Source organism: Salarias fasciatus, chromosome 11 (assembly GCF_902148845.1).
Source record: "Salarias fasciatus chromosome 11, fSalaFa1.1, whole genome shotgun sequence".
NCBI lineage: Eukaryota > Metazoa > Chordata > Actinopteri > Blenniiformes > Blenniidae > Salarias > Salarias fasciatus.
In genome coordinates, this window is record NC_043755.1 from 12,750,840 (window position 1) to 13,039,197 (window position 288,358).

A 288,358-nucleotide genomic window follows, 5' to 3' on the forward strand; every position below is an offset into this window, starting at 1 on the left:
TGGCAATCCCAGCCTGGAACTGAATTGGAGAAATTATTGAGGTGGGAGTGGCCGGAATGCTGCTCTGGAAAGAAAAAAAAAAAAAATTCAAAAAACTCAAGTTGTACCAAAAAAAATAAGCGCATTCGCTGGAGACCCAGGTAGGAAACAACAAGCACAAACATGCTGGGACATGTGTTTAGTTCGGTTTTAACCACATGATGAGGAAAACCCAAGAAAGCAGGTCTAAAGAAATAAAGATCGGAGGAACGTGTTTCAGTTGTCCCGGACGTCTGAATGGAATATGATGCCGTTTCAATTATGAAGTCCAATTACTCGCTCACAAGCCAGAGTGATCAAAAGAAGGCTGCTCTGTTCGGCTGTGGGTTCCCTTTCTCTGAATTTTCCTGGAGGGAATTTTGGGAAGCGTAGGCGCTTTTTCTTTTTCTTTTTTTATGACTGCTGTGATTGAGGATTTGAGAGCTGAAGAAATTACAATAATACGCCGAGTGTTTTTAAAGCCACACTCTCCTCCTCTGTGAGGCTCATCCTCCAGTACATTACCAGCTTCATTTTGACGTCTTAAGGATTTGCCTTGTGGGAGAAGTGATTTTCTGCTGTGAAGAATGCCTTACATGACAGATGTGATTGGCTCATCTGAAGCATCTTTTTCAAAGAAAGAGAAAAAGACGGATCTGTTGTATGCAGATGATCCCCCCCCCCCATCTTTTCTTTTTTATGGGCTGAATCCGCTCCCTTCAGGAGCATGTCATAAGACATCAGAAGCTAATTTAGAAAATTTCTGCAATTAATTGATGGCGACAGGGGGCCTATTAAGTTGGACACCCTGTGAGTAATTAGATGGAAGTTGTCATGTGCTGAGAAGAGTTTCAGCTTTCACACTGAGCTGATACAGTATATCAAGGTCATATGGATCTGGCTCATGACTTTATAATCCCCTGCTCAGGTATTCTCTGATCTGCATGTCCCAGAGAGTGTAGTTAAAGAGCTGTCTGCCCGTAGTGCTCATATAAATTTGATTTTCATAGTATTCCACTTCCAGATTACCACATATGCTATTTTTTTAAAAAAATATATTTTTCACATCAAATCGAGCATTTAGCTTTCAAGTGTCAAACTCTCAAAGGTTTGACAATTTAATGTGTATCATCTATACTTGTTCAGAAACCCTGTGCATGGTCAATACGTGTCTGCAGCACTATGAGGAATCAAACAAAGTTTACTCTTTGAAATGCTTGAAAATGGCGGAAAAATGCAATGCTTGTGAAAGCAACCTATTAAAATGTCATTTGTATTGACAGTACGATGTTAAGGCAAGCACAATGTGTATTTTTATTTTGGCGCCATGGGTTATAATTTATAGGATCTGAACACATGAATTAATCTTTACAGGTTATTTTTGACAAAGAAAAATGTTGAAATAAAATCAGCTGGAACTAAAACGGAGCACTACAACTTAAACAATGTTTATCTGATTGTCAATCAAAAGCGGCAGCAGCATGCTGGAGAGATGCCATAAACTTTGATCTGGAGTGACCGTCCAGCAAACCATTCATCTTCACAGGGAAAGACGATCACGTCCACACCTAAAAGCAAATTCAATCTCAGTCAATCTCCCTGTTTCTGGCCTTTGAGAGGAAACTGGAGAACCCAAACACACACACACACACACACAAACACACACGTGTAAACACAGAAAAACTCCAACCTGCTGTGATGCGACAGCTCTAAAAACTACACCCTCATGTGCTCCACATCTATTTTTCATACCGGCTTTGTTAGACTGTGAGGAGCTGGTCAGAGCCACATCACAGCAGAAACACAAAGAGAGAGAATCACACGTACAGATCGACAATAAAGACCATCACCAGTCTCTAAACAAGTTGACTGATCTGGACCAGTGGATTATCATGTTCAGGGTGAAGAAGCTGCTCAACAATGTCTGAAAAATGTCCAGAGGTAATTCTTTTGAAACTTCCTTCATAATTTTTTTCTTTGGGCTCCACTTTTGGCATCGTGACTTCTGCACACTGACGACACTCCCATATGTCTGCTTGCTGAGTCTGAGACAGCCGGCTAGTTTGGCTAACGAACGCCAGCCTTGAATCAGAGGACTCGCCCTCCTGCTTCTGTCTGTAGATTACACAAGCTGCCATTGAAATGCCACTAATTAACAAGCAAAGCCTGCTTGTTGAATATGAGATTAAAAAAAAAATGCTGAATTATAAAAGAATCAACTATTTCGCTGAGTGATTTTAGTGCCAGGTTCTGTCTGGCTTGTATCGGCGTCTCTCCTTGAGTCTCTGCCTTTCAACTTTCCACAACAAGTAAGAACGTCATCTTCCTGTCTGACTTTCATCCTCGAAATGAGCCTGCACATATCCTCCCCGCATTCAGGTGAAGCTACAAATGCGTCTTCTAACACATACTGATCACTCCCAATTCAGGACGCCGCGACTGAGGAGACGCATTAGGTTACATTAAATATTCTGCTCATGAGAAGAAGTGTCAGAAATCTAAATCTAAAATATATGAGCAGTAACCCCGTCTCTCAAACCTCTGGCACACATTTATGCTTCTTTGGTTGATCCTGTGAAAACACTGATCGAGCCTGCTGACCCGAGTTTAACATCCCTGAAATTATATCAACTGCGACTTGCGTCTGTGTAATGAGAGCGATTTCACACAGCTCATGTGATCAACCGCGGGTTAAAAATTCATCTGGTTAAAAAAGCGTTATGGAGACATTTACATTATTCATCCCTTTAAGATTAAAAACTTTATATTAAACTACATAATTCTTTGGGGGTCCTGCTCCAGGAAACTGTTCACAGAATATTAAATCCCAGCCTACTTTCTGAGACATAACCTTTACATGAATTTTATTGTTATGAGAGAAGAAAATGCTGTAACTTTCTCTATGATTCTTCGGGGATTTGTGCTTATAAAAACATCTTTAAGGATTAAAAAAAATAGCTTCAAGGTTTGACTCGGATCAAAAATGCATGCTGAGTTTTTAAGAATTATTTTTCATTGAGGTATTGAGGCTCAGTTCTGAGTGGATTATCGACATGGAGGAGCATACATGACTAATATTTCCCCGAGGTTTTCTTTTCACTGCAACTTTCCATTTGTAACATGGACCGGCCAACCACCCCGGAGGACATCTGGCCAATGAGAGCGCTTGAAAATGGCTCATTAGTGGGAGACTGAAAAATACAGCAAGAGAGGGGCGAATTAGTCAGTTGACAATCCAGCACATTAAAGCCAAAAGATTCATGAAAGCACACACAACTCATTAGGCTTTGATGTGTTCTGGGAAAGAAAAACCAATAAGTTCACTGACTTGTGCTTCACTCGGCAAACACGGCATGTTACTCAGTGCAAGATGAAGAGGAGAAAAACTCAGCCTTAGTCTTTCCACAGTCAAATCAGCAAGAGCTCTCGATGATGAATATAGCAATAAAGTTACAAAAAAAAAAAAAAAAAAATCCATCTATGACACAATGTGTCAATACTGCTGGTTGGCTCTGTTGTGGGGTGTGATTTCACGGCACACATTCAGCCCCTTTGATGAAAACAGAGGAACGCCACGGGGTATCTGCACATCAGAGGCAGCCAGGAACATCCCTTCATTGTGAGCGTGCGCGCACCTCTGCAAATTGATTTTCCCTGCCAGTGGCGTGCCCATGCCACAAGACGACAAATGCCTGCACGAACAGGACAGTGAAATCAGCTTAGTGCACTAACCTGCTCAGTCACCAGATCTCAAATGGGCATTTGTAGGGATGACATGGTACCGACGGCGGCAGGAGCCCGTCGCCGAGCTCCGGAGCGCTTCCTCAGACGATTGTCTGACCTGGAAAGCACAGCTCGGATGAGGGATACGCCGTTCCAAAAGCTAACACGGGTTTAAGTCAGCATTTAAAAGATGCAACCATTGGTGCATTTCAATGAGCGTACACACACACCAGCACCAGGAAAAAACACCCCAATCTTTTTTTTTTTTTTTTCGACGTCTTGGCCCGGCACCAGCTTACATTACATCATCAAGCCCTCGACAAAATCTGCTTGATGAGGCTTCTAAGTAAGTTCAATGGAAAATCCTTCTGGCAAATATTTCTAATCCAAGCACAAATCCCGGGCTCAGACATTAAAGTATATGCTTAACCTGAGCCTGAGATCAAACCGGTTCCTGCCATTCAGCGCCGCGTCGTTCAAGATCATGCTTTTGTTATCCAGCATTACATGACCTCTGTCATGCTCCCGCTGTTCGCCTCGACTTTGACAGATGCGATGAGCTTCATTTCATCGGTTACATAACAGCCTGACAACCTGCCACCTTCATGATCTTCAGTGGGGCAGGTTTTTATTTATTTTAATGTGGCTTGTTATGAAGTTATTCCACAAACCACACATTTCTATGATTTCTAAAGATCTTTTCTAATTTCTTAGATTTGCCTTAAAACTTGCAACTTTGAACTGCTTGATTTTTTTTCTCTTTCTTTTGAGGTGAAAAATGGCACATTCGTCTCGTGCTCAATAATGGTAATGTACAAAAATTGCCTGTGAAATTGCTCAATCAGAATATGTGGGAAGAAAAAGAGAGACATGTAATAGACATTTTGTTGATGGTGAAGTACATTCAAATGTCATCCCACTTGTAAGGTCCCATACTAAAATTACAGCGATTTGCACTCAGAGGCAGATAAAATCCTCCTCAGAGCCGAGCAGGAAAAAAGAAACCTTTGCATAGCAGACGCAGTAACGTAGCGCAGTGAATTGCAAGTCAAATCATACATTTCATGCATTTATAATATGTTTAAAAGGTTGAACATCATTGGCCGTTGTGCTACAGGCAGTCTTAAAACAGCTACAAGATTCTATGGATGGATAATAAATGTAGGTTAATAAGCAAAAGGAAATATATTAAGACTCATACTTTTCTATTTTTCAGAAACCAAAGCTTCCTTTGGTTCCATAGAAGAGGGCAAAATGGCTTTAAAAAAGAGGATAGCAACACAGGTTCATTATTTTATATTTTATATATAAATTAACCATCTATACATTGCTGATAAAGAAAAAAAAATACAAAATTTTTTTGATCTTACATGACATTTACATGTGAAATTTTACACAACATATTTCAATAACTTACAAATGCTTTATTTGCATAAAAAATATATCTCTTTACAAAAGGTTTGTCTTATGTACACATTCATATACAGAAGTTCTTGAATGGGATAGCAATTGTGTGTTACATTTAAAAGCATTCGACTGTACTCTGAAGTCTGGATGTACGACTGACTGTATACTGCTGTTTAACCAGATGCATCTCTTTTTTCTCGGTGATAAGAAACATGATCTTGCAAAATATATTACATATTGATAACACAAGACATCTTGCCAAAGAATGCCATCAAGTATCAAAACTGTATAAATGTACAAAATGGAATAGCAATGACAAGAGTCAACCGAGTGGTACAAATAGTACTATAGCAGCAGTTGCTGTACTAGATCACTTTTTGCCAACATGCACAGGTATGAAACGATGAGCTGCTTGTTGCGGCCTCTCCGTGGATCACCCATCTGACATCACTCTGCTAAATCATTGCAAACTGTGCAGATAAATCACACAAGTGTGCAGTTTTTTTTTGTTTTTTTTTACTAATGCATTAAATGTTATGTCTTCTTTTAAAAACGTATGCCCATACAGTATTCAAAGGCACTGCAATGATGTAGAAATGTGATGACAGTGTCGAATTTTGGAAATAGAATTGGTCTTGGATGACAGTACAACACTGATGGTGGCTGATGTTTAAAGTGTGCAAATTTCTTTCATGTATTCTGTACATTTGTTGGCAGAAGCTGATGGTTCTGTAAGACATTGAAAATACCCATTCATATCACAGGGTGCTAATAAAATAGGCCAAAGACATGTATTCATCAGGTGCCTCAGAGTAGGATTATAGATCAAGAACTTACTAAATGAGACAAGGCTTCCCAAAAGAACTAGCATTAGTTTAAATATATATTTAAATATATATAAAAAGGATTTATGTGCTACGTGCCCAGTCTGTCTTGTAGTTACTATAAGTAAGGCAGACAGTGAAAAATGTTAACATAAAACAATCTTCAATCCCCCTCAGACATATCTTCATATTGAATAATTGTCCTGCTAGCATGGACGCTTTTGGGCAACCCGGCCTGTTGTAGGTTCTGTGCATTGCGGCGATTCTCAATCTCTTTTAATACGAACTGAAAATAAGTAAACAGAACTCCTACTTTGAGATTCATGATATATACAAGCTCAGGGCTGGGGTTAATTCACTCCAAATTTACTTCATTTGGTAGTGATGCTGCACTAAACAAAACAAAACAGGAAAAAAAAAACAAAAAAAAAAACAAAATAATAAAAACCCAGCAAGAAAAATGACCAAAACACAAGTCCGTTTTTAGCACAGTTAATTCCATTCCCTCTTCCATAATATACTGAAAGGTACAGAATGTCTTGACTGGTCTCTCAGGCTAGTGAGCACTTTAAATGTCATCTTTAATGAAGATTTCTGTCAAAAACAAATTCATTGTACACGGCTTGATAATAAACCCTAATGTTGACTACATCTCTGGTGAAGAAAGTGCACTCTATTGTTATCAGAGAACCTGCGCCGGAACAATAAAAGCCCTCGCATTCCCAACAGCGCAAGAAACACTGTACTGCACTTCAGTAATTAAATCCCTGGCCATATATTTCTTCAGTAGGAGGTACCATCCAATTAAGAGGTATAATTGAGCATATAAGTTTGAGCAGACTACGGCACCGGCACTATTCAAAGAGAGGCAGTTTCTTTTCCACCATTTCATCTGCTCTTTCACACCCCGCTGCTTGGAAAATAGAAAGCAAATTGCATTGATCAACTCGCAGTCGAGGAGCTTCTCAACTCCATAACGGAAAATAATTGTCATAAGGACAAATCCAAGATGAAGGCAAAAAAGTCTACATTTGGGCATATTTAATTTTTTTCTTCTTCTTCTTCTTTTTTTTTTTTTTAAGAAATACCTTAACGTTTCATTTGGCATTGTGAAATAACCCCACTATATTTATACTACAGAGTGTAAAACACTCCATTTTATCTATATGCCAGAGGCTCTTTTATTCAGAAAGCCCACACTCACAGAGTGCAAAAAAAAACCCCACTTCTCTTCACCGTGCTACGAGAAGATCTGAGAAGGTTTGGGACCTTCCCTTCCTCTCCATTTTTCTTCATCTTTATCTTCTGTATACGATCGATTTCGCAACTACCGGAAGTGTTGCTGAAAGTGTGCTTTATGCTTCGGAGCAAACTCTGTCTCTTTGCTGTGTGTCTTCAGAAACGGGGAAAAGTATAAATATAAATATGTTTATATATTTGTGTGAAGAAGTTGTTTTTCCCTCTCCTTTTGTCTTTTTCTCGGTATCAAACCATGGTGCAGATGGTGTTGAGATTCGGGTCAAAGCGGACGACTTTCCCCTCGGCAGCCTTTGTGTTTGTGTTGTACATGGGATTCTCAAAAGTGGCCTGTCCGTTGTTGTTCTCGTGGACCGAGCATCCTGTATATTGCGCTTTATCTGTTTTCCTGTGGATGGAAAAAAAAACAAGAAGAAAGGTGTAGCGTGTTAGCTGAGAGACGGTACCCCGATTATCTTCCCTCCTTCAAATCAAATGGACCTGTTTCCATTATCTTGGTGTGGACAGCTGCGGCAGGTAAATGAGTGGAACGGTAATTATTGTTGAAAAGAGCAGTCGGTGGAGCCCCGTGCCTTTTTCACTGGGACCTAACGTAATGAGTGCAAAAATCTGCATGGCACACACTGTACACGTTCCGTCCTGCTCAGACGTAATCTGTTTAAATTAGGGAGAAATCCATTCATCCTCACGCCGTGAGCTCCGTGCGGGTACCGACGTATACAATGATACATATTGTATCAAAGTCACTCTCATTAAAAATGCCTGACGTAGGCTGCTGTGCAATAAGTTGACTGATATTGCGTCATGCTTTGAAGTTCCACACAAGTGCACCAGTGGATACTGTGAGGAACCTTGCTGCGATAAAACAGGCTGTGAAAGTGGGCCACGGTTCACCATGTACTGCAGGCGTGGGGAAGCATGAGGGCCTGGTGTCTGCTCCTTCATCGCTCGTGGGCGACTTTCAAAAAATCTATACAATAATAGCTTGATAGGTGATTAGGGAGCATGATCAATTAAAGCACATCTGAACCAAATAGCATCTGATAGCACTCTAATTAGGACTGCTGCAGCAGTGGAAAGGCAGAATATAAGTGAAACTCATGGTGTCCATGCATAAATATGGAATTAATAATATATTTAAAGGCGAATAATGCCATAGACAGATTTAACATGTAAAATTTAAACAGATATGTATAAATATCTATTCAGAATTATGAATTACTCATCATACTTCTCATTTATCCTACTGATAGAAGTGCTGCATCATAATAAAGACCAAATCTGATGATAAAAAACTGTGGTTGCTGCAGGAGTCAAAGATGGATGCGTTACCTATTTCATCTTGATGTAGATTTGCTCCAGCTACAGATCTACAAACATCTGTGATCGTAAATCTGACATGAAATATGTGGAGAAAATGATCACTTTTTTAAAGTGGACCAATTGTTTTCGATATGGGAAAACAAAGAGATACAGACTGCGGCTCGTTGGAGCTATCAGGGAAGACACCGAGCTCCGCGACTTACCGCTGCTTGTAAAGATAAAAACCGAGTCCTGCGAAGATGAGAGCAAAGAAAGGCACGAGGATAGCGACAGCAACAGAGCTGCTGTTTGTGGAGCCGTTGGTTTCGGGGTCAGCGAGTGTAACGTTCTCTCTCACGCTCAAACCTGGAGGAAAAAAGAAGAAAAAAAAACCCAAAGAAACTGAAGTCAGGAGACATATAAGACGGCTGAACGATTTCAAATGTACATAATAAGAAAGATACGTATCTGCTGATGGTGAAGACGATGTTGATGATGATGACTATGGCGGCAATGATGAAGACGATCACAATGTTTGACAAGAAACACAGCAACCATTTGATAAAGCTGACAGCCGTGATGCCCAATCTGACATTCATCGCTGTGATTGTGGCACAGCAGAGATGTTGAGCACAAACAAATGAGAGCTACAATGAGCATGATGGGGGGGGCAACAGTTTGATGTGGTTAGAGCGGATTCATTCACACTCCCATTATAGGAGAGAACCACTGAAACCTACAATTTGCCGAGCAACGCTGGGTATTACTGGGGTAAAAAGACCCAGGCTGAGGTCCGTTTTCGGTGGGGAAAAAAGGTTTTGAAATGGACGCTGTAACATTTTTTTGTGGCCTGTGTTACAGTTTACACATCCCGCTTGTGTAATTCCAGGATCAGACGATGCAACAGTAGAACAAACACAGCCTGACTCCAAAGATTTAGGATGCTGTGACTGAAATTGAGTGAGGAGTGAGATGAAAGAGGGCAATCTACGATTCATCCGTGACCAGCATGAAATCTGTCGTGTGTCGTGCACACACACGAACACACGCACTGTGCTTTTTCAAAGATTTTCACATTCTGCAAATCATATATTTTTTTTAATTAATTGAACATTATTATTAGAATACAATTATAGATGCTATTGCAGTATTGTTTATGACTTTCATTTATAAAGGGGGGTGAATTAAACAAGAAAGCCCTATTCACTCTCAGTGATCAACTTAAATGTAGAGGCTCACTGTCCACTTTCAAAAAAGCAGGTAAACACTAAATAATTAGCGGTTACAGCTCAGAATGACGATGAGAGAAAGGAAAATATGAATAATTGTGGTACTGTTATGTTCATTCGAGCTTTCTTTTGTTTTGTTTTGTTTTTCCTTCCTTTCGTTGCTCATTTTGTTGTTTTGGATTCAGATTTGTAAGTTGAACATACATAAAATAGACATAAATGGGCCACTTTACTCAGCATCATCCTGTTCTTGGTTATTTAAAGTGAACTGTATTCATGAGTGTTGAAATGTGACCACAAATAAACCACTGATTAATCCATCAATTCATTGCATAACTGCATATACAAGCATGGAAGACTTTTCTTTTGGAAGGAAAAAAAAAACAAATGAGTATAAACAGCAAAAATCGATGAGTCCCTACGGATTGTCTCACTCATTCAGTTAGCAGTATCCAGCACAACCTGCACGGGGTGAACAGCGTCAGAATTACACTCACTGGACCCTTTGACATGTCCCCAGCATTCAATGGCGATGGTGGGAAAACGGGCGGGACCTGAGCCCCTGAATCTGCCTCTGTTATTATATTAGCATTATGTGAGAATGATTCTTCAAAGATGCTAAACTCGTGTTTGATTATTGGAGGGCTTCCACCCCTCCTTTAATTAGGGGTTGGAAACCCCCAGGACCTGGCGTCTGAGTGTGCATCTTAAATTCAACTTTAACACCAGCAAAGATAATTCCTCTCAAGTCACGATTCTGCACAGTGCGGCTCATGCAACAATAAGCAAAATCAATTTTGAGTGGAGAACAGATTTAAATATCATAATTTCTTTTTCGGTAATTGTGGAGGGAGATGGTGAAGATGAGAATGAGTGACTAATGGGTGAATCACCGCAATTTGCGGAGCAGCTTACCAAGTCGCTGTAGTCCAAACTGTCCGTAATCTTTACCCTGTATGAATCCCTGGAAAACATAACTGCCGCCCTCAGGCTCCGCAGAAACCTAGCAGAGAAGACAGAACCCACAGCTTGAGGAAGCGTTTCGTTTCATGCACGTAAATAAAATGTCTTTTTTTTTTTTTTTTTTTAGAGACATCTAGGAAGATGTTTCATTGACTCCGTACCACATCAAATACCGCAGATCCGCTGTATTTAGTATGACAGTTACCGCACTCTGTCATGCCGCATTCAAAAATAACACTTTTGTTTCTGAGACTGCGCTCTCGACGCCGTGCGCCGCGCTATCAATAGCTCCTGTGCGAGCAGTCACCTGTCACCAGCTGTTATTAAGTGGACCTTGAAGTTTATTTTAGAAGAGAAACTTCACTTCCACTGACAGAAACGGTTCCGCTGTTGTTCCAGGTCCCTTAGATGTCAGGTGTATGTCGGAGCTTATTCAGCATATTGCAGGTAACACTGCAATATTTTCATGCGCGGCGCACAACGCATCTGATGCACCGCCAATGTAAATTTATACAAACAAAAGCACACTGAGAGCCAGGAAATTACTATTCTGCTTGTTGTCAGTTCCTTCTCTTGTATCATGTTTTCCCCCCATTTCTTGGCTCTCAAAGTGGAGCCACAACAAACTAATAATGAGTAAACATTGGTTTGATTTGGTCCAGAAAAAAAGCTTTTTTTTTTTTTTTTTGGCTCCCAAGTAGTACGAGTCCATCTGCCCGTACGATTTCGCTTGTCTTTCCGACTAAAACAAACGCATAAAAGCAACTTAACTTTAAATAAAGTGAGACTGCACTTCCCGGTTATTTTGTCGAGCTCGTTGGTCAGGCCTAACAAATGTCTGTGTGTACTCACAAATCCGTCCATTGCCCAGGTCTCATCACTAATCCTGCTCAAGGAGCTGTGGGCCAGCGCTCTCATCTGGTACAGCAGGAGCATTAACCGCGCCTCCTGGCGTTTGTAGACTCCTACAAGGTGGAGGACAAGAAGTCGAATAAAAAGAAATGATGCCAGTGAAGACATGAAACCATACAAGTGTGGAAGATAAAAAAAAAAAAAAAAAAAGAAGTGAAAAGAGCAGAGAAATACACAAAGGCAGAAGAGAGAGTAATTGAAAAAAAAGGGCCAGACAGTTGAGGGAGGGAGGGGAGGACACGAGTGATTCTTGAGTGGGCAGTTAGTCGGTCTGTGCAGCCTAATACATCCGTCTTTAGAGCCAATAGTTAATTTCCACTCTCATGCATGAGATCATTTGGTGATTGACTGATTGACACCAGGCACCCTCGAAATAAATGGAAGTGACACACGGAGGTAGTGAGAGGAGGAGAGGGGGGTGGAGGAAAGGAAGCAGAAGACAGATGATTTATAGATGACTCACCAGAGAGCAGGAACTCCACGCTGCTGTCGGTTAAAGTTACATTGACTTTTCTGGTCGTGGCATTAAAGCTGGTGACTGTCAGAGTCATCGGCTGCTTCTGGCCTTTGTAATCGTAGGAACCCTTCCAGATGAAATCAGGAGCAAAGACATCATCAGGAACTGTGGAAAGGAAAAAAAAAAACAAAAAACAAGGTCTCGTTAGTAATGTCATGAAGGCAATCACAACAACATCATATGGAAATGAATGCACAGGTAAATAACTGTGATTTTTTTATCCTTTAAATATCAACCTGGTGTTTAAATTTTAAAGCTGAACGCTGCACCCAGACAGCAGAAAGGGTAATTAGACATGCAGTGGAATCAACATATCAAACACCTGATAACGATCTTTTCATTTAATTTGAATATTATTACATTCCTTAGAAGCTTTGGCAATCTCAGCTAATGATAACTGAATATATTATGAAAGTGATAACACTCGACTCGCTGCGTGAAATAGGCAGAACTTTTAACAGTTCTGCAGTTCAGAAAAAAAAAACAAAAAAAAAAAACCTTTGTTAGCGAGCTAAGAGTGCATGCAGTGAATATCAGGCAAATAAAATACTTCAAGTCAGAATAATAAGTATTCACCTGGCTAGGTAAGAGAGAGTAAGATAGGAACTTCAGCGGTAAAAAGCTGCTCATTGTTCCAGCCGTTAAGAGGGTTTTTTCGGTATAAAACTGATCAGAACCATCCTTTAAGAGCTTAAATATATCTTAAGGAGTAAACTTTAAGCACTTTTCCTCCTCTAGATGAGGTATACTCACAAAATCTTTGTTCACACTACCGTCACACTAATTAAAAAAAAAACATTGAAAACACTGCTGTGCTGCACTAACATGAGAATCCTAAGTTTAGTAAATTACCAAAGCCTCTGTGTAGTAGATGTTTTTCTAATCCATGACTTTATTTTGTTGTCATGGCAATGTCTAGGTGACACCAGCAGGGAGTCAATAATACCAGTTCAACTACCTGTGAAACCTGTAAACTATCATTCATATGATTATAACATGAATGTAATTGCAGGGAATAATATCATGTCATTATATCTCTCTATGCATTCATTAACACTGAAAAGAAGAATGAACTAATACCTTTCAGCTCAGCACGTTATTGTATAATAACTATTTTCAAATAATTATATTATAGTACGTGTGTATGCCTCTTGACATTACTGATTATATTAACTATGAAGATATTTAATGTACAACTTAAAATGATCGATAATTAATATCTGTATTGCCGTAAACAAAAAAAAAAAAAAAAGAAGAAGAAAAAAAGCCAATCATCACTTTGGATTTCTGGAAGAAAATATACACAAAAAAAAAAAAAAAAAAAGGAGGAACAAGTCATTGTTGCGGCTGTTGCTCTTCCTACGGGACGACCTCAGCGTCTATTAGCGGCACAGCTTGTATCATTCAATACTCACCAGTGAGTTTCGGGCTTGGTGTCCCTGGCACGGGTTTGACTGTTTTCTCATGTGACTTGGAGCCGACTACAGAAAAACATAAATATGTATGTTACAAGATGTATTCATTCATAGAACAGTCTAACAGCTAGAAGACATTTCCAAAGCAAACAGTGCTCAAGTGCAGCACGCTGCCTGTATGGAATGTTGTCTTGTTGAGATCTCTGGCGGCTCAGGACAAACATGAACATAACAAATGAAGCCTCAACACGTCAAGAAACTGAACGACAGTACATTAAAGACTGTCATCACATCCAAAATCAAGGAGGACTCATTTACTACATTCTCAATTGTAAGCCAGATAAAAGTAATTTACTTGCTTTCTGCATTAACACAAAAGCTTCTTCTGGCATGCAGAACCTGGACTATTTGCCTCCTCTAGAAAGACCTGCGCCAAACACGTACCTCTGCACACAGGCACCTTGCCAGTCCAGCTGCCGTCGGAGCGGCAGACGCGGTGCTCTGACCCCCCGGAGAGGAAATAGCCCGGCTGACAGGAGTACACCAGGGTGTAACCGTAGGAGGGGAGGTCCAGACCTGCGACGTCGGCGTTGGCCGGGCTCCGCGGCTGCTTGCAGGCGTGAGCTGGAGATCAAGAAAAGGGCAGAGAGCATACGGAAATTTACACTGACACACGAAAACACACAATTATGTAAGTGTACACATACACTCAAGTGAATAGATAGATGTAAGATATTCCACTGCCTCAGGATGGAAGGGAAAATAGAAGGGAAAAGACACTACTGGTGGTGGCAGCAGGGCGCACGTCCTCCTCTCAAAACAATGATATAAGTCCAAACAATAACTGTGCCAATTGACCCGGACTGCAACTCTGGTCTCATCTTCTGATGCTGTGCCAGAGCAGTGGAAGGTGTGGCCGGACTCAGGATAATTCAGCCAGTCACTCACAAAGCCAAGCATCTGGTGTTGTTTTGCGTTTCCTGAAATGATCACAATGTTCAAGAGCGAGAGCAAATTCAGCTGAACCCACTGGTGTCCTTGCAAAATAGTGCTGAAGAAACTGTCACTGTAAATCTTATGAGAGTGTTTCCCATCATGAGAATGTGCGCACAGGTTGCAGGGTCACACACAGTCACGGCCACTTGAAGGAAGCAGAGTGCTGACTAAAATTATAGGTTTCTGAGTGCAGTTTATGTCATGGCCAGACTTCTCGAGAGAGTGAGCTCACTGAACACCAGCAACAAAATCTGAAGGAAACCGTCTCTTCAGAGAGGATTCAGATCACTTTATTTTTAGCGTGCACTTGAGAGCATTGCAAATTATATTGAAAAAATCTTTTCTACCATCAGTCTACAGTGAATGACCTTTATTTATGCATCAGAAATATCCTCTTCAGAGGCCTTACTCTTTCTTCAAACCACACTCAAGTGTTTCCTGTACAGTATCGCATTCATCCCTGAATATAAGATGACCTCTCCATTTACAAGGCTCTTATGTTAGTTAAAGTTTCCAGAGCAAATCTAGTTCAAGTGAAAACTTAACTTTTATTTTCTTCTTCTTTTTTTTTTTTTTTGTAGTAAAGATGGTAACCTGCACAAATGCACACACTGAACACGAAGTCTACACACATTCCAGTGTCCTCAGGATTTTTTCTGCACAGATCCCTGGCCTTACTGGTTTCCAGCCATAGCAGCTCATCCTCGCTGCCATCCTGAGCATTTCAGATGCAGCATTTTAAAATACTTGACATTTTTTATTAATGAAGTCCAGTCTGTTTGGATGCAGCTCAGCATAACACCAGTAGCCCCGAAAATCAGACAAAACTCAGTTTGAGATGATTTTCCCAAAGACAAAAAAACCTGCTCAATGTGGAACCAATATGGAATTTAAGATCTTTTCACAACTTCATTAAAATCAATCTCAACATTGATAACAAATTCACACATCTTGTGGTGTAAATCACACAATTCACACTTCATAGCAGCAAAAATGGAGATATGACATTGAAAGAACTCTGTCAATCTGCATGATAAAAGTGCACCAATGCATAGACAAAGCAGGACTCAGAGCCTTTTTAATTTGAGAGTGCTCATAGGAACATCCAGCTCTCCGTAACTGAGAAATGACAAAGTTTGAAAACTAACTGTTGCTCAAGTTTGCCTGTCTGACCGGGTTAAATAAATGAGCATGTACAGTCTCAGTTAGGGAGATGGCCAAAAACCCATCGATCAATCTAACAGGGCCTCAGAAGTTCTGAATAGAAAGGGAAAAAACTTGTTGAAAACCATCTGAGCAGCACTCCATTAATCAAGCACTAATGCAAGAGTGCAGTGAAAGGAGCCACTCTGTAAAAGGCAAATGCCTCAAAGCCTTCTTAAAGCCCATCAGAAGCTTTTAAAGTGACTCTGTGAGCAAAAGGAAAAAAAAAAAAAAAAAAATCAAAATTTAAATGAGCCAAAAATGTATTTCAATAATTGTTTTGGCTCAAATGGTAGCAGGTTTTCTGAAGATCCAGTACCACTTATGTGGCAAAAGCATGGTGGTGGTAGCATCATGCAACAGGGTTGCTTTTTAGCATACAGGCACCCACTTCAGTTTCACAGTGAAAATGGCCCAGTGCATCCAGTCAAGATGTGCAGTGGCTCCAGGACGAGTGCTCAGACTAATGTCTGGCAGTGCAAATGGAAAAAGACCTATAGATGGCCATAATTACTTCCCATCTAATCGAACGTGACCCGAGAGAATCTGCCAGCAGGACTGGACAGTCTGTCCAAACTCACATGTGTGCAGCATGTAGAGAAATACTAGAAACTGCAATGTCTGCCAGCAACTGAAAACATTATAGGATTCAGATATGAAAGTCTATTATTAATAAAATCTACTTAATATATATTTATACATGAATAAATGTTATTTATGTGTTACCATTGTGGGGTTGCAGTGTGAACTGCTTAAAAAAAAAAAAGAAGGTTTCATCCAAAAATCCTGTGATTCTGCATTGTCTTTCAAACTTACTGAATTATTCTGTTTCAAAAGCATGGATCGAGTCATGAGTTTAGTGAAGATAGCATCAAAGAGTGCAGTTTTTCAAGCGTTGGCTGAATCAGAAGCCGATGACAAAAGCTGTTATTGCTGTGTAGCTAAAACATGCGCCTCTTATAGACCATATTGAATATTTTCTTTTTCTCATGAGTAGGCTGAGTATAGCTACTTGCTTTAATTTTTCACATCAACAAACTCTCTGCAAAACAAAAATTTATGCAAATCAAGCCGCACCACCAAAAAACACGGAGGGTTTGAACACTGAGGCTCTGTGGCACCAACTATTGTGAAAATAGTAGAATATCTCTGCGGCTTGTGAGCGAAAGAATACTCTGCCAGCTGTCAAATGGGAGACAGCTGCAACCGAGTCACAGTACCAAATCGGTCCTTCATGGCGTCTTAATGACATTAGTGGCAATAGGGTGTGGAAGGAGCGCCAGGATAAAACCCGCTTTCTGGGCTTTGTGAAAGAAGAGGAGACGAGAGGAAAGTCCTCTCGTCGGACGTCACTTCTGCTGGTGCTTGAGCTGGATGAGGTTACGAGTGTTTGCTTGTCTGCAAAAAAAAAAAAAAAAAAAACACGCTCACACTTGAAAAAATAAAGCAGGTACATTAAGGTGAAAGATAATGCTTAAATTCATCTGACAAGCAGCCGCAAAGAGAGAGAACATTATCAGAGACTGACGGGGACAGCTGAAGCAGTGTGTGTGTGACGCCCGAGTGTTTCCATGAGTCGATGAATCTGTAACCCGGAAATCTAATGTGCTTTTTTATTAAAACTTGCAAATAAAAAGAAAAACTACCTAATTCCACTAATGGTAGAAATAAAGAGCAGAGGCTTAAACAAATAGAGATAAATGCCGAATATGTAAACAAGTCCCCCCTTTGCACTGCGAATCCTCGCAACTCATTTAAAACGACAATCTGTCGGCACAAGTTCGGAGCGGCTCCAGACTTTGTAGTCTCTGAATGCTAAAGACACTTACAAGGCCGATGAATTGTTAAATCAAAGACATGTCGTATCCGTCATCGTGTCCTGCTGACAGCGCCCATGTTTATTTACACTTCTAACGGCCTTCCTCCTGAGATTACACCAGGCCTCAAAGGACACGTTTTCTGTCACACAGCAACATGTAATGTTCTGGGTTCAACTTGGTATCTGTGATGCAGACAGAGTGCATTAGTTAGTTGTTGGGGGGGGGGGACACGCAGACAGACGGAGGCAGATAGGGGCAGACACACCGAGACAGCCCTGCTGATGGATTTCTCTTAGCGGTGAGGGAGCTGGCCAGCTCCAGCGACAGCCGGCCGCAGTCAGGAGGACTAAAGTTAAGTTCTGAATTGTTGTCTTGCTTTACTTCTCGCTGCTTTGTGAGCGGCGATCTAGTTAGCATGCAGAGACGCATCAAGCTGGAGAAGCTTTACTGCGGTTCGGCGGAAGTTTGCATGGAGTTTTGAACAATGTTTCTTTGTCTTTAGATTCTGAGACTGATGCTATTGACTTATCCTTCGGGAACTTTCTGCCATCAGTCCCAGGCTCCAGCTGCTGATGTGAACACAGTGTCTTTCTTTATTAAGTGTGAAGACACGAGGAAAGGTGTAATTAGACGATCGAGAATGACTGGAGCAGGAATATATACCATTTACAGAACAACTACAGGCTCATTTCATGAATTTAAATGCATCTCCTTTGCACTTCTAACAAATTCAGATGTAAAAGTGTGTGCTGTAACAGAAAAATAAAAAGTTCCCAAAAGTTTTGTCTTCACTTACGTTGCAAGAATTCATCCTCTTGACCCCTGGATTTCCCCTGCTGCAGCGCCCCACCCTAAAGCTTTCTGGTGTCCCGTAATATAATCTGCCTAAAATCTATATATATTGCATCTATCACGTTTATTGTGTTGCTAATCCAACCTTTTTTTTTGCTTTAGCCGGCAGCGTGAGACTCGTCAGCGTCACTTTCAAATCCATTTAAGCAGCTTGAAAGTAACAGAAGAACATTTAATCACAGAGAAAGGTATTTTAGAGGATTTATGGCCCGGTTGTGACTGAGGGTCAACACAGGGTGTTGGATCCATACAACAGCACTCAAATGCAAATACAGAACTGCTGTTCTTTCACAATGTGTAATAAGTCCAGCAGCCCATGGGGCCTGAATGCACACTGTTTAATAACATTTACCAGACATTACTTGTGAAAAAAGCTGAAAGTGAATGCATAGCTTTGTGATATGTAATTACTTGAAGCTTGTTTTTCAACCTGCATCAAGGAAAAAAAAATGCTTTTTACATTTGCTGCAGAAATGAACAGAAATCAAGTTATGTGGATGTATTCTTCAGTGTTACTTAAAGGCAGTCAGTTCCATTCCACACTGAACACATCAATTCAACTCTGCCTGAGAGACATCAACAAAAGCTAATTGGAGTCTGGAGTTAATCAACCTGGAGTTCATTTAATGAAACAAGATTGGAGCTTTGATTTGGAGCTACTTTCACAGACAGACTCGGTCCAGTCAGAAAAAAAAAAAACTTACACGAAACGTCAAGAGTAATAAAATCAAAATCCGTTTCACAGCACTGTCTGACTTTAAAAGGTTACAATGACAATGAGAATGTCATTATGTTCGGAGCATTTTGTTTGAAATGTAAAGTAACATTTCTTTTTATCAACAGCACATATTGAAAACCTATTTTTCTTGCATGAGTGATGGAAGCCTCACGAAAAAAGTTTTCTGCACTTGGTTAATTTAACTATATTCACAGTCAGACCTTCAGAATTACACTGGCAAGGTCTTCAAAAGTTAAAAAAAAAAAAAAAATCTAAAAACACTCAAGATAAGGTGTAATATTTGTCTGTCCAATATTTGCCAAATTTAGGAAGTAATTTGCAAGAGTGAAGGGAAACTGAATTCAGTGACTATTAATACCACGGTGACAGGCCAAGGGGAGCAGAAAGTCAATACATTCTTCAGACAACGGATCAGCGCAAAACCAGAAGCTCCTGAAATAATCCCAGCAGACACACACAAAGAAAAGATTCTGTGCTTACTAGATCAAACATTAAGAAATATTAAATATCTGTAATAATTAAATATAATTTTCTGTTCATCGGTGTTGTCACATTAATGTGACTGTTGAGATTTCCTCCATCATACCCCGATGTAATCAGGTTTCTCCCACTCTCAATTATTCCCAAAGGTTTCATGCGCCAGTGCTAAAAATTTAACCGATAAATTCATAATTATTGACTGGGACTGCAAACTTGGGCCATAAACATTTTCTCTTCCATTTGCAAAATTCAAAACACTATTAAAAAAATAACAGTTTAGCACATAATTATTTTGTTATTGCTGCTGCTTGAAGGTGAAAGCCATGTTCAGCCTTTTTAAAGATACCCTAGTTAGCCTTAATATTCTGTTTTCCTTTGATGAAGCATTAAAGGGAACACACTGTGTTTCTAGTATCATCCAGATCACACTCAGCTGAGTTGGAAAAAATCCACAAAAACAATCTACATTTGAGGCAATAATCATTGAGGACTTTATGATGTACATTAGGAAAAGACACGATTGGATGCAGAAAAAAGCTTGTTGAAATTGTTGAAACAGGCTAGTATTTTTGACTAACAAGCACCATGTTAGCCAAGTTGTAATAAAATAAAATACTAATAACATTTCCATGTTGACGGTGTTGCTCTGCTTCAGCATTTTTAATAGTTGTCAAATTATATTTTAATTAGAAACAGAAAAAGTTCTGTGTTAAGCTCAAAACTACAACTTAGCAAGAGAAATGCTGAGTGTGGTGACATTTTAGAAAGTTTAGAGCCAAATGGGAGATTTGTGCTTAACGCGTTGTGTTTGCAGTCTGAACTGCAATGAACAAAAAAGATGAGTTATAATATTAATTTTGCAAAATCAGAGAACACAATTTAATCGCATTCATTCTACACTGATTTAAAGGTGCATTAAGGAGTTTTTCAACTTTAAAAATACTTATTTTCCACCATAAATATGTTACAAATATTCAATGATGTGTACAATGTGCCCTGACATATTCATTGCAAGTACCGCTAACAGCGCTAAATTGTCACTTGAAAGTTGCAGTGCCGGTCCGGCACCAGAATTTTTTTGGGGAGAATTTGAGATGATATGACATAATGCGCGCTCCGGCTGGCCTGATTTCCTTAGCTTTCGTTTTGTCCGCCATTACTCCGCCAGATGGATCTTCCAGAAAGTAAGAAAAGACCGGCTTCTAGCACTGCCACAACTCCAGCACAGACCCCACCAGGCAAAAGAAACTTAAATTTTACTCGAGCGCTACTTAAAGAGCGAGGAAGGAGTTCTCCTCTTCCGTGCACATACATGGCAAATCTTTTCACAGGCAGGAGTGTTTCACTAAGCTGCAGTTACGCCCAAGGCCTAGGGGCCGTTGTTTCACATAAAACTCCTTAATGCACCTTTAAGGTGGCGACTCATCACGTTCACTTTTATTAAAGAATAAATTACAAAAAGCCTACATTGTTACACTGAGCTGTGATTGGCTGAGAAGATAACAAGCTGAATGAGTTAAGTCTTCACAACTGTCTCCTGAAGCAGAAGCGAGTATGCTGCAATGGTATTTTTGTATTTTTCACATTTGTGCATGACAAAGCAGATGCGTTTCACATCTGTACTGGTAAGCAAGCTAAAAGGTCTGATGGCAGCAGGAGAATACATCGACCTAAAGACCCGCGTCACACCTTTTAGCTTCCTGACTCAGCGGTCCGGGTGCAAAAACAGGAACTGTTCAATTTGAAAAGCTACAGTTTTTTTTTTTTTTTTTTTTTTTTAACAGCAACTGAAGCTGAAACTGTACATTTGCAGACTCCATACACCTGTTGAAGTGCACTCTGATCTCGGTTTCCTCCGTTAACTCTCGGGTCTGTCCTGTCAGTTGCTAAAACTGTCATGTACTCAGTCAAGCAAATGCACAGAGTAAAGTAGTGGAGAGAATCTCAGAGCATTTTTCTGTCCTGGAAAACAGCCGCAGAAAACCACATGTTGTCTTCTCATTGAAAATTACAGCCCCGAGCAGCTCGGTGAAATTTAACAGCATTTGATTTTTTTTTCCTCGTCACTATTAAATCTTAAGTAAAGCGTTAAAGCAAGAGGAAACATTTCTATCATAGCTGAGACAAATTATGTTGCAATGGTGCAGCCTGAATTAAGAACTCACTATTTGATTTCCTTTGTTTCTGACAATGTCTTCAGTAATGGAAGAACAATAACAGCAAATTGGACAAACTAGATATCTTTAATTTTCTTCAGGATCAATAAAGCATTCATCCCTCGATCCCTCCATACCGAGAGATGAGTCATCTACTTCTTTGAAGGCAGCAACATAACTAGATTAAGATGGAAAGGTTGTTTTCAAAATATACAATCAGCCTTTTGAACATCAGTAAAGAATTTACTTCCATCTCCATAACAACAAAAGTTAAAGCATTATTGGTGGAACAGTTATCCTCAGAGGAAAAAAGATGTTTAAAAACAAAGTCGAGCTTCTCACATTCATTTTCTTGAAAAGGCTTCTTTTTCTTCATACTTGGCACAGCAGCTGAAAGTTATTCAAATCTTCAGAAGTCACTTCCCTTGTTATGATGAAAACTCTATGTGAAAGGTACAGACGTTTGTTGAGCTTCAACCTGCAATTATTCTGAAAATGTCCTGTGACGGCTACTTTATTTGAAGGCACCCATTGGGGTACTGGTAATACATGTCATTAAGGAATCAAGGGATGTGCAGGATCTTGGATGGGTCCATGCTGAGCAGGATGACAGGGTCACCAATTTGAAGAAACAGGTAGGGGAGCTAAAGGCTTGGGAGCTGTCAGGAGACAGGAGTTTAGACAGGTGTGTTTTTTGGGGTTTTTTTTTTTTTGCTTGTGGTCTGCTGCTGAAAAATTTCAACTTAAAAAATAAGCTCTGTGAATGAGAGACCTGAAAATATATGACATGCACACACACACAGACACACATGGCATTGGCCCACTGTTCGCACTGAATTTCTGAAACAGCCGAATGACCCTGAACAAGGCAGCTTTCATACATTTGTTTCAAGCGACATCCTGTCAGGTTTTCTGTACACAATGAAAAAGACAACAGGAACATATTCAACAATTCACAATCCTGAAAAAGACCCTAATTCAATTACAGCCACGCATGCACTGATCGGGCAAAAACTAACGGGTGGATATTACAGTATTTTTGCATTCTCAGCATAAATACTTTCCTGATTCAAGTGGTTGTGTAGCTATGAATTCAAAATGATAAAATATCATCTGGAGCAGCCTGTCATCACTCCACTTCAGCATTTATACCATAAGTGCCTTATAAAGAGTAGCTTATAGTAAGATAAGAGGAGGCAAAATACTCATAATAAGACGTCGCAGCTCAACAGGTTTCCAACACAATGTATTGGAATACACGGGGCCTTTGATAACCTCTTATCTCGGGAAAGCCAAGAGGCTTAAACTGCACAGGCCCAGTGTCTAGATGGTCGACGGCTGAGGTAGCTCAAACAGAAAGACAGTAATCACTTCACTCTCAGAGTGACGGCAGGTTGATTGGGGCACAAGCAGCAATCTAGTGAGGGGTCGGAGGTTATGGCAGGATGGTGCATTTCAGCGAACTCGCGCTTTAAGGAGGCATTGACAGGATGGGGAGGCGGTTGAGGAGAATCACAAAAAGAGAGTCTTGATTTCCCGGCAATGCAGATAAACAGTGACAAGATGCCAAGCGGGTTAGTGAAAGACCCAGACATCTGAGCCGTCTGAAGACACGGCGAGAGCGCGATCGAGTAACAGGCACTCACGGATGCAGGTGGGCTGGATGCCAGTCCAGGTGAGATCGGGCAAACAGAGCCTTGTGGTGGAGCCCTGCAGTATGTGTCCCTGCTGGCACTGGAAGTCGACTCTGCTGCCCACCTGGCCACAAACAGACAGTACACAAAGACAGAGTCAATACACTGATGCAAATGCCAATAGGCTCCCAGCATCAAATCTAAAGAGCTTGGGAAAAAATACAGCACTCTAAAGTTTTTTTTTTTCCTTTTTTAATGATTATCTGCAGTGTGAGGAGGCAGATGGAGACTATTCCTGGAGGCAAAGTCCGATGTTTGCATTCTCTCACTGACAGACGGATATTCGAAAGTCTCAACTATGATTTTTTTGGTAAAAATCTAAAGCGTGATGGCTGTTTTCACAATAAATGACTTTTTAATGGCAGCCTCGACGTGGGTCTCCCTCACTCACCACTGTCAAAATATTGGTAAAGTAGTTCAGTAATGCAAGAGAAACGCAAGCCTCCAGTCATTACAAGCACTGATCCACATAAGCTGCTTTCGCTTTCATTTGGGACAAATTTCACATCAGATATTCCGCTGAATGTTTTGGAGGAATTGTTTGCACTTAACTTGTAAGTGACACTCTAGAAGCAACAGAGAGGAAAGAAAATGAAATTCACAGGCTGAGTGAAAGCTCTCCAGAGAACCACGAGCACATGCCAGTGGTCATAATATCTTTTTTTTTTTGACTATGATGCATTTTTGCATCTCGCATTTTAGACCTACCCTCACACTGCACAGAGTGCACATTATTATTAACGCAGCAACATGCCATGGGTTTCACACAGAGTTTCAAGAGGGTAAAGAAATCTAAAGTTTTCTCCTCTCGGGCCACCTGGGACTGTTATGTACACACTTCACTGCAACATCGTTGCACCCACATAACATCATCCAAAGGAATAAATTATGATTCCACCTGGAAAATCCAGTGGAAACTGCCCATTTGAAAGCGGGCTAAGTACAGTTTTCACAGTGAATCTGCAGGCTTTGAATGGCACTTTGACTCGGTGCTTCTGGTTCACACTCATCTACTTCTGGCTCTCAGGTACAATAGCTGGTATTCTGCAAGCACAATCACAATACTTTTTTTTATGTTACATAAGCTTTAAATAAAGTAAGGCATCTGTTATCTGTAGGATATGACAAATTGTGTCTTTCTGAGATGAACAATCTCATGGTGTTGCATTTCTAACATTTGATTTTGATGCAGTATGCAAAAACATGGATAATACAGCATGCCACTTCACGAAACAATGCAGATCATTTTACGACGACCCCAAGGAGTGTTATGTTTAAATTGTGTCAAAAAAAATAATCTCAGTGGTGAAGTTTCTGTTATTCTCCATTCGATTATACACATCTATTGGAGTTTTGTTCATTTTACCTTAAAGCCTGTTGAGTAATTCATGAAGCCGTGCTCAGGAGTCCCTGGATTCTCGCATGTGGTTCTTGTAGGCTCTGTAACAAGACATGGCAGTGACAATGAGCGATAATGAGAGGTCTAAAGTGAGAATATAACAAAGAGGCAATGACAGATATTGAACAAGCCATTTTTCTCCAAAGAACCATGTGCCAGAGGACAATTACTGAATGACTTGGCAACATGAAGAGAATTAGCTTGTCATATTGACACATTTCTTTTGATTGAGTACTTACATCAGGACCAGATGATGTCCAACTGCACCACATTTCACCTCCAACTGTGCTTTGTGATTCATGTTAGTGTTCTCATGTCTGATGACTCTCGGAAAATGAAATATGCTCCACGTGCCGACATAAAATCTATTGCATGTAGTCACGCATAAAGGCTAAAACGCATCCTTTTATTTTGTGGATTTGCAATACAATAACTAAAATTCAATACCTATACATCGAGGCTGGGAGCCGCTCCATGTGCCATCCTCCCGGCACATCCGTGTCGATGATCCCACCAGGACGAAGGGGGCGCCGCAGCTAAAGGTCACCTCCGACTTGAAGATGAAACTGTGGCCCTCCCTCCGACCTTTGGGGGGCATGCCAGGGTCGCCGCAGAACTTGGCTAGAGAAACAGAAATGTGAAAATGCTGACATGACAAGCAAAGAGTCAACAAATCCAACAGAAAGGCACCTGTGCTGATGGACATGATGCATTTGGGACAAACATTATACACGTTGCATTGATGCAACAAGCTGCCCTATTATTCTGCCTCAATTTTACAATTGTCACTCAACAGTAGTATTCAGACTATTCCGCCAGTTCAAATATAATAGAGTGTGTGGGCAATTGCTGTGTTCATACACAATGAGATCACAAGTGCCTATGGTGGGGTTTCATTATTGCTGCAAGCTTTGCGGTTTAAAATAGGCTTTTTTTTATGACATCTGATTTGAGCCCCCATTGCTAAAAATCATTGTCTAATTGTATGACTTGAAAAGTCTACAAGGACTGAATTATTTAAATTGAGCTGACATTGTGCTTGGTGCAGAGTTTGTGGCTCCCATCTTTACTGCGTGTGGGCAGATGCATTGACATTCTTGTTTCAGGGCGAATTGCTCCATCTCATTTTTTTTTTTTTCGTTTCTTTGTTGTTTCCTCCAACAATCAACCTTGCCGGTGAGTGGTTACAGCAGGTATGCGCATCTTCATCGTGGCAGCAAAGAGGGAGTGACGAAGGTCACGGCTCTCAATCTGAGATCAGAATAATTAGCAGGTGAAATATTAATTCGTTTGACAGAGCCTTCAGGTTAACTCAACTGGAGCCATCTGCTGTTACTGTCGCACTCAAAGCCTCTCGGATAATATTGCTTCTTTAATGGAACCCCAGTCAGAGCTTCAGCAGATGAAACCCAACAGATTATCATTGCGGCTCCTTCAATTTATTGGTTATGGTCATCCAATCAAACTGACTAGAAGCATTTGTGCTGAATGGGTTTGATGGGGAGAAACGTCGGTCCTTTTACGGTTGCCTAATGTATCGTTCTATCCATCACACGCTTTATATATACATTAATCAATCCACTATAACCATACGGAGGAGAAAAAGTTAGTAGCTGCAGGGGGCTCAGAAGTGTTCAGCGTGCGAGAGAGGCACAGGCGAGGATGAGAGTCACAGCGTTCAGTCACGCAGCCGGAGCACTGCGGGATCAAGCCAATAATAAGGCAGGCTGCTTCTCCAGACCTGACATGTGCTGCTGCGTGGAGGTCTGGAAACCGAGATAAGTTCTCGCTTGCTCTCTCCTTACAAGTCAGGAAACCAACAGGGTCCTCCCATAGCCAGAGCCTGACATAAGAGATATCTGGTGAAGGAGGAGATTAGAATCCAGCACATGCAGGAATGACTAAATAAAGCCATTACTGCAAATACTGTTATCTCAGAAACAAATCCTGGTATTCAAAGACGTGTCTGCTCCTGGGAAAAAAAAAAAAAAAAAAGTTTGCCTGTAATGTAAATCCTCTCTGTACAGGGTGCATTGTTAGCTCCAACCCCTGCAGAATGTGATAGTTTGCCCCTGTTTGATATGACAACAAAATACTGACACAAATGTTGAACGGGATCTGAAAACAATTCTCCTCACTTTTCAAACGACATTGTAAGATTTAGTATTCAGACGGCTTTTTTTTTTTTTGGAAAGCTTGACAATACAGGCCACACAGGTGACATGCACATCAGTCATAAACTTCAAGCCGCAGGGAAATAATGTAGTGTTTTATGGATATATAAGAGAAATGGCCCCAGGCCAAACCAAGCTCAGCATATTTAATGTCCCAGTGTGTGCATGGAGGAGTAAGAGGGAGAAATGGAGAAAGAGTAGTCAAACTCTCTCTTTCTTTCTCTCTCTCACTCCTTCCTTGATGAATTATCAATGGTTCAAGTAATCAGTATGCAGACACCAGATTGAAAGTTGGGATCATACACTTGTCACTAAAGACATGCGTGGCGGAATTCTGCTTCACACGGACGTGCACCTTAATCTTTTTGGGCTAAAAATGCGTATAAAGGCACACACACAGCATCAAGAAAATGATTACTCCTGCAGATGCACTGGATGCTCTGAAGAAGTGCAGAAGTGTTCATCGATAAAAACACTTATCTTTGTATGAATCGAGATTTTATGCTGTATTTATAAAATCTACAGCAGTACGGCTGATCAGCAGCAGGTCAGTGGTTTAAAACCTACTGCGCTCACCAGGTCTAATGAAATTATTAGGACGTATAGCAATTACACTGGATTAAAGTATTCATTGTACTTTGCTTATAACTCAGCTTTTTAATGAAGAAAATCCAGTCTAATGAACTCACTTCTTACTTCTGTTTACAGCTCTGTGGATGCAAAAAAAAAAAAAAAAAAAAAAAAAAAAAAAACCAAGAGCGAGACTAATGCATGCATTTAAAAACATAAAAGAGTGTACACATAGGAAAGGTCAGTGCCATAACTGCACAGTGACGATTGATACTAAGGATTTACCTCTTAATAATGTCCTGAAAATTTATAGTAACTACCACCTGAGAGTGCAGTAGATAGCGCTGTGCTGACAGTTTAATGTATAGATAAAAGCCATTTCCACACCAAATATGATCAGCATTTTCTTGCCTTTGTTCCTTTATTCACTCCCATTTATTTGCCTTAATAAACCTTGGTGATACATCTCTGACTTTGTATGTATGACACAGGAGGAGAAAGTTTTCTTTTTATCTATTCTTGAATGATATTTACAATGAAGGGCACTTAGTTTATGCCAATTTTGCTAAATCATCAGGAACTACGTTCTACGTCAAACCTAATGGAGCTATTAAATCTAATTACTGTGTCAAAAACAGTTTTTGTGGCTTGACACACTAAACGCTATCATGGGACATAAAGGTTACTCACATTGCTGTAGGAGGTTGCTTGGGATGAGCTGATGTGGAAAAAATGATTGCACAGTGTGTTGAGGAATGGCACTTGCTCATCATAACTGCACTAATACAGCTTTAAGCATGGTGCATATACCAAGGGACACCATTCTTTTAACCAGATGACATCTTCTACCCATCAGAGCATTGTGAAGACACTCATTATGTGAGAGAACAACCTATCATTTGAAGCTCAGCGGTAAGATACATTAGGAAGCACACAATGACTTACTTGAATGTCTTTAAACAAGTGCAATGTGGTGATTTAGAAGTGCAAATTGCTGCTCGCGTACTGTGCTTTTAGTCGAACAGTCACAAGTACAAGAAGTCAGTCAGCTGCCTTTCTTTCAGAAGTTAAGGCTGAATGCAGCCACGAGCATCCCATTCTGTTATTAGCATCAATTACGGAAAAGTACAAAAGCAAATGGAGCCCTTTCTAAAGGTGCCGAGCGGCCTGGGTGAGGTCGGAGTGTTTTGTAACCAAACAACATACGACCGAAAGTCAACAACACAGTGTAGTCACAGCAACGATGCTTCCGACAACAAGAATATACATCGCATCTTTCAGTAACTGGAGTGCCACGCATTCTTATTTTTAGTGGTGTTTGTTTTATTGCGCTCTGTCGGCAATAATATTCGAGACAGTTGATTCAGAGAGAAACAAACACATGTAAGCACTTTACCCGTTTTAATATTTCGATTCCGTCTCACCAATATAATGCAAAAATGATTCAGATGACAGTGAGACACTCTTGAGCAGTCATGCATCCCAGAGGTTATTATTATGCTTGCAAAGACAAATCTGAGAGGGTCTTAATGTAGTAAAGAGCATCAGACACTCCTCTTGCGTTTCCACTCGGATCATCATCTTCATCAACACAGCAGCTTTCACTCCAGCGACGGAGGTCAATTCACTTTTTATTCAATCAAAATGTAAATTAGTGGTTGCATTTCAGGTACTAATAATCAAATATTCAGTTCACTTCTTTGTAAACAGGATCTGTAGCTGCTTTTTTTTGTTTCATAAAAAAGTCATTATGTTTCCAGAGAAAGTGGATTTAGTATTAAGCCTGATTGACTTGCTAACAACAAAAAAGAGACCTTGATGCTGTAACTAGGGGCAACACAAATAATCTCTGTTCAGCGTCTCTGCAGGACTGTCTTATTCTATTTCTATCGTAATTCAGCTTTTCCACCCAGGTCCCCACGTTAAGTTCTATTACTTATTCATGACTTTCATTAATTTCATTGACTTGGAATTATCTCAGACAGGGGCAAGCGGCGAAGTGGTGTAAGGTGGTTTACCTTCTAGTACACAAGTTAAAACTGCGGTAATGAGCGCAGGAGACACGTTGTAAAGCAACATGCAGCTATATTGCTTTCAGGAGACCTTTGAGAAATTACCTGTTATGTCGTGACTTCCCCAAAGAAAAATGTAAAAACGTAACAACCTTCCCCGAGTAGATTATCACAGCTCTACTTGATGTTTTTGTAAAGTTCAGGCACGGCGAAAAACCATGGTAATTTCACTGGCTAATATGTGAAGCAAAGCAGAATCATTTATCCTGATTTCCCAGTGATACAATATAAATTCCTGACCAAGCGAAGGGGAAGAGTGAAAGCAACAGGATGTCAGAGTCTAATTATGAGTTCTGCATTTCATACGCTTGATACAGACACAGAGAGCAAAAGAAAAAAGGAAAAAAAAAACTCAGCAGCGGAAATTCTTACCAACGCCATGTGAATGTGAATAATTTAGGACATTTTCTCTCAGATTTCTATAATCATGACTGCATTTATAATGAACACAGAAACAAGTGACGTAGGAAAACGGACTCACGCAGGCACTGAGGCAGGTCTCCGCTCCATGTCCCGTTCCCCGTGCAGGTGAGCACAGCGGGGAAGGACAGCTCATAGCCGGGTAAACAGCTGTAGCTCACGCTGGTGCCCCACTCCAGGACCGAGCCCTCCAGCAGGCCGTTGGGGATGGGAGGCGGCGTAACACAGGTCACCACTGGTGGGGTGGGGGGGTAAGACAGGGGCAAAGCCATGAGACACAATATGTTAGAAAGCAGCCAGACATGGAAAAAGACATCTTCCTAACTCGAGGCGTTTCGACTGTATAATTGTGACAGAGCGGAGAGCCTGTCCACTGAGAAGAGATGTGTCTGTAATTGCTGCATGCTGGCTATTCCCCGCAGCAGTTAAAGGTCTTCAGACATGAGGGAGTTGGGTGAGGGTGAAATTCAAATCAAACAGTATGTGGCTCTTTCTCAGACATACCACAACAGTCAAAATATCTCCTGTGGAAAAAGACTTCAGCAGTGTTTCCTCACAGCGAGAAGACCCCGGTTTGACTCTGGACTTGAGGCCGCTGTGTGTGGAATTCCCGTGTTTTAACAATTAACTGACGACGCCAGTCTGCACACGTGGGTCGTGTTTGATGCCTTCCTGTGATGGCCTGGTTGTAGTTGTCCATGTTGAAGGCGCTTCTTGCTTTGAACTCAACGTCAGCTGGGACTGACCTCGGCTTGAACAAGCAGGTACAGAAGACGAATGGATGGAAAGATGAACAAGAAAACTCAATGGCTGTGAAAATACTAAACGCTACAGCTTTGGACAGACAAAGGAAAGATCATTAGAAATCCCTCCTCTACCTTTAGCCAATTGAACTAAACAACTATTGGCTGTGACTCCGAGGTAACAGACAATGTTAAGACTTATGAGATAATTACCATGATTTATGTGGATTTACAGGAGTATGGCAACACCCTGGGTCTCACATTTCTAATTAAAATTTTGATAAATGTTAGTGGTGCTGGGAAGAGGGAGAAGCGGTGCTAAACAGCATTAAACAGTGTAATGAAGTCACTTTTTTCGAAGTGAATTCTCATTCTCATCGATTTTATCTTCCCATTCATATTCAGAATGGTAGGATATTTCAAAGCCTCGCAGCACCTAAGTGCCGCCTGCTTTAAAAACACAGTGGGGCTGCAGGTAAATGTACGTGCTGGTTAAAAATGAACACACTTTGTCAAAATTATCATTGCACTGCATGTATTAGTTCATAGTGCTATTTCACCGAATTCAAGAAGCGATATAGGTGGCACTAAATTATCAGTCTTCATAGTGTGGATTACGATCGCGTGAAAAGTAGGTCTTTAGCCCTGAGAAACAGTCTGTGTTTTGACTGTGAGGGATTTTTCAGCTGTTTCTGTTTGGATTATACTGAATAATTTCTGTGGAAAATGAAGGGACATCTTGTGCCTGTGTAAGTCATAAACTTCTGCTTAACAAATGTAATAAATGAATGCATAATAAAGCTGTGAGTTTGTTCTAACACGCTTGGTGATGAAGCCGTGGGGATGCAGATGGGATATGGGTTTTAACAATGTGAATAAATTATAATGGTTATTTTTTAAACATCAGATCTCCCTTTAATATCCATCATTCCCTTCAGTCTTTCTTTCTTTGGGGCCAAGTTGTGTATAAAACATCTCATAAAAGTGTACAGTGTACTTCCCAGTTCCTACAGTTCATATATATATATATATATATATATATGTATATAAGCTCCAATAATCTACAGTCAGCAGGACCAGAAGAACCAGTTGCTTTCATGTGTCATTAATTTTGCCACCAACTGCCATCTCCACACCAAAAACGTTCCTATTGTATTCTCGACATGCCAGAAATTTGCATATCAAATCGGATGCCGAACTAAAATTACGACTGGCAATTTGACTTGGCAAATCCGGTTGGTTGGCAAAATCAATTATTTCACCTTCATTTGTCTTGGACGGGATAGAAAAACTGGGTGTAATGAATTACTGCGACTATATCCTTAACCTTTTGTCAGCCTTGGGTCCTGATTCATAATTTAGCTGAGACATTTCTAAGGTATATTTAAGCCTAAAATTGTATTAAACAGATTAGAATAAAAGATGACTAATCCTGTAATGCATAAATAAAGAGAACAAAGGCAACACATTTCATAAATCATACTGAGTAACGCATTTTAACAACTTGAAAAGCATTCAAGGCAAACTACAGGTATTTTTTTTTTCCTTTTCAGTCCTTGCGTCTAACCAATTCTCTGTTGGTAACCTTTGTATTTGTGTTTACTTTGTCGGTGTCATACTTGATGTGTTCATTATTGTATTTGTGTATTTAATTAAGAAGGCACTGCATCTTGATGGACTGCACCCACCCTGCACACTCACTCTGCATGGATTGAATACACTTCATATCACAGCTGTGACAGAGTTAATATGAAGTAGGTGCATCACGGACAACTTATAACATCAGTGTTTTCCCCCCGCCAGCATAACAAATTACAATAAATGTGGGGCGAGCCACAGTGGGATTTTCGCACATTCTCTCCCGAGGTGAAAGTGTTTGTTCTTGGTTGGCACTCGATCCAAAAAGATTCCCATATGGACATTTTGCACCGCTATACAGTATATGGATGCTTCAGACGCATGCTATATTTGGAAAGTTATTTAGGACGTGACGTTTGAATGAAAGTTAAAGGGAAAAAACTGCAGCGATGTCACGGTCTGCTCTTTCTTAATGTTTTGTTTGTTAATGGAATTTTGTTTCTCGGGGAGATATGAGTTCACTTGAAAATTGTTTCGCTTTGATGTTAATGAATTAGTAAAGAGTGCCTCCAGTTTGGGATTTCCATGTTGTGGCTGAGGAGCCTTAATTCGGAGGCACTTCATTTGAAATCACCTCACTAAAATGCCCATCTGGATGCTGCAGAGTAATAAGCTGGCCTGGGTGTGTGAAAAAGTTATTTTACAGTAAGTCACAGTGCGAAAAACAGGGTGGAAGATAACAGAAGAACACACATGCAAGTAGGCAAATTATACCGATTAGAAGAGTAGGCCTGTTAATCCCATACACGCCGCATCAGAAATTACATGAATTGTGGGGGAAAAAATAGAAAGCTAAAAAAAATTAAGGCACGGGTGGCAGGGCAGAGCTGAATGAGAAGAAGAGAGTGTCCCCATTTTACTAAGTAGTTCTAAGCAGCATTAGTGCCTCTTAGCTGAACATGCCAAACCTGGGATTCAAACAGAATCCTTGCCGGGCGAGGCTTACGATGCGTCATCTGCGCGCACAAATGCCGCGGCTACAGCTGGCGCTCGCCCATTACGTGCGAGAACTGCGCACTGAGTTGGCACGTGGAAAATCTCTGTCTTCTCCACTTCTCTCGGCCTTTTCCTTTCTCTTCTGTCTGTTTCTCCACTATCTCCCAAGTTCTTCATGAGCCACGAAGTTAGCTCCTCTCTCTCTTTATGACACGCCGTCGAAATATCTGGTGAGAAGACAAATGTTCGAGACACCGCGGCGGTTTTTAACCACTCATCCTGGCTGATGTGCTGTACCTTCGACTTGGACCCAATCATACAGATTACAAAGACAATCTTACTCCAATAGGCACTGTGTTCGGTTTCAGATGAAAGGGAAGGAAAATAGATATTTCCTCAGTCACTTCATAAGACATCTTGCTGCGTAGGCTGTCAGTGAGAGAGATGGTAAAAAAAAAAAGATGCTATGATTACTACTGTGCTTTTCTTTCGCGTGTCCTAGATAGACTTCGACAGACACCAAAGTAAAGGAGGAGAGCAGTGACAGGAGGAAAACAACACGAGAAACATCTGTATTCCCCCTTAATACCTAATGTGCAGATTCGAATGGCAAAATTAATGTGCAGCACCCACTTAGTAATCACACCATTCTCTCTTGCCTTTCTTTTATTCATTTACCCTGCAAGAGAAATAAGTGCTATCGGAAGAGAGAGATTTGAGAGAGAGGGAGAAGGGGAAGGTAGAGAGAGAGAGAGAGAGAGAGAGAGAGAGAGAGAGAGAGAGAGAGAGAGAGAGAGAGAGAGAGAGAGAGAGAGAGAGAGAGAGAGAGAGGGACTGAGGGAGAGAGGAGGCAAGAGGGACCCTGTGGCTCACTGACTAATGCATACAGGTCAGCATGAGCTGACAGCACTCAAGCAGCAGTAGTGGATAAAACGTGTGCAAGCATCTGTGTCTACGTATGCATAAGAGAGATATTTTTGTAATGAATGCCCCTATGTTATGGTGTGTGTGCGCGTGTGTGTGTGTGTGTGTGTGTGTGTGTGTGTGTGTGTGTGTGTGTGTGTGTGTGTGTGTGTGTGTGAGAGAGTGTGTGTTTGCACCCTCAGCTCACTGATTTCCCTCCTCTCCACATTACCCCCATCAAGCATAGCAGGCTGGGGCCCGAGTGCCTGAGCTGTTTGCGGTAGCTGTCAGGGATTAGAGCTCGGAGGTTAGGAGCTTCACACACTTTTGTACACACACACACACACACACACACACACACACACACACACACACGTGCAAACTTACATACAAAATCTCTCCTTGTTTCTCTCTCTCTCCCCCCCCCAACTTGTTCTCCCGCCCTAACATCTGCAACACACCATGGACCGGGGCACCTAAATAATTGAATACACTAATGAAATATTACAATGACTGTTGTCTTCTTTTGGGCAAGATGGCAGAAGCAGTCAGAAGAGGTCATGAGGTGTGGGTTTTTAAACCATATCTCCTCGTGAGGTGAGCTGCGGAGTGGGAAAGACAACGTCTGGCTTCCAAATAACATAATTTAATGAGACATATCTCAAAACAAAAAGAGCCATTAAATTAAATTCTAAAGGTTATTGTATGTTAATTAGTATAGCAATTTTCTTCAAGCAGGTCACCATAATATTTTTCATTCTTCCTTTCCTCATATTTTACTTATCCTTCACTTTTTCTCAGGAGGCAAATATAACACCAGCTCATGTCACTGTAACTGAGACAGCAGCCTGGGAACAGTTCCTTAGCAACAAGGAGCCACCATTTACTTTGTAAGTCTTCCCTTTCCTGGTGTACTTTTCAACTCTTCACTGTGCAAGGTAATCTTCCCTCCGTGGTATTCACTTCTGGGCGTCAACTGCAGAAATGCTAATCTGTGTCTCCGTTGGAGCATCATAAATCACAGAGTGATGGAGCAGTGACGGGCACTATGAGAGCCGTGTCCTCCTGCTGATTCTCCAAATTTGATGTTAATCATAGAGTGGAGTGCACAGAAACTTTGAGAGAACAGGTTTATGATTAACTGTTGGGAGTACAATTAGAGGGATTCTTGTTGTGATGAAGAGGACTTGTTAGTCATCCATCATCAGGTGTCAGAGGTGCTTTCAGCTCTGGCTCCGCGACGCCACAGGTGCAACTCTTGATGCAGGTGCGGGTGAAGTGACTTTGTCCTTGATCAAGAGCTACAAAAATTGGTTGGAATTAGTTTTAATGCATTCCCCTGTAATTTAAGTTCCCATTGCAGTCTTTTCCATCAATGCAATAAAAAAAATACCACATTGGTGCAAAGAAAATGGAGTTGTGGTGCATCCACAAGTGGTTGTCTCTGTTAAATATATTTCATGCAAGTACCTGTAACATCCTGTGTTACTGTCTTGCAGATGTTCATGCTTAATGCCTCACTGGCACCTGTGTTATTAGAACACTTAAGTGAAGAGTATGACACTATCTGACCACAAAGGAAGTCCTGTGTCACCTTCCTACCTAATCTCATTAGATCTCTGGGCGTTAGCGTGGACTTTCTATTGTACATGACAGTGTGTGAGCATGCCAAGGCTGTTATACCACAGTCTGATGGTTATCAAGGTTGACTGTCCACTGCAGCACCAGGTGTGTGAGGCTGTGTATGAATGTGTACTTGTGGGTGGTGCTCACCGAGGCACGCTGGCATGGCTCCACTCCAGGTTCCATTGTTGGTGCAGGTTCTTATGACAGCGCTGTCCCCTCCTATCATCATATATCCCGGCTGGCACGTGAACGTCACATTCTGGCCAACTGCGGTGTCGTCACCAAATCTGAGTCCGTTGGCTGGAACACCGGGGTCACTACAGGTTATCACTGCCATCGGAAACAAAACAGAAGCAACTCGAATCAGGAATCATCAAACCGGGTTGAGCGAAGTTAACTCTTTTATGAACATATATCAAAAATAAAACAAATATCATCTCAACAGTGTCCATTGCATCGCATGAATCCTTTAAGAATGCCAGCAAATGGTTATCAGTTGAGCAGAGAGATAAAGAAACAGGTCTATTCTCTTGATAGATTTTATTTTCAACCTATCTGAATTGTTATCAGTTTCCATTTTTTCCACAAGTGTCATGCAAACATAACCATGTGTGTATTTCCCTGTTCCACCGTCAGTAAAAAGGTTTGGTAGGGCTCGCACTGCTATGATTACTAATTATCCTTTTGGGCCTAACAATTATTATCTCAGCCAAAAACAGCAAATGACTGAAACAGCTGTGCAATATACAGTCAGGAAAGTTGCTACCAAATGCAACCCAACCCTTACCACACCGAAACCAAAATGTAACTCAAAGCAGAGTGACTGCAATGATGAGAAAAGCACTGAAAGCCTGCAGGTGTGTCGCTAATGAAACTGAGAAACTTCCCTATTTTGGAAAAAAAAAAGACTATTTTATTAAAATCAATAAGCAAATTCTTAATACATCACAGTAATTTGGCTTTAAATGGAAAAGCTCAGATGCTAAATCTGTCAGTTAAAATAGAAAGCCAGAACCGCGAAGCCACTGAATCATATCAATCTGTATCAATAGCAAACATTTCACTTTCTAAACTATAATTTGTCTCCTGAGCTCAGACAGACGGATGATTACAGTATTTTACGTGTTGCCAAAAGTACAGTGGTAAACATGAAAATCCATCTATCATGCTTTATCCAGACTCGATTCACAGGTGGCTGCATTCCCTGATATTCCAGGAACTGAGCTTCTCCCAGCTGGAGACGGGTGAAAAGCAGAGTACACACCAGACAGGCCAAACGGGAAACAACACGCAACCACCCACTTTCAAACTTATGCTCAATTTAGAGGAAAAACCAACAAACGTGTCTGTGGTCTGCTGGAGGAAGCTGTAGAACCCAGACTAAACCTACACGTCTCACAGGAAAACATGAAAATTATGCACAGAAAGACTGAGACGAAATTTAAAACAGTCTTCTGGCTGTTTGGAAGAAGTGCTTGCCACTACTCCACAGCACTTTTTTTTTTTTTTCCCCAAAAAAGCTTAAAAATGTTTGCATTGCCATTATTTGTATTTTGACAGTCTTGAACAAAAAAACCTGGATTGTCTGTGTCTTCACCAATACTTAGCTTGGATTGGCTTCACAATCCCAATTATGGTAAATTTGTATGGCAGATGGAGGGATGTATGTACAGCAGCAGAGCTTCACATACGAAAAATTGTGGTAACTGATTTGTGTAATGTTCATGTTACCTGTCAAATCAAAATTTTCCTGAATTGCACTTATGAGCCATAAACATGGAAATCTGTCCCATTTCTACAATCCTTCTCAAACAATGAACACAAAATCAGTGCATATTATTGGTCCCCATTGTGAGGAGGATGCAGTGAAGTGTTTAGATAATGCTCTCAGATTGCAGCATACAGTCTAAAAAACACATATGGAGGCAGATAATGCAACACCACACAAACAAGGATCAGTTCTTGTGTAAAATGCATCAAGTCATTTTTTTCCTCAGTATCCTGATGCTTGCTGTGCATAATGTAATCAAGGTAACTGCAATAGAGGGATCGTGCATAATGCATTGTTTTTAAGGCGCGCTCTATTTCTCAGCGTAAAAAGAACACTAGACAACGAAAATGACAAAAATGCCAGTCCCAGGATATATTGTGAAAAGATCAAGAGTATCCACAGTTGATAGTAATTCTACCACCGTCCAACAAGTGGTGTTTTATTGACTTAAAAGTCAGGGACACCTGCTTTCATCCCGAAACACAATCAGCAAGAATTAGTTGTGTGAACATATTTCTGGTCTAAAATACACCGGTTTAGTAAAACACCTGAATGCTCTGCATTGTGGTTCAGTGGTTAGTGCTCTCATTTCATAGTGAGAACGTCCTTTGGGCTTTGGAGGGCTCAGTGTGTGGAAATCACATGTTCTCCCTCTGCGTGGTGCAAGTTTGCCCCAGGTCCTCTGGTATACATGTACTTGAGGTTAATTGGTGACTTTAAAGTGCACCTCGGTGTAAATGTGAGTGAGTGCTTGTTTGCCCTGGGGTGGATTGGCGAGATTGGTGAGATTGGCTCCAGCATCTCCTAATTTCAAGTTATCTCAAAGAGTAACAGTAGATTGAAGGTGAAACTGCTTGACTAGCTTAAGCAGGGAATGGAGGCAAAATAATGAAACGCTCCACAGTCTTACCATGTTTACATTTTTATTTCTTAGGTCTCCTCTTTTCTATGTATGATCTTGGCTTCTTCTTGTGGCACGTTCTTTCCAAAGTAAACAGATGGCTGAATGCTGGCCCACTAAGTTGTCAGGTCTTAGCCCGGTGCTATCTCTGATAAGATTACAGTCGCCAGCCTTTATTTGATTGCTTTTTCATCACTCTTGATTCATCTCACGGGCCCCAATTTGCTCGCACTTATTGCAGAACCTTTCCTGACTTGTTCACCTCAATGTACAAAGCCAGCCTGACGCATATGGCTGTGTCAACTCACGCCTCCTCCTTTGAATTAATTTCAGCTTGTTTGTTTTCTCTTTCTGGAGAGGACTTCAGCACTTGGATGTGTTTATCGTCATTGGGTGAAACTAACTTTGACAGGATTCATTTCAGAGCTACTTGTTTGGTGCACAGGAAAAATAAAAAAAGAGGGTCTTCCCTTCGACACTAATCGTGGTTTAGGATTGAAACTTCTTTCCCACTCCAGCAAAGAATTTGAGGCACAAATCAACACAAATCAACAAGGCTTGCAAGGAAGTAAACAGCCTGCAGACAATAGGCAGGTCTGAGGCATGTCTGACATGAATTGCCATTTGCTGTATGTCTTTTCAATTCATTGGATCCTCTCTTCAAAGGTTTCTGGACACAATATCCTGTAATCTGTCAGGAGAACAAGTTGCTGTGCAATTGGCGCAAGTTATTTCTGATGTCTGATATACAGAGGTTCATAATACTTTGGGGGTGCATATGGAAATTGGTTATGTAAAGAAATAAACTAACCTGTCGGCCTTGTCTGATTTTTGTTAGGACTGCAGAGGCACTGTGAATAATAAAGCTGCTATTCGTTGGCAGTGCAGCTTAGATCACAAATGAAAATCACACAAAACAGGATACGGTAATATAGCATGTAGCTGTTTGCTGAAAATATCACCACCAAAGCATTATCCCAATAGCCAAATTGAAGGAGAAACAATAATTTACAGAACCTGTGTGAACAATTTATAGCATAATTTAGCAGCGCAGCATACTTTTCTTCCCATTCTCAGCTCCCTTCTTAGACTTGGAGCAACAATACACTAATGAGTAAAAAAAATAGTGGAGACAGGCTGTGGAGGATTTATTTTTGTCATTATTACTTGTATTAGGGTAAGTAATTGTTCACACCTAAGCAGAAGTAGCAAGTATTTGTACATGCAGGTATCCTAATTGAATGATCTTTGAGAACGTTTGTTTCTTCATATCTTTGAACAAACATCTATATTTTACTTTCTTCATACTCTTAAAACTGATACATAAGTACAGCTTGATCGTAAGAAGATCAAAACAGTTAATCTTCCCACAAATCGTGAATGATATTAATGCTTCAAGTAAACCCCAGCCAAGTTGAGAGTTCATGAACTGTAGGGTTCTGCTCATGAAAGACAGGAGGATCGTGAGATCAGTTACATATTCAGACTGTTACTGTAGCGGACTGCTGCGTTGAACCGAGCTGTAAAGCAGAGCTTCCTGTACATTCATATTCTCGCCCTCGGTCATGAACCTTCTGTAAAATCTGCAAGACTGAGGTACAAGTGTCTGAGTTGAATTTTTAGCCACAGGGCTACAGCCTTATGTGACATGGGCTCAACCACCATGGAGAGACTCAAAGTGGAGCCCATACTGATCTACATTGAGAGGAGCTGGTTGAGAAGTTAGGAGCCACCTCCCTGGTTGCCTCCTTGTAGAGGTTTACCAGGACCAGCTGGAGAGACTGTGTCACTGGTTTGGCCTGGGGCCGGCCCAGAAGAGCCGAGGGAAGCTGCAGAAGACAGAGATGTCTGGGCTCTACAGACTGCCACCATGACCCCATGTGGGTTATGTGGGAAAGAAGGTGGATTTACATTTAATAACCTGCACTTTAGACCGGTTAACACGGTTAAGAATACTTTCACTAAAGTTTTTTTTCTTCCAAACATTTTAAATAAGAATAAAAGATGAGAACTGTTGTTACATCTGCACATAGATTCCAACAGTCTCAGCCTTTAGTCCTTCTTTTAAATTCTATACTTGAAAATATGACAAGGGAGCTATACTGAACAGCACAGGGATTGAAATATTTTTCTAAAGAAAAATGATCACTATGGAGAAGTGAAACATTTCATTTAATACCAACAACTTATCACAGATACGCCACAGTCGCCCTTGCAGGTTATTGAGGCTCCAGTCAAACAGCAGGAAACTGTGAATCAGATAATAATGCTCCAGTAACAGCATGTAGAACAACGGTCATGACCTAGAATAGATTTAATGAACGTTTCAACCTTATCAGAGTTATTATATCCGATCATTAATACCAACATGAGCAAAGTCATTCATAAACAGCACATTTGCTTCAAGACTACACAGCAGTGACATTTAAATAAATAGAAATTAGACCTTTTACAAACCAGTAAGTTCCCACTTGATACTGACCACCGCATTCTAGGAAAAATCCACAAGGCCTGTCGGTTTTAAAATGAACTGATTGAGTCTCATAGGTCTCGTCCTCTGGCTCAATTTGCTGCAACACTTGTGAGTTTCTATGCTTTCAACAAAACCTTCAAGCACAATCTCAGCACCTAATATATTCCAATCTGTGACAAACGCAGCAGTAACAAGATCATCAGTTCATTTTCCCTTAATCTACCAGTTGTTTTAATAATGTGGCAGATTTCATAGACGTGAACTTCCACCAGAGTCCACATAAACTTGTTTGTTTGTACCACTTTTTTTTTCCAACTCTGAGCTCCCAAAATCACACATTATCTTGAATTAAGCATGATATGTCTCTCCAAACATAAGCCAGAAGCGGCTTACATGAATAAAAGACAGCTCATGAAAATTTCAGTTGGTATCAAATAAACCCTCCAACTGAGGAGGTGGAGCCGTGGCCTTAGAGGCTGGAGAGAAAAGAGCAGAGTGAAATAAAACTGTGTCTGCATAAATGTTTACATGTACCTGTCCATCAGTGGATGTGAAAATACAACAAGTCAGCATAATAGAGAGAAAAGCTGCGGGCCAATGAGTTCAGCAGCAAAGTACAGTGTTCATTGCCTGTTCATTGCACTCTTATCTTAAAGAAAACATTGTACTGTACTTAGATTAATTAAGAAAGTAATTGATTGTCAATAGAAATAATTATATTTGACGTGTAAGCAATGTATGATGCTGGATTATGAAAACTATAGTTTGCAATATCTGAGCACGAGCAGCTCTCTCAGAGGAGAGGACATTAGGTAATTCAATATTAGCCAGCCTTTAAATGTAGTTATTCAGGTTACAAGTGCTCCAAAATGAAGATTTAAACCACTTGAAAAATCAGTCCGTCACCTCTAAATGCACTAATTTGCATTTTGCTCTGAAGTCGTCATTTAATTGTGTCCTCCAACAGTTGTTCCTGTCCCAGGAGGGGAATCCCACACCACTGGAAAAACTAGGCCGGAAAATCACGGACAAGAGGAGTGAAGAGTATGAAAACTATATTACATAAATCAACTGAATCGCAGTACATTATAAGGCAAATAGTCTCTCTAAAAAAAAACTGTTTATGCTGTTTATTTTATCAAGTGCTTTATGGCTTGTCTTCACAGTCAAGTGAGCAAGTCTTTTCGCCAGAGCCGTCCAGCTAATTTGCTAATTTCTTAACATGCTCGATAAATTTCAGGAATCCATCACCAAAAGTGCTAAGAGAAATACAAGGAAAGAAACTCTCTCCTGCTATCTCTCTCCTTGAGAGCGTTATGTGACTTTGATCTGTTCACCTACATGATCGATTACCCATGAACCGTGAAAATGATTGCCTCCTTAATGAAGGCACAGTGAGTCAATCCTGGCATCCTGAGTGTCGGTGTCCCTGAACTGACCACTAAACTTTCATGTGAAGAGATATTATAAGAGAGAAATAAGTTTGGTGATAAGCTCGCTTTACGGTTGGAGGAAAGTGGGGGGAAAAAAAGCTACTTTGCCTTCTGCATGGTTAATCATTATTATTGAATTCAATTTTCAATCCGTCTTCCTGCTGCCCATGAATGTCACTTCAGAGACTCATTTAATTTAAAACATGAAAATAATGCCTGTATCATTCATCTTTTGTTGTGATCCAATAACAAGTAAACAATTTGCAAGAGAGATTGTGACAATTTTCAGAAAGAAGAACAATGCGTGATTTAGTTTGATAGTCATGGTGGTGAAAATTGAATATGGATTGGCATGCTTCTTAATTGTGACAAGACTCATTTGCTCAGACGCATACACTAAACCACCTGAGAGCTTTGACGCATCACTGAGAGAAAATCTCTGAGATTTATGTATCGTTTCAGCAACACCGTGCCCCCTGTCTCTTTTCTTTTTTGAAGAAATGGAAAATAACATCGGCTTTAGAAAGTTTCATCATCATCTTTAATTGTAAAGTGCAGCATTGCACAGTGGTTGATTCTGTCTATTATACTGCATTTATTGTGACTGACATGCTAGACTACTGGCAGACAGTCACTGCTAAGTACAGACAAGTACTTACTTTGTGCACAAGCGTCACATCCTCAGGAGTGCATGACTGTGGCGTTCAAAATAAAGTTTTAGCCTTGTATTTTTATTTAATGTCTTTTGCGTCGGTATGATGTTGATGTGAAAGAACTAAGTGAGTTCAACACTGACACAAAGAACTGTACTTCTTTTGAATTCAGACCACGGACTCCATGCATCACAATGGATTTTTAAGCAGAATCCAATATACCAGGAGCCGCAGCTCCACCCTCCTTCCTCGCCTCTGTGCATGCGAAACTCACTTGTGCAGTTTGGAGGAGTGCCAGACCACGTGCCATTGGCCAGACACTGGCGTGTGGGCGACCCGGTGAGGAAATATCCTTCCATGCAGGTGTACACAATGGAGTGGGAGAACGTTGTGCCGTCCACGCGAGAAATACGCCCATGAGCCGGGGTGCCTGGGTTCCCACACTGCACCGCTGCAACACAAAGGAAAAGAGGATGGATGTATAAGTCAAAAGTGTAAAAAAGCAATTGATTTTTTATTTAAACAATCTGCAGGTCACAAGCCCTCAAGGTGGCTGCAAGATTGTTCCTGGAGGTCTAAGTGATTGAACAGCTGTGAATATATTATTCCTCCTGCACCATGGAAAAAATATATATGTATAGGAAATCAGTTTCTTTAAGCATTAAATGGATGAATATTTTTTTGTCTCCTGTTCTGATTAATCATCATGTGGAATATTGTGTGAAGGCTGGACAGGATTCCTTGGTGTGTGTGTGTGTGTGGAGACTCTCCATGAAGCCTGTGAGCTTCAAATGTCTTTTCTCTTAACGAAGATGCAAAGCAGCCAGTAAAGAAACGCAAATCTATACAGCATAACGGCTTTATCAAGAAAGGCTAATGAGCAGAGCTGCTGCGGTGATACAGAAAAACCCTCGCAGTACTGATGAGTCATTATCCCACAAAGTACAGTTTGTGTGTTGTCGAGTTTCATCGTCCATCCAGGAGAAAGACATTTAATATCATCTGAAACGCGAGATGATTACAGGGGCGAAGGTTGAATTCTGCAGATACTGGATTCAAGGTTCAACAGTAACGGTAGCAGGATTAAATGGATGTGTAATTATTGGTAGGAATGAGATAAACTGATTGGGCTTTGTATTATCATTTTAATTTTTGTTGCATTTTCTAAATAAGCCAACCAAAATGAATCCTTGAAGACCGGCGAGGACAAAGTTTGCTTCACGAGCTTCTCTTCTGCACCAAATCACGTCTAATTACAAAACTGATCTGCTCTCTCAATCACCTAATTGCCTGGAAAATCCGAAATAGGAAGTCTTGTAGCAGACGGACGTGTTGAAAGTACAGTGGTGATTTCTCAATTACCACATGTGCAGACGCACAAGCTCATCAGGGTGCGAGCACATCACTCAGTCTCACACTCACAGTACTGCACCGTGACTGCATACACACACCCACACACAACATGACCACTCCCGTGCGCTGTTACCAGAAAATATAAAGCATGTGAAACAGTTTTGGTTCTCTCTTTTAATAATTCAAGGCAAACATGATGGCAGACACACAAAACGGATCTTGATGGTATTGTGAGATGGATATTAGGCTGAATATCCACAGCGACTGTTTTCCAGAGACGGTGAAAGGTTGTAGATAATGGATGGACCGGCTTTAACACGAGACAGGGCTTTAGATCACAAACAGACAGGACTGAAACTCATTCAGGCCCTGGTGAATTCTCGCCTCATCCCTACTGAGGTAGAGGGATGTTTAAAACAATCTTTAAATCAGGAGTTCAGCTGGGAGATGGGGAGATAAAAAGCGAGTGGAAGAGAGATGTGGAGTGAAGTTAAAAAAAAAAAAAAGAAAAAAGAAAACGAGAAGCAGGAAAGGGCTGAATAACACAATGGGTAGGAGGCAGAGGAGGGATAGATGGAGATGGTGGACTGGGCAGAGAGGCGACTCGCAACAAGATTAAGAGAAATCAGAAGAGAAGCAAGGAAAAAAAAAGGGCTAACATTAGGGGAAATTAATGGCAGAAAAAAGAAAGAAACAAGGGACATACAAGGAAAGGCACATTCAAAGAGAGTAGTTTGTGGAGCCTGTACATTGGTCTATTATATTAAAAATGACACTGGCGGTGTTCCAGGCTGGCGGATTGTAAGCAGAGGAGAGGAGATGCAGTCAAACATTTGCCTCAATATCCGGTTGACCCCTGGGGGTAATTTATGCAAGATGTAGAGCTGGCGTTCCGTGAACTAATATCTTCAAAATCCACAATGATTCATTTATCACAATCCAAAAAGAACTTGGCTTTAGGTGTCTAGAATTAATGAATTTTTTGGTTGCAGTCTGGGAGCTAGTCACAGCACCATGTGCTGGCAAGAAAATGCCAGACTGCAGCAGAGAGATATTTATCCATCTGGTGCAGCACTGCGTTTATAAGCTTTTTGCAACAATTTGTGTATGTTGCAGGATGCAGCCAATATGTTCCATACACTATTTGTGTGCATCAGATAAAGCTGAGTACTGTTTCTATTGTTCAGATGACATAACTCATGCAAGTTGTGTAAAATTTCCTTTAGAATCAATGTATTTTCTGGAGAATACAAAGCAAAACGTATGAATCACCAGCAGTTCAGGGATGTGATATGGTAAATGGCTTTCACTTATACAGCAGTTTTCCACTGTTTAGGCAGCCCAGAAAGTTTTTCACATTGTTAGTCACATTCATTCATTCACGCACACTCACACACCAATAGTGACAGCTGCTAAGCAAGATGCTCAGTCCATCCATTTGAAGCAATTTTGAGTTCAGTGTCTTGCCTGCACGTATTTCAGAGACTTAACAGACAAGAGAAATATTCTAACATCTTGCTTTTAGATTATCTTAAAAACACTGGTTCCCTCCCCAGTGATACAATTGTTAAGTCCCAGCCTGATGTCGTCAGATGTGTTTTGTGAGACTCTACAACTATTTTCACAAAACAAGTTGAATCTCTGACAAGTGAACTGAACTTGATGTGCAACTGGGTATCTTGAAACATTCTTTTAACACAAGGTCGATATGTAGAAGAACTTGGTCAAAGTAAAATACAGTGCAAACTGTAAGCAACAGATGGTATAATACATTACAAATAATCTTGACAGGAGTTTCAGGGTCAAAATTAAAATTCTAAATTCAGACAAAAAGGTATTGAGATTCAATGCTGAACATGCTGTAATCTCAGACTTCAAATGTGTGTGAGAAAATGTGTGTTACATCTCAGCGTGACTCCTATCTGCTCTCCTTCAAGTGCTTGACACTAATACGACATAAATATTTCAGAGATTTCCTTACGTTTGCAGAATGGCTGCTTGCCAGACCAGGTCCCGTTGGGGAAGCAGATCCTCTCCGCTGAGCCGTATAGCGTATGTCCCACTGCACAGGTGAAGCGCACTTTGCTGCGAACCTTGAAGTTTCCTGCCTCCCTGCTGGCATGGGCAGGTGTGCCAGGATCCCCACAGGTGCCCGTCGAGTCCCCTGCGGAGACAGGCCGGGAGCAGTGAAAACGGAGGACGGCATCCACTTCAAGTGTCTGTGTGCATCCGCTGATGGATCTTTTTAGGTTAGTAAGGCAGGGAATTGCAACCCAGTGTTATTATTTGTCAAGCAAAAAGACAATATATATAGAGAGCAATATAGAGAGAGCCACTAAAAGGGGACAACATTTGAGTCCAGCTGAAAGACGCTATAAGAAACACAATGCACCAATGAGCAGTTGTCCCCGTGCCAACAACCTGGAGGAGCAACACTTTTCACGGCCCTGACACTGGGAGCTTTCTGTCCATAAAAACAGCAGTGCCAGCATTAAAAGGCAACCAGCTGTGGTTATGAGAAATGATGAATGCAATTTGACCTCTGAAGCTGAAATGCGTTTTCAGAATCCTGAATGATCTCTCCCGTGTTTTCTCCTTTGCAGGAATACAGTGTACAGTGTAACCACCTTGCACCACCTGTCACGCGTGACGTCGAGGACAATTAGATGAAAGGCGCTACGTCTCCTGTTGATTCTCTTCATGTTCCTATTAGCATTGTCTCCAGTGGGTGAAAGAAATAGGACGTGCTCGCCTTCTGAGCCATAGGAAATGAGAGACATGACAGGTATGGAATCAGGGCAGTACCATCACTGCTGAAGATTTTATGATGTGCTGAACAGTGAGCCAAGCTGAGTGGTGTGCGGAGTGCGGGGGGTGCGGTGGGGAGGTTTTGTATTCACTTGGGACGTCCTCTGAGCAAATGAAGAAGGCACATAACACCAACCACCACTTCCACGGTTGTGGCTGCTTTCTTTCTCGCAAGAAATTAAAACCAGTGGTGGAAAGTAAATTTAAAAAAAAAAAAAAAAAAAGCTTCAAATGGAAAAACTATCACAGACAGACTTATGAAAACTTACTTATTTTATTGAACACATCAACAAAGACAGTCTCTTTATGGGATACTCAGGCTTCGGTTGGTTTAAGATCCTGCTTCTTGAGCTACGCACACACCCTTTGCATCGTTCCCTATGTGCTCGTGGCTGCTCTCTGTGTACAGAGCCGCAAACAGCTGCAGTAATACTGGACTTGTTGACAAAGCCGTGCTGCACAAACACAAAGCTCATATCTTCAACACACATCCCACTGCCCATATGTGCACAAACTGCATTTGTCAGGTCAAGGGCTCACAGCTGGAGATGATGAGATTGCGTCTGGAAGTGGTCAGCAATTCGCGAGCGTGCATATGTGAATGTTGTGCGCATAAAAATTGAATCTGATACCCATGCACACAAACATTTGCAAGCCTAATATGCATCTTTGGGCATATATGTTCATGTAGGTCTGAGGGCAGCTGTCGGTACTTCATTAGTCTCCTTTGGTTAGGTGAGGGAGCCCGACTCTGCGTGCACTGTGACAACTATAATCTCGCTAATTGGGATGGCCGCGGATTTTCGTCTGAATCTGAGTTAATGTCCGTTCACCAGGCTTCCTTTGTGAGAAAATAATAAGGACTTCAACTCAGCCGTGCAACAGATGAGGACAAAGGGGGAATGGCTTTGGCAAGCAGTTTTAAGCCCTGTCTTACTAATTAACAAGGGAGGACAGATGAGAGGAAGGATAGATACATGGATGGATGCATGGAAGAGAAGTGCTGCTGATGCTGGGACGGACTTCTAAGGAATTCACAGTCCAAATGATTTTGTTGCTGCTGCTGATGAACACACACTGAGAATTATAATGCGCCATTTTCATAACTGCAGATAAAGCTGTCACAAGGCCATGTAGAAACCTATTATGGGAAATAAACATCGTAATTGCTGAAAAACTAAGTGTTTTTTTTTTTTAAGAAAATCAAATAAGTTCAAAGGAACATGATACAGTGAGTTATTGAAAATAGACGTTTAAACATAATTAACACTTTCCATGCAGATCACTTTGTCTTACTAACACTGGGGTACTTATTGCATCACTTGAAGATTTTTTTTCTTCTCAATGTGTCAGTGAAAACTAGGTGTTGAAACGCTCGGTTGCACTAATTTAAGATCCTCCAGACATTCGCAGCAGCAACAGCACATCTTTAGTTTCTGTGAAAGAAAAAAAAAAAGTGTTCCAGCTGTGTTGTGGCTGTAGTTTGTGCTGCAGCTCTAACAGATGTTTACTGCCTAAATTCATCAAGCCTCTTAGTGATGAACAAGTGATCTACAATAGTGCTGCCTTTCTAATAAAAGATGCTGATTTCATAGGTAATTAGGAGCCGAGATGCAGCAATCCTGTGTGACAAAACTTGCCTTGAGTTTTACTGTTGAAATAAATCCAAGATAGCTTTTTTTTCTGGAAGCACGTGTTAGAGGGAGACTGTTGTGTCAGTGCAAAATGCTTTTGGCTTGCACTTTGTAGTCGGACTGTTTGTAATCAGAATTCATAGCATGCATTCATGTTTATACCCGGCCTCAGCGCATCAATTTTCCTTAGCTTGGTAAGTTACATCATTATTTATTATGATTAAATCCTGTGGTCCCTGACCCAGTGATGTTATTTTGCGGCATACATTCCTCCAGGATTTAGTCTCAAAACAGCAATTGCTCTTTGACAATTCAAATGCTTGGAAATAGAATCTTGTTGGCTTTACTTATCGCACTTTTTCGGGGATGAGTTGATGCTGATTGGGAAAATTTAAATTAAATGTTCTAAATCTATTCTGGCATTAAATGGGATTTTTTTTTTTTGTACTTCTCCCTTCGACGGAGTCGTGTGTATTAACAAGATTTCCTCAAACAAAACTGAGGCAATAGAGCTTGTGTTGGCTACGAGCAGCTCAGAGTGAATGATGGAGGAAAATATAATGCAAAATTGCAAATCATCGCTTTTTGAGAGGCTCATTTGTCACAACAGCAGGGAGCTGATCAAATCATCTAAATAACAGATTGCAAATTGCCTTTAATACCTTGCTGAAAAAAAGGATGTATAAACTTGTGACACTTTTTTTTTTCCTGACCAACTACATTAAAATTATATACTCTAATAGAGTCTTTAGCAATAATGGGGTTATTGTGTTGCACACACAATTATAATGCAGGTTAAAATAAAGATGGTTCCCACTACAGTTGTACATAAATTACTCAATTTTTTAAGACTAAGAAGAGAAACTAAAGGAAGATGGATTGAAGGCTCTGCAATCATGCGCATCTCCTTCCCGTCGAAGGACTCTTACTTCCTGCTTTGCAACTGTCTCAGTAAATATAAAATACTGAAGGTGAGCCGAGGCTCCCATTTGAAGAGGGAGAAAAAAATAACTGTCATACAAGTCTGCTTACAAACATTACTTTTGGGTCAGTGAGCTGAACAAACTGAGTGAACATTCAGTAAAAAGGATCCACTTAAATGGTCAGGAATGCTTAAGTGTGATGGGAAGGAAGTGCACAGAGGGGATTAAAGGGGGAAGTTTGTTGTTCTGCAGACATACACTAGAAGACACTTTTTCCCCCCTGTTTTTCAGAAAATGTCGAGAGGAAAGTCTGGAACTAAATGTGCTGAAAACAGGACTTGGAAAGTACAACTTGTATTCGCGGGAGCTTCTTTTAGGTTATGTCAGGGGTGATTTTTCAAACTAAGCTGATTGGGAAATAACATTTGCTTCTTCACACTAAACCACATTTGGCTTTTACTGAATCAAGTGATGCATTTGGCATTATTTTCCATGGTTTGGCACTGTGCCAACATCAGTGCACTTTTTCTAGCATTCAGCCGTTGCAGATATGTCAAATTATGACGACTGCAGCACCTATGTAAAAGGTGAAAGTTCAAATGCAAAATAAACACAAAGGAAACTCAAAGACCTCCTCGGGCTTCTTGTTTGTAAAGCTGTAAACTGGTTCAGTTTTCTACCAAATATCTTATTAATGCAAGGGCCTGTGGTGATACACTGCTGCACTGTGGGACTTGTGAACTTTTAGATACTCTGCTGACTTATTTATTGTGTTACCAAGCTTTGGTTTAACTCACATGAGTTTGGATATTTCTGTAAATGTTTCTGACAACGCAACATAAAAAAGATAAATGGAGTTCCATTCGCCCTGCTCGCAGCATCGAGAGATGACATTTAACCAATTTAACAGCAATCTGTCTCTCTAGAGACTTGACTCTTTGTTCGTCTCTAAAATCCAGACACTGTAAATGACTTTCAGTGGAACAACCTGCTGCAAGAAAAAAGTCCCCATGAAAAACGCTTTGCTGTGTATTTTCTCTGGAACGATCAAATTATTACCAAGTCATTTGTGTCAAATCTAAAATAAAATAAAAAATTCTCATTGCTGACTATCTAAAACTCAGACAAACAAACAAAAGCAACTTCAAGACCATTCTGTTTAATTCATGTGACATCTTGAATCCAAGCCTGTGGCTTTACTTACAGCGTTTGTGTAGAAAGTACAGATGCAATCAGATAAATTCCAATACATGACGACTTTAAAAGTCTCAGCTGTTTGAATTTGGGACTGTGTGTGTGTGTGTGTATGAGTGTGTGTGTTTGTGTACCTGAGCAGTGGGGCAAGGGACCGCTCCAGTGTCCGTTCAGCTGACAGGTGAGTGACGAGTCCCCGATGAGCTGCCGTTCTCCGAGGCAGGAGTAGCGCACGGTGGAGCCGAATGTGAACTTGTCCCCTCTCAGGACTCCGTGGGGAGGAGTACCTGGGTTCCCACAGTCCACCTCTACACGATAGCAACACACAGATCAACATGAGGGACTGGTCGGTTTATGGGAGAACTACTGTTGAGACACTTCACCACTCACATGCCGACTGCTGCAGCTGGAACAACACAGGTTTGGTGTTTTTCTTATTTAAATGACAGAAATTTTCTTTTGCACTTTGATGCATTTGAATTAGGAAAAAAAAAAAAAAAAGAAGAAACTGAACTTCTCCTTTTTTCTCTCTTGAAATTAGCTCGACAACTCACATGCACACTCCATGTACCATTGCTAAAACAAATTAAGCCCTGTCAAAAGCAGCCACCAGTCCACTGCACCGATTTGAACTTTGAATCTACAAGCTTGTGTGGAAAGAGCGACTTAAGCTGATTATGTGCCTTAATATGTTAAACAGAAATCTGTTGGTTTGCTCAGAATGACTCCATTTTTTTTAACCACCATTTTTCATTAAAAGAAGCAATTTGATTAGATTTTTTTTTTTCCCGTAAGTGCTTGGTAAAAACAGCACAATGGGTATTTCATTAAAGTGCCAAGTCTCAGCTGCAATGCAAGTAGTTAATATTGAAAGAAATGTGTGTAGAGAAAAAGTCCTTTAAGGATACTAAGGTGGTAAAAGTTGAGAGCTGCAAAAGTAGTGTGACAGAAATGCCTCAAGTCCAACGCTAGCACGCTTGCTGGAGACCTTCTTGCATTTTGCTTCTAACTTCCGTTTATAGCAAGTGATGCAACCCATCAGATCACGTGACTGAGTCTGAGATGGCTTCACATTAAATGCTCTCCGGTTCCTTTGGAGAATTTTTCAAGGATCATAGTCTTTTTGAATGATGAGATTTTGTTCAATGGGTTTCGACACATTCGGCTGAATTTGAGCACACAGAAGGCTCTCGCAGACCTCCACATTTATCCTGCTGCTTCGGTGAGCAGTGAAATCAATGGATCAGTCAATAAATGCTAGTGTGCCAGTTTAACTGACAGCCGTTCATTTACCACTCCTTTCTATTATTTGACTGAGGCTCAATTTTTTGTTCTTTTTTTCCATCCATACGATTTTGTTGCACAACCCAACCAGCCGATTTTTGCTTTAAAGCCAACAGTCTTTCTCTCCTCAGCCTGGATGGTAACTGTCAACCATGAGCCGTATGCCAGATTTTGTCCTCAAACTAATGTTGACACAGCTGCCCAACAGTTAGTAACCAAGCATCCACTTACATCTGAATGATGGCAACCGGGGACTTGAGCTAAAATGTCTGTTTGCGAAACAGTCGACACTAAAGTACTCAAGTTAAAGCTGAGATTTCGCTGTTTACTGTAGCTGGACCTCGAAGAGGGAAATCGGAGACATAATCATGATAAAATGAGTAACGAAATCCTTTCAGGCTAAGTTGACTACACTGAATTCTTCAGTTTCAGTCTTTGTTTGACCTTCAACTATATTTTACAATGTTGTGCTTACTCGGCTTCCAGACATAATGCAAAATAAGTTTCTGTAATATTGCAAAGTTAATTTCCTAACGAAAAGTCCCTGATGCCTGAAGCACTGGAAAAACATTTGTGACAGACACTCCTGTGGATCACTTTAATTACTGTTCCATTTGACAAAGTGAATGCTGTGCGTCATCTCTCTACCATGAAGAGAAACGTTTGCCAGGCTGTATACAAAAACACAGAGGTTTACTTTCGATTATTTTACTGGAAATAAGTCACTATAGTTGGCTGAATCATAAACCAACTGAGGAACCAGGTGTTCCAGAGCCACAATAGCAACCTCAGAAAACCCCTGCAGTCCATAGATACTTGTTTATGAGGTAAATGTTTTGGGTTTTAGGCGACATTAACTCTGTACTGAACGACTGATCCTGCAACAGTTAAACATAAACATAACCCACTGGGGCATCCCGCCCTGCACAGATGCTCTTGGTGATCATATTTAGAAAGTGGTACCATTAAAAGTCTAGAAAAAACCAGCAGCATAAATAAGATTGAGGAAACTCGCTTGAAAATGACACATACTTTCTAAATGTTCTCCTTGAATCTGTGCATCAGTGTAGGAGTTTAGGATAAAAGACTCCACACACAACACACAGAACATCACACATCCTAACAGGTAAACATCCACAATTACATGACGCAAATATTTACATGGTTTTCTAGTTAAATGTCAAGATACTGAGAAACGACACATACCAATGCATTCTGGTAGAGGCTTGTCCCAGTGGCCCACAGGCTGGCAGGTCAGCACCGAAGAGCCAAACAGGTAATATCCGGGGTTGCAATCATAGAAGACCACGCTGCCAAACGTGAAGTTGCCGTGTTCGATCTTACTCTCCCGGATAGAGTTAGCGGGGATACCTGGGTCAGTGCAGTTAACCACTGCATCAGAAGACAAAGAAAAGACAGTCGCGGCATCATTAATTCCTCATGCATTTGGATCGGGATAGAAGAGAGCTGTGAACTGATAGCAATTAATTTTTCATTGCTGCAAGGATAATTTCAACCCAGATTTTTTCCAAGCAAATTTCTGTGAGAACTTCAAATTTATTTAACTATTTAACTAAATGTTTAAAAAAAAAAACGTCTCTTGCCCTTACCCGTTATCCTCGATGCCCTGGGTGCTTAAACATTTATTTAAGGATTTCTTTTTGTCAGAAATATGACATTTTATTGAAATAGTGATTAGAAAAGAGCTGTACTTTTTCACCGAAAAACAGACAAAGGGCAGGAGTGAATCTCCTACACAGATTTGCTGTCTTGTGTTTTGAATCTGCCATTTCTGGTCAGAAGTAGCAGCGTGTTTCTTTAACCGCTCTTGTTTCCCTGCTGCAGGTCGGAGTGGGCACCTTTAGATTAGAGCATCGGATGCAGCCCACTTTTAATCAGCGTCAATAAATTATGGCCTTCAAGTACAACGTAAATTCATTTTTGATGCATCTCACAAGACATTAACATTGACTCAAGCCAAAGTGGAAAATGTATTTTCTGGCAACGCTTTCACGCCAAGCTTATGCAAATGTGCGACCTCTGGTCACGTGGTTGCCGTGACATTAAAATGCGCATGCTGTACCAGGAGATGAAATACAGCAAACAGGCATTCTTAATTAAATCTTAATACGCCAAGGTTCTGTCCTGACATTTAGAAGAGCCATATATGATATGCTATGAACTACATGCTTTAGTTTAAGGGATCTTAAATGAGGGCCCGTCTAACGTATGTATGAAGATATTTGGACTAGAATTATTCAAACTTCCAAGCATTTAGTCGTAACAATTGTGGCAGCCTAATTTAACTCCATCTAGTTTTACTGTTTGGGCTCTATCTGAGAATCTCTCCCATCTTTTTTTATTACGGTAAGAGCTCAATTTGCATAAATGCTATCTGTCAGCTTCGGAGTTAAAAATAGAAGTGTTGACACGACCTCATCAGTGGGCTTTACTGTTTTTTGTGTGTTTTCTTTCCCCAAACTGGGGGGCAAGTGGGTACAGGCTATAAAAAGCTTTGTCAATAATAATATCACTCAATCCTGTGTTCTAAACACTAAAGGCACATCTATTGTCACAAATTCATGAGCATCCATTTTAGGAGCAGTGAGCTTCCAGATGCACGCTGCTCACTGTGTGGTTCACTCAGCTGAAAAGCACGAGAGGGTGAAGTTAGGTTCAAAGCAACATCAAATTAAATCAATAATGCAAATATATGACAAGGTTGGTTTAATGTGGGAAAATTTAAGTGGGACCAAGCAGACGTATTTTGACAAAGGGAGTCATGGCAGTTTAATGTGATTTCATTCTTTTGATCTTTCACCAGGTCTGTCTCTGAGGTGCCATTCACACTAATGAAAACTGTGTCTCTTCATATCCAAGTGCCAACGAAACATACGCCAAGAGGAGAGAGATTTTTAATGGGCAAAGTCTGGCAAATCTAGCTTTTGGCCCACCAGATCCAGAGGTAGCAGACCAATTATTCACCGTGGATACTATTCAACTCCATTTGTTTAATTCAACATTCTAATGATGGTTTTGAAGACGTTACCTTCTTTAAATAGAATCTGAAATCAGTGATTAGCTTGCAGTCCTGACCTACTTTGTTCATTCAGGACACCACCCTCATCGACGCATCTCTAGCTAGAAGAATATAAAACTGAGGATTGTTTTGGTCAGATTCTATATTGCTGGCATAGGCGTGCTGGTTGTGAAGGCGCCGCTAATGAGCTGAACCTGTGCCAACCACGACTGGTCACAACTGAAAAAAACAACAACAAAAAAAAAAAAAAAACACACACAGCCATCATCTGACACACACAGTGAGAATTTACCCACTGAATGCATTCTTGCCTTGAAAGTAATCTCTCCCTCCAGCACATTGGTACAAGCTGGCAGTAAAATTGTCGAAACAATTCCCCACTCGCTCTTTCCTTTCTATACATCTTGCTGTAAGCTCATTATTGCCGTTTCTCTTCTTTTGCTCTGAGGCCAAGGCTCCAGATGTTGTTGCCTCATGCTCGAATCTGAGAAGCAGAAGCAGGTAGCGGCTTTCTTTCATTGAATTCAATTGACGTGTGAGCACCTCCTTAATCCAATCTGCTTTTTTGCTTTTGCAAGCTGGCAGTCACTGGCTGCTGATTCCTGAATGATCATGATACATCTGCTGGCTGCTGAACTCTTGTGGTCGTCCTAGCTACAGATCCCCAAATAATCACAAAGCACCTGCAAAGGCTATCTCATTCTGTTCCAACACGCTGGCTGGACCCAGTTTATGCTTTCTGGCAGCTACGTGATCCATTTATGACCAGCCTGATTCACCGGAGCAGGATTAGATAAAAGTACCCGTCGTTAGATAGAAAGTAAAAAAGAAAAAAAACCAAAACAAAGCCTTTTATTGTCGGGCTATACCACGTTTCAGAAATGGATCCTTACAACTGGAAATTATGCATACGTATGTGTGTGCATCTGCTGGTTCAAAATGTTTGCTTTTGATTGTTATTTGATCTGACTCCAGACGAAACGGTCGGAAGCTGAGGTAAACACAGCACAGCCAGCTGAGATCGACCGTCAAGGTACATTTGCATCCCTCTGAAACTTTAGGCCGCTCAAAATGACAGATATTTATTCAGTCTGCAGGTACTCTGTCGCTGAACCTTACCCCTGCATGTTGGTGGCTGCTGGCTCCACTGCCGGTTGGCCTGGCACTGAGCCGTGGACGGCCCTTCCAGTGTGTAGCCTTTGTTGCATGAGAAGCGCACCACGTCGTTGTAGTTGAAGCCGTCGCCCACGGTGCGGCCATAGATAGGGCTACCAGGGTGGCCGCATGTGACGGCTGAGGTCGACGCGTGTCAACCAGGCGCGTCGCAAAAAGCAAGAAGGCAGCGGAGGGGAGAGAAGACGGAAGATGAAAAGGCAGCAGGGAAGGGATACAAAGAGAGGAGGGAGGTACAAACAGAATGTGTGGGAAGAGAGAGAAAATTCAATAGCAATGATTGGGGTCACGTACAGTGACTACTTTCATAGCAAAGTCATTATCATATAATTAACCTCAAAGGACAGTTGGAAATTAGTAGTCAAGTCATGGTCTTAACTGGAAAAGAGTAAACAGCACTTTTTGAAGCATCAATAGGAGAAGAGGAGATTGCGAAACACATTACAAGGAAAAGTATCGACTTTTGGCTGATTTTAATGTTTATCAGGCTGAAGCAGGCTTTTCTTAAAAGCAGGGAGGAATGAGCTCCTGCTCACCAAGTTTTAACTACATTGTGATCTCCCAGCCCTCACTTGGAAGGTTTCTAGTCCGTTGGTTTATAGTTACATAGATGCCTGAATTCCTAATTATATATAATAAAAATAGATGTTCATCAATTGGCGCTCGAATCACAACTTTTCCCGTGCCACTGAGATATCATTCATTTGAATTTTCTGAAAAGTCTTTATGTTTTATAGTCTGTTGAGTTTGTTAAACAGTTTCAAAAACATTGTTTATGATGCATTTGCAGAAATGAAACTTGCTTTTTGGTTATTCAAATTCATCCCCCAGTTATTCCTTCTCAGAAAATAATGGGGAAATGTCCTGCTGGGAAAAGGCATCACTCCAATCCCCAGATTTCTCCTCCTACACCCCCGTCCCCTCAAGCTCTCTGGTGAATCTGAGCTCGTCTGCCATTGGACTAAAGGAATTGATATACTTTCATTCTTAATACAGTTTAATGTATTCCAGCATATTTTAATAATACAACCACGGCATATTTCAAAACGCTTCTTGGTTATCACATAAACATGCACCCAAGCAAATCCCTTTCATATTTGGTTACTCAACGTCAAACTGAACTCTGTTTTCATTTCTTTTTTTCCACAAACAAAGAGAGGCACAAAGTTTCTCTTATCACTGCCCCCCCTGCTGCTCTGCCCCCCCAGAACCATAAACACACATGCACACACACTCCTAATTCTACTTCTGGGGAATTTGAAGGTGAGAAGTGGTGCTCAAGTACTCACGGATACAAACAGGGAGCGCTCCAGACCAGTTGTGGTCCTGCTGACAGATCCGCACCGAGGATCCGATGAGCCTGAATCCTGGGTTGCACTGATAAACCACCGTGTCTCTGTAACCAAAGTTTTCTCCGATGACCTGCCCGTTCACAATCTGCTCAGGAACGCCGCAGTGGCCAGCTGTGTAACAGTGGGGAAAGAGAAAAAAAGAAAAAGCTTATTGATTCTTCACAGGTAAATAATTTTAATCTGGTAACAGGGATTTCATTATGAGAAACAGCACATAATATGGCTGGTAATACTCTGGATGCATCACAGTGGGAAATTCAAATCACAATAAATCATTCATGTGGTGGAATGTTTTGAATTTACATCCTATCATTTGGGAGAAATGGTGTGCAGTGGATACCACTGAAGTAATGGCTGATGTTTTGCATGGGGGGGGGGGGGGGCGGGGGGGGGAGACACAATTTTGATTGTGATATCACGTTTGAATAACTTTGCATTTTGACAACAGTATTACGAAAAGAAATGAGGAAACGGGTGTTTTAAAAGGTCTTGGAATTATAATGAGGGCAAGCAAAATCAGTTAGTGTATTCATGAAACATATTGGATTTGGAAAAAGCATTTTTCAGCTCATTATTTCTGAACTGTTCCCTCAAAATTCATACTGGCCTCAGCTTCACTTGCAGTGATAAGTTTGCTTTTCTCATCTACTGTAGACGGGGCAACGCATGTGAAAGTCCTCGAAATCTGTGCAATATGCTCATGCACATAATCGTATTACTTTCAGCTACAATAAATCCCTTTTCAGAGAGGAGGAATCTTGCTGAGATTTCCACTGCCACTTAAAACCTGGGAAATTGCCACTGACTGCGAGTCTGATTTCCCTAATTCACTCCTGCACCCAGAAACGCAGCCGAGCATTTTATTATCACACTCAAGTTGAGAGCAGCCAGATTCGGTGAAGATAATGCTGAAGTAGGCGACTATACCAAGAGGTTCCAGTCTATGTTAACCCCGTCATTCATATCGCTAAACAAGTGATGGGTGCACTTTTTTTTTTCCTTTTTTTTTAAATAAACTGAACCAATCTTGAGCACAGCTCTGAGCGCTGGTGGCACGCAGTGGAGAAATGGACTAATGCATCTGCCAAGAAAACCTTCACATTCTGCCGCTGTGTGGGTTTGAATGCGGCTCAAGTAATTACGTATGTCTCATTTTCTTCCACAGTACAGGGCTGTGATGAGCTATGGTGAGCTAAGCTGTTGCACATTTTCTTGTTTATATATCCTTCACAACGGCCCAAATGGAGCTGTTACAGCTTGGCAAGTGTCTCAGGGTTTCAGGGAAGCGGTGGCTCTACATCTGCTTTCTCGCAAAATTAACATTTCACAAACACCAAATCGCACTGACTTAAAGGATTTGCTGTATGGAGCCCTGCTTTAATCCACTGCAGGTACTTGCCAAAAAAGTGCTCACATATTTGCAAAACAAATTGCACCTCGGGATATCATCAAGGTCTGAAACGGTCTGACATGTTTCGGTGGCAGCGCCGAGTACAAGTCTGATGTCAGAGACACGCATCCTCTGAATGTTTTACATTCATTGGACATACGCGCTCGGCAACAGAGGCAATTATAGCAACCCTCTGCCTCCCCATCTGGTTCTATTCTGGGCATGTTGACCGCAACAACAACAAAAAAAAAGCTCATACTTTGAACGCACTGCCAGTAGTTTTTGACCCAGGTCAAAGCTATCCTTTTAAAAGTCAAAGCGAACTTTTAGACCCTGCTTACCCAGGCACTGAGTCTCCATCCCACTCCAAAGGCCAGAGAGGAGGCACTCTCGAACAGTAGATCCAGTTAAAACGTAGCCAAGGTTACAGCTGAAGATGCCTGATGCTCCGAAGGTAGTTTGAGTCCCAATTTTTTTCCCATTAGGTGGTGTGGGAAGGTCGCCACAGGAAATGACTGCAAAAAGAAGAGCAGGACAAGAAAAAGACGGGGAAGGAGAGGGAGAAGGTACCAGGAGAGCAAGAGAAAACAAGAGAGGAAGAAAGAGGAGATGGAAGTTGGCTTACATCTTCAGAGTCAATGGCAGAGAACTGTCATTTATGCCCTTCTTACCGACCTTAATGCGATAAAGGAGTGACCTGTACTATTTCATGGGGAGGATAATGATGGTGTTTGCCTTTGTCCCAACATCTTTCATCATGCGAGCTGCCATCTCATTTTGCCATTACACAGGCTATTCGGCTCTTTTCCCACTCAAAAGGCAGTTCCCATGGCAGCGGAGGAAAACTTTTATTTGCGCTTCACACAATAAAACAATATCGAAACTGGGCTCAGACGGGAATGGGTGAAGAGCACAAAAGTGAATCTCTGAGCTGCCGGTTAAGTGAGCTGTGAATGGGACATTCTCATACTTCAAGTCCTGCATTGTTACGGCCTATAAATGTGAGTTTATCAGAGGGAAGACAAAACTTTGACTGAATAATGACCGAAAACGCTTCATACTCTATTCATCCAGAGGCACAAATGAAGCTCAGGAGTTTCCTAGAGAATGGCTGCATGCTACAAGTTTGCGCAGAGTAATTTTTTAGCATTTCCTTATAATTTTTAAGTATTCCAACCATTCACTCACTTCTACAGCGAGGTCTCTCGTTTCTCCAGCTCCACACCCCATTGGCCAGGCACTGGATGTGGGCGGGGCCAACGCGGTAGTACCCGGGGTTGCAGGTGAAAATGATCTTTGTTCCGTATTCATAGTGTGAACCATTAACTATCCTCCATTTTCCATGGTCCAGGGAGAAGGAGCTGAGGCTGGGGCACATCATTACTGCAAAAGAAAAAAAAGACGACAAAGATTCAGTAGGAAGTGACTTGATGTTCGTTTTGGATTACTGACATGCATCAGTTCCTATTTTAATTTCTTCTCTCATTCATTGTACAAACGCTGCAAAGTCAAAGCCTGTAAACATCAGTAACAGCTTGTTAAGACACAAAAACATCAAAATAGCTGCAAAGGAAAGTTTTCTGCAGCATAATAAAGTAATTCATGTGTCGTATTGCAAATGTTCTTCCACAACAGCTATTTATGAATTGGCAGCCTCTAAAACCAAATGAGCTTCAAAACAAACTGTTTCCAAATTTAGTGTGAGACACATACACATCCGGGAATAAACATCTGTCTCAGATGAAAACAATGTTGTCAATCATTCTTTACACTGACTTTCTAACTCAAAGGAGTTGTGCTGGCATGTAAAACAATTACGTCAGTGCCAGCTCCTGTTTCCTCTCCACTATTATTCTCCTTCTCATCCATCCATCTCAGTGCTTTTGTTCAACAAATATGAGCTTGTGCATCTGTTGGACTGCAGTCCATATTTAATGATGTCCTCTGTTACAGAATTACTTGATATTCTAGACTCTCTGTCAGGGATTTTTGAACTCTTACTGGTACTGAGCTCAATTTAAAAATCCCACAAATCTGCGTCTTCTCTATAACTTTCCCCTATCATCCCCATCATTCAATTTCTCCCTTCACAAGGTTTGGCTTCTTATATATCCAGTAACCTCGGAGGAAGTAACACAACACGGGGAGACTTATCCATATTAAAGTCTTACATAAATCTTATTAAGATTTCACAATGTTCTCATGAAAATACAATTATTTCCCATTGTCGTCTCTCGACTCTGCGTGGCTGACGAGTGTGGATTTGCTCCTCTCCATCACGCCTTCTCCTCGATGCCCCCTCGCCCTCTCCCACAGCATCCTGTACTCACCGATGCATCGGGGTATCTTGTTGTGATTGCTCCAGGTGCCGTCTGGCTGGCAGACTGTGGTCGTCAGCTCTTTGGAGGAGAGTCGGTAGCCACCGTTGCAGAAGTAGGTCACCCGTGTGCCGACGGAGTAATCAGCAGCGAGCACACCTCCGTTCGCTGGCGCGCTGGGCACGCCGCACGACACAGCTGCGGGCGGAGAGAGGGGCATTGTCGACACACATGCTTCTTGTGCTGTGCGAGACACTTGCTAGGATAGATGCCTGGTAAACACAGGCCTGCGAGGCACTTGAACATTTAACTTTGCCGTCACGTTTTTGTGTGTGTGTGTGTGTGTGTGTGTGTGTGTGTGTGTGGGGGGGGGGGGGGGGGGGGGGGGGGGGATACACGTGAGAGTGTTGACAACAGGACATGTAACCCGATAAAACGGTCAAGTAAGGACTTCTCAGTTTACACACAGAAGCAACTATTTGCTGCTTTATAATTGACTCTCTGGTCGTCACAGTTTCAGTAAGTTTAAAAACAGAGCAGCAAGCAAAATGCTCCTCACCGGTACTTGTTGGAATCAGACAGCAGACTTCATTATTAATAGCGTGCACTTTACGATGACGCAGCAGGGAGAGCACAGGTGTAATTAATTCCATTAATAACAACAGCATTTCAAACAAATTGAGCCACAGCCAGAACTCCTCACAGACTGTTCGCTTGCTCAGAAGAAACTATTCCAAAATTCGTATGAAGAAAATCAGATTTATGCTCCAGCAGTCAAAAACAGTCAAATGTTTCACAGGGTAAAATTTTATCAGCTAGTGAAGCACCAAATTCATCATTTCTTTTTGCATTTATTACTACGCATTCTTAGAACCATTGAAAGGTGTTATTTTATGCACCATCCCTTACTTTCTGCAAATTTTCTAAATAACACTCAGGAAATATTAAATGGACACAAATATTTATCTAAATATAAAATGCCTCTGGATCTGACAGGACCAAAATTTCATTTCAGCTTTATATAGCATCAAATAAAACACATTAATTTCTACTCACTTTTACAGAAAAAAAAAAAAACAATTCCACATGAGCAAGCAAAAGAGATGGAGGAAAGGAAAAAGTCCCTTTTAAACCCTCTGCAGAACCAGGCTCAGAGGCTTTCTGCTGCTCAGAAGCAGTTTGAAACGCCTCACATTTGTCCAACAAGCGGAAATCAAACGTCAGTTTGCAACTTTCAGGACAAAATGCTGGTGTGGGTCAGCAAAGCTAGTATATTTTCAAAATGATGTGCTGTGGTACCAGGTGTAGTTGTGCAAAGAAATTTCAGATCTACAAAATGAATTTCCAAATGCGAATTGACTCCAGCAATGTCCCTCATGGTGAAGCACATGGCAGCCCACCACAATCTGTCACACTGGCCCTATAATGTTGTTTGTTCTGCAGGAAATACAGCCCTAAAACACATCTGTCATGCTGAACCTGCCAGGGTCTTGGTTGCGAGCTACTGCATCCACTGTGATCCATTACCCAGAGATGCCTGTTGATGGATTTCACTATGCTGGCCACCTTCAACAGGGTTTCCAACTTGTTTAGAGAGCTCAGCCTGTCACAATTCATTTTGATTTTGAAGAATGTATATTTGTATGTTCAATACAGTGGCTGCAAGAGGGACACATCTCAAACATGTTGGACGGGGGGGCCTGAGGACCAGAATTGAGAAACACTGCTATAAACTATGAGCTGTTGGACGCAGTGTTCTGTTCAGTTTTATCCTCTCCTGCAGATTTTTATCATGTAAAAGTGCCAAGTTGGGTTTTCTGACACTGTAAAGTCTAAGATGGAAAAAAGAACATTTAAAATATTCTTCAACAGTCAATTGTTAAAAAATTCCCTCTTGAATACCCTCTGAAGTTGATTTTTGCTGGCAGCCATAATTCACGGCTATGTATTCTTTATTCAGTTAATTTTACTTAGACTGGTGATTATACTTTGGTGTCCTGACAGGCCATGTTTATATTTTAAGAACTTTTGAGCTGGTTCATTGTTATTGCATGGTTCTAAAATGTTCCTTTCATTTCTGCACAAGTTCTAAAGCCAAGTGATGTTTTTGAAAAATATGCTATGCTGCTTGAATCAGGCATGTTATGCATATCGTAAGTAAAAAAAAAAAGTGCTATTAAACTGACATTAGAGATAACTACGAGAAAACAAAACAGTAACATTTTGATCAGAAGGTCTTACAAAAGTATCGTAAGTTGGCTAATCCTGCACCACATTGTGCAGGAATTGCGTGATCCATAAATGCATTTATTTCTACCTCTGTAGAAATGGCAGAGGTAAAAATGATAATGTGACACTTTCCTCTCAATATGAACCATCATTATATGATGAGTGACACAAGTATCGCTGATCATGTAAAACAAAACAATTATGTTATGCACTCATGACTTGAATGACGACAATTGACATCAGTTTTGGGGAAAAGAAAAATCATGTTTGAAATCTTTCTGTGATACCAATTGAGCTACATGTAATAATGGCAGAGAAATACTTGTGTTGTAGTAAAAAGTTAGTAATTACTGGGTATTACCACACAATTGCAAGTCTTTGACTGCTTAAAACTGCTCTTGAGGTAGCTGTAGAAATCAAAGAAATCATATTATCAGACTGGTCCACTGGGGAAACAAACCCAGCTTTCTCAAATTAGCAGGGAAATCCAGATTATCATAATTAAAGTCTATGATAATCCTACAAGATGTTAATGTGAGAATTGTCGCAAGACTCTAAAGCTATCAATCTGATTTAACACTTTTCTTAAGTGGAACACAAACATGTATTTCTGTTTTTCTATAGTCTATATATACAGTGGATGTTTCACAAACACTGGTCAAGTCTGTCAAAGTGATGCATTAACTTGTTTTCACACTAATGTTTTTCTCAGCGTACAGAAGTAGGAAGCTCTCACATGCTCCACTCCCACACAGCACCGTGTCGTTACAGCTATATGCAGAGTGAATCTGGGTTACTGTAGCCTCAGAGCTCAGACCAAGCGGGACGCACGAGCTACTGTAGGTGTTTCTCATCAGCGCCGCGTTGAACTAAAAAAAGGCCAGGAGGGACAGAGTCTGCAGGGCCACTAAATTCAAACGAGAACGCACACTCGCATATCGTAACGTGAAGCGGTGATAATTAATGCACGCTATCAAACACTGAAGGCAGGGATCTGCCTACAGGTCAAACAGATCTTTACCTCCCTGGGAGAGAACCAGTTGAGGCTCATTTGTGAGTACGGCTGAGTGACAACTGAACAGATGTTACTTCAAAATTGGGAAAAGTTTCCGACGCGCGCATGGAAAGTTTTTAAGGATACGTTGCTCAAACTCATCAAAGCTTAAAAGGTCAGTGGATCTGAAATTCATAAGTCATTGCGCTTTTTCAGAGATGCATGAGGATTAATGCACTGTGGATTCTCAACATATTAACCAGTAGAAAGAACGGATGCTTGAATACACTGCAGTGAAACTGTCGCTATCATATGGAATACATACAAACAGCCTAAGTATGAATGGATCAGACGGGGTTGGATGCAATTGTGAAAACTCTTTTAAATCATTTAAAGCACATGACATACAACTTTTTGTTTTCCCACTGCATCATGTTAAAATGCAACAGAGTGTCTGCTGATGTTTCCTGCTATCTCAGGATGTGTCTGTGCGAGCGGATGCAGTGAAGCGCACACAAATGCACACACAATTCACATGTGCGCATCGAAGAACCCAATTAGTTGAGAGAGACCCCAAACGCAGCAGACGCTGCATGCTAATGGCAAGTTAGCCAAAGTAATTTGAAGGAGTGGAAATTGACAGAAGAAGGGGAGGATTGATTTCTGTTTCCTTTCCACCTGACGGAGTACCAGCTCTCAATCAGCCTGGATGCAGTTCGGCTGCTAACAACAAGGGAATAGGGCTGTGGAGGAGACACGCGGGTGAGTTAAGCGCCTGCCTGTCTGCCCGCGTGCTCCGACGAGCGGTGAAGACGCAGTGACCAGAAGAACAGGGGGGGGGGGGAGAAAAAACCAGGTAAGGCTGAAGTTGGGAAAATAAAAGGCTGCCGGGGCAGATGAGCTCACCTTGACATGCAGGAACCGGCGCGTCCCAGGCGTAGTAACCATAGGTGGTTTTCTTGCACACAGCTGTGCCCTTTCCGATCAGCTTGTACCCCCTGTCGCAGGCCCAACGCACCATGCTGTTCAGATGACCCCCGGTCTGGCTTACTACAAAGCCATGCTGTGGGGAGTCGGGGGTACTGCAGTACATCGCTGCAATAGGAAGAGGAATAAAGCAAGAGCGGGGAAAGGGAAACAGGCGGGACGGGCAGAGGAGACAGAAACAGACAAGAAGAGGGTATGAAATCAAGGAGAGAGGATAGAAGAAAAAAAAAAGCAGATATTAAGAAGCAAAAGCTAAATAATGCAGAGAAAAGGATGAGAGGCATTAACAAAGCACCTCTTGAAAAAGACTTAGGCGGACACATTTTGTTACAGTAAGTCTCCATTTTAAATGCAGCGCTATAATAAGGGAAAATGCCTGAGGAGTGTCACATCTATTTAGTGCTCAGGCTGTGTGCCACACAGCAAAAGAAGTCTTCAAAATCACATTACTATTATTCCTCCAGTGGCCTATGGGGACGTACGTATTCAATTTGCTTTAGCACATGCAGCACTGGTGCATCCTGCAGTTATTTGTTCCACAGCCCTCCTTTCACTCATCTTACAGCTCATCGAACACAACGAAGTAAATTTGATTTCAGGAATATGACCACCAAATGGCCAAAGGGAGGGAAAATCTAAAGGAGGGCTGCGTCGCTGTCAGCCATTTCTCCAAATCAGCATGACTGAGAGGGAGCAGGGATTTAAGACGAAAAGACACAAGCCGGAGTTGAAGTCAGTTGCTGTTAAAGTCAATCAAGTCAAGAAAGAGTTTTCTTTACAAAATTCATCACACTGAGTTGCTTTCATAGGAAGTGCTCTCGTGTATTAAATATAATGGAGAGACAACATGAAAAATTTACATCTTTTGTGCTTTTTTCATTATTATTGATGCATTTCAAATGGAAGGAGATCCCAACGCGGCACTTGCTTAGCACCACTTGCTTTATTAAAGAGCCAATTAAGAATTAAAACCTTTTGAAATTAAGGAGTGCAAAGCCTCGTAGCCTGCCAGTGCCTTTCCTCCTGCACCACGTCTTTGATTGCATGCCTGTGTGAACTTTCTTATATTAACAAGTCAATAAACAATACTATCAACCATGTCACAATGTGATAAAAATCATGGGGTCACATTGTATTCACAAGTGTCAATAAATATTTGACCCGCGTCGTGTCACGTCCAGGTGAACTGCCCCCGCACACCGCTTCAAATATCAATGCCCAGATTTGTAGACCCTTGACTTTTATCACTTGTCTGCACTTCAGTTATACAACAAATGCAAACAGCAATCATAAAAGAAGGAGAATATGATTATAAGATGGATACATACTTTGATACTCACCCACATATCTGATGTGGAAGCCGCGACGGTTGGTGCCGTGGTCGGAGGACCAGCGCAGCAGGAGCTGGTGGCCTGTGGTGGTCAGGCTGAAGGGCGTTTCAATGTCGCCGCTGAGTGAAGAAAGGCTCTGACTGTAGATGTTGGGACCTGAACGACGACGACGCAAGGAAAAAAAAAAATCAGATCAAATACAAGCAATGAGCAACACGACAGTAATTTCAGCTGAACGGTTTCTTCTTGTGTGCAGAAATACACACCGTCAAATATTTCCAGGATGTCAAACTCCTTCTCTGTCTGGAAGAGCTCGAAATGCAGAGTGATGTTGTAGCCCTTCTCCACGTTTATCAGCCAGGAACACATTTGCAGATTGGGGTAGTTCTCCGGGAAGCCCGGGCTCAAGATGACCCCGGTTGAGTCAAATCGCACCTCGTGAGCAGGGCATTGGACTTGAGGGGACAGAAGCAGAGTAAAGGTAAGGCAGAGTCAGAGGGAAAGAGACTGGAAGAAAGGAAGGAAAAGCAGCTAAAAAACTGAAGTGAGAAGAGACTAATCCAGTTTGGCTCTGAGAGCAGGACACAAGAGGCAGAGGTGAAAGGGAGGGAATGGAGGATAAGAAAGGCAAGATCATGGGCACAAAGGGAAGAAAGGAGTGCTTGGCTGTGACAGCAGAAATTACATTCAAAAAATAACTAGTCATGAAACAATTACATTTCAGCCAGACTGATATTGCACCTGAGGGCTGAGTCTGCTGCCGTCATCAGGGTCCCCAGATATCAATCTGTCAAATGATAATAGTCAGCGGGTGGGGCAGCTGAGTTTGTATTGGGAAATGGTGTGTGCATGTGTGCGTGCATGTGTGAGCGTGTTCATCTTTCAACTCGATATCACCATATTGCATTACAATTGATGTACTTTTATCCACGTTTAAACCCGTTAATGCGCTCCTCTGAGGTCCAACAGCCAAACACACACCATATTTTTGGGTGATCCAAACATTATATTCACTTATTAGTGAAATGGCTTTCAGGGTATACTTACAAATAAGTTTTAGTGAGATTCTCAATTGTGAGCGTTACATTTGCAGTACAATGCGAACTGCTTTGAATCAGGCAGCTGTGTTGAGTTTCAGCTCAGAACAATGCCTTCATTTCCTGTTGGCTGACAAAATAAAACAATGACAGTTCTACTGTTTTATACAAATAAATAGTGTTTCTTAAGGATCACTTGTGGAAAAACATTAAGCATATCAAAAGTTCCTGTGAACAACTGCTCCATTCCAAAAGGTCGGTGAAAAGATTCAGACATACAGCAAACAAAGAAAAGTTTGAAAAGGAGAGCATAAAGCAGCAAAAAGCACAAAGTGGTGTGAATATTCCTGCTGGAGATTCAGTGCAGAAGTTTTCACTGGCTGAACTACAACAGCCTTTGGCTCAAAGATAACAGGCAGATATGATCTCCAAAGTCAAAGCCAGTAACTTCCAGTAAAGCAAACAAAGCACAAAGCATTTCTCAAACATCACAAAACACAGACATAGTCAGCGAGTCCTTAAGTTCAAGAAAATGGCTTTTTAATTAATCCAAACAAAAAAGAAATTAAATAAGAAAAAATAAAAATAAAAAATAAACAGCAAAACATTTGTACACAACAAAGTCAATATTTATTCTGATTTTTTTTAAAGAGGCATCTGAATGCAATTTATTTGGAGAACAACAAGCAATTTGTATTGACAATCACTCATGAATAATATACTAAGAAATTATGATTTCTAAGATGTCTTTAATTTTCTGATCAAACTATTTAATATTATGTATTTCTCAAAGTATGAACACTTATTTTCATTTCCAGTAACTCTGGTTGCTGTCATGAACACAGAAAAATCTTTGATTTGTATTCATGAAAATGTACACTTTGAGTATAAATCGGTGAAGATAAGTAATCTTTTGCTTTAGGTCAGGGGTCCTCAAATACAAATCTTGAAGGTCCACGGGGGGGGGGGGGGGGGGGGGGGGGGGTACCGAGGGATGCCGGCAGTGCCGAGCAGTGCCGAGCAGTGCAGTGCGACGGAGCGCGCTGCAGAGCGGCGATTACCACGCGCAGAGCGGCGCGGCACAGAACGGTGCTCACACAGAACACGGAGCGTTTAAAGAAAGATTTTTTTTTCTTTTCTTCTTTTCCATACATTTTCCCTGGGTCCGCAGCGAGGTGTGCCGCGGTCCGGTCGTGGACCGCGGTCCGCTAATTGAGGAACCCGGTTTTAGGTGAATGTGGCTCAGCTGGTGGAGTGTGCAGTGTAGAGTGGAGTGTGTGGAGTGTGTCCATTCAAAAGGTCAATGGTGCAATTCCTGTCCATGTGTCCTTGAGCAGGATACCGAAACCCAAGTTGCAACCAATTGAGATTAACAGCCACCACCGTGTGTGTGTGTGTGTGTGTGTGTGTGAGAGAGAGAGAGGGAGCAATAGTGTAAAGTGCTTTAAGACTGCTGAAGCAGTGAAAAGGCACCATCATAAGTTAAGTCCATTTACCATAATGACAGCGGACACACTCCATAGTAGGAGATAGCAAGTAAAGTTTACATGAAGTGAGAGAAATCACTGTTTAACGCATTTTTCAAATATTTAGTCAGAATCTGTTACCTGCAAAAACACTAGGTTATATTACATCTAGATTTTTCTGTAGTCTGCACATTAGTCCTGACCTTGAATGTGTGGTGTCTGAGTTACATTACTGATCCTGACAGGGAGGGCATCTAGCACAATATAAAAAAAATAATAATCTACAGTGAAATTTGCAATGACTTCTTACACCAGCTAAACAAGGACACTATTATTTTTTTACACTATATATATTCTGTCATTATGAGTCTCTTCTTTTGCCTTTAACATGAAAACAAATTACTCACTTTATGAGATCTAATGTGCCATGAATAGAGCCGAGGAGATAAGAGCTTGTCACTGAAATAATTGAGCCTTCAATAATTGTTAAATAAACTAATGTTGCCAGGCAACACGAACATCCTATTCAGTGAGCATGGTCGGGGTTTAAATTACTTTGCCTGAAACTTAAAGTGTAGGGATTAAAAAATTAATCATGAGAGGCTCAAAATGCCTCAATATAGCAGCTTGTTAGGATGACTTAAAAAAGGAAGTTGTTATGGATCGGAAACTGTCTGACTGCAGAGGGAAGCGTACAAGCAATTCATGTGTTGCTTTAATCAAATACACGCCTCTTTACACCTGTCTAACACAAACATAACTAAAGTATGGTCAAAAGCAACTTAGATCAATTAAATGAACATCACTGACTGTACAACTGTTATCATCCATGTCCCCTGAAGATTAATATAGTAAATCCATGAAATACATCTCAAAGAACAAAGTAATCCCATTTTAATTACAATTATTTAACGGAAAACCTTGTCAACACTAAATAAACAACAAGCAAATACTTCTAATTTAAATGGATTTTCTGAATAATTTTGAGACTTATCCCACAGGAATACACATTAAACCACAAATTATCATAATAACATCCTCCTGAAGCCACAGGGAAACTGCTCATACTGTGCATTTTGTTTTTGTATATTACTTGCAATGGCATGCAGATCACCATCCACTCCTAGAGAGATATTTGTCAGCTTCTTTTGTAAAACATATGTTTGTTGTTCTAGTCTGCACACATGAAATGACTATATTACAGCTCCAAAACACAATGCTTGATAGAGGAAATGAAACCAAAACAAAAAAACAGAAGCAATAAAACAAAATATAAAGGCTCAGACTGCACCTTAATGTGGCAGATGGTTTGCCCAACATAGTCAACTCAACTGTGGCTCTATCCTTGATTAAAGCTACCGTATAACCTTCCTTATAGCTCTCAAAAAAGAAGAAGAAAAAATGACAGAGCCTGGGGAAATTTCTTAGACACCAAGGCTGTTTGGAAGCGCCATTGCATGGCCATGCAAGGACATTTCAGTGTTCCCTTGAAAACGCAAAATGACAATTAACAGCAGGGTTGACAGCAAACAAAAGTGGAACTGGGGAGCACAGGAGACTTCCTCTTTCCTGTCCTGCCGGCAACCTGCCGACAGGACACGGACATTTTACAAGCCGACTGCAGCAGTTCCTTGGATGTGAGCAGTGGGTCAACTCAAATTAAGTTCAACTTTACATGTCCCAAGGAGAGCAATTAGTTTCATGCTAGAGGTGGTGGAAGGACATAACATGGCCAACACCAGAAAATTTAATGAATTTTTGACTGTTATAATGAGGCTATCTGTGAAAATGTCAAACAAATTACTAACCCTAACATTGTTCATTCTACCACAATGTGATGCTCGGAGCAATTTTTAAGGAGCAGTTTGATCAAATTGACAAGACGTTTGACTTGTCACTGATTTTAAAGCACAATTTTGTGCCTGAATATGGAAAGAATTCTAGATTTCGTCTTAAAGGTGTCACTTTTATTAGTGTTGATTTGGCTTCTTCATTTATAGAGTTCAACCAGATCAGTTGTGTCATCGTGCACCAACTTGAATGGTTTTTTCCCACTCTGTCCCCAGGAGGCGATTCCAGTCTAGGACCCCCACAATAAGGGTCATGCAACCTGATGCACCACCAATGGAGACAACTGATGGAGGTTCGCATGATTTCCAAGTGCCTATCCCTGTCCTATGTATGGGTTTCTCATGGTACTTCAGCTTCGTCCAACAATTTGAAAGCATGCTTTACCGGTTGATTAAAAACTCTAAATTAGCTGAAGGAACGAGTGCATACATGAGACTGTCTCTCTGTGTATTAGCTCAACAATGGACTGGTTTGCCTGTCCAGGGTGTACCACTCCAATCACATAGTGCAAGCTGGAAAGGGACCCAACGACCTTAATCTGATTCAAGTAGGCGTAAAAGATAGATAAAGCAAAGTTCATTCATCCATACTTGGATGAAATGGAACATTTAATTGTTTTGGCACAGTATATATAACACTATCCTCAATGTACAGCAGGAGAGCGTGCACTGTCCAAACTCTCAACGGACCAGGACATCTCAAACCGCTGTGAAAATGATTATCTAAAGCAGAATGTTCTTCATTCAGTTTTTATATAGATTTGGGAAATGAATACAGTGATTAAAATGAATTGGAAAATATTGCGAGTGCAGCATGTGGACTTCTGTTGATGGTAGCTAGCTGCTCTTGGCAGAACTCCTTGAAGTCACTGTCCAAGAGAAATTGAGCCAACACTATTATTGGGCTCGGATATTTTTAAATATCGTTGGGTGACTGACTGTCCCATTCTGGCATTAAAAAAAAACTGATCTCCAAACAGCTAACATCATTAGTGATCGGCAACAATTAGTTCAAGCACCAAGAAATGTTTTATTTGATAATTCTTATCATACTTGGGTATTAGACAATGTGATGTTACATCTGTACGTAGGATCACATAAGCTTGTAATGTTGGTTTTGTAGCCTTTGCCTCCTCTTTGTTTATTCTACAATGGCTAACAGGCTGAAAAACCCAACGCTATCATACGCCGTGCTGCTTGTGCCTCCATAAATTTTTAATTCCGAGAGATGCTAGGTGATCCCAGTGCTGTACAAATAAAGGTAGACCGCATTTTCAGGACTTGAACCTAAAAGATGGGTGAATGCATAAATGTAAATTTGATCAAACAGGTCTCTGTGACCTTTGTGCATATATTCATAGAACCATTCACCAACATGTAGTTTTTATTAAAAATAAATGAACACCTTACAAGATTCTGGTTCAACTAGCTTGGTGCCTCCAATTGAGAATTCAAAATTTTACTATTTCACTTTATTTGTGGAACCAACCGCAATAAATTACATTCAGCTAAATTCCTGCTTGGGAGAACAAAACAATGTCAGCTGCAAAACTACCAATATGGGGGAAACCAAGATATGAAGTCAGGCATCAAATAATAACAGCAAGGGAAGAGCAAATACGTTCCAAATCACCAGTTCTATTCTAAGACGCTTTATGAATGCAGTTTGAGTTTGTCGGGAATCTGTCATGCCTTGATCATAAGTCCAATGTGATTACTCACAGTTCCTTGAAATAAGAAGACAGAAACGCTCATCAACTCAAGACGTGGAGACAAAGGACTCTAGGGCACTTCAAAAGATGCCTATCCACGGGGGATAGAGGGTTTCAGAGTGCTCTGTTGTCTGCAGTGGAGATGTATGGGCACGGAAAGTAGGATGATGGCATTTGTTGTTTTTTTTTTTTTTTTTTTTTTTTACTCTAAGCACAATCTATGATGCAGACAACACAGACAACTCTTTTCTTTTGCGTCTTGTTTGAAATCTGCTTCTGAAAAAACATGGGTAGGAAGACATCACACATCAATCATACCCAGGAGGCCATTTAGTGGGAGTAGAAAATATAGAACACAAACTCCCTTTTTCTTTAGAACATTACAACAACAACACAGTTACACCTCCCTACTTTTTTTTTAAATACATTAAAAAAAAAAAACTTGAATGGTTTCTGCAGATGACTGACTGGACACTCTACGGTCAAATGTTTCTTAAAGAAATCAGGTCTCTGATTCAGGTCGGTAATCTGACACTATGGAAATAGAGCGGTGGCGTCCCACTGGGAGCCTGGTAGAAGGGACCCTGCTGGCAGGCAGCCAGTGAAATTATCACTGGGTGCTGCACACTCACAGGTCAACATGGTTACACACAGATGCGCACAGATTCTGTTAGCGATGCTTAGACAGGTGAAACCCCAAAATGCTGAGAAAATCCCCACAAAATTGCAATTTCAGACCAGTAGACCAATGGACTCGCACGGAATAAAACCAACCTTGACAGACTGGTGGTGGTCCATCCATTTGTAGCCTCTCTCCAAGCCGGCAGGTCAAAATCTCGCTGCCCACCAAGGTGAAGCCTGGCAGGCATGTGTATCGAATGATGTCCCCTGTGAGGTCAGTTGGACACACACACAATCAAACAACAAACACAGACGAGACAAGCACACAAACAATCTATTCGTCCATTCATTTGACCACCTAACACACACACACACACACTCCAAGCGGTGTGTGTGAAATACTGCTTAGCACCAGTACTCGCAAAAACATAATCAGCTGCACATTTTCTAATGAAGATTGACGTCCCCTTAGCTAGCTGGAGTGCTGAAGGCACTTCATTGCATTACAGAGCCCGAGCGCGTACACACACATGAAATTAAAACTGCACTCAGTTTCAAAGACAGTGGTGCCACCAGGCATATGACTTCCACTTCACTTTGCTAATCACTCCTAAACACTGAAAATACAAACAGCTTAAAATAATGGAACTCATTAGCCGTGCCCTCGCACAAATATTTATGCATGGCGCACGGATAGATATGAAAACTAGACAAAATGGAAAGAAGCGAGTGAAGCACAGCGAGAAAAAGGTAAAGTAAACAATGCAAGTGAAATAAAATGTTATAATTTGTAGTGCGCACGTGTCCTTCAGGAGAATTATGAAAAACGTCAAAAGTTAAAACAAGTGTGTACGAAAAAAGATGATTAAAAAAACCCCAAGATTATCTAATTTTAAACTTGAAATCAGAGAGAGAATGAAGAGACAACAGTGCCAAAATCACATGGAACGCTTTCAATCAATGAACGAGAGACTGAGGAAAGAGTGATGAAATAATGAACCAATGACTGCAAAAATTCCACTTGTCTCTTCTTTTTTTCCCCTCTGTGAGGGCTGCCTCAGTAAATAATCTGATGTCCGGCATAAAGTGATTTTATCACACATTGTCTCTGCCCAGTAAACAAGTCAAATAAAATAAGACAAACCTATTTCGAACTCGTCATCATCGGTTAGGACAGTGGCGTTGGCAACAGGAGGGGGTGGCTGACATGTTCTCAGCTGGTAAGCTGTGGAAAAATCAACATTGAATCCCGCATCGGAGAATGCATGCAGGTTTGAAAAGAGAAAAATAAAATCCGTGAGTGTGCACGTGTGTGCCGTCTGCACGCATTTTAATCCAGCTGCAGCAAGTCTTCACTCGCCCATCACACTGAGACTTGATTAGATCATAAATTGCCACCTATCACTGTTCATGATCATCAAAAACCTATCACTAATTTATCTGAGATGAGGAACATTTTATTATTAATCAGCTTCTTTTCAGAGGGGCGTTTTATTAGAGGGGGGGGGAAAAATAAGAAAAAGAAGGCATTCATCATTTATCATTACACAGAACTGGAAGCAATATCAGGAGCAGAATGAAAAGGCCAAATAAAGAAGAGAAAATTAAAGGCATTTCAATATAGAAATAAGAAGGCAATCTTTCCCTGTTCCCTTGTGATGCTCATTATTAAATCAGGGTCCCGGGAATGTAGAGACCCAAAGATCACATGAATAAGGATCATTACAGCAGTGTGGAGACAAGGTCTCTCTTAGCGAGCATCAAAGGGGAGGTTACCGTAATAGTGCAGCTCAAAGAATCCACTGGTGCTGAAGTCACTGTGGAACTTGATGAGGACCTGATTGGCAGTGGTTGACACGCCTTCCTGCACAGAGTTGCCGCTGAATTGACCGATCTGAGGTGAAGCCTGGTCAGGTCCATCCCTAGTAATACAGCAGTGCAGAGAGAGGGAGGGGGGGGTGTGAACAGGAGAAGGTGAGACAGACAGCACATGATTTATGAATAAACGGCAATAATAACTTGGTGAGATCAAAGGAGCAGGTAGACTTATCCCCAGCATTGCTGTGGACTCTGCAGTCATTCTGACATTAATCAACAATGTCAAAGTAGAAGTTAAGTATGTGTTAGCTGATGTGGACTAAAACTTTTCATGCCTGCAGCTATTTTACGTATTGATGAGGAATATAGTTTAGGAGGGGGGAAAAAAAAAGATTTTCTAGGAAATGTTCAAACTGACAGTTTTTTTTTTTTTCTTTTTTAAACATTTCTCACTAGACATAAATGACTGGATCATTTAGATTCATCTGAAGCTGGATATTTTGTCAGTACACATTTTAGCCCGTCTGTTTATGATTGAACTTCAGCCTCCGCCACTCAAAGAGGATCAAACTGTTTAGAGCTGAAAATATCGTTAGCTGTTAAACCTAAAAGCTTTAAAGTAATCCCCTAGTGTATTACGGAACTGTAGCCCTGGTAACCAGAGGTAACTGACTTGTAATTAACTTTTCATTCCTAATTGAGATAGCCATTATCTGTGAATTGTGAACATATCTATGTAAGTGCAAAACTGCACTTACATTACTACAGCTGCAGTACGCTGCATAAAATCATTTCTATTTGACATAGATGAACTACAAAACGGAGAAAAACAAATTGTGCAGGTACAACTCTACACAGTTTGTTTAATATGAATCCCTATTTGGTAAAAATATAGCTACAATTTTGTCAGTGCGCTATGTTTCACATATCCAACAAGCATCCAATGCTGGCATTTGATGCTGTGGGTTAGAGTGAAAGACGTTTATGCGTCTGGGTCTCGTTCCCAAATGAGATCACCATGACGTGTGGAACTGAAAAATGGCATGTACTTAATGCCATCTTTAAAATGGAGGTAAGCCTGAGGTGCGCTTCCTGGATTTATGTGAGTAAGAAGCAGAAAAAGGCAGGCTGTGCAGGTTGGGGTCACAGACCAAGAAAGCAGGTACTTGGGATGAGCTTGGAGCAGACCTGCTGCTTCAGCGCGCCTTCTGAGAAGAGATAGTCGAGGCAACACAGACATCTAATTAGGATGCCTCGGGGGTATCTCCCTGTGGAGTGGCATCAGGCACGTCAGACTGGGAGGAGACCTCAGGGGCAGACCCAGAATTTATTTATATATTCCAGCTGGTCTGGGAGGACCCCAGGATCCCCCAGGTGGAGCTGCGGGGAAGTGACTGAAAATAGATGAAATGATAGATGCTGTCCTGTGGTTCATCTTGATAGATGTATGGATGCTGCCCCTTGATGCACTGGATTCAAATAAACATTTCATCTATCCATCTTCTACTTTATCCAGTTCAGGGTCACAAGGGCACAGGAGTTTGCATATGAGGTTTCTCAGAGAAAACGCTCATAAAACAGACATACTGTAACAAATTTACATCTGCCTGCACACCGGGATGAAGAGTTAGCTGGGTCAACACACCAATGGGTAACACTAATACTTGTCATGAGCAGTGATGCCAGTTATGAGGTATGGATAAGGTGCTGATTTCTAAACAGGGAACTATCTCTGCTAATGAGTGCAGGGAAGAAAAAAAAAGTATGTGAGATATCATCATCATTATCACCAGGGTGAAATCCTGATCCTCTTAGCTAACCCAGTGTTAGCCTCACCTTGGGGCATCCAGAAACATTCAGGGTGCACTGGGGCAGGAACAACTGGGTGGGCAAGAGAATATCTTTATCTTGCCAGATTTTTTTAAATATAAAAAACACAACAGATATTAGAGCGATCAATTTAGAAGACAAGCGATAATTTGCGAAATTGTCAGTGTAACAGCTGCAATAGTTGCAGACGGCTCCCTCACATTTCAAAAAAGCATTCAGAAGTCATGGCTGGCAATGGGAATGAGGTACTGTATGTGTGGTGTGAAGCTTGGAGGTGAGTGGTGGGGGCGTTCAAAGTGGCTGAAGCTCTGCGAATGGGGGGGCCGATCCTCCCACACTTTAAATATCATTAATCTAATTACATGAAATGCTTATTTTTTAACCACAGTGCTGTATTTAATTACAGACACCTTAAAGTAGCGCCAGCTCTACTCAGCAGAATGACAAACATTAAATGATTATTTTATGCGCACGTATCTTTAATGTCTTATAAATACAAAAAAAAAAAAAAAGTAATAATAATCTTATTGCAATTTTTTTTCAGAGTGATCAGCAGAATGGGTGATGGCAGCTGGGCAGGGAAATGAAATGTTGCCATCAGGGGAGAGATTGTTTATGCGCCATTTCATTTGAAAACAGCGCTCCCTCCTCCCATTGTATGAATGGCTGCCCCTCACGCTGGAAGGCATTTCCCTCTTTAAGCACCCAGGAGGACTGTTCCATGCCTGCCCGAGGCTTACTATACAACTAAGAAGCTCCAAAACATTATCGGCAGAGGGACAGACGGGAACAGAGAGAGTCGGGAGGCAGGTAGCACTGTAGTACGCTGCTGTATTAGTGTGTCTGATCACAAAGTTTGCACTGTTCCTACACACTAACACACATCCAGGTAAGTAAGAGTGGATGTTTTCTTGCTGGTAAACATTTGTCTTTTTTATGTAATAACAACTGGGGAACCCAGAGTTAAACATCTGCCATAAGCTCGGAAAGTCAAAGGAGGACACGGTGACTCAGACTTCACTTCAAAATCCTTCTGCAAACCAAAATCTGTTTTGTTTATTGGCTGTAAGGAAGTAAGTCAGAAAAACAACCACAGGGAGACAGATGTCAAGACAGAGGTCAACAGATTTGAATGGTTGTTGACTGATCCTAAATGGATGTCCCCTCTCAAGCTGTGAACACAACTTGTCCAACAGGCCTGTGGCCTTAATGCTTTGTCAGCTGTTAAATCCTCTTTGAGCAGCGTTTGAGTTTGCCTAGAAATGAAGGGACAGTTTGTGTAAAACGTATATACTCTCCAGTTTTTCCTTGCAGAAATAATAACACTTCACATCTCCTGGGTGTTACTGCATTACCAATACAGCAGCGTATGAGCTACCCACTTGATGCAACTTTTATATTTTTTGTGGTTTTTTTCCCATAAGTAGTTTCTGAAATCTCTTCAACTGGTTTTGAAGAGGTCACGGACACAACTTGAGGAAAGGTGCCACTGAGACACCGTCCGTAAAACACCATATTTATTCCTGCTTACAGAAAACAGCGTGTTACATAAGTGCTATTAGTTGGAGACTGATAAACAATATCACACTGAGCACTTACCACACAGTGATGTAGTCATAGATTGGCTCTGTATTGATAACAGAGAAATTTATGTAGATTCCGTACCCAGGGGGTACTCTGACGGTCCACACACAGTCCTGGAAATGTGGGTACTCGGCCGGGTGTCCTGGAGAGTAAATGGTGCCATTCATCGACGTTACATTCCCACCACAGAGAGCTGTAGAGAGCGAATAAAGACAAATGTTAAACAGCTACAGAAGGCCCTGCAAGTTCAGTTCTTCCTTTTTCACTCACAAACTCTTGAAATTAAAAAAACATTAAAGCAGCAATGTGGTGTGTAGGAGTCAAATCAAAATGATTTAGCTTTTTCTAATATGATACCATGTGCACTTGAAACATATGTTACTTTTCTAGCATGTGTTGGGGCGTACAATGCAGACAGACCAAAAAGCCTTTTAAGAAAGTCGTACAAATGCTTAACGGATGCATCATTATATAGGGTAGCACGAGTTCACAGTTCAGTTTATTGGTGCTACACTGTTGGGGTCAAATTCTTCAATGTGTTTGAAAAACGGCTACAACAAGCAGACTTAAGGACCTATAATCCCCCATTCAGAATAACTTTGAAGATTTTACTTTAAATGCTGATGGGAAAGCATTCCAGTCTTCACTTCATCTGTCTCTCAGGTATTGCACACAGCTTTCTCAAGGACTTATTATCACACATTAATTTATAGCTTATTTAAACTAACATTGAAGAAAAGGTGGCATTAAAAAAAAAGCCTCCCAGCACTGATGGACATCATTTGATGCTCGTGTGAATGTGCGATGTTTGAGAGAAACATCAGTGTCTTGCAGTATACGGAGAAGCTGAATCCAGCTTTATTCACATTTTGACTGGCGCTTGCAGAAAAAACACCTGCTGGGTTTATGGAAGATAGCAGTCAGTCACCTTCACAACGAGGTATGGGGTGATTCCAGTTTCTGCTGACTCCATGCAGACACGTGAGGGAAGGCTCTCCAAGGAGTGTGTAACCTGACAGGCACTCAAAGGAAATGGTCATCCCCACACTGTAGTCCTGGCCGATGACTATGCCGTTACGAAACGGACGTGGATCTGGACACCTTTGTAGCTCATATGCTGCAGGGAAAAAAACAAAAAAAAAAACAAAAAACAGAGCAGAGTATGTTTATAAGATGTAGATTTCAGATAGTAAATATGCAAACCTCATACATCCTCATACTCAAATATAACACACAGGCATCTGGCATGTGGGCAGCTAATAAATCTTGATAAGATAGAATCTTCATGAAAAAGATTTGAAAAACATAAAAGTGTATTTGAAAAGCTTCTTTTCCACACTGGCTTAAAGCATAATATTCTAACAATATGCAACATTGTTATTGTTATTCAAGGTTATGTGCTGAGGCATGTCTCAGTGGATGTCAACAATGACTTCCGGCTCTTTATTCTCTAACCTTTTGTAATTTTACATTTTCAGAGTAGGCATCTGCCTTGCAGGACTAATTTTTGTCCGTGATCTGTGTCCAAAGTAATTGATGGACTTATGTGTTCTGTCTGCCAAACTATTCAGTCGTCGTTCAGTTCCGCTGGTGCTTGATAAAAAACCCAGTTTCAACTCGCGCAGTCTTTGTTCCTCACCCTGATAGACAATCTGGAAGCCATGCTTATTCTGGGAATAGTCGCTATGAAAGAAGAGAGTCGTCTCGTGGGTGGTGCTGAAGAGAGAGTTGGGCACCACAGGGCCGCTGAACCGATCAATCACTGTTCCTGTCTCAAGGCTCCCGCTGCGGACTTCCAAATAGTCATGAACAGGCTCGGTGGAGAAGTTCAGAAACTGCAGATGGATCCCTGAAGAGCAAAAAGAAAGGCTAAATCAAGAGGCGATTTCAGAAATGTATGAATACATTTAAAACAAGTGAATTTGTATGTTGCTTTAAGTATATGAGGAAAAAAATGGGAAGGATAATGGATAAAGAGGATAAGACGAAAGGGGGAGAAGAAAGGAGGGCAAAAAAAAAGACAGAGAAGCAGCACAATAGACACGAGAGAAGAAAAAAAAGAAGGGAAGATGGTGAGATGGTGGGGAGGGGTATGTGGGTATACACACCAAAACCAATGGGGAGTTGAACTCTCCAGCTGCAATCCAGGCTGCTTTGGTAATTCCCTGGAAAGCCAGGGCTGAGGATGACGCCGCTGAAGTCTGTCATAGAGCCGCCGCACTGAGCTGAAGGAGACCAACCAAGGAGAAAGAACATGTCACTTCCTCACAAAACAGCTCAATGGAAAAGCAAACAATGACGAGAGGAACTAATGCTGGGGCAGCAAAGAGCAGTGTTTCTTTATGAGTCTTACACTCCTACTATATGCATAATATGTGCACAAGAAATAGCTGCTGGTGAGAGCAGCTACTCCAAACATGGATGTAACGGGAAGGGTGGGATGCATCTTGGCGCGTCTTTGACGGATACATGTATTTCTCCTTGACTGTATGGATTATGCTCTATGAGGGCATTCATAGAAAGATAACAGACTTAGCACGTTCATTGTTCGGTGGCGCTTTAAATCAAAATAAATGAGGGAGTCAATATTCAATACACCAACACTGTTTTGCTCAGCAGTGGTGGTGATTACTCCACCCTCCTGCCAGCGAACCCCTACCGCTCTTCACTTTACAGAATACTTGAGGATGGTGTGAAGGTTACGCTCATCGTCCTCTCCTGTGACACATAACCCAGTCCTACCTGAGCAGCCGGGTGCATAGCATTTCAGAAACTTGCAGCACAATGATTACTAATTCCCCAGAAGACACATTAATGTGGCAACTGGTGGGGAAACACAGGGGTATTGCTGCTATTTCGTACGGGACTATAAACCAAGGCCGGAATGAGTCAAAAACTATCTTGGGATTTAATTGTGCTGCTGGTGGGGAGAAACCTGTTTGATCTGCTTGCGTATGAAGAGGAGGGGTGGGTGCACTTAGGAGGATGCTATACGGTTTGTGGGGAAGCATATAGTCACTTTGATGTGGATTTACAGGCAACAAAGTGAATATGGATCCTGTGCTGTTTGGGTGAGTGCGTGCGCTTTAAACGAGCCAGAAGTTAAGCTAACGAGAGAACACGCGCATTCCTGTCAACAGTAAAGCCGGGATTTATGTCTGCAGTGAACTGTGAAAACCATGGGGAGAGAACATTTACATGAGGAACGCTGTATGCGAGCATGCAGTCGCGTCAGTGTGTTTTTAAAGGCACTGTGAGGGTGTACATCGCGTCATGAGTGTGTTGGCATGCGCATGTAATTGGGGCCAATGGAGCGTTGACGTGTCAAAGAGAAAGTGGAGTGCTTTTATGTAATCTCTGGAATCTATCAGGGTAGCAATCAACATCAGAGGAGACTATAGGCTCATCAGGAGTATCAGAAATCAAACAACACACTGTGATCGAGCAAAGCCGTATTGATTTTCAACTGAAGGCAAAGGAGAAAATTCATAATACCGATCGACCTTGCCATCCACACCCAACTATCGTCATTCGACTTCTTTTAAAACAAAACTGTTGCTTTCTTTAATACAATAACAAGTCCTTGGTGAGGCCACTGATCTATGGTGTCACTGTCTATGAGCAAAATATTGATATGTGAGAAAAGCAGAATATGGAGAAGAAGAGACAAATGAGTCACAGAGGAAAGGTGAATAGCAAAGTGCTGAGGAGAGACATTGAGCTGGTATCTAGTGCAGCAAATATGGTTATGTTGTCTCCAATATTACCTCTTTGAGACCCTTTTCACGAGAAATGTCACAGCGTAGAAGATAATACATTACCTAAACATAGAGGTACGGGGTAATTCCACCTTCTGACAGGACCAGGCATGCAGGTAATATATGCATTACCCTGTTGAAGAAAACAAACAAGCAATGTAAACAGTAGTGCTGTGTGAAAAATGAGATCAAACTTGCATCAAGCACATTTTATGTCTGTGCTAAGGAATTTTAGACTGTCATTTTTTGTGGGGTTTTCAAAATCATTGTGTCCTGTGTAAATATTCAATGTTATCGCGAGTAGAAAGGACCTTTTTGCCGCCAGCTAGGTTGTAAAAGTACCTGAGAGAACAAGGAAAGTGTTTCCTTCTTTAAAACTACTTTTATGTTACATGCAAAAATAATATTCGATCTTCCATTGAGGTTACACATCCATAGCAAGGCCATTGTTCTGATCCATTAAAATTTCAGTCCAGCCTGAAAGTCTGCAGAAGCAGGTGGTGAATTGCAAACTCATGTTTGACGTAACACATTAACACCGGATCTCTATGAAAACGTATGTGATGCTGTGCAGCACAGAACCCACACACCTGTGCTCAAAGGGCTCACCACCACTTATACTTTTATTTCCACAACAGCTGAGAATCTGGTTCAGGTATTCAGACACTCAGCCTGAAGGTGCGTGTGAGAAGTTGCTGGCTGGTCCAGAGAGAATGTGAAAAGAAGTGAATGTCCAAGTTGGGAAGCAAAGTCGGTGTGGGATTAGTGAGGGTACTGTTAACACAATCCATCGCCCATGGCCTTGGAAGGTTCTGCAGCTCAAAACGCCACTTCGACAGTACATACTCAAGGAGGTGTGGAGGAACTTAAAGCAGCTTTGTAGGAGGCACACACAGACATGTGTGCACAGAGAAAAGCCAAACACTGCAGGTGCACAAAGACGGAAACTAAAGAAGATACAGGCAAAAATACATAGACCGTTACGACACACTTACATTCACATATTTTTTTCCCCCCCCTGCATTGTTACCCTCTCACACACACAAAAATGCTACAGACAAAAGAACTCTGTAACATTGCTCAGGCAGACTCATTCTTCGGGGTATTCCTTTAAATCTGTCAAAAGTGAAATCAGCTCCACTGGAGCCAAAGTTTTATAGAACGACTGTTTTATCACTCATCTAAGTGACGTCAGTCTCAGCCGACTGCAAGTATCCCAACCTTATAAACAGCACGGTTGCATAACGACTGAAACCAGCACAGTTGCATAACTACAAAACCCGCGACTGGTTTCATATGCAAATTGCCGTGAACATTAATTACAATGGCTCTGTGTACTCTTCACAGAGGACTGGGGAATAGCTGCAATCACAGTACTGTAAAACAGAAAAATAAATAAATAACTGGAGTAATCGTCTCTCTCTTCAGTGCAGAGATAGGTGTTCCTTACATCTATCCAAAGCCTTTTTCCATGTCCCTTTCAACACAGCTTTGCTCATTATCAAGGACACATACATTATCATCCATGATGAAGTGATCGCCGCTCATTAGGTGGGTGTACACTGTGGAGTCCTGGCTTGATGAGGTAATTCTTCTGTCTGCACCCTTTTTGGAAAGTGGCCCCTTCGGTTCCCTAGTGCACATTTCATGGTGATCCTCCTGGCACTTAACAAAATTGCTCTGTTCATGCTAGAGGGAGCCAATGCTTTGGGTGGACCAATTTCTGGCGTTTTGGGCATTTGAAAGCATCTGAGACTCAGTACTTGGAAAACGTGTATCCTGCCACATGAAGATTCATCACTGATTCAAGCCAAGACAGTGGGTGTCCTCTTCTCGTCTTTGATCAGACAGTTAGCCGTTTGGGCATTTTCCAAAATGAAACTAAAAAAACTCTATAAACCAACTGACTAACTTTTTCCACAGTGTTTTTCGAAAAGAGCCTAAAATTCATTCCAGTCAGAGTTCGAGTGGTTGAAGTGAGCCAAAGTTTAGGTATTGACCACGACTTTCTATTACGCAGACATCTGAAAAAGTCCTCCATCTTCAAATGTAATTTTATTTCACAAAAACTGTCCTTTTTTTTTTTTTTTTTTTTCAAAATATCTTTCATGAATTTCAACAAATTCAGACCAATACCAAAGTGGTCCACTTAGCTAATAGACAACAGTAATGCTTTCATCTGAATCATAGCAATTTGTAACGCTTTCACTGCAGCTGTGTTTCTGCCTTCACTAAAACCCTTGCATGGTGAGGAAATGGAGAAAAGACAACACCAGGAATAGGAAAACAAAAAGATCCATTCTTTTGCTTTGGTAAAAGAGGTGTAAACAAATGATGGATGAGAGTTTAATGAACTAAATCTTTTACTACAAAACTGAAGTATGTATATGTATAATGCATAATAATATAATCGAATAGCAACAAAACAATAGCCAGATATTTGGGATGTTAAGTCACTGTGCTAATCATCAAAACATTTAAAACTGTAAATGGAATTCCCTGTTTACTGTCCATTACTCTGGCGCTGTGCCAGTTGACAAATTTTGTAAACTGACCACGCATCCGATTAAAAAAAACAAAAAAACAAAACTCTCCTCACTCAACTTTGACCCCAGAAACACTGACACATTTTTTTTTTCTAAACATTTTGTAATATGATAAGAAATCCACAGCTGTGAGCTTTCACCTACCTGCAGTGAAAAGCCTTGATCACACTGGAAGGAGACCATGTCACCCACAGTGTAGCGATCGCCCACTTTCTGTCCGTTACTGGGAGGCAGCGGCTCTGGGCACGAATCCAAACCTATTGCTTAGGACAGAGTCACAACACACAAGTGTGGACAGCAATCATTCTTCTGCTTAAAACATCCGATAAAAACTGAAACTGCACATTTGATATTGCTACGCTGCAAAAAAATTCCATGGAAATATTTACATTCAATCACCAAATACCTATGGAGAAAAAGCAACCATTAAATTACATCCAAAAGTTTTTCCATGTAATTACAAGCCCTCATTTTAACATACTTGTAATTGTATAATAATTGAATAAGTAATTTCCTTTTTTTCCCTTTTTTCTCATCATTCAGTTTGGAAAGTGGGACAAGCCATAAAGCTATTCTACTGGTGGCTATAATCGCAAAATCCTTCTGACTGTGATCTGAAGCAATCACTGTGAAATTACAAAGCAATCCCTGAAGTATTACTTGACAGACGCAGTGAGCTCCGCTGAAACAAAATGATTACAGTGCCACTTGCCAGGTAGTGAGAAGCTTGGCTTTGTGTCTTTTAATGGCTTAAAAGCAACGACGATGCCAGCTCTGGGCAATAAAAATGTCGGACATTTTAAGAAAATACAAGTCAAATTTACTTCCGCAGAAGAAAATGACCAAAAAATAGTCCCAAGTCTCAATTTCATTTGCCCTCATGGTGTCAAAATATATTAGATATATCCGGAGGTGCTAAGGAAAACATTTTATATTTTGCTTTATAATGGAATGAGCTTTTACTCAGTGACAAGTAGCATTACTTTTTCTGCATTTCGTATTCTGTTACTTCAATCTGAATACTTTGAGTCTTTTAAAACAGGGGATTGAGGAACTGAGGAAATTACACTGAATACCAAATACAGGCTCATAGGTTTCTCTTTCATGTATAATCAGCAAGTCGAAAAGGTGAGAGACAGGACAATATATACACACAGCAACAACACACACACACACACACACACACAAAAACAAAAAAGCAACATTCACATATTCTCACTATAAGCAAAAAAAAAAAAAAAAAAAAAGTATGCGCAATAGCACCAGCTCTCGCATTGAAGCCCACTCAAAGACTTAACAGGTCCAAACAAGCAGGTGGGTGGACAAATGTAAACACTACTGCCACAAAAGATTGAGAAAAATCCACAAGCGACTCTTCAGATTTCTGTATGGGGAGAGCAATCCCTCCACTCTACTCAACATCTTGTGAAAGTCACAGAGGACATTCGAGTGGGAAGCGACAGCAACCCCAAAGGTTCACATCAGGAAGCGGCCGCTGAAGCGGTTCAGCTAAAAACGATCCGCTGTACAAGTTGAGTGGGTGGAATATTTGAAGCTGGGAAGTTTTGTTCAATGCTGTGTTTAATAGGGGACAGATTATTCAACATTACATTTTTCATTGATTTCAAGGGAATTCAGTGATGCTATTCATGAATGCATGCGTCATTATTCAGTTTATTGGAATTTTTATCTGCCCCTAGCACTGAGGATGATTGAGCCTATTTTCTCTGAACTCTTTCATTAAGCAGTGCAATGTTATGCCCTTCATTAGTGGCTCCAGCATTGATAATAATAAAAATCTGGTGAATTACAGGTGCCCAGTAACATATGGCACTGCTTCCCGTTGAGCTGTCGATGGTCTCCAGTCGTAGTGTCAGAATACACATTTTGGCAGGAAGCGCCGTCACCCTGCTGTGAGAAGGTCGATACCTGCGCCTGCGTATACAGTCTGGTCTGGAAGGAGTCCCGTCCTTGTCAAGCATGCTTAACATTTTAAAACGGATGGCGTGCCGACTCCATCCGGCCAATAGAGCTTTAACTCTGTCTGGCATCAGTCATCATTTGTGTCCATCAATTCGGCCAAATGTACTGCTGCTGATAGTTTTATTAGCTTCACTTTGCAGCTTAATATCTGTTTTTTGAATAAACCTCGTCAATATTTCTATATCCATTATGAAATGTTGCACATATAAAAAGGAAGCCCACTCGTTTAATTTGGAGGCAAATGAATGTTGAATAAATAAAAGAAAGTGAAGATATACAAATCAAATAAAATCCATCAAGCAGATGGAGAACCATATAGACTACAGAGCAGTTCGTTCTATTGAAAAGAAGTTTTTCCATAGATGCTGTTTGTAAACTCTGTATATGAGCCTGTGATGACTGGAGGGAATCAAGACAAACATCACTGAACTCAGCGTGAAAACCAGTGAAACCCAGTCGAGCTTCAAACCTGTGAGGCTGAACACTGCAGTCCCACTGCGACTCTCCACCTCTGGTGAGTCCTCTGTTATGAACACATTTGTTTTTAGAAGCATTTTCAGGTATTTGTTCTTTTTCTTTAAATGTTAACTCCAACAAAACAAATAATCTATAATTTTTCCTCAGAATCTTAAATGGTTCTTGTTTATTGATTGATCGATCTTTATTTCAAACATGTAAAAAGCAAACCTAAACTTCGGAGGAGTTACAGCGAAAGGATGAAATCAGCTGATCAAAGTTTTTATTCACACTTGAGTTGAGAAATCTAACAATGTTGAAGTTACACTAATAATGGGTGAATGACATGACCTTCCATTTACACTTAAAAGAAAATTTTGAAATGGAACCTTTTCTTCTTTTAACTGAAGAATTTGTGTTGAAGAAGTGTTAGTTTGTTTTTGGAGGGGTTTCCCCCACACAAGCATCTGTATTTCTACTTGAGTGAATAACGTGAGTTTATTTTGCACCTCTGGGTCTCACCCAATTTAGACTTTTTTTCTTAAAGACACAAATACATCAAGCAGAACCTAATAAATTAACACTGCAGGAGAAAGGATGAGATGAAAAATTCTATCACTTTCTGTAACGACTTAAAACTAATAAACGTAAATACTTTTATTGAAATGGCATAGTTCCATATGGTTTTCAAACCAGCATCACCTGATCCTTGTTCTTGCCCAAATTGAGTTCAGGTGAAGCTTTACAATCAGCAGATATAAAATCAGCAACAATGTTTGAATATTTGATTATTCATTATTCACAACTGCAACTATCCAACCATAGTCTTCCAAAAATTATATAAAATAGACTGTAATTGCTTTGAACAGGAGATGACATTAATACAGCATTAAGTGAAAAATAATGTAACACCAGGACTGTGGTAATTATTATGAAAGTTTCACTGATTTATTTTTTTTTCTATCAGGGACAATAATAATGTAAGTTGAGGCTCAATTCTGAATTTTAAGCTGGTTTGATATGAGACAATGCTGACCTGATATTAGACACTCAGCCTACTAAACCAGCAAAGATGAGACATTCTGAATGAAGCAGATCTGTTTTTCCCTCTTGCTTATGTCTACAACTGCAGTGGGTGGTGGAATTTCCAACAATGACTAATTCAACTGACCATGATTGTCACTCTGCCTGGAACACATTAAAAATAATACTTTCTATTTTAAGCAAAGCAGGGCTATTTCAAAACATGTGGCTACTAAACGGCTTTTAATTTCAATGACTGGTAGGATAACTCATACTTCTGGTTACTTTGCGGCCTCTACTTGTGCATTTAGACAAAATAAGTTATTTTTCTTTTAACTTGCTGTTTTGCATGCACACGTATAAAACATACAAATGAAAACTGAATTGCATTCAGTGTAAGTGATTTGTGTTCTCATGAACTGTGTAAGATTTAGCCAAGCTGCACATACGTACACAATCACTTTAAAATGTGCTGCATTACAAGTGCTTGCAAAGATGAAAATGAATAGCATAGCTGTCAACTTTTTAGGCAGATTCAGGAGAAATCTGCCTGATCCACTGTTTATAATCACTCCGATTTGTTGTCGCAGTCGATCCATGTAGATCACATTAAAAAAAAAACAAAAAAAAAAAAACAACAACAACACGGGCCTCTCCAGACAGCAATGATTGAAGCCAACTGTGGGATTTTATTTGGGATGAAAACGGCCATATTGGCTGTGAGAATGCACCAGTTTTGTTTTCAACTACAACATAGTTTCTGCCTTCGGAGAGCTGGTTGAAACACTTGGCGCTTAAGATGTTGTAGACATGGGTGGTATACAGGATTTCTATGCCTGGTCTCAATGGACTGCAGCAATTACCCAAAGGAGGCATTTTAAAAACAGATGGTTTACTGGCTGGGTCCGTGCCAATCCCTGCTGCCATTTTCTTCCCACAGCACTGAGCATTCGGGGCATTAATTTGAAGCTAAAACTGGAGTATGTAGAAAAACGAGTGGCACATTTAAACCATCCATAGTTTAGATCCAAAAATAAAACCGGAAAGGGGTCAGACTGGAGGGTGACTGACCGAATGCACTAAAAATGTGGATGTCGCCCCAAGCAACAAACTAGAATACTGCAATTTAAACATCCAGACATAAACAGAAGAAAGAAAGATGCATTGCCTTGCTATGGCGACATAATGTGACCCCACATGCACAACTAGCTGGCATCGCCCACGACGTCTGGCATGCTGGCTGTTCTGAATGGTAGTTTGGCTGGAGTGTGGTTAACTCAAAGCATCAGGGAATACGCTTTAGAAGGTCAGCAGAGTAAGACACACATAGAGGAAATAGCTGACTGTGAGACATGGCACTGGAGTGATTCTCAGCAGTGTGCGTGTCCGTGTGCGTGTGTGTGTGTGTGTGTGTGTGTGTGTGTGTGTCGCAGAAAGGAAAGAACCCACTGAGAGACATGACTACAGAGTGGTTCCAAGCGAGAGAAACGCAGCGGTGGCTGTGAGAGACATGACTGTGAAGTCGATCACAACAGTGGTATGACGCTCACGGACTGACAGTGAGGACAGATACAGTGACAGTCTTTTTTTTTTTTTTTTTTTTTTTTTTTCCCATGCCGGTTTTGTTTTGCAACAAATTTGTGGAAAACAGCTGTTAGTCTGAATTTACTTCACTTAGAAGAATATCATTCTGTAGCGGTGCTGTGCATGGAAACTAACTTGGATACACCGGCAGAGCTGTCATGAACCATTCTTTTCACACAATTTTAACATGAGAAAGTTCTTGTGCTCTCTTAATTTCCCTCTGTAGCTGTAGTTTTTCCTCTACCATCGATGTGGATCAGTGAATTACAATGGGGTTCTCACCGTCACGGCCAAACATGTTGCAGGTTGAGATAAAAACTGAACCAAATGGGAGACAAACGTAAAGTGCAGAGAGAAAAAAATACTGACTTTACATTTATCTAGAAGACAAATAATGACACATTAGGAGACAATAAAAAAAAGACCAATAAAAAAAAGTAGAAATGTAAATAAGGCTGAACTGTGGTATTAAGAATCTGCTGAAAGCCTCATGAATCAATTGCAGCTGCTGCTTTCATTTGCATTTACACAATTTTTCAAAGGGGAGTCTTAGTAAATCAGTCACTCCACTGGGGCCAGTCACACTCTTTACATTTTGGGCACGGTAAATGTTTAGCATGCTCCTCAGCAAATACGCCCCTAAGTGAATAGTCCACTGAGAGTAGAGCAAAATTCAGTCCTTAAATGAAACGGGGGATGCGAGTCCAGTATCCTGAAGCTGTGACAGATTTTCAAACAAAACCATCAGGGAATACCAAGCTGGAAGGCCAGGGAAGCACATACAAAGACTTTGAATCCCAAGAAAACTTTATCCGCTAACTTAGCTCCACACATCATTTCTATCTAGGTCTGACTGTGCCATCCAGACCAGCTGTCCTCCTTATTCCTCGTACCCTTGTGGAGCAGCTGGAAGCCAGTGGCAGATGGACACGGAAATAAACTGACAACAGACAAAGTGACAGGCAGGCGGACAAACCGTCTCTCCTCATACCTGTGTACTCCAAGTGGAAGCCAGCGGCAGACACACTGATGTCAGACTGGAAGGTCAGATACAGGTTGTTGGACGTGCTGTTCAGCAGTTGGGGAATTGTTGTACCTGCATTGTGTGATATATGAAACAATGTTAAGCCCAGACTCCAGATATTAGCCTCTCAGAAACCTGTGAACATGCAAGTTACATCAGCATGCATGGCATCTCAGTTATATGAGACTTATCTACACAATGTCAACACTCAAAAAATCTGTCAGTGATATATAGTTGAACTTCATGCAGTTTGTTTTAACATTTAAATCATGTTCCTCACACCTCCCGCTCGTCTTCAATCTGAAATGTCTGTGCCTTGAATTCACTTTTTGTAATACAAACCTCACATGCAATTCCAGTCCACTATAGTATATTCTATATGTGGAAACACCAAGGTCAGGAGGAGTTTTCATTTTTCCTGTGTATGTTTGTGCCCTACACATTGAATCATGGCTGTCTGTATGAGTTCAGTCAAGCTGAAGCTGCTATCTGAAGTTTGATACTTCTGCAAGATGCATATGTACATTTAGCTATATATTCATATTTATCTGTTCATGATGAGCACGCCTGTATACTGAGTTCATGCTCACGCTTAACATAATAAGTAAACCCCATCCCTTTAAACTTCCTCCGCCTTTTCACACTGCATTGTTGGAGCCTTACTCTGGAGCTGTTTTGCCATTTAAAGAGCTTTGTTCCAAAATGAAACATCCACCACTTAAGAAATCTGACATCTTGTCTCATGAAATTGATGGCCGATATAGAAGCAGAAGTCATTATGCTTCACCGGTTCCTCCTATGCTAGGATTCAGCATCTAAAACAATGTGATGGCCTGTTTCTTGTAGGCTACCATGTGGCAAATGTGCTATTTTCAATAATGTGAGCCCTGAGGCAACGCCACATTGATGAAATTTCAGGCTGAAATAGGCTTGCCTTATGAAGATCTCTACTGCGAAGACAGGGACATTTCTGTGAAGGGGGGAGGGATTTTTTCCCCCCCTTCCTTTGACTCCTGTAACTGGTTTTTAGACCGCGTTCTCAAAGGACATGCCAAATGTCATCAGCTCCGTCACCACATCTGTCTGCTGCCGGGGCCTCGTGACGTCTGCTTGAAATTCAAGTGGGAGCTGACAACGAAAATTCTGTTGTATCGGATTTACCTGAGTAGCTACCGAGCCTTGGAGCATTGCCATCAACGCCGTCAAAAAAATCTAGCGAGTCCCAATTGTGTTCCGTGGCGAAGGTCACCACTTGGATCTGAGAGATAAACAAATCTTAATAAGAATGCTGAAAGTGAAAACACAAAGATTTGAAGTAATCTGAGCTTCCTATCGAAAGAATAAAAATAAAACTCATTGCGTCATCTCCTATCAAACACGACACTGCCTTCTTACTTGGATGCCGGCTCCTTCGGGAACAGATATTCTCCATGCACAGTTCAGATAGTTGGCATATGGCTCTGGGTATCCGGGAGAAAGGATGGTGCCTCTGCGGTCAGTTAACACTCCGCCACAGGGAACTTGACAAGGGATAACATATTGAGAAACAGAGCAGAAGAGAGAGTCGGTTGGTGATGACAAAGTTCAAGCGAACTGAAGTCACAAATGCACCTGCAAAGCCAGGCGTGGGCGTAAATCACTGTGGAGGAAGCGGCAAATGGTTGAGCATTTAAAAGCCTCTGTCCACCTTTTATAAATGATCAGTATAAATGGACTTTAAATGAGCAACAGTGAAGTGATTTCATCGAATCAAAGGCAAGAACAGACTTTCTTTTTTTTTTTTTTAATGGGGGTTCATTATATTTTCAGCTGAAACACACATATGACCAGAAACACTCTCATTCATTCACACACTCGCACGCCCATTGCAGCAGCTGCTTTGTGCAACAATAGAAGCGAGTTGGAGCTCAGCGGGTTTACCCAGATACACAATGGAACATGAGTTGGGCAAGATAGATGAAAGGATGGACTGACAACCTGCTTTTCAACCAAAGCCACACCGTGCTTTTTTTTTTTTTTTAATTATTTTTCAAACTGAGTATGATATGTTCTACTGACATAATATGAATTCGTTCCATTTCGGTATTTTTCTAATAAAAACTGATAAAGCTTGTGTCAGAAAGAGCAACTGACAAAAAAATTGTACATAAACCTATTTATCACATGATCTACTGTGATGATCTTTCAAAGAAGCTGCCGAAAGCCTAATTTTTTTTTTTCTGTATGCCTTTTTATTTCACACTAATGCTCATGCAAGTGTGTGAAATCAACTATCACAAGCTATTTGACCCTTCTTTATAATTTTACCATTAAACTTGACCAATAGATTCAGCCACCCCCTGAGATACTGACTGAATGTGGAAGTGGAGTCACTGACCAGGTTTTGTTGTCACTGTCAGAGCCTGTGATATATTCATTGTTGTAAAACACATGATGAAAAATGGCAACAATTTCTTCATTGCTTTTCAGATGGGTGCCAATGTCTGCAGCATCCTGCCAGCAATATTCTATACAGTGTTTGGCTTCATTTGTTGTTAATTAATTTTTGTGCGAAACCAGTCTTGCTGAGCAGAATCCCTCGGATTGTTTCATGCAACCACATACAAAACAAGGCCAATTCATTTTCAATTGGAATATAAAGTAGTTCTGACGGTTCATACAGAAAATACTAATTGTTAGAAAGACGAGTTTCCTTACAGTGCGAGTCATTCAGACAGAAACTTCACCAAAACATTACAAAACGCTCCCACAATGAAAAACCTTTTTTCATTTGTCAAGGACGAAGGTTGATCCTGTACAGGTCAGAGATAATCACAGCTGTTGATATCTGTCAGTTATTGCAGAATTTCATGAAAAATACCGAGGGCACACGGCAAATGAGAGAAAAAGAAATGTATGAAAAATTCATTTTCAGCTATCAGCATGTCACAAGATGAAACTCATATAGTTAAAAGGTGAAGCCTTCCCACAGATACTTAAGAGAATGGTGACAAAGTGACTACTTTGCTCCCTTCATTCTGAATGACATATTAGAGAAAATTACCTTTACCATGGTGCAATTGCACAGTGGAGCCGACGGCGCTGTCATAAAATCACCACCACAGTAATAACTTCCTCTGCTATGGCATGACACATGTTGAGAGATTCCTTACGAAACTGATGAAACACGCCTGGCTACCTGCTGTTGTAACTGTTAGAATTCCACTCTGCAAATGAAAATTGAAGGTCAGCGCCTAAAATCTAGCACGCTGTGTTCAGAATGTCATATTCTGAAGCAGATGCATTGCATCGCACCATGAAACCCTCTAAAAAAAGAAAGAAAAAAAAAACTAAGCAATATCCGCAGGTGGAATACACACTGAACAAACTTGAATGTGCAGCGATTTCAGAGTGAATTCAATTAAACTATTCACAGAATAAGGAATGTTTTGGGGTAGATTATTTTGTTTCAGAAATAGTCCTCATATCTCATACCATTGAAAAGCCTGCTTCAATTGTAACCATTTACTCAAAAGCATTTGTGGGATGAGCAGCTGAGAAGTGGGTTGCACCACTGTAACAACCAACAATTCAACAATGCTCAATAACAAAGATGGATGGCACAGTTGTCATTGACGATGCAAACAATGCAATTCAATTATGGTTGTTTTTTTTTGTTTGTTTTTTTGTTTTTTTAAAAGACATTTTTGTATTTTATTTCACGATACAAAAGGAAAAAAAAAACCCAAAACAGCAGGTATGGAGGTCAGCATGAAGTCATCACATACGCTGGAACTGACTGTGGATATAATGCTGCAACTGCTTCCTCTTGAATAGATTCCAGTAAAATATTAAGGTTTGTCAATATATATAGCTTGTAAATAATAAATAAAGCAGCCCAGTCACATATAAGACCCTTATTAAAGTAGTAAAATATAAAACTTTCATAACGTAGGAACTGGGAGGAATAAAATATATCTTATATTAAAAAAATGTAAAAGTGGACACTTCTAAGAGTTAATCGCAGTATGAGACTAATAAGCTGTATATGAAGCACAAGGCAGGTTCTTTCTGTTTTTCCACTTGGGGTATTCTCATGAAAAACATTGTGCATAAAATTGCAGACAGAATTCAGCAGGTTACTTTTTTAAACAGTCCAGAGACGATCAGAAAAGTTAACATATGTAATATATGTTGCGTAAAGTAGAAGTTTGGAGTCGGTAAGATTTATATCCAATGATAAATAGATCATAATATGATTTGCATTATAGTTTGACCAAATTCAGTGTGGGGTTTTTCTACTTTATAAACTACCACTTCTAGCAATATCAATAATAACAATGAACAGAGCTTTTCATTACTTGTAGACACCTTTGTGAAAAGTACTAAAGCCAATCATGAATTCCACTGTGTGTGTGGGCACACGCGTATGAATCATGGCAATCTGTGAGCTTATGTAACATGAAGGACTTTTTTTTTTTTTTTTTTTACAATCAGGAGCAGTCCAGTATGTGTGAGAGCTGCAATACCTGTTCTGTCAGCTGTGCAGGACAAGGCCAACACACAAGGTTGTACTCATTTACTGATCTATAGTTTTGCTTGTTTTTTGAATCTGTAATAGACCATTGTTCATTTCTGCATTGTAATGACAGCATTAGCAGAGGTTCATAGAGTCCATCACTTCTCCCTGACAGTGACGGCAGCCTTGTAGATCTGGATAATGTTATATTTAAAAGAAAAAAAAAAATCTCTGTTGTTGATAGGCTTTCAAAAAAATAATCAAGTCAACTACTTTCCATAATATTTAACAAAATCTACTCAAACATTATGCATTTATTCAGGCAAAGCTAATTAAATCACCATACAACATTGTACAAGCTCACCAGCAAAAAGCTTCATTTTAGAATCTGTATTTGTGGAACTGAAAGCCAAACAAGTGTTGCGTGGCGAGGCAGGTCAATCACTGTGAGATGAGGAGACGGAAATATGTCTTTTGAAATGCAGGTACCTCACGTGGCGAACGGTGTCTGATGCCGTCATCGCCCATAAAAAGGGCTTGAGTAATTGAGCATAGTGTTTTTGTTGAAGCTTCCATGAAACTATATCCATTATTCTGGACGAGTACACTGCCGCTGGGGGAGATGCTGCAGCCAGATTCAATCTCCTGATAAAAATCACTGTGTTTAAAATGGAACTGCGCGTGCCACTGCTATTCCCTTACCACTTGGCAGTAAACTCGGATGAACCTTGGCTTAAAATCTCGAGCACTCATCGGCTGGGACTACTTGCTGGTTGGCACAAGGCCCAACTTCAATAGATTGTGCCATACTACTTCTATAGTTCTGTGTCTCCCTGAGGCAGGCATGTGGGTGTCTTTGTGAGACTAAGTGTATGTCCCCCACTTGCATGTCTGCACGGCAGTGTGTGAAGGCAAACATAAATATGTTCATGTTTATAAAAGTGGCATTTGAGTATTCATGTTGGCATTTTCGCTTTAGTAGACGGTCCGTTCGCACTGCAAAACAGTGAAGTGGCTTCTGGTTCCAGAGAGCGTGATTGATCATATTATCAACAAAACGTCTGTTTGTTGTTTGTGTTTTTTTGGAAAATACTTCAACGATCATCCACGACAGCTTTTATGTATATTGTGCCCAGTTCATCACGGGCTAATTGCAAGTCGATCACAACATGTGCATCATTTGACTGATGTAAAAAGCGGCCAGTCGAAGATCTCGTCTCTTTTCAAAAAAACCACAACGACACCTGGTCAAAATATTGAAAGTGTTGGTTATAAATACATTGCTTGATGTTCTGTGCTGCTGTACAACTGTGGAACTCGTTGTGTGGTGGAGCGAGTGATGCACATGTAAACTGTAAATAAGCGGAATGGATGTGTGACAGAGCTGATGTTTCGGATCTGCTGGTTTCCATGGTAACTGTTGACCGCTTTCCAGTGGTGCACGTGGTTGGTGATACAGTGGATGACGACTGTGCACACTGCACAGACACTTTTTTCAATAAGTAATTAACCTCATCCAACTCATGTTGGTGGTCTACTTGGAGTACAACCCAAACTGAAAGCAGATTATTATGGATTTATTTGAAGTGTGGCTACATGGATGACCTTGTTTGGATTTGTACGTTACTCAAAAAATTAAAAAATTAACAAAAAATTGACACGTCATCTCTTAAGTGATCGGCTGTAGTCAGTGATAGATTCGTAGGTTCACTTGAACGCATTTTTACTGAAAAACGCTCAGCTACTGCTTAATACAGCTCAGATCTGGGAGTAAACCAAAGCAGTACAGCTCTGGGACAGACAGCTACAAGATGACTGGAAGCAGTGCGGTTTGATACATATTGATATGATCATCCTCTGAAGGTTTGTCACTGTGAGCGATTCTGTTCACACCTTTAAATTCCTTTCACGTTGTCAACTGAACCAATGTTATAATAAAAAAGCGATTATGAAAGCCATCATCAGAACAGAAATAAGCATATTTCTTTGACTATAACGCTAAATGTCAGAGCAGCTTAACATTTCATTGTTCACACGAATTATATACTCATGCACTTGGCAATCAAGCAGGGAAACAACGTCTATTACCAGAACAATTTGTCACGATTACCAGAAAAATAATTAGGAATCACTCTATCCACTTACAAAATATGCTCCATCATCTTAAACATTGTGTTTGTGTTTATATCCATTAAATGGGGAAAGTGAATAATAGAACTATTGTACATTAAGGAAACTAACTCAATTGCTTTGATGCAATGAAAAGAAGACTTGTTTGTCAAATTACTAAGAAAATATTCAATGTGTGATATAATGTCATATAACATTTATAAATCACCATGGCATTTCTTAATGTTGAGTTTTCCTTTATTTACATGTGGTGTGACAGTGTTTTTAAACTGGCGAGGTAAACTGCATTAAATTAAAGTCTGTGAGGATACACTGCATCCACGATTAGATTTTTTTTGTAAAAGTAGCCGCCGTTGTTGGGCATGTTCCTTTTACACTGCTGTTTATTTCCCCATTAGTCTGGAAAGGTACGGAGGACCAAATCCGCTGTCGAGGCAGAAAATTTATGTGACACTTTGTTGTTCTGTTTGCCCTTGTGGCTTTCTTCTCGTCTGATCCACCAAAAGCAAAGACGGGCAGCTGCTTTGCACTGGGTGACAGACATTAAGGAGAAATAATGACAAGGAAAAGCAGACACCAAGTGCTTTTGTGCACCTGCGCCACCTTTGAGGGTCTCTGTGTGTGTGTGTATGTGTGTGTGTGTGTGAGAAGGTGTGCATCAAGGTTTGGAGAAGAGGGCTCTTACCGACACATGTGGGCACAGTGCCGTTCCACTGGGCCAGGGCATTGGGCACGGCCTCGCACCTGATGGCACTGGAGCCGTGCAGCGTGTAGCCTGGATTACACTCAAACAGCACCACCATGCCGATGCCAAAGTCGTTTCCTATCCGCTTCCCGAACCGCGGCTCAGGGACTGAGCTGCACTGAGTGGCACTTGTCCGGGGGACGGCTGTGAATGGAAGAGGAGGGGGCAAGTGTGAAAGGAAGAAAGACAAAGACGGGTGGGGTGGCTGCGCTCGGCGGAGACGCATCGGGGAGAAGGAGAGATGGCGAGACAAAGGAGGCCAAATGAAAGAGTAGAGCCCTTGTGAATCTCCTCGCACGTCATTAGTCACCCTTGTCTGCTGTGCCAGGATAGGCAATTTGACTCCACATCATTCTGCCCTGCTCAGCCATGTCCAGACACATCCAGGGGCGTTTGGTGAACAGCTCTTAACATGATGAGAGCAAGGCGTTTTTTTTTTTTTTGTTTTGTTTTTTTTTTGGGGGGGGGGGGGGGGGGGGGGGCGTAACGAGAGCAAGGAAAAGCAGACAATGCACCAAACACATTTTGACACCAAACTTCTGATAAAATTGCACTAAAAGCAACCTTACCTTGGTAAACGAAATGAAATCCTTTGGCTGTCTCCGTTCCATTTGTAGTGAACTTGAGGGTCATCTTGTTTCCTGAACTCAAAGGGAGCGTCTCACCTAAATAATAAAATCAAAGGAGACATCACCTAAATTTATGTAGATTGCGCCATTTACAGTTAGATTTAAATATACTGAAAAGAACTGACAGATAAATATATACATTCACTCCTAATAACAGCAAAATAAATGTTGATTCAGTTCTGTTTTGTATAGTAATGTGCAATTTTCAATGTGATGTGAACTTTTATCTACACATATCCTCGGAGGTACGGCAGCGAAGAAAATGCAATTCATTTGAAGCTTTTACATCGTGTTACAGTCTAATTGAGTAAAGTGTTACAATTTAAAACAGCTGGTTTGCTTTTGTTGCTTTAATTGGTATCACTCTAGATCAGTCAGTGGCAATCATCATCGCATGATGTCACATCATTGTGGATTGTAAAGTAGAAAAACAATCGACAGTAGCATAAGTTGCAGGGACAGCAGTTTTTTCATTTGTCTGGGGGGAAAAAACAATCCCTTGATTACAATTGCGTCGATCGTCGTGTGTTATCTTACACTGCTGCAATTTATCTGTCGTGTGACTACTCTAAATGAAACAAGAAAATAGGCAACCGGGTCACAGACTTATGTGTTTACCTGAGTGTGATCCAAATATGGAAGACAGTAGGGCGGAATCTGTTGAGGAGCCGTCGTAGATCTCAACCACATCGGTGTTCAGAGTTTGGAATACCACAAACTGTCCGAAGAGCACTGGAACAAAAAAGCGAGGACAAACACAAAGCGAGAATGATTTACAAATTTGAAATAAAAGCTTTAATTGTTTCCATACTGTAATTATCAGGTCAGTCCTTGTGAAAACAATCATAATTGAGAGCAATTTAAGAGAAACAAGAATATTTCTAAACTCAAACCTATATTATAATCAACCTAAAAACTTTCTATTGTCAACTTCAAATGCATGTACGAGTTCTGCTAAGATGTATCCATTTTAAATCCTACAATTTTTTACACTGTAATTTACCTGAATGGTAACGAAATGTCATTTTTACAGGACATTATTCATCAGCAGCATTAAAGTCCCTTACACTAAATGTCACTGAAAGTCACTTTTCTGACTGATTTCTTTGTGATGAAGAGGTCTGATTCTCATGTTTACATGAATGCTGTTCAAAATGATCACATTGATCTTCAAGTGCATAAAGAATATCTTGAGATTAAGTAAATATGTTAATTTGGCAATGTTTTGCTGGGATGAACATTTGTGAAACACACATGATCCTACATGAAGTTTACCTTGAAACTCAACAGTATTGACAATGGATTTGTTAACTAGACCAATCAAGTTTGTTCAGTTTCTTTTTACAATTCTTTTGAAAAAGCAACACACAGAAGACATCTTCCTTGTTTAGAGGACGATCAGGAGGAGGTGATAATATGTTTCAGCGCAGTGTTGTCTTCTTCAACCATTTGTACTTAGCCACTGGCAATTTCTCAAAACACTGAAACGTCACGCAACGATTTTATGTAACAGATGAGTGAAGCAATCTGGCGTGCCACCGATATGATTTCTGATCAGATCTTAGGCAGGGTTACACTACCTTCTCCAATCACGATTTCAAAAGAATACATCAAATCACCCAATCCTAATTAATTTGGCATTCAACCACAATGCTGATGGTCCATGTAACCACAGCCACAAATACACACACTCATACCAACATGGCGAGAAAAGTGAGCAAGTTGTGGTTTAGTGACTCGTTCAAGGATACTCTGAAACTTGGACCATGCGAGAAGAGAGATCAAAATCAACAGTCTTACAAACTACAGCCAAACCTGCATAATAAAGGGCTATACCAGCTGTACTGAAAAAGAATTGAGCCACAAATCTTAACAAAACTGATCATGGCTTAATGTGCACACTGAAAACAGGTCACTATGTTTGAAACCAATTTCACATCCGTTGTACTTGGACATATTTACTTTAAATAAGTAGTTTTCTTCAGTGTCCTGACAGAATTCTTCAAGCTGAATGTATGGATAGGCACATTTTTAATGCAGTAAAACGTATTTATTCAAGCGTAATCTCACTATAGCCATTATTTGATAATGAAAGACCAATAAAGGTCTTTGTGAATATCGGGATGGTGCTTTTTATCTCAGCTGCTGGAGGCACCCCTGGTCGTAGGAGTGGACTGACAGGCGCTGACGAGGTGAGCACAGACACCGGCAGGGGAACAACAGAAAGTGCAAACAAATTTACTCTGTGGCTTAAAAGCCGTGGGCAGGATGAGCTCTCTTATAACTGGTATTGACGAGTAAGGAACACAACAGCATGAAAACATAAATATTTTCTAGAAAAGCATTTGCTACCTATCTGCGAAAGTGTTATTTGCAGGGCAATTTTCCTCTCGAAATGTCTTTTAGATCACTCATTAAAACAAGCTAAGTTGCACAATGAGTCACAATTACCGTTTTTCAGTCAGAGTGGATGGGAGCTAAACTCGAACTCCTACTCGGTTTTACGCGGATATGAGGGCAGATGGAAAAACTAACAGCATACTGGCTGAATAATATAAAGAATAAGGGTGCTGTCGTGAAGGGAAAAGAAAACATGCGTTCTTCCTTTTCATCCTCGTATTTCAAAGAAAAACACAGGACATGTGATTTGCAGATAGGAAATGATGGAATGCCATTTCAGCTGAACTTTAAAGAGAGGGTGTGTTGCTGCCTTTCTCCTATCTCAAGTGTTAAATAAACAATCCCAGGAATGAATGAATAAATAAAGTCAACTCAGCATGTCATCTGAGACAACACCCCAGGCAACACAATGTCATGCACTGAGGAGGGTCTTATAATGTAGTTTAAAGGTGGAGTCAGCAACTCGCATTCAAAGCATAAACGCTGAATCTTGTTGCGTTCAGCTATAGCTGTTTATTAAATGCATTATATTTGATTTTGCCATTGTGGTACATTGATCGTTTTATTCTTTATTTTTCAACAACTATGACAAATGCACTGGGCTTGATTAATTATAAAAATAATCCATAATCCAAAATCCATACACAGCCTTGGCTTAGTGTACAGGAAATGAACATGAAGCACGAGATTGAGCCGCACAGCATAGTTCAAGCCAATCAGCAGCAGAAGGCGTCTGTGCTCCTGCTGAGGACAGGTGGAAGAAGCTGGAAGGGAGGGAGTGAAAAGGGGACAGCGGGGGTGAGAGGTGGTAAATCTGGCATATGATAATGTGATGAACGCCACAACACAATCACAAGGTGAAGCAGAGGAAACGGCCAAGAAGGCTCAGAGGCGCAAAGACGCCTGTGGAGGCTGCTCAGTTTCTGCTTGACAGGTGAGTGAGATATCCCGTTGCTGGACATCTATATGAAGCCGGCATTCATCGACTGCATATTAGCTTCGCCGCAGCCGCTTCGGCAACCGTACGCTCACCTGCCATTCAACCCAGCTGGTAGCACTTTCACTTATTGATATATAATTTACATTTCAGTACGATGATTGAGTATGAATAGACTAAATATCTCAAAACTAATTTTTGAACATTTGTATAAGGGCATTGATGGTTTTTTTTCCCCCCACAAGGTTTATTTTCAGTCTAAATAGGAATGTCGTGGACGGTGGAGAGGAGTCTTGTCTGAATATTTCCTCAATATTTCTGCTTAGTGTCCTGGCTGTACCTTTCCGTCTCATGTTTGCTTTTCTTTATACTAAAGTTTTCTTTAAAGTCCAAACATTTTTTAGGTTATTAAGTGATTTTCAAATTGGCCCTAGGAGTGAATATGAGTGTGTGAGATTGTCTGTCGCTCCGTGTTTAATCAGTGTAGCAGATCAATAGTTAAACATCCACTTTAATCGGCTCGGTTCTTCTTGGAGACGCTGCTGTTAGTGTTGCACGGTGCATGTCCATCGACGTGTCGTCTTGTAAGTGAGACACAGTATATTTGTTGAGCTTTGTATTCAAATATTTGAATCCTTTCTAGGGATTTGCTGATTCCACCTATAATCAAACAGTCTTCGTTTGACCAAATGTCATTTTGAACTTGAAATGTTTTATCATGAAATTACCTGTAATAAATAAATCTTATCCTCAGTAAAAGCAATGATGTAGATCTTGTGATAATGAACACAGACTGATTTAAATAACGTTGTGCATCTTATTAATTAAACATTCCAGATTCCATCAAGATCTACATGCCCTTCAAAATAATCAGATTCATTAACAAAATTAAAAGATACAGGTAAATAATTGCTACCTCAGTGGTACTGCACATACCTGTACTGATGCAGTTGTGCAAGTCACTCAATTTAAAAGTGGTATAGTATGTGTGTGTGTGTGTGTGTGTGTGTGTGTGTGTGTGTGTGTGTGTGTGTGTGTGTGTGTGTGTGTGTGTGTGTGTGTGTGTGTGTGTGTGTGTGAGACTGTCATTGGGATTACAAACTCAGTGTTGAAGTCAGGTGAAAGGTTATCTTATAAAAATTCACATTCTTATTCATCCATTTCTTTCTTTTTCTTCCTGTAACCCCGCAGAAAAAATGTCAGATCACAACTATATAAGTGTTTCTTTTGAGTGTGATTCAAAAATTGGGACAAATTGGAATCTACAGTATTTTTCTACTGAATTTAAAATGTCACGATACGCCAATCATAGCAGTGAGGGTGACTCACTGCACACAACAGATTGTTGTTAGGTAGCATGTAAGAAAAATCCGAAATTCATATCTCTGGCCTGCGTCTTACACAATGCCATTCATTGAATTTCTTTTACTGAATTATCAACATTTAGGTCTCAAGGGTTGAACTTCAAACATTTATTTGAATTACAGTTTGCAATAGCTGGAAAACACCAATGCACATGGAGGACAGAAACTCCCTGAGCTATTTCCATCATATCAAAAAGCACTTGCTTCTTGATTTCCTCAAAAGCTGAGCATTAATTTAAAAAGGTCTATCAAAAAGTTAGGTATCATAAAGAAATTGCACACAAGAGACTCAATCAAAACAGAGAATTAAGAATATTCAATTTGGTGTGAAAGACTGACTAATCTGTGTCACTGAGTTGCAATTATCCATTTTATGGGATGTTGGAAACTAAAATAAAAAACAACGGGCAATAAACACCATCATTAAATCGTAATTGATTAAAAATGCATTACTGATTTTTTCCATTTCTTACCATTCTCAAAAATCAACAGGAAAAGTCCTTATGTATGCATGCTTTGAATAAGCATCAACCTCAATGAAAATGTTTTATTCTTCATTGGTCTGATTACTGGTAAGAGCAAGTACAAGGTTTTTCTTCACTGGAATAAATTGAAATACTGCTTGAACAGAGATCTTAATCCCTGAATATTTATCATGCGCCTCAGTAAACTCAACTGAAAGAAGTGAAATCACAGACCCGAGTTACATCATGATAAAGTAACAGAAAACTGCGGATCTAACTGGTTCGTGCACATCCTGATCAAATGTAACAGGGTCAAAGAGGACAGTACTTCAAATGACTACCACTCCTTATGAAAAGCAAATCCATCAGTTTTAATTGAAAATCAAGACTGAAAATCAAGATCAAGCGAGCTTTTTACACTCACATCAACCAAACCGCACACACAAAAAAAGCACACACCTGAATAAGCATAAAAACAACTATATCAATAACAAAAGAAACTGCTACAGGTTTAAAAAAAAAAAATTATTAACATGACATATGTTTGTCCTTCTGGTTATGAATTATGGATCAGCTTCCTGTCATCTCCACTTTGTATCTGTACGGATCTCCCCTGGCATGTAGCCTCGCCGCACGCCAGGGTGAAACCTTTATACCCAGCACAAAACTGAGGAAGACACCAGGGGTGAAAGGAGCCACGGCAGAGTAAATAACAAAAAAAAACCCAGGGACAAAACAACCCCTAAAAGCCACTGGAGGCAACGCAGCATCTGATGTCTCAGGAGACGTCAGTTCGGACTCACCGCCGTGTCACTGACCCAACGTCGGCGTTGAAGAAAGAAGCAAACCGGGAAAAAAAAAAAAAAAAAAAAAACCTTTTTGGCTACATGCACATTTTATCATAAATACCTCACTGCTCGTGTTTTGTGACAATAGTTAGAACACAGCAGGGGAAAAAAATGACAGCTATAAAAAAAAATCTGAGGGGGGGAAAAAAAAAGAGGAAATACACTTTCACAGACAGACCTGTTTATCTGTTGAGTAGTGGAAAATGCCTATGGCTGAATCAGAGTGTGAATAAGAGATGATTTCACCCTCAGGGACAGCTCACTGCTGTGGTATTAGCATACCAATACCGTGTTATTGTTGAATCGGCAGCACTCCCCCTGCTTGGTGAACACACTCGTACAAACACAACATGTATACACACTCGCGCACGGTGTCGCTCATTTCTGCCTCTAATCCAAAGGCAGTCATGCGTGACTCCAATCTGCTGCTTTGCTGTAATCACGTCCGCATATTAAGTCAATAAATCATTGGAAACTTGTTACCTAATTTATGCGAGACTATGATGAATCTGTTGTCCTCTGGGCTCGGTCATGGTAGTGCAACACCATGAATGCACATGGGCAACGAGCAATCTTTTCAAGTCGGAATCCTCACCTGAAATTATGCTAAATTTACTCATATATCTCTCAGGGTAGCAGGTCATAATATTAGTACATTTCTGTATTTCATCACACAATATATCTGCAAGGAAGTGATAATGTAATGTACTGGAATAGCAATAATAAATGACCTCCACATTGCAGTAAAGGAAAGCTAAGGTGCTTCTGTCAGATCTCGGATCAGCCAAACATTGCAGGGAAGTCAAACACTGAACGACACACCCACACTGAAACCCCATGACACCTACCACTGAGGTAAAGATTGGTAATTGCATGAAAGCTGTCATTTCAGAATATGTGTTTTGAGAAATCCAACTATGCAGTAAATGCTTAATTTTCTTTCACTTTCTCGCAAAAAGTTTCAAACTCAAAATAGATCAAATTTAGCACAGTGGGGATTCGACAAAGTGATAGTTGTCAGACACAGTTTGTGCAGACATCTTCCAGCACATTCAACCTGTGAAAAAGCCCTGCCGCCACACCCCAAAGGTCCTCCATAGAGCTGGGATGTGAAGAAAGTGCAGGGAAGTGAAGTATATTAAAATCACTGTCATGCTCCTGAAACCATTTTGGGATGATGAGTGCTTTGTGACAAGGCTTGTTATCCTGCTGGAAGCATCTGTTTGAAAAAGAGCAGACTGTGACAGTGACTGTGTGCACCTGGTCGCTAACAACGTCTAAGCATGTTGTGTCTGAGTAGTGCTCAGGTGGCAATAAGGGCAGCGATACGGGCCAAGCAAATATCTCCACTGCACCTCACAACCCACACTGTGTGTGACCTGCAAGGAAAATCCATTCAGAAAATCTAACCCACTTTCTCTTTCAAGCAGCATGACTCTTACTTCTTAAATTAAAAATATGGGTTGGTCTAGTTTTAAAATGTATTCCACTAGAGCAGGAGCGCCCAATCTTATTCCTGGAGAGATTCTGTCCTTCATTTTTTTTTTTTTTTTTTTTAGCTCTGTCCCTCCTTCAGTCTAATTATTCTGTCATCAACAATTTAACAAAGTCCATAAGCATGTCGATGCGATCAGATGTTCTGAAGCAGGAGAGACAAATAAGACCATATAGCGCTCTATAGGAATAAGATAGGACATTCTGCTCTTTGAAACGTTACCCTTCTTTTAGATAAAAGTTAATACAATATTATCCACCAAAGTGTGTCACAGTCATAAAACATTTCAGGTCCACTGTTATATATAAAACAAAGGTACAATTCTATTAAATGCTGTGAAATGTATACAAGCTAGGCCATGAGATTTCAGACAGCCCTTTGATCTTCACGCTCTGTGATTCAGCATATTCAGTATTCAAGCGATCTGCCGAGTTCCCGCTTTATATTTCCCAGTTGTTTTCACGCTGGTGTTAACCCACTCAACATTAGTCTTGGGTTTGATAAACTGAGCTGGATTTGAGCGAATTGTTACATGATCAAACCGTTACAGACAAGGTGATATGCTGGTCTCCAGACTTTTCTCTTTTGCATATTTTGCTTTCATTTTCAGTCAGATGAAGAGTTTTCAACTTGTATTACATTTACTTGTTTTCCTCAGTATCTGTCTTTTTTTGGTGACTTTGGTAAGACAGCCACATTTAATAATAATATATCAATCTTTGCTGTGCATGGTTATTATTGTTTCAGTTGCATAGTCAAGATTTGATTTTTAATATTGACAGACAGCTCCACAACAATCTAAATGGCAACTCAATTATTCAGAGCACAGGTATACTGAGGACAGCAAAAAATCAGCTTGAGGTTGGAAAAACAATTGCAGCTGCGTTATGCAGACCAAGTACGAGTGGTACAGAAAATAAGAAAATTCAGTTATGTGGGAGCACTTTGGCTTTGGTGAAGACGATGCAGAGCAGAGAACTGATATATAGAGATATGGGGAGGAAAAAAGGACCTTCAGAGACATTGCGACATATAAGACACAGAGTGGAAAAGACTGTCCAGGTGAGAAGCCTTCAAAAAAGTGCCAGGTGAACATTGCATATCTAAACGGGGACACTCTAGAAGTCCATTACTCCGGTGTTTGCCTAATGCTAAACATCTGTTCTCTCCGTACGCACAGGGCCCAGATTACTAAGAACCTGCATCAGGCACACGCACAGTTTGTGTGTGATTCGTAAAGAATAACACCATCAGTGATAGCAGGCGCAAACGCGAGTATTCACATCAGGGTTCTGCATGCATTAGGTTCTGTTTACACAACAACGAGCTGATAGAAAGTCTTACTTCACTTCACACTGGATGAAGTGCAGAGTCTCCACCAAGAATGTGGAGTTGGACATGCTGGTGGAGGAAGTTGATGAATTATCAAACCTTTATAGCACAAATGTCTGTCAACATAGTAACAGCAGCTTATCTGCCAATGGTTGAGTCGGGTTGCTCAAAGTTGTCCAATGTGGTAAATTGACAACAATCTATCTTCATAAATTAGGATTAAAATTCAAAATTAAATTTTTCAACTTCAAGATCTTGAACCCTTTAATAAAGTTTGTACAATGGAATTGTGCCAATATTAATGTGATTTTTATATTCTCTTCTCTTAAGCTCACATCGCAGCGCAAAACATTATTCTATTTAAGACATGGGGAACTCATGTCAGATGATACTCTCCAGAGTCCAAAGAGTCGGGGGGGGGGGGGGGGGAATAAGCTTCATGACGTGTACAGACTACATAATTGTAATTGACAGTATACTGTGAACAACACACAGGAAAATCTTTGGAGCCTGGGGGGGGGGGGGGGGGGGGGGGGTTATGTTGTTATTTTTAGTCTTTCAATTTTCTGTAAGGAAAATGGTGCTTTCTTTGTTCCGAATAATTTATGGTGGTGTTTACCAAGGGGGATAGCTGTAAGAGATTTCCAGGCAACCTGCCATGTATACACCAAGATTGAATCAGGAAAATGGCAGTTCCCCTTTTTTTTCCTAGAGACATCTGTCTAATGCCAGAAGTGCCGCAGCACCAAAGTCACTCTCCTTCAAGACCTGTCACTGTGTCAGAGTATTACGTGAACTAAGAAGACCTCTCACTTTGACTTCCATGTCGTGACCAGGTTTATGTCAACACATAATAGGAATCTGATAAGCATGTAGGTCACAGCATCTTAAAACGGGAGACTTGGTCTTACTGATCTGTTCAAAGTTGGGACAATCAAAGAGGAAACAAACTCCGCTATCGACAGAAAGCCTAGAACAGAAAATGCTGGAGCACAGACAACATATCTGATTGGCTGAATGCTACCACCTCTGCTCTATAAACTTTGGCTGCACTTCTCATCCTCTCTCCTCTGTTTCTTTATCATTCTAGCTTTTGGAATAGAGTCCCTTTGCTGTCAAAAACAAGGGCATATGGTGCAGATAGGATCATTACAATACAGCAAGGAAGAAAAATGTCATAATCTTTGAAAGGTTCCCTCAGTCTGCGTCCCTCCTTCCTCTGCTATTTGATCTTTTGCCTGCTGAATAAATGAGCACAGCCCATTGGAACACTTGTGTGTTGCATGTAGTTGAGGGATTATCATAAAGCCCATGTCTGCCAGTCAGGGAAAAAAAAAAAAGCACTGATATCCTCTTGTGTGTATATTACCTTGCTTTTGCATGCACTTGCAGAAATCAGAGGAACACTGTTCAGTGGCATCCTTTTAAAGAAGCGCTATTGAGATACTGAATGCAGAAATTCTTTCAGTGCAAAAATGCCGGGGAGCACTCATTTATTACAGACCAACATCTCTATATGCAGCAACATATGAGCATAAGTGAGTTCTCTTTGAAATGCTCAAGTTTGTGATGCCCTTGGAAGCAAATCTGTATTTTCTGTTGCTGTTTAACCTGAACAAACCAATCTGCTGGTGGATCGCTTTCATGTTGTACTGCCTCTAGTCAGTTACAGGAATCAAAGATTATCTCTGTCAACACACGACGACGCAGGTTTAGATCATGTTGTGTTTATACAATCAACAAAAAGGAAAAAAAAATTACATTGATGTATCTGACAAAGATTTTTTTAAAAAAAAAACAATGTCAAATGTCACAAATTAAGACCACTTTATCATTATTGTGAAATCACAAAAGCAGAGCTGAAACGTTCATCTGTAAAGGCTGAAACTATTGGCCAATATCATATGACGTTGGATTAAACATTTACATATACATACTTGTTTAGCTATTTCACCCAAAGGGAAAAAAAAGGACATACATTTAATTACAAAACACTTCCTGTACATTACTGATTCAGCTGAATCTACATATTCATGGTACCAAACATGAACACCTTCATGCCAGCAAAGCCATTAAAACCACACACATAATCCAGAGAAACAGTGGCAATCATTCTGGATGGAGCCACTGTCATTTTCCCACTCAGTTTCAATCCATTTCAGCTCATCTTTGTTCCACCTGTTACAGTGAGATAAACCAGCTTTGCTGGACAGTCTCTAGCTAAGGCTGCGGCTGTAAAACTAAAGAAACATTCACTTAGAAAAGAGAAAAAAAAACCTACCTAAAAATGTTCTTTATGTTCCCATTTTCAGGTAAAGCAATACTTGCTAATCTGAGATGACACCATTGTGCTGAAATGCATGATTTGTAACGTCCCTCGTTAAACGGGAGCACACCGCCGAGGCATTCGAGCATTTCGGGTCTGTTCCCTCTGATTCATCTCGCTAAAACCAACAAAACCGTGCCAGACCATTAACTCCCAGCAGTACGGAAACAGTTTTGGTATTTATCCGTTATAGTTTATAAAAGTCAGGTAAAAGGTGGTTCAGAGGTATCATGTTTGAAGTTAGCCAGTGAGCCATGACTACCTCTGCGGGGGCTTCTATCTCCGTCTGGCAAAGTCTCTTTCTGAAAAGTCTTACAGGGATTTGGTCTGACGGTGAAGAGAAAGTAACTTTAAACCTGAAAAACATTTCCACCCTACTTTAGTGTACTTTTTCATTTCACCAACTCAGAAAAAAAACACAAAGAAGGTGCCTGGAACATTTATCAATTCCATTGATCCTTTGTTTGGTTGTAAACACGTCACATTCATTTTGTCAGAGCAGCTCCTCCTCTCCAGCTATCTTTTCTACACATTAGGACCAAGCACTGGCTCCCATATAGTGATTGCTTTTTTGAGGAGCTACCTGCTTAAATGGCTTTGAGAAGAATCTGGGCGGCTCAGGTTTGTTGCTTTTGTTATTACTCTCTGGTGAGAAACAGTGAGATTTCTGTCTTTGGGCTTTTTTTTCCTCCCTGGTACATACAACTATTCTCTCATTGAAACTAAAAAATGCATGCTGTGGATTCACACTGTGAAAAGTGACCACCAGTGATTTATCAAAGCTAGTATGAAAAGCTTGTTTTTTTTTTTTTCTTCCACTTCATAAATATAGATGCAAACATATGTTCCATGCATGTGTTAACGCGACGTAACGCTAAAGCATCAAGCATCATGGACATGATTACTTTAAATAAAAATCGATGAGGAACAAACGCCGCTGCGTGTGCACAGGCGCTCGGGTAAACAGTGGACTCTGCTGCAAAAGGCAACTGCTCAGGACATTGCTTATATAACTGTAATGTAACACAAGGTTGGCTCTCGCCTGCAGCCACTGGATTAGCTACATGTGCCTTAAGGCAAAGTATGCAACAAAGCCCAAATGAGGTGTTAAAGACACTCACAGCACAGGCAGCAGTGAAAGGTAAGAAAAATGGAAGCATGTGTTTGTCCTTCTGGTTATGAATTATGGAGGAGCTACCTGTCGTCTTTGCTTTGCGGCAGCACGGGCCTTCTGAGATTCTGTACTGTGACAGCATACACAAGCCTCATTTACAGAAACCAAAGGGATTATATGACAGCGCAGACACATATATTTTTAATGACCCATTATCACAGAGAAATTGCATCAGCCCCTTTGGCAGCCAGTATGTGGCTCCACCTTGGCAAAGCCTCGATGAAGTCCATTAGCCTCCTATCTTGGGTAAGAAAAAAAAAAAAAGAAAAGAAAAAAACCCAGGGGAGTGAAAGCTGGTAGTCCTGGTCAAAAGAGACGTGACAGCTAAAAGGGAACAAGGATGTGTGACTGGCCTCCATTATTTTCAGTTTCAGCAGCATGATATTATATTATTATGTTGATCTTTGTTACCATTTTTACTTGTTGACTCCTGATGCTGCATGCACCGCTTTCCTGTGTGCCACTTTCAATGTGAGCAGGTGTTCAACACCCACATGTGCCCATGAAACACAATGCTAAATGTGTGGCTTTTCCTTCTAATCATATTTAATACTATAGTCGAACCAACACAAGAAACAAAGAAATGTGTACTGCTGAAATCCCAGAGAGCCACACTTACCACCAATTGAAAATGAAACATATGCCACTAAGTCCAGCTCATATACAGAATATACTCTGCATCACACTGTGTTGGACTTCCAAGGGAATTTCCCAGTTGAAGATTTGATCATTAATTGCTTGTGGGATCCATAAGAAATACAAATTATGATAGAAGGCATGCTGTAAGTCGAAGACAGACGTCATGGGCTGGAGCTACTCTTATCTGTTTAACTTTTTTGTATGACAAAACAGCCGAAATGTGTATTTAACAACATCAAAAGCCTCGAATTCAACATTTCATTGTTTCCTCTCATTCTGTTTCTTAAGACAAAGAGGGAAATTAAATTATGCGGTAGAGGAACAAAAATGTTGCAGTGTGGTATCGAGAACAAAAACAGCACTTAAACATCCTTGGAGTTCATAAAACAATTAAAATCCTCAATCTGTTACGCATTCAGGAATACAATTTTTTTTTTTTTTTTAATGAAGACCGTCTTCTTTTGACTGCTCCTTTCATTTGTTTCCATCTGATCTCCTTCCTCTTCCACTGTTGCATTCCTTTATTCATCCCACACATTGGAAATCCCAGACCAGCCATCTCCATGACCTCCTTCACAACATCCATTAACTGTCTGAGGTCGTGATGTGCTATCACGCTCGTATTTGAAGATCAGTGCCGGTGCACTCCTCTAGTCATCAGTCATCCTCTCAATATTCAAGTGGTTTCAAACAATCTGGACAAAATGTCCAATGCCCTCTCGGCTCCAGGCTTGCACAAGTACCATATGTGGATCTTTCCACCCTTCATCCTCTTTAAATCCATCTTAAGTCTCTATTGTCCATATAGAATGAAGAAAGCTCTTAAAATGTGTCTGTTTTTTTTTTCTGCTGTGTGTCTGATGACCCGGGGGATTTAACCTCTGCCTCCAAGTCAAAAATCCCTTGAGCCTTGATTCCCCATTTTGCCTTTAAAGTGTTGACTCCAGCCAAGAAAGGCCACAGCTTAGTTTACAGGTCATGTGAAGTTAATGCCAATGAGCTACAGCTACATACTGAAACATGATACAGACAGACACCCATGGTTTGTGTGTGATGTGCCGCAAGTCATGCTGGAAAAAAAAAATTACTCTTTAACAAACATTACTGACGAATCAACAATCAGTCCCCGGGGGTCAATGTCTGTATGATTGCTCTGAGCAGTGCTCTGCTTTCTCTCCCCATTTCTTATTCAACATCTCGCTCATTATAACTTTCTCAGTCATTATCACAGCCTCTCAGACTTTCACACTCACCAAAGATCTATGTGCTTCTGCACCTTGGATTCAGACGTACTTCTTTTACCTATCAGTTTGCACAGCCTCTTCCTCTCTCTTTCTCTTTCACACTCAATTCTCTGTCCATCTTGTTGCAGCCCAGATTTATTGCAGCAATCTGTCAGTGCTCCTGTCTCGTCTCCTGACACATTCTGAGGCAAGCGTTCTGCATATGTTGTTGTTAGTATCATATAGACCAATACAGCAGAGCTATAAGAAGTCTGAGGCAGATGAATGTTGCACTGATGAAATTTAATTTTCCAATGAGTCATGATGAGAATCTCAACTTCATAGGTGCTAGGTGGAATGAACCCAGCAGAGAGGGTATTGCAAAAAAAAAAAAAAAAAGTATTAGGAGTTACCATCAATATTTCATGTCAGTCAAACAAATGACTTTTGAGAATCATCTCAATTTTAATGAGGTTTTTTTTTTTTGAGAACCACAACTGGATCAAAAAAAAAAAAGATGTGTACAATTTTAATGTTTTTTTTTTAGAGTGAATGTTTCCACACCTCACTATGAATATTTCATGCAGAATCCAATTCAAAACAAGAAAGCACATTTTACCTTGTGAATGGAAAAAGAATAAATACTTATCCAAGAAATGCCATGGAGGGTCCTGCTAATTGGAAGACTTTGGCTTAACTCTGAAGCCATCACACACACACACAAACACACACAAAAGAAGACTGCACTGAACAAACAAACCTGGGGGCAAAATATAAACTCAGACAGGAAGAAAAAAAAAGCTTACTTAAGAGGATAGTTTGGAATTTTTGTCAAAAGTAAACAGACATGTTTTGCTTTTTGTTTTTTTGGCAATCCTTTATTTCCTGTGTAAACCAGACCACCACGGGGATATTACTAGTTTCCCTATTTCAGTGGAGAAAACACCCCGGTCATAAGAAATATAACACAAAGGCAAAGTTGCACACTATGAACTTGGCACAAGCCAAAGTTAATTCCTGCGGGGCAGTGTATATCTGTATGTTTGCCCAAGGCAAAGGTTGAGTTCTATGAATAATTCATCTCTTTGCAGAAGAACGCAGAGTTATTGTTTGAAATATGACTAAAACCATTACTTCTGACAGAATAATTAAACATTAAAGGGCAAGACAGATGCACATTGCACTTTAATGACATTTGAATGGTGCAAAGCAAAACAGTGCCATACACAGAGTGTATGAATGGATGTGGAGGTACTAAGAAATGATGGCTCACGAATAAAATGGAAAGCCTTTTTATTGACTACATGGACAGCAAGATCTAAACACAGCAATTTTTTTTCATTATTCTTATAATATATCAAGAGGGTTACAGTAAATAAATCCCCATATTAACATGCCTACTGAAAGTCTGAGAAGAGAAGCATTTTCCAAATTCTAAATGCACGTCATGGCAGAGCCGCAAGTTCTTTGCAAGACTGAAATATATTTGTATGATTGAGGTGATGCTTCAGGGAAAATTGCTCTAGATTACACGGTGCCGCCTGATGTTGTTAGGGATGGATGTTTATTATGTGCATGCATTATGTTATATCAGGTGCAAAATACAGCATGGCAAAACTGCTGTTCAAAGGAAAACACAAAGGAGATGTGCGCTTCCATTCTGAACCTGTTCAGCGAATTTGACAGAAACAATGGCAGCTTCCGCGAAATACGGTGAAGCTATACAACCTGTACCATCAGACTGCTCAACAAAACATCTGCCATCATCCCGCACAGAGAATAAACATTGCCAATTCCTCATAAACTGTCATAATCCTTTATAAAGCCAACCTGTCAGAAAATCATAAACCACACAACCTGCATAGAGAAGAGCTCAAAGCAAACGATCAAACAAGGACGGAGCAATGAAGCCGATTATATCAGCGCTATTAGATTAGGAAAATCTTGTCTTTAGAAAGAATCTTAAACTATCCTCATAAGGTACCTGAATAGCTGAGCATAGCATTGCAGCTGCCCACTTGGCCAATGCAACAAGATTAAACTCAGTATAGAAACTACTTTGTTTGATCTGGCCGACCCTGTATCAGTTTACACACATAACAAATAAGGTGCAATGAATCCTTTGCCCTTGTAAGGAAAACAAGACTGCTGCTATCGCTTACATTTGGTCTTGTAGACAGAGTGTGCTGTCGGTACTTCTCCAGCCAGCCAACAACAAGGGAGTTGACTGTAAGGCGGACGTTGAAGTGACTTACTCATAGAAAAAAAACTCAAGTATAATTTATATTACTCTGAAATGTCATCCACTCAAAGATCTGTGAGATTGACAGGGTCTAGTGTATGCCTCAATTATTTCTTATATATGAACATTAAATACAAGTGTCAGTCATAACATTATTATCACCGACAGGTAAAGTTAATCACCCTGATTTTCTATTTATTGAGGCACTTGTTAATTCATGTTGTATGTTAGTCGGCAAGTGAACAGTCTTTCCTTGAAATGTACAAAAACCTAAAGGATTTCAAGTATCTGCTGCTAACATATTGGTGCTAGATAGACCAGGGCAGCGGTGACAGCAGAAACCGATAGTCATAATGTTATGGTCTGTCTGTGTATCGCTGTGATATGACTGATACAGCACAAATTTCAGGGGATAATTATTCTCTCTTTGGGGAATTGCCTTAATATCCCTGAAGCTAAACATTAAACGACTAATCTGCTGATCACTGCTCAGTCAATTTTTTTTCAAATCTGTTTTGTGATGAAGAAACTCCCACAGTGCTTTTATTCTTGCGACCAACAGTTCCCTGCTGGTTTCTGGCGTTTGGCAACAATTACAATGACTCAATGTCATCCTTGTAGTAGCCCTACAATTATCTGATTTTGCAATAATAACCATGAATGCCATGTTTTTGTTTTTTTTCCCCCCCCGAATGTAAAAACTTCTTTTTAGTGCCTAGACAGTTTTCGGAGTTCTACCACAGTGCTACGTGTGTAACAGAAGTGTGTTTCACACCTTTAGAATGCCATTACGAAACATTCGACCCCGCTTAATTTCTCCAAATGCCCACGGCTGCACCTTGACAGCAAAAAAGATATTAAATCCCCATAATTCTCTAACTCAGGTGTGAAACCCTCAGGTCACTGGGCCAGAGTCAGGAGATGATATTTTCCACTGACCTTTCCCTGCTCGTGCACTCAAGCTGACACTACGTCTGAAAGGCTTATGGTCTGCTATCGGTCACATGAGGGACAGACCCAGGACACACATTTGACAATCCACCCCGGGCGCTTACAAATTTCAATTACCTGTAAACTATACACTGAAATGTGATTTCTGTTATCGCGCTGCCAATCGGCTGGGTGTAGCTTTCAAGCTCCTACAGAGTAAACAGAATACTGTCTTGAGGTCAAATGCACAAGATGTTTGAGGTTTTGTGCAATACTCGTGTCTTATTTTAATTTAATTTGTGGGGGGGGATTAAAAGTCAATAAAATTTGAGAAAACAGACATTTGTGGCAAATTGTCACAAAAAGGACAAACATAATAGAGGGAGAGTTTTCAATATTGGTCAAAGTGCACTTAATGTTTTATCTACAGCCGATGTGTAATATTCAAGTATGTATATAATTAGGAGTTCATAATGGTTGCTGATTACTGCTTCTTCTTAGACATCCAATATATTCTTGAGTGTTTCTGACCACTTTTGTACCTCAAACATCTTTAATTCCTTCACACAATCTGTGCACTCCAGTTGCTTGGCTGGATAACTAAATCAAAGTATATATTTCAAGCTGCACCACAGAATCCCCCTTCATCAGAGACACTTTTCTACAGCCTCTGTCTTTACACTCGCTGGAATAAATTTGGCAGGCCCAGGTGGGAATGCTGCTTGGCGGCTTCCACACTCCATTAAGCTTGTGCAGGCAGTTTAAGCAAAGACTGCATTTGGATGCAATATTTATGAATAAAAGACCTGTGGGTGCCTGGACTCCATGAACAGTGGGAGACGGCAACAAGGTACGTAAAATGTCGGACTGGATCATCACGCAGGGGATTAATCTGTGTTTCATAAGCACAGGGCTCTCCAGTATAAAAACATCTGCCTACATTTCAGCAGCTCTTTATGACTGGGGAATATTGAGCAGAAAAGCATCAAGGTCTTCTGGAGATCTTTTGCTGAATTATGTATATGGAGAGGTGCTTGGATAAACTGAGCTCTAGAGAATTTGCTTGCTTTGCTTCATCTACTTCCCGCAGCCCTCTGCTGCTTGACCTTCCTCTCCATTACCTATGGTACAGAGCATTTTTCATGTCAACAAAATCAATTCTGGTTTGGCCTGATCATATTCTTTATTGACACCTCTTACTAGAACACAAACACTGTCATTCTCAGTGCTGGTTAACACGAGTGCGCCTGGAAAAAGTGTGCAGCAGTTTCCAGCAGAGATGTGAAACTCTCTCGCATGTATATATTGATGAAATGATCTGATACAGGCCAGCGTCTCGCATTCGCTGAATCACTGTTTACAGATGAAACCAAATTTTCAGCAAATTCAGTTGTAGATGCGAGGAAAGTCTGCGAGGACCCAACATTTCTCCGGCAGCCGGCAGACATTTAACTTGAGTGTCAGTGACTGTGAGCATCAAACATCAATCCAAATGTACAAAACACTGAGAAGCGTGAAACATAATCTCTACAGGGAAATGAATGATGGAAGTGTTTTGTTTGCCAGTACCCCGTCACCTCTGACCAGCCTGGAGAGTATGCCTCCATTACTTCACAGGATCTTTCCTATCCTCATTACAAACTGAAAACTCACAAAAAAAAAAAAACAACCCACAAACAAGTCTCCCTCATGGCCCTCTCTCCTTGGTTCACTTTTGAAGTGAGAATATATCGGCGCTGCTCCACTGAATTGTAGTCAAACAGAATATAAGTAATAATTTTCTGCACCTCGATGAAAGTAATGGCTGAAGATGCTTACCGAAGTCTCCCGGGACGAAGATGTCGTAGACACAGCTCTGGCCTCTGGTGTAATTATGTGGATAGTTTGGGGATAGAACAGTTCCCTCCGAACCAGTGAAGTGACCTCCACAGGGAGCTACGGGAACAGGGAGGCAAGCAAGGCAGAGGCACCGTTAACAAATGTGAAACAGCCAGCTCATAATACCTGGGGAAATAAGGCAATAAAATACAATCAGCCAGTCTGTTTTAACTGGCACAGGTGCAAGGTAAGCAGTTCATATCACAAAATAAGATAAAAAGCCACCTTTGAACTCTAAGTTGCTGACAAATAATTTTGTCTGGAATACCAAAAATAATTTGACATTTGAGAGACACTTAGAGGACATCTTCAGGAGAAAGGAAGGCTGTAAACAGACAAAAAAAAAGAGACAGCCTGAGCTGTATTCACAGGGTTAAACTCCCACGGGGAAACGACCCATGAGGAGAAAACTACTTTTTGCCCTACAAAGAAGAAAAACACCATCAATCAACAAAACACACAATCACAAATGTTCCAGTCGCCTCTGACTTCTAATCAACCCGTGTTACCCTGCAGCATGTTTTAAGAGATTCATATTCAACTCTTTAGCCATTAATGGGTTTTCTGTAAAACCTCCCTCCTTTTTTTTTTGTTTTAAAAATTCTAAGATAAAATAAGCATAATCTATTAGATTAAATCACGCTTGCAGCTTTGAATAAAAATACTAATTTGCTTTAATGCAATTTATTTAGATGAAGTCAAGGTGCACGAATAGAATTCAAGTGAGAGAATCGACCAGCACCTGCTAAAGCAAAAATATGACTTCTGGGCAGAAACCGTAGAATTCACATGCTTGTATCATCCAAACATTTGCTCTCAGTTGGCGACTGGGTTCATTAATGTAAGCTGCGGTCCGTCCTGCACCTGTGTCACATCGTGGAGTCCTATCTTAAGCTGTTAATGATGTACCTAATTTGCTGCGAGGCCCACTAATGCAGTTACCTCAGACCTCATAGGCCGAGCCATCAGGTGGGGGAGCCCCGACTGTAAACAAACACACTCATTTGTCGTGGCAAAGCTGTCACCAGCTGCTCTGAACCCCATGTGGCCCGCACAATGCGTGTGTCGCTCCCGTTCCATCGAGCGGCACGCGAGGAGCGAGCAGAGGGGTGAACGGGAAGAGAGATGGATCAGCAGTTTATCTAAATTTGGTGGTGGCAGCAGCAAGAGGCATGTAATCAAACATATGCGATGAAGGCAAGTGGGGCTGTAATTCCTGCTAATTTGTCAGGCAGAAAGGGAGACGAGGTGTTGTTGAGTGCTACACATGTAAAAAAAAAAAAAAAAAATGCGGCTTGGTGAGAAGGTGCAGGACACTGAAAATCTACAGCAGGGGAGAGTAACACCACGGAAAATAAGGCATTCTCAAGACATGCTTGGATGGTTTCTTCCTGACAGCTGAGTGTGGGGGAAATGGCCACACTGCAAAACCAAACCGTTTTTGTTGTGGAAAGGTATAATACAGTAGGAATTATTATATAAAGTGATTATTATACACATTTTCCTTTAAATCCAAAGTCAAATGAATGTTCCTGGTGACCAATTTTAAGATGTTATTCAATGTGTTAGAATATTTTTCCATTCAAGAACATAACTGAGCCACAGCTGTGAAAACAAAGAGGTTTCAATAATGGATTACATCTGGGAACATTTGACTCAGACATTTAATCTACTTCACTTGGACTGAGAAAATGGCCAGATAGGAACATTTTCGCATTGTATAAAATCATACTGCACATAGTGAGTGAAATGTTTGGCAAGACATGAGAGGCAGATCTATACATCTATTTCTGTAAACCTATTTGATCCAACTTCTGTTCGAGGAGCTTGAGCCGATCACAGCTGACCCTGGGTTGGTTCCAAGATTATAGTCACACACACGCACACCTGAAGTGTGTACAGCGGTTCACTTTTTGCACATTCTGTTGTGCCACAGCCTTACAACAATGCATTAAGTTCTTTTTTTTTAATCAAAAGTCTGCACACAATATCCCATAATAACAATGTGAAAAAAGCGTTTTCAAACTGTGTGCAAATTTAGGAAAACGAAATAAACAATTGGAAAAAAAAGTAAATTGTACTTAAGTACTCACAATCTCTGCCAAGAGTGAAATTAGATTGAGGTGCATTGCGTTTCCACTGATCATCCTCGAGATGTTTCTGAAGCTTAACTGGATCAACAACTGGTAAATTCAGACAATTGGACACAACATGCCTACATAAGGTCCCGCAGTTGACATGAAGTCAAAGGAATTGTCAATACACCTCCGAGGCAGGAGGTGTACCGACAATTCTTGGGAGACGTTCAAAGACGCTCAAAATGGCTGAGCGGAGATGCTTCCCATCCAAGCAGATGGAGCTTGAGAGGAGCTGCAAATAGGAGGAGCTGAAACTCTCCAAAGATCTGTGTACTGAGCTTGTGGCATCATATTGAAAAAGATTTGAGGCTGTAACTGCTGCCGAAGGTGAATCAAGAAAATACTGGAAGGAATCTATGGAATCTGTGGAAAAAAAGTAAACCACTGTGAATTCTTCCCTGGATGCATTGTACACACCTATTAGCAATTACTTGCAAAATTGAAAGGTAGACATTCTCACTGTGAGGTAATATTGTTTCACTACCTACACGGTCCTCAAAGATCTAAAAAAAAAAAAAAAAAAAAAGATTGTTTTCGCGTTCCTATGCAAAGCAGGCAGCAGCAACTTGATGCTATGAATAGCACATCACAGTAGGCAGGGATATGACTCATGTCACACAGATCCATATTATTGCCAATTCCTCTACATATAGATGCTACAAGTTAAACGGAAACCAAAATACAAAACCCCTCTCCATAGCACTGTCCATACATGAAAAACCAAACAATTTACCCTCTGCAATTGCAAAATGTATGCCATTATTTGAAACAGACAGTTAAATAAGCACGCAAAAAAAAAGAGTCCCATGTTATTTGTTGTTTTTTTGGATGTTGGCTCTGTATTTAATCTGCCTGTCCAGACCATATTATTCCTGAAGGCCTGCTGTTTGTTGATATGTGTCCTGGCAGCCTGGAATTTGGCTCTAATGTTATGTTTGGGCAAAACCAGCTTTTCCATGGTTCAAATGAATGCAGGTCAAATATGGTTTGTAGATGCCTAAACTTTGACTGAAAAAGGTTCCAAAATCTCGAGTCAGTTTCTGAATCCTTGAGGAAATGTTTAAAAAGCTTTCAGCTGTTTGTCACTCGCTCACCCATTCCTGGATGTATAGGGAATCGGTCCATATTGTCCAGTTCAGCGCCTAATTATTTTATTCCAGTACCCTGAAGATCTTCTTGAAACGTCCTAACCCTTACTTCTGAAGGCCTTGGAGAGCTCTTTCAATATTTTTATAACAGCAGATTCTAAAATAGGAAGAGCAACAGTGTATGTCAGAAGTCACTCCATAGGACTTTCCTAATGAGCAGTTTCTTACCAGCAATTATAAACAAAACACCCATGAAACATTTCTTGCCAGGTGCTTCAACAAACACTTTTTTTGTTATCTAAGACAAATACTCAAAGTTTTAGTATAATTCTTATAACAATTAAGACAGAAAAAAGACTGCACATATGTCTCTCTCTACACTTGATTTGAGCACATTTAGTGTTTGACCATGCTGAAAATTGCCCAGTGATGCCCTTTTCCAAGTGCACTGCTTTCACTGCTTGTTGGGAAAAACAAACAACTTTAGCTAATTGCTCAATAATGTAAAGGAGCAGGAGCCGGCCATATGTTGGCGCAGCAATCGCATTTAGCCTTCAGACAGTTACCTCATCGGCTGAAATTTGGTCTGAAAATGCAAATAGTGAGAGAGGTGCTGATGGACCCTTTAGCAGAGTACATAACCCCAGGGCTGCTCAGTGCAGCTTCACAGGTGTCAACTGTAAAAGTAATGAATAGTTCCCCGGTGTAAGAGTTTGTGCTTCCGTTCCTCACCACTGAAAATGAAAGCTGAATTCCAATATAACCTTGGCAGACTAAACACTTTGATAAATATTAAAAAAGGTGTGATGCCACCGGAGCAGGAAGCGGTTATCTTGACACCAATCAAAACTTCTCAGTCCTTATCGCTGTTGATTTGGCAAAAATTAATAAACGTGTGATATATTAGTCTTTCTAAAACACCCTGTAACTGCAAGACTAATAAAATTCTAAATACCTAATAACAGTTTAATGCCAAAGTTGCTTCAATTGCAGTTACAGTTGTTGTCAAAAACTGATTGTACAGATCAAACAAGTTAGAGGCATGAAGTAACCTTTCTTGCTTTTACTTTGCATGAAAGCCTCCTTTGTTTTTTGCACAGAAAACCCAATTAATATCTGGCCTGCATCAACACTGCCTTTGCTCTCCAATCATTTCCAGGACTCTGCTCAGATTAATTGAAACTGCAGGTTTTCCACTTAAGGTCATCAGATTTTGTGGATTAATTGGACGATAGCTTGAAATAACACGCTGTAACTTTCTTTTTTTTATTCCTCTCAACAGGGAATAAATAAATTTGATCAGAATAGGAGGTCTACACTGTTGAAAAACATCTGTGGAATTTGAAATTTGCGGAAAACATCTAGTGGTTTGAACTTAGATACAGTTTTGAGGAATTTTGTTCTGAGAGGATTTCATAGTGTCATACAAAACAAGAAACAAGATTTTAATGAACTTATGGACACAAAGGACTATATTTTGAGAAGCGGTTATAAAAGTAATAACACATTTTTCTTCTTTGATTAAGCACACACCCCTATAGCATGGATACAGGTAAAAATTAAACTTGTATCTTAGTTTAAATTTAGAAAATACATTACTGTCTAAATAGAGAAAAGAACAAAATTGACCTCAGTTTACATAAAGTACTTTAAATTCATAAAGACATTCATTTTTAAAATGGAAATAGGAGGTCTTTCCATACAATCAGAGTTATTTTGGTCAAGGAAGAACAAATATATGGATGTACGATCTGTGATAACCTAAGCGAGCAAAATCACACAAAGTTTGTCAGTTTGCTTTTTTTCTTTTATTCCCCTTTGACGAGCTGACACCAAATCTTAGTTGTTGTTTTACCACAGCGCCATCCTGTTATCATGTAATATCAAATATTGAGTGAGCAGCTGGAGTCTGGTTTTCTGCCGCTGAGGTCGTCCACCATTGTTTAAATGTTGTTTCTCACCTTGACAGCTTGGTTTAGCTCGGTCCCACTCTGGTCTCTTGCTGTTGCCCATGACGCATGTCAGAGTGGAGTAGCCCTGCAGCAGGTAGCCGGCCTCGCAGTGAAATGTCACCATAGATCCCAGCTTGTAGTCGGTACCCATTCTCGTGCCATTCATCACATTTCCCGGATCAAAACACGCCTCCCGCAGTTTTGCTGCCAATCAAAAAAAAAACAAAAAAAACAAAAACAACAAAAACAAAGCTTTTAACAACTATTTTCTTGAATGAGTGAAGCTTCTAATTGCGCAAAACTTGTCTAAACTACAGACTTAGAGGGTCTGTTTGATTTAACAAAGCAGCAACTTTAAACATGTGAGAATGAATCATGGACTGTGCTAACAGATGGCATACAGGTTCAAAAATGTAGACATATTACTCATCTATTTGTATATCATATCAAACCATATCAAAAAAATGCAATTGGAACCTTTTCCCTGAAAATGCATTCAGCGTCGGAGTTGCGGAGCTCCTAAAGTACCTTTGTATTCCAAATGGAAGCCAGTGTAGCTGACGGAGCCATCGCTGCGAAATGCCAAGTACATGAAGTTGGAAGTGCTCTCTATCTTCTCCGGAAGTTTGCTGTCTTGAAAACTGCCAATCAAATGAGCGCTGCTGTCTGGTCCGTCGTAGATGTACAGGAAATCATAGTTGGGCTCAATGCTGAAGCTGTGACAAGCGAGAGAAAGAGACAAATGACAGATAAATCAGTCATTATTTTGCCGAGCCTTAACCACCAGATCGTACAGATTGTATGGGAGATTTGCATTCGGATTTCAAAATGATAGCGTGTGCTGCAAAGCTAGAAGTGAGTCATGCCAAGCGATTTGTTTTGCATCTCCAGACAAAGAGATAAGAAAAGATATCTCCCCCAAGAGGTGAGAAGAGATTAAATTGTTGTGACACTGCAGTGGCACAAAATCTTCCCAGACGGCAATGGCAATGCAGTGTGAAAAGATCGTTTCATATTGTGGCGCTGTATATCAAATCACATGCTGCAGTGAGAGAGAGGGAGACAGAGAGGGGGGCACATTTGTTTTCAAAATAATGAGCCTGGTTTATGACAAAAATGTAAATAGCTGGGAGATAATTGCATTTGAGTTGGATCAAGGCGATTCCAATTTAAAATCATAACTCCATCCTTTCATTTGGCATTCCCGCGAGAGGAGGCAGCATTGTGCAAACTGTATTAGATGTTTGTTTCGAAGGGCAAAGTTGCAAAAGAAACATGGCGCCTTCACCTCGAGAACAGGGAAACGTGCTGGAGCATGGAAGGTTGCACCGCTTCATGCTCCCTTTCCAGCCCCTCGTGAAATGACTACAAAAGTAATACTCAATGCTCAAAAGCAAATTACCCCACAGTGCATTACTGAGTTTTCTTCACTGTTATTGCTATCTGCTTAGATCACAATTAATAATGCATAGCACATGTTGTGGATATGAGTCAGTGTAGGACACAAGCTGAATTGCTATCACAGTTCTGCATTCATCCATAAATCTTGAGTTGCCGCATTTCAGCCAAGTGGCCAGGATACCTGACTTGTGTTTGTCGACCAGAGAGGCACGGCAGCCTTCTCTCGCTATCTCGCAACACACCTGGGCTCAAACTCAGAGTCTCTGCTTAACACACATGGCCAACTCTGCTCAATACTATGATGTTATAGCTGGTTCCACAGCAGAAAACAAGCAATTCCATGGCGCAGCCTGAGCCGCTGTGCATCCACTGAGAACCGAGTCCATTCTGTTTCAGGCAGGTTGCAAACATACCACAGGTTTAGGGAAAGCTACATCCTGCAAGCTACTGGAGCATGTACTCAAGGGACAAAACCCCCGCAGTACCCCTGTTCTTTTTCTAATCTGTCACACTCATCATCAAATTCCCTGATTGTGCTTAAAAATAGCTCTTGATGACTTCAAATATCTGCACATGTGAAGAACGCCTCAGCCATTTATGCATGATGCTATTACCTGATAAAAGCAAGCGAAATGACGTAGTCAGAGTGAACGGCGATAAGCCAGTCGCAGTCTTTGCTGTGTGGATAGGGGTGTGGGTAGTTGGGGGAGAGGATGAATCCAGAAGATCCAGTCACATTTCCACCACAAGGAGCTTGAGACACACAAAAAAAAAGAGAGAGAGAGATGAAGAGTGAGCAATGATCACACGATTTTTAGTTTTCTCTTTCTTGCTTTAGATAAGCTGAATACATTCTGAGATCAATAAAATATGAGCATATGGACAGCAAGAGATAATATTGACAACCCTCCAACCTTTGGAGGACTATCTGCAGAAAGTATCAGGTATTAGACTGCACATTCATCATCTCTGCAGCATGGTTACATAAGATCCTTATTATTCAGTTAAAAACCTAAACATAAGTCTGCAACTTTGAAAATCAGTCTGGCACTGAAAATTCATTATTTTTATAGCTTATAAACTTGATAACAAATCCACTGAAAACATTTTCTCTACAATTTACATTCTGATTATTATGACTCATTTGAAAAATATGAAAATCTGATTTTATGACGCTTTTACGTTTGCAAATTATTCCGAATATACCAAATCAATGCTTTCACTATATCAGTCAATATTTAATATAATTTATAGTGTCGTAATGTCTGAATTTGAAAACAATAAATAAACATCTATTCGGCCGCTTCCTTTTTACAGTGGTTGCCACAATAAGTCATTGCAACTTGTACTCCAGGATTGGCTCATTTCAAAGATGAAACACGATGTGCTAATACTTTCAGATGCATAAAAGCATAGAAATGACTTCATTTTGGATATTCAATAATAAGAAATTACACAAATATCTATTTCCACTACACAAGTGTCATTTCTTAAGTGGATCACTTACATTCTACACATTTAAATGGAATTTAATTGGCTTTTAATGCAATTATTTAATCTTACTGCCATCTTTTTCAACACTGACTCGTATGTAGAAGATACATTTTGTGAGAAAAAAAAAAAGTGACTGATTGATAAAAATGGGTATTTCCGCTCTTGGAATTAACTGGATAGATTATCGTTATGCGATTTTCAATGCCATGTCTTATTAGCTCAGCATGGCGAGGGATATTTTTGCACATGACACTCGAAGCCTCATGAATAGCTGCGCTTGTCATGTCTTGATTCCGTTCGACTGACGGCCGTCATGTGTCACTGATTGCCAATATCATGACGACTGCGAAGCTTCTTATTTGGTGCGCCAATGCTTTTGCTTCTGGTGCCTTATGCCGCGTTGTGTGATCTCATGAGTGCACTGAAAGACCTGTAAATCTCTGCTGCTTTCAAAAAAAGGCAAAAAAAAAAAAAAAAAAAAAAAAAAGAATTCAACCAGCTGGCAGCAACTCTAGGATATACAAGCCTCTTTGGAACTACTTAGTGCAATTATTTGTAATTGCATTGTTAAGTAATTAGCTGTTAAGCTTTAATAAAGCAATATGCTGTGAGACTGTGGAGAGCACAGTCCTAAACTGGAACTGAAGTGAATTTGTCCAGATAATAGTTGGCTCCATCTCAAATATATCTGGAGAGCTTTGTTTGCTTTACACATATTGTAAGTCGTCGCTGAGGGAGAATGACGGTCTTGCTTGCAGCCAGCCAAAAGAAAAAAAACTTCCTCTCTCTTCCTCTCCCTAAACCTTTTTTCTGTGATGCTCTACGCTTCCCTTCTCCCCGCCTTCAATCCATATGCCTATCTCTATCGCCTTCAAGCAAACCCCCTTTTCCTCCCCCCCTCCTCTCTCACCGATGCAGCTTGGAGGGCTGGGCTGCCAGTAGTATCTATTTTCCACTTGGATGCAGGTGATTCTGCTTTCTCCCTGCAATTCATATCCTGGATCACATGAGAAGGTCACCGAGTCACCGGGCTCCCGCCCTTCTCCGTTACGACTGCCATTCATGGGGATGCCTGGATCTCTGCAGGCTGTCGCCAGAGAACCTGAAGGGCAGAACACACGTGAGGCAGACACACACGGCATGTGCATGCGGTGTCGAGAGAGAGAGAGCGCGCGCGCACACACTTTCATATCACAGAGGAGACAGCTGTTAAACGCAAACTCTAGCTCAAACAGAGTTATAGCACACAGCAGATTACTAACCGATATCAGTCAAAATACCGCCATGCTTTCCTAATCTGTTTCTCTAAATCACAGCTGTGCAGCAGCCCGCCACTTTGAGAATGATCTGGTAAAATCTGATGGATTTCTCAATTCTCCCATCTTGACAGAGCGCATTGAGAGACTTAACACAGTTACTTTTATTGAAGTTTTGCGTGCATGTGTGTGTGCGTGCCTCAAAGGATAAATGCATTCAAACAAAACTAAAAGCCAAAAATGAGGGAAAAAATGCAACGGAAAACTAAAAGGCTTCAGTAATCATTCTGTCTATAATGTAAACAATAAATGATGCTTGGTACAATGAATTTGATGAAGCGATTTCAAATTGTCAGGAAAACAACACATTAACGTCAGTGAAACAACAGATAAAGACTGTAATGGAGATGCACTTGACTTCGGTTCCACATGGAAGATTTCTGTAAATGTCACTGCATCCTTCTGATTGAAACTAAAAGGAAAAAAAAAAAAAAAGAAAAAAGAAAAGAAACTTCCAATCAGTAAAAACTGGCATGGGTATCCTGACAGAATAAACACTGGACTATTCAGACTTCCTTGTGAACATCAGTTCTACTTTAACTAAGTAACAACAGTAACCTTACATACTTAGGTGTATTTCAACCGGCTCAGATCCAGAGCAACATTCATGACGGGGCACGAATCTCAAACGTCTCACAATACAATAACACTATCTGTGAACTGGAAGATAATTTATGAGGTTTTAAATCAGGATTCTCTTTTCTTTCCAAGATTGAAGTCACTGTTTATCTGAAGAAAACTGGCACTCTAGTATTTTTATTTTTTTCTTAATCTATTCATGTTAGGTGCCTACAAGTTTCAGGAGCTGTTAGATGTTTTAAACAATTTATTAAAAATAATTGACCTAACCTGACATATTTCTCAAGTGATGGCTTTGTCACAAAATCTCATGGTCATATGGAGCCACATCACATCTTTTTAATTCTAATATATCACTCCCAAAGCTCATATCTGAGAGAGTTCAGGATTTGTGGATTTTGAGGAGGCAAAAAAAAAAGGTTAAACTCAAACTCATTTTCCAAGTGTGTATTGTGCGAACTAGAGTGTCACACATCAGTTTCGCTTCTTTAGTGGTTTCTTTCATTGCAAAACACTCTTACAATTTAGTCAAAAGTAATGCCTGGAAATTATAACATTCACAGGAAGTATATTGACTTTCAGAGTTTAAACATCCAATAGATCTGGAAGAGTACTCAACGGAAATGTTTCAGCTGCCAGTCACCTGGTGTAGACGGAGCATTATAATTTAAAGTGAAATCAGCAGAGGCCTCCTTTCAGGTCATATTGAACTTTCTTCATATTTGAAATAATTTGCACGTGTCCCAAAAGTAATACGCTGAATGCTGAACTGATATTTTGCTGAGTTTCTTAAGCATAAAGTGTTAAAAAAAAAAAAAAATCAAAGAATGCTGCTCAATAATCCCAGAAGTTACGTCACTTGTTTCTATTGATTACCTCATGAATTTTTTTCCCCTCTGCGTTTGATTCACCCTATTTCTACTCATAGTTATCGATAACTACTTGGCTAAGATTAGTGGGCTCTTTGGGGCTGTGGAGGGCTCAAGACATTGTGGAAATCTGTCAGCAGTGGGATTTAAACCAGCAAGCTTCTCTCAGGCACCATGTGACTGTAACCAATTTTTTCATATTTGATGCATGCTTGCTATTTATGGAGATATTTGCAGATATTTCACACTGTTGGGTTTTAATGAGTAAAACTGCTAGAATTCATTGCTTATGTACATTTATACTGTGTATTCCGAGGACACTGATATCTTGATATCTATCTTATCTATCTACTGCAATTTTTTTTGTTATATAAAAAGCTTCAAATAAAACACATTTTGATAACTTTAGAAGCAGGAATGAGAGAGACACTCATTTTGGACTGTAAACTTATGTTACAATCCCTGAAAATTCACAGCATATCATATAAACAGCTCAAAAGTCACCCCATTTATTAAACGACTGAATCTAGGAAACTGAAGCAAATAAAGGGTTAAAATTTTGCTGACTGGTTTTCATTTATACATTACTGATAGGGTTTGAAAATATTCAAGATGGACAATTGTATTATTTTCTAAAAACTCACCATACGGCATAATATAATGGTGTCAAACTCCATCAACTCAGATTGATAGCAATCTGACAGTGTCAGTAAAAATGTTAAATGATAGCCTGTGAATAACAACTCCACAGTTTCCTCCCATTCCCCTAAATTGAATGATTTCACATTTAACCTTTTCCTATTTATCTTTTTACAAAGCCTACCACACATAAAATCGGAATTTGTTGTGAAACAATAGGTGTGATCTGAAACGCTGCCAGCCACAGTGTTCCTCACACTCACTCATACTGCCAAAAGCCTGCTGCTTCCTTGACTGGAAGATTTCTGCTGCGGGTTCATGGCAATGCCATTTCACTTGCAAAAGGGCACTAGTTTTAACTTCTTAACTATGAACCCGTCTGGTGGAGCTAAATTGTACTCCCAGTGGCCAAATGGGGAAAAGCAGTTAATTAAAAAAACAAAACAAAAAAAAATTTGTAGGGTAATATAGTCTTTATGACTTTTGCACTATGAAAATCATACCGTGGACGGGACTGGCATTTTTTTTTTTTTTTTTTGCCACAAAAACTGTGCATTTGACACTTAAAATAAACAAACAAAATCTTGATGTGTCTGCAAAATCAGCTTAATTACCAGTGTAGTGAATGTGTGTTTGTTTATAGTTGAGTGTTCCTTGAGACAACAGACTTACTGTCATCCAAGACAGTAGTTGCTATAATTCTCTCTCCATTGTACAGTTTTGTCTATGGGAATCTGTAGTCCTAAGAAAGCAGGGTAGATAAGTGTGGTATGCATCTGCAAAATCAATTCCATTCTGCAGTGCAGTGAATTCCATAAAATTGATTTCCACGTTAGGCTGCCAAGGCTGTATTCTAAAAGAAGCAAAACATGTAGAAAGTCATCGCAGATTGCATAAATGGGATATTTCATTTCCCATTTGCTTCCAGGTGCTTAGTTATGAAACCAGTCAGGAAGCCCAGACTGCATTAGCGTAACAGCTGCAAACGCTGCAAAGGAGAAAATCAGTAAAGTAAGACTTTTACTGCTCGTACGGACACGGTCATGAGATTATACAAAACACTGAATGACGCACAGATACAGAAGGGAGAGCACAACACAGTTTAGGGGCTTTTTTAGACATCTACATATACTTAAAGACGTTCACATGAGTCCTCCCAAGCAGTTTACCTATTGAATTATGTTCTGTATAGAAACATACTCTGCACCAAATTAGGTGGCAGTAAATAAAGCACTAAAATCACACAGGAATGTGCTACATACTTGTTAACATACTTTTTATATCTTCCCAACTCTTGTGAAGCAACTCATTATTGAGAAAGCAAGCAATAAACACACCTACAGAAAGTCGCGCACTTAAAATGATATACTCACTTGAGAAGTCAATTGCGAAGCCGGACTTGGTGATATAAAAGTCTGTCTCGAATTGAATTGTGACGACGTTGAGAGTGGAATGTATTCCTTCAGGCAGCAGCGAGCCGCTGACCTCCTTCAAAGACATCTCGTTCTCCGGAGGCCCATCCCACACCTTCAGGATGTCATGGGATGCCTCCGTGTCAAACGCGAGGAACTGCAGACTGAAAGAAAGATGAACACCGGAGATTCCCGTCTCAGTTTTGTCGCGGTGAAATTGTGAAATCGTTTCGGTCACTCATGCTGTGCTGAGTTCATAATGGCTTGTATCCTAAATAAAACAAATACAAATGGTCCCAAAAAAAAGGTCAGAAGAAAGGGCTGCTGAACTTTGCAAGATTAAATTGAATTCTGGAGAAGAAATCAATCCAGAAACAGTGCGCCTGTGCTTTTGGGCATTTCAGTGGAGATTTGGGATCATCAGTCAATTTGTGCCTCAGTCAGAAGTACAGTATGAGACCGCGGACTTATTTGCAATCTCATCAAGAGATGGCCTGGAGCAGCTCTTCTGACAAAGAATGTGTGGCTGACTTTATGAAATCATGTTTACTCCGACCTCAAAGCCTAAATGGGTTTTATTTCACAGTAATACTCAAAGCTCAAGCAAAAAAAAAAAAAAAAAAAAAAAAAAAAAAAAACCTCACAAAAAATGTCCTGGGAAAACTCCCCTGGGTGCTGTCACAGTGTCTACAAAGTCTCTCTCACAATCACTGGCAACTGCAGATCGTTTCTCTTGATAAAATCCAACTTTAGAGGAGAATTGTTTTATGTCTGAAATCTTTATAACATCTCATGAAAACATTTTTATCTCCAAATGTTTGGAAGTTTGCACAACCTCGATGACCCCGGTTATTTCCAGACACATTTAATTAAAACTTCTCCTTTATGTAGGGTCGGAAGCGTTTTGATAATGTCAATCAAAATTATTTTAGCTTCATCATAAATCCACTGAGTGTTGCACTGCTCGTGTTTTGCTGATGAATTATATCCTCTGCACAATACAATATTTTATACAAAATATTTGCTACAGACTGCAAACTATTCTTCTGTCTTAAAAGACGAACCTTTTCTCTTCTATCCCGGGTAAACTGCATAGTATGAATTACCTGACAATGTTCCCAGAGTTGACCTCTATTGTCCAGGTGCATCTCAGGTTGTTATCGTAAGGAAAGGGATACCCAGGAGAGAGGATCCGGCCTGTTGACTCTCCCTTGAAGCTGCCTCCACATTCCGCTGCATCACACACAAACACAAAATCAATAGAAATACTTGCAGCATAAAAAAAAAAAAACAAAAAACCCTGAATCTGTGAGCTGGCATAGTAAGAAATATAATATCACGACCACCCAAGTAAATGTGCCGAGAACCGACAAACTCGTTGCATCTCTGGCATCACAGAACAATCCAGCGTGCAGTACGCTACTCGAGCAGAGGAAAACCACATTTTCTCAAACATGTCTGCTTCTCATGTCACATTTTTCCTGCACGGAGGAGTTTTTTAAATCAATGAAAATTTCCCTTTTCCAAGGACTATTAAACATCTATTTAAATTGTTGCTTCACAGAATACTGTGAATCGATGTTTCACACAGAGGGAATCAGAGAGAACATCAAATCCTAAGTGCTGCGTTTCAGAGGAACTGAGGAAAGAAAAAATTCCCATTATAGTGCAATGTATGCAACTTAAACTGAAGAAAGCATAAGAACTTTTAAGGGAAGCTATTATTTTGTTGTTTGAAGAACTATTTTTTTTTCTATCTATCTATTACATATCTGAATATCTGAAAAAAATATCCGAGTATATTTTGAGAAGCTATTTCTCTGTATCCATGTATTTGGTTGAGATGTATAGTTTCTGCATAAGTGAATTTTCTATGCATACAGAGGAGGCATACTGTTAATATGCTAAAATCATTTTAGTAAATTTAGCCTGTTTTCTTCTCCTGAAAATCAAAATATCGTCACACTGTGCTAATGGGTAATGAAAGAGGAAGAGGCACTTCCTATCTTGTCTGACCAGAGATACGCAGAGACACCAAATTTATTTTGTGTCTAAGTATGCCTCCTAATGATGCCATTAATTAACTTTAAAAAGACTGTGTCCTGAGAATATACAAGATGAGCCTTGGACTACAGGGAGGACATTGCTACAAATGTTAATGACTAAAGGGGTAGCTTATCATCCAATCTATGTTGTCTCTTCCCTGGTTATCACCCAGCTATCTATATTGCAGAGTAAGCGGCGCTTAATTAATAGGAACATTGCATTAGATTGCTACAGTGGTGTGCTATAATCAGTATCATAACACTGGGTAAGTGCAGAAGTCCTTGGTGGGAGTCTGCATGTGGCCATGGAGAAATGGTCCATTCCACATGCAGCTCACAGATACAAAGCTCACGATTAACACTGACCATTCAGCGCCGTTAAACACTTGATCAATAGCCTGATTCGGCTTTCTTTTTTTCTTTTTTTTTTTCTGTAGGAGTCATTGTGTTAAATGCACCACACTGCCTGAACTGAAGATATGTTTCACAGAAATAGGCAGTGCCCCACACTGGCATTTAAAGTACAATTCTGCACACGTCCAGAATTTATAAATCTTTTTTTTTTTTTTTTGCCCTACTCCATCACTGCTCGACATCAAGAAACAGACACAGTTTCACAACAGCTTCCAGACTCGAGCAGCGTGCAGGTAATAGCTTTATCATTTCTTTGTCTCTCCGTCTCAGCATGGTCTGAATATCAAAGTATAGCCGGGACCGTGCTTCGTGCCCATGACTCAGTGGGACACAAACACGCTGATAATTATACCTTTACCTTCAAGACAACAACAAAAAAAAAAAAGTTGATTATTGTTGGTGGATTAAAACATTCACATTTCACAGCCACATGAAGCAGAGCCAGAGCCACACAGTGACTGCTCAATAGCAATTCAGAGCTCCTCCCTATAAAACTCTTACTGATTCTATAAAACCAGTCCTCCATCAAGAACACACAGAAAGATCAATGATTCACAATAAAACATCAGGGCTATTTATATTCTCTTACAAAATGACAAGCAGAGCATTTTCTTTCAACACGGTTCAATTAAGAAGAAATCATGTCGGAATAAATCCTTAGGATTAACACCTAGCAGAGCAATGTTGACATGGTGCCTGTTCTGAATAATAATCTCAACCACGAATGGAGGGAAGAAAAGAAAGAGGAGCGGACCCACATGATAGACAAAAGAGCAGAGGCAGAACATGCGGGAGCAACAACTGAGACAGATAAAGTGGAGGGACACAAAAGACGAAGGCAGAAGGGTTTACCTATACACGAGGGGAGGTGGTTGTCCCACGCCCGTCTTTCCCCGGTCATACACTTGAGTATGCCGCTGCCGTGCAGAGTGTAGCCTTGGTCACAGCCGAACGTGATGGCGCTGCCGGCAAAGTGGCCCTGGTCGCTGATCTTGAAGCCGAACTGTGGCACACCTGGCTCATCACAGTGTGATAACTCGAAACCTGGACGAGCACAAAACAGAGACAAGACTGTGAGAAGGGCGGGACGGGACAGATGGGCTTGAAATTCTGAATAAATCAATGACTTCATTCAAAACAGAAATGTTTGAAAAGGAGATGTAGGAACTGAAATTTGATATCCCACTGCCTTTTTATTTTTCTTTTCCAAACTTGAATCATTTGCAGAAATTCTTTCATATAATCATAATTAACATACGATTATCCACAATTTTTTTTTTAATTTCCAGGTTTATGATAATATACATTGTTATATACATTAATATATTGTTTAAAATTAGATTTTTCACCTGATGATTTTAAATAAAGACCAATTTTCTTATAACAGTGTTTTCTTTTTTAAGTAGCTGTTAAGGATTTATCTTTTGTTTTGTGTGCTTTTTTTTTTTTTTTCAAGATTTATATTTTTGGTTCCTTTAAGCTCATCTGCCAAATCCTTCCACAAATCCATCTTACTCACTGAGAGATTTAAATCTGATGTGCAATGAATGTGAGATAAAAAAAAAAAGTGTACTTCTGTTTCCAATACCCAATATCCTATTATGTTTGATCCTTATTGAATGATTTTGAAGGATACACATTGCAAGCTGTTTTTTGACACGTGTAAACCAGTACCGTATCCCCATTTATATGCATTGTGAATGGGTATTGACTGAGCGTTGAGAATTCATTTCCGGTTGAGCACAATTGAAAGACTTACAGTGCCATTTTATGACTTGGCAGTCAGAGGTTCCTTTTGGACAGAGAGTACAATCAGACATTCACAATTAAATGTTCAATTGAGTGTGAACATTTACTACAATTGAGAAACAGCTCATACACTTGGAACAATTTACCACATTATAGAAGAAATTAACTAAACAAGCCACCAGCAAAGCTCTGGAGCTCTCCTCGCTCTGACTTGACCATGCCCTTTATATATATATATATTTTTTTTTTTTCCATCTCTTTCAGGTACTAAACATAAGTGTTCTGCTATGCAGCGACGGTGGCTGCACATAAACCCGGCAGGGCTGATTTACGGTCACTTCTCACAGCGAGGTCCATGCCCATGCCAGATGTTATGGTAGTATTACAAGTGTCATGCCCAGTATAAATCTCCAGCAGTTACTGCACACCGTTACAAAATTACCTCAGGACTTTTGGTGCAAGAGTCATGAAAACAGAGTGAGATTTAAGCTAAGATTTAAGCTGGCCATATTCCGGCCCCACGCTGCTCTTTGGCTCCTCAGTCAGTCAATCCTTTGCATTTTGCGAATATATGTATGTGTTCTTTATATACTCGTATATATTCTTTTTTAAGCAGCCAAGCAAAGACTAATCTAAAATAGATTGTAGGTGGTACTCAACAATATGTTATTTACCTTGAACATATCCCTGAAATAGAAAACAAAACAAATGAAAAGTAATTATATGATGCCTAATTATGGGTTATTCTGTACCTGCAAAGGCGACTTGTAATTAAGTCATTTTTTCGCAGCTATTTTGCTTTTAAATACAGATGGCTTTTGTTGTTGTTGTTGTTGCAAATGAGCACACATTCATGATTAATGTCCGTTTTGGTTATTTCTTGGGCAATGCCTTTTCAATGTCGAACCATTAGTAGTTTTTTGGTTGTTGTACCCAGCACATTTGGTGTAATTATCGCACGCTGAGCGTTGGGAACCTGGTCATTTTTGTCGGAAATTTTAGTTTCCACACTGACAAAACTGTTCCAAAGTCAAAAACAGAAATGCTTACTGCTAACTCCATACTGTTCAATTTTCGCCTCAGATAAACAACTTTTAGACAAAAACAAACTCAGAGAGCTCAACAGCAGGTGCAACACAAAGACACTTTAAATGAGACTGCGAAATGCAGAGTCACCAGAACGTTCTCTCGTCACAGTAATAAATTAAAAATGGTTAGCAACAACACACAGTCGGCAAGCCAATTAGGGGAAGAAACAAAACCCATCCATTACTGGCCCGTTTTTTTCCAGCAGTAACCGAACCTTCGATACACACATTCACTCACACACAAGCATATGCACACAATGTATATGCATTGTATTTACCGACACACAATGGCATAATATGATGAAAACCCCAACAACAATTCACCTGTTTTAACAAGGTAGAGTTAAGCAGACATGGATGCTAATTGCAGGAGTGGAGAGCAGAAGAAAAGAGAGCAAAGGGATTCACATAAAGAGAGAGAGAAAAAGAAAAGAAGGGGGGGAAAAAAAGCTAATTTTCCTGCAGGAATGGAGCAGAAGCACCATGCTGTGTTTAATGGATATCCTGACAGTGAAAGACACAGTGAAGCAGGGTGAGGGTCAATTAAAATTTTCTTTTAAATTCTGCTACTTGAAATGCCTGGCTCCTGAAGAGAGGCTAAATCTACTCATTTGGAAAAGCTTTAGGGCCCTCCTCCCCCCAAGGGAAATGAAATGTGACTTACTGTGGTATATGAGCCGGAACCCCGCTGCCGTCATCTCATGGTCGGAGTAGAATTCCAGCCACAGATAGTTGGAAGTGCTGGTGAGCGACAGACCCTGCATCAGTGTACCTGTGTAGGTGCCAAGGAGTGGAGCTGCACCATCCTTTCCATCGTACAGCTAGTTGGAGAGAGAGAGAGAGAGAGAGGGAGAAGTATAAGGGAGACGGCACATTCTGAGAATTTAACAGTGTATCGCCACTTGAGAAAGAGAGTGAAAATGAAAAAGAAGCAATTACCATAATATATCTTTATGTGCTGTGTCTCTCGTAAAAGTAATGTTTGAACTAAGCAATTGACTGGATTATCTATAAAATACTTGACATAATTGTGATTCTGTGCTATTGTGAAGCTAAATCAACAAAGGTGGAAAATGTCTAAAAACATTTTTTTTTAATTTATTTTTATGGTGGGGAAGAACAATGTAATTTGACTAAACTTATTTTAATCGTCTTACTAGACCGTCATTGTCAAGATAAAACTAAGCCAAAATTGCCCCATAGCATGGCATTGCAAAGGATAAAGATGACAGAGAAAAAACTGAACGCAATTTTAAAAAAGCAACAAAAACAACAGAGACTGTTCTCCTGTCGGATACCAAGCCGAACCCCAGCTACTGTTATAACGTATGTGGCCTCTAAACTAAAATGAGTCTGACACTTTAGCTGCCCTTAGACATCCGTTCTGAATTCTAATCACATCAATCATGCAACATCCCATAAATTGTCTCATTATCACACAAATAAGATACTTACAGTTTTTATGATGACATGATCTTTTTTTTTTTTTTTTTTTGCCAAACTTTAAATCCTGTTTGACACATAACCTTAGCCGTTTTTTTTTTTGTCATCACAGGTAAAAAGGCTAGCATTAATCCGGATTTTCAAGGGAGATAATATAAGTTTAATTGAAACATATTTTATTTATTCGTGTGAATTTGAGGTTTTACACAGATGTAAAGCTTAAAAAGTAACCCTTTCTCGTCTTTAAATGTTTATTTTTGCTGTATTGCTTAAAAGTAGTACTGACATGTTTAAGCAAGTAATCAAATTAATTGTAACATTTTCATTTTGTTTGAGGCAGTTGCGTTGTGCAAATGTGTTTTTCCGCAGTTCCTATGTTCACAGAACGAGTAAGTACACAAGATTGCGGTCTAAAACTCCATTACTAGAAACACAGATAGTAGACTACAAACGTTGTTAATTAGAGCATTAGACAAGACGTACCAGAAGAAAAGTGCATTCCAGCTGTGAGACGGGAACCACAAAGTCATTTGCATCACATCTGTGACGCTTAGCAGAATTGCTAAAATGCCCTTGAGCAAAGAAACGACGCCTTCCCTTCCCGAAAGGCAGGCTGCTGCTTTTCTTTGACCTTTGCGCCGTCTTCCAAAGCAAAAAAAATTCCAGCACAAAATTTTTTTCTTGTTTCCCCAAATTGCATATTGAAAGGCTCCGCAGCCTTGTGTCATGCAAATAAGCTTTAATGACAACAACTCCTCTGCTCATTTGTTGATGATCTATTTTCCGTCAACAGAGAGGCGCAGCTGCGTTGCGTCTTTACCTTGAGAACGTCTCCTTGTGCGAGCTGAAAGCTGCTGGCGGTGATGTTGATGCCTTTGCCCGTTTGCACCTGAATGCTGTACACGCACTCGTGGCTGTTGTCATAGTTCATTGGGTAATTTGGGGACAAAAGGACTCCTTCATTGTTGGAGACTGTTGATCCGCACTCCGCTGTAAGAAAACAAACGCCGAGACGACACACATCAGTCACACCGAGGCACGCACTTCAGCTCGCTAAAATGAAAACGACACCACGTAACTCAGTCATTAGCATGTTACCGAGCGATAAAGGTACGATTCTAATGCCTGACTTGAATGAGCCAGTGTCCATCCTCTTTTTATTACTTCCGTATCATAATAATCATTATACACTGGCACCAACTCGTTATGAAACAGTGAGCAGACTATTAAATGCTCAGTGTAGAAACACTGACAGGCGCGCTTGCCAAGGCGAGACAGCCGAGGATTACTGCTCAGAATTAACTGTTCTGAATCAACAAGTACGGCGTTTGAACAGGAGGGACATGAGCACATGTTCTGCATTCCTCTACTTCGTTCATGTGCACCAAAACTTTTAGTTTGCTCAAAACCTGGAACATGCAAATCCCGATGCTAGGAGCTGCTATGGGAGTGAGGTTTAGTTTAAAGGATATCATTCATCTGTTCTGACTTGATTCTCTGTTTATAATTACTGTGGACCACCCCTAAACTCCTCTCCCTTGACCTGCCTGCCTTTCACTCCCCTCCCTCGAATACAGAAGTCTCCTCGGATGGCTTTAATTCTTCACTTAATCACAGGTCGGAGCTTTTAATTGTGGTCTACTGATGTAAATCCAATCTCACTGAGTCCTTGAGTATCTAACAAAATAAAGAGCTGGCTTTTGGCAAATAGTACAAACATCACATCCACAAACAGGAGAGGAAACAGAATAAAAGCAGCTGACCACGTACCCACACACCTTGGCAGAGGGGCGCTCCACATGCGGCGGCCACCTCCCAAGCACACGATTTCCTTCGCCCCCTGTAGACGGTAGCCCGTGTTGCAGTGGAACGCCAGCGAGTCTCCGATGCCAAACCTGGAGCCCGTGTGCCAGCCGAACCGAGGGGTGCCAGGGTCCTGACAGGGTTCGAGATTGTATTCTGTACACAACATACCCAAAATATCAGTTGTAGCAGATATTATTGCTAGAGGAAAATATCAAAGTGGCAGTCTAATAAAAATGATATTGGTCATAACTCCCTATGAGGGGAAAAAAAAAAACAAAAAAACTTTGTTTGGCTTTGTTCCCTTCAAAAAAGGAATGCACGGTCTGCTACAGAGAGAGACACTGCAGCTTTCGGGAATGCTCAGCTTTGCTGCAGGACACAGCATCGGGGTGGACGATGTGCCGAAGCTTGAATCCAGAACGTCTAGATGAAGGATGGGCTCGTTAAAAACTGGGCCACCCTCTATGCAATGTCGGTATACATGCGCCATCGGTGGCCCTGTGAGAAGATACAGCTCGGGCTGCGACAGAAGAGTCATCTTCCCTCTCATCCTGAGCCTTCGTCTGTATGGAACTATGTGAGTCACTGGACTGTAGGACACGGCTCATTATTGGCACGCTTTCATCAAAGGTCATCGGAGGTTGACAAATTTATTCTAATCTGGAAATCTATAGATGCTAACTGTTCACAACGGAAGGACACACACACACACACGGACATGCACGCACGCACGCACACACACGCACAGAAACTAATTTTCATGAATATTCATGACTGCATAAGTTATGCTTCACTTCAGCGAACAGCAGGCAAACATTTAGCCAGAATGTGCATGAAACAGAACCCACCCCCCCACCCCCCGCTTTTTTTTTCTTTCACTTTACCGTTGCTCTTCCTCACTGTTTCTCCACCCTCTCCATCAACCCTGCTCACTCAGCATCACCATCTGTCTCATCTTCCTTCTCTCTTTCGCTCCATCTCCACACTACCCTAATTCTCTATTCTTTAGTCTCTGTGTGGGAGCCCCCATTATTTCTATTCCCTGTCCCCCTCCCGTCTCCTCAGTCCTCGGGACACTGGCCCACATGGCATGCTTTGATGATCACTCTCATCATGGTCAGACATCCACAACCTGCATGACCCCCTCTGTCTCTTAATTATCCTCCTCTGGTGAGCACAGGCCTGAGGGCATGGTCTACCTCCAGCCTGATCCCGTTCTGACCGACGGATCACTCCTCACATGCTACTTTACTCCTGTTTTAAAGAGGCTCGGAGCTTTTGATGTCATCATGGAAATATCTGTCTTCTTGCTTTGCTCTGCCCATCACTGTCTCTCACTTTCGCTTTCTGCCCGTCCACAACAACTCCTCCCACCACAATTTCAGCTCCCAACTCTTCCCTTCTGCCTCCTCCACACTATTCATTCCTCCACTATATAAAAAAATAAAAAAAACACCACCCTTCACTACCCATTCTGTCTATACCAATATACTTTCCGCTCTCCATTCCTCCTACAGACAGAACCCACAGATGCCTTCATACCCGAGAAGGAGATGTTGAATCCCTGCAGCGATATGGAGAAGTCAGAAATGAAGCGTAGCTGGGCCTTGAAGTTTCCATACAGGCCGGCATTAACCGGCGCGGGCCGCTCTGAGCCAGTGAGTCGAGCCAGTGGCTGAGCGAAGCTGCCATTTTCAGTTATCAGGAGGTAGTCATGGTGATCCTCCAGGTGAAAGGAGTGGAAAGTGAACTGGACACCTTGGAGTAGAAAAGAAGGCAATTCTCTGTCAGCGGTTTGGAGAAAAGAAAATGCAACAAACCAGTCAACAAGACAACAAGCGAGATTCAGACTGAAAATACAATTCTGAGCTTTCTTTTTTTTTTTGTTTCCTATGGATTTATATTGGCAATGAAGAGAGCTGTTCAAATCAAGACTAGAACTGACTGCAGTGACCTCCAAATGCACGTGAATACGACTTAAAAGATAAATTTGGTGTGCTGAGTCCTTTATCTGCCCAATTAATTTTTAATTAACTACTTTTACAGCAACAAGGCAAATCAGCAGATCAAGATTATTCCCAATAATTATCATAATTAACAAAATGGGAAGAAAAACAGCAAAAGTGAAAATACTGACAAAAAATAAAGAATTGTGTTGGTTGTTTGCTTTTTATAAAACCGAATGGCTTTCTCCAGCACAGGCACCCCCACCAACTTAAAATATAAAAAAGCACATCATAAACTTACCGAGCACATACAGTTTCAAAGGAAAAGCAAAGCTGTAAATTATATATACATTACACAAGACTAAACATTCATTTTCTCATAAAATTAAAAAAAAAAAAAATTGGTCAGCTTCTGTAATCTACATTGATTGTACATTTCTTTTCCATCCCACTGTAGCACTGATTTAATAAATACATAGTCAGTCCATCCATGATGGCCAGTTGGCTGCCATTCAGCACAATCAGCGCTGCCATTTCAAGGCCATCTGTTGAATCGGTTTGAATATGACTATATAATGTCCTCCACAATGTTTGGCTCACTTGATCAGAAAAGTCCTAAATGCTTCAAATGGGGAAAAACTACACAAAATGAAATGATTGATCGTGCTCGGTGAAACAGTAATTATATTACAGAAAATAATGCAAATGATCTATCAACACAGATTCAGTCATGTGAGGAGATTTTCAAATATGTTGGGGACAAAATATTGGTAACAGAAGGTGATGGATCCCTGAAGATGAATTTGTTATCAAAGTTGAAAATACAAGTACTTTTGGTCATAATATATGCTGCATCCATAAAAAATGATGCATGTTGCTCAGCAGAAGAGACAAATTCCAATGTTTTATTCCAGTTAATTCCTTGACCTAACATCTCGCAAATGAGACAAATTGATCGATTCAGTTGTGGTGTTACTCCAAACTCTCCTCCTCTGTTCACTTCAGCCATGTGACTTTGGCATTATTTCGCCAAATACAGCATGCAAATGGTAATTTAGAGCTTGAAACATGACATATGGACAAGGGGATTATCATTTCCTTTAGCTTCCTGGCCAGTTAAGACAGTGAAGCCTCTGTGGATCCAGGTGGAGAGAGAGAGTGCACCCGCCATCAGAATCACTGAAGATCGATGGGCATCAGCACTTGCTCTGGTCTCATGCCAAGGTCTATGCTTTAGTTTAATATTCTTATGAATTTCAAATTCTAAGGTGCTAATGTCAGCAGCATAATAAGCAAGTTCTGCACCTGTTACACTTTATTCATTTGAATTTGTCTCATTTTACATTTGGGTAAGTTCCAAAAGTTTTAATGATAACCAGGCATTAGCCTGGCAGAACGGGACGGGAAACCACCCCCAGTGTTGACCTTACATTGATGTGAGTGTAGAGCACACAACGTAACCTCTAACATGACATCGTGAGCTTTTAGTTGTCTTTCTTACATGAATATACCGATAAAATCATATGTAATGAATCTAGGAGGAACTGGTAATAATAGTGCTCTGTCTGTATCTTTAAACTGAGTCTTCATAGTTGTGTTTTATTCAGTGCCTACAAACATTTAAGTATGAAGGAAAATAGTAGATATAAAATATATTTTCATCACATCTCTTCTCTGCAGACACTTGGCCTCAGATCAGGGAAATCTAAAACTCTCACACCACATGTCTCGCTCGTCAGTTTATCCACAAATGCACAAAGTAGACACGTACAAAGAATGACAACGTTACTCGAGGAAAAAAATGTCAACATAAATTAAATGTTTGAACATGAAAAAAAAAAAAAAAACAGTTTTCATACTCAGAGTAGTAAGTGTTTGTGAGACAACAATATAAGGTAAATCTTCAGAGAAAAGAGACGAGCCGGATTTGACAATAAAGATCAACTGGTTTCGTACAAAAAGAGCAAAATGACAGTACAAAGAGCCTTGCGGGATGGGAGAGGAAAAATCGCTCCAGTAAAGTATGAAGATGATACAGTGGGGAAGTTGAGATAAGCTCAGTGTGGTTTTCATGTGATAATGAGTATGGACGTGTTGGGGAACTGGTTTGTGATCACATAACAGGGCGAGTGCCGTGATAACAGAATTAAACTAATAAAGAAGAGTCGCTTATGGAGAAAATTGAGACACCCAAATTCTTTGAGCAAGTGGGCTGCTCAAATGCCAAATCTGTTCACAGAGAGAGTGAAATATTCCCTGAACAGGTAAAAGCACCCCACTGTACACAATCTGTTCAAATAAAGAGAGGAAGCAAAAGAACTACTGATAAAGAAGAGTCGCACATGAAAGTGAGTCCTCTGATACCGGAGCCCACTAAAAAATGCAATCACAGGTAGTTTTATTAAGTGAGGGCCACACAATATAATATTATTCATACGTTTAATCTGGAAAGTTGCCAGTGATGAAAAATTCAAATGATCTTTGCTCAAGCAAAAGATGTGCTTAACACACTCCTCACTCTCTAATGATAAATCTGTGTGATGATTTCAGGGTCTGTTGAGGGGGTGCCATTTCATTCCTGATTACATAATTTGGTCATTCCTGGGACTACCTGACACGTCACTGCAGTTTGGATGAGTTGTGGCTAAACCTAACAAAGTGTTTTAGTTATGTGTGCATATGAATTTAAAAAAAAGGGTAAATATGCTTCATTTGTACAGAGTATTTCCACTGATCCAGAGTGTTTCACACTGTTATAATATTCATTCACATTCACCAGCGGTGCCTATTCCCAAAAGACACGTTCAAACCCCGTAAGTTGTGATTCAATGTCTTGCTCAAGGACATCTTGGAAAAATGGACAGTGTGTCACGGGGGAATCAAACCGCCAACGCTGGCATTGACAGAAAGCCGGTTTTCCAACTGAGACGCGGTGGTGACAGAAGCCTTATTTTAAGAGCGGTGTCCTACCTTTTCCATGGCTGACCTCTACAGTCCACGTACAGTTTAGAGAGTTGGGATACAGCTCCGGGTAGCCTGGAGATAAGATGATCCCTGCAGGTCCTCTGATATCCCCACCACATGACGCTGAATAGAGAGGGGAGATAATGAATGATAACTGTGACTGGGGGAAGGGGGGGAAAAAAAAGAAGGAAAGAGAGAAAATTATAAATGAACCAATAAATCCTTCACCTGAAGACAGAGGAACGATTTAGATGAATAATGCATTTAAGTCATATCACATCCTGTCCTGCTATTTTTATGAGCACCTGTAATTCTGCCAACACATTGTTTTTTTCCTCTCTCTCTTTCTAATACCAGCCCCACTGCCTAACAGGACAATAAATTATTCATTAATTCTATCCATCCATCCATCTATGCTTCTCTCTCTTCTGGTGTCTTAAACTGGAAGTCATTGTCAGAAACTACAATAATCCATTAAATTTACTCACAATACACAAGAATTGAGCACATTCAGCAGATTAGTGGATCAAAGGTTTATTTTTCTCTTTTCTACATAATCACATCCAAATAATTATGACTTTCTTTCAGAAAGAACATTACCATTTCTCTATTTTTCAGTCAGGTAAGGAGAGATTATCTAGTTTCGACAACCTCCCTTTCACCCGAGTGCAGCACTTCAAGATGAGACGATAAGAGATGTTTTCTGAGGGGAACAACATCCATGTCACCTTAATAATATGACTCATGAATAGTTGACCGTTGATATAATTTACTACCAGACAGCTTCTTATCTCATCAAATGAACTTAATGAGATAAATCCCTCCCCTCGCTGGCTGCTGAGGCCTGGGAGGTTAATGCTCGATACGTCTGAAGGTTAACTTCAGTAATTGGCTATTGTTTAAACCTGCAAATGTTTTCTCACAGTGTCAAAAGAATCCAACACAAAGGTCATATGAAGGGCTGTGCTTCTTAAATAATAAAAGGCAGCCATGAAATTTGAAAAGATTTGTGTTTTTTTTTGTTTTTTTTTTTGTGCTGCTCCTGTATTCTTTGACCTAAAGCAGGGTGGCAACGCAGCCAAACGTGCTGATCCCTCAACAGCTATCGTTGACAAATATTAGCAGTAGAACTCTTGTGCATGTACATATTTTCAAAGTAATGAATGTCAGATGATGTTTTGGAGGATCACTGAGATGCCTGCGGCGCCACAGCTGCACACACCCACCCCCCTCTTATCCTCGCTCCTTCCACCCTTGGGCTCTCCGGCAAGCGCAACACATCAAGGCCTGAATCCTTATCCACCAACAAAATTATATCAAATATTTTATTAATGAGCCAAAATTACATAAAGTCATTAAAAGTGGATGAGTATGCTTGGCAAACAATCTACTTTAGAGGCTCCACAGGCAGACAGCCAAGGTGTTTGGCACCAGCCTGGCACACACCTAGGCTAGAAAACCCTCCAAGAAACAATATGAATATTGAGAAAAACCATTGGGATGAACTTGTATGACATGGCACTCTAACATATGCATGGCGTGGTGCTCCCATCAACTCTTGCATGTAATGTATTTGTTATTCTGTTGCAGCTGAGTGATCCATAACCAAGGGACATCATTTACGGTTTGTACACAGCAACAATAATCGCCAAAATTGCCCTTTAGTGTGTTGCGACTCCATGCAAACGAGAAAATTGCGCAAACCCATTACACAGAATGAAATACTGTGAAATATTAAAACTACAGAATGATGCTAAACAATATGCAATGAAGTGGAGCATAATAGCTCTTCTATATTGCATAGTAAATAACATCTATATAAGTATACGCAGCTACCAAGTGTGTTCGCTGAATAAAAAGCACTTTGACAAGTGGAGCTTCTGTTTGGTTGGTCAAACCTGCTGCTGACCACCCATGAACAGTAAGATACTGGATGCTTTTGTTGCTTCTCAACAAAAGCAAAGCAGCTATTTTGTGTTAGTTATCAAGTTAACAATGCACAACATGAAAGTAAAAGTGTGAGTCAAAGGGCGAAGCATCAAATTCATGACGAAACCTGCTTTGACACGTACCATCACACGTGGGAAGTGAATGGCTCCAAAAGTGATTCTTCTCACAAACCAGTGGCTCGTCGTGGCTCAGCCTGTATCCTGGGTCGCACTGGTACGACACCGTGGCCCCGATGGACAGGTCGTGGCTTAAGCGGGCGCCGTTCACAGGAATCCCGGGATCCATGCAGGAGTACGTGTCCAATGTGACCACTGGAGCAGATAAAACAGGTTTTATTTCTTAAACATGTTTGAAATAACTACACATACTTACAATGGCAACTAAATTTACCGCTGTGGTTTTTACACCAAGTCATCTTTACAATGGCCACTTGCCTGATGGAGTGTCTTTGTCTTAGCCCCTGGACTTCGCCGTTACTGTGACTTATGATCGCAAGGACTAAGTCATACATTTTCATTGTGTTGTGTACAGTGGTGCACTCTGTATTCAGAACAGTAGTACTATGAAAGGGAGTCTTTCTGTTCCCCGTTTTCTGGTTAATACTGAACTATTTATACGGTGGAGACGTTCTGTTTCGTGCATGCAAATAAAATATGGCCTCCGTGCTACAGAGGAATATCAAAGTCACACAGCATTTATGAAACGTGAAACGGCAATGCCACTTTTACAATCCCTGACATATCTGGGTCAGATTCATTTAAGAAAATAATGGATAAAAATGTTGAGTTCGACACAACTCGGCCTGAGGTCGTATGCATATTACAGAAAGCCAATTGGTGAGACTTTGAGATTTGCATTTGTTTTGACTTTTCAAAAGAGTCCTTGTTTATGTTTAAGATAAAAAAAAAAAAAAGTCTGGAACAATAAAATACATCAGTTCAAACCATGACAATGCCTGGTTGACAGTTGAGAATATGTCAGAGTTTCTGCCTGAATAACCTTGATAGATTTGTCAGCTCCTCTGGTTTGTAGAAATGCAGGGTTTTATCTTCATACTATGCTTCTTTTTTTTCTTTTTAGCTTTAGTCATCACATCACCCAGGGAGCGAAGGTCAAAAGCCGATGTTGGATCGACGCTGTGGAGGAGTACAGAGCAGTAGTTTCATAGGGAGTGACAATTGGGGGGTACGACCTCGCTGAAAACTAACAAATATACTTCCTCTTGCTCCATGCAAGCACTGGAGAACGTCTCCTGGTTAGGCGCAGCTTTCTCGGCTGCTTCTTCTCATAGAGCAAACGCGTTTTAAAGAATTGCCAGCTTCCTCTTAATTTTTAGTGAGCCACAAAAAGATGCCCTCATTTCTTCCTGTGATTTTCAAGACTGCCATTTGGACAACTTCCAAATAGGGTTTGCTTTTGATGCAGTGAAATTATGCAGATTTTAAACAGTTGTGTGAGACGGCAGGTCATCTGTGGGTAGGCTATTCTAAGGCAGCATTTTGAGATCATATATTTTTATCCCTCTTTTTTGGATCGTGCAGACACTTATATCCTAACCTTAATTTTTGAGGGTTCTGTATTCCTCCTTATGTCTGGTATCAGCGGCTGTATGCTCGGTAAAATGCATCTCACACAAGGTAAGGCACACGCATTTAAAATTGCGCTCACGGTGTAATCTAATAAGCTCAGATATACCCTTCCTCAGCAAGTCGGGTGTAGGATACAATACAATGTATAAAGATTCAACACATCATTATAGGGAAATTTAATCCCACAAGAAGTATTCTGGTGTGTTATACAGCAGGGCATTGATGACAAAAAACACACAATGTAGCACAGTTATGCAAGCAGGTTTTTAAGCCATACATTATTGACGTATCACCCTGCATAACAGCCCAGGATGAAAGGAGAGTAATGTGTAAGAACCCAGAGCTTCCTCTGTCGAAAATGTGCCCCTGCTCAGCTGTATTTTTTTCCCTTGATGCTAATTATTTTTTTTTCAACAGACAGAGACAGTTTTGACATTGTAACAAGTGCAACAAAATTTGAAAGCGTCAACCGATTTTCTATGTCATGAATAAAATCCACTAAAAACACTCTAAATTTCACTAAAGGCAATTCTAAGGCAGCACTGAACACAATTAGGCAACGCATTCAGTACCTGTATCATCGCACTGTCCCTTAAACATATTACACTTCTACTGAGTTGAGTGCGGTGACCGCGGCTGGATAAAAACTGCTCCTGAGTCTGTTTGTCCTTGCTTTTAACGCTCTAATGTTTTCCTGATGGCAGCAGTTCAGATCGAGCGTGTCCGGGGTGTGAATTGTCTTCGACGACGATGTGCACTTTTTGAGGCAGTGGGAACTGTATAGTTCTGCCAGTGATTGAGAAGGCAGCTGATGATCTTTTGGGCTACTTTGAGTAATGGAGTCCTTCTTAAATGTGTTGTTCTTGGCTGTGCATTCAATATTGATGCATAAAATCATTTGGAAACGTGCATCTCAGTCCAAAGGGTTACATCTTAGTTTTTTTACACACAATGATATTGATAATGTCCTCGTGTTCATGTTTATTCAACAGTATTTTGTATAACCAATTTTCCAAATGAAGTGGGTTTGGTCTCTCTAAAGCATTTCAGCAATAATATATATAAATAGCTGTGGAAGAAGCTAATACGATCTTACAGTTATTGCTTTTCGATAGCCTCGTCAACCAAAGAGAAATGCACTTGAGAGCAAAATATAATAAGACAAAGGCACTTGTGGCCTGCTTTCAGTCAATAATACAGACATAATAACAAACTCTGTCTTATGAATCAAATTGGAGTGACAGAAGTAATGGTGCTAGTGCAAACCACTGTGAATAGATGACGATGAGCTCAGAATATCATTCAATACCAGCTGGTGCTCTAATGATAACGGCGTGGAAAGTGGAATACAAAAGACCCTCGGTTATTAACTCATCCTAAATAAAACACCTTGCAAGTCAATAGACGTCTGGAAACATTTAGATTTTCTTTGGCAGTTTGTATTTCAGGTTACATCCTTAAAATTTGAGCAAACGTTTTACCTGACAAGAGGCAGAGAAGTGAGAGAACACAGTTCAGTAGCAAATGAGTTACTCCCCTTTTTCACGTCGTCTTTCAGGATCATGAGTCAGAGCGTAATTATAAGTTCTTGATAATATTCGCTCAACCTCACAGAATCTGCTCTTATTGACTTGTATTTGTTACATTCACAGATCTGGGAACAAACCATTGAATTTTCCACAGCTGATTCTCTAAAATTTGTTGCATAATTTTTGTCGACCATTTCAAAGGTCCTTCCCAAAACATCAGTCACCAAATTATGTTCGACTGCTGCTTATTGCCTAAATTGAAAGTGTCCTTGTCTGTGAAGAAAAAAAAAAAACAAACTCAAAAGCCAACATAATATTGCTACTCTTAACTGGCAAAACATAACATGCACAAATAAAGACCTCTGAAAAGCACATGAACAAAAAAAAAAAAAAAAAAATTGTCAGCCTTCCAGATATGAAATCAAGTTTTGCTCAAATGTTTCAACCAGATAACAGGTGTAAACGGCACATTTATGAAGTAAATAAAGGAAGAAAAGTACAGAAAATGCCTCAAATATGCTATATCTGATTAGGAACAACCAACTACCAACATGATGCCAAGGGTTGTGAAGTTCACAAAGCAGATGAGAAACACAGTGCTGAATTATGCAGTGTTAACAGCAGCCATATACATTTACGGTCCAAACACTCACTTATGAGAACATCTGAACATGGTGTATCGAGCCAACTATTCTGATTACTGTGCATCGCTGACTCCTCTCTGAGGTTTGGTTTTTATTTCACAGAGGAGCCATTCCCCAACCTTGCAGTCGCTGCTAACAGCTTCAAACGACTTTCACTGATCAGCCCGAAAAAGTTGTGAACTGTGAAAAATGAACAGTCAATAGATAACCTGGGATTAACATCAGCAGCATTGACCTTGTTCTGCCGCCCTTTCCAAAGTCAACGGTGTTTGAAATGATGTAGTCTCACTCTTAAATTTTTATCCCCGTACCTAATCCTAATAAATTTGGTTTCAACATTTAGAGCTGAAACTCATTAGGTGAAGTCGTTAAGACAATACTGAAGCTCTTTTAATGTAATCCACCTGAAAAACATCCTCCACACAGTTTATTTTCGACGGAGTGAAATAAACGACACAAATGTTTAAAAAGAGGAGCAAAGCAGTTAACTTTCAGTGACATTCTCCACTTGAGCTTTTACTGCCTTCTTTTGTTTGGCAAAGCAGATTCAAATGGTTCAAAATGTTTGTTTTTTTTAAATCCATTGAAACGTATGACTTCAATATTGAATGTATTTTTAACCAGGAGCACTTTGCGCCATCGAGGTCGACGCTTCATCTTGAATACAGATACAAAATACGAGAATACATGCTCTCACCTTCATAGAAGATCTTGAAGCCACTGTTTGATCGACTGTTGTCGGTGGTAAAAAGCAGATACAGAAAGTTGCTGGTACTAAACAGGAACTGAGGGACTTGAGTTCCATTAAAGGAGCCGATCAGAGGAGACAGCAGGTTGGGACCATCGTGCACTTCCAGAAAGTCATAACTGAGCTCAGTTTGAAACCTTGAAAGGGAAAAGAGAAGACACATGGAGTTGCGGAATTGACACTTACAGACATATGAGAAGAAGAAGCTCGCACAGCAAGTGTTCCAATTATTGCAACAGCCTAAGATCAATGGCTTTCTTTGAAATGTGGCATGGTATGGATCTGTGAGCACACTCTAGTCTTCACAGCTTCAAAGAACAGACAAGAACACAGCATTTCGATATAATGATCAATACGATCGAAGAAGAAACTTCAGGCATTTTAAGATGGACAACTGTGCTTTTTAAGAGCTATTAATTAAGGTAATTGTGCATAATACTTTATTGCACCACCATCATATATTTCATTAAGTTATCTTGGGGGGAAAAAAAAGCTCAGGAAAAGGCAAAAAAAAATTAGGTTGGTTTCCCAAAATAGCCTGAGTGAAAGTATTTCTTTGTGGTTTTACAAAGGACTGTGTCTGCAATGATTATAAACTACGTACAATTTATGGTTTCTCTTTTTTTCTCTTAGGGAATAAAGATCTTAAAGAAAGACATGTTTTCCTTTTTCCAGCACCTTTCCGAGGCAGTGAATGCCAGGGAGCAAAATAAAGAATTACTTGAGGCTTTCAACATTTTTGGAAACTAGGTCCAGGTCTGTGTTCTTCCTTCGCTGACTTTCTATTTCGAACACAAAAGCTTCCAAGGCTGAGGGTAAGAAGATTGTTCCTGTACTCAGGCACAGCATATGTGCTCTAACTGTATATGAGTTTCTATGTTTATTTATTAGGGCATTCATAAATGCATTCACATCCATATTAGTGCAAAGATGCAGTACAGTATGTGTCAATAAAATCAAAGGAATAGTGTGGATCCCAGTTGTTGTCTGTGTATTAAAGGGTGTATAGCTTTCTCTCGCCACGGCTGAGTTGTTGCGGTACTGTCATACAGACCTGTCAAAGCTAATCTTGATGGAACGTCCCTGCTCGGCCTCAATGACCCACTCACAACTCAGGGAGTCTTTATAGTATCCTGGCCACCCCGGGGAGAGGATGACACCAGATGGCCCTGAGTAGTGCCCCCCACAAGGAGCTGGAGGGGAGAAGAAGAGGGGATTTTTTTTTTTTTTTTCATGTGAGAGATGGATAAGATAAAGAGACCAGAAGCAGAGAGGAGAGGAGAAGAGAAGAGAGGAGACACAAAATTTTTTGTTATAAAGGTGATAGCACTCAGCAATCTTTTGTACCTACATAAAAAAGTATTAAAAGCAAATACATACAGGATGAGTCACCAAAGTACAAGAGTAACAAAAATACCTGAAAATGAATGTGGCCTGTTTTGGCTGGACCGAGCTCTGTGTTCAGCACAACCCACTCACCTCTCTTTTTCTTTTGTATGACCAGATTCATCTCTCGTTTCGTTCTCTTTCTAACTCAATAGCCGACATATCTGTCCAACAACCACACATTTATTCGTTATCATGGTTTAGTACCTTCACATTTGGGAATGAGCCCGCTCCACATCACCTTGCCTTCCTCCAGATGGCAGGTGATGGTGTCAGCGCCTTGCGTCTTGATGAAGCCCTCTTCACAAACCACAGAGATGGAACTCCCAAGTTGGAAGCTGTCACCGAAGCGCCTCGCGTTCAGAGGTACGCCGGGGTCGGGGCACTCGTTACGCCCAAACGCTTGTAATGAGAAGAAAGGGAACAAGATGTGGTGACAAACGTTCTTGTGTGAATGAGAAATGGGGTCTTTGAGTAGTGGAGAGATAAGGGAAATGGATGTCGCTGTCTGTAACGGTGGGAGAAAAACCTACAGAGGTCTGCTCTCACACCTGAGGTTGACAATAGTCTCTTGTTTTCAGGGCTGGTTGTGCTCTCATCAGGAGAAAAAAGACCAGGCAGTTAGGCACAAGAGCCGGGCCACTAAATGGTGCTTTTTGTTAAGGGACTATTAGCCTCACTTGGGCTGCTGCGTAGCCACTTTTCTTCCTAAATCTTTCTAAACGTGTGTCAAAATACATTTGCTCAGCTCAGCTTACCCATTATAACTCAGCTGTAATGTAATCATGTCAAAAGCACTTTGATTTTACATTTTGCTGTCTAATTATTGGTGCTATATTGCTTTGATGTTTTGAAATGTGTGCTTAAGTGTTTTGAAAGGCGCCTACAAAGCAAATGCATTATGACTAGGCACCTGCTAATAAAAGAATAAAATAGGAGTAGACTAAGCTATGTGATCTGAGAACATACACATTCATATCATTTATAAGACACATCCTTATTTACTAACAGGAATCAAATTTAAATGTTGCTCTGTGTTATTCTGGTTTCTTTATTGCCATAAACTGCAAACATCAAAAGATGTCAACAACATCAACCATAGCATAAGAAGGACTGCCTATATAAAATGATTTGAGTTAACGGCACTTACTGCTATAAGTGATGTTGAACCCTCGGCCAGACATCGAATGATCAGCCTGAAACTCCAGCTGCAGTATGTTGCTGTTAGATGTCAGATGAGAAGGTACTTCAGCCCCCGAGAAGCGTCCTAGTATTGTCGCTCCTGACTGATCCCCATCTTTGATAGTAAGGAAGTCATACGGCGGCTCCAAGTCAAAGTCATTGAAGGCCAGATGGATTCTGGAGCCAGTCTCAGAGATAATCAGCCACACACAGTTAAGGTTGTTCCCGTAGCCTTCTGGGTAGTCGGGAGACAACACTGTTCCCATGGGTGCAGTGAAGTTGGAGAAACAGGGGACTGTGGGATAGGGCAAAATACATCAGCGCTGATTAAAAACTTAAAATATTCCAAGAAAGGCAATTTGTTTTACATTGACTCTCATTTACCACATGACAGTCTGCACTGCAGATTCTGCCATAACAGGATCAGGGACACAGATCTGTACAGAACAATGTCAGTACTGCATAAGTAGCTCAGCAATCAGGAGACTGCACTATTCCCATGGGCACTGAAAAGCTGGAGAAACTTTAAGGGAGCTGGAGCAGTCGCATAGCTGCACAAAAATACAGACGTATAGAAACACGGGTGCTTGGGAATGCTGTACACTGTCTCAATGGATGGAGTTAACTTGAAGGAATGGAAAACTACATTCCTGTTATGGATATGAGTTGTGTATATCGAACTTAAAAGAAAGACTTCTCGCTGCCTCAACAGAGGGAAACATACAGCATAGTGCAGATTGCATTCTGTGGAGTATCTGTTGAGAATAACAGGGAGTACTTGACTTTCTTCTTTTTCCAAAACCAGTCCTAAATAGCAGAGATCAATTTTCCATTTTACCTGACAATCCGTGCAATGCAACTTCAACAAACAAATATAGCTTAGTGTCATTGTGGACTTTCCAAGGGAGGAAGTATGAATGTGACTCACATATGCAGATGGGGATATTAGCTGACCACTGATTGTTATTCTGGCAGGTTATCATCCTCTCCCCGATGAGCTCGAAGCCAAACTGGCATTCAAATCGCAGAACATCTCCATTTAAAAAGCCGCTGCCCTCCTGGTAGCCATACAGAGGAGTACCAGGGTCACCACAACTCTCTTTGTCAATTTCTGTTGGTGCAGGAGTCAGGAGAGGAAGGATGGATGGTTGGATTGCCAAAGGAGAAAAAGGAAAAGGGAACAGCAGAGGATTAACTCCAGCGAAGTACTGTGGGAACACTTTTTTCTTTACACAATATCTGTAATGGTACAGCTGAGGAGGCTGAGACTGAGGTTGAGAAAGTTTTCTCGAAAGGAAAGGAGCAGACAGACAGGAGAGAAGAGAGGCAAACAGACCTGTTGCTTCAATAAAAGACCGTCAGAGAGCAGACCGATACAGAGAGCAGCGAGAGATGATATCTGCACTAAAGTCTGTGTACCTTTGTAGTTGATCTTGAAGCCAATTGAGCCCACACTCTCATCAGACTGCAGATGAAGCCACATCTGATGGGACATGCTGACAATCAGGTCTGGGACGAAGCTCCCAGTCAGCCTGCAGGGAGGGCATTACAAAGTCACAACAGCAGTAAAATATACGTTTAGAACATCCCAAAGATCCCACTTTTCCAGGGCAAATAAATTAAAATGGTTTCATGGCACAATTATTATTAAATTATTATTATGATGACATACTAAAATAATACCTGGAATGTTTGCACCTGCATAGAAATGTTTTACATTTGAATAGATATTGATGATAATATAATCCATCCATCCAGGGATTCGGAGACCAATGGCCACACAAAGCCACATAACGCACAGCTGACGGGACATTACTAATGCAGCGACACATCATCGGAACTAACCCGTCTAAGCTCACGTTCCCTATTAGTGCGTGAACAATCCAATGCTGATGGCTAAAGCTAATACCGGTAAGCTAACAGCTGACCTGGCTAGCTCGTTTCCACCTGCGAACTAGACGGGACGCAGCCAGTCTCAACTCTGGTGACCGTAGAAAAAAGAATAAAGTAGTGTGTATCCCGTACAGAAGGGACAGATGATCAGTCTTTCTCGGTTGTCTTTAAGTTAATAAGTTTCAGGTCATATTTTCATTTGGTACACGAGCAGTTTATAGTGGTCACAAACCTAGAGCGCCCTCTTGTGGCTGTAGACAGGCTCATATCAATCATTACATGTTAGATTATACAGATGTTGATAGATAAGTTTCATCTGAGTATACTTCGCAGGACCAGCCAAACTATGAGAAAAGATGCGACTCATAAATACATATAAACTTACTACCTTGGAACATGTCCAGGGATGGCGAAATGTAACTGCGTAAACTTTGTTTTCAGTAAAGTTTTAGAGCTAAATAAAGCACGTAAACAATTTGGCTTAACTCAATGACTTTTCCATTCTGTCCTCCACCAAACTATTATGAAGGCATTAAACATCATGCAACATTTAGCTACCATACACCAAGTCAACATATTACAAACTGAAATCATGCAGCATGGCTGAAACAGCGATTGTCTACATAGAGAGGGAACTATTTGGTGATGAATCTATGCAGGAAAGGTAGCCTGGCTCATAGGTGATGAGGACTGGTCACAGTAAATTTGAATGCGATTCAAAAGATATTGTGTTCACTACTTGACACAACACCAGGAACCTGGAACACCCAAGAATGCAGAAAATGGTTATAATAATATGGACAAGTAAATAAAAACCAAGAAAGTAATTAAAATTGACTATAATGTAAACTATAATTTGGGTGAGCAAAGTGGTGTTTTGGCTATAAAATAAACTCCCAATTTCAAACTACTGACCACTGTATATAGATAGCTGTAGATAGAGATATACATGATAAAGATGTGATACTTACACTTGAATTATTGTCTTAGAGTCGCCAACTTCCCCTCCATCTCCAATGGTCAGGGAATCGTAGCCGATTTCTAGGTCAAACTCTTCAAAGTTGATCTGAATAACCTGTTAAAAAAAGTACAATGTAACTCAGTGATTTTATCTCAGTCACTTTGACAGGTCGATATCCATTCTTGATCAGTCTTAACAAAAAGTACAATAAAGCTTCACAACAATATTTTAGAAGCACCCCCTATTAAAGTGATTGTTTGTCACTGTATGTTTTTGACAGAACATGCTCACATTTTCTTCCTTTTAAATTCAGAGAGGAAATTATTGTAAAATGAAAAGTGAATAACAAAATTAGTAGCAGTTATTTTTCTGTTATTATGCTGTTTTCAAAACAAATTGAAATTATTAAGAGAGAGAAAGAGAGATCGAAATCATGAGAGAGGAAATTATTAAAGGAAATTATATTGCATCTATTTTCATTTTCCTTTGAAATTACTGGGTGTTTTGGGGTGGAACCACAATACCCTGTTTAGTGAAGCAAGGAACTGCATATAATTTTGCTTTCTGTGCTAGGAAGGGAGACGAAAGGAGACAGATGCCAGTTGGGACCATGGATACAAGTTTGTCCTGGTTTTGGTTGATTGATCATGTGTGTGACTTTTCTGAACCAAAGGAAGAATAGTTGTCACTATTCTATCAAACTAATGGGGATCCAAAAATAATAAACAATGAATTAAGATTTTGTATCAAGCAAGTGTAAAACAGATAAAGCAGGTGGAGATTATTAAAGACTTCATACAATATCAACAAAAAAAAAAGACAGTTGGAACACTTTGAAAACTCCTCATTTGAATGAGTTCCAGTCTTCTGCATGATATGATCATTAGTGTAAGAGATCCAAAGTGGAAAAGGGAAACCTACACCTGAAAATGTCTTTGTAATGTCATATATATTGCTGTAGAAAGAAGACTATGCTTAAAAGAAGACTATAAAAAAGTAACGCCATGACATAAAGAATATTCTGGAACATTTTGAAATTACGCAGAAGGTACCCTTCAAACTCAAACCAAACAATAAATTGGAATCGGCAGAAAAAAGAAGGGAGACGTAAAAGTCAAGTCACATCACTTTCTTGACTGTTTATGAAACAAGGCTTTGACAAAGAGCGTGTGTCCATGCAGCACATCCCGACAAACAAAGGACACCGGAAACATTCTTCAAGGCAATACAAAAACTGACAGAAGCATCCCTTTACATTACTTCAGAGCACAAATCAAAACTGCAGAACCAATCATCACAAAGACATCAAGAAGTCCAAAATTATTAATTGCCTGTGTGCATTTACCCTTCAGACAACTTTGCTGGTCGTCACTCTAATGTCACTTTTCTCTTAACAAATGTACATAGCATCTCAAAAGATGACATGCACGGCGATCAAACTGGCAACAGCTGCTTACACTGATGATAATCATATAAAACTGCCGAGACATTTCACAACAACGGCACATTATCTGCGCCTGCACGGACTGTTGATGAAAGGAAAGGTCCTGTAATGACGCTGGTGTCGCATCTGTTGATGACGAGCATATGATGGCCGCTTGCTCATCCTTAGCTTCCCCCTTTTCTTTCTGGCCATGGGGAGGACAGTGCCGGCACAATATCTATGTGGAACAGCTCATTACAACGCACACATAAGCATAATTACCATAATAACACTAATGGACCAAGTTTCAGTGCCAAGTCAATGGCTTGTTTGCCTGCGAGAGCGCGCAGTGGCACAAAGCTGTGGCCCTTGCCAGTCCTTGTGAGCTCCGAACAGGAGTTGGTCGGTTGGTTATTAGTTCTTAGCAGAACAGCACTTAGCTGACGTCCCTCTGTGTACGACTCACTGGACGTGATATCAATAGCGAGATAAATCTGTGTTGGGGGACCGTAATGGCCATTAGGGGAAACTGCTTTGACCTCATCACTCTGGGGGAAACGCTGGTCTCATTCAGTCACTATTTTTCACTGCGCGCGTGTTAACTGATGATGATTGAGAAAAATTACTCTTTTCCTTCATTTCCATACAGCCGCGGTCAAACTGAAGGACTGGTCAAACCCGAAATGCAATCCAGTGCAGATATGTGTGTGAATTAGACATAGCAGCAATAGACATAAGTTAAAATACACACGTATTCTATGTAACCTTGAGAAACCCTGGGAAAACGCATACAAGCATAAGTACATACATCTCCAGACAGGGGACAGCGAGGGTAAAAAGGAAGCTTTCAGAACGCAAAAAGATGAGATCCTGCGCTTTTGGTAGGAAAAAAAAAAGCTTACTGGTGTTCATTAAATAATGATGAACTAGGGAAATAATTTGCAAAAAAAAAAACATAAGAAGATAGATAGATGCAAGCTATTACTTAAACTTTGTGTAAATCCGCTTTGGGATTTCCTCAACAAATTAGTCGAGAAAATGAAACAATCTTTAAAAACGACTGTGCACGTTACAAAGGGACTTCTCAAAGGGACATTTTACAAGTGGTAGAAGGGCATTTATTACCTTAATGGGACTGGAGGTACAACTGGCACCACACAACACTTTTTCGCTCATTATTTCCATGAACTGTATCAGTAATCACTGGGCTCTTTGGGCTCCTTAACTTTATATTTACTGTGTGGAAATTTTATTTGGAAAAAAAAAGAACTGATTTAACATTGTCGCAATGCAGATGGTGTTGCGAATCTTGAGAAACATATTTGCATCTAAAAACTTTAACAGCTAGATCTTCACAAAAAAAAAAACCTAGTCAAAAAAAATCCAGAAACTTTTTAAAAAGGTATTTTAAATGAATTTAATACATTTTTTTTATATTGTATGTTAGTTTTTTGTTTTTTGTTTTTTGCAGAAAATCACAAATAACACATTCAATGCTTCCTAATAAGTCATATATATTTTTTTGCTGTTTTAAAATATATAAGGGGCATAACAGAGCAACAACAGTTTTAATGTCTCTGCTTTAATTCTATTTAATTAGGTGCAATGCAATCTCAAATATTGTTAATTTGCAAACATAACTTCATATGGCTTGAATTACACTTAAAGCTAGGGTTGGCGATCTTGGAAAACCAGCATGTAGCACGAATGTAGCATTTCCCCAAGGCTCCGCCCAGCTCCGCCCAGCTCTCACCCCATTGGAGGAGCTCCGTTGGGAGCGGAGACGCGGAGACGTGCGTGCGGTGCGCGCAGCGCTTCCGGTCCAATGCGTTCCTGGCGTAACCTGTCCTCAGCGCTTCGTTTCTTCGTTTCTCTTTATTTGGACTACTCCAAGTTATGTTGCACTCACCGGTAAGTAAAGCCCCAAACATTCTTCTCCGCCATTCTGCAACGACGCTCCGTTCTTCTACGCGCGCACTGAACCAGGGTCAGTGCACGCCATTGACATGTACGCGCAGGGGGCAGGTCGAACGGCGAAGGGATTTGATTGGTTTAAAAAAAGGTGTCCCGTCAAGACGATTGGTTGCTGTTTTTCCCGTTTTACTCCTGCTGTAGATAGCGGATATTTTCCAAACTACTTTAAGAACACGCTATGAATTGTTTCCTATCGGGTCATAAAGATCATTTTAACCAGTATTTAAAAAAATGTATCTCATTCAAATCGCCAACCCTAGCTTTAATGGTCACAATCCAAACTGGGTTAATACTTTTCAGCAAAAAAAAAAAAAAAAGGGAAAAAAAAGAAGTGTTTATCCAATAGAGACAACCTCTCCATGTATTTTACCAATATGTGGCACAAAATGCTTGTTCCCTCCACCATATGACACAGAATTGACTCAGTGAAACCCACCTTGTTGGGGTCGCTGGCAGTGATGATCCACACGCACTGGGAGTTACTCTCATATTGAATTGGAAAGTTGGGGGATGTGAAAGTCCCTGAAGGTCCCTGAAGATTTGACCCACATGTTTTCACTGCAATCAAAGAAAACAAATGTGAAGATGAAACAAAGCATAAATACTTCACAACACTGTACAAAGATTTACGCAGTGTTAGGGAAGTTACTCAAAAGTCAGTTACTAGTTACAACTTCTGTAAATTGTAATGAGATTACTTCTTTTTGCTTTTGAAAAGTAATTTCACTACTTATTACTTTACCGTTTCCTAATTCACCGTGTGGCGAAACATCATAGCCATATCATTACTTATCCTGTCCACACAGTGTTTATTGTATAATTTAAAACTACAGGAAAGATCAATATCCGATCTGTGGGAACAAATAGGCACACAGGTCTCATAACACAGGCTATTGAAAGCATGAGGGGAAAAAATTTCCTCTTCTAGAAACCAAACCAGCTTTTCTTTAGATTTGTGTCAAACAAAAAATTAAATGGTCAATAAAATACAAAAAAGTTGTGGTGATTTTATCTTATAAACATAAAACAGAAATGCACTTAAAACCATAGAAGGGAACAGGAAATGCAACTAATAGAAAATTTTCTGGAGATATGGAGAGAGAGATAGATTGGTTGCCAAGTCACAAACTCTTGAACCCGTTAATGAATTATAAAACTATGTATATACTGTAATCTATAGATGATATTACAGAAGAAAAGGGCAATGACAAGTATTTGACTGATGAGTGGTGGTGACTGGTGGTGAGAAGGACCAGGGTGCAGCTGATCAGTATGGAGCAGTCCGGACCTCAGAAGCTGTGGTGTATATTGGGAAGTTTCAGCTCATTTCTACTCAGTCTTGAGACTGAGGGGCGGAGCATCAAGTGATGTGGAATAATGCTTTTTTGGAGCATCAAAAAGAGACGGAGCACCAGGGTTTTGTACAGAAAACAAGAACCGTATTGGTGCAAAGTGTGTTACTGTAGGCCAGTAAAGTAATTTAATTATAGATATTTTAAGTGTAATGTGTTACTTCACTCTTACTACGTTAGTGTAACCCTGGGTTTATGGCTTATTAGATGTTTCTGATTCAGATGGATCATAGTTTATACATGTTATAATTCATCCATTTACACGATTAATCTTTATTTTGGTACAGTGATGTACAGATCAAATCTCAATTCTAATTAAAACTATCTCTGATACTTTATTAGGAAATTGGACCTTTTATCTATACAGACAGATATTGATTTATGCAGGACATATGCTGTAAATCTTCACTAAACTTAACTAAACGAAACATCACATCGAAACTCACAATAAATATTGATGGTTGTGCACTCAGAAGGCAGAGCAATAACTCCTGCATTGTAATATGGCTGAAAGGTAATATATTGTTTGCACAAGCCGAGAGAAGGTCTATTAGCTGCATTTCCATTAATCACATTTTTAAAAGGTGCTCCAGGTATTATGAGAAACAGAAAAACATGCAGAGCCTTTTGGAATAGAAAAGTAAAAGTGCTGCTGCAGAAGCCTTCATACATAATTAACAGAAATGAACTTTCCTCTATCTGCATAGAGCCTATATCCAGAGGCACTGCCTTAATCAAACTGTTTTATTAGCTCTCCTGAAGCCTTGCTCACCCTTGCAGACGGGTCTGTGGTCGCTCCAAGCGGCGAAGACTTCGGCTACGCGCTGGCAGGTAATCGTTTTGGAACCCTGCAGCACATGGTCTTCATCACAGGTAAATTGAGCAGTTGCTCCGATGCTGAGGAGATAACAAACACCATTAACGGCTGAAAAAGCAATCAATTCTTCGAAAATGACTCCTGACAAAATATTAAATTCATTATTTATTTCACCTCATCTGTGGACAAAGAGCCACAGACTCAAGTGTGCGAGGACTTCAGAGTGCATTTATCTGGAGCACGTAACTAACCGGGCAAAATTGGCTCAGTTTTAATACTCGGAAAGGATGAAAACAGTGTGAATTACAATGTATTTATCATTTATCAAAGCATAACTAAATCAAGACCGGTGAAAGGTTACAAGTTAGTGGTTTTTTTCCTGTGATCAAAAAATCCAATACATGTATGGTGAATAGTTTTCTCTCAACAAAAGGTTCAGTCTTTCAAGAATAACAAAAGACAAAGCTTTCCTCTCAAAAACTACTCAGCATATTAGATATTTCAAAAGAAACGACGTTTAATTCTAATGTTATTAACAGTTAGGTGAATCAATGTTCCTGCAAATATCTAAAGCACATTTTTCAGGTATACAAGTATAAAGTACAAACTTCACACAATGAGAAATAAATAGAACCACACAACGGGAATTTATACTAATAGAAAAATGTAATTATGGGCTACCAACATGCAGAGCAAACAGGATTAATATTTCAAATAACACTTCAAGTTGTTGTCTTTCTTAATTGCAACTTCAAAAAGTAGTGAAGTATTTCAGAACTGGTGAAGCAGATCATATTGCAAAATTTTAACTCAAGCATGAGTCAAATTAAATGCCTGAAAAGACACTTCAAGACACTGTTGCTCCAGAATACCACTATATTACAGGCATTTGTAGTTTGTTAATAATTTATTACTAATAAAAAAAAATACATTAGAAAATGGATAATTCCCCATGTCTCTTCTTGATTCCTGAAACCCGTCACTGTTTTGGGATGGTAGAGCGGGTCGGAATGTTGCTGATTCGATTCCCTCCCTGTCCAGTGTTCCTGAGCAAGACACCAAACAAAATTGCCCCCAATGGATGGACTGAGTGCCTTGCACGGCAGTCGCCTCCATTGGTGTGAGTGAATGTGTGTGTGTGCATGGATGAATGTGATTAACAGTGTAAAGCACTCTGGGAACTGCTCAAGCAGTGGAAAAGCAATATCTCAGTGAAATCCATTTATCATTCGACAGGAAGTGTCTCATGTATTTAACACAAACAGAACAGAACACTGACATGTGCTCATTAAGAGCCGAAGAACACAGGCTGGATAAAAACAGTCTACAATGCACATTATTACTTGAGAAACTGTGATAGACAAACAGTTTCAAATGTAATCATGTGAAAGAAATTGGTGTAATGATTTATTAGATGATTCATAGTAATATCTTTCAAATAACAATTCTTGCTCTTGCTAACTTTTCGATTTCACACACACATCTGAGCATCTTTATTCCTGTGGGAACATCAGCTTACCTGAAGTCAGAGCCAGTCCGTTTGCCATTCTCTGGCTCCCCTGGGTCAGGGCAGTAATTAGACACCTGTTTGACTCCTCCTTCATTCACTACACAGAGAAGAGCAGAACCAACAATTCAGTGAGAGAGAGACACCACCATTAAAAAAAACAAAAAAAAATAAGAAAAGAAATAGCACCTTGGTAGTAAATATAGTAACTCTGCCAGCTCAAAAAGTACTGTATGATTGGAAACAATTGAGCTCCGGGACTCCAGCAGTGAGACATTTGACAGTTCAACGTCATCTGTAGATGTCAGAGACTATTAACGTTATTTTTCAGCGCTGTTGTGAACTGAATTCACACTCGCGCTTTGTAATATCGGTGTGAGCACCAAGGGTAAATGCAGCTCTCTTACCCGAGCTAAACAAACTAGAGGAAAAATCTATTTTGGCCCAATGGGGACTAAGAGGATTAAATAACCTTCAACTCTGAATTGCAAGAGCAACAACAATCACTCAGTAAGACTCTACCTACATAATAACAATTTAAGTGCACTAGATAATGCCTCAGAGATGTGCTTCATATTCAGTATTGCCTCGACTGTGGTACAAATGTAAAGATGGCTTCGATGAAGAAGAAAAGCAGTTTTAAAAAGGCTCATCTTACTCACATTATTAGTCATAAATCAAAGGCTGCATCCTCCGGAAATTTGTGAAATATGTGCTGTTATATTAGAGGTTTTCTTAGAGTTTTTTTTCCAGTTGAACATCAACATGCACACACACACAAACTCTTCTATATTCATACGAGAAGCTCTCCCAGCAAGTGTTATTCATTTTAAGTCTTCCAGAAAGTTAATCAGCTTTAAACTAATTGCTGCAAAATCACAATACAGTCATGTGTTGAGTTATATGCAATAAATCCACAAGGCTTATGAAGCCTTCCTTCAGTCTTTTAAGTGATATACGGCATTGTCTCGTGGAGATTATGTCCTGTGCATTATTCATGTCTCATGCAATGCTGCGGCTATGACACAGAAGGTAATAAAGATTACAACCTGTTATTATCAAAGTGTTCAGCACACTGTTGAGCTAAAGGGAATTGTGTTCCAGATTTATGTTAATGACAACTCCACGAGCAATTAAAATGCATTCACTCCTTTCTGAAGAGCACGCAAATCACCCGACAAGTGAGCGGTCACTCAGCCTTGACTACTTCCACGTGTATGAATCTAAGCATCAATCTTATGTGCCACACAAACAGGGTAAAATCAGACTGAGGGAGTTTCTTCCGACTGAAGTTTATCAAACTATATTCATTCTGTCAGGGTAGGATGTCCAGTACAGTGAAGGGAGGGAGAGGTCATCAGAAAGAAAGAGACTGCACTTCTGCAAAATCTAGTACTGTAGCTTAATTCCTTCATCGAATGATGCAGCAAAAAGAAAAAAAAAAAAAAAAAAGACAAAAAGAAGAAACAAAAACTCAAAACACAAGTTCTCCACAAACAAAAATAAAAATTCAAACAATGAAAACAGTTGCATAAGAAAAATAAAAGACTTACTCAAAGACAGTTTGTTAGTGTTGTCCTTTCCTGGTAATAATTTTACCCCTCTGGACTTAAGCTCTCCAGAGCTTTTCACTGGTCGAGAGCAATAGAAAGAGTTCATTAGATAAAAGAAGTTACAGTATTAGATGTGAGAAGATACAGTACAAGTGTTTCTTTCTCTTGTCTTGTGAAGAACATCAGGCTGTCATTGTTACTGCTGTGCATCCTTTTCCATAAAGCAACAAGTCCAATGACTATGACATATCCCTGAGGCTCAACCTTAGTTATTTGATAAAACTTCAACTAGTTTTCAGTGCCTGTCTGTTTGTGTAATTCCCACATCTCAAAACAGTTGATGGGAATCGATCGGTGAGGGCAGATTAAACAGTCAGAAGTTTCAGGGGGAAAAAAAATCCTAGGAAGAATCAAAAAAACAGCCAAGGGACTGCGATGGTGCTTATCTTAAGACGTACTAATTAAACACAGTTGGGGCCAGATTGCAAACAAAAGCCAGGTGATGCAAGCGGCTGTCATCAATAGAAGAGCCGACAGCAATAAGTTGTGTATCACGCAAAACAAGGCTACTTGAATTTTAAAACGCTGGGCTCTCCTCTGAGCCACCCAGTAGGTCAACTGGTTATTCTAAGGTGTTAAACAAACAGGATGTGAGTGGATTTTGTGACCAGATGATGATTATATGCTCTAAAGTATACTTCCTAATTAAATCTGTAAGCGCTTGTCTTGACTTGGAATCATTTGCCAGTAGCTTTTGCAATTTCTTTTAATTACTTCACAGTAATACGCTGCAACAAATGAGGAAAGGGGGGATTTCTGTGTAGCTGTGTTCATGACTCAATTCACTGTAAAGTGCTCATCATGCCTGTTACTCCAGGTTTTTATTCAAGTGTTTACCATGAAGTCGCAGGGTTTCTATCTGGCTGAGGGCCAGGATTCGAGTGAGACTATATACAGCACATGCACCGACTTTAAAGTCGTGCCACAGAACAATGTCAGGGTAATGAATTGTTGAGGGGAACAGAGCAGAATTTTTCCAAGGGGGAAGTATATACTGTATTTATCTTTCAAATATTTGATTAACAGGGTCCTTTGAAGTCAATGGTTTCAAGCAGGAAAAGCCTCGGTGCCCTCTACAGAGGGTATTAATCAAACTGTTTAATATTCAGTTAGCAAAGATCAAAAAATGTTTTGCAATTACAGTGTGTTTTTCCTTTTCCGCTTAAGTAAGGGGCATCCTCTGTTATAACATGCAAATGAAAGAGCCACGTCTTACCTTGATACTGAGCCCTGAAGCCTTTGTGGCGATGGTTACTTTCTGTCACGAAATGCAACCGTAGCCAGTTTTTGTTGCTGATGATGGGTGCTGGAATATTCATTCCAGTAAGCCTGAGCGTGAAGAATCAAAAAGAAGGAAAACACATTTAATCTGTTTTGACTTTAGTTCATCTCTTCAGCTTTTCCCGTGTACTTCCCCTCATCTGCTCCCGTTATTGAAAACAGAAAACACAACATTAATACAGCTGAAAAATCAGTGGATGAGAATCTCAGGAAGAAATGTCAAGACTTCATTTGAGACACAATCAATATTAGCAAGCAAAATAAACTGACTCAATTAAATCTTTCTTTATATATATATAACTATTTAATTTCCAACAATAAGGATTCATGTTAACAAGGAAGGCCAGTCGTGCAAAAATACCGATTTGACTCTAACTTCATTCACACAGTTTTTAAACAAGGATGGAAGAATCTGTGAAGGAAGACAGAAAACAAATGTATGCTGTGTGTGGTAACCGTGATGCCAACGTGTCTGTGTGACTCAAAGTCTCTGTGTGCAACCTGACTTTATCTGTCTGTGTCCGCGTCTGGTTTTAGATCAGAGCTTTCGTTCAGCACGTGGCCGCGGCATCGAGGGCGCTGGATAATCGAAGAGACTTAAAGCTGCCAGGGGCCTTCTCATTTGTCTGGTTAACCAGCTCCTTTTTTTTTTCTCTCTCTCGCTTCTATTGCTTTGCAATCCCACCTCTGCATTCCCTGTCATACCACAGTCAATAGAGCACAAGGCCATTGTAGCTATTAAACAGTGGCTTGGGAGAGACTGAAAAAGAGCACGGTGCAAATTGAGCCCTGTGTTTCCAAATAGACTCCGTTTATTAGAAGAGAAAAGAAAAAGTACAAACTTTGAGCTTGCGTGCCCGCCCACGTGAATGTTTTTTTTTTTTTTTTTTTGTTGTATGCGTTCGTGTGTTAAGGTTACTTTTCTTTGTAATTCTTTGGCATTTACCACAGAGAGACCTGAGGGGCAGAGAGATAAGGGCAAAATGAAAGAAATAAAATTGGCAGTTAGCGAAAACAGATGAGACAGGAAGACGCCGCTGCAGAGAAACATATGTGACACTGACTTTTTCCAGTTTGCGGCCACCGGAGTAAAGAACATACATCAGAACAATACGTCTTCTTGACATTTGAGACTTCGTTATTTTGATTACAGCAAAGGCATCCAGCTGTTCGAACGGGAACTTTCTCACCTCGCGGTGAAGCATGTTTCCAATGCTGCCTGTCACATACCTTATTTTAACTGATGAGCAGACTAAATGCAAATTTTGAGTACTGATCTGTTTAAACCAAATTATCCATCACAAGGGGCGATGATGGCAGCTCCTAGAGGGGAGTTAAGAGGTAATTGATTTTCACACAAAAGTTGACCTTTTCGCTCGTTGCGTCATTGATAAAATGCTAATGACACCAATATACGGGCTGAATGAATAAGCACAGCCTTCAGGTGGAGGAAGTGGAAGACACTCCCTCTGTGTATCATGTAGCAAAAAGCTACAAATTATGGAACGATATCCTCTGGAAGCCAAAAAGAAAATGGATTGTCGTCATAAAACTGTACCTATCTGGAAGTAACAAGCAGCCTCCAAGTTCCAGAGTAGTGATGGGACATATTTAAAGCTAGCCGAGGTAAATATATTGTTGTCACAAGGGCAAAGCGTAGCAGAGGAAGTGAAACATGATCCACCATTAACACTAAATAAGGGCTTAATGACACCTTACTAAGGATTTACTCCACTGGGTGAATTTGCATCAATGCGCCTCAAACCACTCTTTTAGATTATGCAATAGCGGCCATGCAACAGTCCCTCCGCAGCATAACGTAATGAGAGCACAAAGCTAACAATAGGCAGCGTATTATAATGGGATTGCTGCGATGCCCAGCGCACTCAGAGGTGGATATCCCAACATTCAGGGGCAGGGATGTAATTAACACAGATGTGTTTTTAGATTGAAAGCTGACAGAGAGGAAACACTTCCTGCAGTTCATTAAAAATTAATGTACAGCTTGCCAAGGGTTTCCTCCCCCCCCAAATTTTGACAGTTTGTGACTGAGCTATATGGTTAAAAAGTACCTTCACAAATAACAAGCAAAGTAAGAAGTGCATTATTTTTTTGTCTCCCCAAATTCACAACTGCTTTTCAAAAAAAAAAAAAAAAAAAAAAAAAAAAAAATATATATATATATATATATATATATATATATATATATATATATATGCACATCACAAGCACAACCATCTGACTGTAATAAACATAAGTTAATTAATTGGAAAGTTGGGACGCCAGTTTCTGCAAATCAAATGAGAACAAGAAAGTGATGTCTACTGTCGCCTTATTGAGTGACAAAAGATGAGAGAGTCCAGTGGGGGAAAAAATGGATTCTCACTGCCACTCTGCCTCTTGCAGACTGACTCAGACTGTATTTGTTCCTTCATAGATATGCTGTGTGGCTTTTTGGAGATTACTCCTTGGCACGAGGGCTCCGTTCCATATGTGCTTGGCTTCATCCAAGTTTTAATTTGCTTCATATCGTTGCTTCGTGGCTTCTCGTGGGCTATTGGTGGATGTCTTTTGACGTAGGTTTGCTGGGCATACGAGAGGGTTCTCGTGGAGTTCTCAAAGTGAAATGTGCATGATTTGATAGGATGGGAGGTTGAAGAGTGCACGGCAATCTCATCAAAATACCAACCTAACGAGTCCCAGTGTGCAGGGACTGTGGCCAAGTGTGGCCCCGAGGCCAAAGCGATAAGCCGAAATCTCTGGCGTCTGTACTTACTTTCACAGAGAGGCGAGCTCGGAGCGAGTGCGCCATAGATAATGAATGATCACTTCTTACATGTCAAAAAGATAGGGCTAGGTGAATTTGTCTTCTCTTCCTACCTCTGTTTTATAGAATCTGACACAAGGGATTGAAGGATAATTGAAGGAATGTTTTATGAGATAAGAAAGAATCCAATGATGTCTCCCCCCTCCTGCTACACCGTGATCACAGTGGCTACCGAGAACAATGAACACGTTGGCATTATAACCAGCACCTCCTGAAACGAAATATTAATTTCTTCCCAGATTGACAAAACCAAGGCTTTCAAAGCAGAGCTTTTTGGGAAGATTCTTTGTGAGGAAAGATCAATAAAGAATCCCAGAATGGAGACATTGAATATAATACACATGATGATTTAGTTAAAGTAAGTAATTTAGCTGCAGGGCACCTCTTGCTTTCAAGCGCCTTTGAAAATTGTAATTTTCCTCTGACAACCATTCAGCCCCTCTGGTGAAAAATGATTGTTTGTATTCAGTGAAGCAACCTAAAAAAATCTGCCTTAATTGTTTGGTGATGTAACAACAACTAAAATCTCGGGTTTCTAAATATATCTGCTTCACGCAGAACCAACTGCTAACCAGGTGGGTCGGGGGTGGAGGGAGCTATGAAACTGAATGAGGTCGGTGAAAAGAACAACAATACTGTAAAGACAAAAACAAAAACCTAGGCTGGCCAGATTTCCAAGAGTATATATATAAAGACTGCCTCCAACACCCTTGATTTATGTGGGTCCAGTTCTCAAGTAATGACTGACGTATAATCTACAACTCGTCTGAGCAATGACATAGAAGGTCAGAAGAATAACAAAGAACTGCTGTTCGAGGCCTAGCTGGAGTGTTCAAGGCTTTTGTACATTGTTTTTTTTTTTTTTATATATATATATTTTTTTTTTTTTTTTTCACAGTGATTGATGTGTAGCCTCACACCAGCCTTCTCCAGCCTGACAACAATGAAATCAATAAAATAATTTGTGGAGATCTGATAGAAATCTTCAATTGATCAAAGGATAAAAGCCATTAAAGAGTCAGAAAAAATAACATATTTCACCCCATGGCTTTGAATTTTCTATAACGTGGAGATTTAGTGACCTGGGATTGGTTTTCTGGTTGAATGAGCTGAATGAATGCAGTTAGCTAGTTTGACATTAGTCATTTATATTTTTTTGGACTTTGGGATTAACAATTCATAATGTGCAACTTTTTATTTGTATTTCAGTCGTGTGTTGTGTCACTTAATACCAAAATGCAATGAGACAGGTTGAGCAGGGATAACAGGTTAAGCTGGATCACACTTCAAATCCTGAAGAAAATGAACAAGTTAAATCTAGCAGAATTTGACTTGCCAGGCTGTCAGTCATTCCACCACGGCAGCTGTAAAACCTCCAAGGGTAAATTGACAGTTTTCTTGTCTGCACCTGCAGCTAGTGCTATATGTTAGGGTGTTTTAAAGCTTAGCTGGCCTTGTGCATGTCGGAAACATTAATAAAAAGAGAGCGAGTGATAGCGATGAGTTTTATGTGTATGGAAGATTCATTTGGTGTGAATGTGTTTGTTTACCAGATAAAGTTGAAGCCATATTCCTTTAATATTGTGGCCTTGCAGCACTCAAGCTCACTTGGCTCCCATTTGGTTTGCGGTGCTTAAAGCCAAAACTCTGTCTGACAGTGTCTGACATTTCGGTGACATACGATAACATCACTGAACAACTAAAAGTGATGTGCGCTGACAACTAAACACACATGAAAAATCTTTTAGAGGACAAAGTTGTGCTTCTTAAATATTTCTGAAACTGTTTTAACCTGGTTAAAAACAGTAAATGGTGTAACATGGATAATAATAATGCTTGTCTGTGAGAAACTAGACATAAGTATGTAATCGGCAACAAAAGAAAAATATTAATTAATCATAATCAACATTAAATAGCATGCATTAAAATGCAAATCGAAAGAATTGTGAAAACCCCCTAACATGGCATTTTTTGAGATTTCAAATTGTTATCCATTCTCTCAAAACTGGACATTTAAACAGGTATAAACAAAAATACATTCAAAAAAGCAAAACACTGCATGGAAAACATTTCAAGCAATTGGTGATTATAGGAGGTGATACCTTAATTTCTTCCAATTCAATTTCCTGCAAAAAAATAGATTGCAATGTGTTGGAAGGACAAGTCACAAACACGACGGAGGAATTTAGGGCTTCGAGTTGTGAGTTTGCAACCAGCTGATTAGAAAAAAAACAAGCAGCCAGTTTTACACTGTTTCCTTATTTGCTGCTGAAGAAAATATAAAAAAACATTGCAGACTTGCTAGATGTCCAAAGCACTAAAATCATCTCTCAATAACAAAAAAAAAAAAAACCTGCATTCAGCAATAATGTCTCAGTTTACTGTTCATATTACACGAAACTGCTTTGTCACAACTTAAAACAAAGGGTAGTGCCAGCTTCGAAGCTTTATGGAAAATGCACTTGTGTCAGTGAAAGAGTTAATTCCTGAGCTCTCATACCTATGAGAGGGGGGGTTACCTGATGGTCTGTCAAAACACATCAGTGTCATCCTCTATCGGCTCTCTGTCACACTCTTCTCAACTACGTCAACATACAATACTTAGCAGTCTTCGCCACACTCGGAGCACCTCTCCTTTCGCCTCGGTCTCTCACTGACACAGTGTCTGCCTCCCTCTCTCTCTCCCCCTGACTCCGAATGACAACTCGCAGGGACAACAGAGCTTGTAGCTCCCTGATTGATTGGAGGTTCTTCCAGCCAATTATAATTAATGCCTGGCAGGATCACATAAAGTGGGCTGATACTCCCATCCGCACAGCACGCAAAGGAGATGAATAACCTTAGAGTGAAGGTTAGGGGTTAAACTCATTTCAGATATTCTGGTTTCAGCTGAAAATGACTTCAATATCAGCCCTAATGCAGGAAGACAAACTGAACCGTGTTGAGGCTGCATTTCAAACAAAACCTTGTAAAATTGCGATTTATTTGTAAATTGAATTATGCAACAAAGAATGTCATTGAATCGATTTAATTCACTTAGAAGCATGAGGTGTATTTAAAAATCTTCCTGCCTGCCGCTCTCCATGAAAATGCATTAAAGGCTTGTTTGTATTGTGGACAGGCGTGTTCTATCAGTTTCCAATCCATGCCGCTGATTTTTAAGAAGTCTTGAAAATGTGCACAACACGCTGGCAAACACCTTTTTTACCAGGACCAACACAACAACTTCAGGTAATACGGCTCTGTTTCAATGTGAGCTCTGAGAACAAGTACAAATCTCATGACCCATGAAATCTACAATGCAAATCCCCCTTTTTTTTCCCAGGGATCATTGTTTTATTGTGGTTTTTATGATAAAAACAGCACCAAGGTACCAAGGATAGATTGGTTATTTCTTCCCACTGTTTGAATAATATTTTATTGCTACCAGTTTCCATTCATAATTAAATCATTTAGTTATTTTTTCCTTAATTGCTTCTTTTGAAACCTAGATATTTCTCAGTATTTCTAGGTATTTGTCTCTCCATACGTTGCTTTATTGAGTTTATATTTTACTTTATGTACTTTGACAGCTATACCGTTTGGTCTTTATGCCCCAACTGAAATACTGTTCTGCTAATTTATGACTTTTTTTTTAAAACTTTTCAATAAAAAATGAGTACATACTCAGAAAATGAACCAACTGCAATAAAATGTCTCTGAGATTTAGGTTTATATTCAATTTGGTAGCAGTTTCTTAAACAGAACAAAGACCATGGGAAGAATTTTACTAGAATACTAAAAAGCTCTAGTTTCTTTTTGCAGATATTTGACAGAATTTAACCCACATTAGTCGCATTTACATGGGTCAAAAAAATCCTCCTTATAATTGAATTTTAAGGTGGAGCGGACTGTAAATGTGTCATATAAACACCTGAGCGGCTCCGTCTCACTTGGAGCAGATTATACTTCGGATCTGATTGTACGAGGTAGTCTACACCGATCAATAACTGGCTCGTGCCTCACAAAAAGTGCCAGGCCGTGAACCGTGTTTTTTGGGAGGATTACTCATCCCGTGCATGCGTTCCCCTCATACGCAGTGACGCCATTATGTGCGCAGTAGCCAGGAATTAGGAAAGTCTAACTCAAGCACAAGAACAGGACGATGGTTGAAAAAAAACTTCATAATAAAAACCCTGAAAGAGCATTGAGCGGTGAGATGACCGCAAATTGTGCAACAGCGAGTTGTTCAAAGAGCTCCGTGGTGGACGACCGGCGGGCCACGACTGGCCGGCGGTGCTAGCGGCCCCCCGCTGGCGAAGCAGAGGCCGACCAGTGGATCGGGCCCAGCCAGCTGTGCGGAGCCCCGCCGGCCGGCGAAGCGCAGGCCGGCCGGCGGAGCGCTCGCCATTGAGCGTGTCATGGAGATGTTTGAACACTATTTGAGCAGATATCAAGCAGATTAAAACACTCTGCTCGGGGCTGAAGACTGCTGACTGCAAAAGCTGGAGATCAGAACCTGGTAAGTGGGAGAGAGACTTTTTGTGCATGTCAGAGAGGCTGAATAATCTGCTTCACCTCGGGTCCGCGTATACGAGGATTGAACATGGATCACTTTATGTGGCGTCCATGTATATGGATGCTTTGATTACATTGTTTTCAGTCCGATTGGAAAAAACACCGGCGTAAACTGGGCCATTGCTGTGCAATCAATTGTGAAAACGCCACTTGCTTTCCTACAATACAACCTCATTTTACACAAGACCACATTTACATTAATTGTCAACAACACACACACACACTAACACACACACACACACACACTGATGGGAATAACAGTGTTACTAATGGCGCTATTTTTTTCGGGAACAGGAGTTCTAACTAATTACTACTTCCATCGGTACAATGCTGTTACCGTTACCGACCATTAAATGTGGTCATAGTGAAGAAGATGATAGCAGGCCAGGCGTGGCTATACTTGAAGAATGGTATGTCTACCAGCTGCAGCCTGTTGAGGTGCAGTAAATATTAAATGCTCTATGTAGGCACCTGTTCATGCTGTTCTATTGTCTGAAACTGGCCAGTGAAGCATGCTTGGAAAAAAATTCAAATTCTTAAACATGTTTAAACTTTGAAAAAAAAAATGAATGCAATGTTTACTTTCCCTGATAACTAGTTACTTTTACTGTAGAGTAATTCAGTGACTAACTCTGTCACTTTTTGGGAGAAGTAACTGCTTTTTGAAAGTAAGGTACACTGTGCATACACTCCGATCACAGCAGAAACATGTCTGGAGAACTAGTTTTTCCCTTTTTCACAAGTCAACTCACCATATGGTTGGTGGTTCTGATCCTTCTATTTCCAGGTAATCTGACTTCTCCTCCATTTGGAATTCTGTGAAAACCAGGGAGATGGTGTCTCCCGGATCCGCCAGTATGGTCCATTTACACTCCCCGCTGCTCCCAAGGCCTCCGGCACCTCCACCCCCGCCGGGGCCCGAGGAGTCACCACTGGGGAAGTCGAAGCTGGAGATGAGCCCACTGGAGCCCCTGAGGGTGCCGCCGCACGTGTCCTCCGCTGTCAGTCACCAAAGAAAAAACAGGGTAAAGGGGATTAGGGGTGGCAAGACAGACAAGGGGTCCCTAGGTTATTTCGGACATGTTATTCAAAGTTCAGCATTTGGGAAAAAGTGGTTAGAGGCATGAAACATTATGTTCCTGTCCCCTCGGATAAATGCAAACCACAGACAGTCTAACACTGGAGCTGCACAGCGAGGCGGGTGGGCCATTCCAACACGATTTTGTTTTTCACACATTCACACGTTGTGGAGTCCAACTTCTTCAACAAAATCCTGCCTGATTATGGGAGCATTAATGATATCAAACACAAAATTAAAAGGTTGCTTGTGTTTTCTTTACACTGACAAGAATCATGAGGCTTTCACGAGTGGCAATTGGCAGGCCAATTTACAAATTAACAGTGTGCTCATTCTGTCACAGCTTACTTTACTGCAGTCTCCATGCAAGGGAATCAGTCATGAATATTTCTTTATGTGAGATGCTCCCTTTTCCCCCCCTCTCTCCAACCGAGAGCCGGTAATTCATCATTGTTTACTCTGAGCCCCCTCATGTTACAAGACATACACAAATGGTGATAAACAGTGACTTATAATGTGTTTTTTTTTTCCCCCCCTTAAATGTGAGGAGCACGGCACATCATCTGAATGCTAATACACTCCACCATAACACCGGCTTGCTCTCCTTCCCTTTGCTTCAGCACCCCCCCACCCCCATTCTGATATCTACCCATTCCTCTCTTCCGAGCCTTCTCCTATATTTCTACTATTACTCACTACCCTCCCCTCTATCCCTGTATCCGTTTTTTTTTTTTTTCCTCCCTGAAGAATTCTAATGATGGCAGGGCTTTCACAGTTTTCACATCATTTAAGACTAATATGTGACACTCAGCTGTGCCAGGCGAAACCTTTGATGGCTCAGCGCTCAAACTCAGGGCTGTCAGAGCTGCCAGCCTTGGAACATTCCTGTATGCTGCATTACACGATTGGTCAAGGAACAAGGAAGTGGATGTATAAAATTCAAAAGAAGATGAAGGGGGCAGAAAAAGAGCTGCTAGTTAGGTTGATGCATGTCCTTTGACACACGAGCTGAAAGTACGGCAATTGATCAAAGTCTTTACAGGGTGGGAAGAGATGGGAAATTGATAGTTTGGGAGACATCGATGTTGTCCATACATGCATGATTCATGTTTAGGGTAGACATTCATTTGCAGGAGACACCAAGGACAGGCCTGGTGTAGGCTGGTGTGTTCTATGGAAGCAGCCCTCGACACAAAAGTGAGAGGAAATATGATTTGATTCTGTTTATAGTCACAGTATTCCACATTCAAATCTAACCCTGGGTGAGGAATATATTTCCCCCCCATAAATCTAAGATGACATTTCAAAGGGGGTAACTGAAGGATTTGGATTAATTTCGGTTGAAATTAATCCAATATCAAGAGCTCCAGAATCTGACCAGAGGAGCTGTATTACTTTTTCACCTTGATGACAGACAGGAGGGCAGTGTGAAGTGTCCTTGTGACCATGAAGGCAAATTGAGCAAGAAAGAAGTGTTGGAGAGGCGAGAGATAATGAGAAGGGAAGCTAGTGCTGGGTAGAGGATGAGAAAAGACAAAGGAAAAAAAAATGGAAAAGAGACAAGTGGAAGGAGGAAAAAAGTCACAAGAGGAAAGGATGAGAAGAACATTGGACTTCTGTAATGAACAAAGAAAGAGAGAAGACTGGTTGAGAGGGTGGAAAAGAAAAAAAGTAAAAATGTCAGAAGGAAAGTCCAAACGCAAGCCTCGACACAAACATCTTAAGAGGTCAGAGCCATCTCTCCCATGAGGGGTTCTTCAAGATTTAGTCATCCTTTGTCTAAACAGTTCACATATAATCTGCTATTATTCACTGGGGAATACATTCTGCCTCATCCCTTTTTCTCCTTTCTTTATTGATGTCAAAACACCAGACTTTCAATTTTGACACTAAGTGAAATTTTTTTTATATCCTAATAAAATGTTCATTGCCTACAATGGTAGGTGTTGGTAATGTTACGATTATGGTTATGATTATGACTTGTGTTTTTAGTGCTTTTGTATTCCCAGTACTGAATTTAATTGGTTTCAGCAGTTTTGGTTAATGTTATAGCCAATTATAATTAGGATTATGATTAAAAAACTATTACAATCTAATTTCAAATGACACTTTATTCTTTTCTCTCCTTTAAATATAATTTTACCATCTCAAATTGAAATCTTCCTGTCATGTAGAGAAGCTTCAAATTTCCCCCTTATTCAAATTCAGTAGAAAAATAAACATTTTCCCTTTGTTGACTCTGATGGTGACTTTTGAACTCTCGTCGTTAAATCTGCATTCTCGTAGTGAATGGTGGAGAACAAACAAATGCTGCATTTACTGGACAAGAAAAAAGGATTTTTTTTCCTCTGTTCCACTTTATTATTCTAGCTATAAAGTACAATAGGTTCAGTAAATCCTACTTTTGCAACATCATAAGTGTAGGAGTCGCTTCACTGTTACTCCCACAATATCTATGGCTGTAATATTACAGCCTTAAAAGCTAAAGTATTCAGTGTTTCATTTTCAAGATTCATCACAACACTTGAAAAGCTTTTATCTACGTGAGCTGAAATGAAAGTAAAGTAAAATAGAAGTTTTAAGATTTTTCTCAGAGGTTAGCATGGGTTTGTTGGAAAAACAATACAGGGTCAAAACTGAACTTAATATCTTTTATTAATGAATTCATCTGTCTCAGGCAGCGTTTTGTTTGATCCAGAAAGTAGGAGTCTCAAAGTCTTTGTGTCTGGTCAATATCTGCCAAGGCTATAATGGTCCGGTGCTGGATCCTGCTCAAAAGACAAACGTTTTTTTCTTTCTTTTTTTTTTTTCTTTCACTCATCCAATTCAAACACACAACTGCACACACTGCCTCCTATAAGCTGGTAAAATTGGTAATAGAGGATATGAGTCGGCTTTCCACTGTCGTTTCTAAAGCCGGGTCCTTCAATATTACTTAGGCGGTCTATTATGTAGTGAGGCTGTCAGTGAGAATTATTGTGCTCCAGAAGTGTCTCGGCGACAGGGTACAGTAAAATAGGAAACAAGCTTGGACATAGAAGTATCATAGGAAATGTAAAAATATTGAGTGTTAGTTTTAAACACAAGTCGACCCTTTCTGTGGACACTTTGAATCACATGACTGTACTCAAACTGGCTGAACATTAAAAGCACTCAAAGCATGGAAAGGTCATTTTAGAGCACCTTATTCAGGAATGAAACCAAATTCATTTGATGATGATGCATACTCATACTATCTGTTCAAGGCACATCAACTCACCTTACAACAGCAACCAGCTAAAGAAACGCTAAATATCAGGTCAGTTCTAATCATGTGCTTCAGAATGAGAATACAAGATGCCAGTGGAGTCCCATCAAAAAAAAAAAAAAAAAAAAAAAGTAAAGGTACAGTGTCCAAAAAATGGAAGGCAAACAAATTTAGAAAATGTGACGTGTGTCATTGAGTTTAAACACACGTGAGCAACCGCTTCAACAGACTGGGAGTTCTTAGCAACTTCAGGTTCTAATTGCTGTGGAATGTAGATTTTGACAGCGCACTATGTCACCAGCCACATTATCGGAGGTGACACAGGTGCAAACCACATTTAATTAAAGCAGTGTTATTCTGAATGTCACCGGCGTACACCGCAGCTGCTTTTAGGGACTAAATGAAGCAAAACCGGGAAGCAAGCAGTTATAGTAGCATTTATGTACATTTGGTCTGCAAGAAAAACCCAGAATGCAGATGTGGTGCATTCGTAATCTCTAAATTGATTTTATACAGCCCTGGTGTCGCTTTGATCATTGTTGCATTTTTTGCTGATACCCTGTAAGAAGATTCTAAGACATGGACAATATTTTTAAATAATTATCATGGATATTAATACAATTAATTTTCTATTGTCTGAATCAGGAAAAATGCAATCATGGCCATTTGTTTTGTTTTTGTTTTCCTGCGACATGAGTCAGTGCATTGTGCCAGTTTAATTACATTTTCAGTGGCAACTTATGATTTTAGAAGAGACAAAACAGATTAAATGGTAAATTGTTCTATATATAGTGAAACAAATTGTGGTTAAAATGTGAATGATGAAAATAACACTCACACAAGGCAAGAGTACCTGAATAATACCTCTTCTTATGGTAATTTAGGTAACTACAATTTGGATGACCAGGCCTGCTTTTAAAAGATTTTTTTTGGTTAATCAGCACCCGAACAATGAATGAAAATTCCAGCCTTGCATAGAAGAACTCATCCAGGAAGATCTTATGACTACAGCACAGAGGTTACTGTTGGACATGACGACGACTTGTGCATCAATTTTGCAAAATACACAAGATACTGTGTGTTTTCAACAAGGTTGTCGAAAAGGGTTTTATGGATTGGGCCAAGTTATATTGATATCTGCTGTAACTCCAGGTTGTGTCACTAAAATGGTCTTGGTCCATGAATTAATGAAGACGCAACTGTTTAGAGTACATGTACAAGCACAAGCAGTAAATGAAGTTATAAACATCTGGCAGTGATGAATAAAAATGCATTACAATTCATCACCCAGCAATAACAAGCCAGCATCTTATAGATGCTTAATTTACAAGTAAAAAGAATGCTGCAGCCAAAGAGAAAAAGAAATGTTGAATATCCCAAGGTTTTTCAAGTCTAAACACTTCAACTCCCCTACAGCACTGTGTGATAAAAGCTTTCGCTAAATTGCACATGCACTTATGGCATAAAGCTGGCCATATTTTCCACATTGTTCAACGTGAAAGGAATATATCTCGCTCAATTATCTGAGAATCTGCAGGGCATCTGCCAGGGCCTTGAGGCATCATGCGATGAAACATGATACATAAATCAATCAAATATCAACATAGAGCTGTAGGACACAGTGCTGTAGATAAAAGTAAATTAACTTAGACCTTGTGGTGCGTTGCTACACTGAGCGAAAAACCGCAGGCTGTCATCCTGCAGTGTTTATGTTCTGGGTTTTGACTAAAAGGCACAAAGGACACACGACTGCCACTGTGGAAAATGATACCACTGACATTATCATAGAGGAGGAAAAAAAAAAAAAAAAAAAAGAGAAGGCACTAAAAAGCTCCTCGCACAAACAGTAAACAAAAATGAAAGCCCTTTTTGTTTCTCAGATCTTTGAAGACCAAGATAGGATACTGTGGGGGAAAGCTGCTTTGTGATTTTCTCTCAAGTGTTTTCCATGATGATGGACATTTGCTCTGATCATTGGCGAATGTCATTCATCTCAAGAGGTAGCACACAGAAGCAACGGCAAAAGGAGTGACCAGTAATGAAGAAAAGCTTTTTTTTTTTATCCTCTGAAAATAGTGGCTATGATAGTGGTAGTGGAAGCAACTTTCATATTTTCGATTTTAAAGCAACTTAAAAAAAAAAGAAAAGGTGCGAGTCATTCTGTGGTTTATGTGCTGCGGATTAATCATCAGTATTCCAGCAGAGGGCTTTCTGACAGCATGAGATATATGTCCACAGCCACATTTAATCATAATAACCTCACTTATAACTCATTAATGTGTCTAAAGTTGTAGACAAATTGCAGAGGGAAATTAGGTAGATGCTTTAGAGAAATTCATTGTGCTACAGAGGCAGCGAGACAGGCTTCTTTGCTATTTCTTTGGGGAGCATCCATGCATAGTGCTGTAAATCATGCACAGGCACACTGCTGTCTGAAGCAAAAAAACGCTTTGCAGCTTAAAAATTCCAAATGGCTTTAACTCGATAATGCCTCACAGGTTTCGTGTATACAGTGCGCGCACTGCTTCAATGAGATGCATGGAAGAATGTGAGGTAAGAGTTTGCCAAGGAGGTTGAGCAACATGAAAGACGCACTGAATGCTGGGCAATGTGTTGCTTCGCAAATCATTAGAGCATGCTCTGGATTTAAAAATGATCTCTCCCTCTCTCTCTTAAAAAACGTTGGTGGCGTTTAAAAAAAAAAGAAGAAGAAGAAGAAGATGGTGGCGGGGATTAGGACTGCTTTAAGCTGAGCTCATTTACATCCCCAGCATCAGCAATCTAATGCTACTTGAGGAGGGATTAAGCCTCTCTCCCCTTGACTTTGATCAGATATACAACACTTGTCTTTCTACTTAGAAATATTCACCCCCAAAGATAGAAGGGAAGGAACTCATGTATAATTTTCTACACTACCTCAGGTTTTTCCTTTGTAATAATCCCTGTGTTAATGCAAAAGCAGTGGCTGTGTCTACATTAAGTCTCTCATTTGCTCAGCTGCAAGTCATGTTAAACTTTAAATAGGGTTGAGGAATGTGAGGATCTGCACCAGGTCGGCAGCGATACGATTCATTTCGCGTTGTGCATAATGCTGGAGGTCATTTCATTACACTGACCATCTCTGAGTAATTTCAGACTTTAAATGAATTATGAGGGAAGACAGAAATGATTCAATGAGCAAACTGTCTCCACAGCTGTAGTTGTAATACGGGATTAGCATATGGGATTTATTTCTTTTTGTTTTACGAAATGCGGGAACCCTCACTCTCATCTCAATTGTTATTTTGAAATCTTTGAGAAAAATGTTAACTAAATATAAAAGGATCACACTTGTAACCTAATTCTCAAGCCACGCACTTATAGATTTTATGTAAGGATCTTTTTTGCAGTCCCTGCTGGTGAAGATATTGGGCTATTTTTACATCAATCCTGACTGCGGAGGACGACTTAGCGCTCACTCGGCCACTCGCCGATGGCAAGATTTTTCAGTCCAAGTCACATTTTCATATTTAAATTCTCAGTTTGATGCAGAGGATTTAAGAGGCACTGCTGAGAGAGATGTGTGTTTAGTCCAATTGACTCGCCCAACATCGAAATCTTTCGTCAAAAAAAAAAAACAACAAAGTTTTACTGTGACTTCATTTTCTGTTTTGTCAGATGCTGGCTGGCAGTAAGAATGACAGTATATCAATAGAGCGTATTCTCATGTTGCCGTGCTGTCCCTGTTTGCCGTCTCGCTGCCCGGTTTAATGAATGTCCAGAGACTATTTAAATGGAAGGAATCAAAATGGGCTTTGGGGAGGAGCAGGAGTAACTCACAATTAGAGTAGCCATTAATTCTCCATTTGCTGCCATCCTGTGTGGGGTTGATTCAGTCATTTATTGTCCATCTTTCTGGCTCAACATTTAAGCCATTTCAGCACGTACCTCTCCTAATCTCCGTCTCATAACCCTTCAAAGGGACAGATCCAAAACACGGGTTTATATTTGATGTTCATTCATAAACACTGATCACAATAGTAATATAATGGCGTCATGCAATGGAATTCATGAAATGCCCACAGCCACTTCAAGCCATCAATGTTATGAATTGCACTTTTCTCTGTAGCAAAGACAAATAAATGAGTTTGTGTTGTGTGGGTTGCATCGTATGGAGATGGACTGAGAGAAACTAAATTAAAGCACTTTATCCATCTATATCCGTGCCTCGAGGGTTAACTCCGCAGTGACCGCTTTTAATTAAATTCAAGTTGACATTTTACAGCAAATACACTTATATCAGATAATTCCACGCTTAAGCAATTATGTATAATATTACTCAAATTTGCAACCACACATCTTCATTATCCCGCTTTAAATATAGCGATTTTCCCTTTTGCACTTCACTTCTCCGTTCGTCAGTCTTTCCATCACTCGCAGACACACAGAGCTTCGACAAACATCGGGGACTTTGGAAGTTGGACGCGGATGGAGAGGAGAACTGGGAGGAACATGAAAGAGAGAAAGAGGGCAACAAAAGAGGGCGACAGGATGAAAGACGGAGGTGTTACGAGACGGCGGGGGGCGGACGGTGGATTGGGAGGAGATTTTGTGTTGCGGTGTGTGTTTAGTGTGAAACAATTGGTGATGAGCAGAAAGGGCAGGATCTCTGAGGAAATAAGATCAAAGGACCATCTGCCCGCGTACAGGAGCCGGCCCGGATTTAGACGAGAGAGAGTGTGGCTCAAGCAGTGCCCGGGCCTGAAAAGGAGCAATGTTTCTGGCCTGTGGCAATAAAGGCTAGTGCCATTCTTAAATGGAAAGGAACCCTCCATCTGCAGTTTTTTTTTTTTTTTTTTTTTTTGTGTTTCCTCCGAGCATGTCATTTCTCAAACATCTGTGGAGCCACTTTCATTTTGCTCGCCTCAAACTATGGAATGAGTTGACATGAGCAAATTTTCTCTGCTGGCTTTGGGGGTTGTTAGAATAGTATTGAGATAGGGAGTTTTGGCTCTTACATCGTCTGTTATGTTCAGATGGGTTTTTTTTTTCCCTGTAATGTCTTAAACCAAGTTGTCCGCAATTAAATGATGCAATTTATTCAATTACATATGAATTTCTTCCATGCTTCATAACAAAACAAAAACAATGAGACTAATTTACATAAATAATTTACATTAAAGAAATAAACTAAAGGAAAAGAGTCAGCAGAACAAAACTAATTCTGATTCGGTGAAACACTGCGGTCATTTCTTAATGAGGCAGTGGTGTAGTGGTAAGCACTCTTACCTCATAGCAAGAAGGTGCCCAGTCATTCTTTGTGGAGTTTGCATGTTCTCCCTATGGGTTACCACTGAGTACTCCTCATTACTCCCACAAACAAAGATGCATTAGAGGCCAAGTGGTTTTAAATTGTCACGAGATGTGGAAATGATCGAGTGACGTCGCTCACTAAGTGGTCTGCCCTCATTCATAATCTGCTGGGATCGGCTCCAGCTCCACTACACTCTGCTGGATGAAGCAGTACAGTGGATGAGATGGATAGTTCTTGAATTCTGATTAAGGTGCTTTCATAACAAAACATGCCAGGATAAAAATATCATATTGGACAGGAGGGAAAGTAACTTCAGAAAGACTTTCAGTCGGGCCCACCCAAATGTTAGGGACCTATGAGCTTGCAGGAAATGGTGACGTCCTCACAAAATGACAAATTTACCTGTCAGGTTTCTTTTTTTTTCCCCCGGCACAAAATGATCCGGGGTAATGGGAGGCTGATTTAAATGACATTCAGAGCAACGTGTGCCATCTACCTGAGACATACCTTCCCACTTTGAAGATTTACAATAAGACCCACACATTAATTGATATCCAAATCCAAGATTTATATGTTTTATGTGAAATGTAAAGTTTCTGCCACTGATTAATTTGTAGTTGAAAAATTGATTAGAGGAGTGAAAAGATATTACTTCCCAAACTTCATCTGCATCAGCATAATCATCAGCTTTTCCACTAAATAATTTATCCAGGAAATACTTTTGGCTTCAGCTTTCCTTGGAGATGACATATATATTTGCTAAAACTTGAGCTGCTAGAATTGCCAGATATAGGTCTCATTCCCCCACAGAAATGAACAAACAGCATGATATGGCGAGCACAAGTCAGTCATTCATCAGCCAACTGCCAGTAGAAACCGTCATTACCCTGTAACGTCTTCTGTACTCTGTGATCCTGATGCTTGAGCATAAAAACCCTTGCAGCAAAGAAAAACTGATGTACAGCATCTTTAAGGGTTCAAGTCCAGGGCACAGCAGCTCTTCTGATTATACAAGGGAGTTATTGTGTGGCAAATGATGCAAAAAAACCCACTATAAAGCACTTCAAGTGCAAGAAGTATAAATTGCAATACCTCAAGAAATGTGGATTTGTAAATTTTTCCATTTAAAAAAAAAATGACACTATAAACTACTTTTGGGTCTACTTTGCAGTAATACCGTACACGCAGACTTAGGCTATAATTCAGTTTGATTATTCAATAGAATATCTAAGTATTCTGAAGTGGTGAGATTACTGGCTGAAATGTTTTCTCCTATGGGGATCTTATATCTTGTGCATCATTACCTGATAAATCAGGATGTGCATCACAGCTGCTTGAACAAAGTGAAAAAGGTGCACAAAGACTAGATTTATCACTCTCCAACCCGACAGGAGTCAAATTATAGCCCAAATGGAGCTGCAAAAACCTAGTAGATGTGCCAGCCCTGCTTACAGTATTAGTGCATTTAAGCTACTGGCTGTACAGGAATAAATATTTAATTAACCTTTTGAGCCATGGAGACTCCAATCAACTTTTTCAACGTGATTAAAATTATCCTATCCCATCAGATTGCAAATAAATGTAGTGCTCTAATGAAGACTTGTGCCAGACTTTAGTACATCAGGGGTGCAGATGAGTCTGCCAATCACACAGCTATCAAACTGTCAATCATTCAAAAGCAATTAACATTAAGGAATTTGAAGAACTCAAATGAGAAGAGGTCAAAAGAAACTAATCACCAGCTTATTTTGAATTTCTTAAGGGATCCCTAAAATATGAAGATAACATCAAGAACTCTCCACGACTTCCTGCAGTTACATCGTACAGCAGGGAAAAAAATAATCTTATCACATGCAGGTAAAAGGATTAGCGACTTATTTATTATAGAAAAGACACCCTTACCTCTGCAGATTGGCACAGGAAAGTCCCACACCGACACACCTGCTGCATTGTTCACACAGGTGAGGAGCGAGTGTCCGTCCAGGACGTAGCCGGTGACACATCGGTACCGGATCTTGTCACCGACGTTGAACTGAGTCCCGTTCAGTATTCCTTTGGGTGGAACTCCTGGGTTTCCACATGAGCTGCTTCTGAGCTCTAGAAAAATGGAAAAGAAAGAAGAACACACGACAAGAATAACAATGTATTGCATGTATGAAAATGTTGCATGCTGGGCTTGACCTAATCTGCAGGCATGAATATATCGTGTTTAAACTTAATTTTCTTGACATGTCAGAGCTGGCTTTGTCATCTTTGTTCGAGACTTCAAGATACTGGAAGCAAAAAACAAAATTGCATGCAAATGAGTTATTCGGATACTCGACACAAGAGATGAAATTATTATGAGAAGAAGATAAAATACACCGCCCAGGGAGTCTCAGACTGTTGTCTCACCCATCTCTTTACATTAAGAATTCACTAAACAGCATACATCTAGAACTGCAAGCGGCAATGAGGGGCAGAGTACATCAGCGCAATGTGCTAGAAAAGAAAAATGCAACATTTAAAAAAAAAGAAAAGAATGGCAAAAGAGCAGTAGAATCAAATTATTTTCCTCAGTTATCTTTCATGCTTGATTGTCATAACCAAGTTCAATAACATTCATAAATGCATCTTCACAGAAGAAGCCACTGGACTGGACGAGCATTATACCGTTCATTAAAACAGACTCAAGTGATATGGACACTTGTAACTTACACGAACTAATTTACTGAGTCTCACGTTAAATGCGAGCAGCTACATTACTCTGTAAGCCCTGGCATGGAGACGGAGCCCTGTTGACATATCCTGTCAAAATGCAGGGAGTTCAAAAGTAATTGGACATCTGGCTACGCTGTGTTTCTTATGCTGTTGTATCGTGTTCTCCGTTGCTTCATGGAGCCTCAGGAAACTCAGCTGTACTTTAAGAGTTGATTTGGGTTTGGCATTCAACAGAGGAATGAACAGAATATAAAAAAAATAAATGCTAACCACAAAGAATCCAAATGAGAAGATTCAAGAAAAAAAAAAAAAAAAAACACTCAGAAGACACAAAAACAGAAAAACAAAAAGAAATGGTCTCATCTCATCTGTCATGTTGCCAGCTAACCTGGTCCACTGGCATTACAATGACTTCACTGCCAACAGAAAGAATGCAGAGCTGGAATAATGTCTTTCATTTAGCTATATGCTTCAAGCATCCAGCTTTATGGTGAACATCAAGGTTTCAATTATCAGCTCGATCAGTGTTGCTCCAAAATTTGAAAGAACTGACAAAAAAAAAAAAAAACCTAGCACTGAATTTGGTTGCGGAATTATGTTCCAATAATAGTAGGCTAAATACGTTTTTATGTTTTGTTGCATCGTGGTGAATATTGGAATATGTTCACAGTGTAAACACCATGAAGCATCTTTGAAGTGGAATGTCTTCTTCTCTATATATTGCTTATGTAAAATTCTTTAACAAAGTGTATTAAAGTTTCTATATCATCAGATTGAATCCTCAAGGACATAGCCCGAGGAATAAACAGTATTTGCGCATTCAATTCAAACACCTTTCAAACAATATTATACATAATATTAAAGTAGTGATGTTATTTAATAATCTCTCTTATTGTGTAATAAGATCTGCATGCAAATGAAAGACCATAACAAAAACAACAAAACTGTGCAAATAAACCTCTCAGAAAAAAAAAAAACTTTATAAAATGACACATTAAACTTTACATATTTAGCTAGATATTTTTCACATAGATCAATAAAAATCGCAAAGTTTTTATGTGAATACAATTTCTCTCTCAGTAATTTGCTAGTACAATGTATCTCAATGTGCAGAGGAAGAGGATGGAAGCCACAGAGTTTACTGTAGCTGAAATTCACACAAGTCCCCAAAAATACCACTTATACCTGTACAATCCATAAGTGCACCACTGCAGGTTTGATGACTGATAATTGAGCGGTGACATGCAGAGCACTTTCGGACCCCCCCCCCCCCTCTTAGTCACTGCAGTGAACTTCAATCACACAGGTGCCTGACATGTAAAATAAGGCGTTATGCCCTATGGAAAATCCTGAGCTATCATTTTGCACAATTATGTTCTTTCATCAAGGTTTCTACAGGATTGAAACCCCAGCAGCGAGCCACGCCAGAGCATCCGGCTTTCTGTAAAACGGATTTTTAAGATGTTTTGAAATGTATCTTTGCTGTAGGGAAGCGCGGCTGGAAACAGATATAATGGTTGTGAAGCTCAGCAGTGATCCGACTTCCTAACAAATGGTGCTAAACTGAATCAACAATGGTAAAGCAACCTACACATTATATGACTGACCGCAAGAGCTTCACAACTTCTCTGGCAGAAATTCTGTGAATATGTGTGAAATATGTGAAATTATGTGAATGCCTTCACATTGCATTGCAATCTCTGTGTGCATTTTAGGAAGTTTGATCAGCATGTTTGATTTGGCAAAGTGTCACGCTGAAGTTGAGGAGTGGGCTAAAGGCTTTGCTCAGAGACCCATGTCAGCAGTGGGATTTAAACCAGTAACATTCAAGTTTTAAACCACTGCTAACAGTGCAATTCATCAAAATTAAATAAAAAAGTAAATTCAGACTTCCACAAATTACAAGCACTGTTGAACATTTGCCATGCGCTGGGTATGATCAATGTGCTAAGTGGCAAACAAATTTGATCATCTAGCATATTGAGATGAGACCTCTCAGTGCTGTGTTCTGTGAGCCTAACACAATCACTCATTGCACAATTTTACTCCATTCTCTCAATTTCACAGCACAAGACCTGTTCCCTTTTTGTTTCAGGGCTAAAACCAAGACACCAGGAGTTCATCGGGACAGGTTTCCTTTCACATTCACGTCTCAGCTGCCTGACTTTTATTTTGGATAGGATCTGACCTGAGGTCATGTAACTAAGTTTTTAACCTATACAAGTCAGAGGAAAGGATAATCTGGACTTGAGGTGGTTGAAAACTGAAATCAGCATGAAGTCACGCTTAGAAAACCAAGGACTGAGGTACCATTTCAGAATATACAGGTTTAACAAACAAGTGCCTTTTGCGTACGCATGCATGTTCTGTTGAATTCAAACGTTCGCTAATCAAAAACAGATGTCAACATTGCATTTTTATATAAAAGAAAACTTTATGACTGAGCTTCCAGGAAGTGATCACTGTGCTTGTCTGATTCAGAGTTGTCACGTTGACAGTGGTATACAATCATTCCCTCAACCAAAAACTAAACACACTGCCTGATCGTGCAGTCAAGCAAAATTTGTATTTTTGATATGTGCCATCTGTTAATCCCTAATTATTCCAACTGGCAGGCCAGGAATAAGAAATGCATTTTCTAGTATATGGAAACTGAATGCAAAGTAAATGTAGAGAAATGGTGAGGAGTACGCTTGAGATCCAGGTCTTGGAGTTAATTCCACTGATAGATTCTGCAAAGTCACGTTTCTTAATGATGATTTCCAGGACTGTTTCCTGAAATCTAATTACTAAGCCACTTTACATTGCAGATGCTCAACAACGCAGCTCTCATACGTATGATCCCTAATGAATCCAATATAAATCCTCATCATGGTTTGCCGGCTGTTTATGTTTATGGGGAAAATTAAACAACAGACTGAAAACCGGAGCAAGCATGTGGTGGTATTTTTTTTTTTTTTTAATCGACTACCGAATGTGTCAACAGAAATAGGGGAAATGCTGATTACCTTTTTACATTTTCATTAAAAAAAAAAAATCGAACCAAAAATCTAGTTAGTTTCTTCATATACACAAGCATATTATTTAATTAAGAAACAATACACAAACCCTCATTATCTTGCAAAATGTATTTAGATATGATCCCTGCAGTTATTTGCATAAGTTACAAAAATGTACAGGAAAACGAATGTACAAATCTGAATTAGTGATTGACAGCTTGAGTATGGGGTCTTGTGAAGGACAGCAAACTTTGGGTCAAATATAATGGTGACACAGGCAGTGCAGTGCTAATGACACGAAGCTGATGTGGAGATGATGAGCGAAAGGCATCGATGATTGACTTATGATCTGCGCAGAGGTCAGCGATGTGGAGGGACCGCTAGGTTCCTCATTATCGCATTTATATGCAACGACAACAGTGTGCATCAGCAGATATGTAAACTAATGTTTACACACATTTCAGTAAAGGGTAACCATGTCAGCCTGTTTGATGTTACACAAATAAGGCAAACAGACCAAGTCCTCCTAAATAGACGTACAGTGAGAAGAACAGGGCGGAAATAATGTCAAAGCTGCCCGAGTAAATTTTGTCTGCATAATCTAAAATGCCAAAAATGTATTAGCCAGGATAAACCTGCCAAAAGCTTTGTGTGAAGTGTTTGAGGTTAATTATTGACTCTATAATTCCCTTTGTCCTTTCCCAGTAATGATCAGGCAACCTGTGCAGGCCGTCCTCCGTCTCTGCCCACAGTCAGTTATGATAAGCTCCACTGCTCAGTTACCTGAAATTGGATAAAACTGTGTGGAAGTGGATGAAAAAATGATCCATAAAAATACTCTATGTTGAGCTTTCAACACACAAGAACAATCCTCTCTATCTACCGACATGTTTTTGTTGTTTTTAACTTTCATTGCCTTGCTTTAATACGAGATGGAGCTCCAACTCCACATGGCCCTGCAGAATCCACAGCAACAAACAGAAAATGTCTCTGAGGAATGCTGAGGGAACCTATGAAATTGAAATGTATTTGTTTGATATATCAAATCTTTCGAGTTCAACAAAGTGTGACTAAGAACTTCAAAGACAATCTAAATATCTACCGACTCAACACAACACGCCTTTACAGTTTGATGATTGGATTTGAATTCAGCTGTGCTGAAAACAGACGAGTTAAATAAATATATATATATATATATACACACGTATATGCAATACAGAAAAGTCAAACAACCAGGGACTGTGCTGAATGCAACCAGTTGTTACTCACAGTTTGATATCAGAGAAACCGTTTCCCTGCACCACACTAGTGGTATTTGACCAATCGTTAACTGAACAAGCAGGAGTAGTATCTGCACAAAAAGGACAAAGTGATTTGGCTGTTTAACAATCACAACCCAATTAAAAATGAGAGAGAGAAAAAACTTGAATCTAGAACTTGGCTGCTCAGCTGGGCTGGCAAATGTTATTTGGATGACTTTTTGGTGGAGCACTCTGCCAACGAAGCAGGAAAAATGTCATGCACTACACAACCAATGTATAACACCTTGCACTTCACATTGCAGCGACGAGTTTGATTTAGGAGGTGAAAGGGAAAGACTTTCTGAAAATATTGGCCCATGCAGCTGCCTGTCTGGTGTGACAGTCTGGAGTTTACCTTAACTGAAACATTTTCAAAATAAGATGACCTCTCATTCCCTTTCTAGAAGCCTCTTCATTAAAAACAGAAGCTTTACTTTATAATACAGGTTGAAAAGCCAATAGCCAGAAGACAGATTAAAAACTTAAATATGTTTGGCACTGAATTCAACCACGGAACTGCAAAAGGTGAAAGAAATGTAACGAGAAATAAACAAAAAACATTGCCAAACAAAAGTCACACAAGATTTTTTTCCCCCCTTTTTTTCCCTAAATTGGCATTACCAATAGATGCCATGTCGAAAGCGCAGAGAGTTTAACATACCCCAAAAACAAACACCTGCACAACATTGTAATGAAACAAATACCTTTGCTCCATTTTCTCAGACAAACGCCACGTCCAGGTTTGCAACAACAGATTTGGACGGTCTGCAACAGTTCTACCGGTTACACAACCGATCAGTTGGTGCCATTCATCCATCAGTGACGGTTCAGTGATTCAACAGAAACAGGCAACATTTTCAAAATTGTTTCAGCCTTCATCAGTACAATCATTCTCTCCATTTCTTTTCAACCGAAGTGTACCGTGACTCGAATGTGACTGAGTGAAATTAAAACCTCAAAACTTAGTGTTACAAATCATACCCAAAAACAGATTGCTTCCCATGAACCTCTGCTAGTGCCTGAACAGAGCGCTAATTTCAGGAGCCAGATGTTGCTGGGACATCGGGCAGATTGCACTCAGCCACATAAAAATGTGATAACAAATAAATTATTTTCAAGGATGACGCCATGTTTTCTGAGACGCACATACGTCTTCTGATGCTCCATGTAACTGTATGATGCATTCAAATACCAGGCTTATTGAATAAAACAGGAAAAGAAATAACTTTGCCTCATATTATACAAATACCTTCATGTTCATACAGCTCATAACACTACATCTGGTTTTAGAAACACTCCTTTAACTCTCAGGAGGAGAGAAAAAAGGAGTATAACTGGGAGGTGTTCTTGAAAGCATGACAGTGGAGAAACATAGCTCCCATTCTCACGAGTAAGTGTTTTAAGAAACTAACCCCAGGTCACTAATTAAAAGGAAATAGATGCACCCTGGCTGTAATTACACCAGCTCTGACTCACTGCCCTTTGGTGTGTGGAAAATCATAAGCAGAGTCTCAGACAGGCATGGCCCTTGAAATAATGCACATGACATGTTGCAGACAGTGGAGAAGCGGCAGCTCTGGATGAGTCCTCCCCGCTGTGATGAAAGAGAGTGAGCACAAATAAAACTCTGTGCTGGTTTGAGCTGAAAAAGTGAATGTGGAACCTGGGGAATAAAAGGCATTTCAAACAAAAAAACAAAAAAAAAAACAAAAAAAAAAAAGGATTTCCACTTTTATCAGGATTTGAACAACCCTCTAAAGAAATCAAGTGCTTTACATACAGCCCTGAGCCTACAAGAGATGCTGTTTGGAGGCCCCTAAATAAGTTGTTGGGATAATTGAACTTCGAGAAAACAGCTGCTGCTAAATACCAGAGGCTTGTGTTAAAGCTCGGAAACATGTACAAAGTTAACTTCAGGTTGGAAAAAAAATCATCTAACACTGCTAATATGATGCCGTCTGAGCACCTTTAACCTCACAGAGCTTCAGCAAGTCTGCAAAGTGAGCTCAATGGAGCCGAACATCATTATGCAAGGACTATTTGCTATGCAAGGGAAAAACTAAACGCAAACAACATTACCATCATGCTGCTGCATGGTGTTTCCAAATCAGAGAGACCTCTATGAGTCAACTGTAAACTAGTGATGTGTGCTTTGAATCTTTGCAAAATTATTTTAATTAATATGAGCAACTTTTTTTGAAAGGCACTGCAGACTTCAAAGGATCACAGCATATACTAAGCATCAAAACACTTAGCTGTGATTTTTAGTTACAATTGACACACAATGGTGGAGAGACAGGCTGGCATTATTCCTCATCATAGTGGTAAAGTGTGAGTTATGTGAACTACTAAATGAGGTAGTTGGGTGCGAGATTTCTCAGGGGCTCAGCTATTTATTTCGCCTGTATAGCTAATGACTCTGTAGCCCTTTGAAGAAGATGGAAGTTTGACGGAGTGGCAATGTTTGTGAGCAGCAGTACACTTTCCCCACAGGAGCTGTCTGTGTAGACTGCATGCCCGCCTGCCCGCCTGGCTGGCCGGCCGGCCGCCTGTTTTGCCTACTGCCGAGCTGAGATGAGGTTTTCTTTTTATGCAAGAGGGGAAATATGGACTGACTGAACCTATGTCACATCACAGGCAAAAGCAGCTGGTATATGACACGAGCACATACAGGCACACTTTTCCAACTCAGTGCACACTTTGCATTCCCTGCAGAGGCACATGAAATGATTTGGGGAGAAAAGATGCAATTACATTTTATAGGTCAGCTGTCTTTGAAAGACTTTTTCAAAAAAAAGAGCAGGTTGAAATGGCAACAAGGCCGGTTTTAGATAGACTAGACGTTTCCTGTTATCAATTTCCAACAAAGGGCACACTGATTTTTTTTCACAGCTGAGGAGATGAACATCACATGACTGCTGTCTATCCCTGAGCGCTGGGACAGCACCAGGGGCTTCTGTTTAGCTGTGTTGCAGAAGATGCCAAATCTCTGCTCTGCTTCATAAATGCAACTTGACCCTGTCAGTATTAGGGTTGCAGAATCTCATCCACGGAGTCGTGATAGTTCAGGAGAGCTGAAACTATACTCGGTAATAAAATTCACAGAAAGCTGAAGCTGGTCTGTACGCCGGCACCCTTGATAAAAGATTGACAGGCCGTGGAGAAATTAGATTCAATCTGGTCGTGTCCTTCATTGTGTCCTTTGCATGCTCGTGGATTCAAATCCACCTAATTACAAGCATGATTCAATCATCTCAGAGAGTCGACAAGCGTCGCACTTTTTCTGCCATAGGAAAGCGCAGCATATACATATTCATGTGCAGGATTTAGCTAACCATATCAGCATAACAAGAGAGAAAGGTATACAGCAATGACTGCAACTTATGTGGCTGGGAAATGCATTATGGATGAGCACAGTTTCTCACTAATATGTGTCATTCATGAGGGATCCCAGGAAAAAAATGTAAATATATAATCTTGGGTTGATGACGATGAAATATTCAACAACACCATGTTGTGAACGATACACTTTTTGCACTAGAACATACTGAATTTATCTGGTGAGCACATGAAATGAAATATTTCCTCTCATTTTAAAAATTGAGAATCTGCCAACACACAAGTAGAACATCTGAAACGACGATGTTTCATAGATTGTTTTCCATGAGGCAATAAGGGCTTAGAGGTACTTTAGTTTTCTGCAATGATATGAAATTTATTTAGGTGTTCTTCATGCAAACTGTCCAAATTATGATAGACTCAATAACAATTTAATGAACCTTTGGGGAAAAAAAGCTGGGTTTTATTTGTCTTTTGTAATTTAAATCTAATAATTGAATTAGTTTAAGTGTCAAAATGTTGAGCAACAGTAAAACTTCAAAATTGTCAATATATGGTTTAAAAAATGGACATCGGGAAGAATGGCTCAGTACATTTCCCTCTTTATTTGTGTGAAATTCCCCAAAAAACTGTTGATTCAGATTGATTAAAGGATTCTTGACACAGACTTATCTCACACATCCTCCGAGTATAGCTCTCAAAGATCAAACTGTGGACACTGCAGATTTTTAGCTCTGAACATGACTTGTGTAAAGTTGCCTCGAGCACCAGGATCGGTTGGTATACCAGCTTTGATATCAAAAAATGTTTTCACATTTTCACAAGTCTGGAATATAAAAAAATAAAACTAAAGCAGAAGAGATGAACTTTCAGCATCCATGCTACATTCTGTACGCTCTGCTGCCACACCAGGTTATTAAAGATTATGCATTAGCCCTAAGAAAATAATTTAAGTATTGCTTTACAAATTCTAGTCTTAGCAGTAAATCTTGCTCCTACATTTTTAAAGTGGAAATTCAACCAGTCCATAAAGTGATCGCAATGAAAAACACTGATTTTTTTTTTTTTTTTTTTCCCAGTACTGAATAAGAGTAAATCGTCTCACAGATATATAAGAGGATAACTTCCTACTCAGCATGAATTTCTGGGAGATGTTATATATTCAAAAGATGAAGGAGAGGAACGAGATGTAATTCAACCCAGCAAGCTGCTGGAGACGATGGACGAGATAAATGGAGACAGGAGAGGAAGAGAAGCCGAGCAAGGGACAGAGGGAGCGCTGAAACGGGCAGATGGAGAGGAGAGAGGTCCTGGACTGGCCTGGTGTGGGGCAGGTGGGGAGGCGAGGAGAGGGGTTTGGAAGAGATGGAAAAAGACAAGACTTATGGAGCAGCGATGCTGTTGTGAGGAGTCATAATCAGGACTTTTTATTCCTCTTTAAATCTGAAAAAAAAAAAAAAAGATAATTCCGCTCTTAATGAGTACATCATAAATGTAAATGCCTGAAATCTTTATTTGGAATTTGCGATGCCACAATATTCCAAGATGGCGGGCAGTGGTTCACCTCATATGGAGATGATTTCTTTAACGGCAGTGTTAGAAGAAATAGATATAATGTAAAGAGTGGATGGACAGACGCATAGCAATGCTGACACTTTCAAAGCAGTGGCATCAAAGTGAATTGAGAAAGAGAAAAATTGCTGGTAGCCTGCTTTGTTTATATCCTGGTAGAAGTAAGTACGTCATGTGCACCCCTTGTCCAATCAGAACGCTTTGCAGCAGCCAGCATTAACCAGGATTTAATTCTTTGTTTTTCCCATGTAAACAAGAAATTCAGATGTAATGCAGAATTACTTAATTCGGAATAAACCAATTCTGTATTGAAAACACTAGGGGTGTCTTCAGATATTTGACGATTTGATGATCCGTTCAAAGGGGCCTGATTCGACGGCCAATCATACAGTCGAAGCATCGCAAAATGTGGTTATTAAACGAGAACCATTCCATTACAGCTGTATGGGGGTGCTGAATGACTGATTTTACATAGAATTGCTTGTTTTTTTCCCAATAAACATGGCATAAAGCCTATTTGATATACATGTTAGCCTATCAAATATACTGTGGAAAAATGTACTTAACTTGTACTTTTATTCAATATTCTATCTATTGAGTGTTTGCGAATGAACCACCATGGTGAGTGGCACAATCTGATTTTGCGCAGAGCTCCGTCACAGAGCAGCATCTCGGTGGTGGTTTGGCTGAACTTTAAAAGGCTCACAATCTCGGGGAAAAAAACTTCAGAATGAGTCAAAGATGATCCAAAAAAAAGTCAAATGCAAGTTGTGTCAGCAACCCCTTTCTTTTCATTCCACAACAACTATATGGCTTTCCACCTTAAACGGGTAAGTAGCCAGATAATTGGGCTAATAAAAGATGTTTCTGTCACTTACTTCTCAATTTTAATGCTGACTTTTTTGTTTAATTGTAATTAATTGTAATTAGTTATTATATTTTTTTTTATTCATCTTAAAGGTTTATTCTATTTACTCTAGTGTTTGTTTTTGCATGGATGTTGTGCTGCGAAACGGACCTGACACAGCACAATTAAGCCTATTTCATTTAATTTGAACAGATAATGTGAGAAATTGTTCAGCCAAAAAATTTGAGCTTATCTGCAGAGCTTATAGACATAAATAAATTACATGCTTTAGCCCGTTTGTTAGAAGTGGGTTTGGTTCTGGTCATTTGAACTACTTCATTTGTTTGATGTTTAAAGTTACCGACACTTTGTTCCAGTCTGTGTTTCAGTTGTGTGTTGGAAAAAAACAAAAGTGCTGTTTTACCTGCCTGCGCTGTTCTTTTTTTTTAATTACTGCAACATTCTGCTGTAGCCTATATCCAAATGATTCTTAAAAAAAAAAAAAGATGATAGATTGAACTATCAGTCGATGATCAGCAGGATCGGATGAATCAGATTCGACTATGTAAATTCTTAGTCGGGGACACCTCTAGAAAACACCTTGTAGCCACACTCGGTGTACCCTGATCCCAGGAAAGGACGATGTAGGGGACACGAAGTGGACATCATGAGCTGTTTAAAAGATTCTGAAGTAAAGCAACGCAGAGAAGCTGGGGTAAGAAATCAGGGAGGCTGAGACACCAAAATGATCCAATGAATGCTGAAAGAAAACAGAACGAATGTACAGAAAAGGATTGAAAAGAGGAAAAACTGAGATGGATGAGCAAAGACGCTCACCTGAAAGGAGCAGGAGGGAGCAAGATGGTCACAGAAGGATAGTTCATATTTAGACAGCTCCCGCTGCACTCGGCTCTGCTTCAACACAGATAACTCAGTACATCCATTAGCTCGACTAATTCCCACCACCATCTGCCATGCAATTTCAGATGCACCTCTGGAGTCACAGAGAAGGTTCAGGACTTTTGGGGGGAGGGATGTTGATTTGGAAAATATGAGATTAATTTGCTTAATTTAAGTACCTAATGTTTTCATAACTCAACAGTGAAAGTCCACAAGGAAATCAGGTGGAGTAAATGTGATCACACTCCCCTCTCTTAAGAATAAATGGTGTCTGCCCACCAAATCCTGGATGATGGATTTTGCTTCTAAATGTTGACCCGATTTATCAGAAGCGTCCTCATTGTATTCTCAAGCGTCGATTACACGTTTTGTCATGCTTCAGGTGAAATTGTGCTTCTTCTAATAACAGTGAGAGACAAAGAAAAGGAAACGGAAACGATGCTGTCCTTACCTTCATAAGCTACTTTAAATCCATGGGCGCTTACTGCAAAGTCACTGGTAAGCCTCAGTGAAAAAATGGAGCCAGAACTGGTAACAGGCGGCGGGATGGTAAATCCTGTTAACCTGCAGATAAGAGAAAGAGACCTCAGAACTCAGCGTGTGATTTCATTCCCATCATCACTTTTATATCGCATGGTGACAATGTCCAGTTAGCACAAGCTTCATAAAAAGTAAGACAAATGCTTTAATGAAACAGATTTGAGGTCCATCAAAACTCGTCACGCTTCAAAAACTATTACTGAGAAAAAAAACGCTTTCGTTTTGCAGATTTCATATGCGGAATGCAACCAAGTTCAAGAGCAACCAGCATGTCACTGTCCGCTGTGATCACATGTAACCAGTTACACCTTTTTTTTCCCCATGAACTATTGTCATTTTAGAAAACAACGTCAAACGCTCCCAGGCAGAAAACCAACTGGTGAAGCACTGACTGGATCTGCCAGCTGGGAGAGTGGCCCCCTTCAAATTAATTGATTCCAATTGCGAGACAATAAAATGCGATGATGCTCAAACGCCGCACGCCAAGACGACTAAACTTATTAAAAATAATGATTGTTGAATGACTTCACACCACAGGTGAATTTGAGCACTGTAGCATTGTGGGTATAATAAAAACCGAACTACGCTGCGAACTGTGATGTAATTTGTCCACCAGTAATATTCACAGCGCTGTACAATCAAAGCCCAAGCGGGAACCTTCCTCGCCGTTGGACGGCGTTTGAGGGCTGCCAGCTGCATTGTAACGGACTGCTTCATTACTGCATTTTAAATTAGGTGCACATCCAAACAAATCCATTTACTTTCACGACGTTGTAAACAAGATGTGTTGCTGACCATTCCTCGGCGACAGTTGCTGATGTTCTATCGACCTTCCGCTTCTGCGTGCCAGGCAGCAGAGCACGAACTAAACTTGCGCATGAAACTAAATGTCTCCTTTTCTTACGCCATCTTGTTTTCTGTTTTTTCTTTTCTTTTTTTTTTTTTAATAGCTCCGGGTTTTAAGCCATTTGTGTGGCTGAAAATCTACTTGACACTAAGGCAGGTAACTAATGCCTGTAGACGGCCAAATGTGGAAATACCGAAACTGTTTCAGTGACACCGAAGAAGAAGGTGCCGTATTTACGGCTTCAATAGTGTTTCCAATTACAGCACTGTGAACTGTGTAGTAAATAAGTGCCCCTTTTTTGCAGGTACTGCTCAGTGTTTGCCAAAGCACTACTTGAAAAAAAAAAAAAAAACCACTTGGTGCGGAAAATAATTTTTTGTAATATGGGAAACTACTTAAAACACAACCTTGTTAGAGGCTTAATCGCAACAGACGACTGTGCTGAATTTGCATGCTCTTGTGGTTAAATTGAACGTGAAAGCAGCTTGTGTATCACAAGGACTATCTTTGTTAGTGTTTTTAAAAAAGCAACAGCAAACACGGGGCGGAGTGGTAGCACACTAATCTGAGCTTTGTCTAACCCAATGCAATTAGTCAGAAATTTAAACGGCTAAAACAATGAGACACACAAAATAAAGTGGTTAAAATATAAATATTAAAAACACCATACATTTTGCAGGGACCAAACACTACTAAGAGGGCACAGAAGAGTCAAGAAAGACATTAAGACAAGAGTCTGTTCTAGAAAATACAAAGCAACAGAATGTTTATAGTTACAACCAATTAAAACATTAAAAGCAACTTCAGACTGTGGACTTTTATATGCTTGTGCTGAAACGTCTCAAAGTTCACATGAAAGTGACTTGACTTTTTTTGCTAATGTCCTCAAAAGACACAGGTGTGAGATCTTGGCCTTTCCCTTTAGTCTTGGTGTTATCTAATGTAACATGTGACAAGTCTCTCTCTCTCTCTCTACCTTTTCAACAAGAGGACAGGGTCAGACAGCCCACAATGCTTTGTCCGTGTGTGGTGTGTATTTCCAGTGAACCACATTTTGAAATCCAGCTGGCGAGTCTTTAACATTGCCCTCCTTACCCAAAGTCTGGGGCAGAGGATCCATGGGGGAACTAATTACTGGATGACCAGAGAAGAAAAGAACAGAACAATCAATGCCTGCGGAGAACATGCTCTCTCAGACGTTGAAGCCCTGACCCGTAATGCTTACTGGAGAAACGGAACAAATGAACCCTGAATTCATTTGGATATGAATGAAAAAGTTGTGAAACTTTTTGTTATATGTTTCTGTTTCAACATGGGGCTGAAGCGGGAGACAAAGGATGTGCTGCCATGGCAACATGGGACACAGAAAAAGATCACGCATGCAATGTTAAAAAATATATGATCAGTTTTTAATCAAGCTGAAGTCATGAGAACATAAAATATATATGAGCACAAGAGTTAAAGCACACTCTGAACTAAACTAAAGCCTTCCTGAGATTGAACTGTTGTCATTTTGGCACAGACTAAAGGGATGAGGACATCAAGGGGTGAGTCTACATGAGGGGAAGATATTTCGTCTAAGGCTGGCAGCAACAGGGATTAGGTGGTGACGGTGTTGGCAGGGCTGGTCGGAAGTCTTTGCTCTTAACGTCTGTTATGTCTTCGGTCTGCGATGTGAAAAATATGAACACGCACAATCTTCAAACGGGTATGAACGAGTGCAGCATCCCAGGAAATGTGTTGAAACGCCATAAAACAATTCATGATTATCTATAACTGAAAAAAAGGTTCCAGATTTGAGTGACTTGTTCATTCTGTCCTGAAACTGCACACTGAGGGACAATACAAAAATGATTTGACAATTACAGATGAATGAAGAAGCAAATAAACATTAAGGGGATTATTATTATATCATTGTTCACTCAATTGTCTTTCATCTTATCTGGCTCGTTTGATGCTGTACATATTTTCCCTTTTCTTAACATGAAACCGGATATTTTGACATCATGACAGGAATCTTTGGATTAAACCAGGAAACATACTGTGACCCAAGTATGTGCACAAACAAAAAGCCAACAAAGACATCTCCATCATCTGGCATTCACTGTGGTCTGTTGCTTTGGCAACGGGAGCATCAGGTGAATGGCTGGAAAATGTCATTAACAGATAAACAACACAAGGCATGCTGTCTCCAAAGGACACAAGGAACTTGCGACTAAGACACCATGCAGGTCTCATTTGAAAAGCACTGGTGGAGATTATATGATAAAAGAAAAAAAAAACAGGAAAAAGAAAATCTCACTTTAAATTGTAATCTCCCTTTGGGAGGTATACACCAGACCTGAGATAGAGTTCACTTTATAACTGCAGCTTGGAAAGGTGGTTTCAGTGTCACCACTAGAATAAAAGCTAAAATTATTTCTTTAAAAAAAAAAGAAAAAAAAAAGACAGCATCGTCATCCCTGAGTTTTTTTTTTTTTCTTTTTGATAGAAATTATGGATATTTTACAAATGTGTCAATAATTCAGAACATCCTGGAGCAAAATTTATTTTATCTGATTAGTGCACATAGTGTTCTTTTCATTTTTGTTACAAACACTCAGCTGTATGAGCTGTATTCAGTTTTTTTTATTGCATGGTGTATTTCTAAAACTACATTACACATGATGAAGACTGAAATATAAGAAGATGATAGTTTAGAAAGAGAAAACAAGGCCAGCAGAAGCACTATGTGTAAGTCCTGTTAAGCGAGGCATCGAGATGGAGGAGGCACGTCAGAGGCCGAATAAAGTCAGAGACAAATTGTGTTAAAACTCTTTGATAGGTTTGATCAAAGCCTGTTCGAAAACAAAAACAACAGCGCTGATATCTTCACAGCATCAGCACATGCAGTACGCATGAGAAACTTTCTCAACTCAGAAGCTTGCAGAGAAAAAAACTGATCAGAGACTTTTTTTGCAAACACACTTGAAAAAGAAATGTTTTCCACATGCACAAACTGCAGAGGAGCGGCGCCGAGAGGTACCAGGTGTTCCACGTCTACGAAGGGCTCAGTGTCAGTCAAAGATGTCACTGTGGGTCTGGGCGACGTTCGTCTGAGCAGCCGCAGCGCCCCCTGTTTATGGATCGCAGAAACACCGGCGGCGAAAGAAAGACTGTGCGCGACTGGGAACAGAGTGCCAATAATTGCCCGGACAGATGCAGCCTTTCCTTCCACCTGAACACTCTACATCAGCCCTCAAGGTAGCTGTCAGACATTGCTGCCATCTGATTAGTGTGTCACTGTAGCTACGTGCCATAGCCGGAGAAGAGAAAGGAATGATGCTCTTCAATTTATCAGACTCGCTCTCTGCCTGCCTCCATCTGGCCCTCCCTCTGCGTTACTCCGGCTCTCCGCTCTCTGTGTGTCTCTCATTGCACGAGGCTGTTTATTCCCCGTTACCTTGCACTTTCTTGTCTCGCTGGTTCAGTCGGTGTCGCTTTGCCTTTTTTGTGTTTCTTTGTCCGTCTCTGCCCACCTCTCCCTTTCTTGCGAGGCTGCTCTTAAACGCGATGTGAGAGACGAGAGAACAAAAGGAGGCCGAGCAGGGTAGAGACCTCAAGTGTTTTGAGTGATCTGAAGTAAGCAACAATTAAGGTGAACTGAATGTCTTTGGCTTGTTGTTGTGAAATAAAGCCTGTTACTCAGGTGAACAATGGCCCTCCTGCTGGCTGCCTCTGATACAAAGAAAGAAAAAACAGCAGGGGATGATTAATAGACTTACTTCGTACCGACATGTCCTAAATCATTACAGAAGCTCCAGACACTGACATTTCATTTTAATAACTGCAGTACTAAAAGGTCAAATCATCCTATTAATTGATTTTTCTTTCTTCCCCGAGAGTAAAGACATTTTTAAGCTTATTTCTTGAATTGCAAATGTGATATGGACAGAGTCTAGCGTGCTGTACTGTCGAGTTTTTTTTTTTTTTTTTTTTACAGTATCAGTGTTGTATCTACAGTATCTGACATTTACAAGTAATTCCCATGAGAACAAAAGACTTGGAGTCAAGTGCAGCAAAGAAAAAAATTGAAATAAACTTTTTCATCAAATTACTTAAATATCCTAAGCTGTACATAAATAGTTCAGTTCCAGAAAATCTTTGCTTTCACACAGCAGCTGTAGTCCTTGACAGTTTTTTTTTTTGCTGCACAACCTTGAAAAATCCAAAGTTGCACTTCGACTCAAATTAGCACACTAGAGCTTCACTTTGAAATGAGCAAGTTCTCATTGAAACTTCATTTGGGACTGAGTAATAGCTGGAAAAGCTGGTACACCTGGTACGCTTCACTCCAGAGTTGTTTTTACCCCAAATGTTCTTGGAGTCTTTGAATCACATTTGTCAAACTCCAAAAAAAAAAAGACTGTCACATGCCTTTTAGCTCCAGCCACACAGCTCAAACCTTCTCTGCGGCTGAAATGGTCTTCTCATCCTTCGGGTTTGTGCGAGATTTCGTCAGCTGTGAAATACAACTACCGCTGATGTGTTCACCACCTTTTTGACAACTAGATTAACCACCTCGAACAGGAAGCCAAAGGGAGCGAGACTCCTGATGGGTTCTGACTTACAGGTTCCATTCATCATGATCATCGTCCTCTTGGTAAAGCTCAAAGCTGTAGTTTGCTCCTTTAAGGTGGATGCATACTCAAACAACTGACCATCAACCGAGCCCACTTTGAATTTCTGACCAAACAAACAATAATTGCTAAACATCGCATAGAAAAAAAATTCTATCCAGGTGATGCACCACAAATAAGTTGCAAAAACTGCCAAACCAGGGTATCAAGAAAATACTTTGCTCCTTTTTAGTGCTAGTTCATGTCGGTATTCACATTTTTACCCGTGCACACTGTGTTGAGAGATTATAAATTTAATCACCAAAACAAGGAAAACTATCTTTTCTTTCTGTTGTTGTCTGTAGTTTTTTTTTTTTTTTTTTTTAATGGACCTAAGAGTCTGCAATAAAGATTGATGATATGAACATTTTTACCGATGTAAAACAGGGAACTGCAACTCATTAAACCCATGCAACATACTGCATCGCAACGGTAGCCCCAGTTGTTCTTGTGCCCCCGCCTTGTGACAATAAGTTGCCCACACTTGAGACCTACTCGGAAGCAGTATTGACAGGTCATCTGTCCGATATCTGGACTGACAAACCAAAACATTTGCAATCCTTGATAAGCTGGTTATCAACTCAGCAATTCAGCCCAGGCTTCTCTGATGTTGATCAGTGCGCGTTCACATAAAAGGGGCTGTGTGTCTGACCAATCGCAAAAACGGAGAAACCCTGCAACAGACTTATTTTATGGAGAAGCAAACAATTATTCTAAAAAAAGATAAGAATTCAAAGATCATTCAGGTCAAAGAGCAACACTGCTGCTGCAGCAAAAGCCTGGAAGAAATGCTGGCAGAAAACTGCTTATTCGTTGATGTGTAATCTCCTGAGATTATACAAAATTAGTATTAATAGATATAAATTCATACACTGACAACACTGTGATCACTCAATTTCCCTTCATTACAGCACATACAGTTCAGGCAGTTCTCCCCTAGTAGCCTTCCTTTCATTTTGGTCATGCTCATGCTGGATCTCTTATCCACAACATACCCTGCTGCAGGGCAGGTTAGCCATTCAGCATAAGTTAACAGGGTGATTTATCTTGGGAAGACGTGAACTAGTGTCACAGAACGGAAAACCCAGGGTTAATCCATGAAGCTACCACGATAAGAGAAAATCCCGCTTTGTCGTACAGGCTACTGGTGTAGTCCCTTACCTTGACACCTCACGACAATTTTATGAAAGAGGTCCATGTCTACTTTTCATCCTGCAATGCAGTACAGTTTAAGGGCACTCATATGTCACGAATAACTACACTTTGTCGATTCATCTCTAAGCTATGCCCAATAAAACCTGCATACATCAATTGTCCTTTATGCTCAGTGAAGGAGAATAAAGGAGTTGCAATACTATATAAATTCAAAACAGGCCACTCAGGTTGGTTGTGACATACATTTAAAGTGATTTATATCGGATATGAGTAATGGATCCTTAAAAAAAATAAATAAAAAGAATAAAAACCAAAGGAGTCAATTTATTAATACTGCAGCGATGCAGTTGAAACAAAAAGCACCATGGAACTTAAAAACTCCAACGCAGTCTATTCTCTGGTCAAAAATGGAAACTGCAGGGGTAGAGGTGGGAATATAGAACAAAACATTAACATACAACTCACAAAAACAGGAATATAACATACACTATAAACTTGGCATGTGAAATTAATGTAACCTTCTCCAAATGTCTGAATGCAGACAACTGTTCAATGTTCCAGTACGTTTCTGCACAACTTGCTGTTCTTTAACAACAAAATTCAGAGGTGAATTCTTCTTAAATGCTCTACCTCCATGATATATATATATATATATATATATATATATATATATATATATATAAATATTTGTTTGCCCCAACCCTGACACCAGTCGTTTAAACAAAGAATGAAATACAGGAATGGATGAGACATGAGACTATATCACCAAAAATATCAATGCACAATCTGACATTCGAAAGATTTTACAATTTGCCAAAAAAAAATTGAATGAAAATGTCTCATGTTAAATTTGAATAATTTGACCTCCATAGTTAACATCTGAAACTTTGGTCAAGTGTTCCAAATGTATGTCTTCCCACCTAAAACCCTCTGAATAGGGAGAAGCCAGGAGGGTTTAGAGGAATAAAACATTAAATCTAAGCATCTGGCTGAGTCCTTAGCCTCTGTATTTCTGTATTAATCTCTTCTCAATCAAAGAAAAAAAAATTAACCTATACAATTCATGAAACAAATGTAATTTAAACTGACCACTTTCGAAAAGCCTTTATTCATTAAAATCTTTCAGACAGACAGAGGAAGCAGGCAGCTGAGGCTGGGTTGATGAAAATGTTATATTGTATAAGATTTTATTAATGAAATTATAGATCCTAACTTATAATTATTTCTTGTAAATGTTACTGCCATTATTCCATCAAGTACTACAGCACAGGGGGTAACAGTGTGGAAACAACGAACCACAGGTAAGGGACTGCAGAATTCTAACCTTCTGAAGCTACAGCAGAAAATCACATTTCATAAACTTTGAGGTGCAGCTGGATGTTTTTGAAAAGAAGCATAGCTCCAACAGAGGGAAATAGACATTGAACCTGAATACACAATATTGATGGATTGCTTTGCAAACTAATAATTTTTAACAAAATTACATTATGCGCACACACACATACGCACGCAATCATGCACGCGTGCGTACACATTTTAAATGGGGCATCAGTAAATCAGAATATCAGCAATTGGCTCTCACTTGTGTGACTGAAAGCTCCAGAGGGAAATTAAGCCGTGCATATACTGTATGCCTGTTTCAACATTTGACATTCAATGTGACATTTACATTCACATTTGAAAACAGACCTTGACACAGCGAGGCTGGTTCCACTCTGAAAATAAAACTATTGGTGAAAAGGATAATTAAAAAAACCAGCGTGAACTATGACTTTTGCAAAGACAAGCACACACCCACACCCACTCAGCATGTGACTCAGTGCAACCACAATATAAAAAAAAATAATAACAATTCCATCAATACTGAAGTTTAGACATGATTAGAGTTATAGTCCTTTGAAGTCCCACCTACCCAGAACTGGATGGCCTCAAATGAAGTTAACCAACACCATTTTAACGCCACAATTTTAAAATGTTGTACATCTTCCGATAGTAAATTGTTGAAAGCCGTTCACACAGAGACATGAGTGGATGCTTTGTATCTTTCCCACGGATGCTCTTTTCAAGTCTACGGGATCTTTGTCATATTCTCATCTTCCGCATGTTGACAGCTGAATTGAGAACCTTCACCTTTGAAAGATTCATAGTAAATAATGGAAGGCATAAACCAAAGTGAGCGGCAGTAGAACTGGTCTGAGGTTAATGTGAAAATACTGTAAGGAAACACTTTTTGGATCGATTTTTCCATCTTCTATGGGGGCTATGTTGAAGTTGTGGCAGAACATTTCCAGAAGGAGAGATTGATGAAAAATTTCTTACTTGCAAAGGAGTCCAAACTCAGTCCTGAAAGGCCGACATCCTGCATGCTTTAGCATTCTCCCAGCTGCAGCACACCTGATTTCAATCAGGGCCCCTTTAGGGACTGAGGCCTGCTGCAGCAGGGAGAGAGCGAAGGAAGGCGGACCTCGAGGACCGGAGGTGGACACCCCTGGTTTAGAGTGTTCAGAGTTTATACCATCCGAACAGAATAATGTCACTTCCTGAACCTTCTTCAGAATAAATACATCTAATTTCAGTTAAAATCAATTATATTTTTTATACCCTCAGGAAAGTTACAAGACTTGCAGATCCTACTCCTTCTTTTTCAGCTTATTGTTGATATAAATTGCTTACATTGTTTATTCTTACCTACTAATTTGACTAAAATAAGCTACAATTAGTGGACATCCAAAATCATGTAAATGTAGCCTGGGCAGCTAACAGTAACGCACAAAAGCAAGTGCAGGGAGACAATTAACCAACATGCGCAACTACTCACACAAATTCACCTGTTGACTTATCAAACAGAACCGTGCATTGATACAGGGAGACAGAGAGCCTGGGGAAAATGGAGGAAGTCCCAGGGAGAACATGAAAGTTCCACACTCAAAGTTCTTGTCATCCAGCAGGCTTGTATTAAAGACATGGCTGTTGGGTACCAGCGATTCCTATTCTAAACAGCCACCATGTCTGAATTTTCAAACTGTTACATCTCTGCAAAGTATTTTTCATTCTGATCATAATGCCTTCGATTTTAAAAGGTCATTTGCATGGCAAGCAATTTCTTGCTTTTAAGCTTGAACTTGATAATAGCAAATTAAAAAAAAAAAAAAGTGTATTTTAAATGTCAGAAACAGATTTGTCTTCCTCTGAGAAAAGCTTGAAAGACATTTACGGGCTTGAGAGTTAATTCTGAGAGATGCTCTTGCCAATGTTCCAAGAGTGAGGCCATTATGTCGGTAGCGGAAAAAAAAAACAAAAAAAAAAAACACATAGTAACAATTGATCAATGCCAATATACTTCGAGAAGTCTTCAAAACAAAAGCTGAGCCTTGTGCAATATGCTCCGCCTTATGAAGGCTATATTTTATATTTACAACTATAAGTATCGTAAATACAGAGAAAAGAGCAAGACCACAACATTCATACCACAAAGCTCCATCACATGGTCACTGAGAGGAAAGCAACATTCTCTCGATGGTGTTTAGTCCTCTAACGTCAAAAAGCAACTCCTGGTGCTTTTGTAAAAATTACTGTAAGGGTACTAGAAAAAAACTCAATACAAAATCCATTAGTGGGTGCACAATTTACAGTTGTCAAGTCTTAAAAAGACTTACTTAAAGTACCAGGAGAGGCTTCTTCTACAAGTGAAAAACTTTCTGAGAGGTCTAGTTAGAAAGTGTAGCCCACGATTTAGCTGCGGACCATCAGAAAGAGATCATTAATGCATGTGCTTCAGCAAAAAAAAAAAGAAAAAAAAAGAAAAAGGGAATACAGCTCAGTTAGGTTACAAATCAAAACTAAGTCGTTATGATCATATATATATATAGCTACATGCCTGACGCAGTAATAACTACAGCAAGGTCTGTTATATGAACAATATTTGTGCAGGGCGATGCTGGAAGAAAAGCCCCTTATTACCCAAACCCGCTTTCTACTATCCTCAACATATAATTTCAGGACAATAATGAGAGCTTCAACCAGAAATATTCAGGCATGAGGGACTGAACATAATGTAAGAGTAGCACCGGGCGGGAGAGACAGGAGAAAAAGAAATCTTCAGAGAGCAAAGAGAATACATAGATCAATGGGGAGACACACTAATCAGGTCCATCATGGCAATGTCGATTCTTTTTCATGTTAAAAATTCATTGTCGCTTTTGTCTGGTTCCCTTCTGAATTCTCTGCGTTAATTAATAAATAGCATTAATAAATGAGAGAACTCTTTAATCTTGATCAAGGTTTCTATTTATAAATATCCTGAAGGAAGAGAAGAAAAGCTGAAAGGAGGGTTGTCTGTCATTATGTTCACTTTCTTATTTATTCCCACTGAAATAACACCTTGGTGCATGAAAAGAAAAAGGGAAGAGAACATGAAATGACTTCCACTGCGAGCATATGGAAATGTGAGTTGTCGCTGGAGGAGAGGGTGGGAAAGTACATGATGCATCTTTCCTGACAAATTTTAATAAAAGGTAAGAAAAACAGTCGAGGTAAAAGGGCTCGTGTCTCCTTATTCCCAGTTATTTTTGTTGAGGAGAGAATTAATTGTAGAAAAGTAGGAGTTCTACGAATGTGCACTCTGGGCCCTGGGGACGCAGCAAAGACTCGTGGAATTATCATTTTCTGGCACCACACAGTGGAGTCCCACAAAATGAGAAAATCCACACGCACATAAACACAAAACTAAAGCTAAAGTGTGACTAAAACAACAGTGCTATTTGGTGACTGAGGCTCAAAATTTTAGCTATTTGCATTTGTTTCATTGCAAAAAACCAGCTTTGCCTCTCCTCCTTTTCCGTGAATGGCTGGATTCGTTCCATGTGAATTTCAAATCTCTGAGACTCTCAGTGGTGCCATTGTTAGTCCTCCCACCACACAGCTGGGGTAGTCCCAGTTCAAGTCTGGGCTTCAGGGCCTTTCTGTGCACAGTTGGAATGTTCTCCCTCCGCGAGAGGGGATTTTCTCTGTCTGCTCCCTCCCAGAGTCCAAAAACACATTCTTTAAGGTTAAACGATGACCTGAAATCGCCCTTAGGTGTGACTGTGATTGTCTTTTTGTTTTGTTTTGTTTTGTTTTCCCAGAGATGGAGGATTCACCGGGTCCAGGATGTATCCTGATTTCACCCAATATCAGCTGCGACTGGCTCCATGACGCGTAATTGATCATCGCAGACATTCATGAGAAATTGCTCTTGAAATATAACTATATTATTAGTATACAGGTAAGTAAACTAACACAAAATGATTAAACTTTTTCAGAATAACTTGCTATGTAGACAGAAATACTTGCTATGTAATTCTTATATGTATAACTTATTTCATAAGCTGCAAATTAAAATAAAAAAAAAACATCTTTGTCAGTTACAAGTTCATCAGCACGTAATATTTGCAATTCAATCAAAACATTAAAATTTCCATTTTACATTCATTCCACATGACTGAAACATTCAAGCCTGTTTCTGTTTTATTCAATATCCATTTAGCTTATAAATCATGAAAGTTATTTGAATAATTCCTATTTTTTAAAGCAAATGCTGTAATTAACAATCATTTTTAAGGCCTGTTATGACTGTGGAAATAACTGATAAAACATTTAGAATTCCAATGATATTCCTACTTTTTGAGATACACCCGTATGATTAAACAGAGCTCCGCTTCATTCTGCAAAGCCATTGCTCCATAGGAAATGAAGTCTGATTCATGATTTTATAGTCAGCAAAATGTATGCACATTTGATTGAGTTAGCTTTGTTTGAATGTCTACAAAATTACATTTAGGAGAGAATTGTAGGATAGTAATTCATGTGTTTGACGACATTTACTGTTTACATTTCCACTTCATCTGCTTTCCTGCACACTGTAGCTGAACATCATCTCTAACAGCCAATGCTTGAACAATCAACTACATAAATTCAAGTCTATATTAGCTAATATAATAGAATAATATAACACTTACAGACAAAACATGTTTTCATGGGATTGAGTAAGAGGATTTTTTTGTTTGCAGTTTGCATGTTCTCCAGGTATTCTGACTTTTTCCCGCAATCAAAAAGGTTTTTTGACAACCTTTAATATAATAATGGCTGATAATGTAATAATTTTTGGCCTTTTTAAATGTAATGGAGCCTATAATGTATATAACTTACAAAGATATGTGATCCATTATTAGAATAACTTTTATTTCAATAACATAAGTTAGTACATGATTAAAGCAGCATTAAAACAATCCTTTTGGAGTGCACACATTTTTGTCAATAATGTAACAAATAAATAGGAACACATTTTACAGAAACAAAATCCTTCATTTGAAAGTTTTGTGCAGTTAGCTCATGGGAATAAAAGGACAGTGGATGGAACAGTCATCATTTTCATTGATTGAGTTTTCGTACTCTGCAAGACTCTCAATCACAGTTCACTATTTTATTCTATTCTGTTATATTATTGACTTTATTACATTCAGAATGACCAACAATATTATGCCATTGGAAGTTATTATGTAATTGACCATTATTACAGTATTTGCAGCCACAAGGTTATTTTTTGAGTCTGTTGGTCCTGTTGAGAATGTGATTATGTGGATTTCTGTTTTGTTTTTGCTGATGGAAGGATGGATGGATGGATGGATGGATAGATGGATGTTGGATGACTATCATTCTTATCAGCATCACATCTGTGTTCTTTACATGTCTTTATATCCCAGTAAATTTTCTGTCACTGGTTGGCTGACTCTCATAGACTGTCATCCCCCCCCCCCCCCCCCCCTTTCTTTTTACTTAGAAACTCTGAATGAGTAGGCTCAATTAAAAGTGTTAATTTGTCCATTTTAATTGCGATGATTGTTGTTTCCCGCTCTGTTTGTCAGGCCTTATAATAAGAATCTACACAGGGCTGAATCTTGGACGTTCACCAAGTTCTCAACGTTGCGGCTATGTCTGACTGACCGTCTGGCTCAATCTGCTCCATAAAACTTGACGCAGCTTCTGTCAAAAATAGATTAGACACGTATTTTTAAGAAGAGAAGGGCACTGAGTCACTTCTGGGAAGCTGCAGAAAAACACTGATGGAGCTGGTAGAACCACAAGCATTATCTCAAGCAGTGTTTTACAGCCCTGATCCTGGAATACTCCTGCCCTGCATGTTAGATGTGTCCCTGCTACAGCTCAGCGAGTGCAAGTAAACAAGATGTTGTCGGGCTCCGACAGATCTTGATAATGAGCTGTTCTTTTGGGTCAGCAGAGACAACTAAAACATGCAGGATGTGCATACTCCAGGACCAGGAATGATAAACACAGATCTAGATTGTCCTTGTTTAGCTTAGCACAGGGACACAATGCAGCGGCTCCAGTGGAATCCAGTGAAATACATCTCCAGTCTCAACCAGCTACATCTTTCTATTTCTATTACCTTGTCAAATATTTCTGAGAAAATGGTATTGTTTCTCATCACAAGTCAAAGTGTTTGTTTCATTTTGTTTATCTGAAACCTGAAAACTATAGGAATGACACATATGAGTTGAAGGTACCCGCAGCGTTGAATCCAATATGCTATCAGAGAAGCCGCTGGTGCATGTGACTTAATTTCACGCTGTGGAAAAAGGGACGATGCATTCAATACAAGCATGCTATTTTCACTTACTTTAAATTTGCCGTAAAAATAACGTCGTGTACATAGTTTGAACACTAGTTGCTGAATTTATTGTTCCTCGGCAAAGAAGGCCTCTGTAGAACAGTTCCATTATATCGCTCCCTGGTGGTTTCTTGGTGGAAAACATTTACATATATTTATTTCCCTACCGGCTGACGAGAGAACATTGGTACACAACAATCCAGCGAATGGCATTCTTTTCTTGGGATGCACGATATTGAATTTTTTTGCCAACATTTGACAAAGCAATATTTTCCGAGTTGCGTGGCCCCTTGCTGATGCCAATACAGCCAGAGATACAGGCACATACGTACATTTATTCCACTGAATTGCAGGGAAATAATGTATTACGCGCCTATTATGGTGGCCCTCGAGAAGATGGAAGAAAATAAATGCAAAGGTTTTCAGGATGTATGCACAAAATGTATACATTTACTGAAGGCAGAAAATTATTTAAACATACCTCATGGGAATAATGCTATTTATATCTTCTCGGACAAAGAATAAAACTTGATTTTAGTCAAGAAAATGCCTCATTTTCAGGTGAACACCCATACCTTATGCTGTGTCTCTTATTAGTCAATACCGTACATGAGCCCAGATCACTGGGCAAACCTACGGCTGTCACAACACTCATTCTGCACAGCCACCTGTCTGACTTCACTCTGGCTGTGTTTTCTCTCGCTGCATAACATTGCAGCCTCCATCTATCACAGATGCTTGAACCGACATCTCTGTAAACAAACACTTGAGTGTACATTTGGGAGCACTGTGGAGAGTCACGCTGAATTAATAAAAATGCATATTTAATATATTTACTGCACAGCCTCAGCCAGAATTTTGCATCGTACTGCTGACAAAAATATGTTTGTGTCTCACAGTGCTGCACCCCTCACTTGGTGTTTCATCCTACCTAATGCTGACCACAAGCACAGTGTCGCTGCTGCAGCATTTTCATAAGACGCATGAAACACTAAACCGCTCCGAGAAGCGCCTTCAGAGCAAAATTTTTCAGATATGAACTTTCCTTTTGTCAGAGCTGTTTTGTGATAGAGGAAGAACTTCAGTCACTGAAAGTCATCAGCACCAATGTGGCAACAACATCAAAATCATTCATGCTGAGAAAATTAGATCCCATCACACAATTTAATTTGGTCAAACTCAAAGCATGTTAGCAGAATAGATGGGTCCAAAAAGAAGATCACATTACCAGACGTTTGCTGTCACACAATATAAGAACTCTATCATTCATCTATCCATCTTTTCCAGCACAGGTAAGACTGAGGAGTCCCGTGAGCATTAACTCTCTTGGTGAACTCAAAACTGCCTTCTGCCATAATGATGCGATCCTATCATGCACTGATGCTTTATGAATATGACAAATGCAACTAAAAATACTAAAATGACAATGATTCATAGCACAGGGATGATGGTGCAGTAGATACCATTATTACCTTATTACCAATGACCATCTGAACCTTTCATTGAAAGAGGCAGGAGTGGATTATTGCCTGTATCTGTGTATAAGCCCAATAATTAACTTGCAAACTGTCTAGATCTTCCCGATATTTAAAATGAAGGCTTTTCCAGTCATTCAGAACTCAAGACTGCTTAATTACTGTTTAATTTCAAATGCTAATTTTTTTCAATATTGCAAGAAACTGCAATAAGATGGTCTTGCAGGAAATCAAAGGACCCAAAAAGAAGATCTGAGGAAAGATACAAAATATATATATATATATAAAATTCCACTCAGAAAGGCTCTCAAATCTAACTTATACCCAAACTTCTTTCTATGAGGCCAAAGTGCTCGCCACAAAACCACTGTAAGCCTCCATTCTTGTATATCAGCAAAAAGACTTCATAATTACATCACCGACTCCCGTCAATGCACTGTTTAATATTTAAAGCTTAAATACTTAGTTCTATAAGGTATTACCATCTTAAGGAAATGTGTAAATTATTTCTAGAATCAATAAACCTTGAGCTGCGTTCATTGGCAGTGGGTCAGTTTTGCAGAAAAGCTGTACTGCAGATTGAAAAAATGACAAGCCAACAACAAATCAAAATTGTGCAGCATTCATTCTCCTTGCAGCACTCCTGAGGATTACAAGAAAGATGGGTCCATGCCAGAAACTAAAACTGAAAGCTGAACTCCAAAGCACACAATGAAAACTCAAAAAGTTTAGTGTAGCATAGTAAGTTTAGTCAGTGTCAGAATATCTAAAGGGTCAGCTTGCTGGTGGGAAATATGTGCTGCCGTTCCTTATATCACAAACAAGGTTGCTTGTTTCCCCTCATGAAGAGTATGAAAGATTTTAGTTAGCCTCCAAGCTAGCATTTGGACTTGGAGAGGAAGATAACGCCTCTTCTACAGGTCATGTACCAGCAGCATGGCAAGGGCACGTCTACATGTATTTATAGGTGGTTGTTGTCTTCCTCTAGCATTTTTATATACGATCATGCTTTTGACTGCAGTCATAAGATATGGAGAACATTTTAGATTCTCAGCCGATGCTGGTCTTAGAGCCAACTCCATTAGCTCTTGGGAAAACACAGAAGTCAATCTTTGACTTGTGGGTCTGAACCATTCATTGCCATCGACTCCAGCTGAGTCTGCACATTTTGTGCTACATTACACCTTTTGTCACACCAAATAATCTGCTTGATTAATCCCCACTTGCTAAACTACAGCCACTATTTGCGCTCTCTTGCACATGGAATAATAAAGGCCTGGAGCTGTGTAAGAACAATTATGAGTGAGAAATCAGAATATGACTGAGAGAAGACTCCCCACAGTCCAGGTGTTGGTGGTTGGGGAGCAGAGGAATAAACAACTAACAGGAATGACTTGGGAGCGCAGATCTACTTCACTCTATTTTAATTTACATTCATATTTAAAGTGCAAGAAATTAAAATGGGCTCTCAGGCAAAAAGATAACTGGGAAAAGCCACAATGTCAATGTTGCAGGTGATTTTGAGAGCTGAAATAAACAAGGAGACAAGAATGTGAATGTTTGTTCATGGAGGAATACAGACAGGAAAAATCATCATCATGATTACATTTATTTAAAGGATCCAGCAAAAATGAAGGTGGGGCTCAGGTTAAAGTGTCACCCAATGATTTAGAACAGAATTGAATAGAATAGAAAAATTGTTAATGTGTGTGACACACCCAATAAAAAGAGAGAAGGCGGCACAGAATTGCAATCTAACACTTATAATATGGCAAATCAGTTAAAAAATTAATGGTGACTATGAAAAAAAAAGAAAACAAAACAAATACTGTTGGTCACGTTTCACAAATTCTTAAATTCAGCTGACTCTTAGCAAGTGTGTCAAATTATTTGATATATGAAAACTTAATAATAATTAATTACTATATCTGAGAATACTGTCAGGCAGGTCTAACATGAGCTCAGTGAATGTTTTAAACCTTTCATATCACATTCACATATGAGAACAATGAGGCAATCATCAGTGACTTGTCATTGGAAGAAAAAAAACGCTTAAAAAAATAATAAATCCCACTTTAAAGAATCATTCGGAGTTTGGAATCCAAAGAAACAAGCCACAAAGCTTTTAGATTTTCCTTGTCAGCCTAAATTGTTGAAAAATAAACCTCTTTATAGATAAGAGTGTCTGTTATGAGAAGATTATCTTTCGGCTGAGTTGATAGAGAAGCGGGGATACACACATCAGCCGTTAAACCTGACAGAGATTTTTTTTCCTTAAAGACATCTTGTCTGATTATCCACTTGTATTCACAAGCATGCTTCATCAGAGGTGAAAGTGGGGTCCAGCATTTCACAGAGCAGCACACAAAAAGAGGGAGCCAAATGGTTTCTCCCAGATCATTTATGTGTCTCATCAGGTGCAATTCCAAGTGGACTGAGGTCATGTGGCAATACAGAGGAGGATGTATGGCGAAAGTGGTTATAAAGGGGGATAATTCGAGAGCCTGAATCATTGTTGATACTTAAAGGATGAATCACTTTAGATACTTTAAAGACCATGTTGCATAATGCTGCTGTCAATGTTACGAAAAGGCTTGAGACGACTCTCGTTGACTTTCCTCACATGTAACTCCTTTCTCTTGTGAAAAATAAAAATAGCTGCTTTAAGTCTCTGCCATCACATGGGCTTCCCGTAATCCTGAAAAAATCGAGAAGACATGTTGTAAATGTGTCCTAAAATTGAACCAATCGAAAACATTCGACCTCGGTGCAGCAACACATCGACCTAAGCCGCTACGCTGGAAACAGATGAAGTTTTAATAGCAGCAATTTCAGTTCAATTTCTGTCAAAAGGGCCTGCGTCAATACGTTCTGGCAGACATCGTATGTGATCACACATGCTGTTAATGTTGCCTCATATGGTGAAACAAATTTATTGGCTGGTCAGTAAATGCTGGGTTCCAGTGCCAGAATTTGTATTTACTTAAGCGCCAATCCTGCCAGCTGTAAAATCCAGTGATACATCAAACCCCTGCACAGCAGCTGATAGCTGTGCTTATTCAGTCAAATCAATATTTATATTGTCTGAAAATTGGACTGTAATGAGAATTTGTAAATGTTCAACACGAGAAGACATATAGACAGCACAGCATAGTGATGGATGGAAGCCATATTGTCTCTTATTTATGTTTACCAGAAATTAAACTGCACAGATGGTTATTATTGTTAACACCATAGAATAAAATATAACCTGCATTGAGCATTAGGTGAAATATCAAACTCCAGAGCATAAATTTAAGGTACATTTCAACATTCTCCATTTGATGTAAAACACATTTATTTGCCATTTTTTGTGACAAATTATGCTGAGAATCGTTACAGTGTCCAAATCCAACATATTGCTTTATTTCTTGTTACAAAAAGATTTCTAGATATTTGTATATTTCTGTTTGGACTACTTGCAAAATGATTGGCAACATATAAATGAGTACCACAGTCTGTGGTTGTGAAATTTTTTTTCTAATGTAAGGTGGGTTTTTCTGTGACTTGGTTTTGTTGGTAAGAGAAGTGTATTGCATAAAATTTTCCCAAAGTACACTGAACTTACAAGGTGTAATACATTGTAATTATTCTCTCCCATTATGTGACGACACAGGGCTGAGGCAGCGAGAGCAGGACCCTGTAGGCCTGTTCACCCCTGGCATTCCCATGCCTTTCAAGTGAACAGATCACAAGTGGCAAACCCTGAAGACAAGTGTGAACAGGCACCAAAGTGCTTTCACTTAAACCACTTCCCGAGGTGGTCTGGGACACATCCGATGCTATAGGCTCTGTACCATAGTGTAAACAGTTATGCATCGTGAATGCATCCGGGAACAGTCGCATAGCACTAAAATAGGTCACACGTGATAAATGTCACGAGTGCTTCCTGATGGGAAGACTGCAGAACTTGGATTTGTGCATTGATTCTTTTAACTTTCCAAAGAACTATGGAAAATGATGTGCTATCTTGTTCAAGGAGAGCCACTTAAAAAAAAAAAAAAAAAAAAAACATGTTCCATAAAAGCTTCAGTACACCTCCAGCATGGACGGACAGGTGGATGGATAGTTCAAAGAAAAGAAGAAGAAAAAAACCCCTCTCCTTACTAAATTGCATTTTTTGTGAGACCGCTGTGAATTTGCAGCGAAAATCAAACAAAATGGTGAAAATTGAAATTGTGACAAATATTGAGAGGGCAGCATAAAATGCAAAGAGTCCCAGAGAAAGTTCCCATAACACTTGAATGGTTTAGCTTTTGTGAGAATTCAGGAAGCGCACCCAGTAAACAGTGGTTTGCCTGTTCAGTGACTGTAGTAAACAAGTAGCTTTCTTTGTGTTTTATGTTCATGTTTTTTTCACCTCTGCCTCCGTCGGTGGAGCATTTGAATAAAGGATGCTAGCTACTGAGCTGACCCATGCATCACTGAAGCTAACACAGCATGCTCATTCAGAAGTAAATGCTGGGGATGCTGCTCAGAACTCTCCAGCTGATGGCTTCCTTTGCAGAGGAGTAACTATTGAAGGTTTGAGAGAAGCAGACATTCTAGCAGTATTCTTTCCAACAATTCAGCACACTAACATCCACATTTAAAGACTGTTGCTGCCCGGCTCCTCTGAAGCTCAGACACAAAATCGAATTTTCCACCCAAGTTCCTCATGAAAAATTTTCCAATTTTGAGGAGGTGGTTTTTCAGTCCCACCAAAAAACCTACGGAAACACAAGTTAAAGTTATAACAAAAAAGAAAAAGCAATCTAAAGTATTGTGTTAGTGCAGCACTACTACTTTTGGTATAATGGATTACACTCATTAAAATAATGATGCATTCACTAATTGAAGAAAGGCTCATTTACGTGTCACTTTTGCCAGTTGGAGAGCAGCAGAGCTCCAATGCCGTTTTCTCCAGAGAGGAGCAGCCCTGTTTCTAATTCACTAAACTCCTGTTTACTGGACAAGAAGCACCTTGTTCATTAATTCTAAATTGATTCAGTCTTTCAGTAGCATGAGATGGTATTTACAGCGCCTCCGATGCAAGCTGGATGCTGCAATTTATCTAGGCAGTTTTCTTGCTCATTCTTCTAATAAATCTTTCTTTTTTTTTTTTTTTTTTTTTCCCAGAGAGGCTTTCTAGATTGTGGAGAAAATGTTGTGACGGCAGGTCCTGGAGGGCTGCGGTCCTGCAAGGCTTCACAACCTCCCTATTTCATCACACTTTTTATTAAGCTTATTATCTGCTGAGCGTCATCGTGACACATTTATTAGATCTGGATGTGTTCCATCTACTTGATTGACTTTTTCTGAATCCAATGAGGAAGTCCGACATTACACTGACCCACACAGTGCTGGCAGTTTAGGTAAATGTGTCACAACAACACTACACGAACACTTCTATGTCAAAACTAAAATAACAGCCATTTTGAAAGTGACACAAATAATAGAAGTTTAACTTGTAATGTCTCATGAAATACCTCCTATCTTTGGCAGTCCTAATCATTGCATTCACTAATCATTGCATTAAATGTGTTTTTTCCATTGAAAATTATCTGTAAAGGCTTCTTTCTTCACGCCGTTCAGCCGCAGCCTGCCAGTCGTCCATCAAACACAGGATTCAAGTTTCATGGCTTCAAGGTGAACATTCTTACCTCGTCCTGAAGTTAGCCGGGTGCGGATGCCCATCATACAAAGATAAAAAGTCATATTCCTCCTCCACAGCGAAAGATTGAAAAACTATATGAATCCTGTTGCCCTCGTCGGCAACAATGACCCAGGTACAGTTTGCTCCGTTTGGATATCCGTATGGAAACCCGGGGCTTTCTATCGTCCCATTCCTCCCTTTTAAAGTGCCTCCACAAGTATGGATAAAACCTGGAATGACAGAGAACAAACAACAACTCATTATCCACTGCATATAATGACCGTGTGTGTGTGTGAGAGTGTGTGTAACACTGAGCTGAGGAGAGTAGAATAAAGTTAATGCTCTACATCACAGAAACAGAAGAAGTAAATCGTAGGCATCATTAACGAAAATGCATTTCATTTTGATAAACTTTGCCTTGCGCAAGCATCCAAGCGGCAATAAATTAAGTGAATGGCAGTAAAAGTTTTAAGCAGTCCCGTACAGATGCTATTTCGAGTAATGTTTTATTATAACAACTGCGTGTAAAGTTCAGGTGCAATATTTCTTCAACTGAGGACAAATTGTTTGGAAAATCCGCATTGTTCTCCGCTGGCAGAAGCTGTGAGGGAAATCTGGCAGCCGACTGACTCGGTGCCAGGTTTTGTGTTCCCATTCCTGCTTTCTCTTCCCCTTCAAATTAAAAAAAGAATCAGATGCAACACCTACCGCTGTAATAATGGGATGGGGGGGAAAAACGCATAATTGAAGATGTTTTTCAGTGTTTTAACAAACAAAAAGCTTGCGACACATCATTACTGCCTACACAAGGCAAATCCTTGCGACCGAATGTTCTGGTTAGCGGAAAATCAATCATCTTGACACACCAAGTTAAACATAACACCTTCACGGGCAAACTACGCTAATTCGGAGGCTTCACTAGTCTTTATGGGGGTGAAACCAAGGTGTCACAGTTAAGTAACTCTAAGACACAGAAGCATAATCTTCCTGTAGTACACCTGTTCCTTCACACTCACACCCATTCATCTCCACACGTCCATATCCGGAGTTCTCACATAATTACACACACTATGTGAACAGATTCACATACACACTGCGCCACAGTGCAAAAAGTGTGCCCTTTTTATTTGAGGCTATCTCGTGCATTGCCTAATGAAATGCAAACTTAATTAAGATGCATGGTTTACCCCCCACAATTTACTCCTGGTGTAATTAGCTTTTCACAGTGTGTAGGTAAAGGATGTTTCGCGTGGTGTTGGCCATACACACACACACACACACGGGCACACACAGCAGTAGGAAAGGGGGTGAAAATAAAACACACGGATCAGTTGGCAGGTATGCAACTCCAGTGGCCTCTAACTAGACAGACAGCAGTAATTTTTCACAATAACATGCTTTCTTTCTTATACACACCGAGCCGAGCAAACAGTCCAAATGCTAAACTGAAAACCAACAATTAATTTTCCGCTCGTCAAGCTGTTTCATTCTGTTATTTTTTTTTAAAATCTTATCATTTGTGGAAACATTTAGTAAAATATTTCTCCAAAAATGGCTTTTAGAAAGGTCTTAAACAGAACAGAATGTCGTGGCCCGATTCTTCAGAATTCACACGTCTCCTTTTATTGTTCATTTATTTTACACCTTTAACAAGACCAGTTCAGCCCTCCTGATTAAGTGTCCTGACCTCTTTAAAGAAAGAATTATAAATTCAGTGCGCCCCTACAGCTTTGTGCATAATGTTGTTCGGGGTGATGAACTGCTGCTCCAAATGCAGCAGGAAATATATTCCCGCCAAGGTTTTGTGTGCATGTCTAACTTGCGATTATTTCCGCCACTGCTAAGCAAACAGGGTAATCATGGAAAATTTGCACCATTGACGCACCGCCTACAGGGTCAACATGTTCCAACCTGTGACACGGAGCATTATGGCTGCTTTCAAGTGCTCTCAGGGGTTTTGTAATTACCAGCACAGCCCTCATCAATGAGCCAATCAAGTTGTGAGTATGGGTGGAAAAATGTGAATTTTTAATGGCAGACGAGAAACTGCGAGTTGACAGCGCGGCACACATGACTGAACTAATGTGATATTGGGTAATTCGTCCCACATTTCTCAAATCTGATACACTGAAGCGGCATGCCATGTCAACTGTCTGATCCGCTTTGCTTTTTTTATTCTTTGCAAAATTTCCACGGCCATTGTATGTATGCGTTTATTTACAAGAAAAGCAGGTGCTAATAAGATGCACTTTCAGACTTTAGTGTCACCCACATCGACTGAAAATGGCCTTGAAAAAGGAATTTGAGAAAGGCATGTTGATTAATAAAAGTGAGCCCACCTACAGTTTTGTTGTTGTACTTTACCTTGAGTTTGAAGTCAATTCACTCCAATCAAACGAGGAGATTAGATTTTTATGAGGGCGAACATGCACAATGTTGCACTGTTTGAATACTGATGCCTGGCTTTATTTTCCTGCGAAAGTCACCTCTTCCATTCATAAGAACGTAACAACGCCTACAATGGGAGAGCGCGCTAATTATAAAAAGGAGGGTGCCTTAGCGGAGCACTGTCACCTCGAAGCAAAAACCATTTTTTGGGTTTGAACTTTCTGGTCGTCCGTGGTTTTTGCAAAGTCTCCTCTCTGTCTGCATTAGCTCCCGCCCGGCGCTGCGGCGCTCCAGGGACGTGCACGTTAGGTTAATTAGCAGCTCCACATTGACGAAAGGTGTGCACCTCTTTATGCGAGGGACAGCAAGCCTGCCGCAGAAAAGCTGTGGCTTTCACCCAATGTCAGCAGGGACACACAGCCACCCACTGTGACCCTTTACGGGATAATGTGTGTGAAAATAATGGATGGAGGGAAATATAGAAACTCAAAATTACCTCGGCTGAAGACAAAACAACGCAATCACCGCTAATAGCGCTGCCGCTTAATAATAGATACTGATGTTCCTCAACATCCTCTTAACTTCTAAAAGCTTATTGACACAATTCTGTGGGCAGCGGAGAAAGATTTTCATTGTGCAGCAAAACGGGTTTTCACTTGCACACATGACAATAAAACTTGAAACTTGACAGCACAAAGAGGTTGGCTGTTTAAGGGTTCAGGCAGTCGAAATGTATTAGAAGTTCAGTATTCAGCAAAATGAATCAAGAAAAAAAAAAAGATTCTATCATCTTGGAGTTTGGGATTTGAAAACTTTTGGGGGATGTGATTTTGTTGCCTCATGAAAAATGTACACCCAAGTCTTTTTCAACTTCATCCAAGCAACTAAATAAACATCAACAAGAAGTCTTTTTGATTTTGACAAATCCCATGATGCCGATAACCTTGTGTACATAGCGGCGCTAAATCACTTCAGTCGCCCTTAGAATATTACAAAAAAGATGACTTGATGTGTCCCAGAGCAGGACTGCTGGAACTGACAAATAATTAATACAGGAAACTAGAGAATAGCCATTTCAATCACCTCTACATGGTCATGAATGAAAACTGAAGTAAATTAGAGTCCCAGCATAATGCAGTATATGTTTCTAACTTTGCCAGGATCACTAAAGCATTCAGAGTTGAAGATCAAAAGGCAGAAGCCCTGTGAGTCTTGTGTTGGATGAGATTTAAAAGAAAAAAGAAAGTATTACTGGTTTTATTGAAAGGCTTTTGCTGTGTTGGGACCACTGAGAGAGAGCACCCATTGAGCTACAGCAGCGCCTGGAATATTCTGGTGTTTGTTGAGATTTAGATGACTAATGTGTTAAAGTATTTAGGGCGATGCTGTTGGTGTGAACTGCTCAGCAGTGTTTATGTGGTTGATCTCCAGGGGATGACAGAACAAAAGCTCACTGCCATCGCTGTTGCCTTCTTTTTGTCTCTCATTTTCTTCCTCCCCTGTCTTTTTTCTAAATCTTTGCATCCATTTTTTCTTTCATTAGTGTTCTATTAACTCTTATAACTTCCTGTCATTGACTGCATTTCCATTTCAGCTCCCTTTTTCTCACTTCTTTTCTGTCTTACTCACCTTTGTTTATTCAGTGCCTCAGCAGCCAACTGTTAACACAGTCTTTCTCCATCCTTTTCTCTCTCCATACACTTCAAATCTACTCCTCGCTCCCTCCCCGCCACTTTTCTCTATAAGCTATCCATTATGAATTAGAATCCTCCTTTTCAATGCTGTGAATCATACAAGCTTGTAATATGTTAAGCACTGTCAGTTCCATAAAAGCTGCATCTATAAAAAGAAGCCTGTAAACATTCATCTTGTAACTTCAAAGGAACACGGGATGATAACATGTGCTTCCTTGTACGGATAAATGAGAGAAAGGACATGCATTAAATCCATTTATCACTGGCACCTTCAGCATGTCTTCTTTGAATTTCACCATCCCTGTTCAGTTGTCTTCTCCGACCTCCATCATCACTTCAATTGTGAAAACGCAATCCCCGGAGTTTCCCCCCACCCCACATAGTGCCACGCTGCAACAACATCCATAGATGGTGATGAGAAACCAAATTAACGACACGCTGTGATTGCACAGTGGGGTGAATGCGGTTCAGAAATATGGTTCGGTATCATAACGTACAACACCGGCGCAAACAGGGACCTCAGCGGGCGGCTCTGCCGCCTGACAGACAGCTCAAGAATGGTCCCAGCTGTTTCCCAAATAGTTACATTTACCCGTGGCCTTTTGAATATACAGACAAAATTCACATTTTCCCACATCATACCTTTGATGCCGAGAGTCGATTGTTATACTTGGTGAGTAAAACAGACAGGGAAATGGTCATCATCTCCGACTCTGATTGGTTTCTGAAAAGCATTTGTCAATCTGTATGTGTGTCTGTGCATGGATGCGTGCGTGTGTTTTCATGAAACCGCATGCACGTTTAGCCCTGTGGGACTTTTCAATAAAAGAGAGAGTGTCACAGAAATTCTGGTCCTGATCTCTTCTCTTGCTCTGAATACAAAGATTTTGAGCAGAATGAATCAACTGATGAACCATGGAAAGTAAGACTGATTCAGTCAAAAAAAAAAAAGGAAGCAAAAAAAGAAAGGATGAATAAAGCATTGTGCATCATAAAAAGTATCCTTTTAATTTCAGAATCTAATCGAGTTTGTTTCAGATTAAACAGGTTTTTTTAAGGTTTACTCTTGGCATGAAAGGAAATGAGGGAGAGCATTTTTCCCTTGCAGTCCGCAGTCAGACTTTTAAAAGGAAAGGTGCGCCTCAGACAAGTAAACACCCAGCATGTTGTCCTTCCCCAATAATGCAGATTTGTATTGGGCCATAAAGTGCAACGATTATGTGCAGCAGGAGAGGGGAGGTGCAGCCGTTTACTGCCATCCAAATTATTATGAGTGACAAACAGACCCCTGGGTAATAGATGATTACTGATAGATATGAGAAATTGCCCGTCCCAATCGACTATTTTTGAACAGACCATCATTAAATAGGCTTGGAAGATAAACAATCACAGATTGACCTGCTCTCTCCTGGTAGTTACTTGTGGATCCAGCGGAGCAGATTTAACTGCGAGACGGTCCTTCCTCTCTCCCACTGTGAAACTGTTGAATTCAGATGAAAGACTGCAGCACTTAGTTTGGAAAATTTATTGGGCTCCAATTGCTATATTGCCCTTGAAGTGTATTAACTTTATCATCTGTCTATTGTGCTGTATTTGTGTTTTATCGACTGTCTATTGTCTTCCAGTTTATGTGCCAGCCCACACAAGACAATAAATTTGATTTAATCTAACAAATCCTGTTGCTTACAGCTATTTTTGTAATATTGAAATGAATATTTTTTTTCCCGGCCTAATTAGTGGCACCCGACATACTGATAATTAAATGTTGCAGTCGGTGTAACCAGTTGGCTAAGGCCAGTAACAAATGTGTCCACTGATGGTCCAAAATGGCATCTTATTGTCAATTTCACATTGTGTTTGTAAATCAGAGGTGTCAATCATAAGGCCTGTGACCCAAAACTTGAGCAAATGAGACTCTAACTTGGCCTGCATTTTTTTTTTTTACACGCAAAACCAGTAACTGCTATTCTCAAGTATAGAACAGCAGATTTTAATCAATACACATAATGCAGTAGTAAAACCTAGCGAGTTCAATTCAATTCAGGTTTATTTATATAGCGCCAACTGCCACACAGTCATTTCTAGCTAGTGGATTTTCAAGACTACAAGTCAAAAATTGAATCAAAAATGCATCATGAAGAAGATACATTTTTAGAATTTTTAGTTCAAAATCTGCTATCTACATTTTACATGTCGGTGTAGTAATGGAGGTTTGTCAGTGGTACCGTAGCATCATTCTGTTCTCATAAAGTACCAGCCTGTGAATCCAGATGGTTTGTACTTGTTTATTTTGATATGTTCAATCAGAATATAAATCATGTGACCAGCAAAACAACTGGAAAAAAATTGAGATCTGACAGCCAATGAAGCAACAGGATTCTGCAAAAATCAGTCTTCAGTCTGGAAAGAAACACTGCTGTAGATATGAATAGAATTAAAATAAGAAAAATACATATTCTAGATTATACTTAATGTACTGCATTTTCCTGAGAAAATTCAGGGTTGTAGTAATAAATATTTTCAAAAGGTAGTCAGGTACTATGCTTCTTTGATCCAGCACAAAGCTAAAAGGTGTAGTTTTTTTTATTATTTATATGTTAACACTCTTTTTGCTGTTGAATTGGCCATTAAACTAGTTTCATACCTTTGTTGGAAATAAAAGAGTTTTTTAAATTCTATTTTCTTAAAAACCATTGGTTGTGAAGCGAGCGTAGTTCAACATGATGCCTGTTCTTAGGTTCTTCATAAAATCATTCCTGTTTTACTAAAAAAAAAAGTCACGGCTGCAGACAAACAGAACAGCAGGAGGACACCCACTGCAGGGCACTGTGTAAGCTCATTTGGCTGGAGGCCTACCGGGCATTGTAAAGGGACAACGCTCCCAAAAAAAAAGTACACTACAGCAGCAACTACTCACCAGATGCTTTGGACTAAAACAAATGTTTTCACACAACATGCAAGCAAAACTGCAGCCAGTGTGTCCAGGAGTCATGAACTGAGCCAAGAGACCAGTTTACAAGTTCACACAGTTGTGAAACCTTTCAAGTCCAACTTTGTGTTTCCTCAGGGAGAGCTGGACTTCTGAGTGTTTTCCTTCTTTTGATGTTTTCCGAAAGGACAAAAAAAAAAAAAAAAACAAAAAAAAAAAACTGTCCTTTAGTTTTTCCTGACTTCCATGTAAACGATCTCACAGTAAACTGATAGCTGTCCCTGTGACCTCAAGTTAACACTGTCGATGCAAATCCAGGTCGTCTCTTTCTACGAGAAGTGTGCATGTTATCCCTGTGCATGAATGGTTCTTCTCTCTGTTTGTGATCGTCTGTCTTCCTGTGCTTGTCCTGTGCTGGACTGGAGACCTGTCCATGGTGTGCCCTGCTCTGAGACCCAAAACGGAGTCATTTCTCAATAAAATGCACTCAAGTGAAGCACAAAAAAAGAAAAAAAAAAACATTTTAAAGAGGGAAAGTAAAGGGAGAAAGTAGATTGACTATTCTGATGTAGTACTCTATTTATGAGTTATGTATTGAAAGATACATATACACTCGCACACGCACGCACGCACGCATGCACGCACGCACGCACGCACGCACGCACACACACACACACACACACACACACACACATACACACACACACACACACACACACACACACACACACACACACACAAAATGCATGCCCCTGCATTTACAAATTGTGAAGGGCTGTAAGTTTTGTTGATTTTGTTGACGTGAATGTAAAAGATCATCAATGATAAATATGAACAACTGATGATAAAAACACTTGAATTGTGTTTTGCCTTCACCCTTTATGCAGGAGTGGAGTCTTCATCAAGCAAATTCAAAGCTCCGTACCCACTGACGTATGCACTTTCATGTTCTTCTTCTGACTTATTTTTGGTATGGATTATTCTCTCTCCATCTCTTTCCTTGATACTCCATTTCCTCACAAATGGCTGTACTGAATGCTTATTCAAGGACACCTCTTTTGTCATTGTTCATAATGATGGCACATCACAAAGAGGAATAGACAATAACAGCACACCTTCCTACGAAAGTGCAAAAAGAAAAAAAGAAAAAAGCTGAATTGATTTGCAACTGACCTTAAAGGTGAGTCAGCCAATATAGAGATATCCATCACAGAGGCTTGGTTACAGAGCACTGACTGTAAAGATGAAGCCCTTACCAAGCAAAACTAAGGTCAACGCACATCCTGGTAGGCTTCATTTGTTGCTAAGTCTCTGTTTCACTGTTGTAGTCGCATCTCTCACAAAACCGGAGAAAAATAGCGGCGTTGGACAGTCCTGACGATGCCAACTATTGATTTTTGGAGAGCACACTTTTTTGGAGATAAATGAAAGCAGCTCTGGGAAATGATTTTCATATGCAGTGCTGGCAATAATGTAACCTGAGCAAAATGGAATCTGTCACAACAACCTGAAGAATAAAAAGAGAATTAGATTCTGTGTTTGATCTGAAAGAAACATAAGAACAAGAAAGACTGTCAAAAACTTTCGCTGCATATTTGTTGTCATACTTTCAGATTATGAATTTTGATGATCTGCATCACGTCAAATCAGAGCTACTGCTGCACTTACAAGTTATATTTAGCAGTGATTGTGTTTTTACAAGTCTGCGAACATTTCTCTTAGATCTCTGACAAACTGCACTCTGAGCCACAGACTTAAAATGCAACGGGAAGAGAAAATTATTTTTCATCAGCACAACCAGGAGCATCACAGTGATGACTGCTTGGGCACAGGCACCACCCTTAGTAGACAGAAATCTTAAATTGATGTCCCCAAAGAGAAGGATTTTATCTGCACGGTTAAGCTGCACCTTCACGAATCATACTGATAAAATGTGCATAATCGTGGCCCCTCACTACGCCTGTCTGCACGCCTGATGAAAGGGAAATAGGCTCCATACAACAAAAACAGAAAAGAGGCTTTCTGGCAAATGACTATTACCTCATGAGTGTGTCAGTGCAATTTGGAAAAGGGCTGTGAAATATTCCATTTGGTGGTTTTAAATTGCCAACCACTGAGGTGAAAAATACTAAAATCAAATACACTGCCACACTGAAACACAGCTGGCCGGGGCACTAATATGCACACCAAACTCACGCCATTCGCACAAAGAAATCACAAGAGGTTGTACGTCTGCGTCGCCAACTCTAATAACTATTTCCCAGCGTCAACGTGCTGCTGGAGTTTTAGCTACTTCCCAGCAGATATGTATTTTATGGCGAGACACCAATACCTCCTTGAAGTGCTGCTGAGCCATATTGCACCTGATGCCAGACCACCACTGTGAGAGCTGCTGTACAACATAAAGCTGTGAGCCAACAACACATCTAATAGGATGCCTGTCTCTCCAGTCTCCAATCTCCCAAACAAACAATAACATCAACACTTCACTTTCCCTGAAAAGCGAGAAGGGAAGCAACACAGAACAACAAGAATTTACTTTTTTTTTATTTGAAGACAACTGCAGAATGATGCATTACTCAGCTGTTTCTTTACTTTCCAGGTTAACATTAGCTTCCAGTTAAAAACTGGTTCCCAAAAGGGAAGATTTTAGGCACAAGTACCCCAATGAAAAATGAAGAAACTGCCTTTTAAATATGATAAATATTTCCAACGCTTTGCCTCGCTGATGCCATTCGTTTCAAATGATACTTCTAACAAGCAATGTTCTGCAAATTGCTTATAGTTACTTATTATTTAAAAAGTACTGTAGTTGTCAACTAGTTATGCAATGTAAAAAGTGACTCGTTGAATGGAGAAGTAACTCATGTGTGATCATAAAGACATGCACACAGTTCTATTGTTGTGGTGATACATTAGTCGAGCTGCAATAACTGGTAACTGGAGAAAGTAGAATAAAATGCTTCATAGAACTACTTCTATTCTATAACTTCTCTTTTATTCTACTCACAAGATATACTGATGGTTATTTGATATGGGAAACATCTATGATGCTGTTAAGAGGAATGGTTTAGTTCAAGAGAATTGAGATGCTCCTTAGGTGACTCGAAAGAAATGGAAATAGTTTAACAAATGCAGCTTTTTTATTGATGTAAAGCCAAAACTACGTATTTCAAAGTGTACAAGAACCTTTATTACAGAGAAGTATACGAAAACTGCTGAACAACAAAGACATTAAAGTTGATGTTCTGCAAATAAGTTTTTTTCTAAGCCACGATTTAAACCATTAAACTGTGTTTCTGACATTCTTTTAGACTTGCATCGTAGCTTTGATTTGTGTTATTTGTTTCATGATTCAATTGTTTACCTGACATTTTGCAGTGTCACGTTCCCCAAATGCAACTGTACACACAACTTCACAAAGCAGGTGTTGAAAACCAAACACTCACGACCCGAAGGTAGAGGAGCAATAAAGAAATTAATGTTCTTTTTTTCCCTCCCTATTTCATTCTGTCCTGCAGGTTTTTTGACATTTCTTTCAGATTCCTAAGGCTGGAGGGGGAATGGAAGTAAGGAAAAAAAAAAAAATAATGCCACAGTTGAGTTGCCAGCAGTTCCATGGTACAAAGCAAGACTCAGGACTCATGTTCGCAGTACTGAGTATTAAGGCTCTGATGAACACTAGATCTGAGTTTTTATAGAGGATGCAAACAAAATTAAAAGATTATCCACACCCTGGTGTTGGTGTTAGAAACAACAGAGAAGACTTTTTGGCCAGGAAAAGACTATTGAAATAGGTGGGAGAGCATTATGTACATGTGTGAGCAAAGACAAATGTAAAAGTGCTTTTATAAAATTCAGCTTGGAAAGACCAGAACAAAAGATGACACGGTGACGCAGAGCGAGACCCTGAGCTCTTCCTTTTTTTTTCAGTACGTACAGCACCTGAACCCTCCACAATAACACCATTCAAGAGAATTTATTCTTTACAGAATAAGCTTTGAAAATCAAAAGAACATCCAGAAATATCAACATGTACTTATTACAAGTTAGGATTGCAGAAAGGGCATACATAATGAAGAGCAAAACAAAAAAAAAAATTCAAAAAGGTTTCGCTACAAGTAAATCTTATATAATCCGACCACAATTACACTTTTTCTTCAACTACTTTTCACAAACTCTTACATGTCTTTGCAATGATCAGACAACAACTATTCCAATTTCCACAATGAAAAATTTTTAACAACATTATACCACTAAATCACAGTATGGATATGTGTTAAACTAGACATCAACATTTCCAACTTCTTCTCTAATGGTACCGATCAAAGCCATGATATTAACCTACATTAATTTCCTGTAGATTTCTAGTTATAACTTAGTGTCAAGAGCTTAATCAAAACATGTATTGCTAATCATTAACTTCCTGAGAGATATCTCTATTTTTGCTCCACATTAAAATGTGTCTATCATTAGCATTCACTCAAATTTGACGTGTCTGGTTCTGTCATCCAACAAAACAGAATTCAGCTTCACTAGAGTTATTTCCTCATTATTGACACCAAAGTGGTTTAGCGGAGTCGAAACAAGTTTCAGCTTCCCCCCCCATTTTTCTAATTTCTGTCAAAGAAGCGTTGGAATCACAACAACCTTCACAGCAGTCTACCTGCTCATTTACCTTCACATCAAGCTTCTTTGTTACCCTGACCGTGCCTTGGCTCTGCCTGCGCTCCTGTCACATATCAAAATCAAGCCGACAGCCACAGAAACAAACAGATTGAGTCTGCTCAGCAGAAGAAGATGCAGCGAAGGTCGGAACCAATGCATGGCTACATTGTGTCCATATGTGTGTGTGTGTGTGAGTGTGTATGTGTGTGTACTTTTAGCTTGCTGTATTCATGTATACACTTATTTTTCCTTGCAACATTAGAAAAGAGCCATTTTCAGCAGGATATGCCAACAAAATGATTTCAATATTTTCTCCACTCCATATTCTAATAATCACATCATTAATGTAAAAAAAACTATCAACACCTTCCTGAGTCAATATACAGCACGGTAAACAGAATGCCTGAGTTACAGGAAACAGTCTACCGAGAATTCACAGCCTTGACTGGAAGCAGTCTCCCCTCAACCTGTTACATTTAATCTCAACAAACGGTGAGCCCTCCTTCCTGAAGACAAGATATCGCCAATCTCTCCAGCCCAAGAGTGCTGCCTATATTAAAACTGACTTCATCAGAAGCACCAAACTATATCCATCCGTCACAAGGGCCTGTCAGCAACGTCTCAGAGCTGGGCCAAGTTCTTCAGCCACGGGCTAGGGGCCAGTGGGTGAGCTTAGTGTTGTGCTACACCAATGGCTTGTCCAGTGAGATATCAGCAATGAAATAAGTATTAGGAATCCAGTGGGAGAAATCGGTGATGTTACAGATTCCTCTGTGCTGATTTCTGGGAAAGAGTTTACTTTCCTTCTTAATTCCACTTAAACCAGAGAGTCTCTTCTTGAGACTGTCCCCTGATTCCTGGTGGGTCCCTGCTTCCACTACTCTCATGGAGATCAAGAACCTTGGGGGCAGTGGGATAATGCCCTGCATTCCCTGTAGATAGAGTATAATTACACAGACAAATTGTAATCCTGATTAGCCCCAGCAGCCTTTGCAGCCTGTTTACATAATCACATTGAGATAAAGTCTTCATCAAGGGCTCAGTGGCCAGATTACAGTCTGTGCAGCAGAGCCCACCTGATTACTAGTAATTAGTGACTGCATGGTACAAACTTTAAAACGTACACATTTTACCAGAGTGTGAAAGGTAGAAAGAAATTTAGGAAATATTTTATGATCACAAGAAACAGAAGTTTTGGAATACAGCAGATGGACAATTTTGAACAATCTGCTCACCATTATTGATGGTTCACTGTCATTTCATGTGCTAATGTTTGTTTGGGAAAAAGGCTGTGTGTTGGGTTTGTCCTCTCCAGGCCATCAATCGTGTATTATCATCAAGTCTCTGTCTGTTTTTCTTTATTATGTCCCAATTGACAGAAACCTAATATCGCAAGATTTTTTTCCATACACAGGCTGCCACCTCCAATTGATTGAATCCATAAAAAATGCAAATACAAAATGAAATTGCATCCATCTGTTTCAGCGTTACAATAGCCATAAACAATATAAAGGGCAGCTGCAGGAAGCTGTGGCCACAACTGCAATCTGGATATTCTTCATTTGGAAACCATCACAACTCTCAAACATGGAATCATGCGCTGCCTGCACGTATGTGATGCTTTTCTGCTCTGTGAATGTCTCATTATTGTGAACTTGATGGATCATTCTATAATCAATGAAAGCAATGTCACTGTCGTAAGAAAAAAGGACCAATTCAGCTGTTACTGTCAAGAGAAGATAAAGTGAATAAAGTGCTAAATGTGCAGAGAAATAGCTAAAAAGTACTGAGTTTATTTTTGACCCAGGTATTTAGAAAAATCCTGTGCCAGCTATGTAGTTTTTTAAATATGTTTGTGTCAAGCAGTTTTGTAAATTCCCAAAGGATTAGGTGACACAGTTGCAGTGGACGCATGGCTACGTATTTTGCGGCAGACTGCTGCAGTGACAAAATATGTTTGCCTACATATTCTTTCCAACTTAAACGTCATTCTGCAGTTCATTAACTCAAAATCCAAGTTGTTAAATGCCACTAAAACTCCTCCTTCCTGCAGGTACAGTGCCAAAAATCAGACAGGGGATGGAGATAACTCTGAGAAGTGACTTATCCTCGGCATAAAATCTTGACTCAAAGCATGATTTAATTCATAGTTTTGGAAGAAAAGGCTCCAAAAAAGTGCCATTCTCTGAGAAAAACAGTTTTTTTTTTCAATGGCATCATTATCTTAGCAGAAGAAGTGAGTCACAGGCCAGATCGAGTCGATATCTTTTTACTTCTCAAAACAGTGTCAACTGTCAGAGCAGAGGAACAACAGCTGCTTCACGGGCTTTCCTTCTTGCATTTCTCTGTGTCACTATTTCCTCCACTTCCAAAAGAAGACCCAGGCCTTCCGCCCCTCACCCTCCACCCACCCCTCTGGATTCCTGGCTGGATGGCTCCCTAATAAGTAACAGAACTAGGAGGATTGGCAGTGGCCTCAAGGTTTGACATTGCCACAATGTGGGTGGTGATGAAACAGCACTGTGCCCGACTCTGCTCGACTCAACTTGGCTCCTTCTTGGTGGGCGCTGCTACTCTGCATGCTGCACAATTCATCCACCCCCAAAAGACAGACACCAGAGAATTACTCACAGGATGAACAATCTGCATGTAAATTGATATCCGAGTGCCCATACTCACAAACGCATCACATGCATTCAACAGATAACTGACTATGCACTCATGAAATGCCACTGGATTGAAATGCAATTTGATCTTGTTTGTTTTGTTAAGTTCTTTTTTCTTTTTTCCCATCCTTTCTTTTGAAGGAACGGGAAATCTAAATTGTAGCTGTCTGTTGCCCCTACACTTAACCTCATGTTTATAATAACAGTCAGCATATTACCAGTATTATCAAAAAGACACAAAACATGTGTTATCAGCTTTCTGTGAAGCTGGATGCTATTTTAATGTAACAAAAAAAAGGCTATGCACACAATTATCATGTGGCAGATAAGCAACAATTGCTTTGACTGATTCTATAAATGGCTGTTATATGCAAAGCATAAGAAATGTGTGTGTGTTGCACAAGAAAAACTGAAAGGTCAGTCTGTTAAGTGCAAAGTCTATGAATTTCACTTCTATGAATTCTCAAATAAATAAGAGACTAAATGTATCAGAAAAATGCCTTTTCAGTGGTGCGTAAATCTTCATTGGTGTGAATAAATTCAGCTGATGCATAAAAGAAGAGGAAACTGGAGGCAGCGGTTACCTCACCATCGACTGTGAGCATTCAAATAGGCAGACCCTGGGAAAGCCACTGGAATACCAAGAAGCCCACCTTACACCTGCCTGCTCTGGCAAGTTCAATAAACACCAGGAGACAAATTGGTTCTACATCACTTATTGCCTACAGGACCTTAAATGGTTTCGGGGACATGTGTGCTGATAAACTGGCCTGACAAATACTTGAAAGGAGGAAAATTACAGACGGCTTTAACCTCAATAAACAGGAATTTCTCATCATCTTGTCGGAAATCTGCAGTGCATGCACTTGCGCCTCAACAATTCACTAGTTAGCCTACTAAGCAAAGCAGCTCACGTAGGCTATTAGAAGAAGCGTAGGCTACCGCAAGAATATCTATTGAGCGACTCAGTCAAAGCCTGCATTGAGCGCAAAACCGCTGAAATGCGTCCCCTAAAAACTCCGTCCAGGAAGCCGCGGCAGCCTATTTTGCGCACGTCTGTATCGTTAAAGCTTTTTGATTTCTGGCACGCGCGCGCGCCCGCTCGCACACACACACGCGCGCGCGCGCGCACACACACACACACGCACGCACGCACGGAGGCACACCGAGCGCATGAGAAAGCACGGAGAATTGCTGCAGTGGCTCGTACCTTTCACACAAGTGAACATCAGTGAAAAGATGAGGTTCCAAAAAACAATTCCCGTCCTAATCCTCATCGTTTTGGCTTGAACAAAGTCCCTTCGGCCGCATTTAACGCATCTCCTGTTGAAAACGTCCCGTAGTTCAATAGATCCGTCGTAGTATCCGTCTCTGTAAATCCCCTTCATGTTCTCAACTAAAACATCTAACCTCTCGCCTACTGTCTCTTTCTGTGGGGGTTTAAGTAGACTCCCTTCTCAGAGGAGGAACAGGCAGAGCCGCCCGCCGCGCTATGTCAGCTGATAGCAGAGAAGTGAGCAAGACTGGATTTTAGGAGAGGACCACAGCAACCTGGACGAGGGCTCAACCATCTCTCCTGGAAGGGGCATCAAGTGTTGGGGTCTCTGTCGGCGCGCTGCTCAACATATTTCCCTTCTAATCCCCATTAACCGGCAGAGGAATCTAGCCTACGATTTGAATGCAGCCTTTATCGATTGGTAATTGAACCAAGCACGGAGAGGAGAGGAGAGGAGAGAGAGAGAGGGAGAGAGAGAGAGAGGGAGAGAGGAAGAGAGAAAGAGAGGAAGGGGGGTGTCCTGTATAAGTATGATTTGGCTGATGTGTGGGCAACAAATCACGAAGTGAGAACACTGGGGGTGTGCGTTGCAAAGGAAGAAGGAAAGAATGTAAATCCTGGTGAAGAAATGAACTCTCTTAAAGACAGCATGAGGTTTATGCATGTGAGGGGAGAGGGGTGGGGGTGGGGGTGTTAGGTGAGACTCAGACAGGCAGCGGCACCCGTCCCGAAAACTGATGAAAGAAATTCGCCTGGTAGGCAGTCCCACCATAACTCTGATTTTCATTTTGGAGATCGAGCGGAGCTGTTATTGGGGGTGATGGGGCTGCGCAATTTGCAATGCAAAGAGGGAATGATGACGGCGCAAAGCGCAGCTCAGCTGCAGTGGGGCTCTTCTGCCATCTAGCTTCGGAAGAGTCACCGACCTCTACTTAGAAAGTGTGAAAGCAGAGGAAACGGTGAGGCGAGAGGTCGCGATTGCACATGGAGTGAGCGACGTTCGGTCTGTAACAGATTCAGATCGTTTCCACCGCAGCTTCAGCATTTAATGCGCACGTCGCTGCTGGCTGCTGTCGTGGCACAGTCTCCAAGGGTTTTTCGTGGCTTTGAAGAGCAACTTAAACTTCCTGTTGCTTCAGAGCATTTGACACGGCTCGGAAATCAAACGAGGTTTAAATCAATTAGGCGATGCGCACAAGTTCGTCTTTGAATATTGCTCAATTAATAATTGTAGCTGCAGTGGCCTATATAGAAATCAATAACTTGCGCGCCCATTGGCGAGATTTATTAGTGTCAAGTCAGCAGGGTGAGTTCATAAGAAAATCTAGTCAATTAACCCGGAGCGTCTTTCAGCAGGAGCCAGGAAGAGCTCCTCATCCATTTACAGTGTGGGAGCTGTCCGTGGTGCTGAAACTCTACACAACACCGTCTGCCTGCGCATGTGGTGGAAATCCCACTGCTGTGCTTCCGTCGGTACATCCTCAAAGACATGCGTCAGAGTGATGCACTGTTTATTTATTTAGAATATCGGTTTTCTACCTTTTTTTTTTTTTTTTTTAAAGAAAATACGCTTTCGTGCTGTAGAAATTGATTACAAAAAAGTGCAATACGTTTCTCCCTTTGTCTTTCATGTTTGCTTGGTTGTTTTTTTTTTTTTCTTTTTTTTTAGTATTTTGCTTTTTTATGCGTCCAAGGTTAGTTGGTTAGACGGGGTGAACTGGTGCCCAATGCCATCCTGTCTCCTGGGAGAATAAATGGGAGAAAACAGCTTGATCCTTCTCTAATCTCGTCTAATTATGAGGCAGCAGAGGGCAATGGGATTGCTGTCCTTTGGCCAGATATTCAGAAAACAAAATCCTACCCCAGAAGCAAAATGTTGATGAACATTTATGTAAAACTGCAAGATTTATTAGTCACTTAGCTGCAAAACTTGCTTTTCCTGAATCATAGTTTTCTTCTCTATTTATTGTGACCATTCAGACTCAGTAATATGTATTGTGGCACTTTGTGGAAACCCCATTTTCCACATTGTTGGGGCCAGCTTGATAGTTATCTATCTCATTTTATTCATACAAACTGAATCTCTACCACATGAGTGATAGATTTGTATCCTTTCTCCATTTCTCTGTAGCGTTGTTTATCACAATGGTTTATGCAGCAGAGGCAAACCACTGTGTATCCAGCAGAGTGAAGTAGAAGGTCCCCTATTCCCTTATGGCATCAGAATTCTTCAGGTGTCTACAGGCCCAATGGAGAATGCTGGGAATGGATTGAGGCACCAGGCAGCTTGTCTTTACCACTGTAATCGACAGGTGGACCCAGGAGAGAGGGCTTCAGTCGTATTGATGCCTCTCGCCAGCTCTTGCTTGCTGCTTGATGAGCAATCAGAGAGCCTCCTGCCTGATCCTCCTGTTGTTTTTGTACGCATCTGTGGCCATATGTGCATCCATGTCTCCATATCGGCAAATCCTATCTTGCAATTGAACATGCATGCTCTTATCCACGTGTAAGCACGGTTAAGCATTCTGTGTCCAGAGGCATATTTCACCAAACATTTGCTGGCTTTACATCAAACTCACATGGAAAATCATCTGCTGAATGCACATCAATGCACTGACCACATCATATGAGGAAGAAACAGGTCAAACAGCCGACCAGTAAGATAACTGACCAACCAAGTGGATGGTCAATAAAATACCTACAGTGAGTGCTTTACCCTCAGGGACACACTGCTGTACTTGTCAGCCTGGGCAGCATGTTCTGATTAGCAGGGGCCATGTATTAGGACTGAATCTTGGGAAGGTTGACATGTCAGACGCAGGCTAAAGGCCACCCGCCTGTATTCCCAGAGGGCACCTTGTGTGGAGATTCTACAGAAGTCTACATGTGTGTTGACACTAGTATATGTGTATGTTATGGATGAATGCACATACATGTGCTAATAAAAGCTGCAAACTCTTTGCGTGTACGCAACACATGTGCCCTTCGGTGTGTGTCGTTTTTTATGAACACATGCTGTGACCCTACAGGGCTTGGCATACATATCTAAGTTGAAATCTTCATGCCTGGTTTGTATTTTGTTTGTGTGTATGTCTGGTTGTGTGCTGGGGCAAAGTGCAGCTGGTAGGGTGTTGATAGAGTAAGCACTGGGGTCGGATTAGCTGGCTCGACTTCCCTAGAGGAATGTTTCTGAATCTGGCCTTGTCTCACACACTACCTCTAATCCACTGCTGGGTTCTGCTGCTCCATTGCTCTGGGTCTGCTACCTAGAGGCCCCCAAGGGGCAAGTGGAAGTGGGGGCAGGTGAAAGGAGTGGGGGGGGGGGGATGTGTGCATGTGAGCAGGAGGGTAATAAGGGACAAGGATAAAATTGTGTATGTTGGAGTAATATTTTAAGGTTTAGAAAAATAATAAGTCAAAACAATAGTTAGTTCACTGCTCCTTATTTTTCTGTATGCTTAGGCATACATATGAGAGGTTTTCATATGTACTATTTAATTTGACTATCAAACTAATGGGAATGGCCTTTGCTCCACTCCAGTGCTTGGAGATGATGGCTCATCAATGAATTATGAGTGAAATCAGGAAGGTGAATGACAGAGGAGGGGTTCAAAACAGAGGCAAGCTCGCCCATTTATGCAGAATCAGTCGTGTGGGTTTTGCAGTGAGACAAAAATTGCACCTTCACGCCTCATCCTGTTGCAGGTTACGTGGTGGCAAGGTGACAGAAATATGCATTGACAGTTTCACTGACATGCCTCGCAAGATCATCATCAGTGCAATGCTAGCACTTTAGCTATGAGCAATCCTCTGAGCTATGAGCCATGATAAAAAAAAAGTGCAGTCTGAATAAAATGTAAAAAAAAAAAAAAAAAATGAAAAAGTGACATCAAAACAATTTCTGATCTTTTTTTTTTTTTTTTTAGCTCGAGCAAAGCTGGATAAATGTGGGTTACATAATATTTTTGTTTTTCCCCTTGATGACCCATTGCTTACAGATGAATACATACACTCTGTTTTTAAAATGCACCACCTTCACTCTATCACAGCATGACATTTCCACAATATACGCTCTTTTTTTGCATTAGACTTTATATGTTTCAAGCAGATCCCTGCTCACTCAGCCTGCTCATGTGCTTTGTTCACATGTCACACAGCTGACATTAAACGGCATTAAACCTTTTATCTTCAGTGAAAATATCTGAAATTGAAGGACGAGAGATGTGGGTGAAGCGGGAACGTGTAGTTCCGAGAAAAAAAGGGTTAAAGGTATTGATTGGGGGATGGTGGCAAATAAAGGTGAGAGGCAGAAAACAGATGTAAATTGAAGAGAGCACAGATAAAGACAGAGAAGGACAAACAGGCAAAAGGAGGGCAGAGTTAGGATGAATCAAGGTTGTTGGCACTGTACAAGATACAGACGGAGAGGAGCAAGGGTACAGCATTATAATAAGCAGCTGCAGAAATAATTTGAGGAGCCTAGAAGTCAGTGTAAGAAGGAAAATGTATTGACTAGTGACTAAACGAGTAGTAAATAAATATGTTTATGGAAGCAATCATGCATCTTAGATGACATAAACATTAGCTCATAAATAGGGAGCTTGGAAGTGTTTTGTATGAATTTTTTTAAGATGAAAAGACATCAATGCATATTCTACAAACAACATGGAAAACGGTTTGTGTGTGCTTACTGTGAAGGTCAACACATTTAAATTGGATAATTAACAGGATGGAAAGCATTTCTATCCCAACAATAATTGGTAAAACTACAGGCAGGAAAAAAAAAAAGCAGTTGTTTGCCAAAGTGGCTCCACTGCAGCATGCCCGACTTCAAAGATGCTCTCATCATATATTGAAATGTTGAATGAACAGTCTGGTGATACACAGACTTAATCATATGAATAAAAGATCAAAGGGAAAAATTGCTGATTGAGAGAGGGGAGGAGAGAATAAGCAAACGCTCGTCTTTTTGATTCGCTTCAGTGAGGAGGGAAAAGGCACCTTTTCTTTTCTGAGAGGAATAAATGGCGAGTTTGATTGTGAGCATGGAGCATACTCGTAGGAATTTGCTTGTGGTTTTAGAATATGCTGGGGCTATTGAGTGAGAGATTTCCTGACAGTCCACAACATAATCTAGTATTAATGACAGCCAAGGCTAATCACACTGTAAAAGACCAGACTTAGCCCCACTAACTAAAGTGTTGCTACGCTTAAATAAGTTCAGAGGGATTGAAGGTGGTAGTTATTGCATTCACCTGTTAATGTGATTTCATGCAGATGCTTCTTGTTATCCATGAGGTCAAACTGTTTTTCTGAGTTTTTTATATTATTATTATTATTATTAAGATTCAGCATTCCATCACCTGCTTTCAGTGGTATGACTCCAAATCTCCAAAGATTGTGAGGGGTTGCATTGCCGAAAGAATTGCAAATATCAGTCAACATTTCAAAGCATCATCTTCACAGAATCCATGATGTGTTGTGATGTGTTTTCGAGTAGACTTGTGTGTTTAAAAAAAAAAAAAATCAGATACTTGGTTTTCTTGTAGTAGGTGAGCGTTACGTTTTGCAGGGTATGGTGCAGAGCTGAGGCAAATCAGGTATCCTGCTAAGCAGCTTAGCAAGTGTATGTTACTCGGCAGGTGAAGTGCAAATATCTGTCAGAGTGGCCCGCTGCATTCCCTGTAGGTCAATGACTTACGTGAGGCTCCGGCTCCAAGCACTTCCTGCTTCAAGTGATGGTTCAAGGGCTTTTTTGTTGGCTTTGCAGCTTTGCATGCAGTCGACTCAGCCCCCAGCATTCCAGCTCATTCCATTCCTCAGATGCCACCGTCTTTGTCTGACAGAGCTACTGTGTCGCTGCAAACTAAAAGTGATCAATAGCTCAGTGAAATTACATAATAAAAAGTATTGCTTTGCCTTCAGCAAAACACACTATGAGAGCCTTAATCAACTTATTTGGAAAAATAATTACTTTCTTCAGTCATGTTTTTTTTTAACTATTCAGTTGAAAATAAAGTCTATAATGGATTAATAAATAAAGCTGAAATAGTGACAAAACTAGGTTGATATCAATCAAGTCAGATTATTATGAATAAACTCTCAAAGAACAAAAAATGAATGATATTCAGTGCAGGAACACATTGTGCTTTTTTCCCATTTTTCAGTCTGTGGAGAACAACTGCTGCTGTGCACCTTCTAACTATACAAGAGTGTTCAAATTACATTATGTGCTCACATCTGAAAAGGTGAGAAAAGATAATACAAAAAATCTGACTGTGCTCTAAGGAGGATGGAAAAAAAAGAACACATTCTATTGAAAATGTTGCCCATTTTGTCCAGACGCCATGAGCTGAGTGGAACTGAAAATGGAAAGACTGAGTGGGTTAGATGACTCACCGCACATATCTACACAAAGATATTAATGTGATCATAAATGTAATTCATTTGCTGCATCTCTGATAGATGAGAACACAGAAAATGAGGTAAAAGAGGCAGGTAACTGAAGGTCAGACCATTTAATTTTGCCATGTCAGGTGTTGGCTAAAGATTTCATTATACTGCAATGGAATTAGATACGTGTGAGGATTTAGTTTTATATACACCATGAATTTATAATGGAGATAAAAATGCTGCGTGAAGCAGTTTGTAATGACACATAATTGCGTTTGTCTTCCAAAGAAATTAACAAATACACACTCAAGTGGGATTTTCACATGACACAGAGCAGATGTATGATTTGATCAGAGGGAAGGGATTGCTCTGTGAGGTGTACATACATGTATACACACACACACTTAGAAAGCTACAGTATATGTTGTTTTTCAGCAGACTACTTTTGTGTTGATAAATTTAGGCATTAACTGGGACATTTTGCACACACTCCAATCATCTGTGCCTGAAGTCCAACAGGTGGTAGCTGAACATGTTCTGATGAAATGGCCAAGAGAGATTAAAAAAAGAAAAGAAAAGATTAGACTCATTAACCTTGTTATATAGCACATATCATTTGTTTTTCCGCACTGTTGGACGGGAGAACATTGTACCGCCACACTCTCCGTGTTGTTGAAAAACTTATGCCAAAAATAAAAAACAGGGTCATACTCTCAAACTGCTTTGAATACATGTTTCTTGTTGTAGCTTACATGAATGCCCAGCAACCTTAATTATAGAGCACAATTACCATCTGAAGTGGATCTGCATTTATTTTGCTGGACTTGCATAAAAGTGTAAAAAGTGGGCCCATTTGCCCCATTCTCTCTAAACGGCTTTGAACACAAACACGGTTTGTGCTCTGTATCTGTGTATTGAGGCATTATATGGGATTTAAGCATCAAAATTTCATCTCACCTTTTCAATGTTAAGATTATGTTTTCAGTGAGGGTAAATTACAGTGGAAATAAGCTGTAATGCCTCAGTGCCCACAAGAATATAACTTAAGGAGTACAAAGGTTGAGCCCCTTCTGGTGATTACAATACCGGTGTGGCCATAAATGATCCTGCTCTCTTTAAATGGTTTGGTGAACAAATAGAATGAGTCCCGGACGGAGAGAAAGAGAGATTTTGAGGGTGCAATTAGATTAAAACAGGAGAGAGGATTAAAGGGGAACGGTCGTTTTTACAATCTGGACCTTATTTCACATTCGTCACAACAACATTTACGCACCCGTTTGACTTTCGTGTGATTTGCAGTTGGTTCGGAGATAATGAGATGCTCCCATATCCATATAACGGCAGCGGGCGGGGCACCGACATGCAGCCGTTACAGACGCTCTTTTCTCTTATGTTTGTTGTGGTGTGGTAGATACATGTACATTTATTAAGTCAGCATCACTTAGCGCTATTGGGAAGTCTGTAAAGCGGCTAGATTGAGCAAATCTCCAGGAACTCTGAAGCGATGATGTCATCACACTGCGCCGTGGCGCACTGTGTTTGTTTACATGGAAGTAGCGTCTCTGCTCTGCAGTCAGACCACGGCATCTCGATCGGCTTTTTTAGGCAGTCAGAGTTTATTTTCAGCTGGTTGTAACTTTGGTACAATGGTTCCAGTGTGCATATATCCTGGCTGTGAAAGTGAAATGACCAGCTGGACGTCACTGAGCTCACAGGCTCCCACTGCGTGACCGGGATTTATTGAAGCTATGGCTAATAGCGCTCAACACGGACCCCAGCATCAAAGTTCCAACTTTACCACATTTGGATTATCGGGTGTGCAGTGCCCACTTCACATCGGAGGACTTCTTCCCAGTTCAGGAAAGAAATGAAGGCCAGAAGATCCAGAGAATTAATCTCAAAAAGAATGCCATTCCAGCGGCTGCAGGAGGAGGACAGGTCGAGGTAACAAGATGCTAACGCTATTCATTTTTTTCTTTACTAATGTCTGCACACCCGATAATCCAAATGTGGTAAAGTTGGAACTTTGATGCTGGGGTCCGTGTTGAGCGCTATTAGCCATAGCTTCAATAAATCCCGGTCACGAAGTGGGAGCCTGTGAGCTCAGTGACGTCCAGCTGGTCATTTTACTTTCACAGCAGGATATATGCACACTCAGACCATTGTACCAAAGTTACAACCAGCTGAAAATAAACTCTGACTGCCTAAAAAAGCCGATCGAGATGCCGTGGTCTGACTGCAGAGCAGAGACGCTACTTCCATGTAAACAAACACAGTGCGCCACGGCGCAGTGTGATGACATCATCGCTTCAGAGTTCCTGGAGATTTGCTCAATCTAGCCGCTTTACAGACTTCCCAATAGCGCTAAGTGATGCTGACTTAATAAATGTACATGTATCTACCACCCCACAGCAAACATAAGAGAAAAGAGCGTCTGTAACGGCTGCATGTCGGTGCCCCGCCCGCTGCCGTTATATGGATATGGGAGCATCTAATTATCTCCGAACCAACTGCAAATCACACGAAAGTCAAACGGGTGAGTAAATGTTGTTGTGACGAATGTGAAATAAGGTCCAGATTGTAAAAACGACCGTTCCCCTTTAAGGGAGGTGATGCAAACCCTCTCTTGAGAAAAACTTTATCACTCTCCTCGCATCTTAAAGAAAATTTGATGTTTTTTTACACCTTCTGTTTAAACATCCTGTTTTTATCTCTCCTGAATTCGGAACCCAAATACTAATTTCACTGCTCAGGATCACTGTCACAGGGGGAGATAGAATACCTATACAGCACAGACTGTTGTGGTAATATGGAAATGGAAGAGCACATCGATTATGGAGGATGACTGAAACCCATTTTAATGCAATTTAACTGGGTGTTCGGAAAAGTGAGCATTTTCATTTTTCCTTTTACTTAAGCACCAAATTGCTGCAATTCAGACCTGAGCGCTCTGCTCCTGCTGTGATTGCCCTTTGAAAGACCAATTAGACAAGTTGTGTCTGGTGAATAAATACTTATATGGTGCTGCCTGATGTATTTGTTTTAGTTTATTGTTGAGTGACTCAGAGGGTCATTGGAGAACATTTCATGCGGGGGTTTCGGGACCCGGGGGGGGGGGGGGGGGGGGGGGGGGGGGGTGTCATGTTCCCACCCTCAGCTTGATTCACGATTTAAGTGATTTTTGCTGAGTGGTACATTTCCTAATGAATTTACTATCATAAATTATTGCTGTTCTCCAGAGGTGTCAAGAAAGTACTTTCCCATGCCATGTTTTTGTTGTGCCCAGTCAGTTAACAAAGGGCTGGACTGATTTGAACTGTTTTGCACTACAGGTTTTTAATGCATTTATTTATCTCTTCTCAAAATAATTTCTTATCTATTATGACTATTTTGAAATAACTGTGTCTGTTTCAGTGACAATAAACTAGCTTCTTAAAATGTAAAAGTAATCAAGAGTTTTATTTCATTTATTGTGCTTTTGTTTTGTTTCTCTACTTGTGAAGGGAAATGTCCTGCCGGGAAAAGGCATCCCTCTGACCTGGAGGGAACTGTCTCTGCATGAGTGTCTCTAAGGCTTACAGCTAAAGCAACCAAGGAACATGTGAACAGCAAGGATGAAGGCTCTCAAGAGGGAGAAAAAATCTACATGGAAAAGGAAGCAAAACGTCCCCTTTGGGCATGCATAAAGTCAAATCCTTTAACAGTTAAACTGAGGAATGGGGTAACTGAAAGCAAGTCTCTTGAAGATTTGCTAAATATATCTGGTAAGTATGTGAGGGGGCATTTACCCTTGTAAATCTGAGAGGAAGAGCGATTGTGAACCAATTATTCATGCCTGATTGGGTCAGTGAAAAGCATACTGCTGCATACACTGAATAGGTTTCCCCCAATGAATTTTGCTGAATTTGACAGTTTCAGCTATGTGACTACTGCCTGTGGTGTCCAGTGACTGCAATGAACAGGGAGGAAAAGAAAGTGTGAGGGAAAAAAAAACCCTATAGCATCACTGGGAAAGTTCACAGACATCTGAAGCTGTTTCCTCTCTGCAGCCTTATGTGAGTGGATCCTGTAGGTGGAGGATCTCACTGCGATGCCATGTTTTTACATTATGGGCATCTCAAGCGTTTTCATTTTTCAAGGTTCTCTCAGTTTCTTACAGGAAGAAACACACATGTATTGTCTGTTTTTTTTGTTTCTTTGTCTTTGCATATTTATTGTGTGTTTTTGACAGCTGCTATTTTGTATCATGTCTGTATTTTTTTTTTCTAAATGTTGAGAGCTTTGCGCCTGAATATCTTCAATACTCCAGTCGTTGTTTCCCGTTTAGAAATACTTCTTCATTGTGCCATTGCCAAGAAAAAAATGTTTAACAAAGACAGTGAACCGCCTCCATGCTTCCTACAAATAAGACAATGCAGAAGTGTCGAAAAATGAACAAATAAATGACAACTGTAGAAATCAAACATTGATAGAAGCTTTTAAAAGGACTAAAGTAGCAGAAAAAGCTCAAATGTATATACGTTATAGCTGCACGAAGAAGATACATGTATAATATTGTGACAATATGTCCAGAGACAGAATCTTGTCAGTGTCTAAACAGGGCTGGAATTAAAAGTCAACAAAAGTGATTTGGCTCATTATTACAAATTTTAACCATGTCACTATTCACACATTCTTCAGCAGTGCTGGGAAATCAATAAAGTAGAGATATTATTAGATATAATGTTTCTATAATTGAGTCAGTCACATGGTCATGTTGTGACTAGCTTGCCTAATTTCTGGTTTGAGTCCATGTTGGACTTAAGGGCTTTTCTCTATCGAGTTCTCATGTTCTCTCTCTGCATGAATGGCTTTTCTCCAGATAATTTGGTTTCCTCAACAAATCCAAAGTGATGTGTTTCAGATTGTAAATTGCCCATGTTTGTGCTGGCATGTTTGTCTCTCTCTTTGTACTTAAATAGATTTTTTTACTTATTTCTAAATCACATGAGCATTTACATTTTTCTCATTTATCTTTTTTACTTTTTTCCCCACGTTGACAAGCAAATCTGAACTTTCCAAGTTGTCAAAGTGGCTCGTTGCTTGTTTCAAACTTCACAGATGATGACTTGATGAAGTGGAAGGAAGGCATTAAGTGTACAGTTTGTGATCCACCAGCAGCATCATGTGCCAATTTCCAGTGTTTCACAAGAAAATATACTGTGTTTTGCAAAAGTAGCCATATCCTTTGAACACATTTTGTGACATTACAACCACAAAAAGAAACGTAGGTTGATATATTGCACAGTGCTCCGTTTGAAGTTTGGAAAACTTTTTTTTATCACTTACCTTGCTTTAAATGTCTCCACGACTTCATCTCTGTCCTGTCTGGTGTGTTCCTTTTTTCTTCATGATGCTGATTGTTCCTAAATGTTCTCTAATGTTCCTCTCAGGCCTTCACAGAACAGCTGGATTAACACTGAGGTTAGATTGCACACAGGTGAACTCTATTTGCTAACGAGGTGACTTCCAGTTGCACTAGAGTTTATTTGTTAGCAGCAGAGTAAAGGGATATGAATGCTTGAGCACAAAAAATATGAATCTTATGAATCATCTCACACACACACACACACACACACACACACACACACACACACACACACACACTACTGCTTTCTTCTTGTACATGTATAGAGAAAGTTAGCCCTTTTTCCATCTTTGTTTTTCAGCCAACGCAACAATAAAAACAGACCTTTGCATAGAATGAAACTCCGCTGACCTGTTTTACTGTTCATGGACTGCAAGAGGTAAATAAACACTAAATCACTGCACATAGCGAGACAGAGGTCCTCTTTTATGTGTCCCTCCACAGTCTATATGATTGTCTCTGCGAATCATATGAAAATGTGTCTTCCATTTCTTAGTTTTATTCTCAGCTTCGCTCGAACTAATTCAAGCAGTAAATCCCGTCAGATGTAAATGTACTTCAGACGCACAAGCCCTTTGACTTTATTCAATAACGTGTATCTGTGGCAAAACATCTGGGTGTGTGTACAAAGGATTTTCTTTTCGCGCACTAGGATAAAGCACTGTGTGCACACAAGTGACAAATTCATTGAAACTAATGGAAAATAAGGCTGTGTTTTAAATTTCAAGCACGTTTTGTCTGTGAGGCAAAACTCGACTGCACTCTCAATCACTGTATTCATCACTGCAGCCTGTAAGACCTCACAATGAAAACCTTGGATCTGTCCAAACAGAGATTCTTTCTCTCTATTTTACAGTAAAACCAGGGGACCCACAAGCACCTAGACTTGACCCAGGTACTCTGTGAAGCAACAGCCCACAACACAATGCCACCATGTAAGCCACTCTGAAAACTAAAAGGCTTTTTAAAAAAATGCTGTTTGAAAAAATATTCACATGTTCATACTGCTACAAACCAAAATGTGAGTATGAGTTGCAGAGGCAGAGAGAAAACCATTTTAGGACTCATTGGTGGAGGAAAAACATCGTGCTCTGTAATAAAAGAGAGGGGAAAAAAAGGCTTGAAGCTGAGCTGTCATTAGTCAGACGTGAAAAAGCTTTCTTCTGTGATGCTGTGAACCAATACCCACTAAAATGTCTTCCTGAAGTCCATTTTTTGGATGACTGTTACTGGAGCAGCTTGCTGTAATATTCTGGTGGTATACGATCATGTTGGAGATTTGATTGCAGTCCGGTGTCTCCAGGACGGGTGTCAGAATCGCCGCTTTAAAGGCAGAAGGCAGATCAGTTGTGTGCGAAGATTTGTAGATGCATGTGGGGACGAGGCGTAGGTCGCAGACGCAAGGAGCAAACGGTGTAGTAAGAAATAAGTATATCCTACATTCGAGCTGTGACCTCAGTCGAAGGGTGAATGTGTGATGGATCCAGCAGCTGGGGCTGCCATTTTAAGCGCATACATTTGTAATTACTTAAATGTTAGAATACATAATGCAGGACCAGTGGTCTGGAATGTTAATGCAGCAGGGTTAACTGGGGTATCTGATGAACTGAAAGCAGGATCAGGAGTTTGCTTTAGTCAAACTGACTGAGCAAATGATACATAACAATCTTCCTAAACAAGAACGTAATGTCACAGAAAACGTAGTATTTTCTACGTATCAGTCGATAACCATGCTTTAGTTTTCATACATAAAAACACATCTTCTCTTGTCATTAAAGCTTTCACATCAATAATGTTTTAACTGAATATTTCACATTATTTTTGCCATGCACTGTACCTCTCACTGATGGCTTATTTCCTAATTAAATGGCTTTGTGTGACTTGTCACACACTACTTTGGACAGCAATGATTGATTGACTAATTGGTTTCCAATATTTATAACAAAACCGACGTCCCTGAAATTTAGATGCATCTGTTCCTCATTATTGTCGTCTGACGGAGGAGTGTTATTAATCCTGGAGTTGACTGAGGCTTTTCAACAGGAAGTCATCACAGCATTGTGTTTTCTTTCTTGGCTTCTGTGTTGGATTAGCAGCATTAGATGTTCACTTACCTTTGTAGTTGGGGATATTTTTGTCTGCAGACTGCATCGAGGGCCTGGAGTATAGTAGCCAAAAATTAGCTCAAAATGATTACTATAAGGCCTTTACTAAAAAAGTATTGATGTTTTCTCCATACTTTTACTTCAATTTGCAAATATATTCAACTATAAACCTAAATCTATGGTTTTACGTTGAGTATGTTTGTTGATCTTCTTGCAGTAAGTGTGTATAAAATACTTCTAAAAAAGCCAGCACAGTTCTGGAAGACCATTCTTTGGACACATACAACTGTGATAAACATCTATAAGAAGGATGGCAAGAAAGGAATGTGGGGAAAGTGTGGAACAGCTCAATCCAAAGCATACCACACCATCTGTAGAACATGGTGGAAGCAGGGTGAAGGCTTGGGCGTCCGCAGCTCTGTGTCACCAGCGTCTATTGATGATCAATTCTGAGGTGTTCAGAGACGTACTGTCTGCTCAAATCCAGACATATCCAGCCAAGTTGGATGGGTGGCGCTTCAACGACCAGAAAACATTCAGTCAAAGCCACCCTGGAGTTCATTAAGCAAAGAAGTGGAATATTTATTGAATGTCTGATCTCAGCCTAATTGAGCATGCAATTCACTTGTTAAAGGCTAAACTTTGATGAGAAAGGCTCGCAAACAACCAACAACTGAGAGCCGCTGCGGTGAAGGTCTGGCAGAGCAGTAGAAAAGCAGAAAGCCAACGCCGGGTGATGTCCATGAGTTCAAGCCTTCAGGCAGTCATTGCCAGCAAAGGGTTTTAACCAAGTATTAGAAATGAACATTTTCCTTTCAGTTATTCAATTTGTCCAAATACTTTTAAGCCCCTGACATGAAGGGATTGCTTTTTTGAGTTCCTCACATTTTTATGCAATCGTTTTGTTGAACCCACCGAATTGAAGCTGAAAGTCTGCACTTCACCTGCATCTGAATCGCTTCTTTTAAACTTCAGTTTTGTAATGTACTGAACAAGAATTCTCTCTCTGTCTCTGTCCAAATATGGTTCTATCAGTATATAGACACATAAATATGTCCAATAACTAGTTATTTTCTTGAGAGTACAAAGCACTTTCACTAGGTTTTAATGAACAACAGCATCAAATTTTCACTTTAATTTTAAATGGGCTCATCACCAAGCTTTTTTATGATTTGAAAGATGTGTGGTGGTCAGACTTTACTGTTTAATTATTAATAATTAAGTCATATGCCATTCCTGAGTTAAAAAAAAAAAAACAACCTTATAATTAAACTCAGAGAAAGAGAAATAAAATATTACAGGCCAGTATATTTCTGAGGGTCAGAAATTCAGATTATTCTAACTCTATTTCAGGTTTGTAATCTATCGGGGAGCACAAAAGTGTACTTACTACAGCATCTGGTGCTGGTCAGGTCAGCTTTATCCCAGGAAGACCCACAGGTGCAATAAATTTCACTGGATGACCTTAAAATTCATGGGAAGTAATGGCCATTAATTTTATGGGCAAAGAGACCAGCAATAAACCATCAATGTTATTTTCACCCAGTTACATGAAAGAAAAACATATTTCTGTTATAATAATATTAGAAAATGGATTCAACACGGGGACAGGGCTGGGGTTAATAACAACATTAACAATGGCTTTGCTCTGCCGAAGTGGTCCTATCAGCCTGAACAGCCCAACAATGAGCCAGCGTGCACAATAAAAGGAGAGTGAAAATGAAGCAGATGAATTGCATTCAGCCATTGTTCCCTTTAATTGTTTACACCTGCGCCTTTCAGCATGTTAACACATGTAGCTGGAACCTACACCAGCTGATACTGAAACACAGGTCATCAATCACAGGGCTCACACCAAGCAAGAGATAACTATTCAGGATCACATCGCATCCTTCCACCAATTAGTATCACTAATTTACCCACCACACAAGTTCCTGGCAAAGCTCCCAGGGAAAATCTCGTCCAACTGCTACCATTCCGCGTCCTCCTCTTCGGAAACCAGGCATATTGATAGAATGAAGAGGTAAACCTGGTCCAGAAGGCAACAATGGTGAATACACCTCACGGATGAATCCTCAGAATAATAATTATTTTCAAGGGGTTTACATCATTCCTTTTTCAAGTTTTTTTTTTAATGGTTTCTTCTTTCATGTGTGTTTATTACTACTTTTTGAAAGAAGACGTTTTAGGATACATGAAGACACACAAAATACAAGAACATCCCCGCTTGGGCCAGGAAGACAGGCCAAGAGGGAACGAGGATAAAAACCACTTTTAATGGAAAGGATTTCATTCAAAGAATGTCTAAAGGAACTGATAAGTAACAGAAAGGGTGCCATCAAATAAAACACTACTCACTGTTAAAGCATTCTTGAAAGACTTCATAGCATTCCCAGACTGAATTCTTAAAAACAGGTAAAAATAATATCTGCATTTTTGGATGTTTAATTTTTTTTTTTTAAATGCAGGGTCCTGAAGATTACTATTTAATTCCTTACTTGATTTCAGTTACTTTTGATCATCTTCCTTTGTTCGGCGTGTTAATGTCAGGAAGACAAAGTCCAGCATTAATGAGGTTCCCAGTGGTCTTCTTCCCTAACCTTCATGAACAGCCTGAACGTGCAAACGCCCAGAACTGGACAAGGACTGTCGTAATCATTTTTATGACGTCAAAAACATCTATTACTACTTCCAGGACTGGAGTATTAATATTGTGAACCAGAAGCAGAGATGAAGAGTGTGACCGAATTATAGATTTATGATGTATTGATCGATGCATCTGTGTTCACATCAACATTTATCGAAATGTACGCATGTTGAATATCCTATGCACATACTGATTTCATCAATGTTTTATCTACCGTAGATCTTATTGAGGGTCGGAGGAGGGTGTGTTTTTTTTAATTTTATGCATATTTGTGTTGCGTTTAAATTGTGAAAAAAAGAGGTTCCCAGTAAACACAGTTAACAGGAGTTAGAGTTAGTTTTGCAAAAATATGTAACGTTTATTCTCAATAATTCATGATTCTAGGTTCCCTATATTCAAGGTGTATGTCATGGAAAAGGTTACACTCTTGTACTTCCACATAGGATGGTGGGTGTTTGAAGGGTGTGTGTATATATTCAGTGAACCCATGAGAATTATCTGAACAAAGGATTCTGTCCTTGAAACACTTTGAACAACTACATGTTAAAACCGTCTCTGCAACATGTGTGTCCTACGATGCATCCTTGAGACTGAAAAACAGTCCATGTGAGATGTGAATTCAACATTTGGACACACCTCTACTGGACTGAGTAAGCGTGCAAAGACATTCCTTGAAGGTCTGGGCTCAGACCAGCTTTCACTTCCAAATCATATATAAAATGTCTCGAGAACTGACGACAAGCTGAGACCCATCTCTTTTTTCTATCTGCATGGTTCTCTGTTGTTTAGAAAGCACTAATTCACAGCACAAGTCACCACTGGATACTTAGCATAATTAGGTCAATTAAAGAAAGATAAACCCAGCAATTCAACAGTTCCCACATGAGGCCCCATTTAGTGACAGTGGGAATCAAATTCCTCTTTGAAGAGGGAGAAAGAAAGAAAAAAGTCGTGGGTAGCACCAGTCTCAGATGTGGCCAACAATTCACCTTGACAAGTTGATGTAAGAGAAATAGAAGCACACAGAAACAACAATGAGGAGGCAGGGTGGAAGCTGGACTCGATGTAGAGAAGCTTTCAAAGTCTGAGAGGAGATGAAACAGGTCTATTACTCAGGCTACAGCCCGGCATTGTACTACAGGCAGCTGAGAGGTGCAGAAGCAGTTTGCTTACTCTATTTCAAGACACAAAGAAAAATGGGAATAAAGACTACATTGTTGGGAATACAGTATGATAAGAAGCAGTTACAAGCAAATTTTACTCTGAACACTGTATTACTGTTTTGTTATTTTTTTAATGTAAAATCTGGACTGCATGGATTGAGGATGACCCAGTACTCGAATACCTGTATTCATATTGGCTGTTTGTGTTCAGCACACAAAGGACCTGAGTGATTTAGGTCTCCGATAAACAAGTACATTACAGTTTCAGCTTGTATGTGTTTTGGGGTTTATTCTTTAAGAAGAGCACAAAGAGTCATATCATGTACAATACAGATGCATTCAAAAGAGTTTTTTGTGTGATTCAGACCGTGTTTACATGAGGGCAATGTGCAAGTAATTTCAGTGTGGGGTTTGTTAGCCTTCAACTTGGAGTATTTGGAGCACAAACACAAAAAGCGTGATACCATGGAATTGGAGGTGTCAGTAGAGAAAGTTTGAAAAAAAAAAAAAAAACAACAACAGCAGCAGCAGCATGGGAGACAGGGGGAAAAAAATCAAAATCTCAGGTAGAACAAAGAAATTATTTTATGATAAAGCTGCAAACAAAAGTTGTGGCAAGTCAGCCGAGGATACTCCTCTCACCACATTAACAGCAGCTGCTGTTGACTGAACTGGTCCTTTTCAGACAAGATAAAAACATTGACATCAAGCAACAAATAAAGCATTAACCTTGCATTCACAATAATCAATAATCAATACTATAAACTCCTCCCAGTATTTTGCACGATCTGGAACACATGCTTGATATTCCACAGACATGCAGTACATGCTTGGGGCCCAGGTACCTGTTTTTAAATATCAGGCTCTAGATCTTTACAAATTCAATTTTTGTATGATTACACAAGAAACCAAAATCTTGCTTTGCATAATTTCACATTAATAGGAAATTGTAAAATTCACAGCAATAAGTCTTTTGAGAATGTCACGGCCAATTAAACTTAACAACAGCAAATGTTTTTCCAAAAAATGAAATATATTATTATTTTTGCTTCCTAGCGTGCTCCTGCAGCAGGTTCACCGTCCACAATTAGTTTTAATTTCTATCAAATGGAGGGTGGAAAGTCCCTCCACTGTTTCTTTTAACATGGCTGGTAATTGGCTGATTGTCGGGGTTTTTAAAGTGCAGAACTGTGAACCTTCCTCATTATGTTTGAGCCGCATGAGGCACTCAGCTCCACCATCTGATTTTTAAAAATCCACGAAAATCACCAATCTTCTCATGATAGACACATTTCATCTGACATCAGAGAGGCCTCTGTTGACGGTGTGCAACTTGACTCCCACATGTTTCCCCAATCCCACCTTTCAGAACCAGCGATGTAGTGTTTTGGTTTTTCTCTCTCGTTCTCCCACTGTCCCAGTGTGAGCGCTTTCAGTTTGCTTCTTGTGTTGTTCAGGGCTTATTGTGAATTTAGGACACTGCTCTGGTTCCATGAGGCTAAGGTTGTTTCTGAATTCTGTGACTTCTTATCTGTTGTGCCAAGAATGGAATTCAGTTCAAATGCATTGTATTGGAAAAGTAAATATAAAAAATCTCACAGAACAAAACAAAACCATCTGCATGATTGCAACTATTATATATTTTGTGAGTATGACAAAAGCATCTGTCTATTAATGTACGGAAATCCAATAGGTTGTTCTTCTATATGGTGGCATTAAAATTTAAAAATGGTCAATATCTAAGTATGGAAATGATCAGAGACTTTACATCTCTCTCTGAATGCTCCCATCTTTCCCTCTGGCACTGAAAATGTTTCACCCGAAATAGTTATTAATTGCTAAAATACAGAAAGAGAAATCCTTGACTTGAATAACAGAACATCGTTAGCATATAAGGTTTTCTTTTTTTTCTTTTGTCTGTGCGACTGCAGAGATCTTTTCTGTTAATCTGTCTTTGATCCTAATCAGCCATGCAGCGGGATGAGTGAACAGCATTGAAGGCAGCAGAGTGGGTGTACTAATGCTCTTTATGGAATTATGAGCTGGGTACACACACACACGCGCACGAGAACACGCACACAAACACATCCCCCTGCTTCTCCCCCTCTTCTCGTTCTCCCTCCGCCCCGCCTCTTCCAGAGCTCGACGGCAGACGGCAGCTTATTGAACAGACCTGTGGGGCGAGGAACACATTCCATCATTTCAAAATGAAACAAGTCTCATTTTTCTCTTCCTTCTCTCACGTCACCTTGTTCCTCTCTTTTTCAGTCTCCACCCTACTCATGTTCTGGAGTCTCACTCGTTCTGTTCCTCTGCAACTTCTCTTCTTGTAATTCTCCCAGAGTTATATCATGTTCTCCCTTTTTTCTCTGCTCCTCTTGCATGTCTCCTCTGTCTGTGGACCAGGTAATTCCCTCTGCATCCTCCTCTGGGCAAACGAGATGACCCACTGCTTCCTAATTACCTCTGCACTCTTCCATTCTTTCACCATTATTCTATTAGTCTCTTCTACATAATAATCATCAGGGTGGAAATTGGATGTAATAGCTCAGAGCAGAACGTGGTATGAACAAGGATGCAGGAGACAATTAAATGGCTTTGGTTTCCCAGAGTAATTCTGTCAAGTTTGTGTTAAATAGTCGGGTGCAAATGGAAAAATTATTAATGTGCTTCTCCACGAGCGTCGGCTATTTCCTGTACTGTAGCTTCAAAATCATCACTCTGCTTTGTACACAGTGTCACAAAAATTAGAAGAAATGAATCAAATATGACCAATCTTTCATTAATATTATTTTTACTGACAGAAAAAAACAAGGTGCTTGGTGGAGTGAAGATTAAATGTCTCGGTGCCGTCTCCCCCTACCTGTAGTCCAGGATCCCCTTGGGGGAAGAAACGCAGAGCTTAATCGCATATTTTTTAAACAATACACTTAAAACATTTAATTGTTCCAGTTTCTTGGCAGTGATTCCTACACCACCGGAAAGCCTATTTATTTCCCTCTTAAAGGGTGTCACATTTTGAAACAACATGCATTTGTGGGTTAAGTATAGCTTTATATTTAAGTTGTGTCCATGAAAAAAATGGCAAATTGTTTTCCACAAGAGCCAGCATCTTTTGTTTTTGATTGTTTTTGTTGTCATTTTTCACTGCAAATCAAGTGGCTGACATCTCAAGAAAATATCGGAATACCTCCACCATCTGGAACCAAATGATCTACTTCACTGGCCATTGCTCTGAAGGTTCCTGCAGTTAAATGTTGCTGGGAGTGGTTGTTCCCACCAGTTGGAACATGTTTTGTCAGATCAGACTTCGGAGAATATATCTTTAGCTTTCATCAAAGACACCTGGGGGGCTTGTACAGTAGTAGTTACACCACTATCACAGCGAACCCTTCTGACATTCTCTGTCACATCGGCTGCTTTTCTAAGTGTCAAAGATGCAGTATATTCTGATTTTATACAGTCGAGCACCAGCCCGGCAGCAGTCAACCAAGTAAACAGACTTCTACCATCACAAATCTGAAGGTGAAAAGCAATAATATAAAACAAACAGTAATACCTCTGCAAGCAAGACGTTTAACTGGCTGTGGTGCCTGACCAGTAAGCTGTGGTGAAATTTATGAGGAAGTTTGTCTTGACAGTTGGCTGGCCCACACTTTTACGCAACAAAGATTGAAAGCTATACTATATTTGGTTTTTTCCTACGGGCCTGACCTGTCCTACTAAAACATATGATCCTCACCTCACATAGTGGAACTATAAAAGATATAGATAAACGTCTCCAAGCACTGGTCCCCACTGACTTTATTATGATTTTATGGAGTTTTTACCAGAGGTCTTCCATCAGCTGTCATCACAGTTTACTATAATTTCTAAAAAAGCACAATGAAAGCCCGCTGTCGATAAGACTTTTGAATACTCTGTGTCACTGTGTGTAACTTTTAAATGGTTTGCAAAATCAATAAGTTCGAACTAACTGTTGATAATGACTTGCAGACGCTGTGATCGAAATGTATGGGCAAATAAAACCAAAAAAATTAAAGGAATAGCAAGATTATGAGAGAGAAAGAGGGAGAATCAGTGTGGGTTAAGCTGAGGACTACAGCCTTTAGAAGCATCCGTCCCACAGTAATCTATCAGAAAACAGCCTGAGCTGCACCATTTGACAGCATTTCTGACAACGATGTTTGCATTGGACGCATTTCTGAAATCCTGATTAAAATACATAGACATTCCTACATGCTATTCATAGTCCAGAAAAATGTCCCAAAAAAAAAAAAAGAAAAAAAAAAGAAAACATGAATGAATTCACTGCGCTCAGAATAAAAATCAGGAGTTCAACAGAGATGTGTCATAGGAGAAACAGATGTGAGTTGCTCCAATTCCTCCCGACGCCTATACAGAGAACCGAGGAGAGCAAGGAGAGGGGAGAAGAAGTTGAAAGAGGTGTTAATGAGAAATGAGAACGTGTGAGAGACAGACAGAAAAGAGACGGTGCGCAGGAGGGAGATGTAGACGTGAGAGAGAGAGAAAGTAATAAAAAAAAAAACAGAAGTGGGGAAGTGAGCGCGAGCCTGTGGGAAAAGAGGCACTGGCAGAATTTCAAGTCGTGCTTATGGCATTGCTCTCACACCTTGACCTCTACTGTTCCTGCCCGGGAATCTCTCAAGGCCTGCCAGACACAGCTCAGGGCTGTTGTAATTCACTTTGGAGAGGAAAGATAAAAAGCAAAGACAAATCCAATGGAAAATTCCACTGAAAGCTCTTTTTATTTTATTTGTCGTCACACCGGAGCAGATGAAAACACTGTAGTGTCCACTGTTGATAGAAAATGGGCCAAAGTTTCCTCCCGTGGTATTTTTACTGCAGCACTGACAACCAAGTGGGTTGGAAAGGCTCATAAATGGGCATTTTCTCCCCACTTTAACTTACTGAAACAAGCATTACACATATCTACCAACATGGAGGACTCTCAGTGGACTATTTGATTTTTCTCCCCCAGTTTGTGTTTGAGAGGATCGAGTACAGATTCATTGAACCGCTGTCTGAAACATCCTTTCTCTACCTGAGTTGGCAGAGGCAAGACGCCTCATTGTACATCGCGAATCAGTGAAATAAATCTCCTCTGTAAATAGCTCCCAGACTCAGAGACAGATTATTGCTCAGATCAAAAGAGGACCGTCTTCCAAGTGAAACAACAGCACCTCAAATACGCTTGTTAGTCTCAGGCAGTTAAGCTGAGCATAGCTTCTGCTCCGTACAGTTTAAAACGATAGCTAAAGGCTTTGCATAGGCGCCGAACAGACATGCAGCATGACTCCATAAAGAAAAATGACAAACAGAAGAGCTGTACTTGCAAGAAATTTTCACTGCTGGTTGTCATGTACACTTCCACAACAGATTGTGATGGGCTGATAAATGTGCTGCTACAACTATGCAATCAATAAGGACCAATTAAAAACAGAAGAAGAAGAAAAAAACTACAACAACAAATTCATTCCTGGGAACATCTAACACCTGTTGTGGTTTACTTTGGAGTCACTTTGATTTGCGTCGGCAAACAAGCCTTTTCTTGAGTGAGTGCTGCAACGACTGAGCGGAATCATTATGAGAGAGAACATGCTTCTGGTAATCTATCATGAGACTTCCCTGCCAATATTAACATGGCAAGCTGGCTGGCTGGTATGACAGAACACACGATGCCTGCAATGTTTGTCATCTGCATGGCAGTTGCTGTGGGAATTTGGTGCTGAAATCGTAGAGTTGACACACGAACACACACAAAAGCCAGCCTTAACAAGCTTATGAGTGGAACCAGTCCACCACTATTGAGTTCCATTCCACGAAGGGCTTTCTGATGAGTTCCTCTCTCCTCCTGCACCTATTTTTGCACTAAGACAAATATGCTGACGCCTTGAATTAATGAAGCTCTGTGCTGTCTGCAACCCAAGAGAAAAAGTAAACAATAGTGTTTTAACTGAGTTGATGACGTGAGCTATAGTTTATATGCACTCAAAAAAAAAAGTCATTTGCAAGTTTTAAAAATAAGCTGTGTGTCTAATCTGAAAATCTAATTAGAGTAATGCAGGCAAATGTCTTTTCACTGCAATGATAACTCTCATTTACACTCCAGCAAGACTCAATATTTTGTGACAACTTTCCCAAACACAGGATGTGCTTGCAGTGAACCACACTCTTTCCTCAGGAGTAAATCTCCTTCCGAGTGTGACAAAAAAAGAGCTAACGACAGTGCGCTAGTTCACAGCAGGAGACATAAAACCGGTAAAGTAAGAACGGCGCCTGGATTATTAGTGAAAGTCATGGAGTAAGATATGTGATTTTTCCTCTCATCAGGTTGAGGATATGCAAGTGTGGAGGATGAGAGAAAGAGCCAGAAAAGGATCCTCCTCCTCTCCAAATGACTGCGAGTTAGAGGGAGAGGGATTTCGCATAATGACCTTCGAGTGAGCGCTTGTTAAGAGTAATTGTAGCGGTGTCGACAGATAAGCCTGGTGAAATCCTGGGCGCCATCTAATGAATCGCATACATGAGAGGCCACGGCGAAGCAGGTAACCGCTCACACACACACCTACACACACACACACACCACTCACTGATGTGACATCCCATCAGATTCCTGCATCTGTAAAGTGCATCCAGCATGGAGTTACAGCAAGCTGCTCTCAGGTCATAACAGTAACAACTTTCATTATCACCCTGCTGGGAAAGAGTAATTTATGTATGGAAAATGCACAATTTCAAATCGATATGATGGTAGCAAGCAAATATACCAGGGTATGGGCATACTAAATCATCAGATTTCAAAAATACACTTCCTGCTGATCATCTTTGATTCGCTGCATGTGTTATATGACGACGGTATATTCTACCAAAGCTTGAATCTTCCTTTGTTGCTGGGACGTGGAGGCTTTAACAAGCTCCCATATTGTGCATGAAATAAGTGATGCTCAAAAATTATATAAGTCATTACTTTTGAATCTTCCATGCAACATGCTTAACATTTTCAGACATCGCGGCACGCATTAAGGTGGCAGGAAGTTAGACAGTAGCTTTGCTGGATGCTGTTTTTGCAATTCTGTTTTTCTTGTTCACCTCTTAAAATTGGCAAACTTTGTCCAATTTATGGCCGTAGGAGTCTGAATTCAAGGTAGAATAACCCCAGAACAGTTTGCCAGTCCATCATGGGGAAAACAAAAACACCAAACACCTCACACACTCACCTACAGGTATTGAGACCAGTTACCTTGAACACGCTTGTTTTGACAGGAAAGAAATCAGAAGACCTGGAGAAAGCATAACTCCATATTACGACTGGAACAAATGTCTTCTTATGTAGATTTTAACATAAACAGATTAAATACATGATTGGAATACTTTGTAAAGTCAGAGCACACTGACCTAACATATTTTAGGTTAAGAGTAAAACTGAAAGAAAAATATTTATCAACACAGCATATAAATCTACACAACTCTGAAAATCCCAAATCGAACAAAAAGGTTTTGCAATTCTGATGTAAAATGTTGTGTTGCATTGTTCTCAGGATCGAGGTGCTTTTCTAATAAATAAATAAATATGTAAATAGTTATTTTCCGGGATGTGAAGGTTGTGCAGCACCTTTGTTCAAGTCCATATTTCTCAGGCAGGTTTAGCATGGAGTTTACCAGCGCGGAAATAAACAGGTCCCGGTCTAAGGGAGTGTTTTTCTTTTTCTTTTTTGTTTGCAGACAAACCCAGCTTTTAAAGCCTCCCCAGCTTACACAACACATAAAATATACAAGCACCAAATTGTTGGTGGTGTACAAACATTATTTGTATGAAATGTGAAGGAAACTCTTGCTGTCTGGAGGATTCTGCTGTTTTCACACAGAATAGTAACAAAGCTTTTCTTAAAGGTGAATATGTACGATTCATGCTTTTTCCTCAAAAAAAATAAAAATTAAAAACAAAAGTCTTAATATCTAGCTCTAGCGAATTGGACAGCGCTAACCTCAACACGGTCAGGCTGACCAGCAGGGGCATGGAAACGCTTCATCTGATCCATCTTGTTATTCTCTGTATTGTGGTGTTTTGTGTCCGACACAATTTTTCCTCTCAACATTATTTTACTGCTTTTACTACTGAAGAACATGGTTTTTAAGTTATCAAGTGCTTTTTCCATCGCTGTTGCTTTATTTATTCATTTTCAAATTCCACAGAAGATAACCCTCAGTCAGCTGACCGCCGTTATCCGCGGTAAGTTTCCGGTGGCCTTTACGCACCTGAACCCACCCAGACGAGCCCTGCTGGCACGGTGCCGAGCCCTGACCCCAGCAAACATGAGACCAGTGGTGCATATCTCCATCTGTGTGACAGCGGCATTCACAACGCCCTGACTGCATCTTCCAATAAGGAGCAATCAGGTCCCATCTCAGTCCCGCCTGACTGTCTGTGGAGTCTCATCATTGTGTCAATGGACTGTGCTGCTCCCTCATGATTACAGGTGTGACCTTAGCCATCTCCGCACGTCTCCACCGGGGAACTTATCGACTTTTCTCATCCAAGCCATAATTGCATGATTCAGCAATGTCCTCAAGAGCAAATGCAGTGAGCTGTGCGGCGGTGAATATTTTTTGAGGTCTCCTCAGCGTGGGCGCGATGGTCTCTCAGCAGGGGACATGTCATCACTGAAGTGAAGCATTTGATTAAACCCTGGATATGTCCAATTTACTATTGAGTCTTCTCACTTAACGCACTCGGAATATTGACTTTTTCTACACCACTGCGGCATGTGAGCATCACATAGTGTTATTCTAACACGGTGGAAACAGCGACAAATATTGTGAAAGTTATTATATCAGACACATGCACAATGACATAGCTCCTGACGATATGATGAAACCCTGTGAAATATATCATATCATCACAGACCACCATTTCTATGCACATTGATGAAATGCTACCAGGTAAATCTCCTCCAAGTCCTTGAGGCTGCAGCTTATTTCCAGCGTTCCAGCTGACATTTGGACATATTTTCTCTTGCAAAGTTATTCGTTAACAGTGGAGCTAAAGAACTCTCAACTTCACTGTGCTATGTTCACAACTTAAAAAATTGCGACAACTTGCAAACGTGTTCAACGTTTTAACAAACAAACCCAGACTGGAAATAAACAAACCCCTGAGGAATATTGAGTTAATTCCCGGTCACTGTGTTCCAGCCCAACACCTCTGCACCACAAAATAAGCACATCAAACTTGGCATTGCTCAGGGCCACACATTCAGAGGAATTTACAGTTCATGTTTTACATATTTATGAGCACGAAATACTGTAGGGTTGGATACAGTCACACATACAGTATGTGAATTATTAATAACCAAGTCTCTTCCCTATATCTGTGCTCCTTTCATAAGTGTCAAGCCAATGGCAAATGAGGGCATCTCTGAGGCAGCCTTCAGCATGGAAATACAAGCCAAGTCATGCTCACTAGCAGAAAGTTTGATGAATAGTCCAAAAAAAAAAAAGGTCTGTCAAACAGTACAAAGTCTTGATTACTCACTAAGCGTCTGTGTGTTGTCACATTGCCACAATGCTCATGTGACAGTAAGCTGTAACCACATCAAAAGCTCACAACATCAGCTTTCATGCAACAGTCAGGATTTCCACACAACCACAGGAAAGAAATTTGTCTCAAGACACTGTTGAGCGACAGCCATGCAGTTGAAGACAACAGCGCTTTTAAAATGGGAATATATGTTAATTTATTCCTGTGGCATAGGGTGACTTAAAGGTAGGGAACAAACCCAGTGCTGCCGGTGTCTTGTGGTGATCAAAGCATTACACAGACAGGGAGCATCGCTCCCCTGTGGGCCAAGTAAATTCACCATTACTGGTGTTGCATATGCAATCAGTCCAGCCCAGTCCCACTTAGAGCTTTTTATCAAGTATTTTATGGGATGGATGTCTGCGCACCCGAGGCCTGGGCTGGTTTTCACAAATGGCACAGAAAAAAAACTGTCTTTTTCTTGCAGAGTCTTCATTTTTGGAATCGATTGAGGAAAGAGGAGCCTTGTCTTGCGCTGCAGAAGTTTGGTAATGTTTTGTACATTATAGGAGGGCATTATAATGATGAAGTCGTAAAAGTCGTTTCCCTGCATCACTCTACATTAGAAAAAGCGATTAAGTGGCGCTCTAAAGACATTTCAGTCCTTATTTTTGAGGTTCTACCAACCTAGGTGCAAGACTGTGTCAATCACAAGGAAGCAAACGGATAGCTTTAGCTTTTTGGCTCCAGACGAATCAGGTAGAATTTGGTTATCTCTTGTTTGAAACTGACAGCAAAACAAACAGCAACTGGGGATATGCACGCCAAAGCGAGAGCAGTCAATCGGCTGAAAAGGAAAACAAGTATGTGATGAACAGTGAAAGAATCTAAACAATGCAGAAAAGAATGAGAATTCATTCTAGCCTGTTAGAATCAGTATCTGTTCAAGCATCAGCTGCATGTGGTGGCATGGCATCAGGTGGAGGTGCACTGTAGATGAATTTGTTGCTTTTTCACTCATTTCCGTCACTCATTATTTTCAGTTCAGCAGACTGAAGGAGATTGGGGAGGAGGATAGTGAAGATTTCTAAAAAAAAAAAAAAAAAACTTGATATGTAGCCAGTTGCACAAACCTTATTGTTCAGGATTCATCAGTAATTATCTGAGGGTGATAACAGAGCAGTAAAGAACATCTTTCTTCTTCAGGTTATGCATTTTCATCTAGTAAATCGCCATTACACAGCATGACGAGGATGATAATTCAAAAGTGAACCAGAGAAGCGGGTGAAGGAATTGACTGAGTATGCAGTGTCCAGCCTGAACCATCAATAAAGCCTGCCAGTTTTCACAGCTAAGGTTGTGTTTGTTTCTGGACATTATTTATCCCCAACGTTATTATGGTAATGTCACAGTTCAACGTATTTCACTGTAAGGCTTTGCGCTCACACCGTGAAGGATGCAAAATGGCTCTTTTGAAATAGCTGAAGGTAGGCATTTCTAAAATAAAAAGACCGAGAGGGTATGAGGGTTATTGATTTGGAGAGCGGGAGAGACAGAAACACATAATTACAAGTTATAGACTACACTTCCATTCCTTGGCCTTTATGTTGCTGCCTACTCATCCTGAAATTGTACTCGGCCTCAGGTTCAAGCTCTTTTTTTTGGCAGCTCCTACTTGCATTGCAGTACTTGCATTGCTGTGGATCGTATCTAGATGCCAAAGACAATTTGAAGAGTGGAAGGAGCAAGAGTGACCAGACTCAGCCATGGGAAGCCATTCATGCTTTAATGAGGACAACAGGGACACTTCTATGGGAGGAAACTTTGGCGTCACATTTAAAGAGGGTCACTCCAGTTTTATTTCGATCCATTCTCAGTATTTGTGCTTACAGCAGTGATCGACGACATTTTACTGTAACATAATATGTCTTCCGACTTCAGCTGCAGGGATCGAATGCCAGAGAGACAGAAAGAGTGAGAGAGATTGACGCAGAGCACTGACATCCACTCTGCAGTGAGCAACCTCAATATCCAAATTGGGAACACAGTAACCCAGATTTGTTGTTGTGAGACCACACACACACACACACACACACACACACACACGAACACACTTTGATTAAAGAGTCATCAGACGTAAATTCCAACCTTTGCCAAATGCAAAAATTGAACGAAATATTGAATAAAAGTGGAGGTTAATGAGATCCTGCTTCAGTGCTTTTTCAAGAGGCGGGAAATTTCTTGTGGGGTCTTTTCAGGTGGACAAGCTTTAGTGCCTTCATGTCTTTGCTAACGGTTGGAAAGAAGAGAACACACAAATCTCACGACGCACCCTCATGAGGCCAGGACGGATGGATGGATGTAGTAAACCATTCATGAAGAATGGCACAGCCAGTGTGTCCCATGACGCTACTTGTTGCCTCTGGTGCAACACTCTGACAAGCGTCCTCGCTTCAGTGGCCGCGAACAGTGAAAAAAGCTGTTTTACAGTGTGAGCATCATGTAAAAGACAAGGTCAGAACCCAGAGCATGACTATCTAAGACGGATTTTAATTTTAGGCCTGTGATCTTTACAGCACGGAGAGAGTGACAACATCCTTAAATAAACTCAGACGAAGAGGCTTAAAGGGAAAAGGGTTCTATATTTAAATATGCAAATGAGGGATTTGAGGTTGCATGGAGAATGAAACGTTAAAACAATATGTTGTGTGAAAGAGCGAGAAGGAGAAGGAGGGGAGGGAGACTGAATGGACTGGAATTGTATAGCAACGAGTTTGATCTTAATTCCTACATTTTGACGTTATCAATTTATTTATTACATTGTTGTTGTTTTTTCTTTCCTCATTTTAGGTTTTCCTTTTTGAAAAAAACTGATATACAGTACAGCTGCTCTTGTTGCAACTGTACTGCCTCTGTGGATATTTATATCTTTGAAAGGTCAGTATGGTCTTGATATTTGATTTCCTCCACATTTTAGTCAAATCTGAATTTACAGCAAGAAAGAAGGCAGTAACCTTAAGTAAGCTATTTACTGTAAAATTACTCTCAGAATCATTTGCCTTTAGAATTGTGATTGTTTTGCCCCCTGCTTTTCATTGCATTAATGTCCAAAAGCATACAGTTTTACACTGTGCACATAATCTTCTCATATCATTCCACAGAGCTTGTGACCATTCAGTCCTCTATTTATTCTACCATAAAACATGTGAAGACGGTCATCCCTTTCATCTTGTCGAATGTTAATTTTGTTCGGTGTCTGATGTAAATGTAATCCTAATTCAATTCAGTCCAAGTTTCCTGGCCACATTTCAGTGCCAGGTGTGTTTATACTGTGCGATTTGTTTATCAAGGCATTATCTTCAAAAATAAAATGAGCACATAAGCATGATGAATAGATGGACAGATAGATAGATAGATAGATAGACTTTATCTACAATTCTAAAAGTGTTCCAAATAATTCCGCTTACACATGATAATTAAACCATTTCCATGTTAAACCGGCCCTTTAAAGGTCAAAGTCAGAGAGTAACAAACCCAGAACAAATTATCCCTGTAGGAATACTACAGGCACTTACAGGTGGGAAAATCTCTTCAAGCGTCTGGATTGGATGTGGCCACACAGAGAAAAGAAATATATATATATATAAATATGGGCAGAAGGGACAAGAAGCAACCAGCTAAGAGCTCCTGAGTGGGGGGAAAAAGATCATTAAAAAAAAGCTGTTTTTCTCTCCTCCTTTCCTTTACTGTTTCGTGCTATAATGGACTGATCCTGTTTACAGATGTGATTGCCATGAAAACCGTCGTAATCAAGTTCAGATTACTGGTGGTTTGTGCATTTTGTAATTGAAGGGAAACCTCAAATTGCTGTAATAGCCCTGTTGCTGATTATTTCCCATACTGCCTGCCTTTGGATCATTTGATATAATAGTGTGGAAAACATTATTGCGATGACTGCTGCCCTTTAGAATAGCATTAGGGGGAGGGTGTGAGTGATGATTTCTAATGGTGTTATTTGAAGCTATTCAGCCTACTCATTTTTATCAACAGTCAGAAACATGCCTGCAGAAGCCCGGGGTGACTCAGCGGGAGTCTCATGGTGCCGTTAAACTGTAATGAAGGCAGGGGGCTGACAATCAGTGCTCATCAGTCAAAAGTCACCAGAACAAGAGCTTGAAATTTTCTTTACCTCCGAGCCCTTTGCCATTTCAATAGATAGGCTTTCATCTTGAATTTTAACTTGTGTCCCTGAGAGTCTGCACACAAAACTGTTGGGAAGGATTCGACTTTGCTGAATGAACCTTGTTCTCGATGAAAAATTCATGAAAGAAAAAAACAAAAAGAGCAGCGAAGTTTGAGAGAGAAAGAAAACTCGGCGCATCCTCAAAATCAAGTTTCATCATCTACCTCGGATTTCTTTCTTTTCCTTCAACGAGCAAAAACACGGATGGAAAAAGAGTTAAGAACAATGTTAAGAAAGACAAATCAAAAAGGCGTCAAGCAAGATATTTCCTCTCTGTGCCCAATAACTGTTGATGGACTGCAGTCATTAGTGTGACTTGAAATGCAAAGCACAGCTTCTTTCCCCCAGCCCAAAACCTCTGCTCTGTCCAATATACCTGGACGGATGCTTCGAGTGGATCTCTATTATCCTGAGTATCTATTTCCCAGAGGAGCTATTACAGTCATTAGCCTTATCTTATCTTTAAACAAGGGGAACTAAGCAGCGCTCCCTCTAGTCCCATTCAACCCGAGAGGAGGAAACTTCTAACTTCTGCTCTGTGTTGAGGCGACTTCATTCACCAGAGGCAGGACTGGTGTCAGGGAGCCCAAGGCACCCGGCTCATCCGGACCGCCCGAGAAAAGTGAAGACTTTCAGCACAGCGGATCGGGGCTGAGACATAATGGGCAGTGCAAAGGGTGGATTATAGGGGGGACACACAGGGCTTAGCTGCATCTTTCTCTGGGTATAATGAAATGTAGCCGCCTACCAGCCTAATTATCACCGACTGGAGCCGCTGGAGTCATGCGTCCCGTCACACAGTCCACTAAACTGTGAGGACTGAGTCTTGCTTTGTCCCGTAATATGTATAAATGTCATTATGCAACAGCGGCCTTGATTCTGATGAAGTGTTGCTTCTAATTAAATCAGCACTCTTCCAACTTTTCCAAATTAGTAATTAATGCTTGTCTTTTTCACACTCTTGCACCCTTAGTTTGTCAGATGTAAAGTGTTGTCACCTGAATAATTAGACGTATTTGACAAAACACCCCCGATGCGGATGACACTGCACAGCCATATAGCTCTGCGCCTGTCGAATAGGTTGACTTTGATGTATACAATCGAGTGGAAGCCCCATTATATTTGCATAAATCAGTTTGTTTGGCCTCTTGAGGGCAGAAAAATACACAAAACACTCAAGCAATATTATTCCTTAGAGCAAATACATTTGCAAGTGGTTTTCCATTCACACACTCAACAAATAAACATCAATATTGTATTTATTTAGATATTTTTTCTTCCATTGCAAATGTCAAATGCTAAATATTATCTTATTGGTTTTTAACCCACCTACTTGTTGGTTTTTGAGCCACTGTCATACATCTCTGTCAATATTTATGCTTTGGAATGTAAATTACAAGAACCCATTTGACCTACAGTTCACCTACAAATATTGATTCAAATCAATGCTTTGAATAATTGAATATTAACAAGGTCCGTTGTATCTTGTTTGTCTCTATATGTATCTGATCAAAGAGCACAAACATCCATCTCTGACAGCATTTGCCTAATTTGATGCTATAGTTCATTACAGCAGTTTAACCCTTGATGGGGCAGTGACTGAAAAACCTTGAACTTTATTCCGTTTCAGGGTCTTGCTGTATGGAGAATAATTTAAGACCTTATGATTTGCACATTTGTAAGTTTCTTATGTTCTTATATATTCAGAAAATGTTTTGTGACGGTTATAAGCTTAATTAAAAAAAAAAAGTGCCTTTTCAAAAAGGAAAAAGTATGTGTATTTCAGTTGTTGAAGCAGATCTGTGGAATGGGTTAGTTGATGAGGTGAAGCAATGCACAACCATAAATCTATTGAAAAAGCTCCACAAAAAAAAAGATTGTTCTCATAAAACACTTATTGAATACTAGGATTGTAAAAAAAAAAAAAAAAAAAAAAGGAATGTGTATATACTGGGTTATAAATAAATTCGGGATAGGGGCTTACATGTTTTTAATTAAGAAACTGTTTCATTTATTATCAGAAAAGTAAGAAGGGGGCAGGGCCATGCAAGTTTTACTTCTTCTTGCTCTTTTTGTTTGTATTCTGATCTTTGTTTTAAATTTTACTCAATATTTTGTTTGAAATAAATCAATTCAGTCATTCATTATAGTAAAAAAAGAATAATAATAATACTGAAACCATAAAATACAGCAAGTGATCACAGGTTCTGATTTATTGTTGTTCAGAATAAGACGTTGCTTTATCGTAGTTTCATTACAAAAACAGAAAAAAAATTCATATTAACCTGATCAATAATCAGTAATGCCCTTTCCCACTTTAATCTGTTTTCAGCCAAATCTCATTTGAAACAGCACTTCTTCTCTCAGGGTTACACTTTGCCCGAACAAAATTCTAAGAGATGAGGGGGAGAAAAAAAAGCAACCTTTCATTTTTCACTAACAATTGGATGCGAAATGGCAAAAAGAAAGAAAAAAGCATACGAAAACACATCCACTCCGAACAAGATGTTCAAGGTCACGAGGAAATCGGGTTTGAGGCTGCCGCAGCCAGTAACACTCGTCGGTTTGCTTCTCTCCATCCTTCAGCGACTTGCCAGGGCAAGATAGGGAAGTGCCACAGGGTATGAATAAACCCTCAGGCCATCATCTGTAGCGCCCACAGTGCTGTCAGAGGTGGCACTTGTGACTAGTTAATCCAAAGTAATGAGACGTCAGAGGCCTGGAAATTTGGAGGGAAGCGGAGGTGTTTTGAAGAAGTTACACGGTTCTCTCTCCAGCCACCAGCAGATCGTCCAGCTTTTGTTCGTTCGTTGAAAAGGGAGAACAGGTGTTAATCATAGCTTTGGTCTTGAGCCAAAAGTTTGAGGAATAAAACATTAGAAAGTAATACATTGGGTGTAACGTCACAGCTTTTGGCAGTAATCCACACACCATGGAGAGTCAAACATATGGCCAAAACCACCCTGGGAAATGATCTGTTGCGGCCCTTAAAATGACTTTGCAAAGTCTGAAAATGCCAAAGATATTGACCTGCATTTTACAAAAGTAGCTACTATTGACAATATGTGCCATATGTGATGTTTTAGTAGGAGTTGTGGACACAGCACAACACTGACACCAGCTTGAAACTCACTACCTTAATTTGAAGTATCCTCAGCATCAGAACTAGCAGTGAAATGGGCAAAATCATGCAAATTGAAGACTTTTCTTAATGACAATCCCCTGAGTTTAATATTGAAATTCAAATTTTTTTCTTGGTGAATTTCAAGTTGGTCTGAGTTTGTAGAAAGAGTGAAATTAAATGTTAACTTTAGAAATAATATTCTTAAGCTTTTTGCAGGGAAACATTTGAAGACATGTGGAGTAGCTCAAAACTTTGTATTTATAAGTTATTACATTGTTCACATTTGCTGCTTTCTTGCCGCTGCTTCTTCTTGTCACATTTTTTTAATAAAGGGTTTCTTTCAAGAATCAGTGTTACGTCGAGGACTGCGAGGCCACCTTAAATAATGAGTGACGATGACAGACCAAACAAACATTGGGAGGTCATCAGACTGATCCGTACTGTGATACACATTACAACACTACACAACAGAGAGCCAATACAATACTCGTCAGGACTGACGTTGCCTTTCCTTCCAGTGTTGGAACCAATGGACTTGGAACTTCGTTTATCACTTTACTACTGCAAATAAATTGTCCTAAAATCAGACAAGTAACCAAAAGAAAATCCTGGTTTTAATTGCTTCAAACTCTTCATGTGGATTAAATTTTTTTTTTCATGTTGTTGTAGAAATGGCACACAGATACATACTTGACTGCTTATTTGTCTTGTCAGGTTGTTTATCATCTTCGTCCACGCTTCGACTCCAGCATTAGCAACACCTTGAACTCCTAAATGAATTGACTGATCACAGCTGTAAGCCCTGCTAAATCACATCAGTTACAATTAACTCCTGCACTCTGACACACGGAGATGCGCACAAAGCGAGCGGCTGATTGGGATGAAGGAATATCAAAGAAGCAACGGGGAAATGGAAAATGGCTGGGCGGCAGGCAGCATCTCGAGCTGAGCCACAAGGTAAGGGACAGAGTGAGACTAATGCAATGGGACGCGCTAAATGTGAGCTAAAGCACCGGCAGGACACAGAGCAAGAGGGCTTCAAAGCAGGATTGGGGGTTGTTGAGCAGTGATTGCTCTAATCCAGACTGACATTGTGTGAACTACAGTAACTAAGCCACACATCAGTATGGAACCCGTCGACTCACTTCAGATGATGATCTTATCCCTTTTGACGGGCTGACACACTCGCGGACAAACGGAGCCTGGGAGTCTAATATCTACAAACCATTTAACGCAGAGTCGCAACGGAAAACAGGCTGTGCAGAGATGTGTTTGAATTTAAGATTCACATTTGTAGCAAAGTTTCTTATCACAAATGTCCAGTTTGAGTTGCCCTCAGCAGACCGGGCTCCTGCTGTTCTCTCAGATAAAACAAAATGGGAGAAATAACTGAGCCTTGCACGACAGACTGCGTGAGGGATATTGTTTGGTGAAGACTTTGTGTATTCTCTCAGTTGTTGTGTAATGAATGAGGCTTAAACCTGAAAATTTATTTTTGGTGACAAAAGTCTCCCACAGCCAGGTTTATGGTAACAAGCTCCGAAGGCACAAAGATAGCAGTCATTTAGCTAACCGCTGGTTAGCGAGCGACACCACAGGAATTTCTTGTGAAGCTGTGTGAGGCAGGACAACAATCAAGCAAATAAAGTCACCAGTATCAATATCATGGTGTGCCAAGGAAATTACTCTTGAACAAATACAAAGCCGACATGGCGACAACAACAGTCTTTATTTGACAGTCACAGGAGCCTTTGGCTGCGGTAATTATCAGTCTTTTTGCTTTGCTACATACAAAAAAAAAACCACACACACACATGGGTGAACAAAAACTACTAATGAGCCCATCAGATAAATAAGGTTCACAAAGAATTTTAGATGAAAAAGCATACGCACTGTGGTGCCAGATTATTAGTTCGATAAGGCTTGTATCGCAATCCCTTTACTTTTCACAGACGCAAACCTCCCAAATGTTTATTTCCAATCCATTCGAAGAGTTAATAAATTAACATCATATATAACACCACATGCTACTCCAGTGACACAAATGTAGGATTGGCATTATAATTCAAATTTTCAATGACAATTTTGCACAAAAAAAGAGTCAAATAAGTAAAATGTTAAATCATGCTTCTTTTCACTCTCCGACACTGTGCAGCACAGTATACTGATCCGACCATAACGTCCCATGTGGAAAGCAGCTCAGAACAGTAGCAGGCTATCAGATGGGTTGCATGAAACAGATGAGAGCACGATGCTTTTGCCCAGTGGATGTAAAGTTTCAGTCTGACAAACTGTGGGATGGAAGTGTGGATAAGAGCACAGCTGTGAGCAAAATATGTAGCAAAAAAAATTTACATATTACCAAACATGTATCTCACGATACCAAGCTCAAAGTTCAGTTTATTTTGAGTGTTATTTTTATTTTTTATTTTTTTACACAGTTGTTGACATGAAAAGTTTCAAGGAGTGTTTTTAAAAACTTAAATGAAGTTTGGTCTAAGACTATGATGGGGAGGTGACTCACATGAACTGGAGAATAAAAACTGTCGTCTTGTGTGTAAAAGGATCAAATGTAGTTCCAACGACGAATAAAATTAAATCAGAGGTGCTCATTACAAATTGATAGGAGGCACATTTTCAATCTGCTAACAGATGGAAATTTACAGGATGTGGGTGAAGCTGTTTGCTGACGGTGTTAAAAAAAAAAATCGCTTTGCAGTGACAACACAGCAAAGCAGACGTGAGCTGTCGCTGATTGAGCATCAGTTCTAAAGTGTCTGTATGGATCGAAAAGTGTGTTTTGCTGTAGAATTATTTTAATTCACACACGAAAGTTGTACTTTTTTGCTTGATTATTTAGTATGTACAGAAGATTAGAGATTTGAAAGTACGGGAGGAAGAGCCCCCTCATGCCACCGCTCCGCTCACTGCTGCCAAACCCCACAAACTATCACTGTCGCACCACACATTGTCTCTCATCATATTTGGTCGAATCCTGGTCTTCCTAATGTTTGTCACATTATAAGATATTATTAGATGTAGTTTTTGAGGTCTTTATCGAATCAAAGCCAGTTTTTTATGTGTCGCAGGGGTCAAACTTGAATCCATATTCATGGAACCAGATTTCCGCAGCCACTCCAAAAGGATGAAATCATTTCTCTCTCTCTCTCACACACACACACACACACACACACACACACACACACACACACACACACACACACACACACACACACACACACACACACACACACACTCATTTCTTCCAAAACTGAAATAGGTTCCCCTTAAATAATTACATTAATGAAGAAATTATTTAAGAAAAAACAAAAAGCCAATCGAAACTTTTCTCTTCCATACATCCCAATTAGTAATATCTCCAATATAGACCTTTTATACCTGTATGGCTGTTTACCTATATCCTTGAAATGTTATTGTAAATGTTTCAGTTCAGTTCAATCAAATTCAGCTTTATTTATTTAGAGTCAAATACAACACAGTTATTTCGAGGCACTTTTACAGAGAAAAATCAACAGCTCCACATGAGCAAGCATAAGCAACTGTGGAAAGGAAAAACTCCCTTTTAAAAGGAAGACACCTTTGCAGAGCCAGGCTCAGAGGTGGAGGCTTTCCACTGTTCCGGTTGGGGTGAGGAGATAGAAGGAAATAAAAGGATAGGACAAATATGTAATGTTTTTTTTAATACAATAGTTGTCAGTTTTTTTTCATATCTACTCTCAGGTAAATATGATTCAAAGGTACCATATCATGCAGTTTCTCAACAATGTCAAAGGAGCAACATTGTGTTGCCTCAAATCCAGCCTTGGTCCTGAATTTCAGCCAGTGAGTTCTGATGAGAACAGGCTGTTTCAGTGTCTGATGAGCAGATGAGTCATGTCTGTCCACGCCTAAGCTCTACGCACCTCTCGGGGAGATCAGTGTTGCCAGATTGGGTGAGCTTCTTTCTCAGGGACCCTGTGCGTTTTCTTTTTTATTTAAAGCGTTTGTGTTCTTATGAGGCGCTCTTCATAATGCTTACAATAGTTTTATGGTTTAAGCATGAGTTTCTACAGAGGTTGAGATTTGGCCTAGTTTATACTGAGGTGGGTGGGTTTTGGTTTGTACTTGTGCTGAAAACATAAAGTCAGATCTGACAACTCTGGAGAATCATTCAAGAAGTTACTGAGCTCAATGTTTTGGTTAGAGGTAAAGTTGACCTGATTCAATTCACCTTCTTCCACTTACTTTCATAAATGAGAGCGTGCATTGAAACACAGAGTTCTGAAAAGAAACTCATGCTTGTTTTTTTCTCTGAAATTTGTTCTCGATTGAGCTACTATTCCAACCTCCACTTATACATAGTTGTAGACTAAATATGTGGCTGTTTTTAATATTAAATGTTAGTTCTTGTTTGTTTCTGTCCACCACATGTACTATGTTTTGAGGATTTCATGGATGAACATAAATTCCAGGTGTGGACAATGTGTTTTTACATTTTGCGTCATACTGTAGTTCAGCTTGTTGGTAATCATATCACACTCATTGACAAAAGATTATCAAACGGTCACTTCACATTAGGAATAAAAAGGGGTTATTATAGTTTTGCACCCTAAGGTTACTTTATGATTTCGTTGTGTCTAATGTACACCTATACTATGTAAAACTCTGTTATTTTTGTCTAAATAGTCTCCACCTTTACCACTATTTTTGTGTTTTATTTTTGTTATGATTTAAGTTCCAAAATTGAACCAAAAAAAAAAAAAAAACTCATGCTGGGAAAACACATTTCCCTGATCTTCAGATTTTTCCATGTCCAATCACGCCTCGAAGCCCCCCAACTCCACCCCACCAGCCGCCCGGGGGGAACCACACTTTGATACTCTGTTGGAATTTGTTTCAACTGAAGAGTTTAGCGGAACAAACTAAACTGTTTGCACGACACAACAGAGGAGCTTCTCCCTGTGAAACTGTGAGCCTCACTAATGAGATCCTCAGGTTTTTTTTTTTGTTTTGTTTTTTTGTTTTTTGTGAACTCCAATAGCAACCGAAGAGAAAGCTCCATCAGGATTTGACTAAACAGACAATACTTGCGAGTGGGATCAATTCATTGTTGCCTGTGGCCTTTTCATGTGACAATGAGTAATATATAGAATATCCCCAGTCTTATCCTTTACAACTGGACTGGTAAGCCGATAGATGGTGAGCACAACAAGCAGGCTCGACTCCTCAGTCTGGTCTCATTCAGGCCAATGCTAACTTGACATGTGGGAACACCCAAGGACCCAACCTGTTCACACACAATCTGCAGTGGCACAATCCCATTACTCAGCCTGTTATTGGCCCCTTTCACACAGTGCAGCACAGCACTGGATCAGTCAGCCACAGCCAGTCTCGCGGCCTCTCTGGGGAATAAACTGGCCGCTTGATTTTCTAAGGTGCTTGTCTCAAACCCCTACCCCCCACAGCCCCCGCCCCCCACCCTTTATTGTCCTCAATGCTCCACGCTCACCGTCTATCTTCCCTCCGTCTCCCTCCCTCCCGAACCTCTCTGTCTATCTCTCCGACTCACTCTCCCCTGCTTGCTTTCTGCTGCTTCTCCTCCTCTATGTCCCTTGTCCCATCTCTCTCTCTCTCTCTCTCTCTCTCTCTCTCTCTCTCTCTCTCTCTCTCTCTCTCTCTCTCTCTCTCTCTCTCTCTCCCCTTGCCACAGTCCTGGCTCTTCCTCTGGACAACAGAAAACCTTATTTAGCAGTCTGCTCAGCGCAGCCATGGTAAAGCTGCCAATTCACCTGCTTAGATTGCTGTATTCTCTACTCTGCCTCCAAAACCCATTGCAATTACAATCCCTGCATAAGTAAGTGCGCCTGGTACACAGCCATGTCTGATCAGCAAGCCGTATCATATGCATACCTTAACCAAATGCTGTGTTCAAAAATGGATCCATCACATACAACCACGGTTTTCTAACTGTAAAATCAGCCATTATCTTTCATCAGTTGCTGAATCTTTGTTGTTGGAAGAATAATGCATGGTAAGAAGAATGCAGGCCATTCTGTGAAGGACCTTGTTGCCAGTATTTGAATGGTTGTGTTGTCAGATTTCACAGCCTTTACAATGCGGAGTTACACTTTGCTTTCAAATTGTTCAACAGAGGTTAGACCATTTATGATTCACACTGAATTACAATGCTGGCTCCCACCATCTAATGTCAAACTTTTGCTGCATTTCTTTGTTGGACTGAAAAATGTTTTTTGGTGTTATAAAAATGCCACATAACACACAGTAGAATAAAACAGAAAGTTTGAAAAGGCCAACATAAAAAAAAAACCTCCAGTTTTTGACCACTACAGTTTGTGTTTGTTCGCTTGCTTTTTTACTTGTTGAAAGTGAGGGTCAAACTGAAAAGTCTGTAGGTGCTCAAGGCCTTTGACCTTGGCTCCTGGAGGTGTGGTGGGCTCCCCTTTTGGATCTGAGTGCCTGTCTTGCCCTGGCGACATGTGGCAGGGCCTGGTGCCCCCTTCCCATTCTCCTGCAGGCCCCTCCTTGGCTTGGGGTGGTTTTCCCTGTATCCTCCTTCAGGTGTGTGATCCTGCCTGGGGTGGTTTGCTGGGACCCCTTGGGTGTGGTTTGGGCCTGCTTGCCCTGGGGATTTTGCTGCAAATGAGCCCCTCACATATAGCACTCTCTCTCTCTCTCTCAAGAAAACGCAGGGCCTACCGGAAAGAGAGGCAAATGTTGAAAGTGTGATTTCCTCGACAAATTTCAGGTTGCTAAGTTTTTGTGAAAAGCTTTTTATTCAATAAGTGTAGACTTTTCAATGATGTATTTGTATTTTGAACTGAAATAGGCTTGTGCATAATGTGGCTGTTGATCTTCATTCCAAAGACATTCAAAGCTGGAGTGGAAAATACATCACGCCTTATAATTAAATCTCCCAAAAAGAGCAACCAAAAAAAAGAAAAAAAAGAGAGAACATTTTACCAAACCAGATGGATTTCCTACCATAATTGAGACAGTGGTGATATCTGAATTTTTACCAATCTGAGTAAAATAACACAGATTTTTTTGTTTGTCTTTTACTAAACTTCGCTTTGCTGCTGTGGTGTAAAGACTACAAGTTCAAATGTTGTGTTGTAACCTATTTTTCTTCCTTTTTGCTTGTGTTTCTTTACGTTTTATTTTGATATCGCAATGTCACTCTCCACAATACAGAAACAGGTAGGTTAGATTAATGGATGGCTTTCTAATTGGCTATAGGTCTGAGTATCAGTTTGGATTGTTTTCACTAGTCGGCAATGCGAACCAGACTCCTAATTCAGTCATACAAAGACCGAACGGCCCTAGACAAAGGCCATCGGACTCCTGATTGCCGAAGCACCCCATACAAGGCACTGCAAGGGATGTGGTATGATGCCTTTTCCCCCTTTCTATAAAGGAGAACCAGCACCCTGGTCTGCCAATGCTGAGGCACCATCCCCAACCACCACGTGATGTCACAGAGACGTGTCCCTGCACATCCAGAGACTTAAAGCTCGTGTCCGGAGTTTTGAAAGAGAGAGGTTTTTTTAATCCAACGTCTTGAGGTTCCGCCCTCCCTCTGCTTTCATGAGCGACCAAGCCACACCTCTTTAATTGTGCACGCGCATTATCTGTCGGGTGAAAATGAGAGCCTCTGAGTCCTACAGCATCCTACATGTTTAGTTGTTTACGGTGGATGTTCAGCAGACAATGGATATATCCGAGGTAAGTGGGGCGGCCTAACTCTCCTACTCTGCCTGGGGGAGTGCACGTGCTCTCTTGCTGCGTGCACACGTTGATTGACAACATGACAAGGCGGAAGCTCGAAATCTATTGGCTGAAGCTGACCGGCGCTTTTTGGGATAACATGGGGGACTATGAGACGAAGGCGGGGCTCATAAATAAATTTTTATATTGCTTTATGCTAATATTATATTATAGTATTGAACCAGACTAACACATTTAAGCTTTCTTAAAAAATGATACATACATTGGAAACGAACGGAAATTCCAGACACGAACTTTAAGGTACTCAGGGTGAATCTCATCCACCCCCGATGCCTTGCCACTGTGGAACTTACCAACCACCTTGGTGAGTTTGGCTTGGATGATGGATGAGTCCAACTCTGAGACTTTGGTTTCTGTTTCCTACGCAGAAGATTACACAGTAGGGATTGAGGAGTTCCTCTAAGAATTACTTCTTTACCTTGACTGTAAACAGTGTTGGTGGAGGCCTACTTTCCTCTCCTGAGATGCGCTGGACGGGTTTTGCAGAATCTCTTTGAGGCCAAAGTTCTCCTCCATGACCTCCTCAACCTCCTCCCAAACCCAAGTTTTTGCCTCCACGACTTGAGCGGCATACAGCGGGATACAAGCAGCTGAAATGAGCTTCCTTCACCTACAGATAGGGTGAGGAGCTCAGTCACCAGACAGGAGCTCAGAGTAGAGCTGCTACCCTTCCACATTGAGAAGAACCAGCTGAGGGCACCTGTTCAGGATGCCTCCTGGACACCTCCCTGGAGAGGTGTTGCAGGCATGTCCCGCCAGATGGAGGCCCTCTTGAAGACCCAGGACTCTGTCAGCTGTCCTGGAAAAGCCTCTGGATCGTCCCGTAAGAGCTGTAAGACATGTCTGGTGACAGGGAAGTCTGGGCATCCCTACTTAGAATGCTGCCCCTGCGACCCAGTCCCACATAAGCATCAAAAATGGATGGATGGATGGTTGGATGGATGGATGCATGGATAGATGGATGGATGGATGGATGCATAGATGGATGGATGGATGGATGGACGGATGGATGCATGGTAATCTGCACACAGTGGCACTCATTTATCAACCTTCTTTAGAAATGAGTGCAGATCTGACCACTGATCTCACCATACAGCAGGACCGTGAGGTTTATGAAACTTTTGTATCTGACCGATCTCAGCGTACAAAGAGCGGGTGTTGATAAATATGGTGCCTGAAATCGATTATCATTATCATGCCAAGCCCTTAAATATTCATGGTTCAGAAGTCTTGTCCACTGTGGACAGACATGGAGAGGAGAAACCTTGGCAAAAAAAACCTTCTCTGAGCTGGAAATTGATTTACTCACGCCTGGGGTAGAGGTAAATAAGAACAAGCTCTTTGGAAGCTTGAAAAGTGGAATGAAAGAAACCAAGAGAAATGCTTTTTGGAAGAAGATAATGAACAGTGTCACCATGGATAAGCGGACATTGGCTGAGGTATGAATAAATTATAGGTTCATCAATTTAACCCTGATAGCATTGCATATTACACATAATTAGGCCATTACATGTTACACAGGTCACATTTTTATTGTTTCATTTACTGATGTCATAGAGCCAGACACCAGCAGAACTGCAGCCAGGTCTCCTTCCCAGAGTGGTGACGGTCCCACCAAGCCGGACCCCAGACCAAGCCAGACTCACGGTTGAGCCAGACTCCAGGACCGAGCTGGACCACTGAGGGCGAGCGCATGCCATCTGCTCCCTGTGCTTGACCAAGAGCGGCCAATCATCACAGCAGAGGTCATTGACAGGCAAACAGAAATATACAGTTTATTGGCCAAGCTTGAATGAACACACTGAACAAGATTAATGGAAATTTAAAGAAGTCTTATAAAGCATTTGAAAAAGTTAAAAATTATCCTTTGTCTGTATTTAACCTCCCTTTAGGCAATAGGCTATCCGTGGGTTATTTGCATTACATTACTGATTAAATAAACCATTAAATAAATTGTGATAGAGTTTGAAGGAGGGGTTGTTGAAAGTCGAAAGTCCTTCTTTAGTCCCCCAGGGGGAAATTGATTTGATATTCTATAAAGGCATTTTTTTTATTCTTTTACTTTTTAATCTGTACTGAATATATATGGCTGCTTGTACTTTGACATGTTCTAGGTTTGCTTAATAATTCTTTTCATGTTTGCCAGGTTTTGCTGTGCTGCACTGCAAATCCACAGCAACTCAAACTTGCATACACGATGTCAGACCTGTCGTGAGATTTGATCGTTCTGTATGCTCACATTGATATTGATAAATGCCGATTCTAGTGTGGATATGGCTGTACGTCCTGTTTTATGTTATACGTTTGTTTGATAAATGTGTCTTGCGTTTGTGAGCTGGAATAAAAAAAAGAAGATTGAAATAGAGATATAGCTATATAGAGGTGCTCTAAACATCTGCTCTGTGACCATTTTCCCTTAACAATTACCGTAACCTGCAAATATCAATTCAGTTACAGGAAAATAGTGAGGACATAATACCAAAACCTCAATGAGACCATTAGTAAGAAAAGATCAGTCGTTTTGTTAAAGATCATCAATGTGGTGATTGAGTTGGCTGGTTATGTTCACTATCGAAATAAATGTGTCAATTTTGTGTTAAATTGTATTGCTATGGCCTGAAATAAATAAGAAACAAACAAACTATCGAAATTCCTACATTACTCATGCACCCAGCATTGCCCTGTCTTCAATCCTTTTGTCTTCGTTCTTCAAAGAAAAAGAAAAAAGCAAACACACACTTTTTATATTAAAAACTGATGATAACTGATTCTCTAAGATATAATTTTGTGATGGAAATGTGATAAATGAAAATACCACACAGGAGGTTGAATTTTGCAAATAACACATGTGGATTTGTAGTTGTTTGGTTGAAATTTTTAATTAAAGGAATAACACTTCTTTCAATGGTGACAATGGAATGAAAGACTGTCACTGAGCAAAGTTGGGCATAATGGACGTGGTTTGGGCTTAAAATTCAATGAAGACCCAGGGAAGGGCATTTGTTTTTTGTTTCAGAGGACACCGGGTGAATACAGAATTTGAAGATTACTCCTGGGTTAATTAAAGTAAAGTTTCCCCATTATGACCAGACTCATTTTCCATCAGTGACTTTGGCCCTTCAGCTTTTAATTTGGAGTTTTTTAATCTAAATTAGTAGGATGAAAATATTGAATAAAATATCCTATACAGATACTTTTGACCTGAGAACATCCATATTAAATTCAAAGATGTCTGACTTGATTAGGAGGCCTTGCAACACATAATGATTGGTTTTAATCACCTGGAACAGAGGAAATGACAGAAAAGGCTTTTTGAACCATCTGAACCATCAGTAACATCAAAGTAATATAAGAGTGTTTGGTAGCTTTGTGCTGTGGGCCACATTCATTTCACTGTTTTATTTCCACACAATCAGCATGCACTGGATGTATCGCTTCAATCTCCATGTTCCAGGTTTTTACAGCTCATTTACAGTATCTCTGGGAGCAGCCAAAACAATTTTTAAAAAGTTTGTTTCAAACAAATGTGGTGATACAAAAACATTTCAAATGTGCAAGGAATACAAAAACAAAGCAGAACACAGGCATGTGCCTTGTGGATGACATAAGTCAAAGCAATGAAAGTATAAAAACATCATACAAAAATGAATATACAGTAGATGTGACATTACAGGTTGGTGTTGCAATCTGTGTCACTTCTCAGAACAACGGAGTCCGTCTTTAACGTCTCCTGTGAAGCCACTGTGACTTTCATGTGGCTCACTGTGTAACTGTGCAAACAGCTCCAGGCTACCCTGGTTAGGATGCACACAGATGAGAATGTCTGCAGGGACGTGAGACTGTTTGCCTTCTAGCTCTGAGAGGAAAACATCTCAATCTAAAAGGGGGGAAAAAAAAGTGAGAACATTACAAAGTTCATTTAAAAGAATGTTTCTGGAGCGTCCAAACTTTTTGTGAAAGCCTCTCATTTGAACTCCCTGGGCACTTGGTTACTCTCATCTTCTTGTGGCAGTTTGTTTTTGTAATAGCAAACACTGGGACCAACATGACTGCTCATGTTACTGTTTGGGTCATTTGGGATTTCTTGTATTCTTCATTTTGAGGTAGGTGGGTCCGATGTAGGTTGAATTAACGACAACTGAATTAGAAAGTGGTGGCTGCGGAGGGTTAATTTGCTTATTATGCTGTCACTTAAGATCAAACCACACCTACGCACCCCTCATGAGGCACACAATGTTTTCAAAGGTTGAAAGTTTATCTGTGCTGTAATTTGTTGTTGTGAGTCTGATTGAAAAACAATTTCTTATCATAACGAGATACAAAAATTAAAGTTAAATGATAAAGTGACACAATGCTTAAAATGACTTTCATTTCAACATGACAGATAAATCAGATATGCATACTTTTTTGATGATATCGCACAACCCCAAACTATTTTTCTGTTGAGATTAAAAAAAAAAAAAAACTGCAAAACTTGCAGTTTGAGCTGTCAAATCAATCATAAGAAACCATCCATCTATCATCTACTGCTCTGTCTAACTTAGGATTGCGGGGCATTGGAGCCACCCCCAGCTAAATATGGAAGGAGGCAGGGTAGATATCACCTGGACAAATCACCAGTCCATCTCAGGGAAAACACACTGACAATCATAGCCATGGGTAATTTAGAGTCACATTAAATGGCACAATGTTTAGTTTGTCCTCAGACAAAGGCGAGGACAGTGTCCTCAGCAGGATATATGCATCAGACTTGACGTGTTCTTTTCCATATATTGTTTGAAAAGTTGGAAAAACTGAAACCCAGACCAGTGTATTCTTTAAACAAAAACACAGTGCACAGTGATGATATTTATGTATTATGTATGCCATTTTCCTGCTACACCACTGGAGCCCATTTACGATACCTGATGTTTACATGACAAAATCTTCGTGACCAGAAGAGTGCGACTCTGATCGCCCAAAACGCATGTTAATTGAATCCACTCTGGAGCCACTAACAATCAGAATAAGGCAAAACAAATAACTGTTTCACGACAAATAATTATCTGCATAAATTTACAATGGTCATTCAAAATGAGCACGTAAAAGAAGGACTTCGAGAAGCTTGGCAATTTTAAACCAAGCTGGGTGCACCGCAGTGAATTCAATAACAGAATATGTTTAGACTAACGGATGAATATTTTTTCAAAAAGGTTCTATGTTGCACAAAAGAACTTTTTTCATTTATTTTTTTTAGATATAAATCATGTCTAGGTGCCAGACACAACAAAACAAACAAAGAAAAAACAATGTACAGTCTGTTCAGAAATGCAAACAACACATATTCAGCAGCTGTCTGTCAACAAGCTGCTGGCAATATAATGATGTTTTCATCTCAGGGATACATTTATTGTTGTCGTTCCATTCTCTGGTCAACCTTTCACCTAAGAGAAGTGACAGTCATGCAAATTTGTAGTACACGTGATTAAAAGTTCTAAGATTAATTATCGGTTACAATCAGTAAAATTTCCACAAGGTTTTTCTCTTTTGTCATTGTAGATGAAAACAGTTATTTAAGGATCTTTTATTGTCATATCATTACATGTCCTGAAGAGAATCTCTGTTCTTCAGGTCAGGTCGACAGCAAAAACACAAATAGTAAAGAACGAAATGGAATTTACAAAAAAAAAAAAAAAAAAAAAAAAAAAAGATGAAATTCAAAATAGAATAGAAATTAAAAATAAGTACAATATGTTTTTTTCTCTGTTTCCCTGAATAGATTTAGAAATACCTGGCCTCCGTCAATCTCCACAGGAGCTGCGATGTATTTGTGGCCTTGGATAAACATAAGTTTGCCTACAGGACATATCGGTCTGTGTGCATGTTCAGAGTTTTTGCTTTCAGTTGTTTAATTGATGTTTCTTCATCCTGTTGTCATGGTGTGCTCACGAAGGACGAAAGCAATGGCACAGATGAGAAACAAAAGCTTTGTGAGATAAAGTAATGACTTAGATAAGCAATGTAACAAAAACAAGCATGGAGTGAAAAAAAAATATCTGCAGGAAAAGCAATAATCCACTGGAAAAACTAGACGGAACAAGACGAAGAGACTTCACCAGACTGTACAGGTTGCTTGACAGGAGACACAGAAAGTAAACAGACAGAATGACAAGGACAAGCTGAGACTTCACGCACAGAAGGGAGCAGGGAGCCAGACAAGAAACAGCTGACAACAATCAGAGAGGGATCATGGTGAAACACATGGGAACAACAAGAGGAAGGAAAGAGAAGCTAGATTCACACCGCAGACATGGAACATGAAGATATGGCCTGTACGCCAGTGTATTAACATGAGGAAGATATTAAATTACACCAGCGAGACATGATTAAATATGGAACATCAGAGAAAAAAAATTAGAATTTGTGCATACAGACAGTGGAAGAACACTCACAAAGAACAAGAAACACTTGTAACATGAATAGAAACAATAGACTGATCTTTCTGATTAACTGAAATAAAATGACTTCTAAACTGATGCAGCTGATGCCGATATGACAGCCACACCATCCACACATCCTGATTGAGAGCAATCAATAAAGTCATGCTTAAGTTAACTTTAATAAATTACTAATATTTTTTGGCATTCAAAAAGTAACACCGTCACTTTTTACTCATTTGTAAAGTTGTGACTAATCAAGCTCTATTTTCAGCAGCTTGCACAGCACTGCTGCCATGGAGCTTTTTCATCTTGGATTGATTAACGTCACCAGATGCTACGACGACGCAGTGCTGTCCGTGTCTAAAGTTGGTAAACTAAAGAAACCCTGTGGTTGACTTGGATGAGCAGGAAGCAGAAACTAATAAAGTCCTGAGATGTGCAACCTAAAGATACATGTTACACTTCAGATGGGATGCAGTGACTGGAGAAGAGAGAAAAAGCCAGATTCTGGATTCTTCATGAAAAGAATCATTATTTCACTGACATAATTTCAATTTCCCATCCAATGGAGCTGGGGAAGACTCAAGTGTGAAGCAACACAAAACAATCAAGACACTCTGGTAACATTGAATAACTTATTTTCTTTTTCATCCAAATAATCGTGATTCCATTTTCTGTACATGCCCTCAATTATTTTCAACAAAAATGCAATACCACAAACTTCAAAGCCCCCATTTAAACAAATACTATAAAATAACAATGTGCTGATGAGAGGAACGTGCACGTTCCTTTCGCCTAAACATCAACTTTTATTCAATGAAAAACGGTGGCAATGGAGACAGATGGCTCTACGACAACACATCTTCCAATTCCTGCCAGAGATGCTCAAAAGAGCTTATAAAAGCAGTTTCAGTGTAATTAGTCTAATATCTCAAAAAGTCCTACTTTTAATGTTACACTGCAAACAATGGGAAAGTTTATTTTCGAATATCTTTACAGCGAGACTCAGAAAAATGTTGCTATAATTGAACTCACAATTAACTAATCTATTCAACAGCATCTGTTATTGTCTGTGTTGTGAATATATTATGGATTTATGAATAATCTTATTAAAAGACCTCAGCTAACTGATTAAATGATCAATCACAATGTATCTTTATTTTTGGTTCTGTCTTGAAACAGTTAACTAACAAGTCTCCTCTCACTGCAGCAAGTAAATAGAGACAGCATTCAGGTTTGATAATCCAGGACTGACAGGGATGAAAAGAGCCACCTGAGGATAGTTTGAATCTAGAGATCACAATGGGAGGTGACACACACACACACACACACACACACACACAGTCTGAGAACAGCTGCATATGGACTGTGGTCTGCAAAGAGAAATGCAGAAACGAACAGAATGATTCGTGCTACCGGCCTGTGTTTTCTATCAGTGAGATACTTCTAACGAGCCGGCAGAGTGTTGCGTGAGCCACACTGTGGTCACCCCTGTTCCTGGCGATTGCTTTGGGAGCTTAGTTCCGAGGTATATTGAAATATACATCGCTCCACGGCCAGGAAGAGGGTGCAGGTGTGGAAATTAGCCATTTGATCCAAAGGGTGGCTGTTTGCTGTTGCCTTGGAAACCGTCTTTTCTTCAGTGGAGTTACTTTGTTCTGTGTTGCCTTCCTAAAAGTTCCTGAGATGAAGGTAGTTTTGAAATACTTTTCCCATCATTTCTGGCTTTTTCGCAATATCCTTTTTGGTGTATTGTGGAAAGAGTGCAATTTGTGGAGAAACCGTAGGGGCTTGTTTCAGGAGATTGTTCCTTTTGGGTCATAGTTAGTTTGAAAGAAAGAAAAAAAAAAAAAAACAAGAGAAGGTAAAAATAACATTACTGATTTTCATAATTTATCCAAAGAGCTATATATAACCTCAGTTGCAGGCAGACATGAAAATAAAATGAAATAAGAACAAAACCATCAGTGTAATTGAAATATAAGACCATACCATAGCTAATGTTTAATGTTTGTGTCTCCTGACAGTCATTAACAACAACATATTTTAATTCTAAAGTCATGAGGCTTTTTCTGCAGGCTTTCACCTGTAGTACTGGGTAAGAGGATGGAACTCATTTCAGTGCAGCACAGCACATGCAGCCCAATATTATCTTGAGTGTCCTGAACTATAAAGAAAGCATTACACTCTTTCAATAGCAGCAATCTCAAATATTTGCTTTTGTTTTAAGGTAAAATGGTATGAATATAAAGGAGAAATGTAAAATTAATTCAATTGCATTCAATTAGATGCCATGAAATGGTTTGACATATAAGAACAGCGTTCATAGTAAAACAGTCAATTTCATGCACATTGCCATGATGCCTACTGATGCAAAATAAAGAAAAACCTCCCAAAACTAAATGCCTATTTGCATTTTAATTTTCTCCTTGAATTTTTATGGAGTCAAAAATGATTTACTTTTGTACTTAATTCAGCAAATCTGCTCAAAAATCTGAGCTCCTTCCCTCCTGAGTATTTCTTAGCAATGATGGTAAAAGCTTGTTAATATCAGGGAAATGAAAGCTGCCAGCTTTCAGACAGTAGACGTACGCTATTCTGGTGTCACATTACTTCACTGGTGAACTTTCAGTGCTGGGTTCTTTTTTGAGAAGTTTGCTTGTACTCCTCTAGTGTGGGTTTTCTCTGGGGACTCTGGTTTCCTCCAACAGTCCGTAAACGAAATTGTCGATCGTTGTGAAACTGTGGTGGTCGGCGCTCTGTGATGGACTGGAGGATCGCTCCACATCCTTACGAGTCCAAGTTTGATAAAGAGATGCATATTAAGATATTATTTGGGGGTAAGTATTCTAATCATGTAATTTAATTCTTTCTTTTTTATTCCAATAATTGTTTTGTTGTTTCTTGTTTTTGTTTTGTTTTTTTACAGTATATCATGTACTTCTTGTCTTTTGCTATTCGTATTACATGCACACAGGCTCAGATTCAGTCAATCCACCGCAGTGGACTTGTTAAGAATTTCAGTGTTGTGAAGTTGTTTCTCCACTTTTTCCATTCTGTGCAACTGCTGAGGCAATGTGTTCATTTTCTTTTCTCATTCTTCTCCCCTCACCAAATGGATCAGGAGTGGATGATGCTATTGTGTGCTTTCTTTCACTCCCTGCTGAAGCCCCTGTGGAAGATTACTAGTCTCTCTGTACTCCATAGAGTTCAGGTGGAGTACGCTTTGTGCTCCATCTCACAGGGAGTGCAAAGCCCCAGAGACGACTTTTGGCAATTTTTTTACATTTTCCATTCTAGACAGTTACCGGATATACTCATCAAACACAGCATATAATAATAAGATGAATGCAAGGCGGACAAACAAGAATTTATGCCTGACTGCCTCCTCCTCCATTCTTTTTTGTCCCCCATTAAAGGATCATTTTCTTTGTCCCTGTCTGTAGACCTGACAAACATGATTTTTATGCATGAGACTCAGAGGGATTTCATAAAAGGTTGCAGCCACAATGGGTCAAGCTAATCCATCTGTCATAAAGTACACTCTTTTAAAAAAAAAAAAAATGCTGAGCTGAAAACTATGATAATATTTTGGAGCAGCAATATGTCACATTTGATCATTTGTCAAAGTTTAGTTTAAACTGGTGTTGGTGAAATGTAGCCAAAAGAGCTCTGCCAAAGCAGATGGGCGACATCTTTAATGAACCCACTTTAATTAGAACATGTAAATCATTCAGATACGCTTTGAGTTCGGTTTAATTTTCCTATTGCTTCCTGCGTTGGGCATTTGTGTGCTAACCGAACAGCGCCATCGTCACTCCAGCGGAGACACTGTTGGCATAGACTCGCAAACTTTTGATCTGAGAGTGAAAAGTGCCTTTAATCTTGATGCAACTGTGCTCAGCGAGTGGCGTCCCTGGGGTTTCCTGGTGAGAGCAGCGGATGACGGAGAGGCAGAAAAGCCAGTGTCATCAGTGCAGAGCCAGGGCTCACTGATTCCTGGTCTTATGATGCTCAATGTTACAAGGACTCAGCTGTGCATGTGCTCCCTTCTCAACTTGTCCATCTGCGACTGGGACCACAGGGGCACTCCAGTCCTCCACCTTGCTCTCTCCATCCCTCTCACTCACATCTTCCCTCCATCACTCAAGTTAAGCCTGAAATAGGGACGACCTTGCACTCTGAGTAGCTTATTAAAGAAATATTTGAACTCCTTCTTCGGCTGCAGGGTTTTTCTTCAGAAAAAA

General features: G+C 40.2%; 1 protein-coding gene across 3 annotated transcripts; it reads right to left on the reverse strand.

The window, feature by feature from the left end:
• Positions 1-7,047: 7,047 nt before the first annotated feature.
• Positions 7,048-235,674, reverse strand: LOC115397239 (CUB and sushi domain-containing protein 3-like). Of its 3 annotated transcripts, none has more exons than XM_030103466.1 (70): positions 235,198-235,674; positions 219,650-219,872; positions 198,079-198,191; positions 185,872-186,066; positions 175,104-175,350; positions 166,903-167,015; positions 165,627-165,704; positions 164,086-164,173; positions 162,522-162,646; positions 160,834-160,955; positions 157,011-157,114; positions 155,566-155,678; positions 155,075-155,257; positions 154,115-154,441; positions 153,172-153,366; positions 152,633-152,771; positions 151,528-151,715; positions 147,191-147,379; positions 145,125-145,241; positions 141,751-141,966; positions 140,173-140,361; positions 139,223-139,392; positions 137,624-137,780; positions 134,975-135,166; positions 132,770-132,896; positions 131,625-131,827; positions 127,759-127,950; positions 125,969-126,107; positions 124,482-124,669; positions 123,963-124,157; positions 118,716-118,832; positions 100,142-100,255; positions 99,464-99,559; positions 98,835-99,038; positions 92,917-93,041; positions 92,683-92,779; positions 91,489-91,593; positions 85,596-85,708; positions 82,969-83,038; positions 81,256-81,372; positions 80,787-80,996; positions 80,076-80,264; positions 79,163-79,340; positions 75,692-75,837; positions 75,060-75,140; positions 74,069-74,182; positions 67,496-67,684; positions 67,227-67,385; positions 65,818-66,006; positions 61,701-61,886; positions 60,559-60,753; positions 59,712-59,885; positions 57,918-58,091; positions 56,575-56,748; positions 53,622-53,807; positions 51,266-51,439; positions 46,554-46,736; positions 43,494-43,670; positions 36,136-36,318; positions 30,204-30,377; positions 25,354-25,527; positions 24,874-24,947; positions 23,460-23,571; positions 14,012-14,191; positions 13,568-13,633; positions 12,099-12,257; positions 11,576-11,688; positions 10,676-10,763; positions 8,756-8,897; positions 7,048-7,617 (listed from the first exon to the last, which is right to left on the reverse strand). In XM_030103466.1, exons 1-70 carry the CDS (start codon positions 235,373-235,375, stop codon positions 7,458-7,460), a joined length of 10,866 nt encoding a protein of 3,621 aa, XP_029959326.1. In that variant the 5' UTR covers positions 235,376-235,674; the 3' UTR covers positions 7,048-7,457. The 3 variants fall into 3 exon arrangements, with proteins under 3 accessions (XP_029959326.1, XP_029959328.1, XP_029959325.1); XM_030103468.1 differs by having other exon boundaries at positions 67,239-67,385; positions 85,596-85,714; XM_030103465.1 differs by having other exon boundaries at positions 85,596-85,714.
• Positions 235,675-288,358: the final 52,684 nt, after the last annotated feature.

Bases quoted from the DNA above. Each gene is read 5' to 3' on its own strand.
- LOC115397239 (XM_030103465.1), bottom strand. From the start codon at position 235,375: ATGAAGGGGATTTACAGAGACGGATACTACGACGGATCTATTGAACTA. The intron at 164,174-165,626 runs GTAAGTCTTTTA...TTCTCTGTGTAG, and splicing joins CACTAACAAACTGTCTTTGA to TGAATGAAGGAGGAGTCAAA. The intron at 43,671-46,553 runs GTAAGGAAATCT...TTTGTGTTGCAG, and splicing joins CAAGCAGCCATTCTGCAAAC to CGGTGCAGTGTGGGAACCCA.